Source organism: Tursiops truncatus, chromosome 6, assembly GCF_011762595.2.
Source record: "Tursiops truncatus isolate mTurTru1 chromosome 6, mTurTru1.mat.Y, whole genome shotgun sequence".
Classification (NCBI taxonomy): Eukaryota; Metazoa; Chordata; class Mammalia; order Artiodactyla; family Delphinidae; genus Tursiops; species Tursiops truncatus.
Window position 1 is genome coordinate 62,895,058 of NC_047039.1, and position 288,358 is coordinate 63,183,415.

The window sequence follows — 288,358 nt, forward strand, 5'->3', positions numbered from 1 at the left end:
AGGGATTCAGTTACACGTAGATATGTATATATCTATATTCTTTTCATCAATTCTTTTCATTAGAGTTTATTACAAGATATTGAATATAGTTCCCTGTGCTATACAAAAAATCTTTGCTCTTTATTTTATATGTGGTAGTGTGCATCTGTTAATACCATACTCCCAGTTTATCCCTTCCCCCCCTTCCCCTTTGGTAACCATAGATTAGTTTTCTACAATATGCCTGAGTCTGCTTCTGTTTTGTAAATAAGTTCATTTGTACGTTTTTTTAGCTTCCTCGTAGAAGTGATGTCATATGATACTTGTCTTTCTCTGTCTGACTTCACTCAGTATGACAATCTCTAGGTCCATCCATGTTGCTGCAGATGGCATTATTTCACTCTTTTTTATGGCTGAGTAATATTCCACTGTGTATATATACCACATCTCTATCCATTCATCTATTGATGGACGCTTAGGAGCAATCATAATATTAATATTGAATAACTATTAATAGAGAAGATATCTATTATTATGATTAAATGGTGCTTCTAAGGTGCTTAAAGCTGCCTGAAGTTTGTTTTCTTAAATAGAAAAACCTTCCCCTTAAATTTCTTCATTGGTAAATGTTTGCTGTGCTGAACTGAACCAAAAATTATAGTGAGATAGTGATATCTTATTTCATTTATCATGGTGACTATAGTAATTACCACAGATTTCTCAGTATTTTGGACAAAGTCATATTTCCTGTTTGTTTTCATTCCCTACGTGTGTTAGCATGCCTTTCACAATACTCTGTTCATATTAGGAACATTTTTGTCGAATGAATGATAATATATATAGGATAACATGTGATGCACTGAACTGTTTTTTGAGGCTCATTCATGGAGACATAAGCATCTGGTGAAAAGGGGGAAACATTGTCAGCTATGGGCCAATTCCTTTATTGTATTGTTGAGGATTTGCAATCGCTCTGAAATAGTCTTTCCCCGGGATAAATTTTAATTAGTCTCTAAAGTTGGTGATAAGTGAGCTTAGGTGTTTTTGTGTTTCTGTTGATTCTGGCCTGATTAATAATGTCTTAGATCTGCATTCTGTGCACTTAATAAAGAATAACATGTGCCTGTTGGGAGGCAGCCTTGCAGAGGGATCAACAACAGGGTAGGGTTCTGGCACCGCACTGTCTGCTGGAGTTCTGGCTCTGCCATTTACTGAGTGACCTTGGGTAAGTCGTTTAACCCTCCGTGTGTGCCGTCCTCATATGAAAAACAGAAAGCATAATACTCTCTGCCTTGCAGGCTCATTTCGAGGGTTAATTCTAGAACAACACTTGGACCTGTGCTTAGTACAGAGGAAGCTAAAATAAAGTAAGCGGGTATAATCATTATTTGGTAAAAAATGGGTGAAAAGCTTAAAAAGAATGCATCACTATTTAGCAAACATGGGTTGTCTTGTGCTTGTATATTGTCAAGAAAGATTATTCTTGAACCTTGTAGTGAAAATGGAAACCACCTCAGTAAGGTTTGCCATTGGATAGATAGATTGCGGGTGGTTGTAAGAACAGAAAACTAATACTCATTGGGTGTCATCTACGTGCCAGGCACGCTAAGTGCATCTCCTCGTTTCCCCCACACAGTTCACTGGGATTCTGTCAGGTCTGTGTGTCTCGCCATGCCACTCTCTCTTCCAAGTTAAATAAAATCCGTGCCCATCTTTATCCAGTGAAGCAAGTAAGAAGCCGGGACAATGCACTTGAATCCACTGTCTGTCGCTCGCTGGTTCTATGACCTTGGCTGACCTCTCTGGTCCTGTCTCTTTCTGTTTTCCACCTTAGCTTTCTTTACTTTGTTTGTGGGCAAACTCATTTAATATCAGTTCCAGACAGCTCTAGCCCTTCAGTGTCCTGGTCCTGTTTCTCCAAATCCCCAGACCACGTTTACTGCTGGGTTCTACCCTCTTCTTGGCCGTGGTTGCTTTAACTGCCAAACCCATTGTGAGGCAGTCAAACCAGTGCCTGAGCTTGGATGCACAAGGAGCTAAGGCCCGGGGTGTTCCTAAGCTGAATACTTCCTCCTGCTTTTGACTTGTTTTTATTCCATGGATCAGAGAGAAGACTCTGTTTATACTGTAGCTCCAAATGAAAGCCACTGAAACATCAGTGCTGTTTTAGGCATCCCGCTGTTTGGGAGTCTTTCCTGTGTTCTCAAATTTTGGCAAAGCAACTGACTCTTAAAAATAACAAATCAATTTGAGGTTTCTTATGTCCACAGCCTGGCTTCTTGGAGAGTTTTGATATGACTGGGAGTAATTCCATCTTTGTCTGTGAAGTGTCACTGAGTACCACCTGGTCTATAGATAGCCAGGTTAAGTGAAATATCACTGGTGAGTGATATTACATAGGGGCTTCCCAGCTGATTTTCCATCTACCTGCCCCTGGGCTACTACTTAATTTCATTTGTTTGAGCATTGCTATAAAGCAAGTATCCTCACTAGTGACAAATAGGTGTTAAGTAAACGAGGAAGGATGCAAATTCTGGTCGTGCTCATTAGCAGACTCAAATAGATTTTCTTATTCTCTATTTTCTTAAATAGATTGAATGCCATTTCCAAGGATTTAATAAATTGAACGCAATATATCAGCATGTTCTTCCTTTTCCCCCCTCCCTTCACCTGGTCAGGGCTAATGAAATACCATCTATTTAATGATATGCATTGCCTGTTTCTGCTGCATCTGGGAACCTAGTCATGTAGTCTTCCTTCTTTAATTATCTGACTCCGAAGAACATTTCAGTAGTCTTTTCAAGAACTTCTGAAGTTCTTATTTCACTTTTGAATGTAAGAGTTACTCCTCCCCTCCAGACACATAATCTCTAATCATTTTCTTCATATAAAATTGATAATTCATTTGTCTCCTTAGCAATGAGACATGACTGCCTCTATGCATAATGAATCGCAAAGGCTGAATTTATCGTGAAGCACGTAGCAAAACTAATTGCATTTAACCACAAAAGTCTAAGCAGCATAAAGGATTCGAATATAGACACACTCATTGAATGCTGGTGCCAGAAAGGACTTCAGAGATCATTTATTATCGGCGCACTTTAGAGATGAGAAAATTCAGGTCCAGAAAGATGAAGAAACTTCTGAAGGTCACAAACTAGCTCCTGGCGAAGCTACGTCTAAAATCCTGCTCTGCAGGGTCTTCATACTTTTTTCTCTTAAACGAACTTACTTTCTCATGTATTAAACATTTTGAAAAAGGGACTGAAATGTATTTTTGAATATACTTGAGAAGAACTGTAATTTGTTGAAGAACATAGATCTTTGAAATATGAATGCAAGATCAGGTCAGATGTGACCTGTACCCTGCAAGATTTCCAGATCTCACCCCAAGCTGGAAGAACGTTTTCCCTCTGAATTCTCATGTGACATTCTTCACCTGTCATATGACATTCTTCACCTGTCATATGACACTTGCCTCTTCCTATCTTACGTTACACTTACTTGTGTCCATGACTTATCTTCCCTAGTAGATGACGAGCTCTTTAAGAACGGAATTTCGACCTTTTATATCTTTATGAATTTCCTAAATGCCCAGTCCACTGGCTAGTGTGGAGATGGAATAACAATCTCTCTCGCTCTCCTCTTTCTTCTCTCTTCTGTAAACTTTTGTGCCAAATTCCAAGAATCTCTAGAAAAATATTGACTCTTTCAATCTGAGGAAAGAATTTTCTGTTTGTTTTAAACCAGTAAAATGATGGTACAGTGCAGCTGATACACAGGTCATACAGTAAATTGGGCAGGAGACTGTAAGTCGATAATGTAACAGTATTGTGTTTAATTTCATTATTTCTGGCTTTCAGCACATTAAGCAGGGTGAAACCTCGTGGAGTATTTTAAATACTTAAGGAGTGTGAATTTGTTTTTCTTTTTGCACTGCAGTTTTAAGAGAAAATTAAAATTTTAAATTTGCTTTTTTGTTGTTGCTGCCTCTAGACTTAGGAAGAAAGCTAAGATTCCCTTGCAGCCATCTAGGGGAAAATCAAAGGTTGGGCAATATTATTTTAGAGCTGTTCTAGCTGTTTTATGTCTTTGTTCATTCATTTGGTCAACTAATATTTATTGAACACCAACCATGCGTCAATCCGATACTGGACTAGGCACTATGGATACAGTGGTGAATAAGAAAGAAATTGTTCCCTTCTCTCAGGAAATTCGTAGAATGATGAGCAAGACAGGTAAGCTAGTGGAACATTACAGTGGTGTCTGATAGCTTTGATGGGAAAAGCAAGGCTTCTATGAGAACACCCGGAAGAGGCACTTATACTCGGTCATGGGGAGAGCAGAGAAGGCTTTCTGGAGAGAGTGGCATCTCAGCTGAGGCCTGAAGGGTAAGGGGGAGTTAGCCAGGTTGGCGTGGTGGTGTTGGTAAGAATGTTCCAGACAGAGAGAACCACACGTACAAAGTCACAGAGGCAAGAGAGAGCTAGATGTATTTAGGTACTGGGAAGAATTCAGGAGGTCAAGGTTTGGAGACGCCAACCCAGTTACAATGGGCGCCTCAGTGTTGTAAAAGAGCGAAGTGGGCCTTCAAGACCTTTCCAGAGAGGGCCCTTGAGATTGGTCTCCTGCTGCTTATTGCCAGGCAGAAATACAGCCCTACATTATTATATTGACACATTTTTCAACAGAAGTGTGGAGTCTAGCTTTTTATGAGAAATCGAGCTATTTTTAAATGTTGGTAATTACTTAATTAAGAAAAAAACACTATGTGGTCCAAATAACATGGTCTTGCAGCTGGATGCAACCTGTGGCCACCAGTTTATAATCTCTGATCTAGAATAGTGGTTCTCTCAAAGTGTGGTCCAGAGGCCAGCATCAGCATCGCCTGTGGACTTGCCAGAATTGCAAATTCTCAGGCCCACCCCAGATTTAACGAATCAAAAACTGGGGGCAGAGCCAGCAATCTGTGATTTAACAAGCTCTCCGGGTGATTCTGATGCAGCTAAAGTTTGAGAACCATAGTTCAGAGCTGCGCCATAAGATACGGTAGCCACATGTGACCAGCGATCACTTGAAATGTGGCTAGTCTACGCTGAAACGTGCTCTGCGTGTGAAAGTACGTACTGCTTTTCAAAGGTTTTGTGTAAAAGAGTAAAATATCTCAATTTTTTATACTGATCACATGTTGAAATAGTATTTTGTAGCATATTGGGTTAAGTCAAATGTATCATTAAAATTAAATTCATCTGTCTCTCTTCACCGTTTAAAATACGGCAACTAGAATATTTAGTACCCACTGTTATTTCCATTGCTCACTACTAGTCTAGAGTATGGTTTCTGGGCCAGGGAGTGCAGGTTAGCGAGGCTGAAGCAGTGATGTGGAGATGAGCCTTACGGGACTTTGCCAGCTCTGTTAAAGACCTCTACTTTGCCCTCAGGAAACCTTGACATGATCGAAGCTAATGAGAAGTATGATTAGATTGATGTTTCGGATGGACGCTGACTGGAGAGTGACTTATGCAGTAGAGGGTGCTGAACTGTGCACACAGGGAGTGAGTGGAGCAAGCCAGGGGCCACTTCTGGTCTGGCATGGACATCCTGTGCATTCTATTTAATATATTTATTCAGTGCATATTGCTTAGCTGGGTGGAGGAGAAGGGCTCACCCAAAGACGAATAGTATAATCTGTGTCCTCTAAGGAGCGTGCAGCCCAGTCCACAGAAGAGCCACTGAGAGGCAGGTTGAGGTTCTAGTTGGAGTCCTAGTAAGGAGCAAGGACGCTGGGAGCTGGTTGGCCTGGAGATTGGATCCTGGCTCCAGTACTTACTCCATGAGTGATCCTGGTTGGTCACCTCTCTAAGACTCTTTTCTAATTTGTAAAATAGGAATAATAATAGTGCTGACTTCAAAAAATTGTTGTGAAGATTTAAATGAGCCTCCCTCTCTGCTTCCTTCCTTCCTTCCTTCCTTCCTTCCTTCCTTCCTTCCTATCTATCTATCTATCTATCTATCTATCTATCTATCTATCTATCTAAGAGCTTACAGCAGTGCACATTGTAAGCAGCTGCAATTGTTTTCACTGCTCAAGGGGGACTGGAATGGGGAAGAAGGAGCGGAGTTAAGGAGTGAGGCAGCCTCCATTCGGAACTGGAATGCAGGTGTTAGGGTACTAATTTCAAATCCTGGTATTCTGAAGACTGAATACAGCAGAATAGGCTGGATAAAATGTGTTAAGCTTGGGGCCACTTTGATTTCACTTTCCTCATTTTGTTAGTTTCTTTCACCCTGGTCGACATTCTTGAGCATTCATGCTTTCACTTGTCTCTAGGAACCCACTGCATGTTTCTCAGTCGTATCCAAATCATCATCATCATCAAATAGTTAAAGACCTTCAATATCTCCTCTTGCAGATCTATTTCCATGGGCCCTATGTCAGCCTGAAGAAGGCAATGAGTAATGACTATGTCCAATGTCCTTTCGAGACAGTGAAATGGGCATTAAACTTTCATCACTAAGTGAGCTCTGGGCAAGTAAAAGAAGCTCCAGGGCAGACATTTCTTGTAAATTGTTTGAAATCTGCACATCTTAGCACACTTCCAATGGAAGATGGTGAGTGGCTTTCCTACGGTGTGCCCAGATTAAACTCCCAGGAGCAGTTTGACCTGTCCCATGTCTCACCCTCCGTTCAGTCTCAAACCTGATTTCACATCCTCTACAAAACCTTCAAGTTTTCTCCATAGCACTTGGCTCTCAGTCTTCTCATAGCATTCATCATTTTTGGCAACAATGAATAAACACAGACTAGAAACCACCAGAATGTTCCACTAATATGGAAGTGCTTAGATAAGTTACAATAACAACATAATGGAATATGTGCAGTGGTTAGTAAGAATGAGGCAGCTCTTTATGCACTGATATGAATGTTCTTCAAGATAACTTAAGTGAAAAAGATGTAGAAGACTTTATATCACTTTGCTACATACAAGGCATGTTAAGAAAAGAAAAAAATACACAATATCTTAATGACTCTAAGACACCATCCATTGTAAATGTATTATTTTATTTATCATTAAGAAAAATTGTTGCCAATCAAAATTATGACAGCGTAGATTAAAAGACATTGTGTCTTTCAAAGATGAAAAAAATGTAAGGTTTAGAATTGATAAAATATGACATATTTGTATTTACTTTGCATGTACATGGAACATCTCTAGTTATTATCACATCCTATAGAACTTTGGGGACTGGAGCTGCTCTGCTCCTCTCTATCTAGGCTGTGTTGACCATAGAACTTTGGATACATGCCCGTGAGCCACTGAAGGAGGCCACAGAGTGGTGTGTTCATGTGCTGGTATCTTTACCTGGTGTGTTGATTTACTTGTCTCTTTATCTGGTATACATCCTTTGCACTGATTGCTTGCTGGTTTGGGAGTAAACAGTGAAACAACTTAGAACCAAGTCCAAGGATGGAAACAAGAAGAGATACTGTTTTTCACTTGCTCAGCCTTATTAAGAAGGCCAAAGACTCTGGCACTCAGTGGGTGATGAGACATCACTTGCTGGAGTGTTAAGCTGGATTGTCTCCTTTTAATAAGATCCCTGGCCATGGAGGAAGGAGTAGGGGTGGTGGAGTGGGCAGAGAAGGTGCCTGGTTCTAGGGCGGATGCCAACAGGTACTGGAGTTTACTCTCCTTGATATTTTCCCTTGCGGTAAGCGTACGACCCGGCGTGGAATACCCTCAGTATGTTGTGTATAAAATAAAATCATCAAAGGAGAGTTACAGGCTGAAAAGTGGGAATAGACAGAAAGCAATGGAAACTGGCATTTGACTCCAGGGAAACTCTCCCTATTTTAGGCTGCTTATGAAGGACTCAGATCCTTAGGAAATGTTCCTAGGAAGTCTGGAGAAATTCTGTAGGGTCATATGGGATGATTGAAACTGGAGGAAAGTGTGTTCAGAATCAGACATCTCAAGTACACCATGCCCTGCAAATATGGTACAATCCCTTGCTAACACTGTTACAGGATAAAGAATCCACATTGTGCCTTATGATGGCTCCACTAGGCTAGTCCTTTTCTGGAAGTACACATTTTCCTCAGCTTGCAATGGGGTTATGTCCTGATAAACCCGTTGTAAGCTGAAAATATCATAAGTCGAAAATGCATTTAACACACCTTACCTACTGAACATCATAGCTTAGCTTAGCCTACCTGAAATGTGCTCAGACCCTTTCATTAGCCTGTAGTTAGGCAAAATCATCTAACCAAAGCCTATTTTATAATAAAGTGTTGAATAGCTCATGTAATCTATTAAATACTATACCGAAGGTGGAAAACAGACCGGTCGTATGGGTACAGAATAATTGTATCAGTGTTTGCTCTCATGATCTCATGGCTGTCTGGGAGCTATGCTCGCTGCCGCCTCCCAGCATCACGAGAGAATCACACCATTTATCACTAGCCTGGGAGAAGATCAAAGTTCAGACTTCGAAGTATGGTTTTTACTGAATGTGTATCATTCTCACACTACTGTAAAGATGACCCATCCTAAGTTGGGACCATCTGTAGTAGTTATTTATATAGGGGGCCCATGCTTGAATCAGTGTGGTATTGAAAGCTCTTAACTGGAGTTCCGTTGTTTCTCCAAATAAGCCAGGCTTAAAAATGCTAGCATAGATATAAATTCTCTGGAATTATTTAAATGGGAGTTATTACTATCAAGGTGTCCCTTTCTGGTGGATTTTACCCTTGGGGTCACACTCACTCCAAGTGTTCCACATGCCAAACCTGATCAACAAGAGTGAAACTGTGTTTTTTCTATGAAACCTCAGTAAACAATCAACTCATAACCTCACCACAGAGAAGTAGTTTACAGCTAGTACCACCTTTAGGAGCCAACTTCCACAAGAGCTACCAGGCTGAGAAAATTCTTTAGGAGCCTGGGGTGGAGGATGATCTTGTGTTGAGATTCTTGCCAGCGTAGGGCAAAGAACTAGGTCTCAGGGCCCTGCAGTTCCCAAACTTTGCCCTCTTGGAACATCAAGAGGAATCCTGACTGTCTTACAAAGTTCAATGACAGGGAGAAATATGGGTACTTGGTTTTCTGAAGAAGCCCTTTTCACATGCAACTAAATTAAGGAGCATAAGCATCTCCTTTAAATTCAGAATCTCCTTTAAAAAATTAAGGGCTCAAGGGAAAAAAAGGGCAAGATAAAGTAATTTTGCAGGGCCCCCCCCCCTTTTTTTTTTTTTTTTTTGCGGTACGCGGGCCTCTCACTGTTGCGGCGCACAGGCTCCGGGCGCGCAGGCTCAGCGGCCATGGCTCACGGTCCCAGCCGCTCCGCATCATATGGGATCTTCCCAGACCGGGGTATGAACCCATGTCCCATGCATCGGCAGGCGGACTCTCAACCACTGCGCCACCAGGGGAGCCCTGCAGGGCCCTTTATAAAAGAAGCGGATGGAAGTGTTAGGAAAATAAGTGCCGAGAAGGCTTAACTGATCAAGCATAAATATGACTGAGAAAGAAAAGCAATCACCTTGAGTTTTTTTGTTTTTTATTAAAATCCAATGTAAATGGAAGGGAAATGTTTTCAGCCGTGACTTAAAGGTAACTCTGCTAATTTGTTTTTAAAAACAGACAAAAAGTGTAAAGTGGGTTTAATGACTTTCTAGAATTATTTATAATGGCATAAAAATCCCAACTGGTATCAACTCAAATATCCATTAGAAGAGCAAATGCAATCTAAATTATGACACACACATACATGGAAACATCATAGAGTTACTGGGACGAAGTGAGAGAGTGGCATGGGCATATATACACTACCAAATGTAAGATAGATAGCTAGTGGGAAGCAGACGCATAGCACAGGGAGATCAACTGGGAGCTTTGTGACTACCTAGAGGGGTGGGATAGGGAGGGGAGGAGGGAGGGAGCCGCAAGAGGGAGGAGATATGGGGATGTATGTATATATGTATAGCTGATTCACTTGGTTATACAGCAAAAACCAACACACCATTGTAAAGCAATTATACTCCAATAAAGATGGTAAAAAAAAAAAGAGTTTCAAAGTGATTATACCATTTTGAATTCCCACCAGCAAGGTGTGAGTTCTGGTTGCTCCATATCCTTGTCAACACTTCCCATTGTCAACTTTTAAAAATTTTAGCTATTCCAGTGGGTGTGTAGTGGTATTTCTTTGTAGTTTTATTTTGCTTTTCTTTGATGATGAAGAAAATTGAGCACTTTTCATGTGCTTATTGGCCATATATTTTCTTTTGTGGAGAGTCTGTTCAAATCTTTTGCCTAGTTTTTTATTGGACAGTGTCTTTTTAGTGAATTGTAAGAGATCTTTGTATATATTCTGGGAACAAGCTCTTTTTCAGATACCTGCTTGCAAATATTTTCTCCTCCTCTGTGACTTGCCTTGTCATTTTCTTAACTATGTTTTTCAAAGAGCAAAGGTTTTTAATTTTAAAGAAGTCCATTTTATCAATATTTTCTTTTATGTTTCATGCTTTTTGTGCCCTAAGAAATCTTTGTCTAACCCAAGATCATAAAGATTTTCTCCTATGTTTTCTTTTAGAAATATATTTTAACTTTTAAGTTTGAGATCCATTTTGATTCATTTTGAGTTAACTTTTGTGTCTGATATGAGGCAAGGGGTGAGGTTCTTCTTTTTTTCCCCCACAAAGATATCCAGTTGCTATTATTTTCTAAAGTTAAATCCTTACCATATAACCCAGGAATTTCATTCCTCAGTATTCAACTAAGAGGACTGAAAGCATATTCACACAAAGATTTGTACATCAGTGTTTATAGCAGGCTTATTTATAATACCCAAGAACTAAACAACTCAAATGTCCATCAATTAGTGAACAGATAAACAAACTGTGGGAGAGCCATATTATGGAATACTACTCAGTAATAAAAAGTCACAGAATACATATGCAACATAATAAACCTCAAAAATATTATAGTACTTGAAAGCAAGCAAACACAAAAGGCTACATAATGTATAATTCCATTTATATGAGGTTCTAACAAAGGCAGCACCATAGGGACAGAAAGCAGATCAATGGTTGTCCTGCAGCTGGCAGTCAGGGTAAGAAACTGACCGAAAAAGGGTGTGAGAAAACTGTTTAGGGTAAGGAAAATGCTCTATGTCAGGACTGTGGAGTTGCATACATTACTGTATGTAATTGCCAAAACTCTGCTTTTAAAGTGGGAAAATGTTACCGTGTGTTAATCAATCTATGAACAGGAGAAAATGGAAAGGAAGTAAGTTAAAATTTTAAGAGTGATTCTCTCTGGAGAATTGATATTTTTAGCATCCTGTAATGAGCTTCTTCAAAAATATCACCTGAGATGCACAGTTCATTGAGCTGTATGACCCTGTTATTGTACAGGAGACACGGACGTGGTGGTGAGCTCTTGGGGCAGGGGAACTCTTTTGCAGTCCTACGATTCGGTTGCAGTGTTTTAGTGAGCCCCTGGGGCTATGACCTTCCCAAGTGCTTCTCAGATTTGTTTTTTTCCCCCCTTAGGAGAGACAGGAAGGCTAGTGGGTACCGGAGTTGGGTATTGCCCTTCTTCCATGTTGGCAAAATAGTTTCTATTAAGGGCAGGCCTTGTTAAGAAGGCGTATTTAAATATGACTACTTTTCCACTCCTTCCTCTCAAAAAGTGAGGGGGAATTTTTCTCCTGTCTATACCGTGAGAACGTAATAGGGTTCCTGGAGGGAAATCTCATGAAAGTGTGGAGGCCCTCCTAAGACTGGACGCCTCTCCTATGTTTAACTCACAAACTTGTCCACACTGAGGCCTCTAGCAATTCGTTAATTACAGATTAGGTTTTCCTAGCCTGGTGATGGTTACCAAGAGTTTTTTCCTGCTGGCCTTCAGCTCCAGTAGGTCGGTCGTGATTCTCTATATCTGCCTGTCTGTCTCTTCAGCTTGGCGGGCAGCAGTTTACCCTATGACCTCAGTTCTCTGGTGGATCTAAGAAGCGTTGTTGATTTTCAGTTTGTTCAGCTTTTTTCTTGTTGTGTTAATGGGAGAGCTGACTTCCAAGCTCCTTAAATGCTAGACAAGACATTGGAAATCTCAAGCGCTTCTTTCTGTGTGGTAATAGTATCAGTGTTTGTTTTTTTTTCTTTCTCTGTACTTTTTGTACCTTTGTACTTTTCTTTCCACATTTTCTACAATGTGCATATGTTCATTTTGTAAGAAATATGAAAATAAATGTTCTCCTAACAGAAAAAAATTTAAATGAGTTTAATCTCTGTTGCCTTGGAGGAAAATAAGGCAAGTTGCAGAGAACAGTACAGTACTTAGAAAAGAAAAAACCCCAAACTTTCAACCCCTACACAGCTTACTATCTATTGTACATTAACATGACTTTACAATGCCATTGTCATCATTAGCACAACTTAAATATTACAGGAGAGTCTTGCCCCGGCAAATAACTTTTTCATTACACGAGCTTCCTGTAAGACACATCAGCTCTTCAGTGGAAAGCAACACAATTGATAGTTATGCCCTAAGACTCTTTGATTTCCCCCTCAAAATCCTTTCCTTACTCCTTCCACCAATCCTAAACTATTATATCATGATCGTTACCCTGTCCTAACCAAATTCCCACACGGAAAGACACTTTAAATCTAATTTCAATAAAATCCAACCTTGACTTTTCCTCTCAAATAAACTACCAAATCTCCATCAAGGTGGTGGTCTCCCTTACCACAGTAAGCAATAAATTCAGCTTCATCTTACTACCAGGTTACACTGGGGGTAGCTGGGGAAATGACATTTGACAGTGTATATCATTCTACGTGAACAGGAAGAAACAGGAAGAAGTAACCACACCAGTCTTTGAAAGCCGATTGCCTGGTAGAGGTGAATTCTAAATTAATTTTTTTTGTATTATTTCACTGGTTGTGGTGAATACATGTCTATTTTATAATCTTGGAAGAGGAATTAAAGCTTTTACAAGAGAATTAAAAAATGCATATATATGCTGGGGGCACTATGAACCTCCATTCTTTTTGAGGTTTATAATCCCACAGTGAGCCTTGCTTCATAACAGTTCTTGGGTTCACAAAGAGGCCTCTTTCAAAGGGATAAACAACAGGTCATAGCACAGGGAACTATATTCACTATCCTGTGCTAAACCATAATGGAAAAGGATATGAAGAAGAATCTGTGTGTGTGTGTATATATATATAATATAATATATATATAATGTATATATAATAGATATTATATATTATATATATATTACTGTACAGTAGAAACTAACACAACATTGTAAATCAACTATACTTCAATAAAATAAATTAAAACTAAAAAGACCAAGAGACCTCTTTCTAGTTTATATGTTAAAAAAGAAACCAGTGTTTATAAACAGGAAAGTGGTTTTCCCTTAGTCTTGACTTTGTTGTCTTGCTTTATTCAACTTGGAAAATCCCTTTGGAAAATCCTTACTGAAAATGATGCAGAATACAGATACCTTTTGCATAAAGGGCTTAGTCATTTGGAACATGTCACTTCCACCCCCTACGAAGCTCAATGTCCTAAACCACACCAATGATGAACACAGCTCACCTGGACATAGATCGAGCGATTCTACACCTATGGGTCATTGTTTCTCACCCTACACCTCATCATTTTTTTTTTTTTTTTTAAAGAAGATGTTGGGGGTAGGAGTTTATTAACTTATTTATTTTTGCTGTGTTGGGTCTTCGTTTCTGTGCAAGGGCTTTCTCTAGTTGTGGCAAGCGGGGGCCACTCTTCATCGCGGTGCGCGGGCCTCTCACTATCGCGGCCTCTCTTGTTGCAGAGCACAGGCTCCAGACGCGCAGGCTCAGTAGTTGTGGCTCACGGGCCCAGTTGCTCTGCGGCATGTGGGATCCTCCCAGACCAGGGCTCGAACCCGTGTCTCCTGCATTAGCAGGCAGATTCTCAACCACTGCGCCACCAGGGAAGCCCACACCTCATCATTTTTGATGACCTCTCCCTAAATACAACAGAGATTGAAACCCTGAGATTCGTATGACAGTATAAATGAATAAGGACAGAAAATTTGCTTTATCTGGTTTGACACAGCTCTTATTTAGTAAATTTTAAGAAGAGGAATATACTTGGCCATTCCTCCAAGATAGCTGTATAGTGAGATTGACTGTTACTATAAAATTTTCACGGGAACTACGTTTATTCATAAGGAGAGAATATGTCTCTACCCTTCTGCTAAGGAGACCAAAAATATTTCTCCCAAGTATTATATACTTACCAGTGTGAATGAAGTTCAAGTTAAGCACAATTGAAGCTTCCTTCCTGGTAACATATATGACAGAAAAGCTGTGTCAGAGAGAAAAAATATTCATCCTTTTCAGTTATTCCCGTTTATGTTGGTTTCACTAGAGTGACAATTGTGTGATGGATGGATATGCCTGTACCAGTGATCTAAATCAAGATTAGGATCAGCGTGGCCTCATACTGTTCCCCAGGAGCGAAATAATGGGGATTAAGAGTCTGATGGATTTAGCAGTGCTCCTTCAATTTGATCACACGTCAGAATCACCTGGAGGGCATTAGCGCTATCCAAGTCAGCTGGATTGGAGCAGCCTTGAGGGTCCAATGGCAGCTGAATATAAAGACAAGGTCTTGGTCTTTGTGGAGTGGCTTGTCACTAAGAAGAAACAGCCAGGGTAGTGGAGGAGCCCAGCCAAGAAAACTGGGTCTTAAAGTTCCGTATTCTCAGCCACAGCAACCAGAGACCTAAGGCAAGACTCGTTTGTAAGCCTGGCTGGGTCAGCAAGTGCCAAGCAAATGGGTGCCTGGGACTCTTATCGATAAGGTCAGTCCCAGGCCTCGCTCACTGGGGAGGTAGGGAGGCTGCGTGGAATATGGGTTTTTTGTATGTACGTATGTATTTATTTACGGCTGTGTTGGGTCTTCGTTGCCGCACGTGGGCTTTTTTCTCTAGTTGCGGCGAGCGGGGGCTGCTCTTCGTTGAGGTGTGTGGGCTTCTCGTTGCAGTGGCTTGTCTTGTTGCAGGGCACAGGCTCTAGGCGAGCGGGCTCTAGAGCACAGGCTCCGTAGTCGTGGCTCACGGACTTAGTTGCTCCGTGGCACGTGGGATCTTCCCGGACCAGGGCTCGAACCCGTGTCCCCAGCACTGGCAGGTGGATTTTTAACCACTACGCCACCAGGGAAGCCCCAGAATATGGGTTTTAGAGGCAAAGAAATCTTACTTTCAAATTCTGCTTTGGTACACTGGCCACAGCTATTCAGTCTCTCATTTGCGTCATCCTTATTTGTAAAGAGGGAATCAGAACTACGCCTTCTCCCCAGGTTTCTTGTAATTAAATAATTCTAGTAAAGGATCAAGTGCATCGCCTGATACTCGTAGCTTCCTTCCTCCGTTCCTAGAAAACTGTTGCTCTTGGAAAGACCTAAGCCTACCAATGGGCTCACCTACTGGAAATGGACAAGGCAGCTGCCAGGACCAGGTTAAAAATAGGCAGATGTGCAGACGCAGGATGGCCTGCCACTTGCTCACACCTGATCACGCTCCCTGCCAGCTCACCACTGTTGTGCAAGCCACCTTCCTGCCTTGCCTTTCTACTAAGGCCTGGGAGAACAACATACCAAAGACAGCAGAAGAGAAATTAGAAAACATCCTTCACACAATAGACATCTTACACCGTAAGGATAATGGTTTGGATGGCCTTGGAACAGCAATACCTCTAAGGCTGAGAAGAGATTCCAAGGAGTACATAAAGTATAGGAAATACAAAAACGGAAGCAGTGAAATAAGACTGTTTCTTTGAACTGATAGCAGGTCATGTCACTAAGAAAAACTAATGTGGTTTATTCTTCATGGGAGTCTAGAATCCTACTGTGGTCAGCAAACTGTAAACAAACAAGAAGGGAAACGCAACACATTCTGTAGTGCTCAGACTAACTAGAAACTCAGACCTGAATGGACACTTAGGAGAAAAGTTTCTCGGGAGGATTGCACACAAAAATTTGTATGGGTCAAACTTCCTTCAAGACTCAAAGAAAGATACATTGGCAATTCCTCTTATTATGAAAGTAAGAACCCCAGAGTTGTCCTTAGACAATTCTAAGAAATGAAGTTTTCACCAATCCGTTCGAGATGAGCGAATACTCTTGCATTTTGGTCCTTGTCATCATTGGGTCCATAAAAAGGAATGTGCCAAGCTCTGGCTAGGCTTCTTTGTAAACTTTTACAAACAAATGCAAGACAATTTGGGGGCAACTGAGGAAATGTGACTGTGGATCGTACATGAGATACTAGGGAACTACTGTTAATTCCCTTTGGTATGGAAGTAGGACTGTGGTTAGCCAGGAGACGCCTTTATTCTTAGAGGATTTGTGAAGTATCTAGGGGTAAAGCGTTTAGGATGGTTGTGACTTACTTTCAGATGGTTTAGTTAAGAAACAAGCGGCGGTGCTTTGTGACCACCTAGAGGGGTGGGATAGGGAGGGTGGGAGGGAGGGAGACGCAAGAGGGAAGAGATATGGGGATATATGTATATGGATAACTGATTCACTTTGTTATAAAGCAGAAACTGACACACCATTGTCAAGCAATTATACTCCAATAAAGATGTTAAAAAAAAAAAGAAGTGGGTGGGGTGGGAGGTAGGGAGGTTATAGTCATTGTGAATCTTAGTAGGAGGGTATATGGGTATTTACGGAACCAGTCTTTCAACTGAGCACTTTTCAGATCTTTCTACATCGATATGAACATAGATTTATTCCATGCTAAACAAACAGTCTAAATCTATATTACCGTACACAGGCATACCTCATCATACTGCGCTTTGCTTTATCGTGCAACTTTGTAGTTACTGTATTTTTCACAAATTGAGGGTCTGTGGCAACCCTGACTCCAGCAAGCATATTGGTGCCATTTTCCGATAGCAGTGGCTCATTTCATGCTTCTGTATCACGTTTTGGGTGATCGTGATACTCTTTCTTGATTGTATTTGTTTGGGTGATCTGCGATCTTTGATATTACTACTATGACTCTCAGACGATGGTCAGCCTTTTCAGTGATGAGGCGGATTTTAATGAAGGTATGTACATTGTTTTTTCAGACATAATCCTATATTGCACACACTTAATAGACTACAGTAGAGTGCAAACCTAACAACCTGACATGCGCCGAGAAGCCAAAAGACGCGTGTGACTCACTCCGTTGTGACATTCACTTTGCTGGGCTAGAACTGACCCTGCAGTATCTCTGAGGTTATACCTGTAGATTTTTCTGGCAAGTAAATAGAATTTAAGCCACTAGAAGAGGTTGAGCAGGGGCTTAGTGTGACTCGGTCCATGGCAGCATCTCTCCTGTTGTATGAGTTTAAAAGTCACAAAAGCAATAGACTCCTCTCTCCCTTGCGACACAACTGGTTCATCCCAGGGGATTCTCTCTCTCTCAGTCTTCTTAACTTTTTTTTTCCTACCACGTGCGCTGCGGCAAGAGCTTGCCCCGCTCTCTGCAGGAGACGGTGACTCAGGCACCAGGGTTTCGGTCCCTTAGCACTCAAAAACCAGAGGCAGTGTTTGTTGAGCTCAGCTGTTATCTCTTTATTAGGAAAGCACCAACACCACGTTCTTGGAAATTACTGGAATTTTATTTGCCTCAGGCTTATGACTTGCAACCAAAGACATTGTGCAAAGAAAGCAAAGATTAAGTACACTTGAGGGAGAAGGAGACAATACACATGGGTAACACAGGAGATCAGGTTGACAAAGGAAGCCATCCATTACACTATATAGATTGCAATATTCGATAGCGATTTCAACAAAACTTTTCTTTTAAATCAAGAGCAAAAAATTAAGCAAAGTTTACAGTAGACATAAATCTTATACAATTCAAAAAGCGTTTTTTTCAGATCATAGAGCATAAAATGGAAAAATGTCTATGTAGGTGAAGTCTAACTACTGTACATTTATCGCCTATTAAAGTTGCTTATATGTACCACAGTGTAAAAAAAAAAAACAATACCGAACAAATAAAAACCTTGAAAATTGCCTGATGAAAAATAAAATAACCAGTGGCTTTTAATGGCTTCTCCTGGTTATCAGTGCTACAAAAAGACAAAAATCTTCTCATCTGAACAGGTGATAAAACCAGGCACAATCAAACCGTTACCAAGACCCACCCATAGAAATATACTATCCACCCCCATATTTTCCATCAAAAGCTTTTTTGTTTGTTTTAATCTTTGAGGCCCATTTGGTCACAATATGTTACAAAGATTTGTGTATGAGTGTGTGTTTCTTTACACCATGATATCATATGTTTGTCTGGCACTATCCTAAAGCTAGCTTATAGATGATAATGATATAGAAACAACCCAGTGCCCATATGACAAATGAACTCACTGAGTGGAGACGAGAGAGGGGAGAAGGAGTTCAGTTCTACCAAGAAAAAAATGTCCATACTGATCACTCATCATCAGTCCCACTAGCTTCTGACTGTTCCTAAAAGTAAAAATAAGAAAGACAATAAGCCATCAAGAGGCAATGTAGCAAAGAAATGACATTTTGGAAACAGTTAACCCTCCCAGTAAAGAGGCGTCGACAGCCTCTACGCGGAACAGGGGAGCTCCCGCTTGGAAATCCCACAGCAATGCCCGCTGTCTATGCCAGTGTTTTGCTCTATTGCACTTGGGTGTGGAAAGTTCATGGCTATTGAGTTCTAATTTTAGCACTACGTTTTTAGAACATTCACGGGAGAAGAAAATTCCATGCATTTGCTGTCTACTTAAAGAAAACATAGGATTTTAAATGTATTTGAAGATGCTTGTGTCGAGGGTTAAAGGCCGGGTGGGGTGGGATAAGAATGCTGAACCTTTTCAACAGACCCAGATAGCGGCACGTTGAAGGAAAATCAAACTAGCATAGGCGCTAACATGGAAAATTAACCTTCCAGAAAGAAAAAAGAAGGGGGTGTGGGGTAGGGAACCTGAGGTCCTCTTGAAAGTGAAAGAAATAGAGGGCCCTTTAAAAGGCACTGTATTAGAAGCCTGTGCCAGGCACTGCTACCTTGTGGACCACACAGTCAGGGACAGTGCACCAGACTGAGTTAATGCTCTCTGGGTCTGAATTCAGACTCTGCTATTTACTTCCATGCCCTGCAGCAAAACACACATAACCTAAGCACTGAGTTCTGTAATATGTTGAGAGTGACATCTGTCTTAGGATGCTAATATTAATAAGCACCGAATATGGTGCCACCCGGAAAGGTCCTTATGTCAGGGCCTGGCTCCATCAGGGCTCCCTGAATTTTTCAAATATTAAAAATAACACCTCTAGGTACTTAAAGATGCATCTGGGTTTTCCGCACGGCACCTGAAATAGCAACTCAAACCCCAAATTAACTCTATCATCCCACTTAGTGTCAGTCTTCCACGGAATCATTATTTCCTCTATATACTGCTGTATCCTAGGCACTATGGTGGGTGTTATGGATATAAAATACTAACGAGCCGTGGAGAAATCTCTCTTTGTAAGTAGGCACTGGGAAGATATGAAAGGGGAAAAGGAAACTTGATTTAGTAAGTTTTTCACTTTTGAAGACTATTCAAAAGGCAATAAACAAAACCCCAAATTCTTTGTTTTCAATCACGCAGCTCAGTTCACATCCCTCAACACCAAATCTTTACATTTTCATTTCTGGGTAATGAAGCATAGAGGTTGGCAGGGGCCTGGGAGTACGAGAGGGAGACAGATGTGGGGAGAGTGTCCCGACCTCAGGCAAGGCAGCCGCACTTACATTTCCATCCGGCTCTTCATCGCTGTCAAAATCGCTCACCACAGGTTTGGCTTTTCCTCGATTTGGCCTTTTCTTGCCTTTTCCTTTGTCCCGGCCTTTGTCATCTTTTTTATTGAGCTTGATTTTCACCTTAACAGATTTTGCTACAACAAAACCAAAACACACAGCAATGAGGAATCAATCACAGGGAAATTTTTTTTTTTTACATGTTTATTGGAGTATAATTGCTTTACAATGGTGTGTTAGTTTCTGCTTTATAACAAAGTGAATCAGTTATACATATACATATGTTCCCATATCCCCTCCCTCTTGCGTCTCCCTCCCACCCTCCCTATCCCACCCCTCTGGGTGGTCACAAAGCACTGAGCTGATCTCCCTGTGCTCTGTGGCTGCTTCCCACTAGCTATCTGTTTTACGTTTGGTAGTGTATGCATGTCCACGCCACTCTCTCACTTTGTCCCAGCTTACCCTTCCCACTCCCCATATCCTCAAGTCTGTTCTCTAGTAGGTCTGTGTCTTTATTCCTGTCTTACCCCTAGGTTCTTCATGACATTTTTTTTTCTTAACTTCCATATATATGTGTTAGCATACGGTAATCTTTTTACGGGTAGGAAAATGATCGCCTACCTGCAGGTGACAAACCCAACAACCCCGAGTGCCCTGAACACTCTCGGACTGATTCAAGCCTGTTCTCCATTGTCCTCCCTAGTTATAGTTAGCACCCCTTTCACTTGCAGACATGTCTAAGTTTGCATGATAAGTTACACAGTCACCCTAAATGGGCAACAAGAAGGAATGAGGTCCCAGAGGGAAGCTGGGCTGGGTCCTTTCCAGGTCTCCTAATGGATGAACAGGAATCTTCCTAACCAGGACAGCGAGGGTGGCCTTACCTACTGTGTGGAGGGGTGTGGGCATTTAAAATTTTTCATTACAAAAATATTTTCTTATAATGAATTTTTATTGGAGTACAGTTGCTTTACAGTGTTGTTAGTTTCTACTGTACAGCAAAGTGAATCAGCTATACGTATACATACATCCCCTCTTTTTTGGATTTCCTTCCCATTTAGGTCACCACAGAGCACAGAGTAGAGTTCCCTGAGCTATACAGTAGGTTCGCTTTAGTTATATACTTTATACATAGTATCAATAGTATATATATATCGATCCCAATGTCCCAGGTCATCCCAGCCCCCCCTTCCTCCCCTTGGTGTCCATACGTTTGTTCTCTACGTCTGTGTCTCTATTCCTGTTTTGCAAAAAGATCATCTATACCATTTTTCTAGATTCCATATATATGTGTTAATATTTGTTAATTATTAACAAAACGATATTTGTTTTTCTCTTTTTGACTTACTTCACTCTGTATGACAGTCTCTAGTCCATCCACATCTCTGCAACTGACTCAATTTCATTCCTTTCTATGGCTGAGTAATATTCCATTGAATGGCCATCATTGAAAAAATCTACAAACAATAAATGCTAGAGAGCGTGTGGAGAAAAGGGAACCCTCTTGCACTGTTGGTGGGAATGTAAATTGATACAGCCACTATGCGGAACAGTATGGAGGTTCCTTCAGAAACTAAAAATAGAACTACCATATGACCCAGCAGTTCCACTGCTGGGCATATACCCAGAGAAAACCATAATTCAGAAAGACACATGCACCCCAATGTTCACTGCAGCACTATTTACAATAGCCAGGATACAGAAGCAACGTAAATGTCCATTTAAAACAGAACTTTGACATTAAAAAGTATACATAAGTGTAAAAGGTTTAAAAAAAAAGCCAATGATTTTTACTGTGTAAATAACTTCAGTTGACTTAAAAAGAAAATTCATAGGTGAATATTTTTAACAGTACAGAAAGGTACAAAATGGAAAGTAAAAACAAAACAAATGAATTTGAAAGGTTTCTTTCCCCGTCTCTAGTCTCTCACCCTACTGGTCTCTTTCTGGTGATTATTTCCAGAAAAAGAAGTATACCTCAATATTTGAAAATATACGCATCCCTGTGTGTGTATGATTCCCTCTCTATTGATAGATGACATAAAATTCCATAAATTTCTGTATAGAGAGATATAAAGAATTCAAGCATATACACATACAGAAAGACGGCGTCCCCTTCCACTCCCACAGGGCTGTTCTGAGGATAGAAATAAGAACACATGGAAGAAAGAAGTCCAAGTGTTATACCACAGTTAGAGGTGCACATCCCAAGGTTCACAGAAAATCTGTTCCCTGGCATTGTTCTGGGACAGGTGTCCACAGAACAGCATTTTTAGGGATGGATGATGAAGTGACTGACAATGCAAGTCTCTCATTCAAACCAGTTTTGTTAGAATATTATGTTTGGTGGGTCTCAAGGAACCTAGAAATAGATGTTGTCATGGAGAGAATCAACTCCAGAAAGAATCTTAGAGATGAGAAATTTCCAGACTTCTTTTGTGAAGGGGAAGGACCCATAAAACGTTTCCAGAAGTGAAGTCTTCCATGGAAGTACAGGCTAACAAAAAAGATGAGAGCAGAGATGTTCTGAACTGAAGTGCAGGGGCAGCAAATGCCCTTCCCCCATCCCAAACAGGGCTGGCAAAAGGCTGGCAAGCCTAGTGCTCAAAACAGTATTCCTAGCCCAGGCTTCCGTATATCACACCCAAATGTCTACTGCTTAATAAGCTATAAGGTGGGGACTTGACGAAAAGACTGGGGATGCAAAAGTCTACCGATTAATGGAAATGTAAAAAGTAATTTGGAAAGAAAAAGTGAAATATCTTTATCTACACAGGTGTGGCTCTTCCTGACACGGGAGTACAGGAAATCCATGGGCGGTGTGAAAGGGCAGAAGACTGTCAGTAAAGGTAAGAAAATACATCCTCGAGAACATAATCTAAATACTCACTGGAGTGTGGGACACTCAAAAGCTATCAGGTTTTGTGAGTCAGTGGATATGCCCCTCGAAAAAACCCACCTGAAAGGCTGCCATGGGCAGCTAGAATAATAAACTGGACCATCAGATGGGCCCTTTAAACAGCATCCTAAGGCTTTCTGACACCACTACGCAGACCTATGACAAGTTCCAGTTAACCAGGGTGGCAGGCAGAATAGTGATGGCGCCCAGAGACATCCATGTCCTAATTCCCAGAACTTGTGAATATGTTACTTTGCATGGCAAAAGGGATTCCACTGACCTTGAGATGGGGAGATTACCCTAGATTAACCAGGTAGGCTAGGCCCAATCTCAATCACACGAGTCCTTCAAAGTGGAAGAAGATGAGGTTCTGATTTAAGAAGGTGACACAAGAAGACCCTGAACTTACCTCTTCCCACGGACACACCGAATCTAAGGTAATGTATGGAACAACCTTCTCTGAAAAAGACCTAAAAACTAGCTCAGTGACACCTACACATTGGACAAATGTGGAAAAACCCACACTGAAGCAAGTAAGAAAGGCAGAGAGGCTGACACATGATCTCATGATAAATGCCATCCTTGGTGCAGTGACCCACAACTGGAAAGGAACTGAAAACCTGAAGCTTCTCTAGGAGGGGTGAAGGTTTGAACCCCACATCAGGCATCCCAACTTTTAAGTCTTGCACCTGAGGGATGCCCCCAAAACATCTAGCGTTGAAAACCAACAGGGCTTGTGTCCACAAGACCCACAGGGCTACAGCCAGTTCAGAAATGGCTCGTAAAAGTCTCATGCTCAGACTCACCTGCCCCAGGACCCAGCTCAAAGTCAGCTGCTGGAGAGGCACCCAGACTTCACATAAAAGAGGCTTATTTGCTTATCTTAAAGCATCAGCCTAGGGACGGGCATCTAAGTTAACCCATATCTAAGGGCTGACCATCATCCCTTCCAGAGAACTTGGCAGAGGGGGGATGCTATCTTTGCACTCTCCCTCTGCCACACTCCAGAGCACTAGTGTCTCTTGGAGGGGAGCTTTCACACACGCCCGGTGCCCTGGTTTTTGCGAGTGCTGTCCAGGGGATACCTTCAGATTGCCTGCTTCTGGTGGGCAGTGGCACTTAGGCCTGTGGTCCCACTGGACTGTAGATTTGCAAACTTTAAAAAGCTGCTGCATGAGGGTCTGGCTTCCAATCAGCCTGAATCTAGGTGTTGAGATCCTCCCTTCTAAGACACTGACTGACAGGTCTTGGCACACCCTCCACTCTTGGGAGCCACTACCTGTAGGCTGCTTGGACAATCATAAAGGTGTGAGAGACAAGGAAGAGTCAGGGTGTAGGCTGAAGGATAAAGTTTTTGTCTCCCACGTGAGGCTGCTCCTTCAAGACTGGGAGAGATGGCTGTTTTATCAAATGAGAGAGTCAAGAAAAATAGAGAGAGGAATATGTTCCAAATGAAAGAACAAGATAAAACCTCAGGAAAAAAAGTCTTTCATGAAACAAAGATGAATGGCTTAGCTGATTGACAGAATTAAAAATAATGGTCATAAAGATGCTCACTGAACTTGGGAGAAGAATGAATGAAAACTGAGAACTTCAAAGAGAAAACACAACCCTTGAACAACATGGGGGCTAGGGGCGCCAAACCTCTGTGCAGTCAAAAATGTGTGTATAACTTTACAGTTGGCCCTCCGTATCTGGGCTTCTGCATCCACAGATCCAACCAGCTGCAGATTGTATAGTACTGCTGTATGTATTTATTGAAAAATGAACAATCTGCCTCCACGTGGACCCATGCAGTTCACACCTGTGTTGCTCAATGGCCAACTTTATAAGCAAGTACCAAACAGAAGTCACAGAGCTGAAGAATATGATAACCGAACTGAAAAGTACACTAGAGGGGTTCAACAACAGACAAGATGAAGCAGAAGAGAGATCAGTAAACTCAAAGACAGGGCAGTGAAACATCCAATCAGAGCAGCAAAAAGAAAAGAATGAAACGGAGTGAAGATGACTTAAGGGACTTATGGGACAACATAAAGTGGACCAATATTCACACTGTAGGGCTCCCAGAAAGAGAAGAGAGAGAAAGGGGCATAAGACTTATTTGAAGAAATAATGGCTGAAAACTTCCCTCATCTGCAGAAGGAAATACATCCAGATCCAGGAAGAGTCCCAAATAAGAGGGACCCAAAGAGACCCACACTTACTTAGCTGTACTACAATTAACATGTGAAAACTTAAACACAAGAAGAGAACTGTAAAAGCAGCAAAAGAAAAACAAACAACTTGTTACATACAAGGGCAACCCCCCCCCCCAGAAGACTATGGGTAGATTTTTAAGCAGAGACTTTGCAGTCCAGAAGTGAGTGGCACAAGACAGTCAAAATAGGGCTTCCCTGGTGGCGCAGTGGTTGAGAGTCTGCCTGCCGATGCAGGGGACACAGATTCGTGCCCTGGTCTGGGGAGATCCCACATGCCGCAGAGCAGCTGGGCCCACGAGCCGTGGCCACTGGGCCTGTGCGTCCAGAGCCTGTGCTCCGCAAAGGGAGAGGCCACAGCAGTGAGAGGCCCACATACCGCAAAAAAACAAACAACAAAAAACAAGACCCATCTATAGGCTGCCTACAAGAGACTCACTTCAGCTTTAAAGACACACACACTGCAAGCGAGCAGATGGAAAAAGGCAGTCCATGCAAACGGAAACCAAAAGAAAGCTGGGGCAGCTATACTTGCATCAGACAAAAGAGACTTTAAAGACTGTAATAAGAGAAATAGCCAAGGGTCAATACAAAAAGAGGAGATAACATTTATTAACAGACATAGAGGGAGAAATAGACGGCAATACAATAATATTAGGGACTTTAATACCTTTCTTTCATTAATGGACAGATCATCTAGACAGACAATCAATATGAAAACACTGGCCTTAAATGACACACTAGACCAGAGGAACTTCACAGTTATATATGGAACGTTCCATTCAAAAGCAACAGAATACACATACTTCTCAAGTGCACATGAAACATTCTCCAGGATAGATCATATGTGATGCCTCAAAACCATGTGAGGCCTTAATAAATTTAAGCAGATTGAAATATCAATAAGCCTTCTCAACCATAATGACATGAAACTAATCAATTACAGGAGGAAAACTGGAAAATTCACGTATGCGGAGATTAAACAATGTTCTACTGAACCACCAATGGCTCAACAAGGAAACCAAAATCAACAAGGAAACCAAAAGAGTAAATTAAAAGATACCTTCAGACAAATGAAAATGGAAATCAAACACGCCAAAATTTACAGGATGCAGAAAAGTAACCCTAGAAGGGAAGTTCAGTGATAAATGCCTACATCAAGAAACAAAAATCTCAAATAAAACACCCTAACGTTATACTTCAAGGAACTACAAAAAGAAGGACAAATGAAGTCCAAACTTAGTAGATGGAAGGAAACAGCAAAGATCAAACTGGAAACAAACAAGCAACAACAACAACAAAAGAGAGAGTAAAAAGACAATAGAAAAGATCAATGAAACTAAGGGCCGGTTCTTTAAAATCACTAATGATAGAGGGGATGTTACAACTGTTATCAGAGAAATGCAAAGAATCACGAGAGACTACTATGAACGATTATGTGCCAACAAATCATACAACCTAGGAAAAAACAGATACATTTGTAGAACCAGACAACCTACCAGGACTGCATCACGAAGAAAACAGAAAAAGACCAATTACTAGTAAGGAAGTTGAGGCCACAGTCAAAAACCTCCTGTTAAACAAAAGTCCAAGACCAGATGGCATCACTGGTGAATTCTGCCAAACATTTAAAGAAGAATTAGAATGACTACCTATCCTTTTCAAATTTTTGCCCAAAAAACCCAAAACCAAAACCAAACAAAAAATGGAAGAGGAGGGGACACTTCCAAACTCATTTTACGAGGCTAGCATTATGCTGGTACCAAAACCAGACAAGAAGGCTGCAAGCAAAGAAAATTATAGGCCAATATCCCTGATGAACGTAGATGCAAAAATGCCCAACAAAATATTAGCAAACTGAATTCAACAATACATTGAAAGAATCATATACCATAATTAAGTGGGATTTCTTCCAGGGATGCAAGTTGGTTCAACATCAATATATCAATCAATGTGATACAACACATTAACAGAATGAAGGCTAAAACTTATAATGATCATCTCAGTAAAATGGTACCTATGAACTTATTTACAAAACAGAAATAGAGTCACAGATGTAGAAAACAAACTTATGGTTACCAGGGGGGAAAGGCGGTGGAGGGATAAACTGGGAGCCTGGGATTGACATATACATGCCACATGATCCAGCAATCCCACTCCTGGGCACATATCTGGAGAAAAACATAATTATATGAAAATACACATGCACCCCGATGTTCACTGCAGCACTATGTACAGTAGCCAGGACACGGAAGCAACCTAAATGTCCATCCACAGAGGAATGGATAAAGAAGATGGGGTACATATACACAATGGAATATTACTCAGCCATAAAAGGAACAGAATAATGCCATCTGCAGTGACATGGATGGACCTAGAGCTTATCATACTAAGTGAACTTATTTACGAAACAGAAACAGACCCACAGACTTAGAAGACAAACTTACAGACACTAAAGAAGAAAAGTGGCCGGGGTGGTGGGGGCAGTGGGTGGGAAATTAGGAGTTTGGGATTAACACATACACACTACTGTATATAAAATAATCAACAAGGACCTACTGTACAGCACAGGAAGCTCTACTCAGTATTCTGTAATAACCTATATGGGAAAAGAATCTGTAAAAGAATGGATACACGTATAACTGAATCACTTCACCTTACGCATGAAAGGAACAACATTGTACATTGACTATACTCCAATACAAAATAAACATTTTTAAAAATTAAAAAAAGGACATTTGCGACAACATGGATGGACCATGAGGGCTTTTATGCTAAGTGAAATAAGTCAGTGAAAGACAGATTCTGTATGATCTCACTTATATGTGAAATTAAAAAAAAAGAAAACTGAACTCACAGATACAGAGAACAGATAGGGTGGCTGCCGGTGGTGGGGTGGGAAATGGGTGCAGGGAATCCAAAGGTATAAATATCCAGTTATAAAATAAATAAGTCGTGGGGTTTAAGGTACAGCATGGTGAGTATAATTAATAGTAGTGCATATTTGAAAGCTGCCAAGAGAGTAGGTCCTCAAAGTTCCCGTCGCAGGAAAAAAATTTTTTCTGACTATGTGTGGTGATGGATGTCAACTAGATTTAGGTGTGATCATTTCCCAATATAGACATATATTGTATTATTATGCTGTATATCTGAACCTATTATTATATGTCAATTATACCTCAACAACAGCAAAAAAAAATGTGGATGAAGAGGAGGCCGAAGAGAGGGTCAATGAGATGCAACATGAGAAAGAGACACAAGGAAGTGGATTCTCCCCTGGAGCCCCGACAAAGGAAGGCAGGCTGGTGACACCTTGGTTTTGGCCCAGAGAGACCCACAGCAAACCCGTGACCTACAGGGCTGTGAGATAATAAATGTAAGTTGTATTGAGGCACTAAGTTTGTGGTAATTTGTTAGAGAGGCCATAGAAAGTTAACATAACAAGTCTCCGGAGAGATTAGGGCAAACGTATCTCAACCGATAGCTGGGATAAGAAGGTAGCTATTTGAAAACAGATTAGAAATCTCGCTCTAAAACAAGGAAACATTTAGCTAAGATATGCTTTTGTAGACTAAAACATCAAATGCTACGATACATATGAAACTGAAAAAGGTTAAATTAATACTTAAAAGGCAGAATCACTAGAAAGAATAATACTGAGAACACATGAGGGTATGGGGAAACAGACACGTACGTACACCCCTGACCAAGATACCAACTCCATTCTGCGCAGCAATGTGTATGCGTCAGATGTTTTTACAGTGTGTGCAGTGGTTTATGGGTTAGAATTTTCAGGAGAGCGTTATTTGGATTGAGATTACTATGTTTTGGTACACTCATTAATGGATGTTAATATATGTATTGCTGTATAAAAACATTGCTATGGAAAAATATTTGTAATAGAAAAACCATGCTACAAAAACAGTGTGCTATACTTTTATAAACAAAATATTTATGTATATAAAAAGACTGGAAGGCAACTGGAGTTAAATGTATATTGGGTGATGGAATTATACAAATTTTCCTTTCTTAAAAATATTTTCTAAGCTGTCTGTACTAAGTATGTAATCTGTCTGTACTAAGTATGTAATTAGAAACAAATCTAATAAAAAATGGTAAAGCATATCTAAACTGTTTTACATAGAAGACTACAAACTACTAGGATTTATTACTTTGCGAGGAGGTATGGGGTGAAAACTTAATTAGGTAAGAAGAAATTTTAGACTTTTCAAGGCAGCCGTAACCTTTGAAATATGGTACTTGCCTTGGGTGCAAAGTTTAAGAGGGCACCAAAACTCAAAAAAACAAAACAAAAACCCTCAAAACTCATGCCAAACAGAGCCATAATGAATAAAATATCAAGATAAAGACAGGATCAGCATCGGATCCATGATGGACAAAATGGACCACAGTTTGACAATTATCTTCTAAAGCCGTGATTCTCAAAGTGTGGTCCTGGGTCCAGTCACATCAGCGTCCCCTGTGAACCTGTTAGAGAGGCCGACTCTCAGACCCTTCCGCGACCCTTCCGCAGGCTACTGAATCAGAAACTCGGGGGGACGCCAGCAATCACCCAGGTTAGAGAACCACTGTGCCAGGTTAACAGATAGGTGGAAGCAACAGCCATGCTGGTAGAAAATGTAATATTACACTGATTTCCAAAGGCAACATTCCATGTTTGCTGTGAGCCTGGCCATGTGCTAAGCTCTTCGCATGACTGGGGGCACATTTAGTACTTCAGTTTCACAGAGGAGGAGACTGGGCTCAAGCAGGGTTAAGCATACGGCCTGGGGTTGCCCAGCTAGGACACGAGAGAGACCACAAGACCTGGAGTCCAGATGTGCCTGACTCTGCTCTGTTGGCATCTGTGGAAACAGCGATGCAGGTGGCCAGGGCCAAACCAGTGGAGGAACCACACGGACTCACCCTCTGACTCTGACTCGTCTTCCTCTTCCTCGTCCTCCTCTTCGTTGCTCTCGTCCTCACTCTCTTCTTCTTTGGCAATTTTCTGCCGAGCACTCTTGAACACCGACTGTAAGACGATGGAGTCTTCGTAGATCTGAAGGGTCAAAGTGGCACCTGTTAAAAACCTCATGCTGAGGGCCCGAGACTCACCATCGCAGCATGCTCTTTTCTTCCCTGCGCCACACACCAGCATTACTTTACGTGAATTTTAGTAGAAACATCAACGTTATTGTCTATGCCTGCAGAAAAACACCAAACTCAAATCTACAGACATAGTCTTACAGGAAAAGTCCACATGCAGTTGAAATAATTTCAGAGAGAGAGAGAGAGAGAGAGAGAGAGGGAGGGGGAGAGAGGGAGAGGGGGGGAGAGAGAGAGAGAGAGAGAGAGAGAGAGAGAGAGAGAGAGAGAGAGAGAGAGAGAGAGAGAGAGAGAGAGAGTGTGTGTGTGTGCGCGCGCGCATGCTTGGGAGGGAAGGGAGGGCTTCAATACGATGCCCTCTCATTTTTGACAGCAAGACCAGTACTTAAAAAAACTTTCTTATTTAGGTTGTTTCATCAAACACTGTGGTAAAGCAACCTTTTTTTAAAAATGCAATTCTCCTAACAAAATGGAGGCTATTATTTGTCACTGAGTTTATCAGTACCAGCCAATACTTATTGCAATCAGTGCTTTCTCGCTAGTGTACGCACCTATCTGAGCATAGCCCTGTGTAGCTGCTGAGGGAGAGATAAAGTTCAAAAATGGTCCGTTTTCTCAAAACACTAAACACAGAAGTACCCTATGATCCAGCAATGGCAATTCTAGACATACACCCAAAGGAACTGAAAGCAGGGTCTTGAAGAGACACAGGCACACCCATGTTTACAGCAGCGCTATTCACAGCAGCCAAGAGGTAGAAGCACACCCCATGTCCATCAATTGGGGGATGAAGAAACAAAACGGGGTCTACCCAAACCGTGGAGTATTATTCAGCCTTAAAAAGGAAAGAAATCCTGTCGCAGCCTACACAACATGGATGAACTTTTGAGGACATGATGCTAGATGAAATAAGCCATTCACAAAAAGACAAACACTGAGTGAGTGGCTTATGTGAGCTATCTAGAGGAGTCCAATTCGTAGAAATAGAACGTAGAATGGTGTCTGGCAGAATGTTTACAGAGTTTTAGTTGCACAAGATGAAAGTGTTCTGGAGATCTGTTGCAGAATTATGAAAATATACTTCCCACTACTGAGCTGTACACTTAAAAATGGTGAAGATGACACACTGGGATGGGGCCACTGGGACAGAATTTGCCAGGGACACTAGAGTTGAGCTGGATATTAAGGGTGAGGAGGGTCCCACCAGGGATCATGAGAAAGGAGACGGCCTTTTTAGAAAAGGAGCACAAGGAGAAAGGTGGGGCGGCCAAAGTAAAAAAAAGATGCATCCGGGAGGGTTCCATTGCCAATTTCCTGGTTATGACATGGGACGATGTTACTATCCTGGGACGATGTCAAGGCTCTCTCTGTATTCATATTCTTTCCTACAACTGCATGTGTATCTGGGGAAGCTGGTGTTTATGGACCATGAACCGTTACTGGACCATGAACTGTTTAGGTTGAGGAACAGCAGGAAATGAGGCCAAAGAGTTAGTCTATGATTTTAGAAAGCAAACTCCAGCGATTAAATTCATTCTAGAATTTAACAGTACATGGGGAAGCTCGAAGCTTGGTGGGCAGTAGGTGGACAGGATAAAAAGGTGGTTACAGAAAGATCGGCCAGCATCCGGGAGGGCCTCGGAGGGAAGCCAGTAAAGAGGCCATTTGTCACCCCAGTTCAGGGGTGAGGCAGTGGGTGTCGGCAGACAGGGAGGCTGTCTGGGACAGGGTGTGTATCACAATGTTGCCACAGTCCTATAAAGAACCCCCAAATCTATCCACAAACTGTAAGCGGTCATTCATAAAAGACTTGCTTGTTGACGCTTATATTTACTCTCTGCGTCCTAGTTTTCACCTTAAATTTCTTTGAAAAAGGCTTGCTTTCACGACCTATTGTTTTGGTCAAAATAATACTTCTATTAACTCCCATTAACTGGAAAGGTATGGTCTGTTCAAGGCACATTCTGAGGAGTCCCACATTCTCCAATTTAGTGACTGGAATTGACATGAAGATAAAAACAAGCCCAATCCGGAAAGAGGCTTGACTCTGCATTGGCTGGCAGACACACTGACCTCGCTTCTGGTTCTTTCTGCCTCATGGGTATGAGAGCATAGATAGGAAAAGGGGAGTCCCTACAAAAGGTGAGTGGAATGGAGGTGTAAAAAGTGAAAAGTGTCCTCGGCCAACTTAGTTATTTTCATAGTGTCACTTGCTCTTACACTTGCTAACTACAGAGAAGAGGAGTAAAGAGAATTGCAATTGACCTGATAAAAAGCATTTTTGTAACAATTAGAGGCGATGGTTATTTTTTCTATATATTTTTTGTTTTAAAACAAAACACCAGTTTCGGCTCCTGATGCAAAGTTTACAGTCAGAAAACCCAAGGTAAGTATAACCAAATACACCATCTCTGTAAAGGCAAAAACTGTACCTCTAGCTTTTAAGCATTACATTAACTTATTAACTTAAATTCCTCCTCTGATTAAAAGCCAAGCCTTTAAGGGAAGCACAAGTAGGAACTAGCATAGCTATGGTACAAAGGAGCTGGCATTAACTTGAAAATGCCAAAGCCTCAACTGACTTACATAGGTAGCATGGAAATATAGGCTTTTATCTCTCCTTTTCTTCTGCCAGGATAATAGCGACGGTAGCAAATGCAAAATTTTACTTAAAAGAACAAAGCATGTTTAAGGTTAAACATGTCTCACCTGGGATCCCTCCAAGTTGAACGTCTGAGCATTGTGACAGAGCAGCATGACGTCTTTCTCCAGGTCACCCAGGCTTCGGTACTTATGATTACGGATTCTTTCCTGATGCAAATTTTGGATAAAACAGAGGAAAGTTGGGGAGGGCGGTGGTGGAAAATACAACAATCGTTACTTGGTTAACAAAGCCTGATTTTCCATTTGTCTTCCCAGTAGACAGTCCTGCCAGGAAGGTGGGACTACACAACTCCAGGGGGTGTCATAAACAGAGACCACCCTCCCACGCGTATTCCTTTCCTATAAGGGGGAGTAAGGAGCATATGATGGGAACCAGAAAGAGCAATGGGATCCAGGAAGGAGTCTGAAACTTTTCAAATAAAATGCAATATAGGGCTTCCCTGGTGGCGCAGTGGTTGGGAGTCTGCCTGCCGATGCAGGGGACGTGGGTTCGTACCCCGATGCAGGAGGATCCCACGTGCCGCGGAGCGGCTAGGCCCGTGAGCCACGGCCGCTGAGCCTGCGTGTCTGGAGCCTGTGCTCCGCAATGGGAGAGGCCACAACAGTGAGAGGCCCGCATACAGCAAAAAAAAAAAAAAAAAAAAAAAAGGCAATATAATCAATATGAGCTCTCAGTATATTGATTTCATAACATACATTTAAAGGCACAAGAACATCCTGACCTTTTTAGTGCAAAGCCCTGCATGGGTGGCAGTGGCAGTCAGATAGGTTACCACTGTCAAGTCCTAACTGTAATCATTTCAATGAATTTACACTTTTACTTTATTTACTTAAAAAATAAAGTTCGTAAACAAAAGATCTACCTTTATTTTTTTGAAATCCACCGGTTTCCTAATTAATTCATAGTATTCTGGTAATTCTTTTCTTGAAGGTAACTGAATGAAGACTTCACTGAGCTGTCGCCCTGAACTGTAGGGGGGCAGGGGAGAAACGAACAAAAACATAACAGATCATGCACTACAGAGAAAAACGTGTATTTTATTTCAGAAAAATGTCAAAAAAGCAAATGACATCCCATGCATATAAACATGGGGCTCTTCAAATCAAAGAAAATCCTACAACTGTATGGGACATCAATGCCCCCAGTGCTAACTTCAAAATGACATTAGAATACCAGTAGATCTCCACTTCTGTCATACATACGGGAAGGCCACTGTGGATTTCTCTTTCGGAGCGAACCTCTCTTCAGTTTGATACAAATATTTCAAGTGTCCCATTCCACCAAAAATTCCATTTCTAAATGAGTAGTAATTGAGTTGGTTAAAAAAAAAAATACTGACTTTATTTCCATATCCCTTTGTTTTCAAATCCACTTTATATTCAGAAAATAATGTGTTAGAATATACTCTGGAAACTCAAATGAAAAGCTTTCGTATGTACCAGGGACTGTCTTTTCAGTCTTACTTCTCTTAGGGCATTTTTCCACACTGTGAACTACACAAACCTTTATGATTATTTGCCAGTGGAACCCCTTCATCTTGCCTAACTTCATTTTGTGTGTATGGAGTCATTTGTGCTGAAAAGAACAAACATATTTAGCAAGTGTGGCTGCCTCCTGTTCCTGGGATCAGTGCTATACCCTCCCAGCAAATTCACGGTAGCTTTACTTGAAAGCACATTTAATAGCAACGAACGCTTAGCATTTTGTAACTTTGAGAAACAGACTATAAAGCAATGTAAGCATTTAACATCACTTAATGTTAGAAGCAGACATGGTCAAAGGAACCAGATATTCATAATTTAGGTTCAGGACCCTAATATCTGACTCAGCCTATCCAGATCAATAACAGCTCGGGAGATACAGTACAGTCATTTTTCACAAAAATCTCCTTTCCCTTATGATGCCATCTCTACTTCCTTTGTGAAGGCAGAAATATTAAAAACAAAACAAAACAAAACAAAAAACCCCATAAATCGCTATCAGGTAAATTTTGGAAGGTGATTCTAGGAGTGTGTGAGAATGCTAGAAGCAGCAGCAGAGGATGAGTGACAATATGCTGTTTTAATCTATAGTCCCAGTCATATAATTAAAAAATAATCATAATGACACTTATCATAAAAAAGGCATGCGCAGTAACTCAAGTGGTTGCCTAGCAACCAGTGGGAAAAATGCTGAAGTGCAAAGGGGCCTGCATAAATTAACCGAAAACCCTGTCAAAGGGATGGGCGAGTTTTTCTGTGATGCTGGGTCAGGGTTTTATTTTATTTTTTAATGCACATATGGGCCTCATGAATACTAAAACCAGGGGCCAACACAAGAGGCATAAGAAGACTGCAGTTTAATAGGAAACTGGATTTTAAGATTATCATGGCAAGAACCAAGGTGTTCTCTTACCCTCCGCCACCCCTACCCGCCCCAACCCCTTCCAGGTTGAGAAATGCATTTGTACCGCCATAAATTATACCACACAGTATATGACAAAAACTGTTTCAGCTGCTATCACCTTCAGCATAGGGCCACAATCTCTGGTCTGTTTTTCTTTCTCCCATTCTGAGACTTAAATACACAAACATTTCACCGGTCTGTAAATGAATCTCTGAAAGGCCATAAGAGGAATTTATAGATATTCATTTTTCTATTTGTATCAGTGACTTCTTCATAATTAGCATTCTTTATACCCTAGCAACAGAGAGTCAGACCTCTTTGTGATTCGGGATTTAACAGCTGACCCTCAATGACATCTTCAGTGTCATTTTCTGCATTACCAACAGATGGTGTCATTTTTCTATTGACGGATTACAAGTACATCCTTGCTTTGTACACCTGTGATGGACGTACTCTTAATTTCATCTGTGCTACTGGTGAAATAAGAAGCAGTTTGCACTGAGAATGTGACAGAGCTCTTTCCAACAGGGGCAAAATGGCTGAGACAATCTTGGTCTGATGTCCTCTTCTTAGGACATAGAAATTCTAGACCCTATAAGGAGACAAGTCCACAGTTATCTGTGCTCACAAAGGAGAGAGCTGAATGTTCTGAGACTCAGGGCCAATACTGTAAAATGACAAATTTATTCGGTTTTAAAAATAAAGGTTCCGTGGCTTAATATTCCCATCTCACTTCCTTTATTCCCCCTGCTAAGAACCAAGGGCCTGAGCTGAAGGAGGGCTTGGATGCCATGTAAGGAAGTCTTCTCGTGGTTCCACTGGAACCATCTCCACTCACACACCTCGGTCTGGATTTCGAAGCCCTCCTTGATTCCTCCTCTCTAAACCCTGACTGTACTGCTGACTTGACTCTTCTGGTCAGAATAGCCTCTCTCCTGTGTACCCCCAGGTCCCACGGCCAATCCCCCCTTTATCACAAATTCCAAGTCTCCAGGCTTGACCCACCTCTCACTCCACGGTTAGAATGTTCTCTATCCTTTTCTCCCTTCAAATATTCCATCCTCCATTCAGGATCAAGAACCCTTCCTCCAAAAAAAAGATGGAAGAAGTTTTCCTCAATATTAAACCAACGTTCCTCAATATTAAACAACTCCTGGTACCTTGCTGCTCAGAACTTAATTCTATGCATGCTGGGTTTTTTTCTCTCCTCCACGGAGTGTGGGAACACTTTACATGCAGTCAAAACCCCTCCCCCATCTCTATCAGAGGGGACAGGTCTGATGGCGACCCTGGGCAGGAAAAGTCAGGTGGTCCTGGAAGACATCCAGCTTTTATATAACCTACAGAATGCACTGAGGTAGCAGGACCACTTGCTAATGTTGCTACGGTAACTTATTTTTTCCCTAAATTAAAGGTTAAAAAAAAAAAAAAAGGTAAATAAGAAAAAAGTGAAGCAGCCTGACAGAGTTTTGAATTCTTGGCATTTCTTTCTCAAACTTAAGCTGCACAAATGCTTTTTCATTATACCTTTTCAAATACTTGTTTTTCACTGCCAGGAAGTTTTTTTTGTTTTTTTTTTTTTAAGTACAGAACAATGGACTAATTGTACAACGGTTTGCAAAAGGTGTTCCGTTTCTGTTGAAATGCTTATCCTTACCCCCAAGGTATTTTCCATTATGTCATTTTACACATTTAAGGCCTAAGTATAAATTGTTATCTCAAAGTGTACTGTTTGCCATGACAAAAGTGATACCTGTCCCCCTCCTCCAAAAAGGTCTGATTTCAGATCTATTTCATACAACGATCTATCACAATGAGAAACGTGACCCTGATAAGACGTAGGGTGTTGGGGGCGAGGAGAATAACCTAAAGTACAAATATACAGGAAAACTCACTGCACTTTATAATAGAGTTTACAGGTGCTGGTGGGCAAACACATTTCCTCTCCACAGAGACGAAAGGGCAAAGGGACACCTGGCTATGCTGTCATGGTGTATGCGATGGAAAAGCTCTACATGCCACTATGTTAATGGTGGTTTGCAAACCCTGCATGTAGAGCTCACACACACACACACACACACACACACACACACACACACACACACACACACACACACACACACACACGAGATCTGCTTTGCTATGCTTCATCTGGGAACCAATTTTTCTCCCATTACCTCCACAAACCGAATGGCAAGAATTTCACATCTATACTCTTGTGACTTTAAAATAATGACTACAGACATTATAAATATCACCTCTACCTTTGATTAGAGTTTAGGTAAAGCTGGAAGAGTGCATAAGGCTGTAATAGTAGCTTAGAAACCTATTCCTTTAAAATGCTGGCCAGTTGTCTTTCATAATATTGGTTGAGTCCTTTTTTTTTTTTGGCTGCTTTATGATTTGTCCTTTTACCTACCGAAGCTGATCTGTTGACAAGAATTCCTAATGGATACTCCTGGAAAAGTGATCTTAACTAAAGCTGACATAGGTTTTGTTTATGTTAGTTAATGAATATAAAAACGTGGTTATCTTGCCTCCTTAAGGAAATGACGTCATGATTTAGAATACCCATTTGTAGTTGGAAACGTTTTACAGAAAATGATTACAGTCCTAAAGGAATCAAACATAGGAAATCATTTTGGGAAAAAACCCCATAAATATTGGGTCAGCATTGGAGGGCAGTAGGTGAATACGTGTCTTTTTTTCAGGGTCAGATTCCTATAGGGTTGAAAAAATACCATTTCAAAACGCACTTAGACCTGAGTGGCACCCTGCATATCTAGAAAGCCCCCAGAAACCCGAGCCAGTCACAGAATAGGTGTCAGAGTACCCGCACTCTGCCTTCTCTACTGAGGTCTCTCATCTGAGTCTTACTGAGTATTGACTGACAATACCGATGACTCCTAACAAGCTTGGAAATCCGACTTCCCAACTTCTTGAAGCATATAGGATGTAACAGCAAAACAGAATGGGATGTGGACTGACTTGCTTTTCATATGGGATGGACAGCTGTAAAAATCACCCCAAGGGTTGTGTTAAGGACTAGGTATCTAATGTGCCTGAGTTACCAACCAAAATGAGGTTACGTCAGGTTTATGCGAGGTAAACGCCCCCATGTTAGGAGGCTTCAATGGCTTGCTCAGCTCAATAAGAAAAGCAGCAAGGCTCTAACAACAGTCTTCAAGGTAATCACACTCTGATGTATGGTTTTGCTGTTGCTAATCTACTCTAGGCTGGAATATGGATAAAGATATATATATATATATTTTATATGTACATGTAAAGATGTCCATCACAGCATTACTTAAAATAATTTAAGGCAGCCAAAATGTTACACAATCAGGGGAAGAAAACAAGTAATGGAAGGCTAGAATCTAAAATTATGTATTTTTAAAGTAGGTGCCTTAAAAAACAGAAAAAATGCTCATTATGACATTCAATGGGAAAAAAAACCCGAAAATGACAGGACATCAAATTGTAAATGCAATACACATTCAACTAGGTTTTTAAAAGGGCATGAACTAAGGACCAGGAGGAGAAATGCCAGAGCATAAATAAACATTAATAATAAGGTACTCTTGTTCAACAAAATGAAGGTTTACAATCTAATGTAATTTGGAACCATGCTGCCATCCATAAATAAAGTAGGCCTCAAACACTTTTATGGGTTACCTTCTTTGAAAACATGCTGTAAGTCAAAAATCTAATTTGATTTTTCCCAGAAAAATGTCATCCGAGGGGCATATGACCGACCTTTATTTACATCACCATAAACAGCACAGTTCATCAACTGGCACCTCTGAACTCTCCCACAGAAGGCCAGATAAAGAGAATAATGGAACAATAATTCCACAATTTTTTTATTTACTAGATTACAACCAACAGAATCTACTGTATGAAGTCCCTATTTATTCCTTCGGAATTCTCCCATTGAACTTATGACTGCAAATCAGAGGTGATCACCTGGACACGAGATTCAGAGAGTCCTGTTTATGTACTTGTTTATTTAGACAAGCATTTCGAGGAGACGACTGCGAAGACTCATCATCTATCACCTGACTTTTTAGAAATATTGACTCGGGACACCTAGATTCTTCTCCTCTTTTTCTCACTCGACACTTCATCATAGCAGGTAGAGGTACAGAATCCTAACTGTCCACCCGTCTCAATGTGATAGACACACTGGTCACGCCGTTTCATCAGCTTTCGTCACCTCATCTTGGAGACCCGGAAGTGACTCCGAGGATGCCTTCCTTTCAAAAGGTAAGGACACACCTTCCCTTCCACTGAATGTTCTGTCCTTTGGTCTTTCCCCGGGTCTCTAACTTCGTAATGTTAAAAAAAAAAAAAGGCTTCGGAACTTTTGGCTGAATTGTGATCAAACTCAAAATCACAAAGCTTTTGCAGGCAAACAAAATCAAACGCCTCCCCACCTGAGCTGCAGGTCCCCAATGTCACTTTGTCAAAGGGGTGCGTGTGTCGCAGCAGGCACCCTGAGTGCTGCTTTTTCCTAAAATGGCCGTTTTAGGCAATTCTTCAGGAAGACGTATGAGGTGTGACTCTAAAGGAACAAGGCAGATGTTTTTCCCATGAATACACAAGAACACTTATGCCCAAATAACTACCCTCTTTCACAGCAATCCGTTTCTAACTCAAAAGACAGAGAGTGCTTATGAAGACAGTTTATCAGCCCCGTAAGAAAGTCAGTTTTGCTGTTTCCAGCTGGGACTCCTCTCGTAAATGAGAGGTCATTTATGCTGGTTGTCCTGAAGCTTGGAGAGGCAGAGACCCTGGGCTCCCGGGCCAGGCTGATGCTGGAAGCCTCGGGGAGGCTTTCTGTGCCTCAGAAAGCAGATGGACCACGTTCATCTGTGGGCTGCCCACCTGCTGTACGTGGGCACAACTGGCTGAGCGGCATCAGTAAGTGTCAAGTCACTAGGAGTCAAAGCAGCTTATTCCAGGACACGTCTGAAAGTATCAATACTTTTAAGAAGGACAAGATAAAGTTCTAGAATCCGCACTTCCCTGAGCTGATTCTCTCTGGACTAAGCGCAGCTTCTGAGCTCTAAGTCAGCATTTCCCAATATGTGCTCCATGAAACATGAGCTTAATGGATTACTAATAGTGTTCCCTGAAAAGGGGGCGTCACTGGTCAAATGAGTTTGGGGAATGCTGGGTTAGACAAAGTTCAGCAGGCTACTTTACACAAAACTTCCCAGAGCCTCTAACCACGCTGGGAATTCTCCAAGAAGCTCCAGGACTAGAGTTTGAGGACCATACTCCGGGGAAGCGTCACCCTGGACATCAGCTGAAGTTCTGACTTCCCCATGCTGCTAGGACACAAGATAGACTGCCAGCCCTGTGGCTCAGCCCTAAGTATCCAAACAGAATAAATGAAGAAAGGCTCTTCACCTAGAACTAAGATTCTCTAAGTGTATCCGCTTGGTCACACTTTTATTTCATGGCAATTTCTCTGTAACCTAATTAAATGCAAAGGGGCTTGAGCCTGACATCCGGTCACAGCCTCCCTCCCCCACTTAAAGAAATGCCGAATGTCTGGTGCCGATGTTGCTAAAACTAAATTTTGACTATAACAGCTTCTTAGCCGGTCCTGAAGGGACAGTCAATACTAACAACATAATCACGACGCTAAGGGCTGTTAATAGCCATGGAGGGAATTTAGATTTCCTGGGATGGAGTATGTAGGGCTGGGTACCACGTGCCACCTTTCTTTTCAGCCATATTTCTGTAAATGTAAATTTCACTTACCACTCAGGACACAGTTATCCTCAAAAAGTTCTCCTCCACCTTTCACATCTGGTCTACCCTAAGCCCTGTCAATCATACCTCTCTCTGAGTACTTGCTCTCTTGCCTTCACCCCCATCGCCACGTCCAATGCTATGCCCCTCTTCCCTTGCACCTGAGGACCCAGTCATACTGAGAGACATGTGGTCTCTAGAAGGGGTCCTGCTTTTCCATACCTCCTCCCTGGCCGCCTACACACATGGGTCTCACCACCTTGGCTGCCTCCGCCCACCCCCCCACCCCCATCTGCTTGGGGGATTTCTACTCCCACAAGCCACCGACTGACTTTGCTTTCCCCCTTCCTACCCTCCCACCTGGCATGTACACTTGATTCATACCGTAGATGTGCGTTATTCCTTTATATAACTCTTTCCAACTATGCTTTAAGGCGTTCCATTTTACTCATTTCCCCACCCCCCACCCCCCCCCATTCTCAATACTTACACAGAGACTGACACATAGAAAATGCTCAGTGCCTTTGAACACATGGAGGGATTTTTTTTAAAGAATGTTTAAAAATTAATCATAAGGCAAGCTCTGAACAACATGTCTTAAACTCGGGTTTCTGGGGAGAAGCAGCATATGTGACAGTACGGGACCAGACAGACTCCGCAGACTCCTGAGGAGGCAAATGTCAAGCCCCTTCTACGCCTCTGGAAATTGCAGTTTAAATGTGTCTTCAGTGGAAGGATTTATCTGGATCCTAACTACATATGGTCACATCGTCTCCTCAGAGAGCCGAGGCATGACGCTGGGGGCTCTTAACACCCTTTAACGTTATTAATCCACTTTTCATGGTCACATGATTATTTTGATGCAAGAGGGGATATGGGGTGAAGGAGCTTAGGCCTGTCCTTGTGCACTGCGCTGGGCGTTTAGCCTATATCATGCCTTTTACACCACATCATGCCTTTTAGAGACGATAAAGCCTCCTTCCTATGTGGTTGAGCTGGAAAGATTTACCCTGGTAGTTCATCATTTCAAGCCCCCAAAAGTCAAGCGTTTCTTGTTTCAGTTCCGAAATTCGAATCCAGACTGAGTTCTTTCTCGTAATGGCAAAAACAGAACACCATTCTTGATGCCTCTTAGTACACAGTATGGTTCGTGTGTCTGGCTTCCAGGATTGCTCACTGTTTACAATAAGAAATACCCAAAACTGACAATCTTGCCCACCAGTTTCACCTCCGCACAGACACGGATGGGTACAAATCACCCCACGTTTAATCTCCCTATGTAAAAGGGAAGGCCACAACTGGTGATGGTATGTATTCTGAAATACAGGACACAGCTTCAATTCTTTTGCCTCCTGGCCCTAGATTGGATCCTATACCAGGGGGGAAAGAAGTACCATAAAGGACGTCATTGAGTCAGTTGACAAAAGTGGAATATGGATGGCAAAGTACTGGCTCGATATTTTTTTAAAGTACAGGCTGACCCAAAGGGGGAAAGAAATGTTATTTTCAGTATACTAATAACAACTCCTAACCCTGGCGAATCACGCACATCCCTCTTTCCGCCTCAACTATCATCATCTCAGTGTGGCAAAATCTCTAGGAAAAAAACACTTCTGCTTCCCACTTGACAGAAGCAGAGGCACACAAAGGTTAAACAAGCTGCCCGAGGATGCTTAAGACCGCACAGGACAGGTCAGCCCAGAAGTCACGCCTTGAACCCCACCTGGTGCGCAGACCCTCCGCACATGTGACTGACTCCACAACCTCAGACAGGGCAGGCACGCGCACGCGGCACCCCAGGTGCTTCTCAGTAAGCTTCAACACCAAGACAGCATGGAGTTAAGAGGCCCGTGGGACGTAAGACAGAAGCTGCGCTGGAAGTGGTGGGGGAAAGCAACAGAAACCCATGGCTGAGTGATGCTGGGGGGACCGTCCCGCTCAGTGGCGGCTCCTGATGCCTTTGTAAGGAGTGCAGTTACAGGATGGACACGCCCAAATGACAACACAGCACAAAAACTTCAAAAGCCACGACAGGTGTTTGAGAATATCTGTGCCTCCACCTCCCACTCCAAGGAGGGGTGGTCAGGAGGCCACCGGAGAAATTGGCTTCCAAAGGCCGAGTCTTTAGGAAATCAGTCTGTTTGGTGGACCAAGGGATACCTGTAATTAGAGACCCGGGAATACAAGACAGATCCTGACCTGTTTCCTTCTATTTCCAACTGAGAATTACTGGGCACCTTCTCCACGTTACACCTGTGGTAGAGTAGAAAGAACACTAGAGTCAGAAGACCTGGGTCCTCGTCCCAGCCCGGCTCCTTCCTCTTAGGCTGGTGACCTCGGGTAATTCATCTCGCGCTCCCAGCTTCAGTCTCCTCACCTACCTGCCTTGCCAACCTCGGGGGACTGTTGGGAAGATTACTGGGGACGTTTCCTGCTTCTCCCGAACGCGTCAATACCTGTTACTCTGGTCTCATTTCCCTCCACACGTTTCCATCCGTCGTTCTAGAAGCAGTGGAGGAAAGGCAGCGTTTGCTTGGCGGGGGTAAGGGGTGGCCTTAGCAATGTAGTAGCTTCGGCCTATCCGAGTCTAGCTCCTCACTTGTAAAATGGGGATAATACCTCAGAAAATGGTTGTGAACCCTGAACGGGATGCTGTACTTTATTACAGCAGCCAGCATGCAGAGGGGGCACCGAACCACAGCCTAAATTGGTTTCTGAACACCATCTAGGTAGTCAGCTCTCCTTCCCAGACCTCCATTCTTTTCCAACAGATCACCAAGTTAATGATCTTCCACTGGAAATGACAACCACCACGTGAGGTCTCTGGCCCTTCCTTCTCCAGGCCTCTAGGGAAGCCGCTTCCATTGAGGAGTTTGCAACTGCACCACTGGCGTTCCTTCGTGTGGTGGCAGAGAAGTGGCTGAGAGGGGTGTCACGCCCTGGGAAATCCCTCCATCCTCTCTAGATCTTACTCCAGGCAAACACGGTGCCATTGGCACACACAGCCCACGTCTGGCCACTTACACATCCCTCCTCAGAGACCTTACCCACTGTGCCCTGGGAGAGCGGGAGACACTACAGAAGGTGCAAAGCATAAATCCGGGAGTGGCGAGGCGAAAAGTACAGGCGATGTTGGGAAAGCAGAGAAGCGGGTGGAATGTCTGACAGACAAGGGAGAGTTGCACGTTGGAAGATGAAGTTGGGAAGGTCCTAGGGCCAGGCTGTGGAAGGCTATCTTTCCCACGGTGAGAAGTCTGGTCGCTATCGGGTAGGCAATGAGAAGCTACTGAAAGTTGTTAAGTAACCACTGACGAGAGGGGATCCATGAATCAGAGGCAGGAGGAGAAGCAGGCAGCATGCAGCCGTCCAGGCACGGCCAGCGACGATGGTAAAGGACCTGATGCAGATGGTGGGTGAGGACACAGAAGTGGTGGGGGGCCTGGGAGAAATGCTGAGGAAACTCTGTATGTAAGGGCGTGTTAGGAATAAGGCACAGAATTGGGACCACTTTTCTCCCAACACACTGGGGACCCTGAGTTGATGATGGGTGTTAACCAAGGGGATACCGAAGCTGAAATAGACCGTGTTGTCTCAGAATGTGTAGTCGTGAAGAGCATTCTGTAGACATGTTACAGGACATACTGCACATACTTTGGAGAGAGAGCTGGGCATGGTTCTATGATCTGACACTAACGGAGATTACACCTCATCGGGGAAGGAAGGCTCTGATCAAAGGAAATTCCAACAGAATGCTTTCGAACGATTCTGATAAGGAGTATGTGGGGACAGACCTACACGGGTCAGCAATCTGACTGAAAAAGAAGTACAAACACAACAAAAAAGCATATTAAATGAGGGTATGGATTTGGCTTTCAAAATGTATGTTACTACAAATCAATTTTAAAAAGACAGTGTGAACACTGGTGTGATTAGTCCACCTCGGATGGAAGACTCAGGATGATGATAACTGAGGGAAAGCCTTCGACATCACAAATACCTGAACACACTTCAGATAAAGCACTTTGGGGAGGTAATACTGGAAAAAGAAAAGGCAACTTTTTAAAGTAAGAGCCCATCCCTTCTGGAATATGGGTTGACGATATGTGGGCCTTGAAGACAGTAGTTCAGCCTTACTCTAAACGAGGGAAATGCTACAAATGACTTTCCATCTGTATATAGGAATTCGTGTACAGGAATTAAACAAGTACACTTAGTCCTTAGGTTTGCAGTATTCCCACGTCCTTAGAAAGGTACTATAATGTAACGGGGTAAAATGCAGGCTCTCTTTTCCCCGGTAAATGCAGTGATAGTGATATACATAAATATATATATCACATATACATATAAATATATATATATCATATATATATCATATATATATCATATACATATATATTCCCCCCCCAAAAGAGACCATAAACTCAAGATAATATTATATTCTTATTTAAGGGGCTCGCGTGACCCCACCTTCCCTGAATCTCCCAGGCCACCTGCCTGTTCAGTACTATCCGGGCTATCTCCTCTACCACAGGGCGAGCTAGTGGAGGTAAGTACCGTGAGTCTCTTTTTACCCTCTGGCCCTCAGGGCTGGAAAGAAGGGGGGAATAATACAATTAATATTGCCAGGATCAATGAATGATTTTCTACAATGTGGGGAGAGCTAAGATTCAGAAGAAGCTGAGGCCTTCCACCATTCCTAGGGAAGTCATCAGTGTTTCTTAAAATGAGGGGCAAGAAGAAGACAGTCTAGCCTCCGGGAAGAGAGCAGGGGCTGAAGGGCATCAGGTATCAGGGAGGAAGGAGCCGTTTGGCCACGCCTGGCCGCCCCACTGTGTGCCAGGGTCAGGCAGGTATCTCCCGCCTCCCCGCTGCTTCCCTTGTCCATCCTCAGAGCTGCACCTGAAGTCCAGACCCTCTGCAGACAGCGAGGCCCATCCTCGCAGTACACTCCTGCTGGTCAGAGCGGGAGGAGGTGATGATAACCGCCTCATATTCTGTTTCCAGACTCTTCGGGAACATGAACGACGCTCAGATTTGAAAAGCAAGGCATAATAAATGTTGAACAAAAGCTACTGATAGGAGAGTTGATAGGGCATATCAAGAAGCTTCAGATGAGTTCAAGTGTCCAGTTGCAAACTAATTACATCCTGAAAGAGTGTGTAGATTGCTTTTGCTAATGACGTTTAAGAAATCACAGAGACTAGAAACGGAATCAGAAGACTAAGTGTCCCACTTTCAAAAGGAGAAGGGAAACTCGAGGCGGCTGTGCCTAATGTGGACCCTTGGTCAAAATTTAGAGGAAATTATTCAGATGCCACAGGGCTACAGAGAGAAGATAAATGACATCGTTAAGTACCGGTAGGGGGTCCCTTAAAAAAAGCCATGGCAAGCTAACCTCATTTCATCCTTTCGGCAGGGTTTCTAGGTTGATGGATCGGAGAGGCCACAAACACGGTATATCTTGGTTTTAGCTTTTTTTGATAACCTTCAGAAAGGATAGATGAATGTGGGTGACATGACAGCATGGTCATGTGAGTTCACAGACGGTTCATCAACTCTAAAAATGACTGATTAATATATTCACATCAACCTTAAGTGATTTTCAGGGGCATGTCACAGAAGACCTGTCCTTTGCCCTTTAGGAGTTTCTTCGCAATAGCTTATAGCAAATCTTCAGATGACAACAACTTAGGAAAACAAGTAAACGTGGTTTTGTTTTGTTTTTTTTAAAAAAAAAGGCATAAAATAATCAGTGTTACATCAATAGGCTAGAATGGTGGTACAAAAATCAGTAAGATGAAACTATATAGGAATAAGTCGATACAGGATAAAAAAAAATCAGAGGTTTAGCTGAAGGCTAACCTTGGCAGCATTCACGTGAGATAAGAACTGTGTGTATGTTTGGCGGGAGAGGGAGCTTTTCAAGAAGTCGTGTTTTCAACGGGAGTTAACTCTGAATCAAGGTTGGTGAAAAAAGTTAACACGCTCCTGAGTTATGTTAACAGAATTTTGGTGTCCAGAATAAGGAGGCTAGCCATCCTGCAATTAGCCGCCATCGGAATACCTCTGGAGTTCTGGGTGTTATGTTTTCCATGGGACACTAAGAAAGTAAAATGTGTCTAAGGGCGGGGCGGAGTTGGGGGGTACTGGGATGGCTGGAAGTCCAGGCATCACTCAGATAGCAAAGTGAGGTGTTACAACCCGAAGGAGAATGTCCTAAGGCAGATACGTTTATGAATATTTTAAAGGACATTTCTCGGAATGAGAACAGATTGACTCTCTGAAGTTCCAAGCAGAACAAAAGCTATAAGTCAGAGGGCTGAGTCTGTTTTCATATAGGAAATGCCTGTCGTGTTTAGAGCTGTCCTTTGGTGTCGCAAACGGCTTCCTGACACAGTGAGCTAACGCTGGGCATGTCCGCACAAGGTTAGATGATGGTCTGCTAGAGGCAATGCAGGGGGACACATCTGGGAAACTGGACCAGGTAGAGCTAAAACCCCTTCTAACACTAAGAATTCCCTCTAGGAATCTCCCTCCTTATCCAAGGAACTGTAAGCCATGTCTCTAGACTTGGAATAGCTCCACCAAACCCAGACCCTGCTTTTTCACCATCACCATCTCTTCACGGGGGCAATTTTAAAGGGTACAGATGCAAATTAGGATGGATCCCTTTTCCAAGACAAAAAAGATCTTAGGTTAAATATTATATAAAGGGAGAATATCATTTTAAAAGCCTTCTACATAACCATGCTTATTAACAGATCAAAACAAAGCCTTCCAATAATACTTCATATCAAGTTTTCTATTTGGAGAAATAAAATGGTGGGAACGGTAACAAGAGATCAGTGCTACCTCTCGTAGAGATTACCGCAGAAAAATTTTACATTTGTGAATCACACAGAATCACTGGCTCTCGGAGGGGAGAGGGGGGGTCACATTTTTTAAAAGCATCCCCCTAAAAAAAATTAGGACTGGCACTGAAAACAAAGGCAATAAATAGACACAAATTATCCTAGTTCTTTTTAAACAATAAAAATACATCTGTCCCAGAATCATGCAAGAACTTTGGGAAAAAAAAACTGTCTCATAAGAGCTAATTAATTCTTATGTATCAGTTAAATATAGATGGTAGTTCTTATTTAATACGCTGCTGATGTACACGACTGTCAGAGCTGTAACATTTGACTGAGGTGATGGGAAGGAGGTTAGTCCAGGTGGTACTTCTTTCACAGGTAGGTTGAGTTACTATATTAGTCACTGACTTTACTGGTGCAAAAATCTCAACACATGGCGAAGTACATTTCTCAGCAGCATTTTCTAAAACCAACCAAAAATATGATGTATCTAATTAAGGCCCTCCTAATTTGAGCACCTCCTACTTGAGCACCAAATTTGGTAAGAGACATAAAAAACATAAACTGAGTAAGTGCTTTTTTTCTAGAGGATCACTAACACGAAATATACATGAAACATGTAGCAGTGGAGAATTTAGAACATACTTCCCAGAAGTACCTAAACGTGGGCAGTAATAGAATGGGGGGCCTTACCAGGGTACTTTCAGGAAAAGTAAAACAAATAAATAAAACCAGAGAAAGGGGGAAAACAAACAAACGATTCAGTGTCTGCAGGTTGAAATATTTAAATAGCCTCTCCCTATAGTACAAGCAAAGACATGCTCAGTCATCATTCCCAGTGAAGCTGTGTTTTCTGGTTTTGGAAATAACAATATGAAAGCCGTACGAGCAAGGACATTTTCTTTATAGTGCTAAGAGCTCCATTCACCTACCTGATTTGCTATAAATTGTCTGAAAGGCTGATTATTAATAATTAAACTGTTCAAAGAGCTATATTAACTCATCAAATCTTCCTAATGCCTCTAGAGGCAGGTACAGTAATCATTCCATTTTGTGGACTAGGAAACTGAGGACCTGGGAGGTTAAGTAAATTGCCCAGCTGCTCCACAGGTAGTAAATGGTAAAGACAGGATTCAAATGCAGGTAGTTCAACCAAGACAAGAGCTTAAACTACTGTGCTATGCTTAGCTGAGGTTAAAGAGACCTAACTTCATACTACTCTGTATTTGGGGGTGGGGGTGGGTTCTGGAAAAGTCATCAGCCCATAGCCCTGTGCATCAGGAAATCACAAACCTAAAAGGCTACGGAGCCAGCAGGTGATATAAAGGAGTGAAGTGGGCCAGGTGCGAAAAACACGATGATAAATGGCAACTGACACTCCATATTGGAGGGACGATAGTGAGCGACAGGGATGGTGGCCACCTAGAGCAGACAGTCTGCAACGGGTTGGGGTGTGGGTTCCACTCCTACTGTTACCTTAGGGAAGGCTAGGTAGAATGCTGCCAGATTTTTAGGTTTTTCCAAAAAAAGGGGGGAGGGGGGAAACCCTGACGTTTTTATAAGAACTCTCTCCAGCTTTATGTGTTTGCTTAAAAGAAAAAAAAAGGAAAAAAAAAAAGAGAAACATGAAATAAAACCATCTGTTGGCAGTACGTGGTCCACTGGCTGGTGACTCCTTTTACACCATTAAAGGAGGAGACAGCCATCACCTGGCATAAAAGGCCTGGCTTTCAAACTTCCAAGGACTTTCTTGGCTCTTCTCAATGTTACAGCAGCCCTAGGCTCACTCAGCAGGTAATGAACACAATGCCTGTTAGATATCAAGGCACACCTGGTCCAAGCCACAGGCATTTTCACTCTCCCGGGACAAAGGCAAAAAGTTAGAGGTATGTGCAGAGTGGTACTCTCTGCTTATTTTTCTCTACACCAGGGGCTGATAAAATAAGGTGAAACTGTCCAACCTGGCTTCCTGGAAACTACTCCTGCTTCCAGCCAATCTACCAGTACAGCTGGGGAGGCACAGAAACTTGACAGAGAGAATTACTGACTCCGAGTTTACAAGGAAGTTGGCGTGTTCATCTGGGCAAAGAATGATCTCGTGGCCAAATTTTCCTTCCTAGATTACTGTCATTCCCCTGCGTCAGTGAACAGCTTATCCAAACCTAATGTAATGGGGCTGCCCTTTGTGGCCACTTTAGAATGCTCAAAGGGAATGACTTTAAAAAAAAAAAAGGAAAATAATAGTGAAAATAGTAAGCAGGGAACCTGAGAGACCTGGTAGGCAGAGAGGAGCAAGAAATTCTGACCCTTCCACACGCATCTGCTCCTATGTCCCTTTCACCATTTCTGAAAAGTCTTTATATTTTCTCTAAGGAGCTATCAGTAAAACCCCATTGAAAGTTTCTTGCTTTTTATACCACTTAATCTTCACGATGAGGTTTTCTTCCTCGTATGAAGACATGCAACTAAAATTACCACGAAGAACTAAAAGCACAACTTATTTGTAGTAACCAATTCCAGTTATATAGAGCAACACCAGTGAATGTCAAGAATTTTTGGTAACGAAAAGTTGATTCATGCCACTATGTAACTTAGAGGAAAAAAAATGTCAATTTTTCAACTGAAGTGAGATGTCATCTTCCTATTAAAACCGCATCACATGATTACTGAGTAGAAATCAAATCAACCAACCAAAATGTAGCCTAACTAGTTTATCGACTATATAGGGCTGCCTGACACCCAAGAACATCTTTACTTTGGTTTTCAAATAATTGTTTATTGTTTAAAAATGGCCTGGGGATAGTGTCCAGTACACATTTCTCAAAGTTCGCATTTGCAAGTTCCATGAAAAAGAGGGAAATTTGCTGAAAAACCATCCTGTCTAGGTAGGGTTATGAGAAAAGAGGGAGATGGCTCGAACAAATGCTCAGAAATTCAAGTGTCTTGGAAGGAAAGAAGGAAAGGTATTTTTGATGGAAGCTTCGGTTTGGCTTAAAACAAAGTCCTAGCATGAACATTTACCTTAAATATGTGATAGAACTCTTTTTCTCCTCTAACACCTCAATCCAAAGGTACCATTTCACTCTCTTTCCAATGCTTCCACATCAGTGATGGTATTCTGGAAATCCTTAAAGAACCCTTCTCCAGCTTAGGTTTTTTTTTCTTTCATTTGGTCATCTAAACTCCTCTTTCCAAATACCTTAAATAACACCTGGTAAACTATTACACAAAATATCGAGAGCAGCCTCTCTGAATAGAGTACAAGTTTACTGATACCTCTGGAGCAAAAACCATCAAACAGGAGGTAGAAAGGGCCCGGAACCCAGCGTACACCTTAATAAATCTTGCTCTGCAGGCAGCGTTACCTGTGGTCTTGATGAAGATGATGGAGGTGAAGGAACGAAACGCTCACCTGTCTTTGTAGTTTATCACAGTATCGATGATAGCGTTCATCTGCTTTGTCAGTTTAGGGGGATTTGGTGACAGTTTCTCAGCCGGAGGGCGACCTCTCCTCTTCTTGGCCTTTTCCATATCTTCTTTTGCAGGATCTTTATCCACATTTCTTCGTCTTTTTCGCTTCTTAAGCCGTACTTCCTCTTCCATTTCTTCCAAATTGCCGTCTTCAATGGCCTGTTAATAGGGAACGAAGGAGAAAAATTCAAGACGAGAGAATACCGAAAAGAAAACAATTTACATAAGTAGAATAAAATGAAACTAACAACAGCAAAAAAAAAAAAAAAAGTAAAAGTTAACAGTAATCAGTGAAGTAAGAAGAAAAAATAGAAGACCACCATATTGGATAAATGCAACTTTAACCCAAGTCTATTTCATGAGCAAAATAGGTGAAGGCCCGAAACACTAATAGCAAAGAATGTGACAAATATGAAAAGTTCTATACATTTAAGTGTTTGAAGATAACTAAAACCAAATGACATTTCAGCTCAATATAAGATAAAGACCTTTATTGTCTCATTACCGTAGAAGGTAAAAGGGAAACCAAAAAAAAAGGGGTGAGTGAAGAAGAAATTTCCCTAAGACTACATCCTTACAATCATATAAGCTTTGATCTTCTCTTCTTTGAGGTTTAACATCAATTTATTCGTGATTCACAACACAAAATCAAAATTCCATCCAGATTTTCTTCTAACGTAGCAATTAGTAAACAAGGAAACAGGAAGTACAAAGCCACATTCCTGGGTAAACGCACTTAAACCATCCAGATCAAGAACACACACACAAACAAAAAACACTTTTTTCCAATTACCTGCAAACGCTTGCTTTAAACCAGAGCCAGCAGCACTAATGCAGAGAGATAATAAAATAGCTATAAAAACAACCAGGTATAAAAAGAAACCTGTTCATAAATGGCTAAAAGATCCATGTGACAGACCCAGAAGTTTAAACTTTTTTTTTCCCCCTAGGAAATCTCAAAACTTAAGAAGAATAAAGGGAAAGAAACAGAAACAAAAACAAAAACTGCAAAGAAAAAAAACAACAATAGGTAAGAGAAAATTTGACCATGGAAAAGAAGATTTTTAAAAAGACCTTGAAATTACATTTCGAGATTGGTTTCTTACACAAAATAAGTGATGTTATTTGTTCCTCCTGCCCCTCAATATTGCCTCCAGTATGTCTCGTGGCTGAAAAGAGCTCTAATCATCAGGCAATTACCTTCATTTCTCCACAGCACCAAACATGGCTAATATTTATGATCATGTGAGTATAACAATCAATATAAAGAGTGATTACAGCTCAGACATAATTTCTTTCACTTATGTACAATGCCTTCTGAAAAAGAAAGGTTTTGTGAAGAAAACCTGGTGCAGAACACAAAACAACCTGGCATGTTAAAAATGCCAGTGGGATTTTAAAAAAAAAAAAAAAAAAAAAAAAAAAGGTTTTCTATGCATCTTCCAACGTGCAACCCCAGAGAAGCAACATGCACACAGACAGAATCCTAAAGGGACAGTCTGAGCCTAGGCCTTAATAATCAAAAGACAATTTCCATCACGATCCTACAGTGTTCAGATGATAACCACTATAAAGGAGGCAAGGTCTGATGGGTTATGAGGAAAAAGAAAAAGGAAAAAGGAAAAAAAAAAAGCTCCACGTTATTTCATTAATATTCATTTGCCTAAAAGCAGGACACCCACTATACAGCTAAACACACTGCAGCTAAAGCGAAGATCAAGAAGAGGAAATTGTCCCGCAAATCTTGGAGGCTGAACATGCTAATAATAAATACAGCATGCAAGGCTTGTCAACAGTTAATGGTACTGCTCTCCTCAAGCACCCAGTTACACACAGAAATACGGAGAACACCGGCTTTTGATGTGTTACACACCTACACATGCCTGGGATGTAGTTCTACTGAATCTTCAAGACGGCAACGAAAAAGGATATTTACCTTACCACTATCAGCAGGCCGGCTATCGGAAATCACAGTTAGTGGGGATAAAATTAACAAGCCAGCAAAGCAGCGAGCTGCTAGTCTCTTCATCAGCTGATCAGGAAAAAAAAGAGAGCTGGGGAAAGGCTATGTTTTCATATACAAGTAATTTTATTTTACTGAAAATTTAATACTGAAAGGATTGTGGATACTCAAATCTGCTGTTTCATTCTACCCACTACAAGGCCCGAAGCCTTCCTCCTTCAGCCTGTTTTAATATTGACAACTACTTATCATATTTTTTTCCCCCTTATTATTCCAGGCAGCAGAATTAGAGATTTTAGCTCAGGTGGTTTCTGATTCTTACTTGCATTTGAACAATTAAGCCAATAAGAAAACAAATTAATATTCAAATTTATTTTTTAAACAATTAAAACCAGGTATGCTTTTATTTTTTATTTTTGTATTTTAAAGCTCATTTTAGTGCCTTGAAAAAAATAGGCTGCATGGTTTTGGAGCAGTCTAAGATGAATTTTTTTCTTTTTTGGATAAAAGACTTTTTCATTAAATGCATGTAAGTAAAAGCAATGTGCATGTTCTCAAATATTTTAATACAGTATGTTATTCTCTTTAAAGAAAATCCCGAACAACTGTGACACTTCACTTTCAGTTTCATGCTGTAAAATTTTTCATTGTTTTTCTTTTCTGTGGGATAAATGATGAGGGGGAAGCTGTGAAAAGAATATTTCTACTTTACCTCCTCCCCCCTTAATTTTGCAAAAAAGGAACAAAGCATAAGCTTGTGATATTTGGACTTTTCAGTCTCTAAATCTGGGAGTAGCTAAGAAGCGAAAACAAATTAAACTGCAAAAAGAACCAGTGAAACGATTTTTATTACAATTGCTAATACGTGCAGATTCTTAGTAAATTTAGGTTTTGGAATCATAAGGAAACACACAAAGTACTGACCATTATTCCCCTTAAATTAAGGTTTTATGCAGGAATGCAGAGAACTACAAAACATCTTCCCTCCCCCCCAAAGACCCCAAACACATCCATATGCAGTGCTTTATGTTCAGGGATTTCTAAGGGTCTTTTTCTAATGGAAATCAATTCACTAAATATTTCCCTGTGCTTTTCGCACTTCCAGTGGAGTAAGATTACTCCTGCCTGTAAGTAAAATTATGCATGGAAAATTTTAAACTATTCTCCTCCTTAAAAAATTATTTATTCAACTGGCTTCACTGACACCACTCAGGGCTAGGGGCGAGTGACACACACACAAAACTTGCTACACAATGCTCAAGTAACTACCCCACAAAGAATTCCCTTCCAAACCTTTTACCAGCACAATATTGAAATAAATCACAGAAGCAAACCCCCAGTTTCCGACTGGTGACGTGTTGCGCAAGAGTGCGAGCCCTAATTCAACATACAGACGGCTCCCATGCTGAACTGCCTCTAGATTTAATGAAGTGAATAGGAAGGAAGTCGGGGAAAAAAAGTGTACAAATAAGAAATTAACACTTTCCTTCCCTACCCAAACGGTGAGACACAACTACAGCGAAGTTTGGTGAGGCGCTTCTTCCCTTAAAGGCACACGGCACCCACTTGGGTCCCGATGCCACTAAGGAAAAAACCCTTCTGGTGATAAAAATCCCCAGCCAAGTTAAAATAGTTAAGCATATTTCAGCCTGCGTTTTTTCCTGAATGAAGCTGGGAATTACTCTTTCCTCCACTGGATGGCAACCTTCTCCACCCCCACCCCCCCTTTTCTTTTTCTCTTTCTCTTTCAATTTTTTTTTTTTTTTTTAAGAATACATGATCGTGACACAGGATGTGCAAGGATGAGATACAGAGTGGCTCTTTCCCCAATGAGTTAAGAAAGCAGCGTGTGTGTGTGTGTGTGTGTGTGTGTGTGTGTGTGTGTCTAGGTTCTGATAACAAAATGCAGGAGATGGTCGTGCAGGATTAGCCGTTTTAAAGGAAACACTTTGCAGCTCACAGAGCACACAGCAGACCCGGGAATCAGCTGCACGTGGGTCCAGCCGTGCCCCTCTGTCATCCTGACACACACTACATCTTTTAGTGAAAGATGAACAGTCCAGAAAGTGTGCATTATCTCTGCTCTTCTCAACCTGTGGTATAGTGGGGTGCTATTATATGTAACTCCGCAATAGCAGGCAGCAGCAGAAGGGATCCATGACTATGAATAGGTAAACAGGGACAAGCAAACAAAAGCCACAAGCCAACTCCGGGCGCATTGTTTCACTGTGGTTGTCTTTTCCACTCAGCATCTCCAAATTCACCAAGCGGTGCGGCACAGCCCTTACAGTGGAACAGACCATCTTAAGAAAAAATGAAAGGAGCAGTTCAAGAGCAATTCTAGACAATGCATGGGGCATCTCTTGGATATGAAATGTGAAATTTAGTATTTTAAATTTAAATATCTGCCCCCCCTGACAAGGTCTCTCTTTCCCTCTCACCTCTCCTCCCTGCTCTGGGGGTCCTCCTTCCTTAGGACCGTAATTGGATTGCAGAAGAAGACTAGGATGCTGCCGGGGCTGTGAGGTGAGGGTTACAGAACTGAGGGCTAAGCAGTAAAGACAGGATTGTTGCTAATTACATGTCAATTCCAGTGCTTCCTGGGGAACCACTAAACTTGATTTCAGTATTCAGGGAGACTAAACCTCCCTCAAGCCCTGCTAAGACCTGGAAGCAAATAATACAGGTAGTGAACCTCCAAACAATCAGAGCTATTAATAGCAGCAGCAGCGACAACCAATAAGTGGACTTTTTAAGAAAAATTTAAGATTTCTTGTATGAGAAACTTTCTTATAATAGGAATATTTAACAACAAAAAATTGAACGTGGAGCTCTTGATCAAAACGCCACATCATTTGAGTCACTCGGTTTAATAAAGAGAGTAGCAATTTCGGATGCAGAATTTCAGACCCACGGCTGAAACTGGACAATTGTTAAGTTTTTGATTATCATGTAGAAAATAAAGGGAAGCCTCATGAAAATGGAGTCAGGAGGCCACAAGGGGGAGCCCTCACAAAGCCCCACTCCACAGTCAATTACAGGAAGAATTGCCAATTACAGGGCCCAAGGGAAGAATCATCAACAGGACAGAACCACCAGTTACAGGACCCAACCAGAACAGATGTATGGGTGACCCTTGAACAACATATGGGTTTGAACTGCACGGGTCCACTTACACAATGATTGCTTTCAATAGTAAATATTGTACCAGAGCACTAGATGGTTTGCATTTGGTTGAATCCCAAGTTGGGTGTAGAGGACCGACTATAAATTACACACAGATTTTTGACTGCTGGTATGGTCAGTGCTCTTAACCCCCGCATAGCTCAAGGGTCAACTGTACATCGCATCTCTTATAAGAAATCTACTAACCCAGCAACTCAGCCAGTGAGAAAACATTATCACTCTGAACTTTCCCTTTTCTCCATTGGAATTTTATTCAAAACAACCCCTCGCAACTTCCTTCTTCTCCATAAAATAACGTTCCTCTCCTTTGTTTGTTGGACTTGCCTGTGGTTTTTGTTACCGCATGCTTGTCCTGAATAATGATTCTCTGCCATTCCTGAACAAGCTCATTTTTGCTGGTAAAATAATTGTTTTATTTTTGAGGTCAACAATTACCACCCCTCAAAGCAATCTGTTAAACAAGTATGCATAAAATCAAATTTCCAGAGGTGAAATAAGACGTGAAAAGACAAATATTGTACGATTCCACTTATATGAGAAAGGAGAACAGTGGCCCTCAGGGAACAAGTGAATAGGGGTACAGGGAGTGACTGATTGATGAGTACAGAACTTCAGTGTGAGATGATGAAAAAGTTCTGGAGTGGAGAATGGTGATGGGTGCACAACAATGTGCTTAAATATAAACTTAGAATGGTTAAAATAGTAAATCTTACGTTATGTATTTTTTACCCCCATAAAAAAGTCCCCGAAAAAGAAACCAAATTCAATATTAAGGAAAAATCCCCAACAACTGCAGGTTCATACGCATCCTAACACCTAACACAATGCTAGTGAAATCTTGCTAGCTTTCTTTCCAAACTCAAACCTTACAGTATTTCAACAAGAAGCACGTTTGGTCTTGTCCTGGACAATGACTAGAAGCCTTTTCAAAAATCCTCAATTATTCACTCATTCAATGTTATTAAGGAAATATCCATGATGTAAGGAAATACCTGTACACAGACTTTATACTGTTGTTAACAAATGCCTCAAATACTCAACAAAGGAAACAGCTTAATCTGAAGGCTGAGGATTTTAGCATAGTTAAAAAAAAATTTTTTTTTCCTCTGGGGTGCAATTAACTGATGATAATTTAAAAGCCCCTCATTTCTTATTTCACTCGTTTGTCAGGCAACCCAGATACCAGCTCTCCCTGAGTTTGGGACTGAAATGTACAACGCTGGCCATTAAGGGAAAGCAGAGGGAGCCTGGGTTTAACTGAATTTCTGGTGCTGAGAGCTTTTCAGTTTCTTGTTTGACAACTTTAGATCACTTTTGCAAAAATGACCCAAGGCTCTTTCTTTCCCCACTAATGGCATAAGGAAGCCACATAAGGACACCTGGAGGAGGAGGGGAAAAGGGGAACCACACTTTATACAGATGAGACAAGGTAGATTAGCACATATTTCAGGCAAAAGAAATTTGAGGTTGGGCAGAGGAAAAAGTAGAGGGACTGTAAAAACTATTTCAGCCACAAGACCAACTATGGACCTTTTGGGCAGTATTAAGCATAATACTCGATCCAGAGAATGACTTGGATTTAGTGGAGGGTGGCCCCCCAAAACCTTTGGTCCCGTAGACCCTACCACATTACAAACCTAATGTATTAACGCCTCTGTTCTTGCGAGTGAGGCACGTGCTTCACTCCAGCACCCTTGGTGGAATCAACCACAGAACCCAAGAGAGAACTTGGGAGCCTGCAAGAGGTTTAGAGCAACAGTGGAGAATTAAAAGAAATACACTTGTGCTTTCTTACCCTGAGACCATACATCCAGTTCCTATCAACCCCTAAGAGCCAGAACTCCACCTGCTTGTTTCTAGATCAGGGCTTCTCTGGGGGGCCTGGGCCACCTGTGTACTTTGAGGTTCTCAGGATACTAAAAACATGAAGACACGCCAAAAGAAGGTAACAGATTGCGGTACAATGTCAATGCTTACAAACAATAACTTAATGCTTCTGAGACAGATAGGTAAGACACAAGGATTAGGAGTATAACCTCATCTGGAGATGATGACAAATGGCGAAGTGCAAGTCTTGGAGCCAAATAAACAGTGCTCTTCTGGGCTGCCCCGTGACAGGCCGTCCAGGAGGAACGGAGCCCTCACCCAGGCGTACGGGCCACCAGCACAAGACCAATTCTCTCATCTGTAAACCCACCACGGTTAAAGCATTCAATTCAAACGAGACGGGGGTTAAGAGTAGGGTGCTTGTTCTGCTCGAGGCAGATGTAAAGAAGGCCTCCAAGAGCCAGGTTACAGGGGAGGAGGCCACATAAGGAAAGCAACACAAGAAATCAAGAGCACAGTGGTTTGAGGCCACTTCGTAGAGGAAGTAAAGCACATCTTAAGATACGCGGCCTCCTGAATCCTTCTACTACCACCACCATCACCACTGACAGCAGGAGTAGCAGCTAGCATGCTGTTCACCACGTGGCCGGGCACTCTGTGCTCTATACACATTTGCTCATTCAACCCTCACAACAACCCTATGAGATCCTGTTATCGTCCTCATTTTACAGATGAGGAAACTGAGGCACAGAGAGACCAAGCGTACAGGATTAAGAGATACCAACTACTCTGTATAAAATAGGTAAGCAACAAGGATACACTACATACCACAGGGAATTACAGCCATTCTCTTGTAATAACTTTTAGTGGAGTACAATCTGTAAAAATACCGAACCACCATGAAATTAATGTAAGATTGTAAAACAACTGTACTTCAAAGCAAAAATTAAATCAGTCACAGGCCCAGGACGTGAAATCTGAAGTTTGGCTGCAGAAACCACACTCTAACTTGGAGGTTATTCTGCTTCACAGCACAAAGGATGACTCTGAATCATCAGGAAAAGGCTAAATTATGCTTAGGCTGAGGTGAACAACACCAATAAAAACATACCATGGTACATCTCAGGAAGACTTCCAGCAAAGACAGACAGACACACATGCACACACATGCACGCACACGCACACATACACACACACGTATGCAGTCCTTGTTTTGCATGGAAATGAGGGACCATACAAATGACCGTGCAAGGTGAAACCGAACGAAGTCGTTCCGATAATCAATAGGAAAATTATGATCATTCCACGACACTGACCAAACTTGTATCAAAGCATTAAGAACTCTTACTGTGGGTTCTGCATGTACAGGGAAATGAAAAACAGTAAAATGAGTATTTAGAACACTAATTCAAAACATTAGAAATATGACATTAAAATGGTAGAAAATGTATCAAGAAGATTTGGATAGCACTTGGCTTCTTTTTCTTCTCATCAAATAGCTCAGGATACAGAGCAAGTAAGTCTTTTCTAAGCCTTGGCAACTTGCCAGGGATCCACTTTCAACATTTTATCCTCTGCCCTTTCAATGTCTTGACATCTCTCAGTTCCCTTAAGGTGAACTTTTCTCTTTTTCTTGGCTGGTGTCACTTCCTCTGGGACACCTTCATCTTTTTCCTCACAACCATTTTCTTCATTACTTCGGTAAGTGCGCCTTCACGAAGTTCCTCTGGCCGAATATCTGGATTCCATTCCGAAGGCCACTGTGTGATCCTGCCTCTTTCTTCACTTAAGCTCTTGATATGGTTCTTTTCCAAAAAAGATCTGTCTCATCAGCAGTAAACATCTGGGATCATCACAAGCTCCTGCCTTAACTAATCTTTGGAACCTGGGTGCAGATTTCAGTCATGCCCTTATGTGCCCTGGCAGCACCACCAAGCCCACTCAACAATAATCAAATCATGCCCATTTCTGAAATGATGAAACCAGCCTTTACCAGCAGCGGTATGTTCTTCTCCAGTTTCCTTGTAATTATCATTTTCTTTCAATGTGGCAACTAAATTCAACACTTTGGCCTGAACACTAAGCAGACTGATTGGATTTTTTTTTTATTATTGTCATAGTCTTCAATCCAAAGTAAATAAATTCAACCATAAGTGACTTCATGTTCCTAGTGCAACTTACACTAAAATACGTTAAGGTGACTCCAGCTTGCTTTTTATATTCATCGGGCTTTTCCAGTATGATTTGTATTGTAGTTTCATGAGGTCTCCTATCTTCAGCTTGATGTTGCCCTTTTCAAATCTTCTAAATACATCCAATTTCACTTCCTGTGCTGTTACTTTTTGTCTCTTTGCTCCACGTTCACGTTTGGTGCTCACTTTCCTCTCCCGATTATTTTTGTGGGTTTATCACCGGGACATGAGGAGGCACCACAAACGCATGCTTTGCTGTCTGTAAATGGACTGAACAACAGATGCTCAGGGACCAATCACCAGCACACTTTGGAAGAAGTGATATGATTGGTCACTGATCATGATATGCATCTGTTATTTATATAGTGATTTGTGGACTGAAGAGCTTGCAGCACAGCTTATAATTTACACAGTTAGTATACCACAGTGTTAGGGGCTGAATTGTGTCCTCCTGCAAAATTCTTATGTTGAGGTCCAAATACAGTCAGAATGTGACTGTATTTGCAGACGGGGCCTTTAAAGAGGTTAACTAAGGTAAAATGAAGTCATTAGGGCGGACCCTAATCCACTCTGACCGGTGTTCTTCTAAGAGGAGAAGTTTAGGACACAGACACACAACCCTGACAATACCTTGATCTCAGACTTATTGCCTCCAGAACCATGAGAAGATCAATTTCTGTTGTTTAAGCCAACCAGTCTGCGGTACTTTGTTATGGTAGCCCAAGCAAACTAATACATATGATAACCGAAATTTGTGGTTGGGGGACTGATTTTCTTAACGCTATCACAGTAATGGAAATTTGTACATGTTGCAATGGGGCAAAGAAAAGACTGCTTGTATGTATATAAAACATCCCTTTGAATAACTGATAGCAGCCTTTATCTTTCACGCCATCCTAGAGTGTAAGGGAAACTGTCCTACCCTCAGCACATCCTGCCTGGCATTTACGTTCCAAATTAGGCAACTCCTCCCTGCCCCGGTCTCACCCTGTGGGACTGGGAATGGGCCCCTGTTCTTAGGATGGGCTGTCTTTAGGCTTGTGCAGGGCCTGGCTTGAGGGTCTCTGCATAAACCCAAGTGAGAGTGACTGGCTGAGTTAGTTCACTTCCCTTAGGAATTTGAACTACAAATGTGAAAGAGCATTCCACATTGGTGTGAGAGTTGAAGCTGAATGAAGGTCATGAGGTAGCACGTAGGCCTGAGATGTTATTACTATAAACGATGAACAAACAGGAAACAAAAAAGGATAACAGGAAACAAACAGGATATGCAAAGAGTATACTGTGTGAAGGAGAGAGTAGCTGGTCTCAAGGAGGCCACAATTCCATAAACACAACACACACAAGTATCTGGTTAGGCTATATAGATACATGCATATGAACACACATACAGATATGTACACACACATACACATGCATACACACACATATACACACACACATTATGAGAGTGTCAGTAGAGGAATGTCTGGTTCCAGTTAAAGTTGAGAAGCCAACTGGGAAATGTACAATAATTTCAGATTTAGATTTGCTCACGTTGTATCTGTATGGTCCTTCTAAGTATACACAAGGCTATTTGTCAAATATGACTGTCCTGCTTTATTTAATGCCAAGTCAATAAAGCTAAAAATAAAGCTAAAACAGAATTGTTGAACCCCAGTTAGCTAAGCAATATACACATGTTGCAAACACAATTTGCAATGCAATAAACTTGAAAATGAATCTCTAGTTTTAAAGCACAAACAAACAAGTACAGAGGTAAATATGGCCAGGGTTTACTAGTAAGCACACTTAGCACTATTCTGGCCTTGCGCTGTTTCCATAGCTTTGTGGAATCCTAAGCCAGGGCTAGCAGTTTTGCTGGGAATTCCCAGCTGAAATCAACACGGGCAGAATCAGAGATCCCGACAACTAACACATGGTCAGCAATTTGCATGGGGCAAACAAACACAGGGACGGGTTCTAACGCGCAGTGGCATTCCTAGGTAAAAGACATGCCCTAAAATGCATTCCAGAAATAAAGCAGCTAGAGAAATTTTACAAGGTGCACACCTGAGTCAATCTGAGGGTAGGGACTTCCCTGGTGACACAGTGGTTAAGAATCCGCCTGCTTATGCAGGGGACCACGGGTTCGAGCCCTGGTCCGGGAAGATCCCACATGCCGTGGAGCAACTAAGCCTGTGCGCCACAGCTACTGAGCCTGCGCACTAGAGCCCACGAGCCACAACCACTGAAGCCCGTGTGCCTAGAGCCCGTGCTCTGCAACAGAGAAGCCACCGCAATGAGAAGCCCGCGCACCGCAATGAAGAGTAGCCCCCGCTCGCTGCAACTAGAGAAAGCCCGCATGCAGCAACGAAGACCCAACGCAGTCAAAAATAAATAAATAATTGTATAATTATATATAACTACAATTAAAAAAGAAGAAAATTTGAGGGAAGCCAGAAGGCCCCCTCAATGGACCTCCACTCAAGACTCTACCCACAGCATGGATCTTCTGCTCTCTCCACCTGCCTCTGTACCAACACCCAGCTGTGTTGCCCAACACCTTGATGCCAGTTATGCTTGTTATTGGAACTACGTAATTCAATTAGATATTACATAAAATTAAATATAGTTGTGAAAATAGGGTTCTTATTTCTATAAACAGTGAGTACAATCGAAGACACAAAAGACTAGTTGCTTAAAAACAAATCAAAATACTGTGGAATTTGGCAAGGACTAGACTCCTATAATTTGGGAAGAGCCTGCCCTCAGTTTGCTTTGTTAGTACTAGGATTCTCCCTCAGGTGAAGGATGGGTTAATTAACTAAACGAGGGGCATCCTTCCACAATGCAAACATATAGCAAATCAGCACAATGTATAGTTGATATCTTACAGTTTTGTCATTTATACTGCAATAAAGCTAAAACTTCTTTCTTTTTTTAAAGATTCTCACTCTTGGGCTTCCCCGGTGGCACAGTGGTTGAGAGTCCGCCTGCTGACGCAGGGAACACGGGTTCGTGCCCCGGTCCAGGAAGATCCCACATGCCGCGGAGCGGCTGGGCCCGTGAGCCATGGCCGCTGGGCCTGCGCGTCCGGAGGCTGTGCTCCGCAACGGGAGAGGCCACAACAGTGAGAGGCCCGCGTACCACAAAAAAAAAAAAAAAAAAGATTCTCACTCTTAAAAACAGCAATACTGGAAATCCTAAGTGATACATAACGTGTGGCACTTATGCAAGATAGACCACCGCATTCTAGTAAGTAGGCTCAGAGGAAACCCCAGCCTTACATCAAAAATGTGTCAAACAGATATACCGTACGGTTTTCATTAAAGTTTTCATCTACATACAAGTGACGTATCATTTTCTCACCTTAACTAATATTTTCATTGACAGACCGGCTACTGGTTCCGATTATTTCAGTCAAGGCGGCTTCTGCTGTTTTTTTTTCCTTTTTGGAATAGGGGTCACAAGGAATGTCCTATTAGCTTGCTTGTTGTTGTTTTGGTCATCCAGTCCTTTTCCCCCCTGCACTGAGATGTAACAGCTCCGTTCTGAGGATTTCCTACGTCGTTATGGGCTACACCCCATTGGTCAGATCTTAAATACCCCTTACATCACGTGACCGCCCTATTCGCGTTCTTCAGTTTTCCTCAGTGAATCAATTCAAGTCTCATGCCTGGAGCCTTGGGACCACCATGACCTAATCTTCCCCCTTCTGACCTGCCTTCTTTCCTGGTATGTGAACACACGCAGAACAAGGATCACAAGCCCGGTCCCTCCCCAGAGCATGCCACGCTTCTTCCCGTCTTTGTGATTTCTCACACTCCTCACCTGGAGCGTCTTTCCCAAACCCTCGTATCCATGATTGTGGTCCCTGCTTCAGGGATCTACCCTCTACTCAGATCTTCTCCAGCTGTGAAAGGTCTTTTTTTTTTTCCCCTTAGAGACCACGCCTTATTTTTCTCAGTTCCCCTACAGTCTCTAGCACAGTACCGGGAGGGAAAAGTTAGGGAGTATAAATACAGTCGAACACAAACTCAACGTTTAGATAGGGTTCCCTGGGAAAACTGCTCCTAGGTATCTACCAGCTTACTGAATACTACGATTGAGTTCAAGTGTTATTTGTTCTAGACGTTTCTGTGAACCCTCAAGTACAAAGTTATCAACTCTAGCATCAAACCCTGTCTTCCCTACATCACTCTCAGGTTCTCATCCCACTTCTCACCTTCAACTTCTACAGTCATCGATACTGACGACTCTACTTCCTGCCACACAGTAAAATTCTTTTGGCAACCGGGACACTGATATGTTTCAAAAGTTGCCCAAAGTTTCCTGTCTCCCATATCTATTAATCTCCTCCAAAGCCTATTTTATTTCTCTTCCATTGCTCCTTACTTAAAATCTCTCCTTCCTTGAAACGCTCCGGTCTTGGGAGTTCCTACCTTTTTTCACCACATTTTCCTTCCCTTAAAATAAAGATTCCCCAAGTTTTCCTCAGGCCCTCTTTTTTTTTCATTCTCACTGATTGTAAATATGCTGTCAGTTGTGGTCAGCCGCCCCTTCTGAGTACACAGCAGGCATCACTAATAAGGCTGATGTCCTCATCAGCAACAGGTGAGGTGTCTCTTAACGAGCCTGGGAGGACTTGCTGCTGGGGAACTTCCAAACCGCTCTCACAGAGGGGCTATGAGACACACCCCGTGAAGGCTCCTAGACGGGGGTGCCTTCTGCCGAGCAGCCTGGACACAGACTCACGATCCTCCGTGCACCGAGGGCTCTCTGAGCAGCCCCTCACTATTGATGGCCGGTACCTGTGAGGAGTCCAATCCCGTATTCTGGACGTAGAATCTTCCGTGGAGATCCAAATTGCCCCTGGCTTCAAGTGTGACCTCAAGGCACTCAGTTTCAAAAATTCTCTCTCTAGCCTGGCCTTCTCTTTGGAGTTGCCAATCAGGATTTCCAATATCCTACCCAAAGTGCCAAATTAAATCCGTCACTTTTCTTCCAACAGAACGAATGTTTCACTTCTGGATCCTTCTATGTCACTGAAGAGCAGCAGCATTCCCTACCCCCACCCCCCAATTATCCTGAATTTCTATTTAAAACCTTGAAAATCATCAGTTTCCCTTCTTATATGCCACGTCCTGTCAGCCACCGCAGTTACCTCTAAAATAGTTGATCAACAGTCGTCTCCTTGCCCTTGGTCTGGTTTTCCCTTCACAGGGTCAAATATTGCATAATGGCCTCCCTTAAGGGGTCTCCCTCATCCTCTCTCTTGGGCCCTTTACATTCATCCTTTATAATGCAAAAGGTTATCTTTTCTCTATTTAAATGGAGGGACACATCACTCATTCTCAGATTTCAGAAATGTTCAGGCTTGCCATTCTATCTGTGGAAGAGAATAAAGCCCAGATTCTCTGGTCATGCATAGCCTCCACCCTAGTTTTTCTTTTCCACTCCAGACTCAGCTCCCAACACAAGGTCACAGTAGCATGAGCCACGTTTCCATGTCTCTCTGCGGCTCGCTGAGCCTGGCACCCTGCCCGTCCTGACCCCTCTTTCCTACCCAAATCGTGCTCATCTTTTCAGAAAGGGCTAAAATGCCATTTCGTTCATAATACTGTACTTGATCTCTTTCCCCTGTACTTTCACAGTATGTTACAGGTACTTTTATTCACTAGTTATTTAAATCTGCTTGGTATGAGTTTTGGCTTTGTCTTAAAATGTCAATCTCCTATCGGTCTGAAATCTCTTTTGGAATTTTTTAAAAAGTCATTTAAATAAAAATAGCCTCCCAAGGCATTTAGATTGATGCCTTGCTGACCAGTGGGACCCCAAAACCTTGCTGAAATAAAATTAAGTCTTTATTGTTTACTCTTTTTCCTTCTCAAAATGACAGGGTTTTACCAGGGAAGTACATTCTAAGGTCTGGCTTAAAAGATTACCGTTCAAGGAAAGGCTACAGGATTATACAGAGAATTAAACTAAGCCAGATCAATGGGGCAAAATGAAGATTTTTGCGTTTTGTTTGCCCTGTTGCAGCCCACCTCTTTAAACTGCCTCTATTTTAACTGGTAATTATACAATCTTCTGCCTTGCTCCAGCTTTGGTTTAAATAAGATCTCCAACCCCACTGGCAGAAAGGACCCTCTAAGCGGGACAAGCCATGAAGATCCATACCTCTCACTCAGCTCAGAGGCACAGCTGTGTGGGCAACTCAAGCGAACAGGTAAGGAAGAGAAAGGCAGGGGCCCTGGCCCCGCTAGAAACAAGGCAACAAGAAGGGTAGAGAAACTGACCTGAGTCCCCAAAAGCCCCGAGCCCGCTGCTGGGTGGAAGGGAAGCCCACAAAGGAGGCGTTTCTCGAGGAGTGGTGGGGCTAACAGCCTTCACGAGGTGTGTCTTACATCCCGTGCAGGAGGCTGTCTTGACATTCTCGAGCAGCGGGTCCTCCCAGGGTCATCAAGAGATTCACCTGCTGCTCATCTGACCTGAGCTCCTGCACCTTTTCAAGCGGCGGCCGAAATAGCAGGCCAGGAGGAGGCAGACTGAGTGGGTAAAAGGGGCTGTGAACTGGGATGGGATTTGTCTTTTACCAAGCCCCATGCTCCCACAGACTTGCCCTGATGTGCATTTTCAAAATCTAAAAGGCAATACATTCAACATTCAATATTTAAAAACAAACTATGGCTTCCCTGGTGGCACAGTGGTTGAGAGTCCGCCTGCCGATGCAGGGGACACGGGTTAGTGCCCCGGTCTGGGAAGATCCCACATGCTGTGGAGCGGCTGGGCCCGTGAGCCATGGTCGCTGGGCCTGCGCGTCCGGAGCGGGTGCTCCGCAACGGGAGGGGCCACAGCAGTGAGAGGCCCGCGTACCGCAAAAAACAAAAAAAAGACAAAAAACCACAAACTAAATGCTAAATCCCAAAACCATCTTCCAGGCCTATGAGGCTTAGTGCCTCATCTGTAAAATGGGAGAAATAATACCTACTGCAAGTCTGTAAGGGGATTAAGGTGCGATGTGTATTTACAGCACTCAGCCTAGCGCTGTCTGGTACAGAGAAGGGAGAGGACATGCAGGAACTGAGAGAAAGGGTCTGATTTGGCTCAAGAAAAGTCCTGAAAATTCTATGGGAATAAACTTGGATTAAGAACTCAGTCCTAGGTAGGGGTATGGTGTGATGTGAACTGACTTAATGACAGTAAAAAAAAAAACACACCAACTCTGTAACAGGATAGAGGTGAAAAGTCATCTTTATTTCTTATAAAAAATTTTTATTGAGGTACAGTTGACATATAACATTATATAGGTTTCAGGTGTACAACATGATGATCCAGCATCTTTATACCTTGCAAAACGATCACCGCCAATAAGTCCCGTTACCATCCATCACCACACAATGTGAACTTTTATGGTTTACTCTCTTGGCGACTTTCGAGTGTGCTCTACAATATTACTGACTATAGTCACCATGCTGTATATTCCATCCCCATGACTTATTTTATAACTGGAAGTTTGTACCTCTTGACTCCCTTCACCCATGTTCACCTACTCCCTAACCTTCCTCCCCTCTGGCAAACATCATTCTGTTCTCTTGTTTGTTCATTTGTTTTGTTTTTAATTTCCACATATAAATGAAATCATATGGTATGTCTTTCTCTGTATGACTTCTTTCACTTAGTGTAATCCCCTCAAGGTCCATCCATGTTGCTGAAAATGGCAAGATTTCTTTTTTCTTTTTTTACAGCTGAGTAGAATTCCATTGCATATACACACCACATTTTCTTTATCCATTCATCCACTGATGGACACTTGGGCTGTTCCCATATCTTGTCTATTGCAAGTAATGCTGCAGTGAACATGGGGGTGCATATTATCTTTTCAAGATAGTGGTTTTGCTTCCTTTGGATAAATACCCAGAAGTGGAGTGGCCAGGTCATATGGTAGTTTTATTCTGAATTTCTTGAGGAACCTCCATACTGTTTTCCATAGTGGCTGAACCAGTTAATGTTCCCACCAGCAGGAAGGTCCCCTCTTCTCCAAATCCTAACCAACACTTGTTATTTCTTGCCTTTTTTAGAACAGCCATTCTAGCAGGTAGAAGTGATGTCACCGTGGTTTTGATTTGCATTTCCTCTATGATGAGACATCTTTTCATATGCCTGTTGGCAATCTGTATGTCTTTTTTGGAAAAATGTCTATTCAGATCGTCTGCCCATTTCTTAATCAGATTTTTTTTGTTATTTTTATCAGTTCTTTATATATTTTGGATATTGACCCCTTGTTGGGTATATAATTTGCAAATATTTTCTATTTAGTAGGTTGTCTTTTCATTCTGTTGATGGTTTCCTTTGCTGTGCAGAAGCTTCTTAGTTCATTGTAGTCCCACTTGTTTATTTTTGTTTTTACTGACTTTTCTTTTGGAGCAGATACAAAATTCATCACCAATACTGATGTCAGGTAGCTTACTGCCTACGGTTTTTTCTAGGAGTTTTATTGTTTCAGATCTTACATTCAAGTCTTTGATCCATTTGGAGTTAATTTTTTGTGTATGGTATAGGACAGTGGTCTTGTTTTATCCTTCTGCTGTCCAGTTTTCACAACACCATTTATTGAAGAGACCTTCCTTTCTCCATTGTATATTCTTGGCTTCAGAGTCATAAATTAATTGGCCATATATGCATGGGTTTACTTCTGGGCTCTTTATTCTGTTTCACTGATCTGTGTATCTGTTTTTATGCCAATACCATAACGTTTTGATTACTACAGCTTTGTGATACAGTTTGAAATTAGGGAGAGTGATGCCTCCAGATTTGTTCTTCTTTCTCAAGATTACTTTGGCTATTCAGGGTCTTTTATGGTTCCATAAATATTTTAGGATCGTTTGTTCTATTTCTGTGAAAAATGTCATTGGGGGACTTCCCTAGCAGTCCAGTGGTTACGACTCCGTGCTTCCAATGCTGGGAGTGCAGGTTCAATCCCTGGTCGGGGAACTAAGATCCCACATGCCGTGTGGCACAGCCAAAAAATAAACAACAACAATGTGATTAAACCAGCCAAGATAACTAAATATAATACCACAAAAACTCAAAAAAAAAAAAAAGTCATTGGAATTAGTAAGGATTGCACTGAATCTATATATTGCTTTGGGTAATATGGACATTTTAACATGACTAACTCTTCCAATCCATGAGCATGAAATAGAAATTTCCATTTCTTTGTGTCTTCTTCAGTTTATTTCACCAGTGACACAGTTTTCAGTGTACAGGTCTTTTACCTCTTTGGTTAAATTTATTCCTATGTATTTTATCATTTTTGATACAATTCTAAGGGGGACTGTTTTCTTAATTTCTCTCTCTGATAATTTGTTGTTGGTGTATAGAAACACAACTGACTTTTGCATATTGTATATTTTGTACCCTGTCAATTTACTGAATTCATTTATTACTGAGTTCTAACAGTTTTTTGGTGGAATTGGAAAGCTGTCTTTAAAAGAGAGGGGAGGGCTTCCCTGGTGGCGCAGTGGTTCAGAGTCCGCCTGCCGATGCAGGGGACACGGGTTCGTGCTCCGGTCCGGGAAGATCCCACATGCCGCGGAACGGCTGGGCCCGTGAGCCATGGCCGCTGAGCCTGCGCGTCCGGAGCCTGTGCTCCGCAAGGGGAGAGGCCACAACAGTGAGAGGTCCGCGTACCGTAAAAAAAAATATAATAATAAAAATAAAAATAAAAGAGAGGGGAAAACAGCCTGTGAAACTTGAAGTGGAGACATAAAAGCCCTGTTTATGAGAAGAAGCAAAACTCGCTATTCTAGTGTGGGAAGGCAAGCCCCCACGTGTGCTTTAATGGTCCTAAAAAAAAAGTCAGTCCCTTGGCAGTGGGTGCCCAGGAAAACAGGGTGTTCTTAAGACTGAATGGAAGGACATGCAAATACTACCAACAACAGGCTGGGGCTTGATGGTCATCATGGCTTGGGATTTACTGAAACTCTACAGAAGAGCCAAGCCTCCTAACAGGTTAAAAATAATCCTGAACGTAATGGCACCAAAGTAATCCCTGTCTGTGATTTTACTTGGCTCCTTTTCCAACCTGCGCATGTGAAGGTCAATGAGATCTCAGGTGATTCTATTTTCTTTCCCTCCGTCTTCCATATTTCTCATTATGCTTTTATGATGGAGAAAATCCCTCCAAATAAACTTTATTTTAAACTTTACTTTTCTTAAAAAATAGTAAGCTCTGGGTGTTCTGCGCGCTGACTATAAAAACGCGGAAAGATACAATTCATAAAACTACTAATAAACGGTCATTCATTAGATTGGTGCAACACGATAAAATGGTGGCAAATAAAACCCCTAAACTGGGTTTGTTAACTCTTTTGCAAAACACATGTTCATGCCAGGGATTCCCCTGGAATGTTAACAATGTAATCTGTTAGACTCCACAATATCCTTCCCAGACCTTCCAATAATGTCCCGTGACATTAGTGTATTTCTTTTTAATTAAAGTAAATGCAAACAGATTTGGTCTTGATAATGTGGCAGGAGAGTTGATACGTTTCAATGAACAAAACAGATCCATTTTAGCAGCTGTTTCGTACTCTGCTTGGTACAAGGGATTAAACAAAATGGCAAGGTGGGTCGTTTCTTCTTGATGGCAAAGAACTAGAAAATTCTTGGTCTTGGTCTGTACAGAATTGCCGAAGCCCCCAGCTACCTGAGTAGAGAAAGCAGCCCCCGGTGGCAGGTAGGTATTCCCTTCACTGGCTCTACCACGCTGGTATCCTGTCCATCATATACTGTCAGCACAGAGGACTCAGCTCAACTATCCAAATGTTACCAACGACCAGTTTGTCCTGTACACTAGATCAGGTACTGAGTCCACCAACATGCTATAGAACCCCTTGTCAGGCTGCATTTTTGAGAGAAAGCCTGGCTAAGAACAAGGAGAAAAATCTCACCCACACCCTTCTGAGTTTTAGTTCCTGGCGGTTGAGTGTCAGCTGGAGCCAGACCAGGGCAAACCCACACAGTCCTTTCTAGGGCCATCAAAGACAAAGTCAGAGAAGGGCAGGCAGGAGAGACGGGCTGTGCTCTCTTCCTCACCCCCATCTCTTACTTCATGACTCCAATGTATTGACAAGGAAACAGGCGCAGGGAGGTGAACTGACTTATCCAAGATGTCACACAACTGAACAATAACACATCTGGGACCAGAGCCCTGATATCCTGATGCCCTGAGGCCTGGCATTCCACTAAGTTAGGAGAGGCAAACTATGGAAGAGAACAGAACCAGTGGCAGCCTCGGTAAAGCTGAAGTTTTGAGGATATCATTTTAAATAATCTTTGGAAAATATTCTACAAGGCCCAAGGGAAAGATATTTAAAAAAAACGGTGTCCTGCATTGGGAATATACTTTTTACGATGGACTATATGACCCTAGAGACCTTAAATATTGGATTTCAGTAGGAGTGGCAGAACAAGAATCAAGCTTTGCCTGGAGCAAAGTTTCATGGTCCTGTCTACAATTTCTCACGATTCCGACAGTTCAACATTCTTTAATAGAAAATAAGAAAGGAAGCCCTATAAAAGGTACATGGTCTTATACTTAAAATCAGCATTCTCCGTTGGAGACTCTCTTGTACAGAAATAGAAATGAAAACCCAATTAATTTAGTACTTTTTTGCCTTTTCATTTTGAGTTAGATTAGATATATTAATCTGGTTTTTGTTGGAAAAGAAATGAGGGTTTAAAGCTGGAAGACAGCTGTTGTAAAATCTAGGAGAATTTCCAAGGAATAGCTGGGTTGAAGCAATGGTTGTATTTTTTATGCGTATTTAAACAATCTTCATCAGTGTGTTCTGAAATTAGAACAGAGCCTTCAAACTCTTGAAAAGCTCAAGAACACTTATGTCCAAACTGCACATGCCTTTAGCATTCTTTTAGGGAGGAGATCTTCACATGAAGACACAGATTGTGAATCTAACGGGAAAGAATGCCAGCAATTTCTACCTTGATCCACCCTGGTAAACAACAACAACACAGGATTCTACTGACTTAACCAAAAGGACATGGAGTGGGACCAAACCTTCTCTCCTAGCCCTCGTCTCTGGCTGGTACATTCGCTTATTCACAACTATTAATGGAGTGCTTACTATGCATGAGGTACTGTCCCCGTGCTGGGATATGGCAGTGGACTAGACAGGCACGGTCCCTGGCTTTCCTGGAGCTTAGTACCAATGGAAGAAGCCCATGAGATAACCTTTAGATGGCGGCGAGGGCGATAAAGAAATTAACACAGGTTATGTGACAGTTACCGGCAGGGCCTGGCTTTTTCAGCTAGGGTAGTCAGGCAGGGTCTGTCTGGAAAGCGACCATTAAGACAAGGAGACAACCATGGACAAGCTGAGAAGGAGCCTTCCTGGAAGTGCACAGGATCAGAAAGACAGCCCAGTGTGGCAGCCACCCAGAGAGCAAGAGGAGAGGAGGAGATTCGAGGGCCAGGCAGAGGCCAGATGGCCATGGCCTTGGAGACCGTGTTAAAGTGCTTGGATTCAATTACACTTGAGGGAGGCTGCCGGAGGGGTTGATGTGGGGAGCGGCGCTGCGGGTAGAGGGTCATCAGAGATGCTATGTGCTTTGGAAAGCGCCCTCTGACCTCTCTGAATAGCCACCTGAACTGTCCTGAACAAAGAGGAAAGCTGTTCTCTAAAACACCAGCAGTCTGCAAATGTCACATGATTCATTCAACTCATCGTTCTGGTACCTAAATCCCCCAATCCCTTTTCCTTTTGTCAAGCTGGATGGGGGATACACTATGCCGTATGTCTCCTCCACGGGAGGCCAAGCAGGGTGGCGAGAAACTCCGAGGAGCAGAGGTGTGGCTGTTAGGGAGGCTCGGGTCTCCCAGAAATAGCCAGGAGATGAATGCCATTGCCAACCGTGTTTGGAGGCCATACCATGTGCCAAAGAGCAGCTGTCCTCCAGAGTCTGAGGATGGGAGGAGGGAAACTCATAAATAACATCCCTGGAGACATGACACTAAAAGTCTAACATGAAGGAGGATGCGTGTTGTTTAAACTATGCTGATTTCCTGAACAGCTGAAAGCCCTCCCGAAGTTCGTTCATCTCACAATCCGTTTTCATCTCTATTAACTCCCATCTGTGTACACCTAGAGACCTGTTCCTGACAAGCTCTTTAAGGTGGCTAAGTGTGCAATATTATCTCTAATAGCATTTCTCAAATCTGGCCCTTCATTGCACTAATAAGGCAGGCCAGCCACGGTGGGGAACGCAAGCTTGACAACTAACACCATTCCCCCCGTGCAAGCCCCGCAATGTTCAATAAATGGGCGTTGAATGCAATGCGCTTTTTAACAGCCTCCATCAATGGACCCACTGATCAGAAAGCAGGGGATGATCATTACTGAAAGCACAGTAAGAAGGAAAAGGAAACCAGCTTCACGTGATTTCAGAGGTTGTCTTTAGGTAGGTGGAGGAGTCCCAGCACATTAAAGAGAATGCAACTCCACCCCGGATCGAGAGGCCTGACCAACATCACATACCTAGCTGGCAGCAGGGCAGGGACCCACGTACCAGCTTCCTGACCGCTAGCCCCGTGCTCTTCCTGCAGCCACGGAGGAAGCAGAAAACCAGAATGCAAAGAGTTGATAGCTGAGTGAGTACAGGTTGGAGGGCGTGAGGTGAATAAATAAGGCTGTAGCCATGTCCCATAACAGACTCAGCAAGGAAACGTGTCCCCCTCCTTAATCCCACTTATGAATGAGGATGGGGGCCTCTTTCTCCACCCCTTTTACTTTTCTTCTGTTGCCCCAAACCTTGCATTTGAGACACACAAACAGAACTGTTTCATTTCTTCTCTTCTTATCACCTAGGTTTTTCTCTGAAATAATTTAATACTTTTTCCTTAATAGCTATTTTTTTGGCAATCTTTATATACCCAGCTCTGTGTTACACACATTTAAACTTCAGAAAATTCTACGAAGAATGAGCTAGTATTTTCCCCATTCTACAAGGAAGCTACGAGAGGTTACACGAGGCACCCAAGGTCACAGGGCAAAATAGGTGGGGCTGGGATTTGAACCCTGGTTCATCAGATACTAAGGTTTTCATCTCTTATCCACAATCCTAAACTCCCTTGAGAGACAAACATCAAAGACATAGTTCTGACACCCACCCAGACATGAGCACGGTAACAGTAAAGTCCCCTGCCCTGTCTCTAACTTCTTAAAAAAACTGTACCTTCCCCAAGCCTCACTGGGAGAATGAAGTCATTTCACAATGTATACCTATATCATAACATCACATGATGCACCTTATGTACATACACCTTTTGTTTGTCAAAAATAAATAAATAAAAAAACGATTTCATAGCTTTATTGATAAAGATAAAAAAAGTAAAAAAGAACAGAACAGAAAACCAATCTTGATTCAGAAAAGCAGCCACATGTATTTCTAAAACCATCTATTTCTATGCAGTGGTTGAAGATAACGTGAATTTATTTGGGCTCCTTAGTGTCTGTAAGCCCGATCCACGGTTACTTTCAATGTCTGAGTTAGACTTCAGAGCTGAACCCCCATTTCAAATGGTTAAAAATTTGAGACTTGAATTTCCAGGCATCACAGTTTTAAGAATCAATTGAAACAGGTCTCTCTCACTTCTCGCCTTTAGTTAGTATTTTAGTTGGCCCTCTGAGGATACTTTCTTCTATTAAACGGACCCTACTGAATTTTGACCAAAGGGAACATAACAGGTCCAATCGCTGTGAAAACAATCTAGCCAATGGACTGAAGAATAAAATAAAACTTACAGAAAGTTATCAAAATTCTTCTACTACCGTCAAATGTTTCCCCCAGACAATTCACAACTCTGACCACCGTTAATTAGTTCAATACTTCCTTCCTGAAGTGCTGAAGGACCTTGAATTTGGCAAAACCCAAATCCATTTTCTAGGGCCTTAGCTCTCCCTTGTGTATAAAAACGGAAATGCAGCTTGCTAGCCATTTTGCCCCAGTAAATCTGATGACCCAGGTTGAAGAGCTAAAAAACGCCATTTGCTAAAAGAAAATGAATTTTTATGTCTTTTAACAAAAAGCAAGGAAAGATGATACAAAGTGACAAAGCAAAATACTAAAGGTATCATGCACATTACACTTTGGATAAAGGATCCCCCAAAACCTTGCCCGGATAAAATGAGGTCTTTTGGGAGAAAAGGACATCTCGAAGAATCACTGATGCTCTCAGCTGTGATTATGGCTAGGCGATTCCAGCCCCTGTCTGGTTTCAGGCTGGATCATATCGTACTTAATCCAGCCCAAACAGAGGAGACATTATCCTGTTTCAAAGATTTCTAGAGAGAGAAAAATCCTCTTCGTATAGATGAGGAAATATTTTGTTATTCCTCATTGTGCATTTCAACAGAATTTCAAATATTTTGTTTGAAATCCCAACTTCTTTAGACTTTCTCGGTACTCTTCCCAGTTCTTTGTTTCAAGTTTCCTTGGATTTCTCTGCCTTTTTCCCTGCGTAGGTTTTAGCACAGGCTGGTGGTAGTGGAAAGCTGACTACGGGACCTCATCCTGTATTTCCAACCTGGTGTTAGGTAGCTTTTCAAGACATACAGGTAAACTCCTGTGTGTTACTCCTGTTACATGTTACTTTACCGATTCCCTCTATTATTATATGGTTCAGGAGTCTCTTACTCTGTTCTCTCCACTTTGAGTTGTGGGAAGGGGAAACCCCCAAAATCCTTCTAGGGGTCAGTAGACCTAACTATGGAGACGTCATTCAGGCACCGAAATTGTGGGAAACTCAGGTTCTTATCTGGTGACAGACTGGTTGAAGGGAAAAATGATGTTCTGTGCTGCCTTCCCTCAAGGTCCCTCTGGAAATCCTGGGGCTTCTAAAACTAGCTGTGTCTATCATGAGATTTAAAGATCTGAGTCTTCCCCCCATCATTTACATAACACGGTTTGGGACCCAACAGTACAGAGCACTGTAGAAACAGAGCTTATACCATCACCAGGGGCTTATAGAGTATACCAAAAGAAGCACCCTCACACTCATACATAAGGACCGCAGTGAGAGACACCAGCAAACAAGAACCTTTCCAAATTACAGTTCTGAGACATCAGATCGACTGTGAAACAAAAGCATATTCCAAAGTTTGTTCCCTCCATCAGGCTGGCAGTTAACTATTGTACAGAGCACATAATTTAGATTGCATTCCAATTATCTTCAAGTGCTGAAGGGCACGAATCAATCACTTGGCAATTAAATTCTGGGATGTCACTAAATGTTTAGGAAGGGAAGGATTCTGAAGTTGGCAGAAGGACCAAAGGAACAGGAAGAACAGAAAAACCAGGCATTCCGGAATTCACCCTCCCACCGTTTAGTCTTACAGACATCCCAATTTTACAGAGCTCCTGCCTCAACCATGATTACAATACTAGCAACATCACAGCCCGTGCACACCTGGCTGAAGTTAAACCAAAAACACCTGACCCCTTGGGCTCATCAGACGTCTGCCAATTTAGCTCTACTAATGCTTGCCCTCACACATAAATAAAGATGTTTTTCCAAGAAATTATCAACGTGAGCCAATTACTGGTTATGTGCAAATGCACACACACACACAGACACACACACACACAATACGTAAAAGAGCACTATTATCACCTTGGGTACCCCATGGGAAAGCTATAAAATGGTAATGGACATAAATAATTTTTTTTTTTTTTTGCGGTACACGGGCCTCTCACTGTTGCGGCCCCTCCTGCCGTGGAGCACAGGCTCCGGACGCGCAGGCTCAGCGGCCATGGCTCACGGGCCCAGCCGCTCCGCGGCATGTGGGATCTTCCCAGACCGGGGCACGAACCCGTGTCCCCTGCATCGGCAGGCGGACTCTCAACCACTGCACCACCAGGGAAGCCCGGACAGAAATACCTTTAAAACCACCATTAGTATTCTCTTCCACACTTTCTAAAGGGACCATTCCCTGTTCAGGGGAGCCACCTATTGCCTTGAGGAGGATGACGATAACGTGGTAAGCAAAGACGACGAAAAAGACAAAATGACACCACTGACTTCCAAAAGAGGATTTTCGAGTCTACCATCAGACAGCAGTCTAAATCAGGCTTCCTTGATGGAGAGGAGTTCCCTCAATTCCAAAGGCTCCTTGTAATCAGGAGCTAAGCCAGGTGGGCAGGGATCCCCAGAACTGCTCTAGAAGCCACAGTGAAGAGCACCATGGCCGGGCCACGTGTGTATGGGACGTTGCTGTAAGACAGGAAGGCAAGATAGAGAGCCTTCTGCCCTGGGAGAAAGGGAGCTGAGAGGAAGAGCGGTGAGAGATCAGCCCTGAGGATATTGCTGCCTGCAGTATTTGTAAGCCATCGAGCCAGCCCCTCCCATGCGGATGAGACCCCAGTAATAACTCTACACACTGAAGCTCAGTGGAGCTTCCTGGTTGGTGAGCACACGGATGTGCCCGGGGGGATGCCCCCCGATTCCATGAGGAGACGGCAGGGAAACTGTGTCCCCTCCCAGAGATCATCCTACGTCCCTCTTCATTTGGCTGGCCCTCCTGATTTGTATCTTTCAAAATAAAACTGTAACCACCAGTAGTGCTTTCCTGACCCTGTGATTCATTGTAGCAAATTACTGAACCTGAGGGGGCCATGAGAACCCCTGAACTCAGAGCCCGTCAGTCAGCAGTGCTGGTGGCGCAGGGACGCCCAAAGTGTGGCTGGCATCGGAAGTGAGCCCGGTCTTGTTGGGGAAACTGAGCCCTTTAACTTGTGGGGTCTAACTCTGGGTAGTTCGTGCCAGGACTGAATTGCAGTACACCTAGCTGGGGCTGACATGAATACTCACCCTTCAGGCTCCAAGCCTGGTATATTTGGGGGGGTTGGCGCAGGGAGCAAGAGGTATGAGGCTATAGAAGTATCCGGGGGCACATTTACTATGAAGGCATTAATGAAGCGTGAGCTTTAGGACTCTCACTTGACAAGCCCCTCCCGAGGCTCTGGGAGGGTCCCTCGCTGTGCATTCATACGGTCAGATACTTTGACAGAACTTGTAAACGTAAGACGTTTCTGTATTGCTTGTTTTAAAGACCTCCCTGACCCATCCAACCATCAGATTCTAGAGGCTTCAGGCCTGACAACCCCCTGGTGGTGAGGCAGCGATTTTTGCAAAAAGGGGCTGAACTCTCTTGCCTCTTCTAGCACAGTGGGTAGAAAGCAACCAAGAGTCTGAAGATTCCCAACGAGGGCACAAAAGAGCTGAGAGCACTACAGCCAGAGAGGCTGACAGTCTTCATGGGACTTCAGACCGCAGGAAAGCTGACCACTAGAGACTCGGGCCGGGACCCCAGACCTTAACAGCACATGTCATCAGAGACGCCAAAAGAATAAGGTGGGACTAGCTGCACGTCAAGACCTCCAGGGACAGAACAGACCAGTAGTCCTGCGTTGAGCCCAGCAGAGATCCACAGGACAGGATGCCTGCCCCAATGCCATGATGAAACCCTAGCTTCTCTGTCTATCCAGATGCCACCTTGGGGAGGAAGATGGGAAGGAGCTCTGAGGAGAGGAGAGAAGAAGTGCATACAGGGCATGGGTGTTGAACTGACTATTCCCAAAAGATGAAGTTCACCAAAGAAATTTAGGTTTCCTCAATGGAAACTGAGATTCCAAAACAATTTTTAAAAACTTAAACAAACAAACAAACTGAGCTGTGTTTGAAACTGTGATCCTCTTCATTTAAAATAACATGAATACAGAACAATTTTTTTAAGTCTTCCAACTAAACAGATTGTCTAAAGGACACTGTGGGAATTTTTAGCATACTATGATTATATAATAAAACCTGTTTGTGATGAAGCCACAATACAGTTTTCACAGAAAGTGGCCACAGCACCTCAATTCAACCTAAGTGTTCTGAGGCGGCCACTGCAGCCTCATCACCAAAATCTTACCCTCCTGGGCTCACAGACAGACCACATCTCCCACTCCCCCTTACAGCTAATGTGGCCACACGCCCGAGTTCTAGCCAATGGGATGCGAGCGGAAGCCACAGAGATCCAGGCGGGCCTGGTCCTTAGAACTCAACACGCACCACTCCATGCTGCGCTCCCCGCTTCCAGCTCACAGGGATAGGGATGACTAAGCTGGACAGAGACTCTTCAGCCTGGATCCCTGAACGGCCACGCGGAGAACAGTTGCCCCCGCCAACCACAAACACCCACCTTGGGCTTCTATGTGCGAAACAAAATTCAACTTTTTTGGACAGGCCCACAAATAGGGCACGTTTAGGTCCATCTGTTGCAGAAGTGAACGTTACCCGAGACTATACTCTTATACATCAATCCAGGGCTATTTCAATCTGGCAATCCATGGGCCCTGACTATTTGCACACAGAAGTCCTAACAAGATCCAGCGTGTCAACAAATCAGGAAAGCAAGTATGTCGGCAACTACCAAGAATACTAGGAAGTTGGATTTGGGCCGTGACAGAAGAACAGGCCAAGAAATTCAAGAGCCCGGGGGAAGTGCAATTAGTATTTACTTGTGAAGGCATCACAGAAGAGAAGTGGTAGCATTTGAGCTGGGCCCTGAAGGATGAGGCAAGTTCCAAAGAAAGAGGAGGGGAGGGGAGTTCATTCGAACTGCAAATGAGTCCTCGAACGTTTCATCCGGTGGGAGGTGATGCTAAAGACAGACAAAATATTGTTCTGTTCACCCCAGGGAACAGGATGAGAACCAGCGAGGAGCAGCTACCAGGAAAGAGGATATTCGTTCACAGGGAGGAAGAACTAACAGCTGGGGCTGAGCATGGAGGGGTCAAAATGCAGACGAAATGCAGAGCGTCTCCTCTACTGATGGCCAGCCTCTTGGCGGGGGCGCTGCAGAGAATGTGATCGAAGCACGGGGTGCGGAGCTGTCCCATTCAGCTGCCTCCAGCTCTGGGGTTCTATGGGTCTGCGATGCCTCTACCAAGCCATCTTGGTACAACATCGCCAGGAGAAAGGAGAGTTACTGCAGCCCTGCTACAGCATTTCTCACGCAACAGTCCGGGCCAACCTCCCTTTCAAGGCTGCGTTGCCTAGGTTCGCCCACTGTGTTCAATCATTGGCCGGTGGAGACGATCTCTGCACGTCCAGGCCCACGAGAAACCCTTGAATAAAATTTTATTACCACAAAAAGCTTAACAGGCTAGTATTAAACAGGATTTCTGCTGGTGAACAAGAAAGAAAACGACTGCAAGCATCTGTTTTGAAGGCTAAGGCCAGGAGGCATTCTGCATTAATTGCATGGCCTGGTTAACAGCAAGTTACCAGCTCACACCAAACATGGACGCACATTTCCCGGAAGATTGGATTACAAAAAGCTGTATTACAATAAAGCTGTACTGAGAACAGTTTCGTCCTTCTTGGGTGACCTGGTATCTTGCAAGGCACCTTAAGGTGAAAACTATGAACATCAATTTCATGGTGTGGTTTTGTAAAACAAACTAGTTTTCCATTTTTAGACGTGCACGTTATAGACAAAAGGATGTGAATCCAGTGAAGAAACACCACCTAGAAAAAAAAAGGAAGTCTACTAGATACACAGATACTACCCTAACATTACTGGTAAATTAGAAACTTTCCACTTTCCTCTTCTAAGGTTATCATTTCATCTTCACAAGCATTCATTGAGTTTCTACTGTGTGTTAGCATGGTGCTAATCATCAGTGATATAAACTGAATGAAGAAGAGAAAAAATGAGGTATTCTAACCGTGAAAACTTCCTAAGATTTATAACGTTATTTTTTGAAGAGCATTTGCCACTGATTATTGAAAAAATGATAAATTCAACTACCTTCTTGCCCGATAAACGAGATTATTTTGCTTGTAGTGTCTAGAGGTTATACATATATAAAGACTGACTTTAGAATGTTGGCCTAGATTGTCGTCTCATCTCCTGTAATATTCCAGGTATTCAAATTACTGCTTACGTAAAAGAGAAAGGGAAAAGAATTTTCCCAAGCTCATGAATGAATATTAAAGTAAACCTCTTCCCATTATAGAATGGATCTTAATTATACAACTACAACCTCACAACAGCGAAACAAAAGAAATCCATACAACCATGTTCTGAGGCCACTGGAATATTTGGACGCGACAGTACGACGGTCACACACAAGTTACATTTCATAGGCCATTGCTCAACCGTAAGTATGAGCAATGCTTTCTTAGTCTCTTTCTTTTCAGGATACCACAGGCTTCAATCTTTTCGAAATTTAGGTCATGCCTCTCTCATCATACAACATCCTGAATAAGTCACATCTCAAATGGTGCCAAGACCTGTCCGCCTTTGATATCCAATCTTACAATACTTCCCCCATCGCTTTTTGACCCACCTACCTACTTACAGCCCGGGTCCTAAAATCCATGTTTTACAAAGCTTGCGAACTATATTCCCTTTCAATAAGATGAACAACTCACAAAAACAGCTTCTATTTTGTTTGGTTTTCACCGAACCACCCTTATTATTTCCAGCACGCATTTACCGGCGCTGCCTGGAGCGCACATCCCTGATCGTTCTGTCTTGGTACTAAGTCTGCTCCCAATAACAGAAATTACGGCTAAACCTTCAAAGGGAAGATTCACACTGGCCTCAGCACTCACACACGTGGCTCCTGGGAGCATTTTGATATTTCTGTGCTCGAACATTAGGAGATAACATTCCTCAGTCAAAATGAGAAACTGACATTTTCCAAAGCAGAGAAAACAAAAACCAAAACCCCCAAAGTACAGAATACTGTTTCCAGTGTCAGTCACCCGAGTCCCAGGCCCTAGTCTGCGCTGGCGACGGTCAGATCAGATTGAGCTGACATCGAGCCCCCACATGCATCAGCGCTCACTGATTCTGTTATTTCTAGTCAGCCGTGTGATCCTGCGGAATCACCTAACCTCTCGGGGCCTCAACTGCTTCGTCTGTAAAACCAAGAGAGTACAAAGGCACCTTCCAGCGCTAATGTTCTTCGGGTCTAGGAAATAACGTGGGTAGAAGAGGCCGCTGTCCTGAACGCTCTCTCTGCGAGACTTGCAAAAGTGAAACTCCGATTAAAGACCATGAAATGAGGGGGGACAATTAACAAGTCCTCTAAGGCCCTCTTCCACATTTTGATTCTAACTCCGAGACAGTGAGGCATGACCAGGCGATCGGTCATAAAACATTAGTGGGTCTCATAGCTCTCATAACCCTGTGTTTCCAAAGGCCAATTCTGCCCTTGCAAAACAATTCTTCATTATCTTCCAAGGCCCTGCCGTGAAATGTAGAATGACTCCACTGCAAGAGCAGAATGACTGTATCTATGTTCAAGAGGCCCTTCCCCTTCTACGGGCAACTGGTCCCTCTCAGACAGTTCTAGCCTCAGGCCCCTGATTTCTCTGAGCCAACAACACTCCACGTAGCAAGAATTCGAGAAAGCCACACCTACCCTCAGCCACTGCTTCTCTGTGAGGGCGTCGCTGTAGTCCACGTCCCGGCGCTGGCGAGACCCCCTCCCGAAGATCTTCTCCTCCTCTTCTTCACACGTCAGCCGTTCCACCTCGGCATCATCTTTAATAATCCAGGAGGGCAGCTCATCTTCCTCCATCAGGCGGGGCTTGCGTTTTGGGTTCCGGGCATCCTCCCTCCGCCGGTCCATGTCCATGCGCTGGAGGGATGAACAGAAGTGTCACCAAAGGGAAAGGGGATTCGGTACGGTGTAGACTTGCAGCACATAAGTCTTCACAAGTCACCTCCTATGGCTGCAGGGTCCCTTCAGCTTCTCCCACGGAGCCTCTGTATCCTGGCTGACTTGTTCTAGCTCATCCCCAAGGCCCAAATCTCTTCCCTTCCCCTGTACCCATCTTTGAAATTTACTTATGCACTTAAAAAAATACTCTTTAAAAAATTCCTTTTCTTAGTCTATGTGGGTGCAAAAGCTTCCCCTTAAGTAATAGTGAGAAATTTCAAATTGGGGATGTATTTTAAAAATGATTACAGCAGGGCTTCCCTGGTGGCACAGGGATTGAGAGTCCGCCTGCTGATGCAGGGGACACAGGTTCATGCCCCGGTCCGGGAAGATCCCACATGCCGCGGAGCGGCTGGGCCCGTGAGCCATGGCCGCTGAGCCTGCGCGTCCGGAGCCTGTGCTCCGCAACGGGAGAGGCCACAACAGTGAGAGGCCCGCGTACAGCAAAAATAAATAAATAAAAAAAATAAAAATGATTACAGCATAAATTGATAGAACATTGTAAATCAACTATACCGCAATAAAAATAAAAATGAGTTAAAAAAAAATGAGCCCTGGTGATACAACTCATTGCTGCACTGGTATAGAAGTATTCTTCAAGCATATAAAGGGGAAAGTTCATTAAGAAAATTTCCTTTACCTCAATAGGGTTCATGCTTTTAATTAAAGAGCCAGGAAAAAAAAATCAGCCACCCAGCGTCACTATAAAATAGCCACCCTCGGTTGGACTCAGACATGTGGGCACATAACTGGTTTATTAATCAGTTGGCCATGAATGCATTGAATTTTTAGTGCACCCTGGGCTCTGGGAGAGGAATGTCCCTCAATTCTTTAGCTTTCAAAAAGCTTAGCTCTTATGAAAATATCATGCCACAGTGACAGACCTCAAAGGTAATCTCATCTCAACTGATATAAGTGAAATGGCTTCCTTTCAACAGCCTTCAAAATGCCTATTTCCCCACCTCCTGCTTTCTTTTTTTAAAATCCAGTGCGCTAGAAAATAAATTAAGTGCCACATACTTGCCTTTAACCTATAACTAAACAATTTGATGGTTAAAGAAAAACAAATAAAACCTCCACTGAATTGTTATATACGTTCGTTATATGTATCTATCACTGGCTAGACCATTTGTACAAGCGAACAGACCATTAACCATTAAATGATTTACCTCTTCCCTCTTTCTTCCTTCAGTTCTACCGTACTGAAACAGGGATTCAACATTAATTTTTTCTTAAGAGCTGAGAGTGGTAACAAAATGTAAATGAAATTTCTATTTAAATCCAAATTCGACCTCTAGAATCTATTTAAAGTTCAAAGTTACTTAAACTATGCTTCAACATTTTTGGAAATCATTGTATTCCCAAGATGGGGTAGGCTTGGAGCATGGTGGAGTCCTATTGGTAGATAAATGTGGCCGTTCTGTTCTGTCATATGCTATACTTAGCTGGAGAGGCTGCTCTTAATCCTGCCTTCCAATGCTCTGGATTCAGAAATGGGATCCACAAAACCTTCATAATTAGCACACAGAGGATGCCTTGTTAACAGCACAATCTAAAGAGGGGCTTCTCACGGTAATCTCCTAATAGTTACTAGATAGTTATCAAGAAAAATCATTTTTTGGTTACGGCACTACACAGAGATGATAAAATACTGCCGCTTCAACTTTTGGTTATACGAGTTTGGTTATACGAGGACATTTTACAAGTCCTCCTATACCGAGGACTTGTAAAATGACTTATGCCATGCATTAGTCCACAACTGAGAAAATAAATCTCTTCTAATACAAAAGAAAATAAATTGCACTTGCTTTTTGTTTTTTCTTTTAGGAAAGACCCCCCCCAAATATTTTTGATGCAATTTTTAATAAGCTTAAAGTTCTCAGGATTGTATCTCTTCCCAGAGATTTCCGCTTGCAGAAGACCAGTACAAACTTTGAAGTTGATATTCAACTAAGCGTAATTAATTATTCAGATACTACATGAATATGTTCGTCTTAAGACCCAATAACCTTATGCTAACAAGTACAATTACTTTTAAAAGTACTTGTTGCCTTTGGAGGGAGCAGGGCAGCTTGAAAGCTTCATGTTTGTATGTTAGCAAAATGTTTCAGATATGTATCTTGACCTGTCAAAGATCTCTTTTAGGTAGAATTCACAGGTAATCAGTATAAGAGATAACTTTCGAAGTCACATTTTTTAAAAGGAGAAAACAAGAAAAATGTTCGAAAGAAAGGTTTTATTTTAAAGAGACTATCTGCTTCATGTGTGTTATTTAACTACAGTGCCTATGATATAAAATCAAATAATACGTCTGTATTAATTTTATATAGGGAGCTAACTTTTTGTTTTTGTAACAGTGGATAAAGAGTTTAAATATTCCAACTCCAAATCTAGCTCACATTCCATTCTTGTTTCTCACTACAGTTTTTAATCTGACTGAACTGGCAAGGATTCAATTTCATTTCCTGCCCCCTGGTGGAGGTGCTAATGAATAGTGAATTGGCCAAAGGCAGCAGGCTGATGAGAAGATTTTAAAAAACCAACACAAAGCAAACCAAACCAAAGTGAACTGAAAATCTGTATTATCCAGAAATGAGAAGCCAACCTTTAAGAAACAAGCACAACATTCACAAAATCAAAACGCCTACAGAGAAGTATATTCCCTAACCAGCTTCACCTGTTCCAAGCCTGATATTCCCAAATTAAAAGAAGACGGTGCCTTGGCCAGACATCCAATTTTTTTTTTCCCTGAGGCTTTCAATTTCTACAGATACCCAGCCGGAAAGGCAGAAAAGAGAAGTACTCTTTTTCTCTTATTTCAGGACTGCTGATGGAAATCTCCATCTCTGGGCCTAATCTAATTTGTATAATGGCAGACAGCTTATCCTTTCCAAGGGCCTCGAGAGTATCTGAGGCTACAGCAGTGCTGAATTATTGCCAATCAGTGATCAGCCAGGGAAGCTGAGGGCCTCTTGCCTCGGTGTTCCCTCGTCATCTACATTTTAATAAGTTCCTCAAAAAGAGAAAAGATGTCTATTTCCTACGTGTATCTCTAATCTCCCCAAACAGAGAATAATCTATAAAGGTGGTGATTGGCAGTATGAGTTAAGAAATTTAGGTTTTATGAACACCCTATGTTGAACATACTGGTAAAGTCGTTTTTCTGTTATTTCTCTTCAAAATGGCCTTAGCTGGGTAGGATGGTTCATTTAGGAGGGGGAAAAAAGTACACATCCCAGGGTAGGACTTATTCCCATGGCTACCTAAAAGTTTCCAGAGAAAGAATTAAATGTCCTTTATCTTGAATCACTGTGTGTGAGCACAATCATTGTTCCCAAAAGTCACAAAACCACAAAAATAACGTCAGCCTCCATGCAGCTGGGGTTCCCTTCTCAGACTGCCTAGGCTAAAGAGGTGGAAAATGCAAACCCTGTGGGTCCTATCTGGCCCAGGGTCGTATTTTGTTTGGCTTGAAGTGTTAAATACTAATAAAAAACTGAATTTAGTTGCAAACATTTTGAAGTCCGGAGACTGAATATAAAAACCTCACTTTCTAGCTTCTCTTGAAAATTTGGAATTTCTGGCTACATGGGGCTTGCAGCTCTGTCCCCCCGAGAAAAAGCAACTCCCATTCACTGTTCACCACCATCCCCTCACCCCTGTCCACTTGCTTCACTCGTGCAAATCACTTATCTGAGACCTGGGGGCTTCAAATTTGGGACCTCTGATTTGGGGGTTCCTCAGCATTCAACCACCAGAGTTACAGTTCACATTTATTTACTCACTCCACGGTCAGGCTAAATGTTAGAAAGATCAAAATGACTGAAGGTATTGGGGGGGAGCCTTGCAACTTTATACATCCTGACCTCCTCACAAGGCCCGAAATTTTGCAAATGCCACCATTCGTTCAACAAATATTTATTAAGCAACTACTACGTGCCAGAAACTGTTCTGAGTGTTGTGCATACAGAGATAAATAAATAGCTATAGCAAATGCCTTAAGAACACAGTCAAATGTGACTTCTGAGGGCCTCCCTCACCAGCCAAGGGGGTTGCTCCCTTCCCTACTGACCTTGAGGCAGGCCACACACATAATCAAATTCGGGTTTCAGCAAAATGGCAGATGACTACGTATCTTGGAACGTCAAGGTTGAAACCATGGATGTTAAACGGTCAAATGTCAAGGTTCTTTTGCATCTGCTTTGTACCGGTGAAATGCAACCAGTTTTGATCTTTAAGTGAAGTCTACACCTTGATGCACATCTGGAAGGTTGCTTAAGCAGACTCTCTTCAACAATAACAAGAGGCAGGACTATGTCATTTTAGTTGCTCTCCGCCCCCCTGTTGCGCCCCCAGGAAGCATATTTGTTTTGATTGCTAAGGAGGCAGCTAGGGAATAGCTGTGAACTCTACCTAGAGGAGCAGGGCAGGTTTCCTGAAGGATGCTGGCCAGGATCAGAAATGAGCTGGAAGTGGGGGGGGGGGGGGTGTCTGAGGTAGACCACATGGCCTGTCCTGAGGACGCAGCTGCTGCGAAGCTGTAGCCAAACGCTTCCATAGAGAGATGTGGGCCTGGTATTACTGCCCATGTTCAGTTTTCACGAGAAGCCAGAAATCAGGATTCTTTTTGCGTTGGCAACGGATTCGAAATTTTTAAAAAAGACATGGCATGGGCCAAACAAAATATGTCTGCAGGCTAAAGCCATGCAATTTGCAGGCTCTGAACTGAAGGAAAGGCCCCGGCTTCACAAATGAAATTTGGCCAGGGCACACAGGCCCCAGACATCTTGTGTTTAACAGAAAAGGAGGGAGAGGAATGAGGCATTTGTTTCCATGATTTTCTGTAACGTTACCATAAAAAGATCAAATTCCTCCTCTCGTCGAGCGATCATTTGGTTCAGAGTCTCATCGTCGGGTACTTCATCTTCTTCCTGGGGTTAAGACCAGAACAGAACAATTTAACAGGCTTCCGGAGAGAGGCTGGACAATTGGGCTGAGGTACTGATAAGTAAGGTGAATCAGTCCTCCAGACCAGTGGGACCCCATTTCTCAAGCCAGAAAGAAAACAGAAGGGTCACTGGGTATAGTACTTGCCATTATTATTTTGCAAGCGATTCAAACCATCTTCCCAGAGCACAATCTGTTTAGGGAGGAAAGGTGGTGCACTCTCTAAGACATACTGGTTCTCTCGGGGCAGGGGTGTATCTTGATTCCCTTACTTTTAGAACAAGTTAGAACAAGTTATGTCTCCCCGCCTCAATGACCTCATCTGTAAACTGGGCATGACATTTCCTTCACAGAGAAGATGTAGGATTTAAATAAGGAAATCCCCATGAGAAAGGGCCTAATATTAATTCCTTTAATTCTTTACCTTATCCCCAACATAAATGCTTATTTTCAAAGCCTTACAAAGGACATGAGTATGTGAAACTTAGTGGCAAGGCACCATGCAAGACCATAAAAATCATACATATATGTGTGTGTGTGTGTGTGTGTGTGTGTGTGTGTGTGTCGAATACATAGCCTTTAAAATATGTTTAATATGTATTTCGGTGGGCACTGTTACGCTCATGTTAGAGCTGTGGACACGACAACTCAAAAGGTAGCAATAACAAAACCTCCACAAGACTCTTCTTAATGAAAATCATTGAAATGAGGTAGAGAAAGCAACTACCTAAGGCCTCACATTTTCATTTGACAGTATGTTAGACCAAGGCACCTTATGGCTCTGAAAATTCCTCAGAAACCAACAGTTCTCAAATTTTTTAGAAATGTTATGCTATGATTTTCACACTTTAAAAAAAAGATTCTAAAAGTTGGGCAGATACTACAGAACTTACCGCCCAAAATTATTTTTATCGTATGTCGAGCGAGCTTGTTAAAAATCAAATGGGGAGTTTCGATGTATCAGCAGAGGGACGAAAGGGAAACCCAGAACTTCAAACATCCAATTTCCCAAATCCTATGTTCAAAACAAGGCAACCTGTTCTAGAAAGAGGACGGGTGGCCTAGCAGCTTAAATGAGACGACTCTGCCTGCTCTCAAGATAATGTCTTGCGCACCGTGTAAGAAATGAATGCAATTCAATCAAGTGAAGACTGATGACTCAAGATAAGAATTACTTGTGAAAAACTTTCTATGCTAGTTCCTCTCTAGATGGAAGGCAATCTGTCTAAACACATTATTGCATTTCATCTGACAATGAAATAGACTAGCTGGGAGTGGGCTGAGACTTTAAGGTACAAACAATTCGGTTAATGTATCCACTGGGGAAAAGATGTCCTGCTTCTGCCCACCCTATTCCTAGGGCCACGTTATCCCCTCATCACCTATACAGTGTCGGGTTGGACTTCCCCCAAGCCCAAGATGAAAAGATGCTCTTGTAAACTGGCAAGAAGCCTGTCTACAGCGGCCTGGCCTTCACAGAGAACAAGTGGGCAATAAATCTTCCTGGGTTCCTTGTGCCCGAATGTTCCATGGTCTGTCAACCATGGTGATGCTGCCTCTGACATTCAGGACCAGAGCCCTTGACTGCAGGCTATCAGTGTCCCCAAACATTTTCATATCAGGACGCATGCCATCCAGAAAATGATAACATTTGTCTGACACACGGAGAGCCTGGAAGGGGTGTGGAGCCCCAGCCAGGCTGCTCACCGTTAGAAGCCACCGGCGCCGGATTGCACTGCAGGCCCCACCTGGTGGCCCGCAAGGTTAGCAGACATTCCGTCCTGTCCAAAATGTCCATAAGACATTCGGTTCACGCCGAAAGGTTCTTGAAATTTGGTCCCATCCAAAACATCCATGAGTATATTTGGTCCCTGACAAGTGGTTTTGGATAGGATCAAATATCGAGGACCCTTTGGTCCGGACCAAATGTCCTGCAGGGGCCCTCAGGACTGGGAGGGATCAACATCTCCCTGAGGCTTAGGAAGGTTGGAAAGCTCCAGGCAACCCTACACTCCCCCTAAACCAGGCTGGGGACTATCTTCACAAGGCCTACACAAAACAGAAAGCAAAAACATCAGGGAGACTCCTGGCTGGGTATCAGCTCTGCCCACACCTGCTTTGTGACAGTATATATCACTCACCCTAGTATTTCATTTGTTAAATTTCCATGTGTGTAAATACCAACCAAAAAAATCACCTGAAAATCTGATTCTAAATGTGTATCAACTATTTCAATTTTGAGAATCGAATCTGTATCAAATATTCAACTTCCAGAATCAGACGTGGTCAACTATTTGAGATCAAAATTTTAAAAACATGCGTGAATGTATGTGCATATGCATTTTTCATCACTTTAGTGAAATCTAATAGATAACTAATCAAACATATAAGACTGACAAGTGAAGAGGTATGACAGAAAAGCGCTCTTCAATTTGCAAAAAGATTCATTTCAGGATGACTTTAAATATCAAGGACTACTTCACATTTCCACTTATTTCAGAAAAAAAAAACTACATGAGATTTTTGAAAGAATTTGGTTTATAATTTATAGAAGATTTCAAAAACATCCTACTTAAGGCAAAATCAAACTACAGTTGACACTTGAACATCTGGGGTTAATCTATGTATATCTCACATGTAAATCGTAAATCGGCTGTCCGATTCCACAGTTCCTCCTCACCCATGGAGTCAACCAACTCTGGACCCATGTAGTGCTGTAGTACTTACTACAGAAAAGCATCCACATGAAAGTGGACCCACACAGCTCAAACTGTGTTGTTTAAGGGTCAACTGTATATCTAATGTACGCAATGAAAATAGTATTCCACATGAATAGATAAGATAAACCCATTCTTCCACTTACGAACATGGGCACACCAAACCAAATTTGTCCATCCCAAGCCAATTTTATGGTAAGGACTGGCACTGGTATTTTGTTCAGTTTTCTAGACTACATAAGAACTATGTCTTTTAATCTATTTCAAATCCATCTGGGGATGAAAATTTAGTATAGAATTACTAAGACTGGCAATCTAAAAAAATACAGCTACCCAAAGATCCCCTGAGAGAAACATAATCAATGCACTCTTTGAACAATGTTGGCAAGTAAAAAGAGATTTTTTTTTTAGCCAATAATTTTCTCAGCCGTTGGTCAGCTCTTACAGGAGCATTTGGAGTGGAGGTTAAGGTCAGTCTTTTCCAGTAAAAGTATGACTCAAAGAGCTAAAAACAGCTTTGAGGGCTTATCCTACAAACACACTGAAGTGCTGTGATCCCTGATAAAAAGGCAATAGAGACAAAGGGCTCTGAAGGATGGAGAAAGAAAAGGCAAGGAGTGACCCTTCCAGCTTTGTGTTGTCTCATCTAGCAATTTTGTTCCTGCAAGCGGCCTCTCTGCGGTTCTGCATCTGGCCTACAGAGGGCAGCACTTACAGTACAATCAAGCATGCAGGCTGCACCTCCCGGCAGAAACCAGGGAAGCATTGGATGGCCAAGCCTTCAGGTCCCTCTAGCAACTGCTTTTTAGACACTCGTTTGGATGTTTCACAGGCTTTTTGTGCTTGGGGTGTAACAAAGCAGCTAATTCATTCATTTTAATTCACCCCAGCCCAAGAAATTCTTTAAAGAACAAAGAGGTTCTTCCCAAGCCTTGCAAGACACAAGATCACTGATTTCACAGACTTGGCTTTCTGGGATACCTCATTTTCCTCTTCGTGCTCCAGTATGGCTTGCAGGAATGCCCTCCGCTCGTGGCTTGAAGACTTCTGATCAAACATGCCTGCCTGGATCACTTTCTGATCCACGTTCAGCTTGTACTTGGCGGCTGCGAGGATCTTTTCCTCCACACTGTTCACGGTGCAGAGTCTCAGCACACGGACCTCGTTCTGCTGGCCGATGCGGTGAGCGCGGTCTTGTGCCTGCAGGTCCTGTTTGAGAAAACCACGTGTTTGAGGGCCACTGTGCCTGGATTAGCCTAGCAGACAGGTCACACACCCAAGAGGGAACTATGGAAGCGTTCTTTAACCCACCTTCACTAATGCAAGATTCTGCTTACACTTTCAAAATATACAAGCTACCTTCTTCAGAAAAATTCAAGGTCATTCCTAGTTGAGGGAGACTGGGTTCAAATTAGCCAACTGAAATACACCTCAGGTTTTGAAATCCAGGTCTCAAGATGTGTTTGTGTGTGTGTGTGTGTGTGTGTGTGTGTGTGTGTGTGTAATCTGTCCCTAGGTTCACTATCAGATTTGTCCCTCACTAAAAAAAAAAATTAAATAAATAAAAATAAATTTGGTGTCAGAATTATGACTTGGATATTAACTAAAACTAACCCTAAGTTGCAAGGTTAAAGGAAGGCGTTAAAGGTGATTTTTAAGACATTGCTGAATTATACACACATACATTATACACATAAACACACACTGTTCATACAATGATTACCCATGTAGCAAATTTCCTGGGATCTAATTCCATCAAAGGCTCAATCTTTAGTTCGGGGAATGAAAAGACTGCTAGCGGAGTAGTAAAATGGACAACTTTGGGGGCATAGAAATTTAGCACTATGTATCAAAAGTGTTGAAACTGGGTATGGCCCCTGACTCAGAAATTCAATTCTTGGGAAGGTATCCTACGGGAATAATCATGGATATGCACAAAGACTTACAGTAAGGATGTACCTCTCAGCATTATATATCATTTATAATGTTTTTTTAAAAAAGCAGAATTAAATAAACATTCAACAATAACAGATTGGTTAAATAAATTACAGTTTTTTACTCTATGTATATACAACATAGTACATTAACAATTATACTCTCATTTAGAAAACTTAATGATACATCATAAAGCTATAATAACTGAAAACTACAAGTTATATATGAGTATGTACATTATGATCTTATGTGCATACATTTATCTGTACCAAGAAAAGGCAGGAAGGACAAATACCAAGAAGCTAATAATGTTTATATCTGCAGGTATTAAGATTATAGGTGTTATTAAATTTTCTTCATTTTACTTTCATGTGGTTTGGCAATTTTTTTCTGCTTTGAATGTATATTACTCTTATAATAAAAAAATAAGGTTTTAATGAAATCTTTAAATAAAAACCGTCATAAAGCTATGAAGCAGAGTTACCTAATCTTAAGGCTATGCCATAAAAACTTCTTGGTACATCACTTTTGTTCATTCTGGTCCAGGTGATGATCTCTCCAATGCTAATTAGCTGTTTCCATGCGTCCCCCATTAGACCCGTGTACATCTTTAGGGCAAAGGTCTGTCCCCTGCATCCTGCATCCCTGGCACCCTCTTTTGCACAGAGCTGATACCCTGCTACAGCTGTAAGACCATCGTCTTGACCAGATGAGTTTCTTGGTCACCTAGACAGCACAAGGAGACAACAGGCCGAAGTCTGCCCAGGAGACCTGTCTTTGCTGCAGGGACCTTTACAATTAAATGACTAATTAGGCAAAAGGTTTTCCTCAGAAGATATTTGAAGAAGTGACTATAAATATGGGAGAGGTGAACCATGAATACAGCTGGGACTCATCCAAATTAGATTATTTTCCAAAGAGGAGAAAGTGAGGTGGGTCATTAAAATCCAAAGTGGGGGGCGGGGGCGGCGTGGAAACCCTAAACGTCATTTTCTGTTGGAGCCCTGAGCTCAGTCATCTCTCTCCACACATCTTCCCCAGAACGGCTGAGCAGCAGCCACGCTGGCAAGTTCTGTGTCATCAACCTCCTGATTATTTCCTAGAAAAGGGGTCACACACTGCTTCCAGAATGGGCCCAGTGGTAAACAGTCCAGGCTATCTTGGCCAAGAGCAAACACTGAGCGACTGTTCTCACCAAGAGGCTGGTAATCGTTTTTCTTTCTTTTGCAATTTACATTTTTATACTTTTAAATGTGAGAACCATGCTTTGCTTTCAGGTGGTCCAAACTCAGGTTGCGGGCCAGACTCAGCCCTGGGTTGCAGTTTGCTGACCCCTGTCCTAGAAGATGCTGATAACCTACAAAACACTAAGGCACAGGTGGCGGCAGAACATGCCAGGTGAGGAAGTAGAGGGCATGGACCATCTACCAACAGGGCAACAAGTTCTTGAACCCCTGGGTGCTTACAGCAATTAGTTTTTTGCTTTTTTTTTGGTGGTGGTGGCAGCAGTGGTGTTTTTTTGGTATGTTTAAGATGATCTATCTAGGGACTTCCCTGGTGGTCCAGTGGTAAAGAATCTGCCTTCCAATTCAGGGGACGGAGGTTTGATCCTTGATCGGGGAAATAAGATCCCACGTGCCGCGGGGCAACTAAGCCTGCGTACCACAACTACTGAGCTCGTGCGCCTCAACGAGAGAGCCTGCGTGCAGCAAACTACAGAGCCCGCGTGCTCTGGACCCCACGTGCCACAACTAGAGGGAGAAAACCCGCACGCCACAACTAGAAAGAAGCCCGTGGGCCACAACGAAAGATCTCGCATGCCTCAACAAAGGATCCCGCAGGCCGTAACGAAGACCCGACACAGCCAAAATAAACAAACAAACAAGCAAACCCAAAAAACAAGACAAAAAAACTTTAATGTAAGATGATCTATCTATTTGAAAAATAGCAAAAATGACTATTTCTAGGCTGAAGAAGTTTACGCAAGGTAAGCCTGTGGGCCCCTAAGCCAAAAATGGGGGGGAGGCATTACGACGAAGAAAGAAGCGTTGTAATCACTGAATGGATTATTCACCAATTCTGAGGTCTCCGTGGTCTGAAAGCCCATCATACTGATTTAGGTGTGATTATAGCTGAAGACAAGAACACAGCCTGAGAAAAGGACCTCCAAAGTAACTGTGTGGTTGACCATTCTGTAATAACAACACAGCTCCAGCTTCATGGGTTAAAATGAATAAAATAAAGTGCCAACCCATGTTTCTCATAACAGTTTGGGAATGAGAGTCTTGATAATCCCGAGGGGTTTTAGTGCTAATCCTACATTCATATGTTCTATCTTTGACTTTAGCAGCGACCTCCAGTTAGCAACTTTAAGGTCTGTATCTTCAATCTGTCAACCTATGTCAAATAAACCCTATTTCATCCATGTGTGTTAATTTTGATTCAACATAATAAAGAATAATTACAGGGGCTTCCCTGGTGGCGTGGTGGTTGAGAGTCCGCCTGCCTATGCAGGGGACGTGGGTTCGTGCCCCGGTCCGGGAAGATCCCACATGCCGCGGAGCGGCTGGGCCCGTGAGCCATGGCCGCTGAGCGTGCGCGTCCGGAGCCTGTGCTCCGCAACGGGAAAGGCCGCGACAGTGAGAGGCCCGCGAACCGCAAAAAAAAAAAAAAAAAAAGAGGCTGGCATAGAGTGAGGATCCAATAAATGTTAGCTGTTTTATGTTGTTTTTATCTTGTAACATTTTTTTTTTTTTTTTTTTTCTGCGGTACGCGGGCCTCTCACTGTCGCGGCCTTTCCCGTTGCGGAGCACAGGCTCCGGACGCGCAGGCTCAGCGGCCATGGCTCACGGGCCCAGCCGCTCCGCGGCATGTGGGATCTTCCCGGACCGGGGCACGAACCCACGTCCCCTGCATAGGCAGGCGGACTCTCAACCACCACGCCACCAGGGAAGCCCTTGGAACATTTTTGATTTATCCTTAACTAAATATGCTTTGTTCAGCGGCAATCCCAGGAGATGGGGTAGGGGGGTGGGGGGATGGCTTAAAACTAGGCAGAAACTTGAGTCTTTGTCCCCCAAACTTGAACTCTTCAAAGGTACACCAAAGGCGTGTGCAAGAGATCTCAATATCTATGTTCCAAGGGAGATAAGAAAACAGCCATAATAATGTGCTGGGCTATTTTCCCTTTGAGGAAATGGTCCACTCGTTTAGAAATGTGCTCTGCCCCATAAATGTATATGAGGGAGGGAACTGCTAGTCTTTCAGTTCCTCTCCGGAAGGAAGGCCTGGGCACCCAAGTCAGAGACATGCACACCTGATGAGGATTCCAGTCGCTGTCAAAGATGACCACGGTATCAGCTGCCTGGAGATTTAAGCCCAGGCCTCCAGCTCTCGTGCTCAGCAAGAAAATGAAATACTGGGACCCAGGTTCATTGAATTTCTTCAGCAAAGCAGCACGATCTTCAGACTTGGTGGTGCCTGAGGGGATAAGAAAAATAAATTTGACAATTAACTCCTGTCTGAAAATGTCACAGAGTTAGACAAAAAGGCCTACTTCCTTGAGAAACAGACTCAGACTCCTCTTAGTATTGGTGAGGAAATCCCCTAAGGTTTTTGCACTTTTGAAAGGAACTTTGAACATCTTACAATTAAAAAAAAAATTAGAGAGATAGTTGAGAGACTTTTCTCTAAATAAGAAGGAATACTCTGTCTACTACTCATTGTTCCAAAATGTTGAAAAGAGTTTAAACATTCTGACTGGGCAACTGTGAAACTGACATATCCTATAACATTCTTATGTCAACCTAAAACTTGGTGGAAACATTTCCTGAATTTTTTTTTTTTTTTTTTTGCGGTACGTGGGCCTCTCACTGTTGTGGCCTCTCCCGCTGCGGAGCACAGGCTCCGGATGCGCAGGCTCAGCGGCCATGGCTCACGGGCCCAGCCGCTCCACAGCATGTGGGATCCTCCCGGACCGGGGCACGAACCCACATCCCCTGCATAGGCGGGCGGACCCTCAACCACCGCGCCACCAGGGAAGCCCCCTCTGAATTTATTTTTATGCTTGAAAACACCAAATAATTTAACACACACACACATGTGCCTAAAAGATTGATTATAATGGCTTAAAGCTACTTTGCCAATAGGCTTTAGAGTGAGGACTTGTTCATGCCCAAGAGAATGGAAACAAAAGTAAATCTATTTCTACTGTATTTTACCATTCAGATGGCTACTGAGCATGATCCGGCTGGTAAAAACATAAAATGTGAATGGAATATTTTTATCCTTGTTAGCAAGACTTGAAGCCAAAATAACTCAAAAAAAAAAAAAAAGGAATCTCTCAGTTGGTTTCTCATGTTGACATTCTGCTCCGCTGTGTTATAAACTATAACCATACAAAGCAGCATGTAATACACCTGGCGATGGCTCGCCCCATGGTATCTGATGAGACTCCGAAACAGTGAATAAGCAGAGAGTATGAAACCCCAGAGAATAGTACTCACTTTTAGGGCACCAAGGTACCCAGACTTGCATCCCAAATCAGCCCCTCAATCACATACAATGTATTTGTAATGTATTTACCTGGCCATTTCATGAACTGCATTGTGGAAAGGAAAAAAACCTACCATATTCCATCTGAATATATTTCACCAGAAAAGTGTAGCTGCAGAGTTCTGAAAAAGGTCTTAGGCTGTTGGGACATATATATGTATGTTACATGATAGTCCCTAACCACCTGTTGTACAAATATTATTTCTACATGGTGTTTTTTTTTTAACGATGAAAATATACTGAAAATTTATTTCAGAGCATTAAAACATCTAAGTGACTCCAGCTAATGGAATCGAGTTACTGTGGAGGTTCAAGTTCCCAAACATGGGGAGATCTGTTTTTCATATTAATAAAAACAGTAAGTACCCTCCTGAGGAGGGAAAAAGAACATTCCTGAATACAGCAAACGGGGATTAGAAACAAGGGGCTTTGGGAGTCCCCATTCAATGAAGCAATGTTCTTTAGAGCTCATTCTACTTTCCAAATCAGATTTCAAGTTTTGCAACCTGGTCAAATCCTGCAATGATGAATTGTAAGAATTTAGATTTGCGGGGAGGAACGTGAAATGTGTTTTGTTAAACGAGGTTTCAAACAAGTGGTGCCCTTTTTTCTCTTATTTTCAGAATTGGCTTTCTGAGATCACGATAAACTATCTGCTCACGATGCTAATGGAAGACACGTGCTGGTCTATCATGAACCCATTTTGCTACATCATTTGCCCAGGTGCAATGATTTTTTTAAAAAATTACTCACATAGATTACTGGTTCACATATTTACCCTCTGCCTTAAAGTGAAGGAAAAGCCAAAGAAACCAAAAAAAAAAAAAAAAGCAAACACTTCCAAAATGGGGAAAGACGGAGTTCCCAGAGATAATGGTATAGTCGTCCCTTTGTACCTAGGGGCTGTGCATCATCCAGGGATTCAATCAACAGTGGATCAAAAGTACTCCAAATTCCAAATTAAGAATTCCAGAAAGTTCCGGAAAAGCATAATTTGAATTTGCCAAGCACCAGCAACTATTTACATAGCCTTTACATTGCATTAGGTATCATAAGTAATCTAGACATGATTTAAAGTATATGGGAGGATGCGCATAGATTGATTACATGCAAATACTACACTGGTTTTTTGGCTTGTTTGTTTGTTTTTTTAATTTTTGGCCATACTGCACGGCATGTGGAATCTTAGTTCCCCGACCAGGGATCAAACCTGCGCCCCCTGCATTGGAAGGCAGAGCCTTAACTATGGGACTGCCGGGGAAGTCCCACTACACTGTTTTAGATCAGGGGCTTGAGCAGCTGCAGATTCTGGTATTTGTGGGGTTCCTGGAACCAAGCCCCCACCTTGGATACTGAGGGACGAGGAACCAACTGTGTCTATTTTCTGACATCAGGGTACAAAAACTGTGCATCTATATACTAAGAGGGTAGAAGTTCACTTTTGATCCACTGAACTGAAAAATAATCAGTTAACAATTACATGCATTAAGATATAAATAAAACGAATTAGTGGATACGCCTACTTGGGATGAAATAACACTAAATGAAAAATAAAGCACTGAAAAACAAAAGGGATATCAAAATTATCTGGTCAAAAGAGTTTTTAGGCCCTATGCTAGACACTTCAAGCAAACAGACGGACCATATTATCTGGTGTGTATTTAAATCATATATGTAGCTTGGAACTTGACACATTATAAAGCCAGGAAAAAATACGATTGAGTCACTTTTCATGCAAAGCTATGGCATTTCTTATTACAAGGTTCAGAATTTGCTGGGCTACCATTTCCATTAGTCAAAGGTTCCCCAAGCCAAGATCTCTGCTGTTCATCAGCAATCTTTGGGACATTGTTCAAGGAGAGTCAAACTACCGTGTCAGGGTTTAGCCCCAGCCAAAGAAATGCTGTTTGTAGGTGGGCACAGGATTTAAAGTGTATCAAGTCCATGTTCTTATAGGCTTTAATGTAGAACATAACCAAGCATACAATTAATAATAAGGGCAACTGTGATGAAAACTGCAGATTTTGCCAGAAGGAACACACTGCCTGGCTTTCATGATTAGTCACTTTAACTTAGTTTCAGCTGCTTTTGGAAAATGTTGTCTTCTGGGAGGTAACTTCATCACTTGCTCTCACTCAAAAATCATTTCCGGTGAAAACAAAGACTATAATGGAATCGTAGTTAAATCTATTCATGCAACCATAATCTCTGCAGAAAAAAATCTACTTTACTGTCATCAAATTTTTTTTTCCCCTGAGGTCAAAAATCTGGGACATCAAATTCAGCAATGAAAATCTGAAGTCATTTTAACAACTGGGTTAAGAGGGTGGTACAGCTGGCAGTGTGTGTACCAATTTATCCATGTGCATGTCGACTGTTTGCCATCAATTCTCTCTAACCCCAGAACAAATGGCTGCTGTTTCTTCCAGGTAGAAGCCCATGCAGCCTTCTCGATGGCATCTGTAACACTTATTGGAACTTGTTTACTTGCCTCCTCCAACCTAACGGTAAGGCCTTTGATGGTAGGATCAGTGAGCAGCACATTCTCTTGAAATGGCCTGGTCATTTTCAATCAACCAACTTACAATTTTTGAATTCAGTTCAAAATCAGTCTTCAAATGTCTCTAGGAAAGTAAGCTGCATTTTCAGAGATGGAATAAATCTTGCTGGATTTGCTAAAACTGATTCTAAACTAATTTCGAATCAGAGACATCTAAGTTAGAACATGATGTCACCATTTGCTTCATGTGTAACCTATGACAAGTTAACTCATCTCTCTAAACCTCTGTTTTCACATCTATTAAATGGGATCATATTCGTACCTGGTAAGAAGGGGATAACAGAAGCTTGTTTGTTGAGAAAATTAAATGAATAATGCTCATGAAGTGCTTAGCCTGGCATCCCACATGTAGTAGGTCTTCCATAAACATTAGCTTTTATGACTATTATGATTATCACAATAAGGACAGCAACCAACAGAATATTAAAGATACTCTCTCGGGACTTCCCTGGTGGCGCAGTGGTTAAGAATCTGCCTGCCAATGCAGGGGACACGGGGTTGAGCCCTGCTCCGGGAAGATCCCACATGCCGTGGAGCAACTAAGCCCGTGCACCACAACTACTGAGCCTGCGAGCTAGAGCCCACGAGCCACAACTACTGAAGCCCGGGCGCCTAGAGTCCGAGATTGGCAACAAGAGAAGCCACTGCAATCAGAAGCCTGTGCACCGCAACGAAGAGCAGCCCCCGGTCGCCGCAACTAGACAAAGCCCGCGCGCCGCAACGGAGACCCAACGCAGCCAAAACAACGCAGCCAAAACATTTTTAAAAATTAAATAAAAATAAAGACACTCTCTCAAGCTGGTAAGAACACATTAGAGAGATTTGTTTCAAGGAAATCACTTCTTGCCAGTTTCCCAGACTCGAACATTCCAAGGTCACAGTCCCAAGAGAGCTGAGATTCCAAACGAAATGCCACAGAATAGTAAACAACAGTTCTACAGGACACCTGTGGGGGGCTGTACATCCAGGGAAAATAGAGCTGGCCGCCGCCCCCCTCACTCAAGCAGCAGTGAAGGAGGGCTTGCCTTTCAAAGGAAGAATGCTGACGGAAGGCTGAACTTACCCCTCACAGAGAGGGAGGAACCAATGCATCAGGTCAGAAGATGAGACACAAGGCAGATTTGCCAAAAGACAGACTGTGGTTGACGTAACTGTGTCATGAATTCAGAATTAACATTGACTTAACCATTCCTCTGTTTTCAGTGACTTTAAGGAGGACAGGCAAAAAGATTTTTAAAAAATCAAGTCTGTCAGAGGTATAATTAATTTAAAAGTTAATAAGGCCCTAAGAGTTACACCATATAGAGAATTCACTTAAAAACTCAAGTAAGAGAACATATGGCAGGTCCGAGGTTGGTAAATATCCAGTCATATCTAATTCACGGCAAAAGGGGGAGAAAATGTTGGATTGAAAATAAAACAACACCTTTTAATGAAACATAAACTTTAAATTTCCCATTTGACGATAACTTGAATATTGCATTGGATAAAAGTTGGCGCTCGTAACACCATGCAGGAATTCAACACCAGCCGGGCTATACATCAGCTCCTATCCCCACTTACTACTCTTTGAAAATGTTACCCCTGCCATGGTATGAAAATCTTGATACCTTTAATCTCTGAAATGCTAGAGCTGCCACCCCAATCATATAGCAACTTAGGGAGTATCCCTAAATTCCTACTTTCTTCCATTCGTATTTTCTGACTAATTTTTTAAGGACATGGTATTTAAATTTCACTCTTAAAATCAGGCCAATACTCTACACAGTTGGCAAGATCCAGGAAACAGGGAAGCCCTATCTCTTAACGTGGCATGTAGATATGTTCTATTTCGAAAAAGAGAGAAGCTTTAACGATAGATATCATCTTAAATGAACTACAACAGTGTCACTGAAGAAAGGAGTCATAGCCTTTATCCGCTTAAAATATGCCTTCACAGAGAAAGCTAAAGGCTTATCAAAATATTCTATATGGTGCACAGGTAACAGACAAGCCTAAGGGCAAGGAGAGTTTTTCAATTTTAGTTTAGTTTGGCTTATTTTAATTGTGGTACTTATCAGTGATCCTAAGTCCATTTGTATTGGTTTGTACGTGGGATAAACAGCAGCACAAATGATTTCAGCTTACTTTAAGCTGGAGGATATAAAGATTGCTCTCTAGAGAAGCTGCCCCCCACCCTGCTAGTTAAATCTTCAAGAATTTTACTGCTCCTTTTGGGGGAGACTGGAATTCGATCTGAGCGCCCATGATCCCTGCACTCTGGGCTGTGTGGCTTCAGAGCCTAATTCCTTACACACTTACCATCAAGGCGCAGGTAAAGGAAGTTCCGAAAAGCAAAGTAATCCTCCATGATGGTCATGAGAGACGTCATCTGGCAGAAAAGCAGCACGCGGTGATTAGTCGCTCTCAATTTTGGCAGAATACGATCAAGTAGCTCAAACTTTCCTGAGGCCCGATACAGCTCAGCCCTGAACCCAGAAATGCAAAACAAGAAGACAGTATTACTGCTGTCTTCTTGAAGGAGCCAGTAGCGCTTTGCTTTTCATATAGTGCCTTGTGCATAGGACACATTCAATAAATAACTACAGAATGAATGGATGGATGAATGAATGAGTGAATGAGTACCCACTCCGAAGCAACTGAGACTATTGCATGGAAAAAATAAACTATATTTCTAGAAAACCCATAAAAAGTATATTATATACTCTAGGTATGATGACAGTTTCTAGAAAGAAAAGGAAACCTAATACTTGGACTCTCTCAACTCTCCCTCCCTCTCTCTGTCTTTCCTACACATGCATATATGTATATGTTGTCATTTCCTTAAATCCCTAACTTATTAAGTACATAAAATTACTAATTTAGGGCACTTAAGATTCATTGAAATACTTACTGAGCACCTACTACGTGCCAAGCACACTGCTGGGCATGTGTATGAGCAAAATAGTATCCCTGCCTTCCAAATGGGTAATTAACAACTTGTGATAAGTCCTAAAAAGAAAAATAGCAAGTTGCTATGAGCGCTCATAGCAACATGTGACATCTTCTTTACATTAGAGCAGTGCTTGGCCAAACATCAGCCCCTGGACTGCTGTCTGTTTTTGTAAATAAAGTTTTATTGGAACACAGCCAGGCTCACTCATTTCTGTTTGCCTATGGACCGCTTTCAAGCTACCATGGCAAAGTTGAGCAGGTGCAACAGAGACTTTTTGGCCAGCAAAGGTGCAAACATTTGAGATTTGGCCCTTTGCAGAAAAGAATTTGGCAGCCACTGGTTTAGAACATCAAAGGTGACCCGCTGAAGAGCTAACAGTTTAGCTAAAACCTGAAATAAGCAAAAGGCAGCCAGGTGAAAAAGGTGGGCTTAGGATTGGAGAGGAGGAGATTCCAGGAAGCAGAAAGAGTATGTGCAAAGGCCCTGAGGAGTAAAAGAGCCTGGTGAGTCTAAAGAATTGAAAAAATGGTGTGTGTGGCTTAAGTTGGGGGGCAGAGAGGGATGCTGGGAGATGAGAGCAGAGACGAAGAAGGTGGGGGGGGGGACAGATCCTGTAGGGTTCTATTAGTTTTAGTTTTAAGTGCAACAGAAAGCCAATGATGGGTTTTAAACAGGGGGGTGACGAGATATGACATCTTTTTAAAAGATCACCATGTACACAGTGAAGAATGGATTGGGGAAGGGACACAATCCTGGCTTACACAGAAATTCACATTAAAAAACACGATGATAGAGTGCTGTCAGATAGAGAAGAATGTTAGTGAGTTAGAGTTCTTCTCCTCCACAAGAAACCACTCTCCTCTTTATCAACAGGGATGTGTCATATTATTAAAACTTAGTTGTAGGGGTGATGTTGTTGGGCAAACTCCCCAGTGCATGTGCAGTCTAGTCTATGATACTGAAACGTATCATTGGTAGTTGATTTTCTGACACACAGAACAGACATTTTCAAGTGTAAGTCTTCCCAACATCCATCGCCTACTGTGAGACTGTCCTCCAAACACCCCCTGAGGCCATGTTTTCAATATGCAAAACCCTGGCCAACCTGACGGCACCCGGAGTGAACAAAGGACCGAGAGAAAAGGAGAAAAGGAGAGACAAAGGAGAGCAACACAGTCTGCCCTTGGGATCCAAGAATTGACCCCTTTATCCTAATAATAAAAATTTCCCTGGTGCCGCACAAGCAAAACAGAGACTTTCTATTAATGCAACCTTCGGTTTTGTTGTGTTGCAGGCATGCACCTCTTCAATGTCCACCTGCTAATGAAAAATTATTTCTTATACAGACCATAGGCTAACAAATTACTGTCAAGGTGTATATACGCATAGCAGATGAGACATTTTCGTCTCATACACGTTAATGTTGAATATCAACTTGAGACTTCCTATGGTAAACTCGCTTTGAGCTCAAGCTACACTCTTGGTTATAAGAACCCTTGGAAGCTCTGACAACGTTTTTAGAACACTAGGACACTGTTAAGTCTACTAAAGGAGATCTATGTCCTTTGAATAGCCACTTGCTCAAGGCATGTAGTAATTTATGCCAGTAAAGTAAAAGGGAATGCTGATATCATTTTGGTTAACAACTTCTGTACCCTCTGCTGAGGAGAGAGGAGGGCTGAGGGGGCTGCCAGTTACGTATTTGTGTGATAGGAAACACTTCAGAGGGAAAAGTTAGGGAGGACCAACAAACTATGTTTTGGAAGAAAAAAAAATTAAGATTTACCCATTGATGACCCCATTTGAATAGCCCAGGTGTTCAGCAAAGGATTCCTTTAAAAGAGAGAGAAGAAAATGATTCTCAAAAACGGATCTGTAATTATTAACTTAATGATTATTCTATTAGTGAGGTCATCCTATCTATTTCTAGAGCACAGTTAAATAAGATAATGAATAAGTAAGAAAACACTCGTTATACAATGAACCAGAAACTCAAAGTCTTTGAATTCAGACTATAGTTCTGCCAGAAACGTATGCCGTAAGTCTGCAAGTCTCTAGACTCTCATACTGAGATGATAGGGCTAGTTCACTCATCAAACAGTGATTAAGTGTTGACTGGCCCAGGGCTGTGGTAGGCAGGTACTGGGAATCCAGAAAAAAATGAAGTCGCTACCCCAAGGAGCTTAGAGTCTAGACTAGAGGAAGAGCTTCGTACAAGCAAATCAAGATTAATATATACACATAAATACACTGTGGAAATAGTTAACAGTAAAAGTAATGATTATTTATGTACTACATACTGTAAATCTTAGTTTGGTGGAATCCTAACATCCCTTCCATACTGTGCTTTTCTGTATTATAAATAAGGCTCTAAATGTATACCACCCCTCAGGTGACCGGCTTCCACTTTTAAAACACAGAACTTAATTACAGAATTCCCTCCTCACTGATTCTGTGGAAGAAATAAGTTGCTGTTCTCCATGTGACTTTCGCATTCCTTCCTTATGGGAAGGGAGACCATCTGTGGGGAGGAGAGCACGTCACACCTTCACATTAACCACCAGCTGTCTCCCTTCTCTGCTCCCCTTCCTTCCCAGATCACTGAAGCTTTCCTCCAAGGGGACCAGATCCTCCCTTTGGGCTTTGCTCCCAAACATGCTCATCATTTATGGCAGGCCCAGCCCCTCCGGATGCTGCCCTGCCGGCAAAATTAACGCCAATGGACCTCATCTAAAAACCCTACCCTGACTCCAAGCCTACCCTTTCGTCTCTACAGGTGCCATTCCTGACTAGAGATTTGGGTCTCATCCATCTCTCAGATGGTATGTGTTGATAGATGGTGATAAGGTCAGGTATCAGCAGCATTTTAAAAACACTGCTTTCATTTCTCTGGTTTGAAGATCCCCAGGGAGGCAGTGAGCCCAATCCAGAGACCAGGTTTCTAGTATGAAGTAGTATGAACAAAGGGTGTGTAAGCAAACAAAACGAAGACAAAAGCAAAACGCACACACCGTCTCTGGTTCACAAGTGTGATACCTTTGCAAATAACTGTGGGTCTCATTGCCAGGAATGTGCTCCTGAAAGTTTTTTACATTAAAAAAATTGCAAATCAAAGTCTCTCTTTCTATTGACTGCTACTTAAAATGTCAATGTGCACGCAAAGGAGGACATGTTACTTGGACCTATAGCTTCTTTGATTCCCCCCCTTCCCTCCCCAGGTGCTCCAGACAGAAGCTTGACAACCTCTCCCTTCCTGACACGGCCCAGTGTGTCTCAGAGGTTCATCTTGGTACGATAACCAAAATGAAGTTAAGACTGACACCTAATTTTCATAATTTCTAAGTCCTCAAACTCCTCTATACTTTTACAAAGTAAATATCTTAAAGTTATTTTTAGGAAAAATAAGATAGTGGGTGACAGGTTGACCTGACATGACCCCGACCATTTTCATCAATAGATCTTTTTTTTTTTTGGGGGGGGCTCCTCTGATCCAACATGTACCCCCCACTAACTCATGGATACCTTACAGCCCATGTGTCACATTATTGGTTTACCAGACACTTCATACGTTATTTTTTTTTAAAGTTTATCCTCCTGCCAGTCCTATAATCTATTACCATCTGATGACAAGTCAAGTACTTATGAGTGACTTACACCAAGTCACAGTCAAAAGTGACCTGGGGTATAGACTTATTACCACACAGTGGATTCTCCCACGATGTGTCTAAACAGGCTTGTTGGTGGGACCTTCCCATCCCTCCCTTTCTTCCTTCTTTCTTTTCTTCCTTCCTTCCTTCCATCCATCCTTCCTTCCTTTTACTGTTGTCATTTTACTTATATTGAGGGCCTTTTACTCTATGAAGGAAGGGTTGCCTGTCCCTGAGGCAATAACAGTGTCAGGAGTTTTTCTGATTTCCCACCACAGGTGGGATAGGACTCCGGGACAGGGACAGAGGTGTGATATATACTGTCACCTAACAAGCACGATTACCAAAAAGAAGGAAGAAAAAAATAATCTTCAAAGTCAAGAATATTTCAGTCTCATTTCCAGGAATATGCTCCTGAAAGTTAAATTCCTAGAACCTTCTATTTATTTATTTGTTAATAAGCGGGTGCCGACACGGAGCCTGCAGTGACTTGCCCCATGCCTGCTTCTCATCTGTAGTGGAAAGTAAGCAGTGCCCTGGCAAGTAACTGTCGCCAGGACCATGTGCATCTGCGGCAACACTGAAAAGTGGAGGCTACAATTGTGGCTCCTTTTCCTTCCTGCTCAAGTCAATGGCTCCTACTGGGGTGAAATTGTCAACTTTAGGAAACTCATTCGCATGTAGCGAACAGGGCAGAATATGTCCTCTCCCCTAAAAATAGCTTCCTAGAGACCAGAGCCTCAGGATAAAAGCCTGTATCTACACTGTCATGAAAGAGGCCAGAAAGGAAAAAATACAAATCTAAGTAACAGACTAAAGTCAGTGACTTTTACAGAGAACATCCTTCTGTTCAACGGGTATAAATACATTATTTTAATATTTTCCACAGCATCCTTCTGAGGAAGCTGGATGTATTTATCATTATCTTCCATTTCGGAGCTCCTACTATAACAAGGCAAATCACAGCACCTACCCAAACCCACGTAATTGAGCCATAGCTTACAGCATTTTCTCACTACTTGAAACTCCTGGTTATAAAATTCCAGATGCGCAAGTGTCTGGTGCCAATGAGAATCCGTAACTAGAAAATTCATGTTTGTTAATTCTGCTCTTCAAGCTATCAGGCCATGTTGTTTCAACTTCCACACGTTTTAACGCTCTTTTATTTTTTATTAAAAAAATTGTCTGCATAGTATTAGTAGGAATAGCACAGTAAGGATCAGGGTCACGACAGAGAACGCAGACTTACCTCAATGTGCTGAAACATATATGGGTGATTGCAGATTTTTCTCAACTGCATGATAGTGTTCATAAGTGTCTTAGCGCCTCCTTTCCCCTAAGAACAAGTAGAGGAGAGTGAAAATAGAAGTTATTAATTGATCAGGTATTTCCCATTAAAAAAAAAATAGGCTTCTATAGAAACAGCAAAGGGCCATAGGTCTTCTCGGTAACCTACACCTCTTGTGGTCCAAAGTTCCTGTTACTATTACATAGTTGTTTCTGAGTTAGATATAACATCTTCCTTGTGACTAACTTATCCTTGAGGAGGGAATTATGCCCAGTGGATGGCTTTGAGAAATAACTGTCTATTCGCTAGGATTCACAGCTGTCTATTCCCTAGAACATGGAACAGATGCCCAGAGAATGAAACTGGGTTGTGAAACCTTCTATAATGCCACCACACCCTTAGGCAGCTATATTCCGTGCAGAACTGACACGAGCATAGCGAACTATTTTGGTGATACGAACACCAAGATGGTGTTCGTTTCTAACTGCTCCTATGCAGTTTGCAGGTAAGAGGCTAAGAGATTTTCTTAGGCAGCAACAATAGCTCCAGAAAAAGCCCAGTAATTGGCTTCGACAAATCAGCATTAGCAGGGATGTTTCCTAGGAGTATCCAGTGTCACAGCCCCAAGAAGATACATGACAGCACCTTGAGTTGCAACATCTTCCACAACGTACCTTCTTATCTTTCTCCGAACCGTCTGTGAGGAGGATCCCTTTGGCTTGCATATGGCGATACAGAATCTTCTGCAGAGCTGACATGTCACACTTGATCACATATTCAACCTGGGGAAAAAGAACAGTAAGTAGAGCGGGAGAGAGAAGGTGCCTGTTCTAAGAAGACTGTTGAGACATGGCTGCTGGTGGCACTCCTGGAACCACAAAGGTATCTCTCTTGCCCCCCTCTTGGATTCATGGAGGAGGTGGGGTGGGGTGGTGGTAGTGATGGAGAGGACCACAGTCGTCACTACTAAAGGTACCATTATACTGTAGAGACCTTCAAAAGGCTGTATGTCAATCACCACTGACACTAGGGTCATGTTTTCGGAAATTTCTTGACTTGTTCCATATTTGAGAGAAAGAGAGAGAGAGAGAGAGAGAGGCTGGCAAACTGTTCAAATTCAAAGATGTTCCACACAGAGTATTTTCTTTTCTATTTTTTTATAGTATTTCCTCTGCTTCCCACCTATACCTCCTTTCCTATGAACAGAACAGTTTTAGGAAAAACAGTGCTCGGCCAATAACCTCTGATTTTCTTTGGAAAACACATTTTTTTTTTTTTTTTTTTTTTTTTGCGGTATGTGGGCCTCTCACTATTGTGGCCTCTCCCGTTGCGGAGCACAGGCTCCGGACGCGCAGGCTCAGCGGCCATGGCTCACGGGCCCAGCCGCTCCGCGGCATGTGGGATCTTCCCGGACTGGGGCACGAACCCGTGTCCCCTGCATCGGCAGGCGGACTCTCAACCACTGCACCACCAGGGAAGCCCGGAAAACATTTTTTAAATGGTCCTACGTGGCTACCCCCAATACCGATCTGAAAAAGAGATTCATGAGAGCCCTAGGCTGACTATATGTAATTACCCTCTGCTTTTGAAGGATGAGAGGATCCTACCCTAGTGAGGATAACAGGCAAAGGAGAGGAATTCATCCACAATTGGATGCAACTTTAGGACCATATTCTTTAGCGGCAAGGCCGCATGTGCTTCCATTTTGAAATAACAGGAAAATCCAATTTAAAACAGTGACAGGGAATTCATGTGCTGGTGGTTTCACACACACCTGCAATACTTCTCGCACGCTCCTAATGCACACAATCTGCCCTGATTATTTCCTATTATTGTTTTTCTTTATTAAAAAAAATCCCCAGAATACAAATGTGAAATTTTCATAATAAACATCAGATTAATGCCTAGAAATCTGCAGAATGTGATTAAAAGCAAATCAGCAAGCTGCCTAATGTTTAACAAACTGATTAAAAATGATCAGGTTATTTTCAGCTCTGAGGGCCAGGGCGAGGAGGTCACAGATGAAGAGAAGTTGAATATTCATTCGATTGTTGCTTTAGAAGGAACCTGTCAGGCCAGCCAGAACCGCAACTAATAGCCTTTTGCTACTCGTTTTGATGCACCAAGTCAGATTAGAGAAAGGTGGACTCTTCTGCAGAAAAGTTAAGAAAGGCAAGTGACCTGCCATAGACTTGTTTTAGTTTTTAATGACTTTCTTGGCCAGGGTGGAAAAAACATCTCCAAGCTTAATAAATAAGGATGCACTGTTAGTACAGGCTTTGTGCTCCACAGACTTGATGCTGCATGTTTTTAAAGTACTTCGGCTTTTTCAAGAGCTGTTAACTCTCCACGAAACTTGATGACGGTGTAGAAGAATGTTAAACAACTTCAGACTTCAACAAGCATAAGGATAAAAATGACACCAAGGGCTAGTATTATTGAGTTCTTTCTATGGACCAGGCCCCGTGCAAAAATGCTTTATGTGCCCTCTCCCATTTCACTACACAAGAGCTGTAGGACAGTTACATTTAGTGGTGTTCCAGTTTTATAGATAAGGAACCTGAGCATCAGAAAGGTTAAGTGACTGGGCTGAAACGACGCAGCTATTTAATGGTGTAGTTAGGATCGAACCAGACTCGACTTCCTTAAGCTCTATGCTAAGGATGACCACGGAGACTTTTAGGTTTCCCAGTTCTGCCCTGATGGTTCACCTTCACCTGGGCCTCCCTGCCAGCCAGCCTGTGCACACTTTCCTGAATGTGGAAAGGAGGGCTGAGGCTTGCTCGTGAGTGCGTTAGGAGACAGAAGAACCAGAATGAGGGACTGGACCCTCAACCTCCTTCCCATCAGTTAGCTGCCGCTAAGAGCTGGAGGGCAGGGAGTTTGGGAAGCAGGAGGCATGCACGATGATGCCATGCAGAGAGGGATGTCAAACACCCCCAGAGGGGCCAAGTCAGCAGAGAAGCGAGCTCAACCCTAGAACCTGATGGCTGCTGTAGGAAGGCGATGTTCCCCCCAGCCCTCCTCCCAAGCACCATTAGGGGGTACCAGAAGCTAGTTTGATACACATCATCAAAATCACCATCCTAAGTTTCACGACTATATTTTACGTTTGCTCCCTGTAACCTCCCAAACAAGTCCAAGCTGTTTTGTTTGTCTTTGTACTTTCCCCCAGGCCTGGGCTGAGGGTCCTTAGTCTTAGGGCTTCCTTTCCAAATTTTACTCTCCCCGAGGGCTCTTTGGAAGACCTTCCCCAATCACATCTATCAGCCAAAGTCAATCTTCCTTTTCATTTCCCGCAAAGAAGTGGTCATTAAACTTTTTCGATGGCAGTTCCTTACCAGGAAGACACGCTAAAGCGCCTCTTCCCAATACACGCCCATATATTTAACTATGAATTACACGCACGCGCGGACATTAATGTCTCAAAACACAAGTTACCTTTAGGACAGGGGTCAATGTTAAAGGCAGTTGATTTATACCTACATTTTAAGAGGCCAATTTGATGACATCTAATTTTTTGGGTTATAATGGGGCTGGTGAAAACCCACACTAGGAACAGGAGAGGTGGCAGGACTGCCCTTTTCCTACCGTCCATCTGTGCTTACGTCATCCGTCTTGTTTTCAACCTGCAATCCTTTGCAGAATCTTTTAAAGCCCTTCATTCATTCTGAGGGTCGGGGGTGTCAGTTTAGTTAAAATGAGATCATCCTAGAATCCTTTTATCTGGATACGGGGAAACCCGCAATGCTCACAGTAGGCAGAAAGCGCAGGAACCAGGCTGTGACGGGGAGCGGATATCTGATGCCCCAGGTGGAGGTGCTTCCCGTCACACTCCCGCCCGGGATAACCGATACAGTCTAAGCAAGGTATCCTGACTTTCTGATGTGCATACACACCACACGGGTACCAGTGTCCATCTGTATGTTAAATTAATAAAGCTTAATTTTTTTTTATTTTTAAGAGAAAAAGTAATATAAATGGAAGCTCTAAAATCTTCTTCCCACACCTCAATGGATTACTAGTAAGCACCTCCCCACATACTCACACACACCCGCTTGTGTGCTCTGGGGACCCCTGTCCTAAAGCACTTGAATGCCTGGATCCTTCCTCCTGATGGGGTGGATGATGCTGCCTTTCATCGTCATGCCATTGCTCAGTGACATCTCACACCATGCCTCCAATTTCTGGTACAGCTCCTGCACCTTCCAGCCCCACCCAAGGGCAGTGCAGTGCACGGAGCAAGCCATCAGAGCTATGCATTGAGAAAAGGGCAGACTGAAGAATTCTAAGGTAGACATGCAGACTGACAGTGGCAAGGCGAGGAAAGTCTTTGTAATCATCGCACCATCTCAAACTCTGTTGGGTCTGGGTCACCTCCAAAAAACACGATGGTCCCTGATTAGAGCATGAATTTGAAAGTTCCTCAAAATATGCTGGTGTTGAAGGAAATAAAATCTATGACTCTTTAATAGGGATGATTCTCCCAACACGTTAGGCTTATGAGAGCCACTGGGACTGTTATTTTCAAATTATATGTAAAATTGGGGTGTCAGCCTCATGGACATGACAGTTATCTCCTAAGACTCCATATGTTAGTCATGATCAAATCGGTCCCTTCAGGGAGCTAAACTGGGGGGTTATATTGGCCCAGACTCTCCTCCCATATAACCCTGTAAAAGTTTTCAACCTTTATTCACAGTTTCTCCCTAAACACTATTCTTCACTTATAATTTCCCTTCCAAAAGGAGGCATTATTAGACCAATAAATCCAGACTACGGTGTGTGATATATTATCACTTTGTGAATTGAGATTTCCAAGATTAAATTTATGCAAGTCCCAGGTTCTAGAATCTATGGCAAGAGAGGAACAAAGTGATGATTAATTACATCAAGCATTCTAAATTTTTATATAATGAATATAAAAGCTGCCCATCTAAACAATGCTTTTTCGTGGTTTTATGCAGATTATATCAAAATCAGGGTCGATTTTAGGTAGGTCAACCTCTAGTTAATCTCAGACATTGTATACATATTTTATATTTAGACACACACACACACACACACACACACACAGCCAATGGCAAGTACAGTTGGTTCTTAATTATACAAAGGGGAAAGTCAGCACAGACAACTTCAAATGGGAGCTAAATCGAAACATCAATTTTTCTTTAGCTTAAGTTAGGTTTTATGTAATCCCTTTTCCATGAACTGCCCTTCTTCCGTAAGTGTAAGGAATGGATCTTATGCCAGTAGCTTGGTGGTGGTGTTGGGAGGGGCCTGGAGACAGTATATTCTCTTGCTCATTAGGCGTTTCATTAGACTCATTAAGTCATTAAATACTCATTGATTAAAACTAATTTTTATTAAATACTCATTCATTAAAACTAATTTTTCTATGAAGTAGAACTGCATTTATCAAACTGTGGCCCTTCTATGCCTGCTTTGGTATCATCTGAGGAAATACAGACTCCTGAGGTCACTCCCACTATACTGAACAGAATTACTGGGGCTAGGGCTGGTACTTTGTATTTTTAAGAGTTTTTCTATCTGAAAACTCAACAATAAGAAAAGAAATAATTGGGAAAAAAATTGGCCAAAGGTTTAAGCACCACTTCATCAAAGAAGACCTATGAATGCCAAATAAACACACGAAGACGAGTCACAGGATATCAGCACACAATTATTGAAATGGCCAACAGTGCTAAAAACTGAAAATATCAAGTGTTGAGGAGAATGTGGAGAAACTGGAATGCTCATACATTGCTGGCGGGACGACAAAATGGTTGAGACTCCTTAGAAAACCATTCGGAAGTTTCTCATAAAGTTATGTGTACATTTACCATATGACCAAGCAAGCCCACTCCTAGATATTTACTAAAATGAAATGAAAACCTATGTTCACACAAAAACCTATACACAAATGTTCACAGCAGGCTTATGCATAACCATCAAAAACTAGAAACAACCCAAATTTCCTTCAGTTAAATGGATAAACAAACTCTGGTGCATCAATATAATAGAATATTATTCAACAATAAAAATGAACCAATTAATGATACATCCAACACCTTGGATGTATCTCAAATTCATTACACTAAATGAAAAACCAGATGCAAAAGGTCTGATGAGACGCATTGTCTGATTCCCTTCATACAACATTCTGGAACAGGCAAAACTACAGGGATGGAGAACAAATTAGCAGTTGCATGAGGCTAAGGGTAGAGGGAGAGTTTGACTAAAAAGTGAGAGCACTAGGAAATTTTTGGTCAGGGGGACTGGGAGACAGAATTGTTCTGTATTTTGATTGTGGGTAGAGTTAACGTAGCTATGTATTTGTCAAAACTCAGAACTATAACACCAAAAAGAGTGAATTTTATTATACGTAAATTAAAAAATAAAATGGAAATCCACTTCCCTGATTCTTTTTCATGAAAACATTTGAGCATCACTTCTATAAAATATTTAGCCTTTTCCTGCCATCGGCCACAATTCCTTTCTAGATTCCTTATGCAGCCTGAGAAAGACATATATGTTGTTTGTGGCTACAAGCAGATGGTGGCGGAAGAAAGCTCCTTATCCCCAAGGATGACACTTAAATGGCCAATCTTCCCCAGATTAAAAAAATCCTAACAAGGTAGAAAGAGCAAAGAGTGAAAACTGGCCAAACCACATCAATAACAGCTACATACACATGTCAAGTGATCAGTTCCCCTATTCGCCATGAAAAGGTTATGGGGACAGAGACGGGGCAGGAACACAGAAAGTGCCAGGACCAGAGAACACTGAGAAAGAACTTGAAGTGAACAGGGAAGCAGAACCAGAAGTCAGCAACAGAAATGGCAGTGTGAGTAGAAAGTAAGGACTCTGGTGGTAGCGGCTGTCACCAGTTGAGCCCTTACCACGTGCCAGGCATAGTGTTATGAGTACTGCATCCATTCAATCCTCTTTTGTGAAGCAGGTATTGTCTATTTGCCAGTTCATTGATGAGAACACTGACACCCACTGGGTTAAGAGACTTGCCCAAGCTCACATAGCTAGTATGAGACGGAGAATGCAGTGGGGACCCAGGTCCACTCTGACGGGCAGAGCCCATGACTTCCACTCCACCAAGTTGCCTCCAGGTAAAGGTAGCTATCCACAGATAATTCAGTCATATGTTGGAGACAGTGCGGGTTCCGTTCCAGACCAACAAAAGAAAGGGAATATGGTAATCAAAAAATACTTTATTGCTAAAAAATGCTAACTATCATCTGAGCCTTCAGTGAGTCATCATCTTTTTGCAATGGTACATCCAAGATCACTGATCACAGATCACCGTAACACATAAAACAATAATGAAAAGGCTTGAAATATTGCGAGAATTACCAAAACGTGACACGTAGACATGAAATTAGCATATGCCGAAAAATGGTGCTGACAGACTTGCTCAACGCAGGGTTGCCACAAACCTTCAATTTGGGGGAAAAAGACATGGTATCTATGAAGGACAATGAAGCAAAGTGCAATAAAATGAGGTATGCCTGTATATCACACACAGGGTGTCTAACATACCTCCAATATAAAAATATGGATATTAAACAGTACATGTGTACTTTACGTCGGAAACATGCTCTTGAAAATCTAATCTTAGATTTTTAAAAATTTATCAATACTCAGGAAGTTTTCTTGTGAAAAGAGCTGTGAAATAGACATTTTAGTAAAGCAAAGAATCCCTTTGTGATATAACCAATCACCCCATAATCCTTATGCTGCAAAAGTTTGGATTTTTTTTGCGGTACGCGGGCCTCTCACTGTTGTGGCCTCTCCCGTTGCGGAGCACAGGCTCCGGACGCGCAGGCTCAGCGGCCATGGCTCACGAGCCCAGCCGCTCCGCGGCATGTGGGATCCTTCTGGACCGGGGCATGAACCCGTGTCCCCTGCATTGGCAGGCGGACTCTCAACCACTGCACCACAAGGGAAGCCCAGAAGTTTGGATTTTAATACAATGGATTTTCTTAAAACAGGGCATACTTTCAACTTGTAATGTGCTTTTAAAATATCTATCTATATTAGCCATTCAGGACTGGCTAATACAGACTAATGAGTAACAAGATTAAGGAGTTTTATGGAATGAATAACTGAAGAACTTCAGTTAATTGCCTTTTATTTTATAGCTCTTCTAAAGAAACAAAAGGAAGTATGGGACAAATTAAAATCTTTAACATTCCGTCTCTATAACTTGCAGGATCTCAGTAACATTCAAGGCAGCCACATGACCACTGTACCCATTCCCCAGCTTATTCTGTAACTAAAGTCCATACTGAATAGAAAGGGGGTTACCCAAAGATGCCAAGACCACACGAAGTCAAAGAAATATCAACGGCATTCAATCCCCAAGATGCATTCACTAGCAAAATAAAATACTCAGATATTTAGGTTGTTGCTGGGATAAGCATGGTGTAAGAACCGTGTTAACATTTAATTTTTTTTCCAACTGCTAATGAATAGGGGCTTAGGGATCAAAATTCTCTCTTAGCAAAGTGATCAACTTTGTATACTATCTTGCCAATCCCACTTAAAACTGGGCGGGATGAACCACTCTGTTCAAAAAACAGAGTCATTAAAACACAATGATGCAAAACACACGTTTCACAGTTGGCTCCCCTAAAGAGAAAACGCACATCAAACTATCTCATGCAACAAACAGTGCACAATGCCAAACAATCTATCTTTTAAGAGAATGAAACGTAGAACTCCAGTGTGTGCGGTTCCAAACTATGATCAAAAACATATTAAACCAAAACCCAAATCCAACCCCAAAATGTGGAGCTAAGGGCTCAAAAGACATTCTAAAGCACTGAAAAATCAGTGTCCAAAAAGTCATCTGAAAAATATTTCTTAAAATGTTCACGGGAACTTAAATTAGATGATGCGTCTGTAATTTGCAGGAACCCTAGTTTTCACTTACTATCAGAACCGTGACATCCCAAGCATCTAATAGTAAACACATTACCGGGAAACCCGGCAAATGTTTACCACGTCCCTTGGTACTGATACAAGCCCCAAAATCAGAGGCTTATGTGGCTCAAAGCAGAACATTTCTATGGCGCCCGCAAGAGTGAACTCAACGAGGTTAGTAAAAAGAAAAAATCTAAAGTTAAAACAGAATGTTAATTCATGTAATGTTAAGTGAATGTAAGTTAAAGCTAAAATGTAATGAGACTTAATGAATTTGGTGATTTTTTAAAATCTGCCCCCAAACTTTTGGAAACCAAGATGAAATGCTAAAACTTCCCTTCTCTCTCTACATTAAATCCCCTAGCTTCCATTTAACAAAAAAAAATCCTTTAAGATATTTCCCAGTTACCTGGAACTAAAATACATGCCTGTTGTTTCCGAAACACAATTTCAGGGGCAGGTAGTCCAAATGTATTGGCAGGGGAAGAAACCACAACTTTTGAATTTGCAACATACTTTTTCTGGAAGCTGGGATTCAACTTCTTTCTTCAGTCTCCTCAGTAAAAATGGTCTCAACACCTTATGCAGACGCCTGATGATCAATATAGTTTCTTCTTCATTTAAGTCCACCTATAAGAGAACCTTAGATGAATTTGATCTTTTGCCTTTTTTAAAAAAAAGCTCTCTCATGCAATGACTCTTCATGTTACATTTATTATTGGTTTCAATATATGATTGAAATTTTATGTGCATTAAGGCTAGGTTTATACCCATCATGTACACCTCAGAATGCTGTTCCCACCTTCCTACCAGGTGGTAACAGAACAGCCTCTAAATGGGTGTCTTGGTCTGAATGCTGAGTTTTGTAGAAAACGGCCCAGAGTCATCAGTTTTAGATCAGGAGTGTTAACAGCTCAGAATTTTATGGGATATGATTGCAGTAAGGGCTGACTAAAGGCTGAGGTAGAACACGAGTAAAAGGGCAAGAGTTAATGCGTTCTTCCTTCAAACTGAAGCATTAAGTTAGGCTCTTAACTTTGATTGTCTCAGATGCAGAAACATACCAACGGAACAGGGCCTGAACCTGAAAAGAACAAGAGTGGATCCAGGTTACATCGGTGGCTTTCTAAGCCCCTCTACCTGCATCCTCCTTTGCTCTGCTCTGATCTTGTTCAAGTTCAGTCCTGTTTATACATAACTCCTTCGCTTTCTCCTTCACCTTCCTCTATTCACCTCTAGGGGGCAGAGCTGATTGACGTTACCTTCTCCAAATGGGCAAGCCAGTGAATTCCTAACAAAAGGCTAATGTACCTGTGACATCTCAAAATTAAAGGGCCAAATAGTTCCAACATAAATTTCCCTGAAGCATTTTAAGTGGCTTTTCGTTCCTATAGTGGAAGGAACGATAATAAGAAATTTGAAAATGGCTACTCCAGGGTTTGAGGAGTTATTTATATACACACAAGACAGGCTTACATAAAACCTGAAAACAATGTGTAAAGAAAATTAGTATAAACCAGTTCGGTTTTACATACAGACTCTTAATGTGGAAATGGTTTAAAGGGAAGCCCAAGTTTATAACAAGGAAATATTTCTTTTTAAGGTTTATATTCAGTTGGTTGAGTTGTGGTCAAATAGATTGAACAAATATCTCTGCATTTATCCTCCTTGTGGCCTGTAGCAGTTAAGCACTCCACCAGCCAGAAACACCCTCTGTTGGCCTGGTTCACACACTGGCAAAAGACAATGGGATTAGGACACCCTAGATCCTAGATCTTACATCCATTATTAGATCCATTTTCTTTGGATGGAAAAATATCCCTGGAGTGAGAACATACACATCCACCGATTGGCTTCCTGATACTTTCCAACACTGTAAACCACCCTATGGGTTTTCTGTGGCTCTAGTGTTCTCAGCTTTAGGTCTTTTCATTTCATTTCATTGTGATGCAGCGGGAAAAACAAAAGTTAGGCCAGTACCCTTTCTCCAGTCATGGCAAATGGAGCATTAAACCACTGCTCAAATGTGCTGCAGCTCTTAAAAATCGTGGGAAGGAGGAAGTTGAGGAGGGCCCAGAGCTCCGGGAGCTTATTCTGCAGGGGGGTCCCGGTCAAGAGGATCCTTCTGGGGGCCACGTAGTGAGTGTTCAGGACCTGAGTCAGCTTGCAGTGGTGATTCTTCATTCGGTGGCCTTCGTCCACTATCATGTATTTCCACCGAATCTATAACACAAGAGGAAGGACCAACATGCGGTGAACAAGGGAAAACACAACTGCTTCTAAGAGGCAAGTGGTGATGTGGAAAACCAAAGAACTCATGCTTGGTAAAAGCTATGACATGAGATTCCTTAGCATAAAAGAATCTTAACAGTCTATTTCCCATACCTGACAGATCATCGTGCACTATGTAGTAATGGAATGGATTGATAGAATGTGATTCCAAATTACCCTTTCACAGAGACGGAAACTTGGGCCCAGAATGAAATGGTTGGGCCAGAATTAGCTCCTGTGTCTCCCCATCCAATACTCCTTCTATTAATGTTATGTCATGTCAGCTATGCCGGATTTAATGGCTCTGTTACCTCTGCTCATAGTAAGTACAGAATATAGCTCCTCACTTGAAGCACAGGTTAATGACCGATTTCTCCAAGATGGCGTCAGCAGGCACCTGCAGCGGAAGTACTCTGGCTTCGTGCCCTTTTTCTATTGCCTTGGCTGACTACTACCTTCAGGGTTTGGCTCATGGTTTTTTTTTGTTAATTTTTTTTTTTTAATTTGAACTTAGTTGCTAACGTTTAAAAATTGGAACATTTCACATAAAAATCTGGACATCCAGCTTCTTTTAAAACGTTAGAAGATCTGGCAACCCGGACTCTCTTAGTTCATACATACTCCTTACCTGCCAGGTCTAGGACCCCAATTTCAAGATGTCTAAAATGAAAGGAGAGACTTACTGGCAGAGAGGGCAGTGCTAAAATAGCATTCCTCTGTTTATGCCAAAACTTCAGAATTAAACACAATATATTCCACCAGCATAACTATCACTTCAAAAATTAAAAATGTGACCATATGTCACGATCTTCCTTCCTAAGTCTACACACAGTCCCCTTCCCCTCTCACATGTGACCCTTCAGCCCTCTCCAAGGTCATTGTTTCTCAAGGTGAGAACAATGAGGAATATCCCACTAAGCCTATCCATTCCCCACAAAACAGCGGCAACGGCCAAGAAAAGCATCTGGTGCTCAGATGTCCCTGGATCCCGCTGCAAAGCTCTTAGAGAGGAGGGAGACGGCAAAGCGTTCTGTAAAGTCCTCTCCTTCCTCATTAGAAGCACCAGTGAAGTCCCGGGAAAAGGAATAAAATCATCAGTCAGGCTGGGATGTTCGGGTAAAAGAAACTCCCAGAGTTTTTAAATTTTTTTTCCTTCCTCTGCTACCTCTGAGAAAATTGCTTAAGGATAATTAAAGTTGTACGATCAATTGTCCCAAAGTTACCAATAGCGTGAAAAGAGGCCAGGAGATAAAAATGTATTTAAGTCAACGTTCTAAATCTACTTCCCTGCCTAACTTAGCTTCTGAAATAATAAACAAGGAATCAGAGGCCTATGATTTTGCTATCGGGTCTACTACTAATTAGGTCTTGCACTCAGAAAAAAATGACTACCCCTTTCTAGAGCTTCATTTCTCCAGTGACAAATAAAAGCAATACACCTCGTTACCAGGCGTCTCTGATGAATTCTGAAATACATAGGCAGAAGACATGATATGAATTTTCTTTAAAGGATCTCAAATGTACAAACACATTCCCACAGTTATATTGAAAACACGTCATTCCTGACACCGCCAAATTCATCTTGGAGCGTGAGGAAGAGGAACACAGCATTGTTGCTGGTGCCGTCTCAAGGATTAAACAAACCTCCCCTGGGAGCCCATTTCCTCTATGTTATTTCCTAGGAGGCCATGAACAGAACTCTGTTCCCAGGGCAAAGGTTTAATGCAGAGATAGAACAGACCCCAGAAACAGTGATTCTGTTCGATTCTGACCATAACTTAGTTTCAGATTATAGTGCTTTCAAAACACCACAGGGTAAAAGAAATTACTAAAGGAAAAAAAATTAAGTTTTCATGCTTCCTCTATGACAGAAACTACTCCCATCATTCTACATGAATATATTAGGACACAAGATGATATAAATGGAGAAAAAAATTCTATTTTTTGGCTAAAGGACAACTTAGGACATACAAATTAGCAGACATGTAGGTCACAGGTAGAAAACGACTCTTTCCCGGCTCCAAATAAATAGTCACAGAAAGAGCCCAGAGTAATTCAAACAATAATAGCCCATTATTTCACCAGGAAAAACATAAAACAGGAACAGCACAAAAACTGCAGCTGGGATAAATGTTCATATGGAGAAGACCATATGGAGAAATGCCTACTCATCTCTGGAGAGACAAAGACATAAGAGAAATGACGTTACGCTGCTGACAATATCCCAGGGCAACAAAAACAATTATTTCTTCCATAAGCACGACGTTCAGGGCTGTTGGAGAGAAAAAAAGAGTTGAAGGAACCCAGGTGAATTCTTTTTTTTTTTTTTTTTTTTTTTTTGCGGTACGCGGGCCTCCCACTGCTGTGGCCTCTCCCGCTGCGGAGCACAAGCTCCGGACCCGCTGGCTCAGCGGCCATGGCTCACGGGCCCAGCCGCTCCACGGCATGTGGGATCTTCCCGGACCGGGGCACGAACCCGCGTCCCCTGCAGCGGCAGGTGGACTCTCAACCACTGCGCCACCAGGGAAGCCCCCAGGTGAATTTTTTTAAGAGATGCAAGTGCATAAACTATGATAGGATAGGGTAGGTAAGAGTCCCAGGATCAGTGACATACAACCACCACCAAAATAAAACACAAAAAACCCCAGCATACATAAAATGAAAAACGCATGACCAAAATACATCTGACTGAAAAAGAGAGAGAGAGAGAGAGAGAGAGAGAGAGAGACCAGCCATCTAACGAGCAAATTATACTAGTGAGTATAATTTGGGGAACACTTTACACTCCAGTTGCGATAGTCCATAATTAGAGATAAGAGAATTTTTTTAAACATACCTTTGCAAGAATGTGCTTGTCTTTTATAATGTACTCATAAGTAGTCAGGAGGACATTGAATTTGCCACTCCGTAACTGGGGGACGAGGGAGCGACGCATGGCAGGGGTGCCCTGAATGGGAAGAAAATACAGATGTATATTACCCGATGGAAGGAGGCGTGCGTTGTCTCTCACTACTCAGGCTTAATGGAGCCCAGGCATGTGACTAAGGACTGCACATACATGCAATTATCATATACAGATCCATTATCCAGGAAGAAAGTGCTTGGCAAAATTGCTCACACGTCTGGACACTTTTCAGACCTTTACGGAGAAGCTTTCCCACTGCAGACCGAGGGAAGTGGGGGAGAAAGAAAAGGAAATTACGGTGACCCCAAGGTGGCAGAGAACCCGCTGCTCCGCTGAAAGGCTCCATTTCTACAGGAGCGTCCAGCGGGCGCCCGGGTAATTGTCTAACTTTGCAGGAACAGTGGGCATGGCAGCAGCACGCGGGATGTGTGATATTTGTCATTTGTATTACTCTCATCAGAAACCTCGCAATATGATAATTAACAATTTTCTTCTGCGTTTCCCTATCTGAAAGTAATTATGGTTTATTACAGTAATCTTCTTGGGATGATTAACTCTCACTGTTCAGTACATGATGTACATGACAAAACTTTACAACCAGATACAGTTCACAGATGTGCATAGGGAATGAAGAAAATGGGGTCTATATATAAATGTGGAAAAGCAAAAAATAAATACAGGATTCCAAACCTTGTAAGAAATTTTCACCACGGAAGGAGCCCATTTGTCAAATTCATATGTCCAGTTAGATAGAGTCCTATAGAACAAAAGAAAACAAAATACAGAGAGACATCTGTATAAAAATCTGTGATTAAAAAGACGTTCTTACTTTTGGGTCTCACCTTGAAAGGGGCTAGAGAATATAAAATAGCTCAACTGCATATTCATTTTAAAGGTGTGGAAATAAGAGATAAGTTAGAAATAAGCCGCCACAAAGCATGACAAGTTTGTTTGTGGATTCACACGAAATCTCGTAAGAGAAAAAAAATTAAAGAATGCATGAATATAGATGGCGAAAAACATCTTAATTTTAATACTGAAAAACAGCAATTACCAGAGTGATTTGGGGACTCTTCAGAAACAGCCATATAAAGTTCAGAGAAAAGTTGAGTCAGGAAAAAGAAACGACAGAAGCACATGAACATACTAAATAAATCTGTCAAGAGGGGGCAGGGGAAAAATATTAAATGCCTTAAAAGGCAAAATCCCTGAAAGCATCAATGTAACATATGAGTCAGAACATGCAAAACACAGATAAAACCCAAAATATATGTTCAAGATGTAGATAATATGGAAAGGGTGTCTAAGTTCCACGGATTCAAATAATACGGATTAAAGAGGTCTGTAAATAACTCATTTAGACAAAGTTTGAAGGAAATACTAAAACAATATTTTTTCGCAAGGCCCAAGTCTGTAATTAGCACTGAGATCTAGAAGACGATCTCAGTGAACAGAACTGCAACCTCACACCCACAGTCAGAGACACACTCCCATCCAAGGAGGGCGGTTTTGAACAGGTATCCCTTCCCTCAGGGGTATCCACCAAAGACCCACGAGGAGCCATGCAGTGGGCGAGGCACCGGGAATTTAACAGTGAAGACCCATCCTTACAAAGTGACAAAGTCACTGCAGATAAACTGCGAGTACTGAGGGCGGTTTAATGCAAAATTCATAGTTACGATTTTGATTTAGATTCTGCTTTAAGAGGGACACTGAAGGAAGATTTAAGAATATATAATTTTTGAATATATATATAACCTTTTGGAAATGGAAAAAGAAAAAAAATCAAAGAAATCTTAAAAAAAAATCAAAACCTTTCAGCTTCATGAACCACTTTAGGCGTGATGAAGAATGAGACCCACTGCACAGTGTGCAGGCTGTGTAGACCGCAATGCTAAGGGCTGAAAAAAAATCACTTCATCCTGTGCTTATGCAGCCAATCAAAGGGTGGGAAAAGAAAACCTAAATCCGGATTATATGCTCTTGATAATCCCACTACAGGCTACAATTCTGCCTTAAGGGAAAAACAAGGACAAACTATGAATAGGGCAAGCTCCAACATAAAGAAAGATAACTGCAGAATAAATGGCTTTACTTACGAAAGGGGAACAATGATGAGATAGGGGCCATTGAGTCTTTTGTGCTCCATCAGATAAGTGATGAGTGCAATGGTCTGTATGGTCTTTCCCAGCCCCATTTCATCAGCTAAGATTCCGTTCAAATTGTTATTATACAGAGAAACCATCCATTCCAGGCCCTGGAGCTGAAATGAAGAGTAATTGCTTCAATTATCCAAGATCTGCACAGGTAATTAATACTAATACAAAGCAAGTGAGGCTGCGACTTCTTAACTCCTCGGTGCTGTACGTTGGATTTCCCACAGTAGGAAAGTACGGGAAGCACCAACACAAAGAGAATTTCATATATGAGCCTGTAATCGCCCCTGATGCTTGGCAGGTGCTGAGTGCTAATCAGATTTAGAAGTGATGGGCTGGAGCATACTGGGGGGACTTTAAGCAGCTTTGCCGTTCATCCCTACTTAGCATTTCACAGTACATGACATTCTAGAATTATTATAAATGAAGAAAACCCAAACGAAAATCCATTCCAACCACTCCAAGCACAAAAAGCCACCATGAGGATTAAAGAAAAACAAACCAGAAGGCAGGTTTGGCACGAAGATCACAGGTCATTAGAAACAGCCTTCTTGGTGACGAAGAGCCTCCCGGCCCCCCGGGGTGGGATCCCCTCAAGCGAGGACGCAGAGTGACCAGGGAGCCAGGGGCACCTGCTGGGCCCACAGGAGGGCACTTCCTGGCGGAGAAAGCTCCCAGGCATCACATGGAAACTTGCAATGTAAGTGCTCCCCAAGGGCAGCTGACTGCCTGGAAACATGTTCAACATATTTTTAAAGAACAAAAGCACAGCACCAGAGACACAGTTTTGGATTTCCATGTTAAACACAAGAAAGTCTGGGTGAAAATACAACATTGTTCAACTTCCCTCTCCAACCACTAATTCCCTTCCACCACCATATCACAGATTCTGGTTTAAGTGATAGGATCGTATTTCTCTCTCTCTCTCTCTGTCTCTCTCTTTCTCTCTCTCTCTCTCTCTCTCTCTCTCTCTCTCTCTCTCTCTGTTTACTATCTATCTATCTACCTACCTATCTATCTATCTATCTGTATATAATTGCTAAAGTCAATTTAGCTTGCTAATGAAGTTATGCTTAGGGAAATGTTAATTTTAATTTGGTTTATGTAAAAACAAAGCAAGTGATTCTTTTACTTTCAGTATTTGTTAAATGGACCACGCAAGGAGCTAGAGCAGATGGAAACCTAGGTATGTAACATGCACGCCTCCCTTCAGAAGCTTGCAGTCAGAGGACCCGGTAAGCCATTCACGCACCAAGACGTGGTTGGCAGTGCCAGTGTCATACATATAAAATTGTATGGGCCAGAATTTTTCTTGGGAAGAGTACTGCAATGGTTTGAAGAAATACTTGGATAAGCACTTAGGGTGCCTCATACCATGCAAGACTCCGAATCATCCTAAAGGTTTTTGCAGAGGAGCAGCAACACCAAGAAATGAGAGGAACTGAAAGAGGTCCCACGGGGATGCACAAAAGACACAGGGGCAGAAGGGGAATGCCGGGAACTCTTAGTGGTGGGTGGGAGGAGATGCACACCTGCAACATGATTCCGAGAGCACCAGACCTTTAGGAAATTCAGCTAAGGTGGTAGTGGATTTCTTTTTTTTTTTTTAATGAAAATCGGCAAAGGGGCTGAATTTTGCATCTGTCTTAATCCCAGATAAAACAGAAGCAGAAACTGGCAGCAGAGGGGACTAGAAATTCACAAAAAAAGTGGGAAGTGATTTGGACTTTCCTAGACCATGGAACTGGAGGGGTTGGGTATTGAGCCAAGCTTACGTGGCTTTCCAGGAAGCAGCAGGAAGGCCTCAGCTATGTCAAGGTTAAGTAACTATTTTCAATACAAAAACTTGTCAAGGAGCAAGACGATAGAAAGCATACTCATGGATACAACGATCTGGGAAGGCTTTGAGCCACAATTTCAGTTGGTTTGTGAGAAATAAAGAAGATTTCATCAGGTAGATATGGATGGTCAGAGACCAGGAAGAAGAAACTCCATGAAGCAAAAACCCAGAGGCGGGCAGAGTAAGGTATGTTCAGGAAATCTACAGCAGCCCAGTAGAGGAAGAAGGCCATAATATTCACATATGGAGGGCTTCCCTGGTGGCGCAGTGGTTGAGAGTCCGCCTGCCGATGCAGGGGACACAGGTTCGTGCCCCGGTCCGGGAAGATCCCACATGCCGCGGAGCGGCTAGGCCCGTGAGCCGTGGCCGCTGAGCCTGCGCGTCCGGAGCCTGTGCTCCGCAACGGGAGAGGCCACAACAGTGAGAGGCCCGCGTACCGCAAAAAAAAAAAAAAAAAAAAAAAAATTCACATATGGAAGTAGGAGGAGGTAGCTTTGAGAAGACAGTGACAAAGAATGCTTTCAAAGGTGCTGGATGGCAGGAGGAAATCAATGTAGCGTTAAAAGTTATTCACGAGTAATCTAACGATGCACCTGCCATATACAGACATACAAGAGTTCATCAGAACCAACTACAAGTTAACATCTATGTCAGGTGGGCCAAATCAGATGAAAACAACTTTGAACTTCATGAAAGTAGCATGGTCTTTGGAGAAAACATGACCTTACTACAGCCAGAACAGTGGTTCTCAAAGTGTGCTCCAGGGACTCCTGAGGGTCCCCAAAACCTTTTCAGGGGATCCACAAGGTCAAAATGATTTTCTTATTAACACTAAGGTATTATTTGCCTCTTATAATGTGTTGACATTTGCACGGATGATGCAAAAGCAGTGGTGGGTGTAAACTGCTGGCACTTTAACACAAATCAAGGCAGTACTGTAGTAGTGGCCTCTGTATCCTTCACCCTGATGCAGTGGCAGCCAACACAGTGCCACGTTTTAGGAGTTTAGTGGATCCAAGTTCAGAGAGTTTGAGAACTGTTGGCCTAAAGCATATACTTCCTAAAGTATATTCCAAAGGGCCCTAATTTTACAGGATGTGAACAGGTATATGATACATGAAAAGAAAGTTTGGTCGTCAGAGAAATTTGGGAAATACGAAGTGAAAGATATTTCACTGCAGGATGCTGATATGCAGTTAGAGTTTACACATTTATTTCTGCAGAGCCCATGCGTGTGTTGACACACACCATGGATTACCAAGAAGGGTCATTGCTAGAGTGCCCAGATGTCTGGTTGGCTTGGGAAGTCCTGGGTGACACCTATGATCAGTAATAAGGGCCACTGTTCATTCTCATAAGTATCCAAATTTGGAATAGTAAATTATACCGTAATCCAAGCTCTATCTGACAGTATTTCCCATATTTATTTAACCACAGAACCTATTTTTCCCTTTCTTTGGGAGGTCTATCTCATGGGACAAATGTTCCAAGGAACACGCTTTGGGAAACACTGTGAAGTAGAAGGAGGTAGAAGACAGGAGCTGACCTCATTCTAGACAGGTCAAATGAAACGCACGTTATGCTTACAGCGTAGTTTTCATCAAAGCAGGGATGCTCACCACTCTAATGTGTCTTAAAAAAAAAAAAAGCATGTAAATGTAGTAGATAGCAACTCCTAGGTAGCTGAGTCCATAGTGTTAAACTACAGACACCACTGACATTTTTGAAGAAATATATACTTCATTTACTTCAAAAAAGAGGCACAGATGTTCCCTACACTCATAGAATGTGGCTGGGTTTTCCACTCCAAAGAGATCCACGGTAAAGGGGTTCCAAAAGTTAACCCAGGATTTCTGAAAACACAATCCATCCCAAAGCCATAGAAGAGAAAATGGGTACGCTCTAGGGAAGACGGTAAAATGAACACTCTAAAACAAAAATTACGGGCACAGGGGAGAGAATCGCCATATTAGAAGCAATGCGACCCCAAATGTTTGCCATGGTCAACTCTCTGCAGCAACGGGCATGCGCACAACATACTCTCATCAAAATTAGGTAACAGATTGAGACCTGCCGAGAAAACACACACCACGCCAGTTACCTGATAATGCTTCAGGGTCCCATTGATGAGGAGGGCCGACTGCTTCTCCACCCTCTCCGAGATGGCGTGGGCCACCGTGTAGTAGGACTGGGAACCCCTGGCGCTGTACTGCATGCTGTACTCATCGTCCACGTCTTGCTTAGCTGTCCTGGGCCAGAGAAAGTGGAGAGTCACACACAGAGAAGTTGGCGCATGAATGGAGAGCCGAAAACAGCTGCAGGAAGTAGAGCTTTATTTATCACCTACTTCATGCCCGGCAGCTAAAACATATTATCTGTAATCCTCGCGAAAAGCAAGCAGGGTAGACGTTGTTGTTACCGTCCCCACTTCATGCCTGTGGAGAACTTCAGGCTGAGAGAGGTTCACGAATTTGCCCAGGTCACATGAAAGGTGGTGGCGTCAGGATTTGAACGCAGGCCCGCTCGACCTCAAGGGACTGCTATGAGCGTGAATCGTACACCTGCAGGTTCACACTTTGCCAGGGAAGCTGTCCTAGGCCCTTGAAGTACAAAGATAAATCCTATCCACAGAACACCGCCTGAAACTTGGAAGACAGGTGATAGGGAGGCCAAAGGTGACATTAAAGAGATAGGAAAGAGGAGAGGTCGTCTTCCATTTTCTATGTCTTGTTAACCAACTACTGAGTTATTCTACAGGCAGTGAGGGGCCGTTGAGGGGGGTCTTGAAAACCTTCAGTGAAGAAACTGGGGGCAGATGAATAAAAGACAGGTTCCTGAAGTGGGCACACAGCCCTGGAATAAAAGGAGAAAATATTAGAATGTCTATTTCTGCTTTTTTTTTAATCTCATCACTTTAAAATATTCTATTTTGCGTAGTGTTTCGCCACAGTTTTCTTTTAACACTAGAGCTACACAGGCGAAGAGCTGGGTAGGGCTTTCCTGGTGGTGCAGTGGTTGAGACCTAATGCAGGCGACACGGGTTCGAGCCCTGGTCTGGGAAGATCCCACATGCCGCGGAGCAACTGGGCCCGTGAACCACAACTACTCAGCCTGCGCTCTAGAGCCCGCGAGCCACAACTACCGAGCCCGCGCGTCTGGAGCCCGTGCTCCACAACAGTGAGGCCCCAACGGTGAGAGGCCCGCGCACCACGATGAAGAGTGGCCCCCACTCGCCGCAACTACAGAAAGCCCTCGTACAGAAACGAAGACCCAGCACAGCCAAAAATAAATTAATTAATTAATAAAAAAAAAAGAGCTGGGTAGGGGAGTCAGTGGCTGAGAAGCTACTGGAACGAGGACGTTTCTCACTTGGGGTTCTGGGCGGGTGTTGGCGCCATTAAGGAAGGCGGGAAAGGCAGCCAGCTGGAGGGGCAGGTTCCACGTGGGACGGAAGCGCGTGACACGTGAGGAGCCCAGGAACGAGGAAGTCATGAAGTGGGGGAGGGCGCAAGGGGGGTGCTGAGCAGTGGGACAGTCTGGTGGCCTCTGACGGTGGCGTTTTGGGTGAAGCATGGGCGTGAGGTCGCCTTCCTTCCTTAGACAAACTTCTCTAAACTAAAATCCATAAAGCGCAACCCTCACGAAATGCATCTGCAAGAGACAAAACTCTGAGAGACACATACTCGATGATCTGCTTAGCGTCCTTCTCGGAAACCTCTTCGCTGTTTGGATCCAGAAGTATTTTCTCTTCAGTTTCCTGCCTACTGGACTCTTCCTCTTCATCCTGGGGAAGGAACAAAGATATGGGGGTGATTCCGTTTTAACGAGGGAATCCCTAGGCTTGGCGATTTCTGAAAAGAGAGTGAATAGTATTCTACTTCACAAGTGAGGTGCACACAACTGAGGGAGGACGTAAACTTAACCCTTACTTCCACCAGGCAGTACCTACCTCTCCATCGCTGTTTACATCACTGAATGAAAGAACAAAAGGAACTCTCTGAGGATCCCCTGGAACCCTTGCTCCCAAGAATAAATATGTAAAAATCATGCCAGAAAGATGGATATCTATCATTATTTGGTCATCAGAGAGTCCTGTAGACCATATCTGCTCTTGCTAACTTGGTGACCTTCTATACCCTTCTCTCCAAAGCCAACTGAAGGGATCTTAGTATTGTCCTCGTCTCTGATGATGCCAGTGGGCCTTTGATGGTCCCACACGTCTTCACAGTGGAGAGACTGGAGCTTGTGAGCGCGTGGCCTTCTGTGTGTGCTTTCTGTGGCCACTTCACAGCCCACATTTCTGGCTATTTAGATTAAAACTGTCAATAACATGGCAAAGGATTCATCACCTCCCCACCTCGCAACTGTATACTTCGTTCTGCTGGCCTGTGGAAAAGCTTCACTAAATACCCATAATGCCCACTACTACCCACTGGTGTTGAAGGCTGAATCTTTCCAGACGATCCAGGAGAATTTCCTTTAGAAGTAGGCTTAAAGAGAACCACGCTTTTCCATCAGGCTTGAATGAAACAATACAAACTGACATGATAGTAATGTTGAAAATCAAATCTACGACCACAGATCACTGAGCCACAAGGGGTAAACTGAGGAGCTGGCACAGCTCTTTCACATCCAGGTGAGCACCGAGGGGGGACGTGACTCGCCACGAGATGGGCACCTGGTCTCCGGACCCCCAGGTCAGAGTTCACTCTAGTCCCAGCTCTCTGGAGCTGTCTGCAGTTGCCAGTCTCAGGAGGGCACCTGTGGGTTGAGCCGCCTTCTCTACCTCATCTCTGTCCCTCCCTGGCTCTCAGACCCAACGAGAAGATTCTTCCAACGGATCGCTTATGGGCCCATTCATCCGAGTAAACAAGAGACATTTTAAAAATTGATTTTGTAAGTTTCAAGTACCTCAGAGAAAGAATAGCCTATTAAAAAAATAAAATAAAATAAAGCATGCCTTCAGAAGTATTTGCTTGTTAACAGCATGCTTTTTTTCTAAAAAAAAAAGTAACTTCTATTATCTTTCCTCTTTGCAAAAGCAGTAAGTGTCCACGGTAGATTAATTTAGAAAACACAGGTCCACAAAACAGAAGAAAATAACAACGGTCTTAAAATTCTGGTGAGCTGTCATTGGTAAGGCTGCTCTGCTCTGGCCACGGCATCCTTGGAACCAAGATTCCCCTACACTGGTAAACACCAGATTTAATGACTATACGCTAACAATGCTCTAATAAAGGAGATAAAAATCTTTTAATCCTTCTATTTGTAATTGTTAAGGATTTTAAAGTTGATCTAAAAGATACCTTTATTATTCCTTAATTTCTCTTAAAAGTATCCAAGATTACCATTTTAGGTTCTGGATATATTGAGTATTCCTTCCAGAAGACTGACAAATGTGGCTAACAAGTATAGCCAAAGAATTCAAGGAAGAATCACATTTAAAGAGAAAACCCAAGAGGATCCATTAACCCATGAAACCAAGTGCATGTTGCCCTGTTGGTCTAAGTTTCCACACTTACAGCTTCAAACAGGCCCAAGGACTAAAGAACTTCAGACATTTTTAGGCTGTTAGCCCTCAGTGTAAACGACTTAGAAGCATGGCATTGCCCTTCCCAAAGTAATCCATCTCCAATTTTCCTCAGAAGACCTTTCTACCATCTCCAATTTAATGCCAGCTTCTCTCTTCTCGGTTTCAAATAAATTTAGAATTCACCAAGCTTCCACATTCGCCAGGAGCCCCCGAGAGGTCACTGTGCTACTAGGCATGCACCAGCAAAGCTCTGTCAAACCCTTAGCCTCAGCTGTCACCCGATGGCCAAAACTGGAGGACGAAGAGACAGAAGGACACAGGTGCTTCCCCGTGAACTTTCCAGCCAATGAACTCCAAACAGAGATATAGACGTACCTCCTCCTCATAATCAGAATCGCTCTCTTCGCTGTCCGATCTAGGGGCAACTTCGTAACTACAAGAAAAGGAGTGGGAAGGAAGAGGAAGCTTAGCTTTTTAATCATAAAACTGTGTGTGTGCGTGTGTGTGTGTTTATACACAAATATATGACACATTCTATATACAAATGCAGGTAATAACTTTAAGCAGTTCAGCAAAGGTCATGCTATTTTAGTTCCCAGATTCTACGAGGACCACAAAAACCTGAAAAGTCAAAGAACACCAATAATTCTGCTTTAGTGCCATACCCAGGATTCATTTCCAACCAGGCATCCAGCTGACTTGCTTTGGGTGCTTCTGGGCCAAACAGGACCTTGCCGGTTTCTGTGTGAGTCACTTTGACAGGGAGGTCACTCATCTGGCTGCTCTCATCTATGGGCTAGAAAGGAGAAAAGACATAACACCGCTTCGGGTTAAGACATTCTCCCAATTCTGTGCTGGATGTTTCTCGGCCTTTTGGTTTGCCCAGCATTTGAAACCCTTTCCCGCGATTAGAAATTTCATCACCTGATGAGTCCTGGTGGGAAGTGGGAGGTCACCTCCTACCAAAGAAACTGAAAACACCAGCCTCCCTTGCAGCAAAGGAACTACTGGCACAAGACCTAAGCTCCACCAGCTGGGCTCATTCACCAAGGCTCTGAATTAGGACCTAGAAGGAAGCGGGGGCCAACAGGCACACTGGTAGGAGGGCAGACAACAGTGGCAGCAGTGCCAGTGCAGTGGTATTGGCTGTGCCCACTCCCGAGGCTGGCCATGTCCTCACTAAGCAGCTGTAGGGTACACTACGGTAACATATCACTGAAATAATAGCGCAGTCCCCAGTCAGCTTCTCCAGGCTTCCAGAGTTCCGATGACTCACCCGATATCCTATTAATATGTTCCCTTCTTACTTATCAGGCAGAGTTGATTTCTGTCAGTTGCAGCTAAGAACCCCCAACCCCCAAATAATCCCCTCCAGATAAGGACTGCTGCCAAGTCATGGTTTCAGAGAGAATAATGGAAAAAAGGAAAAGGTACTGTAACTTGTACCATCTCATCATGGCTGGTTTGGCTTCTGCAGAAACAACGTCATTTATCCAAAACCAAACCACCAGGTACCAAGCCCAACCATGGGGCCCTGTGATAAAGCAACAGGCTCTGCTCACTGGAAATCTAGCAAATTGACCAAGTCTGAGCTGAAGTTCGTTATCAGACTCTCAATGAAATATGGCTTGCTCAGAAAATTAAGAGAATAAGTGAAACTGCACAGGCTGTGCTTAACCTACTTCAGAGAACAAATTGTTTAAAAAGGCCTAAAAATGGAGTAATCCTATGCAAATGAATGCTACTGATTACAGGGTGACTGTACTTCTAGGAGCAGGCCCCCAGGTGAGACGTTTAGGCAACCCATTAATTCCAAAGAATTTTTTCTAAATTACTCTCATTTGGAGTTACATTAAAATGATAGGAAAAGCAGTATACTGTAGGTTATCTTCTAATATCTTATAGGAAATGACCACCTCCTTCCCCCAAAATATTGGTTCTTTCCCCCTTCTCCCTTAACAAAGCACTGTCAGAATAAGAAACAATATATTAGCAATTATCCACAAAAACAACCTTACAAAAAAGAGGTGGTTTACTCCAGACAGTTTTTCCTTTTATGTGTGCTGAAGCAATGGTTGTGAACACCGTTACTTTGCACGTGAAGACAACGCTTCTTCCTGTTAACGTAGAAGGTCATCTATAGGCTCACGCGATAAAGTAGGAAATCTACCATTCGCTACCATCTCCCTTGGAAAAACCATATTCCATTATCTTGAACTATTATAATGCAGCTTGTTTTATTGTTTGTGTCTTGCCTCAAAGAAAACTGGAAATCACTGTAGCTGGAATTAGAACTTTGGCAAAAACACTGAATGAGCACAGCAGAATGTAATCAGAACATTATTTCAAAACAAACCAGGTAAGACATCTACTTTGCCCACTTCAGCAAAGAGAAAACACATGTGTTAAGATTAAAAAAAGTGTATGTCACAGGCCCAAGATCAGGAGCTTATTTTCCCAGGAGACAACATGAGCTAAGAGAGCTATCACACTAACACGTTAAATCTCTCCCTGTGTGCTTGTTAGTTACAGACTGATGTGAGGCATGCTTAAGTAAGGGTGGGTTTTTACAAATTAGAGTTGTTTCTAAGTGCTCTAATATACAGTATTCTTCCCCCGTAACAGCCCACTGAGTGTTTCTTACACATTAGACATTTATCCTGATCTTTTCTTTCCTTGTGATGAATTATAGTGGTTAAGTAACATTTATTGTTCAAGAGATTTCTGCACAGAATAGTGGTTTCAACCTTTTTCCTGCCACCAGGCTGTTCACATTCATAATACTTCTCGTGTGCACTGCAATTCCAGAAGGGGAAGAGACAACCCTCCACCCACCCCAATCCTCCAGGCAGATTAATCAGAATCTGTGAAAGGAGAAGGAAGTTTGAAACAAACGCCCTTCCCATCCCGCTCGCTCCGGGGGGATGCCTGCTCGTGTGAATCACTGGCCAAGAACTTTTGAGTTTTCAGAGAAAAAAACATCCAATAAATCAATCACTGTATTCTCGTGATTCAGAATATTGAAAATACTAGGAAATAAAATTTAGAAATACGCCGCTGAATCTACAAATAGAGGCTACAGGGTAAGCCTACAGAAAATGGCAAAAAATAAGCTACCAAATACGCAAATTGTTTGGCTTACAGTTATGAAATTTCAAAGTAAATGAAGGAAACTGGGTCATATTTTCTGCTTCTGTATCATCGACGGGGAAAATGTAATTATAGAATCACTTAAGATTTTTCCACATTCTGTATATTCATAAACACATGCTTATACGTGCACAGACAATTTCTGGAGTGGTACATAAGAAACTTAGTATCAGTTGATTGGCAGTCTGAGATGGAAGATTACTTTTCAGTGTACCCTTTCATACTATTCTAATTTTCTACCATGCTAATGTACTACTATTTTTACTTAAAAATGAATAGCAGAGAGAAACCATATGATCATCTCAATAGATGCAGAAAAAGCTTTTGACAAAATTCAACACCCATTTATGAGAAAAACCCTCATGAAAGTAGGCATAGAGGGAACTTACCTCAACATAATAAAGGCTACATATGACAAACCCACAGCCAACATCATTCTCAATGGTGAACAACTGAAACCATTTCCCCTAAGATCAGGAACAAGACAAGGCTGTCCATCCTCACCACTATTACTCAACATAGTTTTAGAAGTTTTAGCCACAGCAATCAGAGAAGAAAAAGAAATGAAAGGAATCCAAATCGGAAAAGAAGAGGTAAAGCTGTCACTGTTTGCACATAACATGATACTATACATAGAGAATCCTAAAGATGCTACCAGAAAACTACTAGAGCTAATCAAGGAATTTGGTAAAGTACCAGGATACCAAATTAATGCACAGAAATCTTTTGCATTCCTATACATTAATGATGAAAAATCTGAAAGAGAAATTAAGGAAACACTCCCACTTACCACTGCAACAAAAAGAATAAAATACCTAGGAATAAACCTACCTAAGGAGACAAAAGACCTGTATGCAGAAAACCATCAGACACTGATGAAAGAAATTAAAGATGATACAAACAGATGGAGAGATGTACCATATTCCTGGATTGGAACAATCAACATTGTGAAAATGACTATACTTCCCAAAGCAATCTACAGATTCAGTGCAATCCCTATCAAACTACCAATGGCATTTTTCACAGAACTAGAACAAAATATTTCACAATTTGTATGGAAACACAAAAGACCCCGAATAGCCAAAGCGATCTTGAGAAAGAAAAACAGAGCTGGAGGAATCAGGCGCCCGGACTTCAGACTATACTACAAAGCTACAGTAATCAAGACAGTATGGTACTGGCACAAAAACAGAAAGATAGATCAATGGAACAGGATAGAAAGCCCAGAGATAAACCCACGCACATGTGGTCACCTTATTTTTGATAAAGGAGGCAAGAATATACAACGGAGAAAAGACAGCCTCTCTAATAAGTGGTGCTGGGAAAACTGGACAGCTACATATAAAAGAATGAAATTAGAACACTCCCTAACACCATACACAAAAATAAACTCAAAATGGATGAAAGACCTAAATGTAAGGCCAGCCACTATCAAACTCTTAGAGGAAAACATAGGCAGAACACTCTATGACATAAATTACAGCAAGATCCTTTTAGACCCACCTCCTAGAGAAGTTGGAAATAAAAACAAAAATAAACAAATGGGACCTAATGAAACTGAAAAGCTTTTGCACAGCAAAGGAAACCATAAACAAGACCAAAAGACAGCCCTCAGAATGGGAGAAAATATTTGCAAATGAAGCAACTGACAAAGGATTAATCTCCAAAATTTACAAGCAGCTCATGCAACTCAATATCAAAAAAACAAACAACCCAATCCAAACATGGGCAGAAGACCTAAACAGACATTTCTCCAAAGAAGACAGACAGATGGCCAACAAACACATGAAAGAATGCTTAAATTAACATCACTAATCATTAGAGAAATGCAAATCAAAACTACAATGAGGTATCACCTCACACCGGTCAGAATGGCCATCATGAAAAAATCTACAAACAATAAAGGCTGGAGAGGCTGTGGAGAAAAGGGAACCCTCTTGCACTGTTGGTGGGAATGTAAATTGATACAGCTGCTATGGAGAACAGTATGGAGGTTCCTTAAAAAACTAAAAATAGAACTACCATACGACCCAGCAATCCCACTACTGGGCATATACCCTGAGAGAACCATAATTCAAAAAGAGTCATGTACCACAATGTTCACTGCAGCTCTATTTACAATAGCCAGGACATGGAAGCAACCTAAGTGTCCATCAACAGATGAATGGATAAAGAAGATGTGGCACACATATACAATGGAATATCACTCAGCCGTAAAAAGAAATGAAATTGAGTTATTTGTAGTGAGGTGGATGGACCTAGAGTCTGTCATACAGAGCGAAGTAAGTCAGAAGGAGAAAAACAAATACCGTATGGTAACACATATATATGGAATCTAAGAAAAAAAAATGTCATGAAGAACCTAGGCGTAAGACGGGAATAAAGATACAGACCTACTAGAGCATGGACTTGAGGATATGGGGAGGGGGAAGGGTAAGCTGTGACAAAGCGAGAGAGTGGCATGGACATATATACACTACCAAACGTAAAATAGATAGCTAGTGGGAAGCAGCCATATAGCACAGGGAAATCAGCTCAGTGCTTTGTGACCACCTAGAGGGGTGGGATAGGGAGGGTGGGAGGGAGAGAGATGAAGAGGGAAGAGATATGGGGACATATGTATATGTATAACTAATTCACTTTGTAATAAAGCAGAAACTAATACACCATTGTAAAGCAATTATACTCCAATAAAGATGTTAAAAAAAAAAGAAAGAGATAAATACCGTATGCTAACACATATATATGGAATCTAAAAAAAAAAAAAAATGGTTCTGAAGAACCTAGGGGCAGGACAGGAATAAAGATGCAGACACGTAGAGAATGGACTTGAGGACACGGGGAGGGGGAAGAGTAAGCTGGGACGAAGTGAGAGAGTGGCGTGGACATATATACACTACCAAATGTAAAACAGATAGCTAGTGGGAAGCAGCCGCATAGCACAGGGAGATCAGCTCGGTGCTTTGTGACCACCTAGAGGGGTGGGAGAGGGAGGGTGGGAGGGAGGGAGACGCAAGAGGGAGGAGATATGGGGATATATGTATATGTATTACTGATTCACTTTGTTATACAGCAGAAACTAACACACCTTGTAAAGCAATTATACTCCAATAAAGATGTTTAAAAAAAAAAGAATAGCAGAGTACAAAATAAAATCAGTATACACAGAGAATGGTGCAGCAAGGTATGGCAGGGTATCATTCAACAGAACACAGCAGAAACGGATGCAAAATCCCTTACCTCTCCATCTGGTCCCAGGGCAGACTCCTCCCCCTCTGCATTCTCTTCAGCCTTCTGCAAAACAATGTCAAATGTTACACGTAAACCAAGAAAGTGGGTACAGGAAGGACCTCATGGCAACTTGGTGGTATATAACGGTAATTCATTACTGCTTATCATCATCCAACAAAGCTTAGGAATTAATGCCTTTTCTTTGTGTTTCTCTTCACTCTCTGAGACAAGACAAACTGTGTACTTTATTGGCAACTTGCAGGGGGTCAGTGAAAGCTGGGTGTGACTCAGGCCTGACCCACTAGGGATGGCTGGACTGTGTCTTCCAGGACCCCAACAGCTTAAGATGTGGCAGCATCGGGACAGAGGTCAGAATCCCAAATGTCCCTCCCTGTGTTTGGCACTATGAAGACAAATCCTGACGTAATCAGCTCAATTTTCCCATTCCCTTAGCAAGTTGCCTAAAAATGTCCCCTCAAGAATGAATTCTGAACCGCTCTTGGGTTATAAAAATGCAAAATCATACAAAATTCTGTGAGTTCTCTGAATTTTTATCATTCTACCTAATTGGCTTTCATAATATACAGTATTTCCACAGTGGGTATATGGGGAAATTTGATGCAGATACTGTGATCTCATGAAAAATTCTGTCATCTTCCGTTTCTTAAATATTCCAATAACTTAGCCCATTAACCTTTATGTGCCTCAAAGGCAGCCTAAATGAAAAGCTAGGATTATGTCACGTTTTGTACATACCCGAGAGAGCCTCATCTGCAAGAGACACAAAATAGTCTAAAATTTCTTACATTTATAACGACCTCTTCGACAAGTGAAATCCTTAACATCACCTTTAAAGAATCCTTATTTTAAAGTTATTCTGTGTGGTGTGATTAGAAGAAAAACAAACAAACAAACACACTTTAGTCATTTCTTTTATCAAGACATTTAAGAAAATGAGCTTTCCTCCCCTGGGCTCTTTAGTTAATTAAAAATATACATAATGATACAGAATCAATATTAATTCCACTTTGTTTACTTAAGGCATTGACTGTGTAATACATTTTTGCTTCCCATGAAAATAACTCAGTTGTCTCTTGACAAAACAGCTTTTACAGAAAATGTTTAGTGGTGAAAATCCAGCCTTTGGTCCATACTGAGGAAGGGCAGTTCCCGTAAATGTCTGAAATTTTATAGTTGTTTGATAATTTTCTTGCAAAAAATACATGTATATAAGTATGCCAAAACACAAGGCAGAAAAAAATGTAGCACTTCTGCCAAAGAGTAGGAAATGAAATGCTCTCCTTGGTTATGATTTCCCAAGAATTTAATTTTCTATTTATGCCACCCCAAACCGAAAATATTTACAAGCTCACAAGAAATGACCATCAAGGAAAAGCATCCCTATGTCTGGGCTAGGGATACAGGGAACAATGGCAGAAAGGCTCAGAAAAGGGACCATCCCCGCTACCAGCCTCCCTGAAGATCTCCTTTTTGGAATTCTCAGGCACTATATTCAGGCAACTCTTTTAATTAATGGGAGAAAGTCAATTAATCCTACCATTCTTTCCATACAAATCAGAAATTAGCTACAAATCTGGCCAACAAAGAAAATCAGATGAGACCACGAATAAGCCAATTTTCCAATATCTAGCTAGTGGAACTGGATCACTATTTCAATGAATAGTACATTAAAAAGCTTGAAGGACCATAAATAACAGAATCAAAACTATTCTAAAGAATACTCTTCTGTGAATCTGCTGTAGACTAGATAGGCTGCTATCTAAAAAGTGCCTCATAATAAGGCCTTTCCATTACTTAAATTCCTCTAAACTAATTTTTAAATTTCTATCTGGTATCAAAGTTGAGAAGCAATGTAATATCAGACTTAAGAAAGTCAGCTCTGGAATTAGAGGAACTGCGTTTGAATGCCAGCTCTGTCACTGTGCAAGAGTACTTAGCTGTGTGATCTCGACCAAGTCTCTGTGTCTTGGTTCCCTCTTCTGTAAAACGGGGACAGCAGCGGTCCCTACCTCATAGGGCTGCTGCAGGACTGGATCACTATTTCAATATGTACAATCCAATGTGACATGTAATATCCACTGAGAGTGTCAATTTCCACAATGTAAAAGAATCAGTGATAGTCCGAGGGCTATTCTTTTATGTCTATATAAAACGGGCTATAGCACTGTCTGAAAACTGCTTCATAAGGTTACGAAGTCAGGGATTTCTGTCTGTTTTGTTCACTCATGTATTCCCATACCTACAAGGGGTCCCGGCACTTAAAAGGCACTAAATAAATATTTGAAGGATGAATGAATGAATGCGCCAAGAACAACACTTCCCACTTAGCATACATGCAATCAATTAACATTATTTTAATTAGGTGACAGTATATGTGCAAGTCATAAGAGTTAAGAGCACACACGCGTTCCTCGCTGAACTGGTGCTCTATGAGACCTTCCCTTTGCGTGCCCTGTACTTATACCCAGTTCGGCTATGTTATTCTAGGAGGTGGAAGCCAGATGGCAGTCTACTCTACAGCAAGAGGTGTCAAGTTCTCCCATCATGCTTTGAATTCCTTCAGTTTGGGGACAATCTCTGGTTGGTATGCTTTCAGAAATCCACATTCTCACATCAAACTGGTGCTTAACCCTCAATTCTCTTCCGCTGCCAGAATTCCCTTTGTGTGTTGCTCAAGGTCAACTCCAAACAGATTGTGACCGGTACTACGATATTGGAGTAACCTGGGACAGACTCTGAGCACCTGGTGGGATGGCCTGCAGCTGATGTGGCCACGGCTGCCTGAGAGAATTTCATATACAGTGAATCTGTAGCATGTGACTGCAAACACATCCTATCAATGTTGCCGGCTGATGCCTGAGCTTATTTCCACTGATTAAAACAAACACAAAAAAACAAAACCGACTGCAGTTCATCCACTAATCAGGAATAAGGAACTCTGTACTGGCTTCTTCCTATCCACAAAAAGTTGAGAACTAATTACCCTCATGGAGGGGAGGGAGGAATGTAATTATGGAATCGGATGTGAAGCAAATTACTCCTAACGAAAGACAATCTGGCTTCCCGGTGAAGGCTGATGTCAATTCATACCCTTCCTTTAGGAATGTTCATGAACAAAGCTATGTGCACAGCTATCCACTTTCCTTGCAGAGGCTGTATAAAATAATCAACAGCGCTGTGTGGAGGGAAAGATATCCCCAAACATGAAAACCCTGTGGAAGCTGAATTCAAGAAAATGGGCCTCACTGGGGTACTTTATGCAGATTACCACAACACAGGACACAAACAGCCTCACTCTGTAAAGAAAACAGCTTTGTACCAAATATTTTACAATCTGTATTATAAAGTGAACACAGTTTATCCCCCAGCAGGTGTTATAATATGCTGAAACATCATTCAAATGTGTTGGCATCTTAAAGACTCATTCTGCTTCGAGGGAAACTTAAGATTTTCAGAAACCACTTGGGTTATTTTTACTGTCATTTAAGAGGACCTGTGAGCATTAAGATAGGTGATCAGGCAATAAAAAAATACCCAAGAATATCAAATTAACAGGCAATTGCACATTACTTAAGTTGGGCCTTGCAGAGAAAACCAATTCCAACATTTTGACTCAAGTAACTGGTCAATCCAGTTAAGCTGGACTTTGATCCAAATTTCTGGTTTCACCCATTTTGACACTGAACTTATCAAATAAATCTAACCATCATGGCATCGTGTTCACCTACCTTTACAATAGTCACTACACTCAAATGCCCAGAATTGCCTTAGAACCTTTCTTTCACCTACAAAAATCTCCTTGTGGAGGCAAACTGCAATAAGCTAATCATCTTTGGGGAAAGGAGGTAAAAGAATTGAGAGGGACTGGAGAGTCACTCAAATTTAAAATAAATGCCTCAATAGCATTACTACTTGGCATTTGATGCTCTTTTCACTGAAAATTATACCGAGGGGCTTTTCTCTAATTGTTGGCTATCTTCCTGTCACTATATTGATCAATACACTATGCCAGAAAGGTCCCCCCTCCAAAACATCACAGATTCACGTATAACAGTGTTTGATGAGAGAGAAAGAGAACAGAATAAGTTTCAGAAAGAAAGACCATGATGAAAAAGTCATTTGACACAGCACTCCCCCGTGGACTCTCTACGTTCTCATTAGTATCATGGGTTTCCAAGAAATGTCACAATAAATACCAAGGGTGTCGTTCTGTTGGTATACACCCCAGTGAAAGATTTGGGGGAAGGGGATTAAATACTTTATACTTTACTTTTGGCCTAAAGTCAATAGCTGGGGAAGCTGAACCTCTTAAATGACCAGACTTTTCAGCAGTAGGTGTGTGGGTTAGGGGGCTGGCATGGGCTCCCAACCACAGCTTAAGGAAAGACATACCCTAAATCTCTGTAAGAAATACCTTATTGTTTGGATATTATAGGCCAAATAATTAGAAAATTCTCTTTCTAGGATCTGGGGAGGAAGAGGGAAGCAGAGTCTGCCAAAAATAAGAAATCCTCATTTCCCACTGCAGGCCTCCACAGTCAAGGAGCCTGTCGTTGTCCTAAAAGACATTCTACCTGATAATATCTAATTGATCCTCACCTAGAAAAAAATGGTGGCCACTTATTTTCTCAACACCACAGAGAACATACAGTAAGGGGAAAAAGAAGACTTTATTTTCAGAAAAACCTATAACCACATTTCAACAATCATGATCCTACATCTATACCACAGAACTGATTGATAAAACAACTAATATTTACTGAGCGCTTACTATGTCCCAGGGAGCGTTCGAAGTGCTTTAGATAAACTTTCCTATGTGAGCCTCACAACAAAAATCTAGGCTATAGGTCCTGTTCCTGTCACCTTCTTACAGATCAAGAGACTGAAGCACTGGGTAATAGATCTCTTAATGAAATATCCTACAAGGGAATAACAGCAAATTAGTGTTCTATGTTTTCTTATGCAGTTATGAATTTAAGAGATTGCGTACAAACGTGCTTTAGACAGTAGTCCAATTTCGTAAGTTAGCACGTTCGATCCTATTTGTATATGACGCCATTTCAACCTGGAGTCCCCCAGTAGATATAAGAGAACTCGCATGGCAGAGGATGGAGACCTCCAGGTCATGCTAAGTACCCATAACAGTGTATTCATCTTGTCACACTGCAGAGACTGCTGTCACCTAATCAGATATTTCAATACTTGAAAAATGATTCCTCCTCTAACACCTAAGTAGATACATAGAGCTTATTTCTTTTTCTTCCACTTCAAGGGCGTTAATGGAAGGCCAGGTTGAGATCGAGAAGTTTCAGAATGATTTATAAATGTATACTTCATAGAAGCGGCTCTAATGGTGAGAAGAGCAAAACTAAGCAAGGTCCTGAGAAGTTAAAGGAAACCCACTCTATTATTCACTAACACCAAGTAAACCTGATCAACTCCCCAAGAAAGAAAAAGGCCTTCTCTGTTACACCAGGGCAATTCCTTAAAAAAATGATACACTAGTTTAACACTGAGTAAAAAAGTAGCCCTTTTCCAAGGTCCACCATACTTATCTTTGATGGCACAGTTCTTGAAGTTACCTGTATCTTGTCCTACAAGTGTTGCCACCAGTTCAATGCTATTAGTTCACTGAGTAAAGAAGCTTTCTCAAAACAAAGATTTAGGGATGCCTTACTTAATTAGAAAAAAAAGCAAAACAAAACCTGCAGATAGATACAGCAAGATATTCACTTCTACGGGAAATGCTGAAAGGGACAGCACAGAATTTTTAAGTGTCCACATGCAGGTTCCCTCCCTGACACAGAGAAGCTGGAACAAACAACTCTCAATCATTCACTCTAATGGAGGGAAGAAGAACTCCAGGTAATCCACAGTGTCAAATAATCAGCTTTTGAAAGCATCCATTTTCTTTGCACTTGAATTAAGGTACATCTAAAATTGGGTAACTCACTCTGAACTAAGTCTTAAAACCCCATGAGACAGTTTTCAGGAAAGTCTAGGAAGGAGCCCAGTTTCTTTTTGTCCTTTCTTTATCCAAGGTCTCCCAGCAAGATGGCCCAGGAAGGAAATACGGCCTGATCTCCTTGGTCCTGCTGAGGGCAGGGGGAGCTCAGATGCGAGGCATCCTGAGAGCATGTCAGGGAAGAGGGAGAGGGCTGCTAATAAACTAATAATTCTGCACATTCCATCATGTGAACTCATCAGCGGAAGATGCCCAGAGATAGCCACCAGGCAGACTGGAGTCGCTTGGGTACCTATTATTCGTTTGCCAGGAAACCAGGTCCCAGTTTTACTCCCCGCCTTCCTTCACAGCATTCATTACAGTTTATAATTATATACTTGGGTGCATATTTGATTAATGTCTGTCTCTCTCTCTCTAATTAATTAAGAGGGCAAGAGTGCTTTTCCTCACCACTTGCACTCTCTCTCCCCCAGCATCTAGCATCCTGCCTAGATCATAGTAAGTGTTCAGTTAATATTTTCTGAGCATATACATGAAACAGAAAGAGTAAGTGCTATTAGCAAACCTGAAAGCAAGAGTTTGGAGGTAGAGAGTCAACCTACAGATGATGCAGTGCTGGCAGCATCAGGAAAAATACTGACAGGTTCCTGCTCTGTACAGATTAACATAAAAACAAAGGCATAATCATTACAACACAATTATGTATCTTTCTTTGCCTATGATGATATAACAATCTAATACTATTGCAGCAGTCCATTAATTAAAAGCCAGAAGCTCATATCTGAGCCATTAGCTTTTAATCACAAAGAAACACAGACTACGAATGGTAGTACTAAAAACACTAACAGTGACCTTTTTGTGACAGTCTCTGCAAAATATGCCTCAGGATGAGGAAAAACTAAAATGGCCATTTCATGGGGTCCACCTATGGAATATGACAGAATTGTTATCTGCTTGCCACGTGCCAACGTTAAGTCAGAAATTGGGAGCTGGAATTTTGCAAAGTCTATAATGCGACCTTGACAAGAAAATGAGGTATTCCTCACCAAAGAAATGTCGAAATGCAAGCCCTGACTCATCCCTTGTTCACCTTCACAATAAGGGAAGCTATCTTATATTAAAGAAATCAGGTGCAGAAGGCGCCTTTTCAATCACTTATTCCTCCTCCTTAATTATGAAACAGGTATGAGAATTCAGGAGCCATGAAATTAATTATTTTTTTGAAAAACATTTTGTGCAATTATTCAGTGCAGAGAAGAAATGATTAAACGCTACCAATCCTCAATCTTCACAATTCTAACGAAGACTTTCTGTTGATGTTTATACCTGGGCCAATCAGAACTGACCGTGAAAACAAAATATACACCGAGAACTATATTAGCAGACTACTTAAGCTTCAAAGAGGCTCTATATTTACAGGTTACCCTTGAATTGAGATATAGTATCTGCAGAGTAGAGGTTCTAAATCTTACCCCTTCGTTTCTCATGATAAATTGGATTATTTTACATAAGACTATTCACTGTTTTCTGTAATGACCTAAAACCCTGACTTGCACATTTACCTTAGTGTAAAACCGGGGCAGCTGAACTGAGCGAACAATCTTGGCATCGCTGTCTGTCCAAAGAAACAGGCTGAAGTATGTTCTAAAAGTATCCCAAAGCTATCTTTTCCATCTTCCTCTGGCTCCTTTCAATCTGAACATAGCATTTTCGTCTTCATTTTCACTCCAGTTTCTTAACTCAGCAGTCCCCTGCCTCGCTGGCATTGCACTTGAGCAAACATTTCTTTGTGCCCATGGTTTTCCTTTTTCTACCGACGGTGTGTACTTAGTTTCTGAATGCTGGGTGAAACAGTGGAAATACGAGCCAAATATACATCCTGTCCATCATGCCTCCATCTCCAAAATGTTGCCTAGTACACCTAGTACATCAACCCATTTATATCAGCAATGTTTGCGATATAATCATCTAAGTCTCCCACTAGAGTAGTAGGAAGTACTCATTAAAGGGCAAGACGTGCCTAAAACTGGTCGGCGACCACACGTCCCCGGTTCAGCCACAGCCACTCAGGTGCTCACCTTCCTCTTCTTCCTCCTCTTCTTCTTCTCTTTGGCCGCCTGGGCTTGCTTGTGCTCCCAAACCAGATTAGTCAGGTTGGCCACATACTCATCCGTCTGCTGCAAAAGGTACGCTAAACGCCTATCTTTCTTTTGATCGATCAGTTTTCTATAGCCCTCTTCATCTTCAGCCTATTAAGGAAAGAAGAGCGTGATCAGAACATAATAAAAGTTTGCAGACGACACCTTTTTCCACTCATCCCTCCCCTTGATGGTCTGAACTTCGGTGGTCCGCGCAGCACACCGAATGATTCCGGCCACCCGAGTTCTCGCACCCTGTCTGGGAATAGGGAACACACGGAGGCACGATGCCTATGCCCCGGGGCACCAGAGTTCACGGCAAGGTCAACACACACAACTGTGTGGTGTGATCAAGCACTCTGAGCCAACTTTTCATTCTTTTGTGTTCCTTTAACTGCGCAAAAAGTGTTAAAATTTGAGGATTCACCATCTGAAACTTATTCTTAACTTTATATTTTGGAAAGTCAAATATAATCAAAAGTAGAGAAGGTAGTATAATCTCTCATATAACCAACACCAAGCAACAAAAATTAACTCCCCATGACTCCCGTTTGTTTCGCTGCAGCCCTTCCCCCATCTCCTCCCTGCAATCCCAAACTGGATTGTCCTGAAGCAAATTCCAGACATAGTAGCTTTTCATTCATAAATATTTCAATAAGTACTTCCAGAGGCAAGGAACTGAATAGGTTTTGAACAAATAACTTCTTATACTTAAAAGCATTACAAGAACTTCCCTGGTGGCGCAGTGGTTAAGAATCCACCTGCCACCGCAGGGGACATGGGTTCAAGCCCTGGTCTGGGAAGATCCCACATACCGCGGAGCAACTAAGCCCGTGTGCCTCAACTACTGAAGCCCGCTTGCCTAGAGCCCGTGCTCCGCAACAAGAGAAGCCACCGCAATGAGAAGCCCGGGCACCACAACCAAGAGTAGCCCCCGCTCGCCACAACTAGAGAAAGCCCGCGCTCAGCCACGAAGACCCAACGCAGCCAAAACTAAATAAGTAAATGAATTTATAAAAAATGTGTTTGACTGGGAGGGATTTTGGTCAGCACTGCATAATGGGCCCAGATGACTGGAGACAATTCATTAGCACCTGAAGCCTGACAGTGCTGAGCCATAAAACAGACACAGTACTTCCCACTTCTACCTCCTGTTAAGCAATATTATGAGGTTAAATGGAATAAAAACTGATGCACTCTGGGTCATTTCCAGAGAAATCTTTTTATACATCCCAATAAAAGGACATCTCAAAAATATCTTCCTCATGTGATGCAGGATAAAAGGAACACACTGCAAAATCTTTTAAGAGGCAGCTCTTTACAGAGAACCTTAGGTTTTTCAGTCCAGGGCTGTCCCTCCAGCATCTGCCCGAGTAACAGCAGCCTCATCACTCCGTCTGGCTGCTGTCTGCCCCACGGATGAGCATGAACCTCAAATGCTATTATAACTGTAATTGCTTTTGGTTATGGTTGATCTCACTTGAAGAAAGAATGATAAAAAAAAAACTTCAGTGTCTCTGTTATCTGTATATTCCATCATTTAATTGCGAAAATTAATGATTTGCAAATGCCTAATCATTAGTGTCAAGCCAATCTGTTACTGAAGTTCTAATATAGTTTCACTTCAGTTGAATCAGACAAATTTGACTGTTCCCTGCTCAAATACTATAAAATGGTCTCCCCAGCTAGTTAGCCGTCTCCTGGTCCCCTCCCTCCCCAAAAAAGAGAGGGAGGTAGAAGGTAAGATTTAGTAGACCTCGGACACAGAGCCTTTTAAAATATGGTGTTCACTCTCCGAAATCCAAAAAAATTAATGACAAAAAAAACGCAAACCGTAATACCAGCCAGGAAGACTATGTCATTTGGAATTTTCCAGGGACATAATTATGGGTTGAGGCTAATGATTTTATCTTCATCCAGTACCCAGGCATTACATCCCAGATAGAATGTGCACGTCTCCTATCAATATACATTACACACACTTTTCTAAAATCCACGGTGTGCTCTGAGGTCCGATTCCAAAAATAAATGGCCAATAAACTCAAATACGCAGGCCAGTGATATAAACCAATTCCTTCTGTGTTTATATATCCATTAAAAAGTAACGGTGGAAAAGAAATGACCCATGAATAGCCTTTGACAATAACATGGCTATGATCAAAAAAGCAGCATTTCAAAATGAACTTAAAAATCACTTTTTAAACTGTTAGAGAAAAATTTCTGCCAGAATTTTGAAGCACCAGTGGCTTCAAAAAAAGAGAACTTCTTAGATTCCAAGACACAACTTCATGAGACATGCATTCAAAACAACTTGTGTCATTAGTCTCAAAGAGGCAACACTTTAAAAAGAACTGCCATTTGCATCCTTCCAGGTCTGGTGATCAAAACTCCTCCAAAATATAGTACCTGCCTTTATGTAAAAAGCTATCATCTGGGGCTTTCCTGGTGGCGCAGTGGTTGAGAGTCCGCCTGCCAATACAGGGGACACGGGTTCGTGCCCCGGTCCGGGAAGATCTCACATGCCGCGGAGCGGCTGGGCCCGTGAGCCATGGCCGCTGAGCCTGCGCGTCCACAACGGGAGAGGCCACAACAGTGAGAGGCCCGCGTAGCGCAAAAAAAAAAAAAAAAAGAGCTATCATCTGAATAACAGTGCCACCCTAGGACATGGAAACGCTATACTCATCAGTGGTAGCCCTAGGTTTGTGGCACTGCGCTGTCTAGGAAAGGGAAGATATTTTTACTCCATCCCTGTGAAGTTCAAAGGAATGGATTAGTAGATTTGATAAGCAGCTTTTACTCTCTCCTTCTACTACAGCATGTTTAACATTCTCAGTGCAGATGGCTGTGAGGGGAGCATTTTCCTGGGTTCCTGTAGGCAGGCCCCTTACCATCAACCTCCGCATTCTCTCCTTTTCGATCCGCTCGGTCTCCTTCTTCTGCTCCCTTTCAGTGTTGGCGTGCCAAGTGGCCACTGCTTTGGAAAGCTTCTGGATCTTCCCAGCCACAGACCGATGGTACTCCTTAAAATCTTTTGCATGCTGCAAAATACTGTTCAGGTATTCCTAAGGGATCCAAAGCGGGGAGAAGAGAGAAGGCTTAAAATTCAGTTCCCAACGTCGTTTGAGGTTTCATCATAGTACAGGGAAACTCTGTGTATTGAACACCCATGGGGGACTAGAACCTATTTTGGGACAGGTGCCCTGGTGTGTCTCCACAGCTGAGGTGTGGGCTATGTAGTGGTGGGAAGGATGACGTCTCAAAGTTCGTTTTGGGGCCAGCCGGTGGAAGAGAAGCCTCCCCGGCCTTGAGGGTGTGGCCACGTGAAAATGGAAAGATCAAAGGTTGAGAGAGACCTGCAAAACAGGGATGATAAAATTTAAAGCAAATCACTCCCAGATAAACCTCAGGGAGACGGGTGTTTCCAGTTACACCCGTGTTACAGAAGTAGTGTTTCTTCTGCTCTCCCTTAAATACCCTAGAATTGTCCCTCAAAAGAAGTTTTATAGGAAGCTAAAATTGCCATACATCTTTTGTATCCACTTTTTAAATAAAGAAGGGGAAACTTATAACCTTATTGACGCTTAAGTCCAACACTTTTCAAAACGAAACTTAACCAAGGCACTAAATTAAGCACAGAAAAACAAGTAAAATTCACAGGATTACGACACGAGATCAGGTCCTACATCAAAATATTTCCAAATCCCTAGAAAGGAATGTTTTAAAATATCTGCCCCTGTGAAACCTTCAACTGGGCCCTCGAAAAGCCCCGGATACTATATTTATATCTGTGATAAAAATAACGGTTTGCCCTCTTCTTTCCAAGTTGCCTCTTCCCCAGGACTTTGCTCTAGGAAACCCGCCTGTGCCTACCCAGTCAGCAGCGTCCCATGGGGTTATGAATTTGACACGTGATTGGAATTCAGAAAGCAGGGTCCCCCCCACCCCCTTATCCTGTACTGACCGTTTGCATGTCCTTGCGGAGGTCACCTACCACTCTGGCTGGGCCTAGGTTTCCTCATCTATGAAATGGTGTGGTTGGACTACGTAAGCTCCCAGGATCCTTTCTGTGATGTCCCCACTGCCCGCAGTTGTCCATTTTTCAGTGGTTCTGACTCCACCCAGTTTCTTGGTTAGCATCTCTGTCAACGGCGGGGCACCCAGAGCCCAGGCCCAAGTACCTGGTGCTTCTGCCGACGCTTCCTCTCCTGCTCGATCTTCTGCTGCTTCTCCAGCTTCTCCGTCATGCGGGCTTCCCTCAGGGTCTGGCGCTTGCTCCGTTTGTATGCTTTGGAGTTGAGGGCCGTCTCCAGGGTCGTGTCCCGTCGCATGCAGGCCACTACCTCCTGTCTCAGCTGTCAAGAGGGGAGCAGTTAGAACACCTCCCCAGACAGAGGCCAGACCCCCGTCGTCCCCTGCCCTCCATTTTGTGGAGCCGAATGGTGACTCCCTGAGTTTCTCCATCAGAGTTGGCCTTTTAGGAAACAAAGGGACTACATCATGCTGAATGTATATGGTATTTTCAAAGATGCTCTAAGTTTTCTTTCCAAAAAATTCAGAGAGGGAGCAAGTACGGCACTGTTAACAGTAAAGAAAATAAATCAGTAAGTAAGTAGAGGATGTCTTGGCTTTTAAATAAATTGATTCACTCTATTTAATTATCCTAATGATATTAATTAGTTAATAAGCTTTTTACATTTTTTTACTTCATTGTAAGTGTCATGCTAACTTTCTCTTTGTGCTTAAAGATTAACGTGAACAACGCTGGGCAAAAAAGAATAGAAGAGTTACTTCCTGCTCATGTGAAGTAGCTGCAGATATGCAAACAGTGCTAATTCATCATCTCATGTAAAAGACGGGAAATACTAGTTTGGGCTTCCTCCCGGTCCTAACAATGATATTCTTTGCAAGATACTTAATTTTTTTTTTTTTTACTGTATTATGGACTTCTTTTAGATCAGAAATATAGTATTTCATTCATATTGTATGTTACGTGGTGGTAAAAGGTGGGGGGTGGACACATGTACTGAAATAGCAATTCGACTGAATCCGAAATCAGCATCCATTACAGCTAATTTCATTGGAAAACTTCACAGATAACAGATTTTTCAATAATATGAAGCAAAAACCAGAAACCAATCAGAATCCAGCATAGTGAAGCTAATTTGAATCTAATCTTATTCCTGAAAATACTCATTTAACAAAATTTTATTCAACAGCTTATCAAGGCATTTTATGAAGTTACCTGTAAGAAAGAAGCAAATGGAATGCAGAAAGTTTTTTCTTTTCTTTTTTTGTTTTTAAGTTAAGCTCTAATCTACTCTCACAAACCTATGGTCAAGTAGCCGCCAGCCACCATGATGCCCCTCTTGTGATACTATAACCAACGAGGCAAAACGTATTTCCAAGTTCCTATGACAATAGCAAGAGGGATGGCCTTGTGATTTTACTCACATCCTCCAACAGACCAAGTCATGTAATTCAGTACTTCCAAACTACTTTCAGTCATTCATTATTCATTTTGCATGCCCCGAGACCTTCACCAAACAAGCCCGTCTGACGGGCGAGGAAGCATTCCTTTTCCCCTTTGGCTAAATGCCGCTGTGTGATGACCAGGGGACCTGAAGCTTTGGGGTGAGAAGGCAAAACTCGCCAAAGTGAAAATTAGCTCTACTTCATTCCACTAGTCTCCTACTGATTTAGCAATTATAAAATAGAGCACTATGCTAGCCTTTCATTTTTTTTGGTATGTGGGCCTCTCACTGCTGTGGCCTCTCCCGTTGCGGAGCACAGGCTCTGGACACACAGGCTCAGCGGCCATGGCTCACAGGTCCAGCTGCTCCGGGGCATGTGGGATCTTCCTGGACCGGGGCACGAACCCGCGCCCCCTGCATCGGCAGGCGGACTCTCAACCACTGCGCCACCAGGGAAGTCCCTACGCTAGCCTTTCTTAATCAGTGACTGCTAAGAACACAGCAAGAACAATAGATACAAATTCACTGATAAGTCAAATATGGGGGTCTGATGTGATGAAATGCTCCAAAAGTAGGTGTTGATGAATAATCAACAGTTACAAACCAGTTTTATGTATTTCTATAAACAATGAGCTATTTAGTTGAGTGGCTTTCGTATTTGTTAAAATGATTTTCATAGTCACGGCTAGGATTTTACATTTCTCTTTACAAAGAAGCTCTGATCTATCACCTTCCTGTTTTTCTTTGAAACCATAAAGGCAAACATAAGCTATCCCATCTGTTCTCAAGGTTTCATCTACAGTAACAAAATGCCGTAACTCTGACTTTGGAAACCATAATATGGAAGAAAAAAATGTCTCTGATGTACAGAAGAGAAAAACAGAATAATAAGCAGTTAGTCTTCATTCCTTTTAGTTCTGTGCTGCTGGTCGAAAAGATACAGTCTTTGACTAAGTTTATATCTTTATACCAATATTGAACGACTTAAGGAAACACACAGATCACACTCTGGAACAATTATATTTATTTCCTGCACCTCAGATGTGCTGGGGAAAAGGTATTACCTGACGCTGGAAATTGAGTAACCGAAGTGCTTTCAGTTCCACGGTTGCTTTGGTTCGTAAATCTGGTGGCAAAGAGCCAGGGAGATTTTCCAGTTCCTGTATCCTATGGGCTATGCGAGCCTGAAGTCTAACGGAGATAATAAAATGGGGGAGGGGGAAGGTGGAAATATACATTACAGTCTGGTCTTAAATGATAGACAACAACCTTAGGTTTAAGTTCACCTTCCAGATACTGACGGCCGATTTCTGATACCCAACTAGATTATCTGATGTTAAACAGAGAAAAGCTACCTTTGCATTAATGCAGACAGGTGCTATATTACTTAACACTTTGGCCTTCTTCACAACCTCTCTCTAACAGCCAGGAAGGAAGGCTCAGAATACATCTAGGAGGAAAGTCAAGCCCCATGGCTCCCTCCAAAGAGAGAGAGAAAATGAGACAGGAAAATATGACTTGCTCCCGAACGCCTGGCCAGCCAGAGTGCAGAGCTGAGACGACAGAGTTCTCTTTCTAACTTCTAGTTCTGTCCTAAGGCAACGGGGCCATTTGCCCTCCTTGCCAAGGTGCTGACAATGACAGCTAGTAAAGCTGAGTGAACAAGAGCAGTGTTAGGTGCTGAGGTCACAGAAACCAGTCAACCCAAAACATTCAGAGAGGGAGAGCGCGCTACCGGCCACAACCATTTCCTCTGCGAGCAGTGCTTGCTTGAGAAAAGAAAAGGCAAATTAGGCATTTTTAAAAATCAGGTTTGGAGCAGCAGTAAATAGTAAACAGTTTTTAAAAACTAAGAGTTTCCAGAAAAGGACTGCCGGGGAGTCTCATTCTGGACATCATCAAAAAATAGAACTATAGGTACTTCCTCACAATACAGGCAGAATAGAAAATAAGACTTACTACTTTATTCATTTGGGATACTATTACTGTTAGTCATAGAAACTGGTTTTAGGGTTCACCTGGATCCTATTCTTACAAATAATTACATGCCATCTAAATCTATTTTTAGAATGACCTCCCCCCCACATTTGGGGCAAAACTGTCTTGGAATAGATTTCGACAAAGAAAGAACAGTAAAAGGTAGTAAGTTAAACTAAACTAATAGTAACTCCACTAAGTTAGGTGCATTTAAAGCACAATTCTGTCTCTCCCTCTCTCTCTCTCTCACACACACACACACACACATACACCTCTACAAGGTAAATGCGCCATTTTATTGAAGAGAAAACTGAAGATCAGAGATATTAAGAAACATGTGGACTTCACAGAGCCAGTAAAGGAGAGAGCCGAGGCTGGAACCCTCACTGGCCTGACACAAACACCACTGCAACGATACTGCAGATAATTAAAATATACTTCCTAATGCAAACTCCCTTGGAACTCAACTATAAAAATTGATAATTAAAGATTCTGTTAAAAATTAATATTATGCTTTTTTCAACCTTTATGATGCTGTCTGTTGATATAAAAAAGCAAAACCTTCTGTGACTTAGATGTTGCAAAATATCTTAATAGTTCATATAGCCCAAATATCAAAATGAGGGCGTTTTTAAAAACTTAAGAGTTGTTTGCTTTGGTAGAGAAATAAAATATCTTTTTCAAAACTTTAAAACTGATAGTAAGGGTAATGCATCATTTTTCATCGACTTCATTGACAACAATATTCTGATAGATTCCTCTTTTATTGGGTATATACGTGTTATTAATTCTGATTTACTAAATGATTTACCATCATAATGTGTTATTACTAATATTATCGTTATTGTGTGTTATTTCAACTATGCATACCAACACAAACAACAGTACTTTTAAATGGTTTAACCATGCAACAGACTAGAAATGTGTTAGTTCAAGCAACAACAATAAACTTTCATCAATTCCTTCTCTTGATCAAATTGTTCAGACTCTCCCAACTTTCTTCCACATTCCTTTTACTATTGATACTCATGGGATTCTCATCACAGTTTAAAATTTTTCTTTGTATGAAACAAACCTTTACTTTCTTTAGCCAATTCAATTTCTTAAATACGCACATAACCAAAAATTCCCCAATAGAGCAACAGGTGACGGATCTTAACAACTAGGATATTAAGAGAAAAATCGATTACAGATTCTTCTCAAATACATAATTTAAAGGGAAAAAAACTAAACCAAGATAATTTTACTTGTGTAGCGTTAAGGCCATACTAAAGGAAATTTAGATACTACAGCAGGGTGAGATATGGTTATTCTGCTTCCTTGGTTCTAGATTTATTGCAGACCCTTTTCATTTGACTATCGCAGAATGTTTTCAAACTATCCCTTGGTATTGTGTTTTACTCTGTTTGACAAAGTGGGTCAGGTGCTACATTAGAAGAATGGCTGCTTTTTCCTTAATCATCTAAACGACTATGGAACTAGGCCTAAATAAATAATCTTAGGACAACCGGGCTGACCGTGTAGAGACTAAATCACACTGAACCGGGAGAGGGGGGAGTTGGAGAGCGGAGAGGAGAAGTAGGGAGGTGGGGAGGTGTGGAGTGGGGTAGATGGAGCCTTGGCTGACTTGGGCATGGGAGGGGGTGAGGGGTTAGGAGGGGTGCACTTCTTCCTGAAATGACTGCTTCCCCAAAGGGCCTAGTAATTTGTCAGTGAATTTCAGATTCCCCAGCACAAAAGAATCTTTCTTTTATGAAAGGGAGGCAAGAAGTTAAAAGTGCAAACGTGCAAACTATAGGAGAAGAGGAAGGGTAGATTCCAAAGTAAAATTGTATGCATTCGATTCAGCACACGGTGTGTGTTTGTGTGGGGAGTAGCAAAGGTACAGGAGGGGCTTCTTTTTACGTAGAGAATTTTATCAGCGTGTGGGTGGTGGTTAATAGAAATCTTCGTTTTAAATAATGCGCCTCTCCAGACAATTTCATCTTCCCATCAGTGGGATTCAGCAGGTAGCCCGATAAGGAGATAGATTCAGGATTCTAAACTTCCCGAAACAACAACAGATGTAATACTGCATAACTGCGGGAGACTCATTTAGGGTCCTCATGGGTACAGAAAATTGAAGCAGAATTAGGTCGCTCAGGTTTTTCATACAGATTGAACAGTAAATCAAGAGGGCTTACTGTTCTGACAAGAAAAAGAGTTCCATTAAAGGCGACAGATATTTGTTCAGGTCCAGAGGAGAAGTTTATGATTCCTGTAGGAGAGTGATTTGAACAGAAAATGACACTGGTACCTTTTGTTCCTTCCAGGAGCTGAGTGACACCTTTTAAAAAAGAGAGAGAGGGAGACTGACTTTTGGCAACTCTGCTGAGGAAGCGGCTCTTGGTGATTTCTAAGAAGGAATTCTCAGGGTTGTAATGGAGACCAGGGCAGGACAAAAAACACGGTAAGGGACTATGCTGGCTTCCTGAGGCAAGGAGGCTATACTACTGCTTTCATACTAAATTCTGACTTGATACCAAAGAGCGCTCACATAATTCAAAGATGCTCTTCTGATATAAACTCCTTTCAATGTGAAATATATTTCTTTCTCACACAAACATCTGTGTAATTTACATGCTAACATGATAATTCGTGGAGCACTTCTGACCAACCCTCTAATCCTAGATGGAAGAACTGAAGTTAGGCACATTGACAGGGCCAAAAAAGCATGCCAAAAAAAAAAAAAAAAAAAAAAGTCACTGACACTTACTACAGAGAAAAGCAGTACAGTTCCATCATGAGACAAGGTTGGTCTAAAAGAAAGGATCCAATTTAAATGAGAACAAAATGTTTTTAACTGAAGAGCTTGTATAGATCTGAGGCAAAGTGTTCATATGCAGAAACTTATTTATGCTATTACTGAAAAAAGATCAATCTGTCAAAATTCTGATTTTATGAGGAATAAGGAAAAGCGGCCAAGTGACTTAAAAGTAAAAAAAATTAAGATTCTGACAATTTCCTTTCAATTTTCATAGGCAAGGTAAGTGATATTACAACAGTCAAAGAAACGAACATCTGTTAAAGAATTTCTGACAGGTGATTTTTGCTCAAACCAAGTTTATGAAATTATAAAAGAGACTTTTTTAAAGACCTTGCTCAAATCCTCAATCAGGAGACAAAGATACACTGGACTCTTCCTATCAGTGCTAAAGGGTAGTAAGCCGTTCTCTCAAAGAGGGGCAGAAGGAAAAGAGTTTTTTAGCTGTCTTTTACAAGTGCCTAAGGGACTTAATCTAACCCTTTTTAAGGGATAAATATAACTAATCTCTGCAGCTGGACAATTTATCTTCATAGAGGCAGAAGCCAGCTACTGCTCTATAACTGAAGAAGACAAAAGATGCCCCTACAAAACCCTGCCAGTGTAAACCTTAGCTTCTTCTCAAGATGGCCACAGGAGACTTCAGGCCAAAAGACCCACCAGCTTTGTGAACCCAGGCTTGCCAAATCAACCACTTCAAAAGCCAGGCGGCTTAACAAAAGAGGAGACATTTATCAAGTAATAATAATAATATGAAAAAGAGCCATTCCACCACCTTCTGCAATGATTACAATTTAAAAGATACTGATAGATACTTTTTTTTTAATTGACACAGGTGTGGAGGACAAAAGCTTTCCACACACTGGAATAGGCTAAATAGTACCGATTAATACTGAATACTTTGGGAGACCATCCCTTAAGATCATTTTCAGAAAAAGTGCTAAAATGAGCTCATTACAAGAAAGGCCTGCAAATACAATTCTGGTAAAGATGAAAAAAGAAGGTTTAGGAGTCAGTAAGCGTGTACACGCGCGCACACACACACACACACACACACACACACACACACACACACAACATAGGATGAGTAAGGGGGAAAAAAATCTGGATGTATTTCTAGGTACAGTGTCTGTGTTACGAGGGTAGTTCATATGATTTAACAAAGGGACTGGTAGCTCTGTACCTTCAAGGTGGGAAAATAACGTTAGCTCTTAGGAAGTCAGAATTTCAGAGTAACCAAACGATACCCCTCTATCTCATTTACTGTCTTTAAAAAAAAAAAAGACTTTTGACTTTTTTATTCAATAGCAACATAAAGAAAGGACTGCATATGAATACAGTTTTTCTGCCCCAAATGAGTACACAGTGCTAATATTTGACTTTTATACCACACTGCGATTATTCACCCAACAGAATCTGCCTATTAACACTGAAATATCAATTGATGACGGGTATCTAGCTCTCTAGGGATATGTGAAAAGCTGAAAACAGAAACATAAAAGCTCTTAATGGAGGATTAGTAATAGCAGTGAAAATAAAGTTATACTCTTCATCCAAAAAGGTACACACATTTAATGGCAAGTTACTGTGATTTCTTTCGAAATAACTCTTAAAGCTGGTAACTTAGTATTTTAATAGAATAACAGATAAGTCACGTGTTTTCCAATAAAGAGTAAGGTAATGTTTTTAAATAAGGGCTCCTAGACATTATTTACTAACATCCCCTATAATTTTTAAACCCTAATTGTCTTTTAACTTAAATCATACTGGGGAAATAATAATAATAGCTAATATGTACTGACAGTCCTTGTATCATTTTATCTTCTCCCTACAAAAGATACTATAATACCCTCTTTTAACATAGGAGGAAACTGAGTCACAGAAAAACGATGTAACTTGAGGAAGGCAACACAGCTAATTAGTGGCAGAGCATGCTTTCTGGCTAACTCCCAAAACCGTGATCTTCGTTTCATCTTATCTTGACTCAGTACTTACTGGACTCTCCTTTTGGTTGACATTAACCATGTACATCAAGGATCTGCTAACTACAGCCTGCCAGCCAAACCCTGCCCGTAGCCTGTTCTCATAAATCAAGTTTTACTGGAACACGGCCAACACAGCTGCTTTCACACCATCAGGGCAGAGCTAAGTAGTTACGACAGAAACTCTAGGGCCCTTTACAGAAAAGGTTTGCCAATCCCTGATTTAGATAAATGTGCCAAATCAGGTGAAAATGAAGTTTTTGGAGTAAGAGTTTAAATAAGGACCCCATGTGAAGACACTTACATAGGGCCTAGCCCAAAAGCTAGACCAAGCCACAGACCAACAAATGCATGAACTCAATCAAAGAAGACATTATATCATGCTACTGAAGTACCGCTTTAGTATCACTAGATGTGTCATTAACCTGAAGGTTAGGCCAACAGAACACTCAACATCTGAGCCGCTTACAGTCACCATTCAAGGACAAACTGACAAACCAGAAGGAAAGTGCATCATCTAAGTGTGGGCTGACGGCCTTCCTGGATCTTTAGGAACTCCGGGCTGGACTTTTGATCTTGGCATGTCATAGGGGTGCATAAATGAATGAGTGAAAAGCACAGTCCTGGGAACCTAGAACCCCCAGAAGAGGGTCCTCACCCCCATCCCAGTGGCAAAGAAACTCTTCTCTTGAGACTTTGCTCTAAAATCATTCTCAAGCCTGAGTCTTGGCCTCTGCAATTTCCCTTAGGCCTTTCCCTGGTCCCACAGAAAAGAATGACCACAACACCAGCAGACACCGGACCCCCTAGGCTGGGTGGTACCTGCCGGAATACAGCGTCTTTACCCCCGGGGCAGGTGCATTACCTGTACTCCCGCTCCTGCAGAATCTCCACGGGGTCCAGGCCCTGCGGTTTCTGGACGGGGCTGATCCGGCTCTGCTTCTGCTGCAGCTGCAGGATGGGCGAGGGCTGCCCCGGCGTCGGCTGTGGCACCGAGGGCCCGGGCACGGCGGCCGCGGGCGGCGGCGCTGCTGCAGGGGGCGCAGGCGAGGGCCGGCCGCTGGGCGCGGGCACCGGCAGCTTCTGTGGGGGGCTCGGGCCGCTCAGCTCCGGCCCCGGGCCTGCGGGACAAGAGCGACAATGGGCAGCTCGGGAGGAAAGGCACCCCGTGCCCATACCCGGCCTGCCCGCTGCCCCCTGCGAGCCCGGCGATGGGGACAAGTAAAGGTCTCACGAAAAGAAAACAGCAGGGAAGGGAGGAAGATGAGGAAGGCGGAGGGGAAAGGAAAGGGGAAAAAGAAAGAAAAAAGAAAAAAATAAAGAAAAGAAGCTGGCATCTATCCCAAAGGGAAATGGCCGCAAAATGACTCTTAGGTAATAAACTGATTAAGGAATGGACAGCCAGCTCTTAGTGTAGGTCTACAACGGGATTTTAAAAATAATTCCAGGTGCATTCAGGGTTCTGAAAAAGCAAGGGAATCACCCGCTAGTCGGATGCAATTTGGGTGTGGTCCCAAAATCAATCACGTTTCGCAAACGACACCACAAGCCCCCTCCATCCCAGCGTGGAAGAGCCCTGCTGTTAGAACCCATGCTTTACAAGTATAGGCAGCAGCTCGCCAGTCCTCTGACGTGAACTAAAAGGGGCACGCATTTTCCCTAAATGACCTATAAACTGTATTTCAGGCTTCATCAGTGCATCTAGGGAACTTTAATTTTTTACTACGTATTAGAAAATATTTCTGAAAACATTCAGTGCGGGGGAAAAAAGAATCTGCTCATTCCACCTAAGAAAACTTAGCAAATATTAAGATTCAAGAGAGCATTTTTCTCATGTTATCAGAATAAAGGGATACGCAATCATTAAGCTTATCAAAATGCACTTAAGTTAATTTAAAGCAATTTCCCACATTCAACTTCAGGAGTTTAAATTGATTGCTAGGTCTGGACCTAAAATAAGTGTTCCATCTCTCCTCTTAGGTGAATTTTTACTTACTTCAAAGTTATAAATAAAATTAGTGATGCTACCAGAGGGGTTAGTAAATTAAAAAAAAAAAAAAACTCAGTAAGCAGATGTTAAAACCTCTCATGGGCATTCTTCCAAGTGTTTTCTATATCTTTCCAGAGAAATATTAAAATTATTAAATGGTAACAAAACTAATCATCTCTATACTTCAGAGCGACTTAATAATTAACCGTACAAAGACATACATTATGAAAAAGTAGACACATTTATTCAATTTCCAGCAAACACCAGTTAGAAGTGGGCTTAAATGACAATGCAAGGATAGCAAACATTCTGACAGGAGGAATTGGAAGAGTTAGAAGAAAGTGCTTAGGAAACTACAGTGTGTGTGAGTGTGAGTATATGTGTCTGTGAGCATGTGTGTGTGTAGTGTTGTTGGTCTTTTGTTCACTTCCTTCTGAAATTAGGTAAAACTTTCCCAAAGACCTAGGGCTAGTTAAGACTTCTTGAGGTAATCTGTAGCCCTTGTTCTAGCATTGATGAAAAGTTCTGGAGGGAAAAATGCATTTCTGTTTTTTTTGTTTTAGGCACTGTAGATATACTATTACAATAAAGAGATTCTTTTCAGCTAAGTACATTCTGATTCTTTTTCTGAATGGGAGGTCTTTTACATAATGCATAGCTTTTCATAATATTTCAGATTTAGTTTCTTTCATCCATATGTAAGAAACCAATTTCTAAACATTAAATCTTAAGGTTGTTAAGCATTGGGATGAGATATGGAGGGACATTTTTTATTATATTTTCCCTCGAGGCCTTTAAAACAGGATAGATATTTTTTATCTGGGTTGCTTGAGCCAAAAGAGAGGAGATAGAGATTTCTAACAATTACTTTAATTCTCTGTGATTCTATGAATTTCCCTAATAAGCTCAAGAAACTGGTGGTTAAAAATATTGGAAGGATTTGTATGAGCACACCAAATAATAGATTTAATACACTGAAGCCCTTTAATAAAAAGAAAATCCGGGTCTTCCTGATAAGATTAATATCATACTAATTACCCTACATTCAGTTCTCAAAGTGTTTTTCCTCCTTTCAAAGTTTAAATAAGTCATCAATAAAAGCCATACCAGTGCAATAGTGTACACATTTCACTTACTCTGGGCGTTTTCTTCTCTAGCATTATGGCTTATAAATATTTATGTAGAAGTGTGTGCCAACTCCTCGAGGTATATTCAAGTCATTGTTTTTAAAACCATACGATCAAAGGGACGTATCCAGAGCATGTCTGATATCCCCAGTTCCAAATCTAGCCATTTTCAGCCCATGACTGTGAACTAGATCTGATGCATACACACAGCTAGGCTTCTTTAATCCATTAATACAGAGACATCCTTATGCGGTTGAAGGACCCTTAAAATTGAGAAGCCAGAGAGACCCAAGCGTGGACTTGGATATTCAAATCTCCAATTCCAAAAGGACTACAACTCCAAAAGATACAAGGTGCACCTTGTGTCTTTCCAAAATAACTGATAAGTTTCACCTACGGGCTGTGTGAGCCTCAGCAAGTTACTCAGCCCCTGGTGCTTCAGTCTCCTCGTCAGTAGGATGGGGATAATAACAGTACAGTACTCACCTCACAGGGTGCTAGTGAGGATTCAATGAGACAATGTGGCTATGCGCCCAACCCTCAGCTCTGGTCATATTTACTGCCACAAAGGACACCAAGGTAAAGAAGCCTAGTTTAATCACTCAGCTTTTCAGAAAAGCTCCACAGCAAAAGAAAGGCTTTCAAGGAAATTTGGCACTGTATTAGCCGGCAAATGTGGAAGTGCACTCTTCTAGAGCAAACTTCAAAATGTTTCCACAGTTTAATACAACTCAGCACGAACACTCAGATAAGTCGGCTTGCCATGTGCTTCCTGCTAATCCCCCATCAGTCACAAGCAAACTCCTTTCTAACTAAAAACTGCAAGTTCATTTACTGCCTGGGTCTATTTTATCCTCCCTCCAACAGATTATAGAAACTTCTCTTTACAGAGGCTAGGGGACTGACTGCAGCTTGCTAAAATTAGACATGCCCAGAACACAACTACCTAACCATGAGGTGTTCTGCCTGTCCTTCAGGCAGCTGAGTTGCCTGAATGGATTTTCTCTGTATCAACAGAAAGCATCTCGACAACAGACACTCAGGGTCTGCAAAACGATAAGGACTCACGCCCTGATATCTTCAGATGGAGGACAAATTACATTCTTTAGCTTATCTCCTATTCCCTCGCCAATATAAACAACTTAGGCTGAATTGTCAGAGGTACAAAATGTGTCTGTTTTCCCGTCGGTCCTCACTTTAGAAGTCAAGGTAGGTAGACGCCCTGACTCTCCTGAGGGGTGTCCCACTGCAGCTAAGTGTTGGGGGGGAGGGATCTTTATTAGATGCCTGAATTTAAGAAACAGGTAAACAAACTTATTAAATTACCTAAGTCTCACATGTACAGAATTTCTGTACAGAGTTCCCACTTTACCCACTGCACAGAAGGATGTTTATGCAAATAACCGTCTGTGCATTAGACAAGGATTTAAGTGGTTTCCAGAGGCTGAAAAAAAGAAATGTAATAATGATGCTTAAATGAAGCATACGAAGAAATTTTAGATAACTAAAACAAGGAGAGGGGGAAGCAGGAGAGGCACAAGCACTGAAAAAAATCACCAGTAAATCTCTCACTTTCTACCATGAAGGCTTCCCTACCCACCGCAAAAAAACCCCAAACTTTTCAGTTCCTATTTTGAACTTTGCTTTAGTCTCTAAAAAGAAAAATGAATCAAAATTAAAAGAAAAACGCTGGGTTTGATTTGAGTGGAGCCCATAGTAGGCAAGGATCAGAGTAATTTACTTCTTCAGTGCACACTTCCGTGTGCACTTGTTGAGTGCACACTTCGTAATTCTCTGGTGGTGGCACTTGTGGTGAATGATAACTTTGGAGTAGGTTTGAGGCAGATCACCCCAGCCAAAAAGATTCTCTTCACACATGAATGACACCCGCAAATGGGACCAGAGAAAAATGGAATCACAGCTACCACCAGTGAAGCTGACATACTTAAATTGATTTTTTTCTGAAATATTAGCAGAGGCATTTATAAGCAATTATATTGCTTTATTTAAGAAAAGGAGGGGGATAAACAATACAAGTAATATTAACTTAAAAAACCTTTTTTTGTGTCTTCCTTGGACTTGTCCGAAATACCCATGCAAAAAAAAATGTGTCTTTGTCAAGTAAGGTCATCATCTCCCTGTGAAATCTGAGATTTGGGGACAAGATGAGCAATGCAACCTCCCCCTCCCAGTGGCAGGAATGAGTCTGCTCTATTTGAAGAAAGTCTCCTCTTTCCTCCTTTATCCATAGCCTCTTTGCCCACTCTGGCACTATCCGCCCAAATATTTTCATTTCTAATGACTGCTGGAAATACAAAAGACACGAGCAGTGAGTAACAAAACAAGTTCCCCCTAATGACAGGACCCTGGCGAGGGAAGATGTACGCACTGGGTAAAAAAAAAAAAAAAAATGGAGCCCTCTTCTCTGGAAATGATCCAGAAAAGGCACCCAGGGTTGTGTTGGTCAGGATGTGAAGTATTTGTTATATACAAGTGTCCGGCTAACTGAAAATCCATCCTTTGAGTTTTACTACGTCATCTGATCTCACTGTGGTGACTCTGGCTGAAAGGGTTTCTCAAACGAAATCACTTAGCTTGCTGCCTTCTTGAACAATACCCTGGAAACTTTTCCTATTGTGCGTAGGTCATTTTTTGTTGTTGTTGTTGTTGTTGTTGTTTTTTGCGGTACGCGGGCCTCTCACTGTTGTGGCCTCTCCCATTGTGGAGCACAGGCTCCGGACGCGCAGGCTCAGCGGCCATGGCTCACGGGCCCAGCCGCTCCGCGGCATGTGGGATCCTCCCGGACCGGGGCACAAGCCCGTGTCCCCTGCTTCGGCAGGCGGACTCTCAACCACTGCGCCACCAGGGAAGCCCTCGTAGGTCATTTTTAAAAATAACAAGCCTCGCTGAGGTCCATGATGAGGGGATACCCCAGGACAAGCTGCGATGCACGGGGAAGTGTGCCTGTGTGACATGGTCCCTCACGATTACCTTTTGGGAGGCGCAGATTTCGCTCCTTCCATCTTAAACTACCAACAATCTGACTATGACCATTCAGCCTCTACTGGGACCTCCTTTAGTTAATGCTCCTCATATACTGAGATGCAGGATATCAAGGTCACCAATGTTGCTGACACCGTATCTAGAGTATGAATAAAAAGGCTCTCAGAAAGGAGCAGAGATCCTTTTCCTTCCTATGCACAGGAGTGAAATGCCCGCACTTGGTACACAGAGCTTGGGAAAGAGCCTCTCCCTTGTCATGAGCCTATTGGTCACGAAGGAGCCAGGATGGGGAAGGGGATAAGGCCATGGGCTCTCCAGTCAGACTGCTGGCATTGAATCCTGACTCTCCATACCCGAGATGTGCCACACGTGCAAGGTACTTATTACTGAGCGTGGAGTACGAGGTAAGCTAGCAGGCACTCAGTAAGCACAAGCTACACACATGCACAGACATACATACATTTTTGCTTCTCTCTGGCTGCATTCCTGAGAGCTAGTTTTTACAGTTTTAAAGCCTCTGAACACACTTGAGTGTTCAAACTACCATTTTATGCATGGTTTTCCTGTACAACATTTTCCGTCTCTGATTTTTGGTCCCATGGGGTCCTCCACCTACCAGAGCATCGTGGTGAACACACCGAAACCTAGAGATGCCGCGATACTTTCTTGCTCTTTAAAAAAAACCATTCCTAAGGCTCCATCTACAATTAACAAGATGCGTTTATCCTTCTAGTAGGCAACCCTTAAGAGTTTCCTCTACCAGAAAAGAAACATTTACAAACTCAGAAGGTAGAATAATAAAAATAATAATCTGAACTCTTTCCCTTCGTCTAAGTCCCAAAACCTAAGAAGAAGACCGATATCCCAAACTAGTTGCAATGATCAGCTGTCAGGGCCTGCCCAAATGAGAGGGAACCATTCACAGGAAAGGGTGTCAATGACAAGGAAGCACCCTGGAATTCAAATTCCCTAAGATTCAAATTCTCTGGAATTCAAAACTGTGGTAGAATAGAACCATAAACTCTGTGCTTATCTAGTTGCTAACCAAAACCTTCCCAGAGAAAACAACATTCATGGACGATCACCCTAGAGCCCCTTGGAGCTCTGAATTCTATCCGTGGGATCAAGCCAGACCACCAGAAGGTCGTACAAAGGACTACCTCCTCTCAACCCATTATATAATGTCATAGCTTCAGATCTGATGCCAGGGCACATGGGAAATAGGCCATGTGGATTCTGTTACTCTCTTTGTTATGAACAAATGTTACCAATGCCTCTACCATGCAGTGCCCCTTACAATAATAATAACAATAATTTTTTAAAAAGTTCCCACCTGGGAAAGCTACTTTATACTCTCATGCTAGAAAAGACTCTGTGTCCACTGAGAAACGGGTAAGCAACTTCCTTCCGAGTGGTGAGTATCAGGCACCTGACCCTGTGTCCTTTCCTGACTGCCAGGAAACTCGAGTCACCTTGGAAGCTCAGATGCAGCAGCTCCTGTAGCTCCCCCCCACGCACATTGCCAACCTCCCTGACCTTGATTTCTACTTCCCTTTGTCTCTGATTTTCTACTTGGTAATTCCTTTACCGCAGGTATGCTTCTTCGGAAGCCTCCCCAGATGCTTTTCACAAAAAGGGACAGACGTAAATAAATAAATAAATAAACAGACACGACATAGCTCAAGGAGAGCAGATTCGAGACGTGCGTGTTGGCAACAGAACGCACGGGGTGTAGGGGTTCCTAACCTGGGGTGTGTGTAGATGGGCTTCCGACAAACCTCGCACCGCTTGAAAGAGAATGCGAAATCATGGGGCTTTGTGCTTATAGCCACGGCTTGTGCCAGAGTCTGCAAAGTTTAAGAAGCACTGCTCTAGGACGTAGGCAGAGGAGACCGAGAAGCGTGGCCAGCTAAGTGGAGCAAAGACAAGGGAGCCAGGGAGGTGCAACAGAAGGCTACGTCAGCCCTGGGCCGATACCACCAGCCCAGCACTTCTGTGCAGTTAGCAGTCCTTCTCGTCCGAGGTGGACCATCACGTTATTCATTTGGTTGCCTATGAACCTACCAGATGGCCTGCTGTAGTTGACAAGGGCCTGCTGCTGCGGCGGCGGCGGTGGCTGCGGCTGCGGTGGCGGCTGCGGCTGAGGCGCCGCCTGCTGCTGCTGCATGCCCGGCAACGTCCTTTTCCCCTGGACCGCGAGCTGCAGCGTTTCCGGGAGGGGCTGGCCCCGGGCCAGCATTTTGTAAGCTAAAATCTGAGCTCGCAGCTGATGCAGCTGGACGGGACTGAAAGGCGAGGGCCCCCTGTTGGGCTGGCTCATCGCCTGCGGGTCGCCTGGGATGAGGGTCCCTGGCTGGCTTGGTGGCATCTGCGGTGCGGTTGGGCCACTTCCCAATATAGGGCTGGAGACGTGCTCGGGGGCTCCCAGCGGAGACGGGTGCGGCGACATGTAGCCTAGAATGAAACACAAAAGGAGAGGTCACAGGCTGCCCCCCGCGACCCTGAAGAAGAAGCATTCCCGAACGTTTTGATAATTTCCTGAACAGCACTGATGGACAGACATCGAAAGCATAGGTAACTTAATAATTATGGGCTTTTATATAACTTAAAACATATATATCAAATGTATACATAATTTAAAGAAACAGGCAAAAGTAATTTTAATAACATATAATTTAAATCGACATACCCCAAATATTATCATTTCAAAGTATAACAATTATTAAAGAGAGATTTTATGTTCTTTTCTTCCTATTCAGTTACGACGCTGTCTCCACTGGGACTAACCACATCTCAAGTGATGGACAGCCACATGTGTCCTAGAAAGTAAACTGGTAGTGGCTGTCGTACACCTAAAGGAAGGGCACCAGGGGAAAGTATTATACACTAAAAGCAGCCCGACCTGGAGAACAGAACCTGAAGGTGGCTGCTCTGTCGCAGTGGGGAATGAGTCTCTCACGGGGATATTACTTGGTTTATTATAATGCACTTTATGAATAATTTGCCATGATTGAGGGCCTCCATTGTTGTAGGCACTAAGCAAGGCACTGTACATACTATTTTAGCTGAGTTCTCCCTGGAAACAGAGACTGATGGAAGGATTGAGCGGAGCTGATTTATCTGGAAGGCACAGGGGCACTGGCAGGGGTGTGGAAAGGTGCTACACGGAAGGGACGGCAGCCAGTAATGGGTGCATGATTAAGCCAGTTGCTGTAGTGGGTACCTGAAGATTAATCTCATGCACAAGTTCTGGGATAAAAGGCACATAACTTGCCTCCAAATTATCCCAGGGAAGGAGCTGGGGTATTTACACTCCATCACTGGTCACTGGTTATGACTCTGGGGATCCTTAGTCCCCGGGAACTTTGCCATGTGTGAGTAAGGCGGACTCAAGTAGACTGAAGGTGAGATGGTAGACTGGCCAGTGGGTATAAGGCTGGTGGGAGCACAGAAAATGGTAAGAAGAATGAGAGGGAAGTGAGTGGAGTATACATGTTTTCTACAGTCCTCACCACATCCCCAGAAGATATGTACTGTCACCTCATTTTTTAAAATGAGGAAAGGGAAGCTCAGCGAGTTACCCCAGGTCACACAATCAGATCTTGGTAGCTCCAAGATTCAAACCAAGGTTTGTCTGATTCCAAGGCGTATGCTCTTTCCATGGTCTAATATTAATTTGGTTTTATAAAAATAAATTAAAGGCTTGAAAGTTTCAAAAATCTTCTAGAACCATTTACGATACAATATAAAAATGAGAGTAATCTGCTTCGGTTACAAGAGATCTACATGGGAAAGTTAAGAAGACTTTACTTAAGAAAGAAAAGTCAACATGCACAAAAATTTCAAGGAACTTATTTCAAGAGATGAACTGTACAGCCCGGACAGAGAATGCCTAGAAAAACACACGACCGAGCATCGCTGAAGGGTAATCCAAGGGGAAGGAGAGGACAGAGTGGCCTACTGTAGTCCAAAAGGTCATCTTCAATTCAAACTGAGTGTAATTCATCAACTCAGAGGTGTCCTAAGACACAAGTAAAACATTAGATTAAAGGGCTTTGCCTTTAATAAATGCACCTGCATCACACTTATTTTAAAGGTCATCACAGGGGTGTTTATTAGGCACCTGCTGTGTGTGCGAACCCTTGTCACATTGGAGCCAAGACAGCTCTATGCATCTATGTGGAATCACAGCGGCCCAGGAATATCTGACCCACATTGCCTGGGGACTCATCATCGTCATCCACAAGACTAGAGAAAATAAAGGATACAGTTACTTTTACTCAAACTGCCATTTGGAGAGGGAAACAAATTTAGCCTGATCCTCTAAGACAAGAGTAGGTTTTGTTCTATCAATTGGTGAATTGTAGAACTCCATTCAGAGTAATCCTGCCCTGAAGAGAAATGGAAAAACTGCTAACTCATTCCCCAAATCCCTACTCTATAAGGGAGCACAAAAATCACGCAGCCATTAGGATTCTAGTTGGTCATAAAAGTTAGCCAAGAAAATGCCCCTGAAATCAGCTTGCAAGACAAGCAGAAATTTAAATCCCAGGATGTTGTTATTTATAACAATAAACATTTAGAGAATATCGATAACATACACTTAACTTCATCATTAACATTCTTCCTTCTTAATGAGGTTAACATTCACCTCCTATTTGTAATGCTGGTGCAAAATGGTAGTTTGTTCATTAGGAAAGCACCTTCCTAACACCTTTTTGACCAACCCTGCATCTACCACTGGAGGAAAAACTTCCTACTATAGTTACTGACATTTTCATGGTAGAAGGGATACAACCAGGTGTTAAAATGGGTCATGTCTCCTGCCTTCTAGTCCATCCTCCTTCCTGAGGGCATCATCAATTATAGTTTACCCATGTTAAATCACAGGATGCCTAATACAACAGACCAAAACATCAGACGATCCAATCTAAAGGCAACTGTGCAACGCTGTTCATCAAATCTGCTCTTTTCAGCTATGAACTCCTGGCAAGGCAAAGTTACGAAGATGAGACAGTTACATTAAGTACAGTAATTCATTTTACCTCACATTTGCTAAGAAACTAAGAGTGGAATAAAAATCATTTTCCAGAATTAATCAATACAACAAAATTCTCCCTCAAGTGTGGAAAGAAGAAGAAACTGGGGGTGGGAAAATTTGTTGCCTAGAATTTATAGGGGATGTTAATAGAATCATTCTATCACAGTATGACATTAAAAATGTGACAGTGTTTCAGCTAAAGAGAGAGAGATTTCTTTTTTTTAATGACATGACTTGCATTCCATAAAACTTCAGGAAAATCAGAATCTAAATGATACAACATATTTTCATAATTATCTTCAGTTGAGAAAACAGTGAAGAAATTGCCTGAGAGTGAAATACCTTTGTCTGTAGGATGACTGTGTTGATGCAGAATCTGCTCTTTTTTTGAAATCTGGTTTGATTTGCTCATTTTAAAAAAAAGTAGTCAAAAACTGGCAGTTTTCCTTCCCTCATCTTCAAGGGCCATTATCTCCCTAGTTGCACCTTGCCTCAGAGAGAGGCAATCACCTCTCTCCTTTTAATAAACTTGAATTTTTAAGTGCCAATTTTATATGAATTTTCTCTTCACACACACACACATACAAACATTAAATATTATATATTTGCCTTTAAAGGCTTTTTCTAGCCAATGGACTAAAAATAAACAACGTTATCATTGGGACCATAAGGTACACAATTCAGTATTTATTGAAGGAAATGGTTTTGCTTCTCAACCAATACCTTAAAATAACCTAATAGGTTGCTAGGTAGTTAAAGCTGGCAGTCTTCCGATCAATACCACACCTCTCTGTACCTGTGTGTTTATAAATGGCTTCCTACGATGGGGTTTTTAAAGATATATGCTACTATGGAGTTTGAATTCTTTTTAGATAATTCTATAGACTAAGACTGCATTATACCAATACTACTTTATTCAAAGACATATTTTAAATCACTAATTCCCCAGCTTACAAGGCACTTTACTATTATAGTGAAAAATATTACGTGCTAGTTCTGATTCCATCTAACTTAATGCAGACTTCTCCATTCCAAAGTAATTATAACTTACAGAAATTATATAAAAATTAAGATCTATTTAAAAGTGTTCACTTTTGAATACATAAATTCACTTCTCTACCTACTTGAACAAAATTTACTCAATTTCCAATTATGTACTAGACATTGTGCCAAGTATTGGAGATTCCAGGAAAAAATCATCATTCTAGAAGTTGAAGAAAGGAACTGAGCTATGAAAGAAATTTTAAGATACATAAAAGTAAAAATGCTCACTTATAATTCACGCATTTCAAGTGTTTTCCTTTGGAGTCTTCCTAGGGCCCCACTACTAGAGGTACTGCAAAGCCGGGAGCAGACAGCCACCACTAGCTCTGAGAATCACTGAGTATAAGTCATCTATACCTCCCAGGTATTAAAATGAGATCTACATTAGCTCTGTGAACACACCTGGCCCTTTAGAATTTAAATGATAAACCTGGAAGTGTCGTCTCAATTCGTTCTTAACACTGAATGGGTCAAATTCTTTTCTTCCTGTACCTCAAGAAGTCCCAATGATTCAGCCTGCTTTTCTAACATGGTCAAGATTTTACAAGTCATTTGCAAAACTTACGCCTGCCTGCCATCAAAATTCAGATCAGAGTCCAGGATCTTCAAAAACCTGCCCGAATATTAGTAAAGATGCACTCCTATGCCTCCATGACTTGCTTTTATATAAATATATGTATGTATTTAAAAGCAAATACATTTCTCTAAACCCTCACAGTCAAAAATCTTCCCTTGGGTTGACGGATGTCTGATCATGGATGGAGAAAAAAACTCACATACATTAAATTACAAAAAAGTATATACAACAAAACATAAAGCATAAACTTTGAATTAGAATATCAGCACATTAATTAGTGCTGGATAAGTCATGCCCTTGGCATGCTGAAATGTCCATATAATGAAAGAGGTTCTGAAAAGAGGTTACATTGCATCCAAAAGACTTTGAGGTATCTTTATTATTCTATTTATTTATTTGGCTGCATTGGGTCTCCGTTGCTGCTCGCGGGCTTTGTCTAATTGTGGCGAGCGGGAGCTACACTTCATTGTGGTACGCGGGCTTCTCATTGCAGTGGCTTCTCTTGGTGTGGAGCATGGGCTCTAGGCGTGTGGGCTCATTAGTCGTGGCTCGCGGCCTCAGTAGTTGTGGCTCGCGGGCTCTAGAGTGCAGGCTCAGTAGTTGTGGCGCACGGGCTTAGCTGCTCCGCGGCATGTGGGATCCTCTAGGACCAGAGCTCGAACCCGTGTCCCCTGCATTGGCAGGTGGATTCTTAACCACTGCACCACCAGGGAAGCCCCTGAGACATCTTTAATATGCCTTCAATAATGAGGAGAAAAGGCACCCAGAAGAAGAGAAATCTACCATACATTGATTTGGCCATTATTGTGGGTTGAACTGTGTCCTCTACAAAGAAATGTTGAAACCCTAACCCCTGGTACCTGTGAATGTGACCTTATTTGGAAATAGGATCTTTGCAGATGTAATCAAGTGAAGATGAGGTCACACTGGATTAGGGTAGACTCTAATCCAATGACTGGTGCCCTTATAGGAAGAGGGAACTCTGGACACACACACAGACACACAGGCAAAATGTCATGTGGAGAGCAAGACGGAGATTGGAATGACAGATCTAGAAGCCAAGGAATGTCAAATATTGCTGGCAACCACCAGAAGCTAGAAAGAGGCAAAGAAGGATTCTTCCTTAAAAACTTCAGAGAGATCACAGCCCTGCTAATACCTTGATTTCAGATTTCTGGCCTCCGGAACTTTGAGAGAATACTTTTCTATCGTTTTAAGCTACCCAGCTTGCGGTAATTTGTTACAGCAGCCCTAAGAGACTAAGAGAGCCACCCACCAGCAATGACAGGTTATTCCACTGCCAGAAAAAGCCACCTTACAAAGTAGGAGTGTACAATTCAAGGGACACGGGTGGCTCATCTTACCTTCACATCTACGCTGTTACTGGGAGGCAGACCTGGAGTCTCCTTCTGGCCCTGTCACTTACCGGATGTGCAAACTTAAGAAAACAAAGTAAATTCTCTGAGCTTTAGCGTCTCCATCTATAAAACTAGGGTAATATAATTCATCTCACAAGTTCAGGGTAAAGATTCTGCATGAAGTACACAAAGCACTCTGCAGAGTGCTTGGACACATGGTGGCCAGTAAAACTACTAGGATTTTGCAAAGAAAATTGCCCACATCAACCATAAAGTTGTGTTGGTGGGGATAAGGGGAGATTTCTACAGGGAAAAGAAACCGGCTGGACTCCATCCTCCTTAAACACGTTCTCTGGAAGTCATAATTAAAATAACCAACAGGAAAGATGAAAGACTGTGGTACAGAGCCAAAATCAGGTATGTAACAGACACAAACCTTGGCTGTGTTGGTCCATCGGACTCTGGGGAGGGCCCATTCCTGGGTGAGGAGGTCGCATAGTGGTGCCCTTCATGGATCCACAGTGGATATCTTCCACAACCCCCTTGTCGTGCATACCATCAATGGGCTGAAACATTTACAGAAGATCAGTCAGACGTCTCTTTAAGGCATAATATTTCCATCTGGTGTTTTAAGACCCCTTCCTAAAAAGTCTTCAAAATTGTGGCGCAATCATCTATTACCCATATGATAGTCATATATTTTGACATTTATTTTACATATATTACTATTTACATAGATTTCATAGATGTGACAAAAAATAAAATAAAAAAGACTACACCAATAGGATCAGCAAAACTACCTGTGAAGTCAAAAGTTAAGGCTTTAAACAGTTGAAATGTTTTTGGTCATGTCAAAACCTGCAAAATAAAAATGAAGTTCTGTTCACAAGGTAGACAAATATAAACTATTCTTCCATACCCTCTTACGTAAGTCCTGAAACCTGCCGTAGGTTGAAGCTAGTCCAAAGTCTGAATGAAGAAAGGAAGACTCTTTGAAACGTCTGTGATGATCTATTTTTTGGTAGCTTTTTTTCATCAGAGGGGAAGGAACCATGGAAAGTTTAAAAGTTGAAAGCAGGAAGTTCCAAGGCAGTTGGGAAAAGAGGGACAGACAGGGTAGAGCGGTGAATGGGGGTAAATACTGAACGGGAAAGAGGGTGAAAAAGATGAAGCTATACTACAGAGGGAGGAAGACAGAAAAAGGTTAATGGCAGAGTTTGGAAAAAAATAAAGAACACAGGGGCTGGAAACAGGACTTGAGGCCTTGTACACAACAGACACACAATAAATAGCCATTGAATTGACACTAATCCAATCCAGAATTGGGCAATGGAGCATGTGTTTGAGAAAGGAAAAGTCTATTCCTCCCCAAACTGGAATAGCAATTTTCAAAACAGCCTGAAAGGAATATTTCCAGGAGTTTATAGAAACCAAATGACTTCAAGCAAGAAAGTATGAGTGTTTGCAGTTTTGGAGAAAGGAAAGTTAATTTCTGCAGAGTCAAAAGCATGCACTTGAAAAGAGGAGAAATTTACCATAAAGAGGATGTTCAGAAGAAAAATGGGAAGAATTTGGTATAAAGAGTGTCTCTGAGTCTGTTAAATAGTAATAATAGAGAGGAAATCAAAGCAACACAGCAGATGTATTTAGGCCACTTGTTTATTTATTTCCAGTAACGTTGAAAAGCAAAAAGCTGAAGCTCAGAGGGAGACGGAGGAGAAAGACAAGGAATAGAGCTGCCTATAAAAAGATTCTCAGAAAGTGAAGGCATCTGGTCAGCAGGTGTGAACTCCAGGCACTTCACCATGTCCTCACCCAGGGAATTATCTGAGGGACTGCGGGCTGCGGAAAAGCAGGATGAGAAAATGCAAAACTTGCAGAATGAGAGCAAAACAAAACGAAAAAGAGCATTGATGGGGGCAGAGAATAGGAGAAAATGTGACAAAGATGCTAGATAACGGAACAGAAGGGATCAGAAGATACACTTATACATAAAAACAACCCGGGGCAAAAACATAACATTAACCCAATACACTCATGCATACGTTTAACTTTTAAATGCTTAAATAGTAATAGAGGTGAGCTAAATATTTTCCTTCAAATCTTTCATTTTGGAGGTGAAACATCCTTAAACCCTTCTGAAATTATTTAACCCGCTTGGACTAAGGTTAACAAGTGACAGATCCGGTCTATAATATATTTCCCAAATTAGTATGAACACAAGATGATTTAATGACTTCGATATGTCTATCTGTTCAATATGTCTCTTAAAGAATGTGATATGGAAAACGAGCAACTTTATTTCTCTACATACCTGACAACCTAAAAATGTGTTTAAAAGAAATCAAAAAAGCAGGGAGAGAACTTGGGGATATTATAGGGTTATCCATGATATGTTGTTAAATGAAAAAGATGTTGTTTCAGAGTAATTAACAGTGATGATACGATACTATTATGGTAAAAGGGAAAATTTTTTAAATCATACCTGAATATGCATACCTGTGCTTAGATGGTATTTTTACTGAAGATGGAGAAAAGTAAGGTGTAAAAAGCATATATAATAAGCTGTTACCGGGGGTGAACCACTTCTTTTATTTATGTCAATATGGTTTTACTTTTCAAAATAAGCATATATTAATTTTCTGATTTGAAAATCATCAAATAACAAAATTTGCAAAACATGAATCTTCCCTTCTGGGCTGCAATGCCTTACCTTAAAACTGACCTCCAGGGACTTCCCTGGTGGTGCAGTGGTTAAGAATCTGCCTGCCAATGCAGGGGACACAGTTCGAGCCCTGGTCTGGGAAGATCCCACATGCCGCGGAGCAACTAAGCCCGTGTGCTACAACTACTGAGCCTGCGCCTAGAGCCCGCAAGCCACAGCTACTGAGCCTGTGTGCCACAGCTACTGAAGCCTGTGCACCTAGAGCCTGTGCTCCACAACAAGAGAAGCCGCCGCAACGAGAAGCCCGCGCATCGCAACGAAGAGTAGCCCCCGCTCACCGCAACTAGAGAAAGCCCGTGTGCAGCAACGAAGACCCAATGCAGCCCCAAATTAAAAAAAACAAGAACAAAAAAACCCAAACTGACCTCCAGTCCTACACAATTAAAGGGAAGAATTGCTCTTTTCTGCGGTAACCTTTCTGTTTCAAACCAGTATCTCCCACAGCTTGCCTGCTTAACATCAAGAGGCATCTCCACCACCCTGTCCACCTGTGATGTCACCCGGAAAAGATGTAAAACCTCTACACATCTCTTCAGGCCTAACCTTCAGGTAATACACAATGGTCCCATAGATTTTCTATGGCTACCGCTACCTCTCAGAGCAAATTGTCACAGAGGATCATGTTTGCTTTCTCAAAAGGCCATTCTCTCTTCTTTGCATCTCCTGCAAAGGCATAATGCCCACGTCATACCGTTATGCTCATCCCAACAGCAACAACCCGAATCTCATAAATGGAAGATTATTATAACCTTCGTCCAGAAACAAACAACTGGCCCTGGGTTCTGCAAAATCAGAGCTCTCTTCCAAAACCAGAATAAAGCCACTTCACAGACGGAGAGCAAAGTGCATTTTTAGCAATTCCCTAAAAACTACTTTATTTCAATCGAACATTTTTTGAAAAAATCCTTTAGGAAAGGACTCATTTTCCTTTTATTCTTTGGGACCTACGGGATCTTTTTAGGGAAGAATAATTTTCAATACGTTCATTCATGGATGATATACGGTACTTAACATACATAGTTGGAAAAAAAAAGCAAGACTTATTCACTAATATACTTATTTGCCAAGCCAAAATACCTGCAACCCACAATTCATAGGATCTCTCAGACTGCATATTGTAGAACTTCCCTGGTGGTCCAGTGGTTAAGACACCATGCTTCCAATAATGCAGAGGGCATGGGTTTGATCCCTGGTCAGGGAAGTTCCACATGCCACGTGGCGTGGCCCAAAAATAAAAATAAAAAAAGAGAGAGAGGGAGAGAGAGCTGCATATTGTAGCTAACACTTTTTAAAAAGCCAAGATCAGATCTCCCTGACTGGTGCAACATCTGTAACAATAAAAGAGCCTTAGAATGTATGTTTTCAATAATGTACAAGATAAGAGAAAGACCTAGCTTGATTCTCTTGTAAACAATAGTAGAAAAAAGAGAGGGGGGTTATCAGTGATTATTAGCCATCCATGACTCAGAAGATGGATGGATGGATGGGAGAATGAACTCTTACCTTATGCATTTGATGCATGCCTTCCTGCGGGAAGTCAGCAGACCCCATCGACGGCATAGGGTGTGAGACACTTGGAGGCCCAGGACTTGGCCCCATCATACTGTGGACGGAACCTGGGGATGGTCCAGGTCCTGGACTGGGCCCAAGAATTGGTCCAGGAGAGGGTCCCGGCCCTGGCGAAGGCCCTGGGTGGGGCATCGCACCAGGGTCTGTGGGCGTGGACATCTACTTCTCCTGACTCTGCCAGTCAGTACAGTGATACTGAGTTGGAAAGAAGAGAAAGGAATGTTTTAAACATGATGTTACGATCAGAATAAAACAGTTGTTAGTATTAGATGGTGCCATTTCCGTAACAAACATCAAACAGAACTGCCCTGTCTAGCCCGGATGTTTGAGAGAGTGTGATATATATCCATCTGCCCTAGTCTTTATGAAGACCTCTTATTTAAAATGATTCCCCGGAAAGATATAAATCATCTAAGATCCAAAAAAAGGCTCACTGGAGAAACTCAAATGTAAGACATAAGGAGAATTCTAAACAAGCTTAAAATTTATTACTGAAGCCAACAGATGCTCTTCATTACTTGGGCACCTTACAAGGCATTAACCCCCCAAAGCCATTAAAATATACACCTCCTCAAGAAATACCCAACCAAGACCCACTTGCATAAGTCAATAAGCATTCAAACTTCACAGAATTCTAGAGAGTTAAAAGGGGGAGCAAGTACAATTTCATAAACTGAGGATGAAAGGGAATTGCCAATCACGGGAAAAGAAGAGGTTAATGGCAGTCAGACAAATACGGGTTCACACAGCCGCATAGGCAATGACGCACTGAGACTAAAATGTGATGGTACGCGTAAAGCCTTAGCTCTGTGCCTGGCACGACAAGCAGCCTCTCTTACTGAGCCTTACTCCCCGGGCCCTGCCACCTCCACTCCAGCAGAAACGAACAGAAGGGCAGGTTAAGATGTGGTCCTACCACCAGGTAATTAATTAAAGACCATGTGGACAGTGGAGGGCAGGGATTCATCCCGGGCCTCTCTGGGGTCCAAGACTCACACGAGACATCAACCATGACTCCTGGATCGGGGCCCACCAGAGACGTGGTATGAAAATTCCGGTTCTCCAGCAAAGCCGTATTCCATCACCCATGTGCCAAGACTTCTTGGCATCCCCACCGGGGAACTGCCTCATGGGGTGGGTACGACTGGATCTTGGATATCAGCCAAAATGAGTAAATAAGCTGTTTTCTGAATTTTGATGGAGATGAATGATCCCAGGGTAGTCATGGTGATATATTATGTCATCTGGGGGCACACACCTGTACACACAAAACCTCTTCTGATGCCGAACTCACAGAATCCTAAGTGGACTTGCTTACCCACTGATTAGTGGCAGGGAAGAAATTAGACCATAGGGGCCGGGTCACCCACAGCAGGGCTCTTTCCATAGTGAAATGAGAGGTTAGAGGGAAAATTAAATGAAAAAAACAAAAAACCCACGTTACTTCCATTCTTAGCTAACTACCGTCACCCCTCGAGGAATCTCTAGAATGTGAGGGCCGTGAGGGTGAGGTCTGGCCCTTCTTCGCTCCTGTATCCCCAGCGCCTCCAACCAGCATGGAGTAAGTGCTCAGAAAAGATCTGAATGAAGTGTAGACAAAGTTGCAAGGGCAAACTATTAATAGAGTCAATTATTAAAAAATAAAAAAATTAAGAGAGCAATCAGGGTTTGAGGTATGTTCAAACAAAGAAATCTGAAAAGTGGAGGCAAGAATTTGGCCAATCTGATAAATGAATTAGGGCTAGAACAGGAAGGGATGAAAGGCTGCTTTGGAATGATTATAAGCAAGGGATCACTCAAACTGTTTTGCTGATACAAGATGGGACTAAGAGAACACAGTTCAAGTGATTTCTAAAACAACAGGGAAGCTTGGACAGTAAATTATAGCCTGAATTCACTAGAGAGCCAAATGTTATTATTTATTCTTTGTGATTAACAAAGCAGGCGGAAGTAACCTTTTTTTTTTTTTTTTTGGATTCCACCCCCTCACATATACACACACCCACCCATGTTCAGTCAGCATTTTAAATTTAGGACGCTGACGTCAATTCAGGGGTACTACAAGTTAAAATGTTCTTTCATGTATATCAGCAAACTAATAAACCCCTTTATTTTTTAGTGAATAAAAGGAAATTGCTTACTTCCTGTTATGATTTACCTTGAAATTGGCTTCAATGGCTATGATGGCAAGATACCACAAGTTTGAACAATGAAGATACAAGTGCTCAGTCAGCCTGGCAGTCCTACTTTTCATGTTTTACATTTTAATATCTATTATCCCAAAATACCAACGACTTTCTGTGCATAAAATGACTTTCATCTGGGAGTCTCGTAGAATGTTGTAATTAATTGTATGCAGTCCCACAGAAACGCTCATCATTTTTTGTTATAGGAAACTACTAAAAACTTCTTAGGGGGGAAACATATGAGACAGGAAATGGAAGAATACGGACATAAAGAAGAATGTTAATATAGGAACGTGTTATATAGGAAACTTTTTCGTAAGAAGAGAACCTTTAGGAGCATGCACTTAATGAATGTGTCCGTGAAACAGCATAGATGAATAAACAAGAAGCCAGCTCAGAGAAACAGCACAGTTTAACAAGGGAGCAAACCTGCCCCATCCCGCACAGCTAAGGGACCTGGACTACCGCACAACTTGAATGTGTGAATACCGCACAACCCTCTGGCTTCTGACTGGGAGCCCAGAGACCTTGGGTTCTGCCCACCTCAGGGCTGTCGCCAACCCTGGGGTTCCCGGGCAAAGCGTGTTTTTTTTTTCTGGGGTTTCTCAGCTTCCTCTGGGCTTGGAATCGAAGCATCTCAAGGCTCCCTGCATCTGCCTATCCAGGGCTTGCAGCATCTCCCGATTCCTCTAACCGTCTGTGTGGGCGCGCTCATCAGTGAACCTCCAGGGCAGGACCCGGGCTGTCCCAGGATTCACGCCACGGCACCATCACCCAAGCGTACCACAGAGGAGCACCTCTCAGAGACGAGGCCACAGTCCTGGCCTCCTATTCCTTCCTCTTCATTTCTGGTGGCAACTTCACGATGCAGCTCCAAGACACGATTAAACTTTCCCACAGAGTAAAGCAATTCGGGGGTGGAAATTACAAAGAGGTGCGAGTCTCAGGCAGAGGCGCGGGTCATTACTAAGTCCCTGTGGTTAAGGGTGAAAGTCCAGTATTGGCCAACTCAGCTTCCCCTCACCCACCCTCCCGGTCTCCCTAGGAATCCAAACCCCTTTCTTTTTTTTTCCAGGCACCAATTAAGTGATGCAGATGGGGTGGGGACAGTGGGGACAGGCACAGGGCGGATGGGGGAGAGGCGATGGCTCCAGTAACCTTGAGAGGGCAGGAGTGCCAGGTCTCTCCGCAAGATAACACTCAAAATCTATTTTTATTTTGTGTTGGGGGGCGGGGCGGGGAAGTTTTACATTGTCACCAAAAAGAACGGCCTGTTCCATAATTACATGGCCAATATAAGGAAGAAAACGTGTCTGTGTGTAAGGAGGTTAGGCACACAGACCTCCCTGTACCCCGGCACTGCCAGGCCCCTCTCCTCCCTTCAACGCTTCCCTCCACCTCACACCAGCACTCCCTGAGGGCCAGGCCGCTGCGTTCTTAGCCAAGAATTTTTCAGCAGTACACCCTGTCTTTTTTCGTCCTGACCCTGCCTTTACAACCGGGGAGTGTGCGCTTTTTAAAAATAAAAGTCGCTGGAGCTTCCCACAACTCCAACCACTGTAGACATCCTCCCTCAGCCCCAATTCCCTTCCTCTCCCCTTTACAGAAAGCCCCAGCACACCCATCTGCATATTAAAAGGAGTTCAACTTCATGGAATTTTAAGGGTCACCAGCCCAACCATGACAACCAGGACAGAACGTCTACCGTCCTGTCTCGCTCCAATCAGCTGAAAGCTCCCCACACTCGCAGTAATACTTCAACACAACCCCATGTGCTTCACAATCATTTCAGGGACTTGACTCGAGGACACATTTGGTCACGTCCCCATTTAAAGGAGGAGGGCAGGAAGGGACCACAGAGCTTGCCCAGAGTCACATCTGTGAGTAGAGTTTTTTATCTCTTCACTCCTGGCCCAATACCGAGTCACGGCACCATCAGGCAAGCCAGGCCATCCACCAGTGTGGAGAGCTGTCACTCAGGCTGAGCAACGATGCACAGGGGTGCGACGCGGAGGATGCAGAAGCAAAGATGGAAACGATGGGAGATGTCGCGAGGACTGGGATTCGGCTGTGCTCCTATGTTAATGTGCGAAGGGACAGAGAAGTGAAGAAAAGCCCTCGAGAGAATATGAGGCAGAGACAATGTTATGAACCTAAGAGGTCGGTGATGTTTAATCAAAGATCCAGAGGACCTGTTTTAGTCATCTATTCCCAACTGTCCTGGCTCTCCCCTGGGCACAAGGCATGGAGGATGTACAGAAATGACCAGAGGGCTTACCCAGGGCTCTGCAACTCTGACAGGGAAACAGGACTTATCCATAAACAGCAGTGAGAAAAAAAAAAAAAAAAAAAAGAACATGCAAGTTCCTGCAAGACCAGAAGGGGTATAGCTAGAGTGTCCACTCTAGTCACGGGCAGGAGAGAGGACTTACAGCTTGGAGGGCGGAGGCAAGAAAAGGGAATTAAGGGAGGCTTCGTGGAGAAGGTGCCATTTCTGCTAGGCCTTGCAGTAAAAATAGATAATAAATAAATGTTTCCTAGCAACTTGTGTTTTCTAGTCACAGAAAGAGTTTGGGGGGAAGCACAACCTGCACTAGACAACACCTCTTAAATAACTTCACGAAACGTAATAAGGAAGCGTGGGGTGATCTTGAATCTCCAGCAGACCTTTATCTCTTCTGCATTTACAGAAAGACTTTGGGGTACAGGTCGAAGGTGGAATATGAGAAATAAAAGTTAGGCCCGGTTCACATCCCTAAGAATAACTGTTGTTTTCAAGTTTTCTGGCTGTTATGGAGAACGATTAAGGCTCAGGAGATAGTTAAGATAAGAGTTCTTTTTATGTCTGTTTGCTGATTCAGACTGTCTCCCCTGACCCTGAAGGTTTTCTCTGTAGCTTTCTCTGTAAATGAACTGAGAATTCCCCACAAGAAGTAGCAACATCTCTAGAACTGGAACACAAGTGCTGCTGTTCTTGATGGGGGAGTAGAGAGTAGGTAAGAACAGCAAGGAAGATAAAAGAAATAAATCTACCAGAAGTTTCTTTTTTAGAGGCCAAGGTTGTCTGGATAGGTGATGAAATACACCCAAAGCCCTCGTGCTTCTTGGTCTGAGACGCGCAACGTTACACAGTGCACGAAATGATTTGTGCCACAGATAAAAACCACACTGTGCTTAGAGTGAACATTCTACGTGGCTGGCCTGAAACTCGAGAAAAGCATGGAAAACATCTTCCTCGTTGTCATTCCTGGCGGTTTACCATTCAAAGTCGAGGTTGTTTTAAAAAGTGGTTGGATGAAAAGTGTGCTGTGTTTGCTGGGCTTCTGCGAACTCCCCATCGTTGAGTCAAGGAAAGGAATTAGGATGCAAGCGGCTGCCCTCACTTGGAATGAAAAGCCTTGGGACCGTCCCTGCCCAGAGTCAGACCTGGCAGGGGCTCCAAAGCAGATCAGTGCAGGACAAGAGAGAAAACAAACTTCAGGGGCCAATTACAGCCCCGTGAGCCCCAGGCACTGCCTTAACAGGAACCTGGCTCTTGACATGATCACCCTAGACATACCATGAGCTGCCTTCTCAGAAGAGCCTACCTGTGATGCAATTCCATGACCTCTTTGGTAAGGACAGCCAATGTTTCCACAAAGGAAAAATTCTTTTAAGCAGGGTGTTTACAAGAAAACCCAAAGTACTAGAAGCTCCTCAACAAAAAAGCACTCCGGCAGAGCAACCCTCTAACCCAAAATCCATGTCCACTGGTCGTTACAAAGGTAATCACGGACAACGATCGCTTCTTAAATTCAGCTGAACCCAAACTGCTAGGTAACTGGTCAAAACCAAAACAGACCAACCAACAAAAACTAGTAGCAGAGCGTGACACCCTGAAATGTAATTCGTGTGTATTTACACACACACCCATCCTTCCTAGGTTCTGTTAGGCCCCTTTGCAAGGCAACCTCATTTGGGATGCTGATAAGAATCAATGATGGCCACTTTCATCTCTGTCTGCTAAGATAATTTTATTTATACACGAAACATGTAAGAGTCTGAAATACATACTGTAAGGACTTTTTCTGGCTGAGATGGCACACGTTGACTTCGCAGTAAAACTTGACCATTATATGCTGAATGAACCCCAGCAGACCAGTGAGATGCCCCACTTTCCCCGACTTTCACAGCAGCAACAAAAATTCAAGCATGAACCCTTCAAGTTCACTGCAATTAAAATGAATAATGGCCATTTACAGTGTTAATCTGTCATTAAAAAATAAATCACCACGTAGTTTATTTGACCTCTGAATTTCAAGTTCTCTTTTACAAAACAGGCATAATAGTAGTCAGCTACCTCAATTTTTTTTTTTTTTTTTTTGCGGTATGCGGGCCTCTCACTGCTGTGGCCTCTCCCGTTGCGGAGCACAGGCTCTGGACGCGCAGGCTCAGCGGCCATGGCTCACGGGCCCAGCTGCTCCGCGGCATGTGGGATCTTCCCGGACCGGGGCACGAACCCGTGTCCCCTGCATCGGCAGGTGGACTCTCAACCACCGCGCCACCAGGGAAGCCCGCTACCTCAATTTTGATATGAAGCAAATAAAGTATTACATGTGAAAACACCTTGTGAGCTATCGTATAAAAAGGTATGTTATGGCGAGGATCCTTCTAAAGCCTTGAATTCCCACCCTGGACTTGAATTCACCATCTGCTAGATTAATCTAACATACTTTTTGTTCATGAATTCCCTTGCTCCAAACTTCTGAGAGAAACCTCCAACACACTCTGGATAAAACATTCATGCTTTAGCCTGGAAATCAAGTCTTTCTACCTTCTCCAACTTATATCTTTTGAAAATTCTTCCCAACTGGAACCTCTTGCCCTGGGCAACCAGGTCAAAATTGGTCCATTGGTCTTCTCACAGTTTCTTTAGGCTCGGGCCCTGTGATCTCAGGACTTTCTCCTGATCTCAAAAGATCAGCACCCACCACCCCACCCTTGCCCTCCTCTGGCCACAATCGTCCTCCATCTCGAAGACTCTACCTACCCCATGCACTCAGGAGAGCCCATCCTGATCTCTCCCTGTATCAAGTGGTCTGTGCGGTGTACAATTTGCTATTCATACGTGTTCAGGCACGTTCTTTGTAAGACATAAATTCTCGATTGCAGATCATTCAGTTTTTACGGATTTATAGACTTTGCTTAATAGCATTTTAGTGCATGTAAGAATCCAGCACAACAGCAAACGGCAAAAGAGCTGCAAATATTTGCAAAGCTATTACATGCCCAGCTTTCCTCACGGACATTCAATTTCCAAGTTCAATGACTTCACTCCCAGTAGGATGGTAAAAACTGGACAATACAACCTCAAGCAGGTAAAGAAATACAGTCATTCTAAACAAGAAAACACAATCCTAACACAAACTGATAGAGAACTTCCCTTGGACTTCTGTTAACCTGTGAGATAACATATCCCAATGCTTTTTGGTCAAAGATTTTTTTGCTGTTTTTAAGTAACTTTAAGTCCACAATTCTGAATTCAGTTTAAACAAACAAACAAACAAAAAAAGAGAGAGAGAGGGGGGAGTTATATTTAATGGGTTTTAAACTTCAAATTTATTTCAACTTCTATGAATTCCATTCATCGATTTACAAAACGGTCAGCCCTTTCAAAAGGGTCAATATTTCAATTAGGTCAGTTTCTAAAAAGTTTCTAAAATATTAGTGCTTGCAGAGAGGTAGATGATATATTGGCAGAAGACTGAGGCTTAATATATGCGGAACCTAGAAAAATGGTACAGATGAACCGGTTTGCAGGGCAGAAATTGAGACACAGATGTAGAGAACAAACGTATGGACACCAAGGGGGGAAAGCGGCGGGGGGTAGTGGTGGTGTGATGAATTGAGAGATTGGGATTGACATGTATACACTGATGTGTATAAAATGGATGACTAATAAGAACCTGCTGTATAAAAATATAAATAAAATAAAATTCAAAAAAAAAACAAAAACGAAGACTGATGCTTATACACGACCTAAAATTACATAGAATACTGTCATCTTTTCAAAAGTATAAAATTATACAGCCATATTCCCCGATGGTAACTGAATGTTCTGAAAGTCTTATATCTAATAAAACATTACAATTCATAGTCGGCTTCAGTTACATAATAATGTATCATGAAGTCCAGAAAGGCACCACTTATGTAAATATTTCAGTCAAAAATCCTGTATTTCATATCTAAAGCATCATTCTAAATGAGTGAATTACTTACTTATTCTCTCATAATTAAAATTAAATAATGTTTATATCCAACATTCAAAAGATTCAACTATTTAGCTCCTGAATTTCATCAGCTGTGTTATATGTTTTGCTAAAGTAGAATTATTCAAGTATCTTTGACTGTATCTTTAAAATCTCTAATATATCTAAAACACTTTCAAAAAAAGTGCTATATTAATATGAGGGAAAAAAGTAATAATAAACAGTAATAAAGTTGTAAAGTTTTCCAAACCCAGGTCGCAGGATCCCATTTAACTTGGTGATAAATATCTTAGGCAAATAAATATGCTATGTTTCATAATGACTCTGGCAGAACTAAGTTTTAGAGTCCTATATTCCCTGGAAAATATAGTCATGACTTTCTATGCAGAAAAAATAAACACCCCAGGGCTTCCTAAATACTCTACCAAATAACCTACCACCACCTGTATTTTCTATTCCCAACTACTTATAGAATGATCCATGACTTTATTAACTGGCTAGAGATTAAAGTTCCATAAACAAATACTTCCAAAGACGACAGAAAATTCAGCATCCTCTATGGTTCAAAAACAAACTACAGGACACATGTAAGAAAAAGGAGCAATTGAGATGATCATTCCTTTATAGAAAAAAAGTGACCAAAAAAAAAAAAATCAGAAGCAGCTCCCCAAAATGGCTTTTCACATCAGGGAAGTGTTCTCATCTGTTCACCAGAAATACTGCAGGAGAAAAATGTGGCTCATTTACGAAGGGTTTTCTAAGGCCACTCATGGTCAGCAACAAATTGTCCATGACTTCCCTTAAAATCATCTTGACCAGAAACAGCGTGAATCAAAACTTCTGGTGGCTAAATCAGGTCTGATCAACCCAGCCTCAATATACTAGTGCTGGGAAACACTCCTTAGCATTATATTTGTGACAGTTCAGTTGTTCTCATGGCACCATGTCAAGATGTCATAAATAGTGATTTATTATTTCTCTGGAGTATCGAAAAGCTGCTGACCTAGGAGAGTATGACAAAGGCCTTGTTTACAAAGGAAGACTGCTAAAGGGGAAAAAAAGCCAACATGAAAACACTAGAGGATGGTACCTCTTCTATAATATATGAAAGTCTTCTCTTTTATGGTCTTGTTCCAATACATAATAAGCCCTCAAATTGAAATGTCAAAATATTACCAGAATATAAGGGGTATCCCGATGATCTCCTAGAAGAGCATGGTATGTGCTTTCATGCTCGCCTGTAAAATAACTTATCTTAAACTTAGTCAAAGAAAAAAGGTTTCAATAATTATTTCTTCGCCAAAGTGGTACTTTCTGGTTATAGTGTCAGAAATATTTTAAACAGAATCCAAAGATTAACAATATGACAAGTGCAGAGGCACTTTTTTTTTTTTTTTGGTCAATTCCAAGCCTCAGGTGTTGGTCAAAGCACTTTTTAAGAAACTTGACGAGAAATGCTCAAAAACCACTTTAAAAAAACGAACAAAAGAAAAGATCTAAGGCTGCTTTGAACACACTCTGGCGGTGAATATTTTCTGTGAAACCCCACAGTGCAGCCAGTCCCCGAGCTGGGATGTAACTGATGTCACTGAGGAGAGAAAAGCTGCATGTAAGGAAGCACCCCCTCACCTCTGCCAATTCTTCAAGGGTTCTGATACCCCAAACTCCTGATTTATTTTACAGTGTTCTTCAACAATATGGCTTCTCTCTTTAATGCCCCCAACAAGGTAGAGGGGAGGCTGTCTACAGGTTTGGTTTTTTATTTCCGGTCATAAATATCTTTTGTACCTAATAGGCATCTCCAAATCCCCTCTTCCCAGCAGCAAACATTCCAAGTTGTCAGGGAGCTTCAAAAAAAAAAAAAAGTCCAGGAGAATAAAAGGGCAATTAGATTCTTAAAAGAGAAAGTGTGTTCTATTTGCATAACAATGCACCAACTTGGATTCAAACCTGCCACACCTCTTAACACTTCACCAGTGAGCTAGAAGTAGGCTAGAAGCCTAGCAAGTCTAGTGTAGGCAAACAAGACTGGGGTAGTGGTCCCCCCCAAAAATGGTGGAAAATATCACTGAAACATTTCAATGTGCATATATAAGTCTACACGCACATGTAACACTGGGCATGGCTTTTATTTCAGTACAGATCTCAGAGGTTTCTGAGTCTTACGTACATGGTCAGACAGGAATTTTCTTCCACTCAGTACTCAAGCAACAATCTTTCTGTTCCTACAAGCATTCTCTTCCAACAGCCAGGTGTAAATTAAAAAGTCCTTTGAAATGGAAGTTTAAATTTGAACTCTGCTATTGGTAACGCATAGACGTTAAAAATAACCACTCAGTGCGGTAGACAAACGTGTATCCTTAATGTCTTCCTTATGCTCTAACATCACACATAGTTAGGAACACAGCCTACCTAATAACCAGGAGATAAGGATGACACCTCTCCATAAAATACCGACCCGGGTCGCTTTGCTTTTTCAAAAGCACCAACCTCCGTCAGGTTAAGGAGGAGAAAAGAAAGAAAGAAAGAAAAGGGACAACCTTGCAAAACTCTCCCAAAAGTTATATAAACAAAGGAGGGGGGAAGCCCAGTATGGGCTTTGCACCCATGTGCTACTAAAGTTACATAACACCCGCTGCAGACATTAAAGAAGAAATGGATTCGGCACAACAGCCCCACTTCCCTCGACTCCCCAGCCTGTCTCCTGCTCTTAAAAAATCTAAGCGCCTGGCAGGACCAAGTGGACGACTCTGAATATTTGTTTTATTGTTGGAGTAAATACTGCGAGAGTTGGAGGCACGTTTAGGCCCGAAGTTTGCATGTGCAACGGCCCCAAGGCGCAGCGACTCCACTCCCCAGACCCGGAGAAGAACTGACAAGGGACAGCAGCCAGCAAGGCCTTCTTCTTCCCCTCGCGGTGCCTCCCGCTGGAAAGTTTTCCACGCGATCGATCGGAGGGTCGGGAGCCGGCTTCCCCCGCCTGCCTGACTTTACAGGCGCGGCGAGCCGGGAGACCGGAGGGGGCCGGCAGGGAAAGAGCTGGAAAGCTCTGCACAGGGCGGGCGGCGGCGGCGCAGTAATCCTTACCTGGGGGACACGGAACAAAAAGAGGCGCGGGGCTCGCCGAGCCTGCAGTGGCAGCGCGGCCGGCAGCCCAGAGCGGGTCTTCCCCGCCCGAGCCCTAGGCCGGCGCCAGAGTCCGCGGCCCGGCCCCGGCCGCCGCTGCCGCTTCCTCCCTCGCGCGCGTCATGTCACGGCGATCAAACATGTCTGTGTGCGCTTCGCTGCTGTGACTTCCTGATTCTCTGCCGCTCGCGCGCGCACACTCACACTCACAGTCAGCCACACGCACACGCCAACCCCCCACCCCACCCCAGCCCCCGCCACCAAATCTCGCCTTGTCCTCCCCCGGCTCCCGGGCAGGGCGCGGGCAGGACCGGCTGCCCGCGCCGCTGCTCGCGACGCACCGGCCCCGGCGCGCACTCACGCACTCACACTCCCGCGCAGCCACACTCGCGCCGGCCCCGAGGGCGCCGAGACGCGAGCTGCGGGAGCTCGCTGCCCCCTCCCACCCTCCCTCCCTACTTAGCCTCCCAGCCAAACTTTTTTTTTTCTGCCTGATCCACGTCCAACTTCCCTCCGCCCCCCCCCCCCCACCTCCACCCCCCAGCAGTCCGGCCAGCCCCTTGCTCACCAGGATCCGCTGCAAACTGCAACCCGGATAAAAATAATAATGCAATCCAGGCGGCGGAGGCGGGGGCGAGCGCGCAGACACTGGCGGGAGGCGATTTCCCCGCGTGTACCGGAAACCGGCCGAGCGCCGGGACCCGGGAGCGGGTGTCCCCCGGAGCCCGCACCGCTGCGCCCCGCCCCGCGCGGTGCAACTGCGCCCAGGCTGCGAGGCCTCGGTGTGCGCCCGCAAACGGAGGGCGACTAGGGGCTGGCGCGCCGGACTGGTTATTTGGGGAAGTGCATCGCGACACCTTTGCAGATGGCATGGCCGTGTTTTGCAAAACAAACGGGGGAAGGGAAGACGGCTAGATGGAGGGGGGAAGCAGAGAAAGGAGTAAACCAGGTTGGGATGGGAATAAAGCAAACTCGAAAGCAAGGAGTGAGAAGGAAGAGGTGCGTGTCATCGTTGGGGGGAGGCTCTCTCCCGGTCACCCCGCCTCCCGCCCTCGCCAGCCTCCCCATTCCTCCCCCCCACCCCCCACAGCCCTTCCCCTTCTCCGGCGAACGCCACGGCCGCTGCCCGGGTGCGCGCGGGTCCTGTTTGTGACAGTCAGGCAGAGAGGATTATCCGGATCATGGCCTCCCCGGCCCGCAGCCACGGTGGCTCCCCTAGCACCCGGATGATAGCGGGCGACCCACGCCCGCGGTTTCCGCATCTCGAGCTAGGGGAAGACGCAAAGCAAAAGAAAACAAACCCGGGAAGGGGGAGGGCAGGGTAACTGAGCCCGGCAGGCACCTCCGACCTCCTTCGTCGGGACCTCCTCCCTCCCTCCCAGCAGTGCGGTCCGGGCCGGACACCCCGAACTTCAACACCCGAGCCCGCGCGGCCGCCAGGTACCAGGGGCAGGGACGTCCGCAGTGCCCCGGGCGCAGCAGCCCCCTGCCCACCCGGAGCCCCTTTGCCTAAAGGCCTGCCTACCGGTCAGCGCCCCCATCCCCGCCCGAGGGAACGCGCGAAGTGGAGGTGACACCTCCGACGCCGCACGCACCGGCCCCGTGGCGTCGGCTGCCGCCGCTTCGGCGCGCCAGCTTCGGCTTCTCCCGCCGCGATCCGCTTGCGTCTCCGCAGCCGGAGCCCTTTAAACAAGTCCCAGGGAAGCGGGTGGCAGCCGCGTTCGTTGGCGCCCCGCCGCCAGCCCGGGCTCCTCGCCCTCCTCTCCCGCTCGCCTTCCAACTCTTCCGGGGAAGACTGCTCTGGAAGAACTGTCGCGTTTCCATCCTCCTTCCCGGTCCTCCTGCCAACCCCCCGCCACCCTAGCTTTTATGGGAATGGGGGGATTGCAACCTTGCCGAGTGTGTGTGTGTTGCAACCTGGAGTTAGCAACGCATCGCTGACTGCCTACCTAGGGTCAAGGCTGTGGTTTGTTGGGATGTTCCTCCCCTTGCCTCCTTGAAGTAGTCATTATTACTGTTATTATTAGAACAGCAAGGTTCGGCTGAAACTTTCCGGTTTCTCCCACCGCCTCGCGGGAGCTGCTGTTAGAGCATTCCACCTGAGGCCCGCAGGGAGGAGGCGGGCTTTTTTTGTTGTAGAGATTGGCCCGCCTGTTTGTTTTGGTCTCCGTGCATGCACAATAAATAATAATTAGGATAATAATGAATAATCCCCGGCGAAGGCGGCGCGGTGCCGGAGGGGTTTGTGCCGCGGCTGCAGCCCGGAGGCCGGAGGGAGGGGAAAGAGGAGAAAGCAGTTGTAAGTTATATTTACCTTGTTCTCGAGGAGTGTGCTGGCTGAATCTCTTCCCTCTGTGAGTCACCCGGAGTACAGAAACAGAGGGAGAGAGGACTAGATTATGAATATGACTTCATTGATGACAGCCATCCCCTCCTCTTCCTAAACTCCGGCTCCGCCCCGCGTCCCACCCTCACCGCCTCCACCGGCGCCGGAAGGCGCGCCGCAGTTGGCCCCGTGCGCCGCTCTTCCCTGCCCGCCTGGGCGCGGGTTGGCGGGACGCGCCTGTCACTCGCCCCGCTCAGCGACTCCCGAAGCTCGGAGGGGAGGAGGGGGCGGTGTGCAAGAATGTGGATCGAGACAGCTCTACTGTATGCGTGGATCCGTGTGTGTCTGCAAGGCGCCGAGTCTCTGGCCGTGTTTGTGCGTGGAACAGAGAAACTGCGCAGGACGCAGAAAGCCCGGAGACCTGATGGAGTTGGGCGCCCGTTATCCCTTCCCGGCGGTCTTCCAGGGCCGCTGCCGGGCTCCTCTCGGGAGGCTGGGAAGCGGAGGAGGCAAAGCGAAAGGGAGGGCAGCCGTAGTAATAGCGCGTAGTAGTTTGGGGTTATGTGAAGAAGGTGCTGGAATTTAACTGCGCCTCCGCCTGCCAGAGCGAGCCTGCAGAGGGAAAGGGAGGGGACGAGGGGAGGGCTCCGAGTGGCACCAAAGCTGTTTGTGGCACAGCGTTGACCATGAGAAAAAACAGGCATCGACGTGCTGCCCGAAACTTTTTCTCCCCTACCCTGCCCCACCCCCCAAGGCTGTAATTATAAATCTCTCTTTCTCCCCCCCCGTAAAAAGGAAGGCGGGCACAAAGAACATTCCTGCCAAATCTGTCTCTTTTCTAAAGAACTGCAAGCTTCCAAATGCCAATGAGGGAAAAACAGCCGGGAGGCTGAACGCCTTATAAATAAATAAACCCGCCCTAACCCCTTGTGGATCAGACACAGCACTTTAACCTTACCTCACCTGTCATCTTCGTGTAAAATATATACCCAAAATAGGGGGAAACAACCTCGTGGGGGCGGGGAGGGAGGGTCAGGGGGCAGTTGAAGCATGGAATCTGCTTTTGATTTAAGAAGGGTAATAAATCTCTCTTTCTCTCCTGTCCGAAGTCTCTTCGCCTCCACCCCACATTTAAGACCAGTTAAGGCTGCAAACAGCCAACTGCTGGCACTTGGCGGTTTTGAGACCTCTTGTTCCCATTTTCCTTGAAATACAGTACTTCGGCTGGACGAATAGGTCAGTGTTTGCAGAGACAATTTTATTTTTAGTTTTACGAAGTGTGAAAGAATGTTAGGAGATTTTAAATCGGGGCCTATTATTTTAGCCTCACGTGAATGTAGGTGCTTGACTCTTAAAACTGTTCCTATATGGTAGTGTTATGAAAAGTATGATTTATCCCTGATTTTGTAATGTAATGGCTTAAATTAGTCATGCAAAGTGCACTGTGACTATTTGGTTGAGGAGTTTTCCCCCCTAGAGTAAAATCCTATTTTAACACCATTTTACTGTTGCAAAATTGCCTCTATTTGAGCAACTGGGTCTGAAATACAGTTCTAGGACGCTTAAAAAACTATGCAGTGGATACATTGAAGACAAGAAGCTGTGGAAAGAACACTGCTGCAACGTGCTGCATGTGCTCATTAAGTGGCAAGAATTGTTTATGTTGCTGGTCCATTGCTGGTGGAAGAAGAGTCTGCAAGGGCACCATTTCCAGGCGGCTGGGAGTGTCAAGGATCGCGCACCCTGCAGTTTTCTAAGGCTTTGCTACTTGCTTGTTAACCTGAGCTTCATAATTTTCTGTCTATCCCAAAGTGGACCAGTGTTCAACAACAAAAGATAACACATCTAAAAGAAGCAGAATATAGTATGCCCTGAAGAATCCATTGTAATAACTTGCTTTTCTGCCTGAGGATATGCCAGTATAACTATTAATTAGGTGAGAAATCTTAAACAAAATGAGTAATGTAGTAAAAAGTATAACTTCCAACTGCCTAATAAATTACAACTAATAATATAGCCAGATAACCTAGTCGTCTATAAAAGGGCTTTAACTAATGGTGACGCTTAATACATTAGGTAATATAAGGTTTTCATTTGGGTGAGGGGGGTTTAATCTGTTTCCCTGGCATGCCAACCTCACATGCCAATTTTCAGAAACGGATGACTTCATCTTTATTCCCTTGTGAATAAGTGCCCTTTATCCCTTTAAGATTCCACCTTCACCTGCCATGCCAAATTTCAAAGAGAGAAGGATCATCTTAGTGAGACACTAGAGGAAGAGACTGGCCATTCCTCCTGGCATTTTGTCAGATGGAAAGTAAAGAAGAAAACACTCCCTTTGTTACATGTGTTTATTCTTCAGTTCATATAAAATTTTGATTCAGTACTTGGAGGGATTGCTGTCCATGCATTATATGCACAACTGTGGGTATGGAAAAATCAAATCCTGCACTGGGAGCAGAGATTAAATATAGATATGACATCTCCCTTTCCCTTCACATTGGTCTAAGAAAGCACCACCTTCTCCCTTCAGGTCTTTCCTCTAAAGAATCGTCTTGTTTGTAGCTTGCACCACAGCAAGTAGGAATTTTATAAAATAAAGCCTACGTTCAGGAGAAATGAAAAGGCAGCGCCATTCACTCAGTACAAAAAGAAGATTGTAGAACATATAGTGTGAGTTTCATCTCCGAAGGAAAGCAAAATTTAACAATAGCTATTAAGGAGGAAAATAAATGATAGGATTCTTTTGTTTTGCAGAAAATCACACAAAAGCAAATAGGGTTGGAGGCTAGAAGGACTCCAGGAAGCTGCACAGGATGCTAGGTTCACATGAAGCTTTTCCTTTTGGACTTTGATGAGTCATAATGTGTTCTCTGAACTTGCTTTTCTCTTTCTAGTTTGGCATTAAGGGAGAGAAGTCATTTTTTCAGGTCTGTATGGCCGTGTTCACTTGTTATGTAAGTCAGCCGTGGTTGACGTCTTGTATAGAGTAAATTTGGGGTTTGAAAATTGACATCTAGCTACAATACCCCCCCCCCCCCCCCAGATTCCATGCACAAAGCCAGGAGACTTCTAGTTTCACTCGGCAAACTGTTCGTGCTGGCTGAAATGTGGCCTAGCTTCAAACAGGAGCAAGTAAGACCATTTAAGGAAGGAGGACCTGATCTACGGTAATGGGGAATAAACTTTGACAAAGTGAATCAACCCACATTTAATTGAGTGAAGAGTTTAGAATTAGCAAGTCGATTAATTACTGAAATAAACACTCCTCTCTCTCCTTTTTTCTAATCATCAGTCAATAAATTTAGTTTCTCCACAACCAGTCCTTCAAAACACCACCCCACTTCGCTTTGGAATCATATCATTCTCTAGGTTAAAAGCCTCTGTCTATTCCCAATCCATTCTACGATACATTTCAGACCTCTTAGCATATCAGCCAAGGCTGTGCATGGACAGCTCTCTGCCAGCCTTATGGATCGATCTGCCCCAAATGCTTGAGCTCAGGAAACCTGGTTTACCTGCTGGCTCCTAAAGGGCCATGTTGGATACATTACTTCCCTCTCAGTGAAACGCAAGTTCCCAACCCACATCCTCCAAAACTCAGTTTATAGCCCAGGTACCTTCCAGGGGTCCTTCTTGCCCTCTGTGCCCTCCCCAGGCAAAGGAAACCACTAGTCCTCCTCTGCTCCTTTAGCAACCGGTGTGTACCATAATAGCACTTGTTACTTTGATGCAATTATTTGTTTGGTATCCTCCGCTAGTTGGTTAGTGCCTGGAGGGTGCAGAGCAAGTTCAGTTCATCTTTGAAACCTCAGCAATTAGCCAGATGCCTAGAACATTGTATGTTGTTTAAAAAAATTTTTTGTTGTTGAATGAAAGAATGAGAGATATATATTAAAATGATCTAACATCTAGAATTCAGCAGGTAATTAGCTAAGTTCTTAGCTATTGGTAATTATGCTACTGAACAAGATTACTAAGTGTTCAGAATCTTTATGTTATTTTTCTAAGCTGAAAAGGCTGATATGTTTTTGGTGCTTGTTTTGTTTTGTTTTTGGGGGTGAGGGGGTAGGTGGGAGGTAAGGAGAAGCTACTGCTCTTGCTATCATATAAAGAGCACGGAGAGGAGGTTTTGTTTGGTTTTTAAATTAGGCTAGGAATAACATGAGTACATACGTGGCACCTGTGAAATAGAGTAGTAATAATCGTAATAGCAGCTCCCTTTTATTTCTCCTTAAATCATACGCTAGTATCTGCTGGTGTAGATACTTTTACATATGCCATTTAATCCATTTAAACCTATGAGATATATGGTATTATCCCTATTTTACAGATGAAGAAACTGAGAGGCAATAAGTAATTTGCCTAAGGCAGGCCTCTCCCAAGTGGAGTGAGCAAGGCAATTCATTGTGATTTGGGAAGAACGTTAGAAATTTTATTTCTTTTTCCTTTAATGATTTCTTTTAATGATCTTTTTCCTTTAATGATTAAAAAAATGTAATGACCAAAAAAGAAAAAAAGAGCTTTGTAAATGTTTATTATACTCATTTACCCTAGCACCTTTACATGGTCCCAAGTAAACGGGTCACACACCAAATACTATCTGAGGATACTTAACAGAAGAGAAGGGCCACAGGCAGGGGGTGACGGTGGCGCCCCCCTCTGGTTCTTTCGCTTTCAAGGCCTTGACATTGCCTGAAGTTTACAGTTTCCACAGATTATGTTATTTGGTTTTAACCAGTCAACCCTCATATTCGAAAAACAAGTGGCTTTAAAAGATTCCTTCAAAGAGGGCTTCCCTGGTGGCGCAGTGGTTGAGAGTCCGCCTGCTGATGCAGGGGACACGAGTTCGTGCTCCGGTCCGGGAAGATCCCACATGCTGCGGAGCGGCTGGGCCCTTGAGCCATGGCCGCCGAGCCTGCGTGTCCGGAGCCTGTGCTCCGCAACGGGAGAGGCCACAACAGTGAGAGGCCCGTGTACCGCAAAAACAAAAAGATTCCTTCAAAGAAATTGAAGACTGAGATAAATCCGATAATGCAAGGATCAAATCAGAATCAAATCTGCCACTTTAACCTCTAAGAGTTCTTTGCCAGCCACACTGACAAGTGAAAACGGTGACGGTCTAGGTAGATCTGACAAGAAATAGGTCAAAACATTCACAGTTATACAAGAGTACTTGAAATTTAGATATATGTTAGCCATCAATAATGATGAATTCTGACATAAGCATGTATTTTGCCTTGAGATATTAGCTAGTGACTCTATGACAGAATCATGATTAGCAAGATATTTAAATTTTTTCTATCATTTCACTCTCATTCTGTTATAGCTTCTATTTTGTGTTTTTTAATGCACTTGATATATTAATACCGAACACGTGTATTATGAATAAATATACGTAACTCATGCTCCATCTATTTTTTCTCGCCCCCCCCCCTTTTTTTTTTTTTTTTTTTTTGCGGTACGCAGGCCTCTCTGCTGTGGCCTCTCGCGTTGCAGAGCACAGGCTCCGGACGTGCAGGCTCAGCGGCCATGGCTCACGGGCCCAGCCGCTCCGCGGCATGTGGGATCTTCCCAAACCAGGGCACGAACCTGTGTCCCCTGCATCGGCAGGCGGACTCTCAACCACTGCGCCACCAGGGAGCCCCCCCCCTTTTTTAACTGCAAGAAGAATGTGATCAGACAACTTGGAAATGACTAAATGATGAAGTCAGAATTTTTAACCCAACTTGATAAAAGTCCAGACTTAGACTGATCTACATTGCTCATGTAAAAACTGCCCAATAATTTGTCATAAATGCAAAGTTCTAACCCATTATGGGGCAGGAGGAGGGTGGAATATAAATGATCTTCAGAGCATTTGAGAATCCCTTGAAAACTGTGTTCGAAATTTCGTGCTCATGCTAATGTGCACTTTCTACAGAGAGAGTCGATACATTTCATCAGGTTCTCAAAGGGATTTTTCTCAAAGGAGGTAAGAATTACTGATACAGAGGCGTCAGCAGCATCAATGACCTAGAATACTTTTCTGGTAAGAAATTAATCTTTCTCATAATTTTTATAAAACTAAGTGTGTACATTTCATATGTCCAAACATGTCTGTCCTTAAAAACACTTTATAGAACTCAATATTTCTCTACATAATTCAAATGTATCCTAACTGCCCAAAGGCAGGATAATTTCATTCTGAAGGATTTTCTCAATAATACTCCATTATATATTGTTGACTGGACAAGAAAGGATTTTATAAATGTTGTCATCGACATGTCTTTGAGGCTTTGACACATCTCTGGGCAGTTTGTACATTAGGAATCAGAACATGAAACCATGGTCTAAAATTTTGTTATTGTCATAAATTGTTCAAATATTTTAACTTTTGTTTGGCAGGCCATTGTCCTTACTTCCCTTTGATGGGTACTGTGTTTCTCTGAGTGATAATGTGCTTCTGTACCATTGTGACACTGTATCTCATCTCCAAGCCCCTCAACTAAATGCCACGGTAGCAGAATATGCCGTATCCATCTCACATGCTGTTTTATTAGATTTTATTGCAGCCTTTTACTTTTAGACCACCTTCAGCTGCTACAGGCCTTATCTCTTCAGTTACCATCCACTGCCTTTTATTTCTGTGCAACCGTTTTCCAGCGTGACCTGCATTACGTCACCCACCAGATTCTTACTTCAAGTTCAGTACACAAAAGCGCAACCTTCTGTTTTCTTATTTCAGTCACTTTCCTATATTTGAAGTTCTATATAATTCAAGACAGGAGTAGAAAATAAGCCAGGAACATATAAAAACAGATATAACCACTAAAATTACCTTAGATGACTCTTTAAAGAATTTGAGATAAATAATCTGCTTTGAGGGGGAAAAAAAATTGATCTCTCCACAGGTAGGGATAAAATAGATCCCACAACAATATGGCTTTATTTTAGTTTTCAATGATATTACCAGCCAGAAAGTGATGAATATATAAAACAAGTATAAAAAGTTTAGTGAAAGGGTTGTAAGCATCTGGATTTTGCATGGGGCAAGGTTTAATGCTGGGCAGGAAGCTTTTATCTTCCCTTCAGATAAACTCAGATGAACAGTCAGTGACTTCAATGAGGGTTGGACATAAAGGGAACACTCACATTTGGTCTGGGGTCGTGCATATTCATTTGCTTATCTTATCAGAGACATTGTGATGTCTGCTGGAATTTTACTATTTTGAAGACTATTAGTGGCCTTTTGGTAATAGACTTTCCTTAAATATGGGAGAAAATAAGGGATTTGCTGATAAAAAACATCATAACATACAACATTTTTTGTCTGTTTAATACTTAGGACTTAGGGTTTGGGGATACGTCTGACTGTTAAAGAAGCTGACACTTCACACTTTTCCTATATTTTGTCGAACTACTTAAAAAATATATCTACCTGTCAGGGGCTTTTGCCTTTTAAGTGACACCTCATTTTATGCTGTGATTTATTTACTGACAATAATGACTGTAACCACCACTACCTGATATTCTGCAGGTCCATAGCCCCTATCAATGCTGATTATTTTCCTAAGAACTTGAGACCAAAAGGCTGAGCTATTATTTCTAATACTAACATAATAATTACTCATCAACTGAGGAAAATAAATAGTGAGAACATAATTTAATGATCTAGGTAATCATTAATAATTAACCATTATTTAATATTAATTAATCAATTCATTAATGTTAATCATTCGATAAATAATGACTAATCTTTCAAACAGCCTACAAACACTAATATCACTGGTCACATGAGCTGTCACAAACTATATACCAATGTCTGACTTGGAATGCTAACACTATAACTTCTTAGAGTAGACCCTGGTTTAAAAAATACATACCAATCTCAGAACCTCTGTTTCCATGCACAAAGTAAGCATCATATACTAGAACACATGATTGAATGGCCTGCTCATGGCCACCCAGAAAGATTAGAATCTTGGTCTCCTCACTCCCAGTCAGGATACCTTCTACTATACTACACTGTTTCCCTTTTTAAAAGAAAAGAAAAGTCTCCTAGTTCATGTTCTTCACATCAGTAATAGCCATCAAAACCCAACTGTAGAAATAAACCCGGCACTAGCCGGCATGTTGTCAAATTTATTTTCCTAGACTGTGGCTTTCCAACTGTTTTAACAACTACTCTCAGTGTGAAATGTATTATATATCATGACCCAATATACACATACTTAGGTACATAATGAATTGTATCAGTCAGGGTCCAACTAGGAAAACTGAGGAATTTAATTCAGGAAATTGGTACACAGGTAATGGAAGAGCTGAGAAGTCAAATTTCATTATTTGTGAATTGAGAGTAGCAACAGTAAGAAGTCACTATTACCCCTAAACTGGGGGAGACAAGGGATGAGGCAGAACTAACAGAGCCCAGAGACCAGGGTGTTCTTATAAAATCTGAAACCATCATGGCTCTCAGTTAGGGCCCTGGTGAAGAGACAGCTGTTGCTAGAGATGTAGACAGAAGCATCTATGGCTCACAAAACAGTGTCAAGTGTTGACCGCTCCCCAAAATTTCTATTCCGTATCTCCAGCTGCCCCAAAGCCATCGGAGTGGTTTCCCTTTCTCTTACTAAGTCTAAAGCATAAGTCATCATTTCATCTAAAATTACTATCTCCTTCAAGCACCTCTTTTTCTTTCAATTTTTTAAATTTAGTGCAGCTTTTGTAATGACAAACTATGATGACATTAGCAAAAATTTGATTAAAGAAAAAAAAAACCCATAATTCCACCAGCTGGACCCAATCTCTTAGAATTAAGTTGCCATTCTTCCTAGTCTTTCCTAGTGTATATGTTTTTGTACCCTTGTAATCACAGTCTGTAATTCTAGTAGTATCTTGCTTACAATTCGAATTATTCCATAGGATTTTTCTTGTTGAAAAAGCTTTCGCAATAGATTATTGTTTTACTGTTATCTCTGTTTCCAGTAATTTTCTCCACCAGTTCATTCTACACACCTGGCTAACTTTAATCTTATTCATGGCACTACTTTACCCATCTTTTGTATGCTTAAGAACCTTGGGTGATTCCTCATTGTTCAAAAGACGAAGTCCAGGCTCCTTAGTCAAGCTCAAAGGCCCTTCCTTAAACAGGGAATCCATGTTTAAGGATTAATCCATCCTTTCCAGCCTCATCATCTATTATAGAACCTTTCCTTAGGCCAAATGGTACCACTCATTATTGCACACGGAAATATAATTTTCCCAGTGCCTTCCTTCAAACTATTCTTCCTGCCTATAATACCCATGTTCCCTTTGACGCTTCCTTTAGCCCAGGTGCTATTTCCTCCCCCCAAAAGTGTTCTCCAGCTGACCCACCCACTGTGGTTACTCTCTTCTCTCTTTTTAACAATTTGTACTTGTTACTTGAGCCACCTGTTGGACAAGCTCTAGGACCGTATCTTCTACCTCTCTGTGTCCTCAGAGCTCAGCACAAAGGGCATACTCAATAAATATTTATTAATGATGATGATGATACCCACTGTCAGCACATCTGTTCTGCTTTCTAACATAATGAGGAAAGCAGTACAGGAGGATTAGTGAGAAAATTCACTGTGGTCCTCCTTAAATGCTGCCAAAAGTCCTAAGAGATTTACAAACATTCTACTCCAATTGCAAAGACATAAACTTTGGAAGGAAGAAAGGAGGGAGGGAGGAAGGATGGGAGGGGATAATCAGGACTATTTTGCATTTTCACATAATCTGTTTCATTTATGATACAGCCGAGATAAATATGAAACATTCTTAGATTGTAACATCTCTATTAGAAAATGTCTTGAGACTCAAGACAGCTTAAACAGTGGATCATAGAAGATTCCAAATTAGAGCCCTAGGCTTTGTAAATCCAACCAATGCATTTTAGTCATATCATAAGCAGTTTGGTACGATGGTTAAAGTTTGGGCTCCCAAGTGGTGCAACTACTAGTTGCATGACCATGGAAAATTTACCTTTCTTTGGGCCCAGTTTTCCCAGCTGTGAAAGAAGGACCATAGCAGTAGTACTCTAGAAAATGTTTAAAAACTCACTCTCCCCTCAAAAGCCCTGATTTGTAATATATGTCGATTTCCAAGGTGTAAATATTCCCACAGTGGATGATTCCAAGCTGCTAATAGGCTCACAAGGTTCCTGAAACTTCAACAATGGACTCTTTCACGGTACCTTCCTTACAGGGTTGTTGTGAAGATTATGAGTTAATACATAAAAGCACTTAAAAATGGCCCTGGTATATCATATGCTTAGTTTGAGGAATATTAGCTTTTTTTTTTTAATATTAGCTATTTTTGTCATACCATTTTAGTTTGCCTTCTTCCATGGAAATGGAGGATAGAAATAGCAAGTACTATTGAAAAAGGCAGTTGCCGTGATTTTAGTTCATTTCATCCTCTTCCTAATCACATGTTTTATGTTCGCTACTGCCAAGCAGCCCCATTGACTTATTTGAATTTCTTTCCTTTTCCTTAATTCATCTTTTTTTTTTGGAGCATTCTAAGAATCAGAGGACTGGCTAAAAGCCACATACCAGGAAAGAAAAGTGCTATAAAAAGTAAGGATAATCCCAGCTGAATAATTTCCCCTGAATAATAATCATTTTAAGAAAGGCTTAAGTAACTACTCAAACAACTAGATATGAAAGTTTATTCAGATACAATTACTTATTGCCCACTTTTGGGGGGGATATGAATTGTACTTCACCTAGCCTCTTTTCAAAATAATTTTATTCCCTGGTGTTCTTCCTGACACAAAAGAGATAAGAATTTTTTATTAAAAAGAATCCCAAAATATATGACTCTGAACGGTAAGACTTTCTGCTTTTTTATTTCTATCAGTACTCCCATGACTTCTACTTATAAAATATCTGCTTACAAATATTGTAATTTTCAGGGTGTTTCATCAGAACTACTACTCAGGCAATAAACATTTGCTACATAGAAAACAGGGTGTTTTTCCATCTTTAAACCAAAAATTGACTAGCCAACTACTCAGTTCCTCAGCTGGAACCCCCAGGTCCCAGCATTTTTCTCTAGAATGTTCTCCTTTCTTGCTCAGCTGTTCTGTCACTCCTCAATTTTTTTTTTTTTTTTTTGGCTGTGCCATGCGGGATCTTAGTTCCCTGACCAGGGATCGAACCCATGTTCCTTGCAGTGGAAGCACAGAGTCCTTACCACTGGACCACCAGGGAAATCCCTGTCACCCATCTCTTTTACAAATTCTGAATTCTTCATTTTCTTCTCCCACTCAGGAAATGGTTTCTAATTTTACTTTTGCAAATTTGATTTCCTTCTCAGTTATTTTCTCCGTTGTTCCTTTCCTCCTGTTGTTATTATTTTGTTACTTCTTTCCTGAATGCCACACCTAAAGTCATCTTCAACCGTTAGGGGAGTTTCAGATTATGAAGAGCCTCCTTTTGCTGTTGGAGGAACACAGGAGACCGTGAAACACTGAGGCTACAATCGCATGCGAATGGCTGCTTGAATTCACCCTATTTTGAGAAAATGGAAGTCTCTCCCAATCTTTTTCCTACCCTTTCTCCTCTTTCCCTGCCCTGGCTCTGGCAACCGCCCTTCTACTTTTGGTCGCTTTGAATGCGACTACTCTTACTAGGTGGAATCATACAATATTTGTCTTTGATGAATGGCTGATTTCACTTAGCATAATGTCCTCAAGATTCACCCAGGTTGAATCATTTACCAGGATTTCCTTCCTTTTCAAAGCTGAATGATATGCCATGGTATGTACATACCACATTTTGTTTATTTGTTCATCCATTGATGGACACTTGGGTTGCTTCTGCTTTTGGGCTTCCAAATAATTCTATGAAAATTGGTGTGCAAATATCTGTTCCAGTTCCTGATTTCAACTCTTCTGGATTAGCAGTGGAATTGCTGGATCATATGGTGATTCTAATTTTAATTTTTTTTAGGAACCACAATACTGTTTTCCATAACAGTATGCTTTTCTTTGTACACCATTTTACCTTCCCACTAGCAGTGCATAAGGATTCCAACTTCTCTACATCCTTCCTAGCACTTGTTAATTTCTGGGGTTTTAATTTTTTGATAGTAGTCACCCTATCTTCATTAAAAGCATGTATGTTATTAAACAAAAAGCTAAGAATAATTTCTGTCATACACCACCTTGATCCCATGTTCATAATTTTCAAAATCCCTTGAATTCCAGTTGTTGCTATTAATCTCATTTTTGCTCTAAAATATAGGACTTTGTTTCCAGGATGAGACCAGAGACTGCAGAATCTGCTTAAACTCTGCAGCATCCTTGTTAATAGGTCTCTCTTTCTCTCCACGTTTTCCACAGTGAAAGCTATCTTGCAGGACCTCCAAGCTTGGTAAATCCCTCTCTCCAGCGTGAAGTCAGTAGCCCATTTCTCCCTGAACTACAGTTAACCTACTTATGGCTGACATTTCCGTTTCCTTCTTGTCAGTTTTATTAAGATGTAACGTACACTTAAGTGTAAAATTCAATGAGTTTTGACAAACCTCTACAGTATTGAAACCACCACAACAATCATAATATAGAACATTTTTAAGGGTTTCTATTTGACCTCTCTGCATTAATTAAACAAATAGAAAACTGGAGTGTGTATGAACAACCGTTAGCTCTATTGGTTATGAACAATACTACTCCCACATTCGTATCCTTACTTACAATCTTTGTCTCCTTTCTTACTATTGCTAAAAGATTCTTTAGTATACAAAAGGGAGATAGGAAAGCTGTGGAGAGAAGAGGAAAGGAGAGGACAAGAAAGGAGAGGAAACGGTATGTTTACTCTAAGTTGACATATTTCAATAAGCTTAATCCTAGACTATTAGCACATGATTGCTGGGTTTTCTTCCACCTGTAGTAAATGGCTATATCTCTGTGATGTGAATAATTGTTTTCCATCGAATACTTTTGGCCCCTATTCTGTGTCTATGGGCTTGTAAGTTTCCTCCCTTCCTTCCTTCCTTCCTTCCCCCCCTCTTCCTTTCCTTTTGTTTCTTTTCAGAAATGCTACTCTTGAAATGTAGTTACTTACTTCTTCCTTATCAGTAATCTATGTTGAAATTTCGTTTCTTAATGACTTTACATTTATATTGGTCCCATCACATTCACTTTTTTCTCCTGGAGTTTGATTTTGTGTTCAACAAACACATTGTTCAGCACTTATTCTGTGCAGGGTATTCATTTGTTCTTCTAGGAACTTCATTTCACATCCAACAAACTCTTAACTGAGCATTTACTGTGTATAGGGCAAGTTTTCATCTTCTATTTCTTTGGGTTCAACTACAAACTAAGTTTTTTCCTTTTCCTATTATCTGGGATGGCTTTCCCTGTATTCAGTTCACAACTGTTTGTAGCATTTGTTAACATTTCCCCCTACACAAATAACGTTGCATTCTTTACTCCAGGCACTGCTTGGCATTTGTCAGATGTTTTTCCCCAGCTTTTCTAAAAGTATATTAATAGCCTTCATGCACTTGAAATTTTGCTTTAAGTATTTTATTTAGAGGTCCTTTAAGTTACCTTGGTATATATATTTAAAGACTTTTATTTTAAATCTGTCAGTCTAATTATAAATAAATTCCATCCTGGCACTCCTTAGTGAAGCTTAGATTTGGGACCCAACCTGAACACTAAAATAATGCCTTTAAGTAAAGTCCATTCTAATAATTGGGTCTGTAATATCTAGTTTCCCCTGAAATCCCAGCAGTTCTTTGCATCCAGTAGGTGAGGTGGTGGTCGATAATATTTGGAATTGTAGAATTTTAGAATGCAAAAGAACTGTAGGGAAATAAAGCACAGGACTAAATTATTTTATGACTTTGAATTTGCCAGTGGTTTCTTAGATATGACATGAAAAGCACAAGAAACAAAACCAAAAAATAGACAAACTGAAACTCATCAAAACTTAAAACTTTGTACTTCAAAGGCACTATCAAGAAAGTAAAAAGACAGTTGAAGAATAGGAGAAAATATCTGCAAATCATATATCTGATAAGGTCTAGTATCCTGGATACATAAAGAACTCTTACAACCCAACAACAAAAAGACAAACAACCCAATCAAAGAACGGGCAAAGGCCTTGAATAGACATTGCTCCAAGGAAGATATATGTGACCAACAAGCACATGAAAAGATGTTCAACGTCATTAGCCATTAGGGAAATGCAAATCAAAGTCACACTGAGGTACCACTTCACACTGACCAGGATGGCTATAAGAGTAATTTAAAAATGTTAGATAACAGAAAATAATAATAAAAACACAATAATCAAAAACAAAACAGAAAATGAGGACGTGGAAAAATAATTGGAACCCTCATACGTTGCTGACAGGAATGTAGAATGGTGCAACCTCTGTGGAAAACCATTTGGTAGTTCTTCAATATGCTGAATATACAGTTATATGACCCAGCAATTATATTCCTAAGCATATACCCAAAAGAATTGAAAGCAGGTATTCAAATAGAAACTTGTACGTGTAAGTTTGTAGCAGCACTATTCACAATAGTGAAAAGGTAGAAGCAATCCAAATGTCTATCAACAGATGAATGGATAAAGAAAATGTGATATATCTACACAATGGGGTATTATTCAGCCATAAAAATGAAGTACCGATACATGTTATCACATGGATAAACCTTGAAAACATATGCTAAGTGAAAGAGGCCAAACACAAAAGGCCACATACTATGTCATTCCATTTATTTGAACTGTCCAGGATAGGAAAATCTATAGAGACAGAAGGCAGATTCATGATTTCCAGGGGCTGGGGACAGGGGAGAGTGGGGAGTGACTGCTTAATGGATATGGGGTTTCCTTTGGGGGTGATGAAAATGTTCTGAAACTAGGTAGTGATGACTGCACAGCATTGCGAATGTAATAAATACCACTGAGTTATACACTATAAAATGGTTAAAATGGTGCCTTCCACGTTATGTGAATTTTATCTCAATTCAGAAAAACTTATTGATGAATGTATTATTCACTACCCATGTGTTAGGTGTAGTAGATGTAGGGTTGATTAAGATACGGCTTCACTTTCTGGCCTTTGAGGTCCTCAAGGGACTGTCAAGTAAAATAATACAGAACGAAGGTGTGGGCTCTAACACATACACGGGCTGCCAGGGGACCAGGTGATAACGGCGATACCAGTGGTAGGACTTTCCACATGAAGGCAGAGAGCCTTGGAGGACTGCGTGATTGATTCAAAGTTTGCGAGTGTCCCCTTTGTGCTTGCTACTGTACTAGGCTGGGTGTTCAATGATGAACAGAGCCCATCCATCCCTCCTGGAACTTGCACTTGGGGCAAAGGCAGATATAAATTATGAATTCCTGCAGACTGAGGTAGGTGCTACAAAGAAAGGGAAGAGTCTTCTAGGAAAGTGCAGAATAAAAACTTGACCTAGACCAGAGATGAGGGAAGGCCTCCTTCTGAAAGTAATCCTTAAGCTGGGATCTGTGGAATGAGTAGGAAAGGGGAGCAAGAGACACTAGCACGGGGAGTTAGGTTAGGACTCTGTGCTTTCACTGCTGAGGGCCTGGGTTCAATCCCTGTTCGGGGAGCTAACATCCCACAAGTGGTGCGGCGTGGCCAAAAAAGAGAGAGACAGACAGAGACTAGCGTGTGCAAAACCTGTGGCAATGGCAGGAGGAAACAAGATGTTAAAGGGCATGAAGGAAGGTTGCTGTGGTTGGAATAAGCTGCCTAAGTGGGAGTTGAGACTGGAGAGACAAACAGGGTCTGGGAGGGCTTCCTATACAGGCCCTGATAAAGATTATGTTCTTTATGCTAAGCGTCATAGGAAGGGGGCAGAGTGGGTATGGGGTATGGTTACCTCCGTCCTGGCAGTCAAGAATGGACTGGAGGCGGGAAGAATAGCTGTGAAGTGGAGACTAGTTAGGAAGCTACTGTGATTGTCCAGGGACTAGATGATGGTGCTTTCAGTTTGGAGACAGATACAGAAAAGTGGAGCTAGCCCTACAGAACGGGGGTGGAGTTAGGAAGGGAAAGGGGAAGACTGGCTCAGGCCCAGTGACACCATGCACTAAGGGGTGGAGGCACTAAAGCATGAAACAGAAGCTGTATGTGGTGTACGAGAGGAGGTCACTATGGCAGAGTCCATGGAAAGGTGTAGGTGCAAGGGGGTCTTTAAGTCTGCAGGAATCAGATCACCACGGCACTCACTGATGAGTCTTATCATGGTGGACACAGGAAACTGTGAAGCATTTAAGAAGGGCAACGTGACAACCAGATTCATGTTTACAAAGATCATTACAGAGATGCTAGAGAATGGATTTAGGGAGAATGAAAGGAAGATACTCGAGTATAAACAAGGAAATGGATTAGGAGACTGTTGCAACTGCTCAATGTGAGAGCTAGTGAGAGCTACTCTCATGACACAGTGTCATGAGACTGGGAAATGGGATGGATGTGAGCCTGTTTCTGAGATCAGATCAATTGATAATCACAACAGTCATGACCCGTGGCACATACACAACCCCAGCGTCTTCTCCCATATGGTCTCACGGATGCTTGCCAGTTTAAGGGCTGTGGCATGAAACAAATGAAAAGATGCCACTGGAATGGAGTCTCTGACAACATTTTGCTTTCAAAATTTACCCCCCATTTTGATGTGATATTGTCACCCAACTAAACTGTAAGTTCTTTAAGAAGAGGGATCACAGGGCTTCCCTGGTGGTGCCGTGGTTAGGAATCTGCCTGCCGATGCAGGGGGCAGGGGTTCAAGCCCTGGTCCGGGAAGATCCCACATGCCACAGAGCAACTAAGCCTGTGTGCCACAACTACCGAGCCTGCGCTCTAGAGCCCGCGAGCCACAACTACTGAAGCCCACGTGCCACAACTACTGAAGCCCGCGCGCCTAGAGCCCATGCTCCGCAACAAGAGAAGCCACCACAACAAGAAGCCCACGCGCAGCAGCGAAGACCCAACGCAGCCAAAAATAAAATAAATTAATTAATTAATTAAAAAAAAAGAACAATTAAATAAAGTCTTAGAAGGAAATCAGAGAAAAATAAAAAAGTTCATTAGATATGTGAAGATTAAATAGCCTCTAAGTGTGTGTGTATGTGTGTGTGTGTGTGTGTGTGTGTGTGTATTTATGTACACTTCTTAGCAGGTTTGGTCTTCTAATTATGACACAAAAATATAGAAGAAAGGTCGCACAATTTCTTTTAGAATTAGTGCCATCTAAGAGACAAACTCTAATCTCTTCCCATGGCAAAATCTAGTAGAGCTATAGCATTATTATTTCCCTCTTAGAGTATTTTGAAGCTAGCTGTCCATCCTGTTACTGATTTAGTAGGTGGAAATGGGAGCACACGCTGGGGATAAGTGGCAAGAGGGGAGTAAGAAGGACAAACAAGGCTCAAAGAACAGATGGGGTTGCATGGAACACTGTCAGGCTGGAATTCTCCATCTGCCTCAGATCCATTCTCTACTCTTCTGTGCCTTGCTCTGTGCCCCAAAGGAGGATGATGTTCCTGGACTGTATTAGTAAGCTCACTTGTCTTCTGTCTTCCAACTGATACCAGAGGGAACTCAGCCATCAGCAGGGATTCTGGGGGTGAGGGATAGTGAGGTCGGGGTGTCCGTTCCCTTGCTGAACATCTGATTGGCTGCATGCCTCCACCTCAGACCACAGTTATTTTGGGTGCGTGTGTGTGTGGGGGGGGTGAAGGGTGAGGGGGCAATGGGAGGCGTCATCTTCTGTGGCTACTTTCCTGGGTTCTGAGATCTGCTCTCAGGTCTACATGTACTAATGGTCCTCTACTATTGCTGACCCGGGATGCTTCACTAGACTCTTGCTTCCCCTGAACCCTGCCCATACCTTTGTAAAGGTCCCTGCATTAACAGGCCCCAGGTTCCATCTGCATGTACCGTCAGCTTCTCACTGGAAACCTTGACTGATACAATTGTCTCCTATGCAAATGAAGCACTAAACTCTGACAAGACGATCCTGGAAAATCCCAAGGAGATAGGGTAACAATTTTCACTGACATTTTTCTTTGGCCTGTGTAGTGAAAAACTGAATGGATGTTTAAAATGTAATCTGTAGCAAATTATTGATGGGATAATCCTCCCTTAGGGCTCACTCTCCTCTGGTAGACCCAGCTCCCCAATAACTGTAAACAAAACTATGAAACTACTTTATGAATTAAGGTGTGAACATCTTAAGTTTGAGATGCCTGAGGGGATAGCCTAGTGGCAATAGTTTCTGGAAACAGTGAGTTCCACATAGTAGGAGGTATTCAAGCAGAAGGTGGAAAAGCAATGGATTGGTGGTTGAACTTTATGATTTTAAGGTCTTTTCCAATGTGTACTTTTTGATTCTTGGATTTATGCCATAATGGTCTGTCACCACAAATTTATTATGAAAATGATGACTACTAAGATAGGTACTTTAATATAATGATACATGAACAGTATATAAAAGATAGACTTTTAAGCACAAAAAGCTTAAAGAGAATTCATCTTCAGCATGACATGGTGAAAATCCTGGCATCTGGAGACCGATAAACCTCTTTTTCAATGCTTGCTCTCAATGAAAAGCCATGTGTCCTATGGAAGCTACCTAACATTTCAGTTTCTCACATCTTTCTCAATAGAGCAATGATAGGAATTCACTGAGATAACGCCTAGGACAAATTTAGGCACTCAATAAGTGTTACTTCTCTTTGCTTCACTATCACCATTAAACTGTTCTTCCTATTACACCAATTTATGGTGCTAAGGTAAATAAGAATCCATTTACGATTTCTTTTTTTAAGGAATGAAATAATGCCATTTGCAGCAACATGAGGGACCAGAAGATTATCATACTAAGTAAGTCAGATAGAGAAAGACAAATATCACTTATATGTGGAATCTAAAAAAAAATGATACAAATGAATTTATTTACAAAACAGAATCAGACTCTGGAGTAACCAAACTTATGGTTACTAAAGGGGAAAGGGTGGGGGAGGGATAAATTAGGAGTTTGGGATTAGCAGATACAAACCAGGATACATAAAATAAACATCAAGGTCCTACTGCATAGCACAGGGAACTATATTCAATAACTTATAATAATTTATGATGGAAAAGAATCTGAAAAAAGTATATATATATACATAAAACACTGAATCACTTTGCTTTACACCTGAAACTAACACAACATTGTAAATCAACTATACTTCCATTAAAAAATGTTTTAAAAGCAAGCATGCAACCTAACAAAAAATAAAAATAAAATTGAAAATAAAAAATAAAAAAATTTAAAAAAAGAAAAATAAAATTGAAAATAAAAAAATTCTTTTTTAAATAAAAAAAACGAATTTGGTTTTTAGTTGAAAACCACAATCAAAGTAATGATCAAGACCTCCACTTTAGCATCTCCCAACTCTGAGGGCACAGTGTTCCACGCTACAGAGAATACATTGTATAAGAAAGTCTTCCCCAAAAGAGCTGGTATTTAAATATACTAGTAAACAAATTCTACTCATACACTGCTTTCCACCTCTAGCCATTTTGCTTGGAGGCTCACAACAACCTTCACTTATAAAGAGACTAATTTACAAAGGGCAGAAAATCACTCATCATCCTAGAGGAAGTGGTCTTTTCACTGACTCATTTAGACATTTCACTAGGTTGGGGATTTTGATTAAAAAATCAGAAACTGTTTAAACTGTAAAAAGTAAACAACACACAGGGGCATGGATGAGCGATATGAGTGGAGTCAAATCATCTATAAACACAGTCAGGAATTTCTAGAACAAGAACACCTCCCCGGCCTGGGGTAGTGAGGCCATGAGAGAAGCAGGTAGCTGAGAGGTTAAGAGCACAGGCTCAGGAAACGCAATCAAATCCTGCTACTTTCACATTTAACGTGTGTCACTTTGGACAAGCTATTCAGCCTTTCCATGCTTCAGTTTCCTCACCTGCAAAATGGAGGTAACACTAGAACCTACGCATGGGGGTTTTGTGAAGTTTAAACGAGATCATCCAGTTAAAGTACGTGGCATAACCCCTACTTCAGGGAAAGCGTTTCATAAATACAGCTATTACTATTGCAAGACAAAGCAAGGGCGTCCCAGTGGAGAGCTGATTTGCCTAGAGCCACAGAGCTGCTTAGTGACAAAGGAGGAACTTGAGCCCAGATCCTGTCCAGGGTCCTTTTGTTATAACTGCACCACAGCTTAATTAGCTTTTGAAACATGGGTGATAAGAATTTCAGCTAAAAGAGAGAATAAGAGCTAGACAGCCTGCTATCTGCAATCGATGTTGATTTTCCAGGAAGCAGACACATCACAAGCATCTATGCAGAAAAACATAAATAAATCAGATTCCTTCAGAATGTTCTTGTCTTCTTCCTGTGCATGGGACTGCCTCACAGTTGAACCCCTTATAACACGGTTCTTTGGTGATTTGAGTGACCAAATCTCCTCACGTATCAAAAGGCACAGGCTTACAACACACTTGGCTCTTCCTGTGACTAATGCTGTAGTGACGCCCCAGCGTAGACAGTTCTGGCAGGCCAGAAATGGATGCGGAGATTAAAGAACTAAAGTAAAGCCTGCAATCATCTCTGAGACTACCTATGCCTGGTTTTATACACATGCCTTAGCTATTTTGAGTCACTAGGGACATATCACTCCCAGCCTCAATTCAGAAAGCCTTCTGTTGGTCACATGTTGCAACCAGGAGAGCAGCAGCCCTACTACCAGCTACTATAATGTCCTTGGCTAATAAGCACAGGCTCCAACACAATGCAGTAAGGCTGAATGAATTTGGGCAATCAAGACTTAACTCATAATGAAACTTTAAACAAAATTGAGCTTAACACGCTTCTTCAGGCTTTCCCCCACTCAGATTGCTCCTGCTAGAAGCATTTGTTGTTCTTTGCTTCTTAAAGTCATTTCATGTAATCCCAGTCAATTCCAGCAAGCACAAGTTGACCCCAAATCCTTATTGGGCTCTTGCAGCACCATTTTCCTGACTTTTCTTGGAAGAAAAGTAGGGCCTCCCTAGGTTTAGAAAGTGCTTTTCTGGTTAATGAGGACTGCACAGTTTTATTCCTAATTACGATAGTCCCTTTTGTAGCGTCACGGTTCTAGGAGAGACTGGAAAGTTTGCATCCTTAAATGTCAAGCCACCTAAACAGTTGCAGTGTATATTAAAATCCGAGGAGTCACAATAATATCCTATTGAATTCTTTAAGACCAGTAGAGCGATCCCCACACAGATTGTCTGCAGATTCTCGGAGAGTAATAGATGAGGATATTTCAGTCCAACGTGTCTGAGCTGGGACAGAGTGGAGAGGGCTGCAGTTGGGGAAATCTGTGTATTAGAGAACCAGGGAGATGCCTTTCTCAGCCCTACCAGTTTGAGAAATCTATTCATTCCTCTCTTAAAGAGTATGGTGACATTTCCCTGCTTCTCTGTTAAGCATGAAGAATTGAAAACTAACTCATTTAGAGGGCCGTGCTTAGATCATATGTCTGGATTTTAGCCAATTTGTATGGTGTCGTTAAGGATGTTTTCAAGTATGTAACCCAGCAACACTACTGTGCTGATTTTTGCGTCCTTTTGGGGAAGTTCTGCATATTTAGCTTGTATCCCTCTAGTTGGCTCCTCTCTGTTTTGATTTCACCCAGTTACTTAACTTAACCCTTAAAACCAGGAGGAATTTGGAAACTACTTTTCTCTTTTAGGAAATGTGTACCTGCCATATCATCAACAGTGACAAAAGACTGAAGGTAATGACAGTCCCTTCCCCTACCTTAGGTTGCCTTCCGTGCTAATTCAGGCGAGACTTATTTCCAGGAAGAGGTCAGCGTGTAGGACAGATTCTAGCTTGATTCCCAGGAGTGCCACATGTGTCACCTTTGAGTCTCAACTTCCACATCTGTAAAATAGGGCAATATAGTCAATCCTTGGGTCTCTCTGAGAATCTGGAGATAACACATACAGGGCACTGAGCTGGGTACACCAGGAAGTGTTTGCTATGTAATAGCGGCCTTTCCCTTTTCCTCCAAGATGATCAGATGAAACGCAAGCCAGCTGAGGAGAGGAAATTTGCAGTAGAAACCTCAAAAATTGTTATCCAGCAGACATGTTCTTCTTTGGTAAGGAACTGGAGAAAATTGGAGAAATTTCTAAATATGAAACTTCTTTCATGTCATTAACCTTAGACCTCTCAGACGAGAGGCACCAAGACCATTCTACATAAGGAATATATGATCAAGCAGGAGATTAGCATTCGCCTACTTACCACCAGGGGACAATATCAGGCTGTAATTATTGTGCAAGGCTGCTATGAAACGCTGGGTTGGGTGATGGCAGACCCAAAAAGAGGTATGCGACAGTTCCTTCCAAGAGGGGGTGTAATGTAATGGAAAGAACACTGGTCCTGACTCCACATTTGGTTACCTACTAACTAATCCAACATCTCTAACTCCTAGTTTTCTTTCATTTATTTTATCTGTAAAAACAGGCAATGATATTTTCTATTTCCTCACAGGACTATTTAGAGTAGAGCTCCTCAAACTTCCACGTGTGTAAAGAACACCCGGGGGTCTTGTTAAAACGCATAGTCTGATTCAGTAGGCTGGGGTCAGAGCATGGGATTCTACATTTCTAGCAATTTCTGGGAGGTGCTGGTGCTCCTGGGCTGTGGACCACACTTTGAGAAGCAAGGGTTTTAGAGGACTGTATGACATGTTATACCCGTAAAAGGACGTGTAAACTCGGGTACAGCAGGTGGAAGCCGGTGCCATGAGCAGTAGCATTATTCATGTACTCTACTGAGCAATCTGACTTCCACATCTTCCCATTCTACGTTGTTCTTTTCAGTGTTTCGAGCAGCACCTACATTCAGAATTAATTTTTTCAGTGTGATTAAGATGGGACACATGGGAATCAGCCATGCCTGTTACAACATAGGTCCTAAAGGAAGAAAAGGAGAGATGAAGGGAGAAAATCTAGAAGTACATTGTGTTTTAGGGGTAGAGGTGGTTGTCTCCTTTTGTGATAGAAAGAAGGGAAGCAGCCGGCTGGCATTGCGCATCAAGTATTAAGGGATAGCAGTAAGTGAAGACAGATTAGTCAAAGGTGTTTACATTGATGATAGAGACACTTAGGGATGCTACTGTGGATAGATATGACTTGATAAATTTCTAGAAACTACTTGTGACGCTTCATCTGTCTATATTGCTGTATCAACTCATAGGCCTCTGGAGGAGAGACAAAAACAATTATTTTTTGAATTTTATTTTTTTATACAGCAGGTTCTTTTTTTTTAATAAATTTATTTATTTATTATTTATTTATGGCTGTGTTGGGTCTGCGTTGCTGTGCACAAGCTTTCTTTAGTTGTGGCGAGTGGGGGCTACTCTGTTGCGGTGCACGGGCTTCACATTGTCGTGGCTTCTCATTGTGGAGCATGGGCTCTAGGTGCGCAGGCTTCAGTAGTTGTGGCACGTGGGCTCAGCAGTTGTGGCTTGCGGGCTCTAGAGCTCAGGCTCAGTAGTTGTAGCGCATGGGCTTAGTTGCTCTGCGGCATGTGGGATCTTCCCAGGCCAGGGCTCGAACCCACGTCCCTTGCATTGGCAGGCAGATTCTTAACCACTATACAGCAGGTTCTTATTAGTTATCTATTTTATATATATTAGTGTATATATGTCAATCCCAATCTCCCACTTCATCCCACCACCACCCCCCCTTCCACTTTCCCCCTTGGTGTCCTTACGTTTGTTCTCTACATCTGTGTCTCTATTTCTGCCCTGCAAACTGATTCATTTGACCATTTTTATAGATTCCACATATATGCATTAATATACAATATTTGTTTTTCTCTTTCTGACTTACTTCACTCTGTGTCACAGTCTCTAGATCCATCCACGTCTCTACAAATCTCCCAATTTCGTTCCTTTTTATGGCTGAGTAATATTCCATTGTATACATGTACCACATCTTCTTTATCCATTTGTCTGCTGATGGGCATTTAGGTTGCTTCCATGACCTGGCTATTGTAAATAGTGCTGCAATGAACATTGGGGTGCATGTGTCTTTTTGAATTATGGTTTTCTCAGGTTATATGCCTAGGACTGGGATTGCTGGGTCATATGGTAATTCTATTTTTAGTTTTTTAAGGAACCTCCATACTGTTCTCCGTAGTGGCTGTATCAGTTTACATTCCCACCAACAGTGCAACAGGGTTCCCTTTTCTCCACACCCTCTCCAGGATTTGTTGTTTGTAGATTTTCTGATGATGCCCATTCTAACCGGTGTGAGGTGATACCTCATTGCAGTTTTGATTTGCATGTCTCTAATAATTAGTGATGTTGAGCAGCTTTTCATATGCTTCTTGGCCATCTGTATGTCTTCTTTGGAGAAATGTCTATTTAGGTCTTCTGCCCATTTTTTGATTGGGTTGTCTGTTTTTTTAATATTAAGCTGCATGAGCTGTTTATATATTTTGGAGATTCATCCTTTGTCCATTGATCCATTTGCAAATATTTTCTCCCATTCTGAGGGTTGTCTTTTCGTCTTGTTTGTAGTCTCCTTTGCTTTGCAAAAGCTTTTAAATTTCATTAGGTCCCATTTGTTTATTTTTGTTTTTATTTCCATTACTCTAGGAGGTGGATCAAAAAGATCTTGCTGTGATTTATGTAAAAGAGTGTTCTTCCTATGTTTTCCTCTAAGAGTTTTATAGTGTCCAGTCTTACATTTAGGTCTCTAATCCATTTTTAGTTTATTTTCGTGTATGGTGTTAGAGAGTGTTCTAATTTCATTCTTTTACATGTAGCTGTCCAGTTTTCCCAGCAGCATTTATTGAAGAGACTGTCTTTTCTCCATTGTATATCCTTACCTCCTTTGTCATAGATTAGTTGACCATAGGTGTGTGGGTTTATCTCTGGGCTTTCTATCCTGTTCCATTGATCTATATTTCTGCTTTTGTGCCAGTACCATATTGTCTTGATTACTGTAGCTTTGTAGTATAGTCTGAAGTCAGGGAGTCTGATTCCTCCAGCTCCATTTTTTTCCTGCAAGACTGCTTTGGCTATTCGGGGTCTTTTGTGTTTCCATACAAATTTTAAGATTTTTTGTTCTAGTTCTGTAAAAAATGCCACTGGTAACTTGATAGGGATTGTACTGAATCTGTAGTTTGCTTTGTGTAGTACAGTCATGTTCACAATATTGATTCTTCCAATCCAAGAACATGGTTTATCTCTCCATCTGTTTGTGTCATCTTTGATTTCTTTCATCAGTGTCTTATAGTTTTCTGAGTACAGGTCTTTTACCTCCTTAGGTAGGTTTATTCCTAGGTATTTTATTCTTTTTGTTACAATGGTGAATGGGATTGTTTCCTTAACTTTTCTTTCTGATTTTTGTTGTTAGTGTATAGGAATGTAAGAGATTTCTGTGCATTAATTTTGTATCCTGCAACTTTACCATATTCATTGATTAGCTCTAGTAGTTTTCTGGTAGTATCTTTAGGATTCTCTATGTATAGTATCATGTCATCTGCAAACAGTGACAGTTTTACTTCTTCTTTTCCAATTTGTATTCCTTTTATTTCTTTTTCTTCTCTGATTGCCATGGCTAGGACTTCCAAAGCTATGTTGAATAATAGTGGTGAGAGTGGGCATCCTTGTCTTGTTCCTGATATTAGAGGAAATGGTTTCAGTTTTTCACCATTGGGAAGGATGTTTGCTGTGGCTTTGTCGTATATAGCCCTTATTATGTTGAGGTAGGTTCCCTCTATGCCCACTTTCTGGAGAGTTTTTTATCATAAATACGTGTTGAATTTTGTCAAAAGCTTTTTCTGCATCTATTGAAATGATCATATGGTTTTTCTTCTTCAGTTTGTTAATATGGTGTATGACATTGATTGATTTGCATATATTGAAGGATCCTTGCATCCCTGGGATAAATCCCACTTGATCATGGTGTATGATCCTTTTCATGTGTTGTTGGATTCTGTTTGCTAGTATTTTGTTGAGGATTTTTGCATGTATATTCATCAGTGATATTGTTCTGTAATTTTCTTTTTTTGTAGTATCTTTGTCTGCTTTTGGTATCAGGGCGATGGTGGCCACATAGAATGAGTTTGGGAGTGTTCCTTCCCCTGCAATTTTTTGGAAGAGTTTGAGAAGGATGGCTGTTAGCTCTTCTCTAAATGTTTGATAGAATTCACCGGTGAAGCCATCGGGTCCTGGACTTTTTTTTGTTGGAAGATTTTTAATCACCATTTCAATTTCATTACTTGTGATTGGTCTGCTCACACTTTCTATTTCTTCCTGGTTCAGGCTGGGAATGTTATACCTTTCTAAGAATTTGTCCATTTCTTCCAGGTTATCCATATTATTGGCATAGAGTTGCTTGTGGTAGTCTCTTAGGATGCTTTATTTCTGTGCTGTCCATTGTAACTCCTCCTTTTTCATTTCTAATTTTATTGATATTAGTCTTCTCCCTCTTTTTCTTGATGAGTCAGGCTAAAGGTTTATCAATTTTGTTTATCTTCTCAAAGAACCAGCTTTTAGTTATATTGATCTTTGTTATTGTTTTCTTTGTTTCTATTTCATTTATTTCTGCTCTGATCTTTATGATTTCTTTCCTTCTACCAACTTTGGGTTTTGTTTGTTCTTCTTTCTCTAGTTCCTTTAGGTGTAAGGTTAGATTGTTTATTTGAGATTTTTCTTGTTTCTTGAGGTAGGCTTGTATTACTATAAACTTCCCTCTTAGAACTGCTTCTGCTGCAGCCCACAGGTTTTGGATAGTCATGTTTTTGTTGTCATTTGTCTCTAGGTATTTTTTGATTTCCTCTTTGATTTCTTCAGTGATCTCTTGGTTATTTAGTAAGGTATTGTTTAGCCTCCGTGTGTTTGTGTCTTTTACGTTTTTTTCTCTGTAATTGATTTCTAATCTCATAGTGTTGTGGTCGGAAAAGATACTTGATATGATTTCAATTTTCTTAAATTTACCGAGGGTTGATTTGTGACCCAAGATGTGATCTATCCTGGAGAATGCTCCATGTGCACTTGAGAAGAAAGGGTAATCTGCTGGTTTTGGATGGAATGTCCTATGAATATCAATTACATCTATCTGGTCTACTGTGTCATTTAAAGCTTGTGTTTCCTTATTAATTTTCTGCCTGGATGATCTGTCCATTGGTGTAAGTGAGATGTTAAAGTCCCCCACTACTACTGTGTTACTGTCGATTTCCTCTGTTATAGCTATTAGCAGTTGTATGTATTGAGGTGCTCCTATGTTGGGTGCGTATATAATTGTTATATCTTCTTCTTGGACTGATCCCTTGATCATTATGTGGAGTCCTTCCTTGCCTCTTGTAACATTCTTTATGTTAAAGTCTATTTTATCTGATAGGCGTATTGCTACTCCAGCCTTCTTTTGATTTCCATTTGCATGGAATATCTTTTTCCATCCCTTCACTTTCAGTCTGTATGTGTCCCTAGGTCTGGAGCGGGTCTCTTGTAGACAGCATATATATGGGTCTTGCTTTTGTATCCATTCAGCAGGCCTGTGTCTTTTGGTTGGAGCATTTAATCCATTCATGTTTAAGGTAATTATTTATTTATTTATGTTATTTATTTATTTTTTTTGTGGTACGCGGGCCTCTCACTGTTGTGGCCTCTCCCATTGTGGAGCACAGGCTCCGGACGCGCAGGTTCAGCGGCCATGGCTCACAGGCCCAGCTGCTCTGCGGCATGTGGGATCTTCCCGGACCGGGGCACGAACGCGTGTCCCCTGCATCAGCAGGCGGACTCTCTACAACTGCGCCACCAGGGAAGCCCTAAGGTAATTATTGATATGTATGTTCCTATTACCATTTTCTTAATTGTTATGGGTTTGTTTTTGTAGGTCCTTTGCTTGTCTTGTGTTTCCCACTTAGAGAAGTTCCTTTAGCATTTGCTGTAAAGCTGGTTTGGTGGTGCTGAATTCTCTTAGCTTTTGCTTGTCTGTAAAACTTTTGATTTCTCTGTCGAATGTGAATGAGATCCTTGCCAGGTAGAGTAATCTTGGTTGTAGGTTCTTCCCTTTCATCACTTTAAATATATCATGCCACCCCATTCTGGTTTGTAGAGTTTCTGCTGAGAAATCAGCTGTTATCCTTATGGGAATTCCCTTGTATGTTATTTGTTGTTTTTCCCTTGTTGCTTTCCATAATTTTTCTTTGTCTTTAATTTTTGTCAATTTGATTACTATCTGTCTTGGCATGTTTCTCCTTGGGTTTATCCTGCCTGGGACTCTCTGTGTTTCCTGGACTTGGGTGGCTATTTCCATTCCCACGTTAGGGAAGTTTTCGACTATAATCTCTTCAAATATTTTCTCAGGTCCTTTCTCTCTCTCTTCTCCTTCTGGGACCCCTATAATGTGAATATTGGTGCATTTAATGTTGTCCCAGAGGTCTCTTAGGCTGTCTTCATTTCTTTTCATTGTTTTTTCTTTATTCTCTTCCATGGCAGTGAATTCCACCATTCTATTTTCCAGGTCACTTATCTATTCTTCTGCCTCAGTTATTCTGCTATTGATTCCTTCTAGTGTAGTTTTCATTTCAGTTATTGTATTGTTCGTCTCTGTTTGTTTGTTCTTTAATTCTTCTAGGTCTTTGTTAAACATTTCTTGCATCTTCTCAATCTTTGCCTCCATTCTTTTTCTGAGGTCCTGGATCGTCTTCACTATCGTTATTCTGAATTCTTTTTCTGGAAGGTTGCCTATCTCCACTTCATTTAGTTGTTTTTCTGAGGTTTTATCTTGTTCCTTTATCTGGTACAAAGTCCTCTGCCTTTTCATGTTGTCTATCTTTCTGTGAATGTGGTTTTCTTTCCACAGGCTGCAGAATTTTAGTTCTTCTTGCTTCTGCTGTCTGTCCTCGAGAAATTTTTTTTTTTGTCAAGCAACATTACTTTTACGTCTCATCTAAGACCACAGATCTTATGTGTAAGTGAACAGCATGCAGTGTGTACAGAACATGAGCTTGAAGGTTTTCTTATTTATTTTGTTATCCTATGTGTTCACCACTCAGACACAAGCTAACTGAGGGGACTTTTGCCTGCTTTGTTCACTACTGAATTCCAGCAAATGGAATTATGTCTGCATGGAGCAGGTGTGCAGCAAGTACTGGTTGAAAGAATGACAAAATAGTGAGGATGTGAGTAGATAAATTCTTAGTAATATTTTCCTGATGAACCTTAGAGAAGAGACTGCCATTTTAAACTTATAGAGGGCATCTCTAGATTTCTAAAAACCACATCTAATGTCTCTCTCTTTTTTTTTTTTTGCGGTACGCGGGCCTCTCACTGTTGTGGCCTCTCCCGTTGCGGAGCACAGGCTCCGGACGCGCAGGCTCAGCGGCCATGGCTCACGGGCCCAGCTGCTCCACGGCATGTGGGATCTTCCCAGGCCGGGGCACGAACCCGCGTCCCCTGCATCGGCAGGCGGACTCTCAACCACTGCGCCAGCAGGGAAGCCCTAATGTCTCATTATTTAACTCCTTTTCTTCCAAATAAATAACTTTCTCTTTCTTACTAAGGATGGCACCCAAAATAATACACTGTCCAAGATTTAAGCAATATTTATTGAACAGTGAACATAAAAGGACACCTTGGGGCTTCCCTGGTGGTGCAGTGGTTGAGAATCTGCCTGCTAATGCAGGGCACACGGGTTCGAGCCCTGGTCTGGGAAGATCCCACATGCCGCGGAGCAACTAGGCCCGTGAGCCACAACTACTGAGCCTGCGCGTCTGGAGCCTGTGCTCTGCAACAAGAGAGGCCGTGATAGTGAGAGGCCCGTGCACTGCGATGAAGAGTGGCCCCCGCTTGCCACAACTAGAGAAAGCCCTCACACAGAAACGAAGACCCAACACAGCCCTAAATAAATTAATTAATTAAAAAATAAAAAAAGGACACCTTTTTTCTGTATCCTTCCAAAAACAGGGTCCTCATGGAGCCGTCCAGAGGTTCCCTGGAGAATTACCTGTATCAGAGCTTCCTGGAGTATAGAAAGTAATTTCTGAGTCACTCAGGGACCGCTTTCTCCTAGTCTTGGTGACTAGGGAGCCACAGAAACAGAATTGGGGAAGGCAGCTAGCTGTTCTGCAGGTAATCAGGAGAAAAACTGATGGATCCTAATCTGTCTTTCACAAACCTTCTGGACCAAGGGGGGACTTACAGCACCTCCTGAGGCAGAGAGGTGTGGCAGGAAATGCCAGTCCCTAACCTGAGGTTCCCTAGGGCTGTGCTTGTTGGGTCTCAATAAAGGCCCAATTGAAAGAATGCTTCTCTCCTATCCTATGGACCAGCAATTCTGGGATGCCTTAGAGTTGGGACCTTTAGATTGGGAGCTACTGAGATGACCACGTTTTACTGCCTTAACCCTTCAAAGGTGGCACTGACAATATCTAACAGAGCACAGTGTCATGGTGATCTGAGCTTGGAAGTGGGTTAGTGAGAGCTGAGCTCCAGCTTGTGAATCCTATTTTCAATCTTCATGCAGTTTTAAGATTTAGCCCAATTTCCAGACTATCCCCTACCCAGGCTTGAAAATGGCTTTATTTCACACTTTGCGGCAGGAGGTAAGTGGGTTTCTGTGTGAAAGTGATGGTGCCAAAGACATTTACGAACATTAAAAAATGTCTGAACATGGCTTCAAGCCACTCAGCCTGTTTCTCATCCCACACCGTGCCTTGCAGAGCGTATGCAAGTTCAGAGCTCCCTTTGAAATCAGTGGCGGTTATGAGCTTGGAGCAACTCTGTGGGGCTCTGAGCAATATAATAAATGAGGCCCTTTGAAGGCTAACCATTGTACTTGGGCTCTTTTTGTGCTTCTGACACTGCTTTCTCAGGGATGGTCTGTAATGGTGGGAGTAGCCCACCAACACACGCCCTCTGGTTTTCAGCTTTTGGCCTGAAAGAGGGAAGGGGGACAAGGGAGTAAGTCCTCGTATTTCCTTAAAGAACCAGCCTAAACCCTTTCGCTCTCCTTTTGATGTCAACACCTGGGATAAGGCAGCCCACACCCACAAAACAAAAGCTATTTTTCATCTGCAAGTACTTACTGGTCCATGCAACAACAAAAACAGCAACAAGAACACTAAGAAAAATAAAACAAAACCAAAACCAAAGCTATTAGCAGGCAGGAGATAAAGCAGACTTATTTGTACATCGGGGGTTTCACAGATTACTTATTTAGCTGAAAGCAGAGAATTAAATCTGGGATATTTTCTACGTTTCCCTGATGACATTATAGGCTAAGTTGACATTCTGACACCAAGGTGAAATTTCTTAAATATTCTTAAAAGATAAGTAAAGCTTTCTGTTTTGACTTATGACTAAATATTCCTAAAAGGCTAGTATATGTATTTCAAATGCTTAAGTTCAGTAAGAAAAATACATTCAGGTTGCCTTTAAACATATTTAAGAAGAATGATTGAATTCTTTGGTCCAATTTTTCAGGTACAAGTTTGAATGGTTATTTGAATGTCACTTCTTGTGCTAGATACAGAATCAACTACTTTTTGTTGAGCACCGTTTTGATTTCTCACAACCACACTGTGAGATCAATACTGTAAACTCTACTTAGCAGATGAAAGAACCGAGGCCAGAGTTCCAATGGCAAAAAGAGCTAGTAAGTAGCAGAGCTGTATCCAAAGTCAGTTCCTTTGACTTCCAAGTCCAGCCCTCATCCTCTCCAAAACTGTAACCTTTCAAGCTTCTCAAACTACAGTAATCTTGCAAGCTTCTCAAACTACAGTAATCCGCCCCCTCGGCAAATAAACTAATATGTTGTTTATTTATAATGAGAAGTATTTGAGCTAATGTTGAATTAGGGTGAAGTCCCTGTAGGGGCCGATCAAGAATGGTTCTAAAAAAGTAAATATCAGGTGAAATGGACTTCAAGAAAACTTGCATTTCTGAATGCAAATATGGGATAAGAAAGTTCCAAGTCCCTTTTCTCATCTTTGAAACTTTTCCTAAAACATGGACAAAAATAGATAGAATTATAGCTATTGACTGGTGTAAGACCTCCTTGAATTCACTTTCTTATGTTCTGCCTCATTCTAAAACTGTGATAGGTGGATATCAGGTAAGAAATAAGTGAAGTATGGGTAAAGAAAAAAAAGGGAAAAAATAATATTAAGTGGAGACCAGAGGTAAATTAATACAGGCAAATGCATGCCACACTGAGAATGAAGACAAAACACAAAACCAAAACCAAAAAAGAGCAGTTGGAAGATAATAACAAGAAAGCTGGCTAATACGTAGTGAGTACTTTTATGATTTGCCAGACACAGTGTTAAACACTTTTACACTGATTGTTTCACTTCTCACTGCAGCCTTGTAAAGTAGGTATGAATATTTCGTTATTTTACAGACGAGGAAATTGAGGCACAGAGAAGGTAAAAGGCTCAAGGTGAACCAGCTAATAGGTGATGGATTCTAGACGTGAACCCAAGCATTCTGATGTCAAGACCAGGCGCTTGACCATTCCTAGCTTTATACCAAGTGAACACATTGTTGTTACTCGTGAAAACCCAATTGTCTCCTGGCGTCTGGGCTTAGAGGAAATGACTCTTTGTGCCCTCCTGAGTGGAACATGAATGGGTTTGAGGCTGCTTTTTCTCAACATCCCCTGTGGTGCTAACAACGCAGGTAGGCCTATGGCTGTTTGTCACTGAGTCCCTCCAAGGAGCTGAGGCCTGAAGTCAAAATGCAATTCAGTAAAAGCAAATAAGAGGGGCCAGAGCAATACGGTTCAACTATTTTTAATTTGGATGGTTTACCTCTATCTTGAGGTATAATTCCAAACCACCTGGAGAGATGGATGGACTTCATGTCCTTCAGGCAAACCCCTTGGAGCCTCCTCAGCTGTAAACATTTCTTGAGCACTGCTCTGCTGCAGGAAGAAGAAAAATCACAACCATATAGAACGGAGGCCATAAATCTGGAGTAAAACTAATCTCGGTTGTTCCCGCAATGTTTCTCAGCAGTCCTATTACATGTGCTTCTCCCGTTTCCCTGGGCTGCGATTCCAAACCTTCACCACTCTTCAAAGCTTTCAATCTTCTCTCTTTGGGATGACCTTGTTTCTAAGCTAGGGACCAGCAGCTACCAAGAGTGGCTTTTTTTCATTTTTCCACCCATTTTCCCATAAGCCGACCTGCATCTGCAGCCATCCTTTCTTTGTCCTCATCTCTAGCAAAGAACAGTTTTCTTATCAAAGGCAACTCCATCCACTGGTGCAGTGGATATTATTCCACCCTGCCTTCCTAGGAAATTTGCCTTATCGATAATGTCTTTTTCTTACCTTCAGTGCTCTATTGGTTGTTCCCTTTAGCATAAAAATACGGTCACCCCTCTCATTTAGAAAACAAACGAATTAAAAAAAAACCATTTAATGGCCATTTTTTAAAGCATCCTCGTGCTTCTCTCTTTGATGGCTATTCTTTTACAAAGTGCAACCTAGATTTATTCTCTCTGAATTCACAGCACTCTGTATCTTTGGTCCACTCTAACCTGGCTCTCCCCCATATCCCTGCACTGAGACGGTCCTGTGCATGTACTCGCCCAATGGAATAAGCATGGCTAGTTCTCATCTTACATGGCTTGTCCTGCTGACTATTCTCGTGTTCTTGGAAGTTCTGGCTTTGCCTCCCATGGCATCTCTCTCTCTCTCTCTCTCTCTCTCTCTCTCCTCATTTACCTCTGCATTGCTGGCTCCTTTTTTTTGGTGCCTTGATTGGTTTCTACTTCTCCACCCCTTCTTAAAAATAAGTATTTTCTTTTCTCACTTTAGTCACTTTCAGGGGGGATCTTGTCCCTACCACTGTCGATTCTGAGCCCTAGTCCTATATCTCCAAACTGTTTTCAAAATCATTCCACCTGGACATTCCACAGGCGCTGCAAACTCAGTACGTCCAGAACTGAACATGCTCCTCTCCGCTTTCGTGCTCATCCCTAGTCACTCCACAAAACCTGCGCTCTGTCCTGTACGTTGTATATTAATGAATTATAGACCCTTTCTCCAGTTTCCCAAGCCAGTAGCCTGGAAGCCTTTGACTTCTTTCTCACATTCCAAACAATGTATTTTATTTATTCTTCTCTTTGCGTAACTCTCATCTCTAATGGGACCACCAGTCTATTTGAGTAGGTCCATCAACTCCCTTAACCACTGCAATGCAACTCTTGACATTTGCTCAGTTTCCAGAAATTCCCATTTCCAATCCCCCTTCTGTAGTAGCCCCAGAGTTCAAATACAAAAATTTAATTATGTTACTCCCTTGCTTACAATTGATCATCGGCCTCTCACGACTCACAACATACATTTTAAAATCGTCTGTCTACCCGGAAAATACCTATTCATGTTTCTTCTTCCTCTGGGAGGTTTTCCAGGACAGATTTAAATGCATTATCTTAATCTGCCATTCAACTTTGTGGATCATCCAGTTTAGCAAATCTCATTGTATTTGCTCGTTTGCAAGTCTGATTCTTCATTTGTTTAAATGCCTTGAGAGCAGGACCTTGCTTTCTCAACTCTGTATGCAGAGCTTGTAGTATACTAGTAGGCACTCAACAGACATTTAGTGAATGAAGGAAATGTATATATTTTTGAAAGGTATATCATTCAAAGAATGGGAAAAAATTTGCCTGTGGAATCTCAAAGCGTGCCCTGCCAAAATTAAAATTAGGAATACCCACTTGGTTACACATACAACTTGACACAGACTGGAATGCATTCTGACCACAATTGATGCTATAATAAGAATGTGTTTGCCAAACACTACTAGAACATGTATACATTTTTCAGAACTCTAGATCGTGGTTGTGAATATCCTTGACCAGGAGGGTCTAACTACTTCAATGAATTAGCTGAAGTAGGTGTTGGGAAAGGGATTGGATGAGGTCTGTGCATACGCTCTGCTGAGACACTCTTCTTCAAGAAGATGGGTTTCAATGGATACAACCTAAATGTCCATGGACAGAGGAATGGATAAAGAAGACATGGTATATATACACAATGGAATACTACTTAGCCATAAAAAAGAACAAAATAATGCCATTTGCAGCAACATGGATACAACTAGAGATTATCATACTAAGTGAAGTCAGTCAGAAAGAGAAAGACAAATACCATATGATATCACTTATATGTGGAATCTAAAATATGACACAAATGAACCTATCTACAAAACAGAAACAGACTCACAGACATAGAGATCAGACTTGTGGTTGCCAAGGGGGAGTGGGGGAGGGAGAGGGATGGACTGAGAATTTGGGGTTCGTAGATGCAAACTATGACATTTATAATGAATAAACAACAGGCCCTACTGTATAGCACAGGGAACTATATCCAATCTCTGGGGATAAACCATAATGGAAAAGAATATTTAAAAGAGAATGTCTATATGTATAAAGCTGAGTCACTTTGCTGTACAACAGAGATTGGCATAACACTGTAAATCAACTATACTTCAATAAAAAAAAAAAAAAGAAGATAGGTTTCAGTATTTCTGATAATAGACCCCTCAGCTCTCATGGACTCTTCAGACACTCATCTGAGATTCATCATATGACAAGGCCAAGGATACATGGGCCCCTTTAAACTATTACAGTCTTCTCCCCCTGGCCTCAGCGTATATGAACAAGGAATATTTTGTGGAGTATTGTTTTTCAAGGTGATTTGTCACACTTCTTCTACGAACTTTCTTTTTCATTTCTCTCACCCCAACAAGAGATCAATAGTCACTCACTTCCGTATAATAATTGTCTCTTCCTCTCATGGGGAATATATATACAGAAAATATTATATATTGAGCAATCAAAAATTGTTAAGATTTTGTTACATTTATTTGTTTTCTTTTTTAGATTACACATATGAGTGAAAACAAACAGTATTTGTCTCTCTCTGTATGGCTTATTTCACTAAGAATAAGTGACATAAGCATAAGCATAGCCTCCAGGTCCATCCATGTTGTTGCACTTGGCAAATTTTATTCTTTTTTTTCCCTGACTGAGTAATGTTCCATTGCATATATTTACCATATCTTCTTTATCCATTCATCTGTTAATGGATATTTAGGTTGCTTCCATACCGTGACTGTTAACAAAACGGAAACAGACTCATGGTTACGGAGAGCCAACAAGTAACCAGTAGGGAGAGGGGTGAGGGGAAGGACAAGATAGGGGTGGGGGATTAAAAGGTACGGGCTACTAGGTATAAAATAAATAAGATGCAAGGATGTAATGTACAGCACAGAGAATATAGCCAATATTTTATAATAACCTTAGATGGAGTATAATCTATAAAAATATCAAATCATCATGCTGTATACCTGAAACTAACATAACATTGTAAGTCAACTATACTTAAACAAACAAACTGTTGTTTTGAACCCGCACGCTGAATGCAGACGTCTGGGCACTGACAGCCCTTTACAAACTGGGAAACCGGAGGCCAGTCTCCTCCCCATCTCTCATCCTTTGCATCCTATTTGACTCTGAGGTTTATATTCCAGGAAAAAAGAACCTCTAACCTAATCTGGCTATGTAGGGTCTTTTAGCCTAATCCTATGGAAACACAGCTCTCACATAGTTTGTCACTTTAGTCAATATACAATTAACACACTATTAGAGGATTATTGGCTGATATCTTCAGCTTTGCCACATTCTTTTAAATTGATTTAATGGTGGATTAAGCTAGACCTAGAGCATGATTTATTTATCTGACCTTTGTTCTGGTCTACCTTAAAATTTATATTTTCATGGCCAGCCTGTATTTTAATCATTAAACTAATTTCCTCTCTTTTTAACCCTTGAAAGAAAATAAAATTATTCCTTTTGAATCAAAAGAGAATCATAAAAAAAAGAGAGAGAGAGAGAGAGAGTCATGGGATAAAAGGATGTAAGCAGCAGGAAAAGAGGAAAGAAAGCAGATTGTCAAGGGCTCCAAGTCAGAATTGTGCATTATGGCAACTAGTGCTCATGGGTTGAGACTAAAATTTTTTTTTTTTTTTTTTTGCTTTACGCGGGCCTCTCACTGTTGTGGCCTCTCCCGTTGCGGAGCACAGGCTCCGGACGCGCAGGCTCAGCGGCCATGGCTCACGGGCCCAGCCGCTCCGCGGCATGCGGGATCTTCCCGGACCGGGGCACGAACCCGTGACCCCTGCATCGGCAGGCGGACTCTCAACCGCTGCGCCACCAGGGAAGCCCTAAAATTTTTTTTTTTAAGTTTTAAAAAGATGTTCACCTTTCTGGCTAATTAGTGCTACGAAGAATCAGTACTACAACTGGCAAGACCAAATAAGGTATGCCTTTTTACCAGCTTTTACAAGGTTGTTGTAAAAATTAAATGTGGTAACGTATATGAAAGCAATTTGCCCATGATAAAGTTCTCCATGAACATGTAGTATTACCTGAGGGGCCATTTCTTAGGGACCATCAACCTTTGGGTCACTAATTTCCATTGGGGCTACATGGGCTTTCAGCCAATGGCTTTCGGGGAGCCCTGGCCTTGACGGCACTTCAGAGTTTGCTCCCATAAGAATACCAAATATACCACCTGCAGAGTATTTTATTTGCTTTAAAGGCCAAGGATCTTTTTCTTATTTAAGAAAATGCAAAAGACTTTCTGTTTTTGAAACAATAAGTGGCACTGACATCTCTCAAGATTGAAAGCTCTATTGTCTCATTTTAAGCACCCCCTTATTATTAGGAAAGGATGTTGTTGGCAAGAATGAATAATTAGGTAACTCTTTGTGGGCACATTTTATTCAGGTCCCAAGGGGAACGTGCAATTGTAACATCTCCCTGGATTATTTCACAAACATATGGCAAATGCAGCACCTGAGCCAGATGCATGAGCATATTACGCCAGGTCTGTTTTAACTTAAAACTGTGAAATACATCAGATGGTGAAGTTATTTTGGTCACGAACATCCATCATGGAAATAGTATAGAGGCATCTTTTTTTTATTGTCCATTTTACTTGGACTGGAAATAATCAAGAACAAAATAGCTTGGAAATCATCTCCTGCGGTGGAAGATTCCAGGTAAAGTTCAAGACCTAACGGAGTATATGGTCTGGATCTAAATGGGTCTCAGACATCTCCATATAGTTTAGTAATGCCTAGTACAAATATTCACTGCTGGCCGATCTGGAATCTCAACTCAACAATGATTATTTTCAATTCTCTTTTTCTCATCTTGTGTTTTCACTCCTCTGGAGATGCATATGGGAAGATTAATATGGAATTTTTGAAAATAATGAGAATACATTCTCTACCGATTCAGTAGGGAGTTTTTGTGTTTTTCTTTTAGCCTATTTTATTATAACAGCACTGGTTGTTTATTTTACTAGAGAGTCATCATCTGGTATTGGCTTCTTGGAATCGTAGTTATCTAAGCAGAAATGCCCATCCCATTTGCTGGTGGGAACACCACATTTCAGAATGAATAATTTTTAATCTGAGTTACTTATGTTTCAGAATTAAAAGATATAGATGCCATTGGACTCCCAAATGTACAGTGTTGTGCTTGGTCTGATGGGAAAATAAAGAATACATAGGCGTGGGCAACTATATTTTCCCTTCAGTACATACATGCAAATTCCATTAACATTAATGAGCGCGCTGCATGTGTACTGAAGAGGATGTGAACCAGGTCACAATGGAAGCTATTACTTTTTTTTTTTTTTAAGACTTGCATCATATTCCTGAGCTTTTCCTGAGAAAGAGAAATACACAGTGCTGAGACAATGTAAACAGTATGGTGACAGTGGCACCAGAGAAAAAGTGCTTACTTTTTATAGCCAGTACGGCATAGAGCAGAGATTTTGAGGCTGAATTACCACAGCTGGCAAACGTTGAAGCTGACAATAGAGGTCCACAGAGTCTTGGATATTCTGCCTCTGTGTTGCATCAAAATAAGGAAACAAAATATTTATGCACTTAATTCTGCCTCTCAATTCTTTCCCCCTTTGAAATGGCAATTCTCTGCGTGATAATACGTAGAGAGAGGCAGTTCAGATGTGTTCCTAGCCAATGTGATAGTCCATAAATGTGGTGCACCTGTGTTTTCTTGGTCACCCCGCTGCCACTGGGGTACCTTAAAGCATTCTCTCTCAAATAAGTAAGAGGCAGGGGTGGAAGTGTGGGGAGAGGGGTTATGGTCTCCCCTTTCCTCTTTTTTTCTAATTTCTTCTCATTTCGAAAGCCTTGGAACATATGTTTAATTTCAGGTTAAGATGTCAGGTTTATCCCAGTCCGGAGATGTTGACACATCCCCATGTGGGCCTGCGGTGGCTCTGTATGCCCTCACATTCTACCTATCTCACAGGGATGCAGCTATATTTATAATACACACTCCTAATATTGCAGAACTGCTAGGGTCAAGGCATTCTGAGCCTCACGTATCGGCCAAACAACCCCACAAAACTGAGCTTCACACAGAGGCCCCCTTCGTAAAGTTGCTAACCCAACATCCTCTCTCCAGGACCAAGAAGGTCACGAGTGTATGAACGACTCTCCGCCTAGCAAGCCCAACACTCTGATTAGTCTGAGAAATGGACTTCTAGTGCTGGGAGAAACCGACAAGCAAAACAAGATGACTGGCCATGAAGACAGACAACCAACCAGAAATCCTGATTCTCTGCCCTTACCTTCCTTCCCCCCCTGAAGATTTAGACTTGTGACAGTAAAAGCAATAACGTCCTGACCTTAAAGGGCTGAGGTTGTGTTGCCACTGGCTGTTGAAAGAATCATTCCTCAGCAGCAGCAGGACCACTGGCCCCAGCGGCAGCCGCAGTGGCGGCAACCACGAAAACTGGAGTTCAGTCATACTGGCATCGGATTCTGGAAAGGGGAGGGCAGGGAAGGAGGGAGTCTATTGGCCTAAAAAGCTGAAACATCTGCTGGAGTTATTAACAGCTTTTTGGCTGAGTTCAGCAGCAGGGCACCTTGTGGTTGATAGATTCTTCTCTCAGCAATTCAAAACAATGCAGTTAAAGCAAATTTCTCATTTTCAGGGCGCAGCTGAATGAGGCATACAGTATTTTAAAAATAGTCACACTTAAAATGGTCAATAGTGGTGACTGCAATCAGTGGTTACCATCCGTGCTCCGTGGCATTGTTAACTTTGCCAGGGTGATGGCATAACATGGATTTTTCCAAAGACCACGGAGCTCATGGTTAACTCACTTTGGAGGAATTTACATTATTTATGAAGTTTACGCAGATTATCCTACAGTGTAAACATTGGCAAACTGGATCAAAATCACTTAGAGGGCTTGTGGCTCTCCCTTCCCAAAAGTGTGCATTAAACCTTTTTAGGCTAAGAAGTCCAATTCCAGGAAAGGTTCTGAGGGGCCAGATTTTGGAGCTGAAGTAAAACTGAAGATGTGGAAACAGCTTGGGCTGGAAGAGCCCTGGGTTGGCAGGCAGGGGCCGAGGGTTCTAGCCCTAGTCCTTGTTCTAAGTGGCTGTGTGAGGCACTGGGGGTCATTCATCTTTCTGCCCCCATTTCTTCCTGAACAAAATGATGGCGTCTATTAAGCCTACGTGTATGTCTCCAAATGTTTCCACCCAGTTCTGCCATCCCAGGAAGGTGGCATTCAAATGCAATTTGAAAGTGTTCCTCTTACGAAATTCCTGAATTGTAACGAAGTTGAGACTGTTTGCCAATGCCTTTTGCATTAGCACATGACACTCTGTGCGGTATTTGGGTGAGGGCATCAGACAAACAAACTGTAACATTAAATAGCTCTGTCAGCCACTTCAAGTGAAGGCACCACACGTTGTAACAGATGCGGGCAAAGTACAACCAAGCCCAGCTGGATTTCCTAGCCTGTTAGCTTATCTGGCCAGATGACAGTGTCCAGCCCAAGGATGGGTCACGCACAACTTTGGGTCCTACTCACCCAGCCTGCTAACTTTGGCAGAAGGAAGGGGGCGATGAGGGAGAGACAAGGCTGACCACTGGTGGGCCAACATCTGTGATGACACTGAAGTCTGCCCTATCCCTCTTTCATCATTTGCCCCTGTGCCCAGCACAGGATAGGAGAGAAAAATTGGCTAAGTCACTGTTTCCTTAAGCATACTGATGATCTGACCCTTCACTGCAGAGGGGAATGAAGAAAGGACTGCCCCCGCACCACCCCCCGGCCCCTTCCTGTGTTCTGATCCAGGAATCTCTAGGGACAGAGACAGTATTTTTATCCATTCAAGAATTATCCTGGTTGGTTCTAAGATACATCTATACCCTGACAGGCAAGGGTCTCATGAACGTGCGGGTGCTTCTAGCCTCTGTAACCAGCTTCTCTCATCGAGGCTGAGGGCACATGGTCCGACTCTAGTAGGTTTGTCTGGTCCACAACCTCAGGTTTCATCCAAGCCTGTTGAGAGCATGGTCCAAGTAAAGTGAGTGAAAACGAACAGAAGCCTTTCCACACTGCCCAGCAGGGTTCACATGGTGAGGTCCTTGGTTCCTGACTAAACTTAAAGGAAAACCTTCCCAGTGTCCAGGGCCCTGTGTCCTGCAGAGGAAGGAGAAGAGTACCCTCAAATTCTCTGCTGCAGAACCCACTTGGGCACTACCTGCCTTGACTTTTAGGTGGAACAGTGTACCTATAAAAGGAAACCTCATACCTCTGCAGGGAGAAAGGATAGCTGGGAGATGTTTCTGATGGCAACTTGGGGCCTTTGTTGCCATTGAAAACCCGGCTGATGTCATGCCTCATTCCTGGGGGGACCAGCTGACGTGCTTTTCTGAGGCTGGCTGTTGCCGGAGGAGGCCTGCCCATTGATATAACCTATAACCACCAGCACCTAGAACCTTGTGTGGCCATCTCCAAGCACCTTGCTGAGAGCCTCTGTTTTGGGGGGTAGCAATCCCAGGTCAGACCCCTGGACTCTCCCAGGGGCATCTTACGTGCCCCGTGGCTCTGTGGCACAGGTGTGTTTCAGTGTTCCTGTGTCACATGGACCCTGTCACCTTGTGCAATACTAAGGGGGCTACCTGTGGGTCTGACGCAGGGGATGCTGGCCCAGGCAGTCCTGTATGAGCAGAGCATATGTCCCCCAAGCTCCTGTGTGAAGCTTGGAGAGTTCATACCTGAACACTTCTATCGAGAGACAGATGAGATGGGGAAGGAAGATCCAGCCACTGCTGAAAAGACAGTGACCAAGGTTTTGGGGTAAATGGGATGCCCAGCTCCTGAATCCAGTGCTAGTGAGCTTGGGAGTTACAGACTCTCTGAAGGCCCACACATCCCATGTGGCTTGTTCAGCAGTTCCCTACTGAAGCCTCGGGACTTGGGTTGGGACAGGAGACTGTCTGCAGCTCCCACCCAACGGGCTGTCAAATGGGTTCCCACAGCTACAGGGTGGCCTTACGCTGGCCTTCAACAGACTCTTAAAGGGAACAATGAAATAAGGTTGATGGGAACTAAATATCAATGGATTACTCCCCTTCCCCACATACCAGCAGATCTGTGCAAAGGCAAGTGTAGACATGCCCTCATATCTCGTATCACCTAGAGCATGGTTGTTGATTGGCTGGAAAATATGTGTGTGTGTGAGTTTTAAGCACAGTACCACCTGTCATGTCAGGGCATGCTATAAAAAAAGAGCAAATATTTTTTGTATTGCTGATAAAAAGTGGTAGTATCCTACTTGAACCCTGCCATACTTGACAATTGTCATATTAAAATAATTCTAATTCAGACTCAAAGGGCATGTGTATTGTTTAGTAAAATTAAGAAATAGAAATTAGGAAATCCATGGGCTGTGTTTATTTTGGCCTCTAAGCTAATAGTTAATTTTGAGTAAGTTGCACAACCTGTACATAATAATTTGCCTTTTCCCAAAATGAAGTCAGACTAAGTATCGTTATCCCTTACTGGTAAAATACTTTTACAGAATGACTGTGGAAATTTAGGGGTTTAATAATAATTGAATTACAACCTAATATCTTACCATTGGTAGAATTGTTCTTCTATAATCTCAAATAAATCTTGTAATAATTTGTTACTCAAATGAAGGGTGTTTCTTTTAGTGGTGCTACACAGATGAAAGATAAAGGAGATAATGCAATCTCAGTATCCCACAGCAAAGCAACTACATCCTCATAGCATCCAAAGGACAATAGGGGTCATCAGGTCTAATCTCAGTGTTAAATGAAGAGAGCGGCTTAGAGAGGTTGAGCACTTGTCCATGGCTACACAGGGAAGTTTCTTTACAGCATACTCCATTTCTCAGTATAGCTGTAATGACAAAACCAAACTCCCTTACAAGATACATTATCAAAGATAGACTAAGTAATCTAAGATAGGACTCTAATCACATTCTCTTTCTCTTTCACATATTCCCAATACCTTTCTTTTACAGAAGAGTATCTACTCTATGGTCCAAAAGGAGTGAAAAATTTTGCTCCTAAAATCCTCCAGTGGAAAGTCTGTATTGATATCTAAGACTGACCTTTATCGATTCACCAGTGAATAAATAAGTATTCTGATGTACTGAAATACATAAGAATATAAGTTAGCACCAACTGTAAGGAAGGGATTCTGGGGAAGAGATACCAATATTGCTGAGTACTCTTTATGTTCCAGACACCTTGCTATGAGGATTTTAAAGTATTTGATTTATTTTAATATCTTCACCCTGTAAAGTAGGTACTCTTACAGATAAAGACACTGGGGCCCAGAGAAGGGAAGAACATTCCCTAATGTTACTCACGTGGTAAAGGCAGGATTTAATTTCAGGCTACCTTAATTTGACCTCTTTATTTACCCATATGTGCAACATATATGCAGACGGATATATGTTCAAAGGAACACACATAGTAAGTGATGGGCATTACAGATAATACCCATCATGACACTTCAGAGGAGAGATCATTGATAACCCCCAGAATGAATCAATGATGAATCCTGTCGATTAGAGTGGTCAGAAAACAGGCTGCACTGAGAGTGGGATGAACTATGTCTTGAGGAATGGGCAGGTTTTGATAGGTAGATATGACAGGGAAAGACATTTTATTTTGGGAAAATAGATCCTAGCAGGGGATGCATAGTAAAGAGGCATGAGTAGATCATCTTGGCTAAAAAGGAAGATTTCTTTTGGGAAGTCATGAAACAAGATCAGAAGAAGCTTGGGTTTGGACTCTTAAAAAATTCAATGCCAGGGTAAAGGGTTTGGATTTAATACTTTTGCTAAGAGTAGCCTGAAAAAAAAAAAAGTTACTTGGAGATAGACTAGAGGACCAGAGGAAGGAGACAGGGAGAGTTTTTGGGATTTCACTATGATCGTCCAGGCGGTGGTATGCTGATGGTAGTGATATAATGAAAATAGACGAAAAGGAACTTACAAGATAAAGTAAGCACTGTTCCAAGGAGATGTGGTGACTGATTGCAAATCATTTTAGGTATTATTCCAGGTGGAAGGACCTGGAATAATAAAGGTTGTCCAATTTGTTTTGCTTAGTTTCACTTGTTGACTGCTCAGTTGTCAAAAGCTTGCTGTACACTTGCTTCGGTTCCGTTCTCTGGAGATATAACAAGTGAACCAGATAGCTATACACTGTGCTGCTAGGGGATGTACCTTCTAGTGGATGATCCGAGGGCTATGGCTTAGGTAGACAGGCGTCGGGGGCGGGGGGAACCTCACAAGGGAGAATCAGTTTTGTTAAGATAATTAGTTGGAGGTGAGATTAAGGTAGCCCAGGTTGAAATGTAGATGAGGCAGGTGATAATATAGAAATATCTTAGTAGGGAGATCAGAGTTAGAAAGAGAAATTAGAAAGCCCTATGGGAGAAGTAATCAGGTATCAAATCATTTCCAAATTATAAACTGCTCTCTTCACAGTGACCATATACATGCCCTCTGAGTCTGCTGTTATCACTAGTTTTATCCCATTTTCTGAACCACATTTCTTTCGTGCACTTTTTGGTGTCGCTAAACTTTTGCCTATCAGGGAAATGTAAGATTTGAATAATTCTATTCGTTTGTAGCACAGGAAGATATCCAACTATGTTTGACTGCTTTAGGAGAGTTGTGAAATATTTTTTTTTTTGAAATATTTTTATTCCATGAAATTCTTTAGGGCAGTGATTCTCAAAATTTAACATGCACATAAATCACCTTTGGATCACGTTAAAATGCAGCTTCAGATTCTGTATATCTGGGATGGGGCCTGCAGTTCCGCAGTTCTAAATTCCTAGGTGCTGCTGTGTGGTCCTCAGATCTAACCTTTGAAGGCCTGGCATTGTTTTATTAAATCTCACATTGCCCTCTGCCATTGATGATATTGAAAACTACTGTTTGCATCTTGTAGGTATAAACATATTAGGACAAAGATGATAAAAACATAGGAACTTAAACTTCGTGGGAGGAAAGGCATGTACAAATTTTGCTATATAGCCAAGAATAAGAGATCAATGACCAAAAAGAAGGGCAGACATGTTACAGGAAGTGACTTCCAAATTGGGTGGTCCAAGAAAGTTTCACAGAAAAGAATGCTTTTGAGCAGTTCAGGATTATGGAGGAATAGAAGGAGAGGAAAAAAATAATCAGAGTTAGAAGATAACGTCAGTGCCATATTATTTTGATTATTATAGATTTGTAACACATTTTGATATCTTAATGCAAAGCCACCCCTCATTATTCTGATCTCTCAAAATATTTTGTTTGTTGTTTTGTTTTGATTTTATGTGAGCCTTAGATCATCATTAAGTTTCAAGAAAAAATGTATTGAGAACAATAGAATTGCATTAAGTTTAAGGATTATTTGAGGAGGTATTGCCATTTCTCTAATGTTAAGTCTTTCTGTTGTTGTGTTTCTCCATTTATTATAGTCATTATGCTCTTCAGTAGAAGTTTACAGTTTTCTGGAAATAGTTTCCTTTTTGGGCAGATTTTTTCTTAGCTATTATATGTATTTTTTGCTTACTGTTATTAATAATTTGGAGACTCTTACTTTTGCATGCCTAGTATTACCTCTGCTTTTGGGAAAAATACCCTCTAGTTAGGAACTATCTTTTCTTCAACTTGTATCTCCAAGCATTATAACTACTACAGTTTATTTCCCTATTACAGGGAATCAGTGATTTCTGATACATAGGAAAAAGTACTGGAGTTTGTATGCTTAACATGTACATTTATTTCATATATAATAAGCTTACTAAGCTTTATTACTTTCAAAAGATTCTTTTGAGTTTTTCACATAAATAATGACATCTTAAGATTGCCATAATAAATTTCTCATTCATACTTCATTTATTTTTCTTACCTAACTGCATTGGCTAGAACTGCATATAATGCTTAATCAAAATATTAATGTGAATGCTTTTGTCTTCTGTTTTGTTTTGTCTTCTGTGGTTTTATATCCAGATCAATGTTAATAAGTCATTATTTTATCTTCTCTATCAAGTTAGTTTGATATTTGTGTTCAATTTTGATTAAAAACAATAATTCTGGATCACAATTGGTCCTTGATGACTCAATTTTACGAGTCCTGACTTCTAGTTTTGCTTCTTCTCTTGAATTTTTCAGGACAAACATATGGGTGGCATTTTAATTTTAGCCCTCAGATTTCTGAGATTTTTTTTTTTTTGCTTTACGCGGGCCTCTCACTCTTGTGGCCTCTCCCGTTGCGGAGCACAGGCTCCGGACGCACAGGCTCAGCGGCCATGGCTCACGGGCCCAGCCGCTCCTCGGCATGTGGGATCTTCCCGGACCGGGGCACAAACCCGTGTTCCCCGCATCGGCAGGCGGACTCTCAACCACTGCGCCACCAGGGAAGCCCAGATTTCTGAGATTTTTATACACACATTAAAAAATGTGTTAAGGTATAAAATTATTGGGTCACAACTTTTTCTTATAAAAAATCTTTAAATAGTTGCTCCACTGATGCTGCCCTTTACAGCAGTATGAGGCTGGGATGAGTTTGTTTCTTTGTAGAATAATCATCTTCCCCCTACCTGAATGGCAGAGAGATTTAGTGCCGTCTCTCTCTGGTCTCAAATCAAAAGATGTCCAGAAAAGGACACATTAGCTAAGCTGCAGTTAAGTCCTCAGGCCTGGGCACTTCCATGGAACTTGGTGTGATGATACATTGCATTATCCAGGTAGCTCCTGCTTTCCCCAAGCATGCTTGGGTGTTGGTATGTTTATAGAAACGGATAGGGACCTAAAAGCCTGCCTGGTGGTGGGTAAGATAAAGGGAAGAGGTGCAATCTGAGCTATACCTTGAGATATGGTAAGTTTGCCAGGCCAAGGGATGGTAGATGGAAACAATTCACTCAAAGAAACAGCATGAGTACATAGCACGGAGATGGAAAAGCAGGCCATTTCACATAAGTAATCCAGAGGGTACATGGAGGGAATAGCTGGAGCTGAGGCTGGCAAGTAGGATGGGCCAGTTGCAGCAATACCTTAAGAAAAATGGGTGTTATTCTGAGGAAACCAAACCCAATGAGGAATCATTAAAACTGAAAAAGTATCATCAGACCTGCGCTTCAGATTTACTACCCTGGTGGTCCACACAGAATTTGAGGGCAGGCCATTTGGAAGCCTAGATGAGAAATGAAGACCTGGAGTTGGGCAACGGAACTGGATCAGGGACAAATGAAGAACGTGGTTTGGTGTCTGAATTGACAAGAGATGTAAGAAATGTGGAGGCCGAGTGAGACAGAGGAACCAAGATGACTCCTGTTTTTCAGGAGCATACAGAAGCTGTCCAGGAGACAGCTGTAAATAGGAAGTCTCCAGGTTAGGAAAAACTCTGGGCTGGTGAAATAGAACTGGGCACGTGTAAATGGGAGACAGTGAGGTTATTCAGAGAGGTTATGAAAGGTGGAGCAAGAAGTGAAATTTGAGGCCAAACGCCAAAAAGAAATTGGATGAGTCAAGGGCTGAAAACATGCTTAGGATTCGCAAGATAAGAAATTATTAGCGACCACTGTTTGAGGACTTCCAGTTCAGTTGGAGTAGAAGCCAAGTAACAAGGATTTTGGGAGAAATTAGGAAAGAGGCCTTGTGTTCTTCTAGAAGCCAGAGGCAAGGGGAAAAGAGAAGTGTGTAGGTAGCTGATGTAGAGTTAGGAATTTTGTTTGCTTGATTTTTAAGGATGGAACTGAGGAAGCAAGTCCTCAAATTAAGTTGGGCTCATCCTGAATCTCCAAGTTATTTTTTATTGTATTTCCTTAACTGAACCATAGGATCTGCCTACATTTCTACTAATTTATCTTTTCTTCTTTATTTATCTTTTATCTTCTAAATATCTACATTTTTTTCAGAAAGTTGTTCAACTGTGTTTTAACACTTTCCATCTTACTGATCCTACTTGATAGAGAAAACCAGAATTTCACTGAAATCAGTAACCAAGAATTGGAAGACATCTTGGATCAATTTGTCTCAACTACTCTCCCAAAGTTGTAATTCCCTTTCAGCATCCTTAACATATTTCTAGTGATAGTAAACTGCTACTTCAAAGGGAAGCCAATCATTTTGGTTGGACATACCACATCTAACAGCATGTCTGTGTAAATTCAGCTAGGATATGTTTAGCTGCAAGCAATAGATGATTCTAGTTCAAAACTGTTTCAACAAAGACGAAAATATACTATTTCATCTAATAGGAAGTTCTCAAGTAGGCAAGTTTCAGAGTTTGTAAAATCAGTGTTTCAACACAATATCAAAACCCCGGATTTTTCCATCTTTTTATTCTTGTATCCTTAGTGTATCAGCTTAGCCCCCCTCATCGTCACAAGATAGCTGCCAGTACTCTGGGCATCACATGCAATCATTAGACGTCTAGCAGAATGAAACAGCACATACCCTGTTTAATATTTTTTTGTTGTTATTGAGGATACCATTTTCAAAAGCCCTCAGGAGACTTCCACCTCAGCATCACATAATAGCAAAGAATGTGGACAGCGAGCTATATGGCCTGGGTTTGTATTCTAGTTCTTATTTTGTACTGCCTTAGGCAAGTACTTTTAGCCTCTCTAGCACTCAGTTTTCTGAGCTGCAAAAGTTACTCACAAAACCTACCTCGTAGGGTTGTTGTTGGAATTAGCATTCATATATATAAAGTACTTGGAAAAGTGCCTGGCGTGCAATAAGTGCTCAGTAAGTGTTCATTACTATGCGTTCAACAATCCTAATTGAGCCACATGCCCATTCCTTAATTAGTCACTGGAAAAGGAATGGGGTTACTATGATTGGCTTTGAAAGCTTAATATTTATCCTTGAAATGTGGGCTAAAGATGTGCATCTATATACAGATATATGAATAAAACTTGGGCTCTGTTGACAGGGAGAGGAGAAGATGGCTCTTGGGGAGGCAACCAGTAGTGTTGACCACACAATGCACAACTTGCTATTTGCTTTCATTCCATTCATTATCAGTTTGCAGACTTTGGTAATGTTGGGAAAAGGAATTGGAGGGAAAGACAATATCATGCTGAATATATATTAGTGATATACTGAAATACACACATTCTAAGTAGATTCATGCTTGAATCCTACTAAGTGAAACCTGAAAATATATATTTAAAATACCTAACGATTAGTTACAACATCATCCCAAACAGCAGTTTAAAAGAACTTATATTTTTACATCAATTTGCAAAGCTGTATTTACCTTTTCTCATTTAATTCTCACAGCAACCAGGTGATGTATGAAGGATCGGTACAATTACCATCTTGCAGACGATGAAATTGAGGCTCTTTGAAATCTACTGCGGGACTTCCCTGGTGGCACAGTGGTTAAGACTCCCTGTTCCCAATGCAGGGGGCCTGGGTTCTGTCCCTGGTCGGGGAACTAGATCCCACATGTATGCTGCGACTAAAAGTTCGCATGCCACAGCTAAGGAGCCCGCGTGCTGCAGCTAAGGAGCCTGTGAGCCACAATTAAGGAGCCGGCAAGCTGCAACTAAAGAACCCATGAGCCACAACTAAGGAGCCCGCCTGCTGCAACTAAGACCTGGTGCAACCAAATAAATAAATAAAATATTAAAAAAAAGAAATAAAAACTTTTTTTAAAAGTAAGAATTTAGAAATCTATTGGGAGGTTTTTTTTAAAATAAATTTATTTATTATTTATTTTTGGCTGCATTGGGTCTTCAGTGCTGCGTGCGGGCTTCCTCTAGTGTGGCGAGCGGGGGCTACTCTTGGTTGCAGTGCGCAGGCTTCTCATTGCGGTGGCTTCTCTTGTTGTGGAGCACGGGCCTCTAGGCGTGTGGGCTTCAGTAGCTGTGGCGCACGGGCTTAGTCGCTCTGCGGCATGTGGGATCTTCCCGGACAAGGGCTCGAACCCGTGTCCCCTGCATTGGCAGGCGGATTCTTAACCATTGTGCCACCAGTGAAGTCCTAGTGGGAACTTTGGATACAGAGGTAAGAAGTAGCAGAATTCACACTTAAATTCCGATCACCCATGTCCTAGTAAGAAGTCTGTCTCCTCTATCAGTGCCTTTCTTATACAATAGAGACATTGTGAAATGCTTTCTTCAGTCACAATTAGCAGTGGCTCACTCCAATCTTACAGCCAAAAATTAAATATAATATGCCAAGTAGATGCCAGAATATGTGAGCACAGAGCTGGCCATGACACTTTAGCACCATTTATTCTCAGAGACGTGAACACACACATTTACGTGTCACTATTCTATGGAGGGTCATCTGGAATCTTTTATTATTATGAACATTCTTTCTTCAAGTGCTCAGTGTTAACTGCTAACTTCTAATTTTTTAAAAAAACAAAATTGGCACTGGGCTGTTTGGAAATCTGACTGCAGAGAATGTGATCTATGAGAAAGCTTTTCACAAAAAGAACTGATCACCTAAGAAAACAGTTGCATCCCAGAAAGGTAAGATTTGGATAAACCTTCATTTAAAGCCATGTACAATTGCCAGTCACTTACATCTCTTCTTTAAAAAAAAAATTTTCATAATCAATGGAATGGGGTGGTTAGTGACCTTTCAAAAACTTTAATTACGATTTTATTAGAAAGTGTTTGGTATGTTTTATAAGACGGCCGTAATCATCGTTACTTACATCATGATATGCTCAATGTTTCTGCCAGAGACTCTAGCTGGGGTCCCTGCCCTCCGGACACCTGGCTAAATGCTTCTGCACCCCATTTCCATGGTTTGTGACAGTCCAGAAGGCTCCTTGTGATTTCTAGAACTCACCCTTTTATGATTTTCTTTGCCTCTATGCTCCAAGATCCAACATTATTGAGGGTCTGCTCCAAATGAATCAGGTATGAGGGCCCAGTCTCTTCACTGGTTTCTAAAACAACAAAAAGAAAAATAAAACCCACATCATTCACTCGTAACATCTCATGAGTTAAATAACCCTACTGAGGATTTGGGCATTCACAGGGTCAGGCTACACTGAGAATCATGCAGACTCCCACTGTCAATTCCTGTCTGGAATAAATGGAATATTATTCCTCCCTTCCCAGACACACCAGACACACCAGACCTCCTCACCGCCAAGGTCCCACATTCTCACTTTTTATTTCTGGGCACTGGTCAGGGTATTTTCTCTTACTCTTCTCTTTCTAGGAGGAAATCAGGTATCAACGGCTAGTATCAAACAGTATTTTCCCATTTCTTTACATTTGTAATTCACCTTGTCTAGTATCTGAACCATAGCTTAAGGTATAAACATATTTTTAAAAGTTTACTTGGCCCAAATTTTCTCCCATTCTTTTCCCAGGTGAAACCGTACATTAGACCAGAGGCTGTCAAACTTTGGCCTCAGGGTCAAATCTGGCCACACCCATTTGTTACCCCCTTTTTTTTTGGCTTCCTTTTAAAAAAAATTCTATTTTATATTGGAGTATAGTTGATTAACAGTGTTGTGTTAGCTTCAAGTGTACAGCAAAGTGATTCAGTTATACATATATCTATTCCTTTTCAAATTCTTTCCCCATATAGATTATTACAAAATATTGAGTAGAGTTCCCTGTGCTATACAGGAGGTCCTTGCTGATTATTTTGTATACAGTAGTATGTACATGTTAATCCCAACTTCCTAATTTATCCCTCCCCCCCACCTTTCCCCTTTGGTAACCGTAAGTTTGTTTTCTATGTCTGTGCATGTGTTTCTGTTTTGTAAATAAGTTCATTTATATCATTTTTCTAAATTCCACATATATGAGATATCATACGATATTTGTCTTTGTCTGTCTGACTTACTTCACTTAGTATGATAATCTCTAGGTCCCTCTAAGGCTGGTTTCACACTCATTAAAACTGTCGAGTTGAATAGTTGCGACAGAGACCATGAAGTCCACTAAGCTGAAAATATTTATGATCTGACCCTTTACAGAAGAAGTTTGCCTTAGTTGATTTAGGCACGTCTGTTAGCGGTACTTTACCTGTACCTAAGGCTTTACTGTTCACAAAAATTTCATACACTATTTATCTTGATCCTCTAGCACCTCTGGAGGAGATGCTATTCTCCTCATTCTACAATGAGAAAATTGGAAAGTGCCTAGCCCATGATCACACAGGTAGTATGTGAAAGAGCTGGGATTAGTACAAATTCATCTGTTCATAGCCTCCAAAGGTTGCCCTGTGGCGAGCAGGGGAACCAATCTGCCATCGAAAGAGGAGAGACCCACTTATCTTTCAGCTCCCGTGGTTGAAGAGGGGTCATTTTTGTTTGGCCCTACTCCATTTGCTCCTGAATTCTTGAGGTAAACTTGCTGGCTCAGTTCCCCTCCCCTAATCTATTAGTGGGTAGGAGAATCTAAAATGGAGATGAAACAACTGCAGATTATATCTTTTTAACTCTGCACTCATCTGGAGCAGGATTAGAAGGCATGGAAATACCCCAGAGTCCAAGAGCTAGACGTGGATGCAGAGGTACCTCAGAGCCCAGCTGCTGCTTTGGCTTGGTTCTGCCCCTGGTTGAGACTGTTGGCTTGGCCTTCTCACTCTGAATTCAGTGCTCTTTCCACTATATTATATTAAGAGTAATCGTGGCACAAATGAATGATTATAATTTCATTAGGAAAACACAAAAGAAGAGATGAAATTTTGGTTTCCAAAAGTGGCCATTATCAATTCCTTCCCTCTTTGTAGTTGCGTGATACTCCTCACATCAAGTGGGTGACACAGTCTAATTCTTTTCCGCTTGAATATGGGGACAGGTTTGAAGTGGAAGTGCTGTGCTGGGACTTCTGACACCAGGGTATAAGAAGTTGGCAGCCTCCGCTTGGGTCTCTTGGAAGGCTCACCCTGAGATACTCTCTCTCAGAAACTAGCTGTCATGCTGTGAGAAATGAAAGCCACATAAGAGAGGCTGTGGTCAGGTGTTCTAGTCCAAGTCCCCAGCTCATCTCTCAACCAACAGCCAGCATCAATGTCCAGCCATGTGAGAGCTCCATCTTGGATCGTCACTCCACTAGAGGCTTCGGATGACTGCATGAGACATCTCGAGCAGGAGGTACCCAGACAACCCATAAAATTGTGGAAGTTAACACATTATTGTTTCAAGCCACCGCATTTTTCCTAGACCTCTGCAGCTACAGATAACCAAAAAATGTTTAGGAATAAAAAGATAATTTAGTTATATATAAGAAAAATGAACATATTTTATGAAACCAGTCAAATCAACCAAGGAATCCATTGTCCAACTACAATCAGAAAAAAGAATCCCCTAAAGTTAATGTGACAAAACAAGGTTTCAGATTCCTTTTGCCTCTTTTACTCCTTTGGGGGAAGAGGTGGGGATGTGAGTACAGGTGAGGAGTGAGAGGTCTGCAGGAGGGAAGAGGTTCTTTTAGAATAATAATGTCTCAACGTTATGTTCATTGTTAGCAAGAGAAAGTTTCCTCTTATAGAGACTTCAGGCATAAGAATCTTATCTTACTCCTCAGGAAAATTAAAGAGGTATAGAACAAAAATTTCAAAACACCTCCCCAGGACAGAACCAAGAATGAGGATCTCTAAAACTTTGACTTAGAGGAGTAGGTCCTTGCTTGGGGGAAGGACTAAGGGGTAGAGGAGAGAAGAGGAATGTTGGAAAGACTCCAGGAACTCGAACTCATGGGTTTCCATCTGAGGCTGGCTGTGTATGCCCTGAAAGGCAGTCCTACAGGAAGAGAGAAGAAATATTTTGTTCTATCTGCTGTTCTGGCTAATAAAAATAAGACTGTCTATGCACCTCACGGTGAATTGTGTCCACACTATGATCTCATTAGTGTCTGGATTTGAATGAACTTATTTTCCTCACAGCAAGAAGGGTGTCCATCTTGTGGAATGAGGGGCGACTGAAAATGTCTTCCTTCGACTTTAGAAGAAACAAGGATGTCCCAACACTGTTTACTGAGTTTTGAAAATGATGTGTGTGTGTTTGTGTGAGTGTGTGTGCGTGTGTGGAAGAACATGGTCAATTCTCTGGAACAATAAATTTCAGCCCTTCCTTCTTCAACATTTCCCACCCTCACCGCAAGCTGGTTGCTTTTACTTTCTCTTTCTCCCTCCCTCTTCATGCTTGGTATGCCATTCACCCTTCCAAATGTATTCTGCACTTTCTCCCCAACTCTGCACAGGAAAGCTGATTTACAAGAAATTTATCAATGGACTCCCCTGCCCTCCAGCTCTGGTTGAGATCAGCCAATGGGGAGCCCTGGAAACACATTGAAGGGAGGGGAAAAAGTGAGATCAGGGTATTTATTCCCCTGACCTTCTCTCTGCAGAGTCACCTTGGGCCAATGATGTCCCTTGTCTAAAGCTCTGAGCTCCCCTCATGACAGCCCTCTCTGTATGACTCTCTCATTTTGGGTCCCAGGAAGCACTCCCTACCCTCCTTTCTTGGGTCTAGGTCTGATAACAGCTGTGTTTTCATCATCCCAGAGTGCTGCACTAACCCTTGTGGCTTCCCCACAACTCTGTAAATAGTCTCTTCATTAAATTTCATGAAATGATCCTAATTTGAGCACGCCATCTATTCCCTACTGAGAACCTGACAGATTTCTACACTATCGGTTATTTATATTTTAATATAAATTTGCTCAAGGTTTTTCTCTCCACTGTTTCTGATTTTAAGTCCAACCATAGCACACCAGAAGAGCTTTGGTCCCTATGAATTTCAAGGATAAACAATCAGATGGAGTTTGCTTTGGTGGGAGAGGAAAGGGCAAGAATCACACCCAAAAGGAGTCTTCCACTTATTCGAACACTAATTTCATATAGTACCCTGCCCCTTACTTCCGTTAAAGCATTAGGTTAGGTGAGGGTGGACAGCTAGTTCCCTTCTTCCTGTTGCACTTGAGATGGAAAATGAATACATGGAGATGCAGGGGCTGGAGGAGGGATGGAGGTGGATTGGGAAGGGGACACACCAAGACAAACCTCTTCTCTTCCGTGATTGTGCTAAGATCAACCATTACTCTAACACACAGCATCTAGAGGTGGAAAATAGAGGTTTTCAATGTGATTTCTGCCTTCTCTATCATAATTCTTTTAAACAATTTTTAAAATTTAAGTATAGTCAATTTACAATGTTGCGTTAGTGTCAGGTGTACAGCAAAGTGATTCAATATACGTGTATAGATATATACAGATATATCTATTCTTCTGTTGTAACTGTTGGTTTTAAAACCACTGTGTTCTCACAAAATTTGCGTGATGTTGGTGATGCTGTTAAGGCTCATCCCGAATAATTTCTGGGTTTTTCAGTTGAAGACCGCCTCAGCAGTTCACAGGAAAGACAGAGATTTGATCACATTGGTCACTGTTCTTCCGAAGTCTCCAGTGGCCCTCTATTGCTTCAGGTGCAACGTCGAACCTTAGCCTGGCATTCAAATTCCCATCATCTGGATCTAGGCTTTCTTGTCAGCCTTATTCCTATTCCTAGCCCCTCTTCCATCTCTGGTCCCATTATTCTTCCATGGAGATAAATCTTCAGCCAAATCAAGCAACTCCATCGTTTCCAAGCGTGCTGCAAAGTTCCCACCTTGTACGTGGTCCACCTCAGGGCTTTTGCTGAGCTTTTCTGCCAGCTCAGTCCATTCCTTTACACACCCAGCCCTCCCACTGGCTAGTGAGCTCTTGGAGGAAAGGGCGCTTGATTTTTTCATTTTGTGCCTCTCTCCTGCACAGCACGTGTACCTTGCACATTCTAAGTATCCTGCAAAGAGCTTGTGGAGTACATTAAAGTAGCTGATCCAAATGGCAACTTTTCAGGAACTGTTTCTGATTTTCTTTGTTTGAGAAGAACAGACTAAGTGAAGGCTCAGAAACGAGAGACATAAGCAGCAAGGGTTCTGTATTGTACGACAAGCCTTAACTCTTCTCTCTCAAAGCAACATCTATTTGTCTATCAAGAGATTCATCTCCATCTCTCTGGGAGACCACATACATGCACACCTCTAAGGATAGGGATTCAGTCTAGATGAAAAAGAAATCTTCAGTATTGCCATTTGCCGGTGGTAAGTGCTCATTAAATGCAGACTCCACTGAAGATTGATAATGTGTAAGCTTTCAAGGTGTTGTCGGGGAGGGGACACTTGCTTTCATAGTTTCTCCATATTTACCTAGGTAAAGCAGTAAGACAGTTGGATCCAGGAGAAAGCCAGAAAACGGAGAGATAGAAATGAAAGTTGAAACCATTTCCTTTTTCTGATTGGGAAAATGTACTCTTCTGGTGTTTGATGTTCCAAAGAGATTCCTTCAGCAAGGAGTTAAGGTTAGATGTGGCCCAGTGCCTAGCGAGGTCCAGTGGGAGGCCAAAGGAAGGCAGTGGATGAAGCAGTGCAGAAAATGTTAGTTCCAAACTTTAGCTGTTCCCCCAGGATGGGCCCCAGCTCTAACATTTACCCTGTGCCTTATAATAGCATGTGGGGAATCATTAAAAGCATTTGGTATCACTGTTTTAATTAAGAGTGAAAGTCCTACATGGGCCAGACACACTGAGACTCTGTTACGAGTGGTCACTGGGGAGAAATGGAATGCCAAGTAAATGCAGGCTCTTGGCTACAGAGTCCTAGAACCCCTTATTTAAAGCATGTTTGAAAAGATTACTTCATCTGGCCAGGACAGTGAACTTGGTACACTAAAATGAGAGGTGGGATGTTCTCTGGAAATCTGTATCTGTAACATTTCTGTCCATTGAAATACTGGAAAACATGATAAAAGAGTTTACATCTCTTGATAAAGATTGCAAAAGTGTGCTGACATCGGATATGTGAAAAGCTAGACTTAAATCTTAGAATATGACTTATGACAGCATCTGCCGCATTCGGAGCCTTAATTTTTAAGCTTCATCCTCAGATCCCTTGCTTATGTAACATACGTGAAATGCCGGTATCTCCTTCCAGGATGGTGCAACTGATTGCTTTACTGACAAACAGTCCTTTGAAAGTATACTTTCTTCACGTTATCCTACCTCCCCTCACCTTTTACGATAAACAAAGCAACACTTTTTTCAAATCCCTCCCCTCATTCATTATAATACACAATTGCTGAAGGAGCAGATCCTGTAGCCCAACTCCACTCTTTCAGCTTTGGAGGGGATCCAGGGATATTTACTTTAAGTACAGCGCAATCTTACTATAATAAAATACAGTATGTGAAACATTTCCCAATAACTGCTTACATTAGGATGCTACGTACTTAGCCATCACCAATCTACCCAGGGTACACTATATCAGAGAAAACACTAAACTTTAACTGTTTCCTCCTTTGGGAATCTGAGAGATCACTTTGCACAGATTAATGTGTTATATATTCTATGCTCTGTAAAAATGACACTTGAATACAGATTTTAGTATGCTTGCCCATTGTCGATAGCTGTGCCACGAAGACAGGGATACAAACACAAACATGTGATTGTTCTACATATATTAAGAGAACACATCGGCATGCTAAAAAAAAAAAGTAATTTATCTACAACTTTGCACGGCCCAGCAGTACCACGTTCAGGAAATACCTCCAGAGCTGCAGACACTAGTGTGTTAATGCCTTTGATTACTTTCATATGGTACACTTGGAACTGTTAAAACACAGCTGCCACACATCAGAAGGTACTAGAAACAATCTGTTGGACAATACAACAAAATCGCAGTAAATGAATTTCAGAAATACCCCATGCTAGTTACTAGGGGGTGATTTACATAAAAAAGGAAAAAAAGCAAAAATTTTAAAAATGCCAAACACATCAGGAAATGTCCCCAAAAGTCAGTGGTCTTTTTGGGCTTAAATATCCCTTCAAGATATCCTTCTGCTATATGCTTAGTGGAAAAAAAATATGTATAGACAACCCCCAATATTGGTTAATATAGTCTCTTTCCCCTCAAGATTATTTCATTTGTTAATAGCAAAACTTGACAGTTTGGGAGGACCAATTATTATCCAAAGGTAGAAAAATCACCTTGCTGGGACAAATCTCAGGGGCTGCACTGGTTTCTATCCCCAGCTTCTAAGTGCTGTGACAGCTAATCTAATGTAGGCAGTTACCTATTCTGTTCTTAAAATTTTCCAATGAAGATGATTCAGCAGCGTGTCTTAGAAGCTCATCTGGTGTCAAACTAGCCACCTAAAAGGACTTGGAAAATATTAGACAGCAATCCCAGTGGGTATACAAAGTTTCTAAAACACAAGACAGGAACTTGAATTCTGCCTGAAACGGAGTCTCCTGTTACAAATATCTTTAAAGCAGGCACAGTTTTGATGATCAGAGTTTCCTCAAAGTATACAGATGGCTTTAGTGTTCCTATAGAGTAGAAGGCTATCCTACACACTGCTGATAGATCACAAATTCTCATTAGTGATGTGTCTTTTTTTTTTTTTTTTTTTTTTTTTAGCGGTACGCAGGCCTCTCACCGTTGTGGCCTCTCCCGTTGCGGAGCACAGGCTCCGGACGCACAGGCTCGGCGGCCATGGCTCACAGGCCCAGCTGCTCTGCGGCATGTGGGATCTTCCCGGACTGGGGCACGAACCCATGTCCCCTGCACCGGCAGGCGGACTCTCAACCACTGTGCCACCAGGGAAGCCCGTGATGTGTCATTTTAACAGCACTGGGTTAGCATTAGCAAATTCCAAACAGTAGAGACATCTGACGCTCTAGCAAAATGAATGTTAAAGTATTGATGTGTGGAAAGTGTTAGTGTACAAAGATGTTAGAGACATGAATTTGAAAATGATTTGTCAACGCATATAAGCAAATTATATACTAAGTTTGAAGCAGAAGTTTTCCTGGTTCTCATTTACCTAGAAAATGAGTAAGATAAAGAGTCTAGAGATACTGTTTTTCATGTTGACCTGTAGTGAGTAATTCCTCCCCCCCCATTGCAGAGAAATTTCCAATGAATGTTTAAAATTAATTGATTCAACAATTCTTAAGGAGTACTTACTATATGCTAGGGAATGCACCTGGGAATAAGACAGACAAATGTCTTGAACTTTGGGGTACCTACATTTTGTTGGAGAGAGACAGGCAATAGACAAGTAACTAAAAAAAAAAAAAAATCAAACAAGATAATTTCAGCTAATGATAAGTGTCATTAAAAACATAAAACTACGCAATGTGAGAGTGTGTCTGTGGGTGGAGAGAAAGCCTCTCTGAGGAAGAGGAATTTAAGCTGAGATCTGAATGACAAGAAGAAGCCAACTTTGCAAAGCCTTGAGGGAGAACATTCCAGAGAGAGGAAAGAGCAAATGCAAAAACCCTCAGGTAGAGCAAGCTTGGCATGTTCAGGGGACGAATAAGGCTGGTGAGGAGTGAGGCCTGTTCATGACGGGAACGATGCATCTTTATTTAAGCGGTCTGCATATTTTTGGATTTTAGAGTTTGAGGTCAGAAAGGTAATAAGCCCTTTTCAGCTACTGGAAACCATTTCTGATGATGGATATAATAGTTTTTGCCTGTTTTCCCAATTGTCAGGGAAAAAATGTGTTTTCTCAGAAGTAAGATCTATGATCCCCTGGGTTTTGCCGGATTTTGCTGTGGCTTGTGAATGCTGGATGCCAGGCTTCTACGAAGTCTCCACCTTCCTGTGCAGTCATCTCTGGAGGTCCAAGGTCACATATGCTCACAAATAAACCCATCCCTTACCATGAGGCTCTGTGATCACCTTCTCCTACAGTCGTGGCTGCGCCTGTGGGTACTGCCCCATCTGCTGGCCCTACGGAGCCCCTAGGCCTGAGGTCACCTCTGCTGGGTATGGTTCCTTCACTGCCTTGGGACAGCACCAACACCTTCAAAAGGCACCAAAGACCTGCACGTCCACAACCCCCTGGAATGCCTTAAATGCCAGGGATTTCTACAAAGTAGGGAGGAATGCCCCCTTTTGTGACACTGCCCTGGTTAGGGGCTCACAAACACGGCTACTTGTGACCACTGTCTTACAGTTCAGGGACAGTCCTTTCAAGTCCTACTGACAATGCCACCAGTTTCCCATCCCCCTACCACCAGCTTCAGACTCCTACACCTGTGCATGAGGTTCTAGCCAGGAGAGCAAATGCAATGGGGAGCAGCGCTCTGCTCTCAGAACTATTCCTCTCCCCTAACTGTAGGTGCTTGGTGTCCTGCTATCTGTTCCCCTATATTCATCTCTATCTTTGGAGTCATTCAAATATGAGTCTGACAAGCCCATTCTTTCCAATTTCCCCATATGCCAGACAGGCCAGATCCCCAAGAGTAGACATAACTTTGTCTCAGTTTGCTACCCTCCGCCCCTCCCTGGGTATCCATGTTATCTCTGTCCAAGTCCCCATCTCCTCTGAGTTCAACTGTCAGGGTCACTCTCACAGTGGAGCCCAGCAATGCATGACCTTCCCCTTTGCTTAGGTCCCTGGAGCAGTGGATGGCAGCCAGGATACCTGAGGATCTTTTGGCCTCTCCTGTGAGGAGATGACCTCCATCAATTTCAGGATCTTTTCCGGGCCTGCAATAATTTTTTTCAGTCGTGGATGTGACATTTTCTGGTTCTAAAAAGTTATTTTCTGGGCCTTTTGTGTCCTTTACGACTGGCAGCTGTTTGGGGCTGCAAAGCAGTGCTATGCATATACTGTCGGGCCAGATGGAAGGGCTAATTCCCCAGGCTATTGCTCCAGCCACACATTCTTTATGCTTCAGTTCAAGCGAAGCCTCTGGCTCAGACCTCCGAAAGCACATCCTTCCAGATTTACTCCTGGTACTTAACACGAGGTACATTCCATGAACTCCCCCTCACGGCGTGTCAGGTCCTGGTGGGCTGGGCCATAGGGTGGTGCATTTTGTGCAATGCACAAATGCATGGAGGGATGGGCAGCTGTTCCCTGCCTGGCAAGCTGTGCCCCAGTGAGGGGCTGTCAGCCCGAAAAGGTGTGTCTCCTTGCCAATCAGCTACTCAGAGAGGCTGCCGTTTTTTTGTAATTTGCACAAAGACACTGTGCTGCCCTGACAGGTGTTGGTAGGAGTGGTTTATTTCTGCATCCTAATTGTATCATCTGGGAGCTGGCCTAGAGTTTCCATTGTCTTTGTTCTCCCAACAGTTCTCGCTAATTCCCAGAGATGAAACAGACCATCCCCATGGCTCTTAAAAGAGCTTATCATTCAGGGAGCTGGGGTGGCTCCTACTTCAAGCACCCAAGGTGGCGTCCGAATCCTCCATGGAAGAGATCTTCATGCTGGCACCTCAGCCCAAGAAGTGGGCACTTTTTTTTTTTTTTCTTGCGGTACGCGGGCCTCTCACTGTTGTGGCCTCTCCCGTTGCGGAGCACAGGCTCCGGACGCGCAGGCTCAGCGGCCATGGCTCACGGGCCCAGCCCCTCCGCGGCATGTGGGATCTTCCCAGACCGGGGCACGAACCCGCGTCCCCTGCATCAGCAGACGGACTCTCAACTACTGCGCCACCAGGGAAGGCCTAGAAGTGGCACTCTTGTGGTTCCACAACTAGAATGGGGAGCATTTTCACATGCCCTTCAGAAACCCTATTGAAATGATCAGTGACTTTTCTTTGAGGAAGTAACCCAATGACCAGCACAATCCATGAACACTGATATGCACCTCCACGGCGTCAACCGCCTAGCAGCTCGCTGAGAAAGTGCTCTTGGCTTGGTGCGAGTTATATCTGCATCAGGAATCTTCTAACAAGACAGGAAAAGATGCAACTCTTTTTGATAAGCTCGTCACCACCCACTAAGGCAAAATTGTAGCAAGTTCTTCCCTTCCCCCCACAGTTTTCAGAATCTTAGGTAGTATATCCAATGAATTCAGAAGTCAGTCAAGTTAGTTACCATGCTTCACCTTTGTTTTTGTTCTTCTGATACAACTCTCCAGGTCCTGCGCTTGGTGTGTGGACCATGTCTGATCTCTACCTCTACCTCTTCCACTAGATACGGATACATTTCTGCCCATCCCAATTGCCTTACCGGGGGGACCGTGGCCTCTGATGGGCCCAGCTGCCGCTGCTTTGGCAGGCTACCACCTCCATGGTTCCTCCTCCACCAATGCTCAAGCACCCATGAGATGCCACAGCTGTTCAGAATCCCCTTGTGAAATGCGGGGGAACTGGTGCCTTTCTTTTTCTTAGACTTCTGTTACACTAGAGGGTTCCCAAAGCAATAACGCATGTGCTCTAACATCTTAGAATGGATTTCCTGAGCAGTCCTATCATTTTCACTTGTATTATCCCAACTCGCCTCAGGACTCAGACATAGGGTAGAGGACTAGGCCAGGAGCTAATCCAAGTGACAGATGCTCCGATGGATTCATAATCACCCCTCCCTGGCTCTGTTCCTGACCGAGCTCGTGTTTGGTTCTCTGTTCCATTCAGATGAGGTCTGCCTAGGAAGCTCCTTAGCTCATCATACAAATCAACGTATGGCAGGCCCACCTTGCCTGTTTGCCAGACTCACAAACCTCCCCCCTCCCCGAGTCCCAAGTACATATATTTTCCAATAGTGATTAGGTCATATATGTGTATGTGTGTGTATATATATATATATATATTTTTTTTTTTTTCTTTTGCCATCACTCTGTCCAGTTGTTTTGTAAGAGAATTTGAAACATTAAACCACTTTGGCAATTTCTTAAGTGGCAAAATATATTAACGAAATATTCCATCAGTAAGCCTCTTCCACATCCTATTAATGTAGTAATGTCTCAAAAGGTTATAATTAGGATTAATTTACTTGACGGTTAATGAGGTCATCATGAATCAAAAATGTGGAGGAAAACGTTAGTATACTTCATTTGTATTCAAGAATATGTAGAGTGGATGAGACAGTAAAACATCTGAATTTAAACGGAAGTTGTAATTGTTTCAAGAAACTTAAACTCTATTATAGTTTATTCATAGTGGTGAATGTACCACCGTTCTCACTTGGGCATTTTGTACAGGTGCATATGTGTGGGTTTCTCTGTCTAAGCTTCAGAGAACTTTGACCACACCCTTCAAAAAAATAAAGCATTCTGAGATTTTCTACGTTATAGAAGGGCTGTTAAACGAGAGAGGTGATCTAGGAAGGCTTCAGTGCTTGTGTTATTGGAGAACAAGTTTAATGGATTGATGGATAGGTGACGGGGTTAGAGCAATGGTTCCCAACATTTTTTAAAAGTATTCTTTTTCTGATTCCAAGATTGCTGCCAATTGGAGCACATACAAAAGTTTTCCTTTCAATGTGTAAAACAGATACCCAGTGATGTGGTGGAAAATGTTTAACAACTGGCTCTCCAGGAAGGAGGCATGGTGGGGAAGGGCAGATTTGTAGCGTGTGTGTGTGTCTCTTTCCATGGTGTAAATATTCCTATCATCTGGGATTTCAAGCTGCCAGCATGATGTCTCTGCACATGGAGGTGAAAGAGATTTGCAGGAGGACACAATTATACAGTCTTTTAACCGCACAGGTACAAGAGGCATCACAAACCTCAAAAGCAGAGGTAAGAGATAATGTAATAAACTAATAAGAAAGTGATGAGTTTTGAATATTAACTACCTATGCTTTTAATATAAGTGATTTAATTATGAGTTGATTTAACGGAATTTGAACAAGGGCTGTGTTTAACAAGCAGCTCACAGAATGCTTGAAAGTTTAACAACCAACTCTTGAGAACTGGTCCTAGATGACTTCAGCACACCACCACGTATACCCGATCGCTCAGGACTTGTAAGACCCGACTTTAGAAATAGAAAGGGCACAGACAATGTATCGTGCCACTTTGTACCACTAACACTGGCAAATAGAGGTACTTCTTCATTTGTGGAATGTGCCAGAGTGGCCTTTTGTTAATAAAATCTCAATTAATTAGAATTCTTTAAGAAACCTCTCAGTAAACTAGGTTTTCCTTTTATTTTTTAGAAAGAGAAATGAGTTGTAATGTTGATTTAGTGCCTGCTCAAAAAGGTTTCTAAGTCAATATATCAATTAATTTTTAAAAACTATTTACCTCAAAGAAGGCTTAGACATTGACATTCCTATGTACCAGGAAAAAATAAACAAACAAGCAAAATAAAACAAAAGATAAAAGCACAAACCTCAGTCAGGGAAGTTGTCTGGACAGCATGTTCTGAATCAGCAGCTCTGCCCTGTCCTGGCTGGACTGAGAATGGTCCCCTGTTCCAGGTGGCCTGTCTCCAGTTTGCCAGCAGACGAGTTGGGCCTGCCACGAAGGGCTCTTCCCAGACAGATGTGCAAGTGCTCGGCTGAGGCAATCACATCCCTTCCCTCAGGGATCTGAACTGCAGGAAAGAAAGAATTTGTCCAGTTAGTGATGAGAGGTGAAGTTAAAATGAGGCAACACCTGGGCCAGGTAACATAAATAGAAATCATGAGTAAGCAGAGGACAAGAGTGCTGTGCTAAGTAACTGAAGGAGATATTCTATAAGAGGGAAAAATGATCAGCTTGTCCCCAATTAGCCTAAATCCTCGTCAGCTGGCCAGTTCCAGCCCATGTGCAATCCCTTTAATAAACCAAGATCAAAATTAGGATACATAGTGCTCACTGTATCGTAGGTAGAATCATAAATGTACGTTAAAAGGCACTGAATTCAGTCCTAGTATTAAGTTTTTGCTGGTATTTATTGTGTAGATCCTTATTAATGCTGAGCAGAAGAAGGGACAAATGTTTTCAATGGGAACTTCATAAATGAGGCAGAACGTGCTTCACGTGGCCATTTCTTAGATTAATTCTTAACTGTAATAGCCTTGTATTATGAAATAATTCAGAGAAGACATTTTACTGGGAACTAAGTATTCATGGTTCAGGTATGCAGCATTTCGAGAATTCAACCTCAAATAAAAGTCAGAGAATCTTTGAGTCTCCTTCACATATGTTATCAAAGGCAACTGTGTGACAAAATGATAAGTCAGATTTCCTATTTCTCACATCTTCTATAGGCCGAGCTAGGATTCAACACAATTATTGTTGTTTTTCTGGCGATAACACCTAGGCAAGGTACTACCTTAAAAGAAAACGTCAAAAACGTAGTATTTCCATAGATCCCTGTAACATGCAAGGTAATTTTGTTTCCGGTCTCCCATCGGAGCCTCTTAACTTTAGGAGATAGGCAGGCATTATAATCCCCATTTGTCAAATGAGAACACTGAGGTCAGAGAGAAGGTACCTTACTTTTTATTACACAGAATATGGGAGTTGGGACTTCAACCCTAGTAATGATAAGAATGATAGCTAAGATTTACTGAGCCATAACCATGTGTCAGGTACTGTGGTAAGCTTATTATTATTCCCATTTTATGGATGAGAAAACTGAGAGCTCTCTTAGCCCAAGTTGCTATTGAACGAAGAGGTAAAGTTTTAAAAATGCTGATCTTAAAATTTATACGTGTCTTGGGGAGCTTCGAGTGAGTTAGTAGTTGAAAGTTAGAGAGTAAAGAAAGCTAGTTGCATAGGGCCTGGAGGCAGAACACCAAGGTGAGTTAGTTCAGGTAGGGACAGGGAGTCCCAGAGACACATTATCTACCAGAGTCAGGCCACTTAGGAGTGACTGGAGAATGGGAACCTGCCATTTCTCCAGGCTGAGAAAATACTTCCGAAAAAGGAGAATTGCTAATGACGTACTGGGTGGAACCCGGGGAAGAGAGATGCAGCAACCCGGACTTTAGGAAGCTGTGTATGGTGCCTTTACCCCCAGATTGAGAGAATATCCCTGCTTTTCCGGAAGGCATAGGCTCTCCCCTAGGGCTGTTGAAAAGACTGAGTGAACCAGATATTCAGCCAAATAGAGGAAAGTAGGAAGTGCCAGTTACTGAATTAGACTGAGATACTGGGGTGTCAATGAATATTTTGTCTTTGCTATAAAACTATCCATCTGATTACAGCTTGGACCTTCAAGACTTGCTTACACTTCAAGAATTTAACCTCAGGCCCTACATGACTACATGTTGCTGAAAATTCCCTTGACTAGTGGCAGTTAGAGTCACTAGCAGTGAATTCTGCTAGTAACTAGCAGTGTCTTCTGTTTTGGGATACCTGAACTGGCTTCATCATTTCCTAAAAAGAAAACACAACAAGATGACTTTCTAAGGCATTTGGGTCAACCAAGGATTTGTTGTAATGAAAGACATCCTGGGGCTTCACAAACGTTAAGTTTGGAATCACCTCTATATCATTTCCAGAAACCTACCTATATCCTTTCGCTCCCACGGCTACGATCTTTTAGACTGCGAGACCAGCATAATCTTATACCTGAATTACAGCAATCGTTTTGTGACACGTGGAGTTCCTCAGGCTTCCTGCCACCCCCTCTTCTCATTGTCTCTCATGGATTTCCCCGTCTCAAGGCTTCAGTTACCCGAAGGAACTACATCCCCATCTGCAGGCCCAGGTCTCTCACGGGATCTGACTTCACACCTGCCAACTGACCACGCTCCCTTGCATAGCCCACTAGCATCTCAAACTCAATATGCTTAAGACGGGACTATTATCTTCCTATTCCCTTTGCCTAAACCGACTGCTCAAACATGCAAGATTTGGGTCACTGCCTTTCTCTTGCACAAGCCAGAAGTCTTGGGTGTTACCTTCCAGTCTCCTCTCTCCCTCACTGGTATAATGACTTACTATGACCGGACTTCATATGTCCATGCCCACCTCTTCAGGCTAATGTACTCTCTAAATGGCAACAAGAAGAAGCTTTCTAAAAATGCAGATCTGATCACATCCTTCCTCCAGTATAAAAACTTCTTCATTGCTTCCTATGCTTTCAGGATAATATGACAACGCCTTAGAGTGATAAGAGGTCCTTGTGCACGTAGTGCCTGCTATTGCTTTCCTCCCAGCCAGCTTTCCATCACCTCCACACCTTTAACTCTGTGTGTGCTGCTCCTTTCTGTGCCTGAGCCTTTGTTCTTGCCGTTTCCTTTGCTATCACCTATCAGTATCACCTGCCACTTCTTTGACTCATATTATCTTTCAAGTCCCAGCTTAAATGTTGCCTCATCCAGAAGCCCTTCCTTGATTCTACAGACTGGAGCAGGCATTCATTCTGTGAGCATACACCGTTAGTACTTACTATACAGTCCGCTGAGATTGAATCTTTTTCCCCCTTCACTGGGCTGTAAATACCTTTACAGGTTACTTGTTTATTCCCAATTGCAAAGCAGCGCTTAGTACAGTGTCTGACACAGGGTTGATATTCCCGTTGTTTATACTATGCACACTGTATCCAAAATACCTACCTATCGATTGAATAACGACATCAATATAAATTCAGCGAGTAAATGAAGCCTTATTTTAGGTTTCCCAAATGCATTCTACCAATATGAAGGGAGTTGAGAACTGTTGCATATCTTCTTGTAATCTTTTGTCCCAGAGGCATTTTAATGGAAATTTGAATCATTCTTTTCAAATTCACTTCCATTTACTTTACAAAATGGCTTCGGCACCTGTCTCATTCTCTCTTTCCATACCGTTTTTAGAGGCTTTAACATTTCTGTTAATAACTTGGTTCAGACTTGGCCTCAGGCCTCAACCACACCAGCTGCCCATACCAGCGACAGCACAATTACGCAAAACTGTTGCACGTTTGAGATCTGAAATTCTGACCTTTTCCCTCGGAAACACCACCTCCACTTCTTCCACTCTCTCACCACCAGAGTCAGCATGTCAAATGCCTTCTGGTTCCTTGAAGCTTTCCAGGTTGTGGAATCCAGATCACCTGTTGAATCACGTTACTTCTCCGGGATGGACCCTGCAGCCAGCCATTTCCATGATACGTTTGCTGTCAAATCCAAATCCCTCATTCTCCTTATACTATATCATTCATCCACTATGAATGACTTCCAAGAGGGCTTTCTCTTCTCACATCCTTAGACTGCTGCAAACTGCTGCAGAAAATAATGAAAACATGCTGATTAGGTCACTAAACGTTTTGTGTAATCTCATCAGCTGGACCTTAACAGAACCAAGCACAATAAAAAAGAATCTCTCTGACTCATCTTGTTGTTTACACCCTATCGAACCCATCACAGCCGCTCCAAACCCTCTCCCCTCTTTAAGTCCCCAGCAGAGGACTTTCCTTACTTTGCTAGAGAACTTTGTCCACAAAGCCATTAGAATCATTGGGCTAGATTTCCACTTATCACCCTTTCTGTTCTAAAATCCTACCAGTGGAAGAAGACAAGCCGTTGTGAAGAGAGGTTCCAGGAAAGAGATGGACGCTGAACCTGAGTGAGAATAAGAGGACTCCTTTCCTAAAACTGAGAGAAAAGGACAGAGATAGAAACGGAAAACAGTGGGAAATATGGAGAGAGTTTGATGTAGAAAAAAGTTGAGTTTAGATAGTAGACATCCAATGTCCTCACTTTCTCCAAAGAGATTTATTTGATAGAATGATTCTTGGAGGGGCCATTGGAAGACTTGCTACGTCATTTCATTTTGCCTCAATATCTCCCTCACCTAAACAAAAGAGTTGAACCTGGCCTCTAAGATGTCCTCTAGCACTAACGTCCTAGGATTCAAGCAGAACTTCTGAGCATCACAAAGGTTCTCCAAAGAGGTGTGTAGGTAGGTGGTACAAAAGATGTTGGGAATGTGTAAGGGCATTTTGTGGTTATGCAATGACAGAGATGCCTCCTTGGCAATTAGTGAAAGGGAACTGACAATGTGCAGGACCTACTTCCACAAGAAAGCATTGTCCTCTCCCCTCAGAAATGCTGATGGAACCTCTTCACACTACTGCAATCACATTGTGGAAATTCCGAAGACAGGGGTCATTCATTCCACTTTTTGAGATCTCCTGGCAGTGACTCTTTGGGACCAGCTTAGTTTGTACTAGGTGATCAATAAAGGCTTGTGAAAAAAATTCCGTGTCCTTGCGAAGTTGTACATAATGTGAATTTTTGTAACTCTACTGATGATTTCCCTTTGACATACATTTTAATTTCAGAGGCGCTTTATCTTTGCTTCTGATTGACTTTTAATTGGCAGTGAGTCCTAACACAGAGAGAGCTCAGTTATTAAAATGGAACCCTGCAGGGAATCCATTTGTAAAGCAATAAATCCTTTTATAATGTGAATAATCACCCATTAATTGATCTGGTTTGTAAATTTGAATTTTCAGATGCTACATTTTTTTTTCCCTTAAATGTGGCAGAACTATGGTCTCCTCATTATAACCTTAGAGTTCAAGAAGGGTCCAACATGTATGACAGTTTTTCTATTTTACAACTGAGCTCTTTTTAGTGACTTCCAGGCTTTCCCTTCAGTTAATTCCTTTTATAGGAAATCTTGAACAATTCTATCTAAATAATGATTTGTTCCTTGTGAAACTATTGGTGTGCTCACTTTTTTTTTTAAAATACATTAGAGAAACTATTTGTCTCCAGGGATCTCTAGGCAACTTGCAGATTTAAAAATCCTCTTCATTCCTAGAGGAATTTCCCTTAGTATAGAAAGGTTCTATTCCACCTTTTACCATTTATGAAATGGAGTCACAGAATGGCCAGCAGAACACAACTACACAAGTGTCTGTGGCTGAGATGACAACAGAATTCAGATCACCTCACCTCTTATTAAAGAATGCATCGCGGAGGACTTCCGGGAAGATGGCGGAAGAGTAAGACGCGGAGATCACCTTCCTCCAAGAATACACCAGAAATACATCTACACGTGGAACAACTCCTACAGAGCACCTACTGAACACTGGCAGAAGACCTCAGACCTCCCAAAAGGCAAGAAACCCCCCACGTACCTGGTTAGGGCAAAAGAGAAAAACAGGGTGGCGGAGTGGGGGAGCTTCGGAGCCGCGGAGGAGAGCACAGCAACAGGGGTGCGGAGGGCAAAGCGGAGAGATTCCAGCGCAGAGGATCGGGGCCGACCGGCACTCACCAGCCGAGAGGCTTGTCTGCTCACCTGCCGGGGCGGGCGGGGCTGGGAGCTGAGGCTCTGGCTCCAGTCGGAGCGCCGGGAGAGGACTGGGGTTGGCGGCATGAACACAGCCTGCAGGGCGTTAGTGCGCCGCGGCTAGCCGGGAGGGAGTCCGAGGAAAAGTCTGGACCTGCCGAAGAGGCAAGAGACTTTTTCTTCCCTCTTTATTTCCTGGTGCGCGAGGAGAGGGGATTAAGAACGCTGCTTAAAGGAGCTCCAGAGACGGGCGCGAGCCGCGGCTAAAAGTGCGGACCCCAGAGACAGACATGAAACGCTAAGGCCGCTGCTGCCGCCACCAAGAAGCCTGTGTGCGAACACAGGTCACTATCCACACCCCCCTTCCGGGGAGCCTGTGCAGCCCTCCACTGCCAGGGTCCCGGGACCCAGGGACAACTCCCCCGGGAGAACGCACGGCGAGCCTCAGGCTGGAAACGTCACGCCGGCCTCTGCCGCCGCAGGCCCACCCCGCACTCCGTGATCCTCCCTACCCCCGGCCTGAGTGAGCCAGAGCCTCCGAATCAGCGGCTCCTTTAACCCCGTCCTGTCTGAGCAAAGAACAGACGCCCTCCGGCGACCTACACGCACGGGCGGGGCCAAATCCAAAGCTGAGCTCCTGGGAGCTGTGAGAACAAAGAAGAGAAAGGGAAATCTCTCCCAGCAGCCTCAGAAGCAGCGGATTAAAGCTCCACAATCAACTTGATGTACCCTGCATCTGTGGAATACATGAATAGACAACGAATCATCCCAAATTAAGGAGCCGTGTGGATGAAAGGCTCTTGGTGCTGCAGCCAGGAGTTAGTGCTGTGCCTCTGAGGTGGGAGAGCCAACTTCAGGACACTGGTCCACAAGAGGCCTCCCAGCTGCATATAATATCAAACGGCAAAAATCTCCCAGAGATCTCCATCTCAACGCCAACACCCAGCTTCACGCAACGACCAGCAAGCTACAGTGCTGGACATCCTATGCCAAACAACTAGCAAGACAGGAACACAACCCCACCCATTAGCAGAGAGGCGGCCCAAAATCATAATAAGTCTACAGACACCCCAAAACACACCACCAGACATGGACCTGCCCACCAGAAAGACAAGATCCAGCCTCATCCACCAGAACACAGGCACTAGTACCCTCCACCAGGAAGCCTACACAACCCACTGAACCAGCCTTAGCCACTGGGGAAAGACACCAAAAACAACAGGAACTACGAACCTTCAGCCTGCAAAAAGGAGACCCCAAACACAGTAAGATAAGCAAACTGAAAAGACAGAAAAACACACAGCAGATGAAGGAGCAAGATAAAAACCCACCAGACCTAACAAATGAGGAGGAAATAGGCAGTCTACCTGAAAAAGAATTCAGAATAATGATAGTAAAGATAATCCAAAATCTTGGAAATAGAATAGACAAAATGCAAGAAACAGTTAACAAGGACCTAGAAGAACTAAAGATGAAACAAACAATGATGAACACCACAATAAATGAAATGAAAAATACTCTAGATGGGATCAATAGCAGAATAACTGAGGCAGAAGAACGGATAAGTGACCTGGAAGATAAAATAGTGGAAATAACTACTGCAGAGCAGAATAAAGAAAAAAGAATGAAAAGAACTGAGGACAGTCTCAGAGACCTCTGGGACAACATTAAACGCACCAACATTCGAATTATAGGGGTTCCAGAAGAAGAAGAGAAAAAGAAAGGGACTGAGAAAATATTTGAAGAGATTATAGTTGAAAACTTCCCTAATATGGGAAAGGAAATAGTTAATCAAGTCCAGGAAGCACAGAGAGTCCCGTACAGGATAAATCCAAGGAGAAATATGCCAAGACACATATTAATCAAACTGTCAAAAATTAAATACAAAGAAAGCATATTAAAAGCAGCAAGGGAAAAACAACAAATAACACACAAGGGAATCCCCATAAGGTTAACAGCTGATCTTTCAGCAGAAACTCTGCAAGCCAGAAGGGACTGGCAGGACATATTTAAAGTGATGAAGGAGAAAAACCTGCAACCAAGATTACTCTACCCAGCAAGGATCTCATTCACATTTGATGGAGAAATTAAAACCTTTACAGACAAGCAAAAGCTGAGAGAGTTCAGCACCACCAAACCAGCTCTACAACAACGCTAAAGGAACTTCTCTAGGCAAGAAACACAAAAGAAGGAAAAGACCTACAATAACGAACCCAAAACAATTAAGAAAATGGGAATGGGAACATACATATCGATAATTACCTTAAATGTAAATGGATTAAATGCTCCCACCAAAAGACACAGATTGGCTGAATGGATACAAAAACAAGGCGCATATATTTGCTATCTACAAGAGACCCACTTCAGACCTAGAGACACATACAGACTGAGAGTAAGGGGATGGAAAAAGGTATTTCATGCAAATGGAAACCAAAAGAAAGCTGTAGTAGCAATTCTCATATCAGACAAAATAGACTTTAAAATAAAGACTATTACAAGAGACAAAGAAGGACACTACATAATGATCAAGGGATAGGTCCAAGAAGAAGACATAACAATTGTAAATATTTATGTACCCAACATAGGAGCACCTCAATACATAAGGCAAATACTAACAGCCATAAAAGGGGAAATCGACAGTAACACATTCACAGTAGGGGACTTTAACATCCCACTTTCACCAATGGACAGATCATCCAAAATGAAAATAAATAAGGAAACACAGGCTTTAAATGATACATTAAACAAGATGGACTTAATTGATATTTATAGGACATTCCATCCAAAAACAACAGAATACACATTTTTCTCAAGTGCTCATGGAACATTCTCCAGGATAGATCATATCTTGGGTCACACACCAAGCCTTGGTAAATTTAAGAAAATTGAAATGGTATCAAGTATCTTTTCCGACCACAACGCTATGAGACTAGATATCAATTACAGGAAAAGATCTGTAAAAAATACAAACACATGGAGGCTAAACAATACACTACTTAATAACGAAGTGATCACTGAAGAAATCAAAGAAGATATCAAAAAATACCTAGAAACAAATCACAATGGAGACACGACGACTCAAAATCTATGGGATGCAGCAAAAGCAGTTCTCAGAGGGAAGTTTATAGCAATACAATCCTACCTTAAGAAACAGGAAACATCTCGAATAAACAACCTAACCTTGTACCTAAAGCAATTAGAGAAAGAAGAACAAAAAAACCCCGAAGTTAGCAGAAGGAAAGAAATCATAAAAATCAGATCAGAAATAAATGAAAAAGAAATGAAGGAAACGATAGCAAAGATCAATAAAACTAAAAGCTGGTTCTTAGAAAGGATAAACCAAATTGATATACCATTAGCCAGACTCATCAAGAAAAAAAAGGAGAAGACTGAAATCAATAGAATTAGAAATGAAAAAGGAGAAGTAACAACTGACACTGCAGAAATACAAAAGATCATGAGAGATTACTACAAGCAACTCTATGCCAATAAAATGGACAACCTGGAAGAAATGGACAAATTCTTAGAAAGGCACAACCTGCCAAGACTGAATCAGGAAGAAATAGAAAATATGAACAGACCAATCACAAGCACTGAAATTGAAACTGTGATGAAAAATCTTCCAACAAGCAAAAGCCCAGGACCAGATGGCTTCACAGGCGAATTCTATCAAACATTTAGACAAGAGCTATCACCTATCCTTCTCAAACTCTTCCAAAATATAGCAGAGGGAGGAACACTCCCCAACTCATTCTACGAGGCCACCATCACCCTGATACCAAAACCAGACAAGGATGTCACAAAGAAAGAAAACTACAGGCCAATATCGCTGATGAACATAGATGCAAAAATCCTCAACAAAATACTAGCAAACAGAATCCAACAGCACATTAAACGGATCATACACCATGATCAAGTGGGGTTTACTCCAGGAATGCAAGGATTCTTCAATATACGCAAATCAATCAACGTGATACACCATATTAACAAATTGAAGGAGAAAAACCATATGATCATCTCAATAGATGCAGAGAAAGCTTTTGACAAAATTCAACACCCATTTATGATAAAAACCCTGCAGAAAGTAGGTAGGCATAGAGGGAACTTTCCTCAACATAATAAAGGCCATATATGACAAACCCACAGCCAACATCGTCCTCAATGGTGAAAAACTCAAAGCATTTCCACTAAGATCAGGAACAGGACAAGGTTGCCCACTCTCACCACTCTTATTCAACATAGTTTTGGAAGTTTTAGCCACAGTAATCAGAGAAGAAAAGGAAATAAAAGGAATCCAAATCGGAAAAGAAGAAGTAAAGCTGTCACTCTTTGCAGATGATGTGATACTATACATAGAGAATCCTAAAGATACTACCAGAAAACTACTAGAGCTAATCAATGAATTTGGTAAAGTAGCAGGATACAAAATTAATGCACAGAAATCTCTGGCATTCCTATACACTGAGGATGAAAAATCTGAAAGTGAAATCAAGAAAACACTCCCATTTACCATTGCAACAAAAAGAATAAAATATCTAGGAATAAACCTACCTAAGGAGACAAAAGACCTGTATGCAGAAAATTATAAGACACTGATGAAAGAAATTAAAGATGATACAAATAGATGGAGAGATATACCATGTTCTTGGATTGGAAGAATCAACATTGTGAAAATGACTCTACTACCCAAAGCAAACTACAGATTCAATGCAATCCCTATCAAACTACCACTGGCATTTTTCACAGAACTAGAACAAAAAATTTCACAATTTTTATGGAAACACAAAAGACCCCGAATAGCCAAAGCGATCTTGAGAACGAAAAATGGAGCTGGAGGAATCAGGCTTCCTGACTTCAGATTATACTACAAAGCTACAGTAATCAAGACAGTATGGTACTGGCACAAAAACAGAAATATAGATCAATGGAACAGGATAGAAAGCCCAGAGATAAACCCACGCACATATGGTCACCTTATCTTTGATAAAGGAGGCAGGAATGTACAGTGGAGAAAGGACAGCCTCTTCAATAAGTGGTGCAGGGAAAACTGGGCAGCTACATGTAAAAGTATGAGATTAGATCACTCCCTAACACCATACACAAAAATAAGCTCAAAATGGATTAAAGACCTAAATGTAAGGCCAGAAACTATCAAACTCTTAGAGGAAAACATAGGCAGGACACTCTATGACATAAATCACAGCAAGATCCTTTTTGACCCACCTCCTAGAGAAATGGAAATAAAAACAAAAATAAACAAATGGGACCTAATGAAACTTAAAAGCTTTTGCACAGCAAAGGAAACCACAAACAAGACCAAAAGACAACCCTCAGAATGGGAGAAAATATTTGCAAATGAAGCAACTGACAAAGGATTAATCTCCAAAATTTATAAGCAGCTCATGCAGCTTAATAACAAAAAAACAAACAACCCAATCCAAAAATGGGCAGAAGACCTAAATAGACATTTCTCCAAAGAAGATATACAGACTGCCAACAAACACATGAAAGAATGCTCAACATCACTAATCATTAGAGAAATGCAAATCAAAACTACAATGAGATATCATCTCACACCAGTCAGAATGGCCATCATCAAAAAAATCTAGAAACAATAAATGCTGGAGAGGGTGTGGAGAAAAGGGAACCCTCTTACAATGTTGGTGGGAATGTAAATTGATACAGCCACTGTGGAGAACAGTATGGAGGTTCCTTAAAAAACTACAAATAGAACTACCATATGACCCAGCAATCCCACTACTGGGCATATACCCTGAGAAAACCATAATTCAAAAAGAGTCATGTACCAAAATGTTCATTTCAGCTCTATTTACAATAGCCCAGAGATGGAAACAACCTAAGTGTCCATCATCGGATGAATGGATAAAGAAGAGGTGGCACATATATACAATGGAATATTACTCAGCCATAAAAAGAAACGAAATTGAGCTATTTTTAATGAGGTGGATAGACCTAGAGTCTGTCATACAGAGTGAAGTAAGTCAGAAAGAGAGAGACAAATACCGTATGCTAACACATATATATGGAATTTAAGAAAAAAAAATGTCATGAAAAACCTAGGGGTGAAACAGGAATAAAGACACAGACTTACTAGAGAATGGACTTGAGGCTATGGGGAGGGGAAGGGTAAACTGTGACAAAGCGAGAGAGAGGCATGGACATATATACACTACCAAACGTAAGGTAGATAGCTAGTGGGAAGCAGCCGCATAGCACAGGGAGATCAGCTCGGTGCTTTGTGACCGCCTGGAGGGGTGGGATAGGGAGGGTGGGAGGGAGGGAGACGCAAGCGGGAAGAGATATGGGAACATATGTATATATATAACTGATTCATTTTGTTGTGAAGCTGAAGCTAACATACCATTGTAAAGCAATTATACTTCAATAAAGATGTTAAAATGAAAAAAAAACCAAAAACAAAGAATGCATCGCGACTATAGAATATTTTCTGAGTTCTGAGGAACTGTATTGAGGATGGCTTTCTGGGACTGACAGGATACTGTTCTGAGAACTGGTCACTTCAGCGAGTCACCTCGGAGTGGTCCAGGTGTCTGTCTGTATGGCTGATTCTAACGAATTCCATCCCTAGCCTATTTTCCAGAAATGAACTCTATTACATTATGTCTTCCATCGGTAAACCCAAGCTTGATAATATTCCGTCCTGCTGCTTTGGGTATTATAACAGTTCATGCAGAAAGTACTGGATTAGCCTCATCACAGATGATGATGGGGGACATAAATGTGCACAGAATATTATTACCAATAATTATAGAGGGAATATTTATCCTAGTGTTCAATCCATGATGCTCACAGTGTAGGTTATAATAAAAAGAATCTCAGATGGCTTGAAGATACCTGTTTCTGAAGTAATAGTACCATAGGGGTCTTGGGTAACATTAATTAACATTTAGCATAACTACAGGAGGGTTTTTTATTTAAGGTTGGTATGGTACACTTTTTTTCCCCCATTTCTATTCCAGCTTTTTTTCCGCCCCTTTCAGATTGACACGGGCGTCATTCTCTATATTTTCCTTCTACTATTCTGTCCTTGACTTATTAATCCATCATTTTACTTGGATGGATTAAACTTTCTCTAATGTATTTAAAAAAATGTTTTCAAATGTTAGATATGAGCTGTGATATTTGTCTTGGCTAGCAAAATAAATGGGATGTGAATATTCACTCAGAAACCATCTTTCTTCTGTTCTTTTATGTCTCCAAGAGAAACCTGGGAGACATGTCTCCTTCTGACTTCATTCTCCTCTGACTAACCCCCTCCCTATAGATAACATAGCATGATCCTGAAAGCTGGTTAATTATTTCCCCATCCAGATGGGAGGGGGAAGCAAGGAGGGAACATAGAGGTTTATCAGAAAAACAGAAGTGATGCTACATCAGCACAGAAGCCTCTCCACCCAAAGAGAGTGGATTACAAGCTAGAAAGAGACAATAACATTAAAAGCAATATTTCTGTCATGAGGCCTTCTCAGAGCTGTGAAACTAACCTGCTTGTATTTTTTTTTTTCCTACAGCCCATAAAAGGGATCAGAGCCAGAAAATACAAATCCCATAGGCTGCTATTATGCTGATGACAGTGAAGAAAGGGGGAAAATTGTTTCATTGCTGAATCGTAGATATAATTATGATATTTTATACATTTTGCAGCCTGTACCAAAGAGTTGTATTAATATCTACTATGCTCTATAGCGGGAGAGAAGTTAGCACCTTAATGCATGGCATTCAGGCTCTGATTTTGCTAAGACTGAATCCCCCTGGCTATTTACTAATATGAATTTTGTAGTTAAAGGAAAATTCAGAAGCAGGTGATAATGGTTGCATCTCTTGCAGGACCAGCTGATTCATACAAATCATTTGTACCAGCACAGGGAATGAAGCTAATTGCACTTGGACAATGTGTCTTTCACTGCCAAGATCTGCAGCCCAAGTCTAACTGCTTACTTCAGCCAAAGATGGATACAATGGGGCGTTGAGAAAAATTTAAATACGTAGCCGTAGTTCACAGGAGATATGTGTGCGAGTCAATTTGTGGGGCTTGCAAATCAATGCAATTATGACGAAGCAGTTCAAACTCCTATTAGTGAGGTCATCTGACAGTCAAGTATTTGTGTGTTGGAAAAAGATGTAAAAAGGAAAACAAAAACAAAAACCATCTATCATTACTTTCAAATGTAGCTCAGACCACACGGCTGGGGTTGGTGATCCAGTCCATACCTTATATTAAGAATTAAGGGGCTTCCCTGGTGGCACAGTTGGTTGAGAGTCCACCTGCCGATGCAGGGGACACGGGTTCGTGCCCCGGTCTGGGAAGATCCCACATGCCGCGGAGCGGCTGGGCCGGTGAGCCATGGCCGCTGAGCCTGCGCGTCCGGAGACTGTGCTCCGCAACGGGAGAGGCCACAACAGTGAGAGGCCCTCATACCGCAAAAAAAAAAAAAAAAAAAAAAAAAAAAAAAAAAAATTAAGCATTCCTGGTGAACAGTGAGCCAATAAATAAACAAACAACATTTTGGGAGATGCAGAATAGACAGGGAAATAAAGTGTATAGTAATGAAATACTCATAACCTTGCATTTTATGGACCTCAAACACTAGTTCCGTGATCTACACTATTTCTGTAGGCAGTAGTATGGTATCTGCTGAACAATAATAAAGGTGGCATTAGAACGTTACTGCCTCAGTGTCATGGAGAAGGGAGGATTAATCAGTATTGTACAGAAGCTGTAAACTTGAGTAAGTAGAAGCACATACAGGTAGTTGTGCTACACTACACACTATGTGGCTGGCCCACGGAAGTGGAGGAGATGAGAAATACAGTCATTATGAAAATGACGAGTGTCAGCACTCAGCTTCACGGAAATACCCGTATTACTCTCCCAGTCTGTGGTTGCTCAGGGGCTGGTACAGACCAGCTGCTCCCAAGAAAATGTCCTGGTTATGATTGCACACTAAGAGTCACCTGTCCAAAAGATCTCGGCCCACCTGACTCCTAAACTCAGTGCTGCAGTATTCTGAACTTGGTAGTCTCCTTACGTAGGAGACAGGAGGGTCTGTCTGCTTTGGCCCTTTGGCCCTTTTTGCCCTTTGCCTACTTGTCCTCCAGCTCCAGGCAGGGGGGGACATGGAACTGCAGATTAAAACCTGGGGGCAACAGACAAACAGCCAGACCGTCTTGCTTCAAAGACTATTTTGAATATTCCTAATACATACCTGTCTCTCCATTTGAGAGCTGACCTCAGAGCCCTGGTATTTATCTCGTCCCAGATTTCAGAGGCACAGTTGTGCGGTCAACGCGGTCAGATCTTCTGCTCCTGAGTCCTCAGCAGAGCCATTTGCTTCCATTTTTACTGAGGGATTAAATAAATACCCACTGGATGCTGAGTATGCCCTTTGCTGAGATGAAATTATAGTAACGGAACATGGCAATCCTCCCTGAAAACTACCAGGTTATCTTTGCATTTTTCTCATGTCTTTCACACTTGGAAGAACCCCATTGGTCACTGGGACCCTGTTCTCTAGCCTCTTCCGTTTTGAAATGAACAAAATTAATTAGCCTCAACATGCCTTTAAAGCATGAGCCCGATACTCAGAATATATCCACTAAATTTCCTACGGTGCAAACTCTAACGATTTTCATTAAAATTTTAGCGTCTATCTTTTGATATTTACCTTGCTACGGTAAGTCACCATTTCTTTCATTTGCCTTAATGACACAACACTGGAAGCCAAATTTCCTTCAGTTATATATTGGGATTTTGATGAAAATGACTTAGCATGCCTGTATTTCTTTTTAGACTTATGGGATATACTTACTGTTTCAGGCCTGAAGGCGCACTGACAAAATTTTTTGAGTGAAGAAGTGATCTATTCCAGAGAGAGGCAGAAGCTATACTCATATTGGTGATAAATATGCGTAATTAACAAATTAACTATGAAGGTTGGGGACTAAATTGTTTTTACCCTTTGCTCAATCCTCTGTTTTCATCGCTCAGAACTGGAAGGATAGGATGAGCAAGGAGTAACGAGAGTAGGTTCTCAGGAAATGTTGAAGAAATGAATCAATGAATCCCAGAGTCCTGGTGAATTTTTCTTGCCCCTACATGTGATGAAGTTGGCTGTCATCTTGTCACAGAGAAATTAGTTCAAAATGGGATATATTCTTGTCCTGAGTGACTTAGTAGGAATATTGAACTTAATTTAAATGCAGTGTTTTATTGGATCTCCTGGAAGGATACTTTCTTCCAGGACATCCCTCTTTTACATCATCCTTGTGTCTGCCTCTTCTGTGTGCTGGAAGATTCTTTCACTTGGAATCTTCAAGCATATTCTCCTCTGTCACCTACTGAGGAGCACAGGTGGAACTGAGGAAGCCTTTGCTCAATTCCAGTGGTATTTTTTTTAGAATTTTCCTATCTTGTGTGTGTTTATCACATATATTTTATACACATGCGTCTCATACAAAAGATTAAAAAGGTAATACAGGGCTTCCCTGGTGGCGCAGTGGTTGAGAGTCCGCCTGCCGATGCAGGGGACACAGGTTCGTGCCCCGGTCCGGGAAGATCCCGCATGCCACGGAGCGGCTGGGCCCGTGAGCCATGGCCGCTGAGCCTGCGTGTCCGGAGCCTGTGCTCTGCAATGGAAGAGGCCACAACAGTGGGGGGCCCGCGTACCGCAAAAAAAAAAAAAAAAAAAAAAAAGGTAATACAAAAGAACAACAAGGTAATAAACTAAAGTTCTGTGATGCCGTTGCCTGATTCAGAGCCTTTTAAAAGAAGAAGAGCTTAGGATATTCTGCATATTTAGAATCATCGGGGTCAGATGCTTCTAAAGTGCCTTGTAGATATTCACAATGCTCAAAGATTAAAAATGATGGAGGGTAAATACATCATTGAAAGTAATGACAGAATCCATCGCCTGCCTTGGGAAACAAATGAGATGAGTTATCTCATTACTTATGAAAAGCAACCATTGCTGAATCATGAGCATCGCCTGAAACATGGACTCTTCCTTTGGGCTGTAGACTTGGTTCTGAACCCATCAAGCTGGCCTAGCCACACAATCCTGCTAACCTGTTCATTCAGGCTTTTATACTCCCTGCAAATATTCCCTAAAACAGTCCTCAAAAGGGGTGTACTGTATTCTAAAACCTAATAACAGTAGCTTCCCAAGTGAAATTTTAAAGATAGTAAGTTGCAAACTCTACCTTTCCCTTTTCTTTCCCCTCCTGCGGGCATCCTTGTAAATGTCTCACTCTATAAGATTTTGGTCTAAGTTGGATAAAACGTTCCTTCCCAGGGTTCTCTATTTGTTAATAGAAAAAGAGCTGAATTGTTGCCACTGAACTTGCTGTGAAGTGCTTTGACTTCAGGTGAGCTCACATTCAGCTTAGCACGGCAGTGCTGTGATTTGGGTCATAATTAAAAGATTTTACTGCAGAAAATGACTGTGCTGTTTGTACATTCCTTTCATGTCCTTGAGGAAGAACAACATCAATCATTTATTTGCCTTTTATATGATTTTTTTAAAGGCAGCATGGTGAAATAGAAAAAAAACCCAAAGTCAGAAGAGATAGACCTAGTTTCGAATCCTGGCTCTGACAACTGGGAACTCTGTGACTTGGGCGGATGACTTAACAGTGTTGAGCCTTAGTTTCTTCAACGGAGCAATGGGCCAGGCAGGGTTCCGACTGATTAAATTAAATAATATATGTGAAACATCTGATATTTTGTAGGCATTTATTTAATGCTGTATATCGTTATTATGCCCTCTATTCCTCCCTCCTACATTTCTATATCCTTCAATATTGCATTCCTCTGTGAAATGGTGTGACTCTGCCAGGCTCGAAACTACCTGATAAGAAGTTACGAGGATTAATGACACCAGTGAGCTCATTTCCTTTTCAGTCATGGAATAGTGAAAGGATTCCCCAACCATGAAGCATTCTCCATTTGTCCACAAAAATGTCTTCCTCTCTATGACCGGTTCCAACACTTTGCTCCTATCCCTATCTGAGCCACAATTTAAGTAAATACCGTATTGCAGTCTGTGGATTAGATGACTCTCTCCAGCAGATTTGACGCTCCTTGAGGGAGGCTCAGCTCTGTTTTTTTCCACAGACAATACCAGATATATTTATTGACTTTGATAGAGAATGCAATAAGGTGCTCTCATGGACTTGGAAGAGGAAAGAAAATTCATCCTCATTCACCCTCCAATTCTGCTTGGCAGGGGAACATTGTTCAATCCAAAGATGTAATCTTCATTGTGCCACTTTAAGAAAGAGAAAGTGGTCCCCATCCTTCTGCTCACATTAGGAGGCACCTCGAGGAAATTCCCTGGGGTTCCCTACTTACCCACCTCCCTAAGGATGCTGGAGGGGATGTGTTTTCCAATTCCTTTTTTTCCCACCTGAAATACTACCTTCAGTAAAACCAGGAAAAAAAGAAAGGCAACTCGGGCTTCTATGTCTAATTATAGGTTTTATAAGATTTATACATGGCCTTTGAAGGGATGGTAAAGAAAAACAATTACCGTCACAAGCTGTGGTGAAGATATGATACAAGCAGACTGTGTTCTTTCAAAGACCTTTGTAAAGAGATCGTGGGGATGTGATCGTGCAGCCATGCTCTTTCTGTAGAGGAAGAGAACGATCGCAGTTTTTGCTTTTGGTGAAACTGGGAAATCAGGCTCTTACTAGTGAGGTTCCCCAATCTCTCTCCTTTTAGGTATAGTTTTACAGTTTCCTCATTTGTAGGGTAAGGAATATAATAGAACCCACCTCATGGGTTGTTGTGAGGACTGGATGTGTTATTATAGGCAAAGCATTTTGATAAATGTCCTGGCACAGAGCAGAAACTCAAATACAGTTAGCTAAAAAGCAATAACAAAACCTTCTAAACCCATTTGTAGGTACTTCTGTGTGCCGGGTACATTTAGCTGGGTGGTGGGCATTAAAATGAATGGGAGGTTACTGGTCTTGAAACTCTCATTCTAGTAGGAAGAAAGATGTGTAAGCAAATAATTATGGTGGGGCATTTGCAAAGTGGTGCACAATCGTTTTTTGTGGGATAGGAATTTGGGAGAAGTTTTCTAGAGAGGGTAATAACTGTGTGGGGCTCTGAAAGAGTAGTTGTGTGTTCTACGCAGAGAATGGGCAGGGGACAAGAGTGGTTCCTTGAAGAAGCAACAGCAGAGCAAACCTGGATAGATGAAGGGACATTGTATTCTGCAACAGCAGCTGCTCTGACATCACTTGAGTAGAGGCAGTGTCCTAACCAAGTAGGACCCTATGGGGCCTTCTCAGAACAGGATGCCTCCCACCCCTGCTAAATGTCCTCCACCTGCTTCTTGCCTGTAGAAAAAACTTTAGCTTCCTAGGCCTTCCCCGAGTTCCAAAGAGTAAATTTAATCAGAGAAGTGAGAAAATGCAGAAAGAAAGGAAAACAGTCAAGCAAGACAATAATAGTTTAGCCATTAACAAAGTCAAGGACTTTTAGCTCCTACTCAAGGGCTATAGCTAATACTCTGAGCCATGTCCTTTGAGCTGGTTTGCAGATATTGAAACCCCCACCAGGTGGAAGAAGTTAACCATATGCTGATCACAAGCATGTGGACCCCAGACTGGTTGGAACCAGAAGGTTGATGATGTTGGCTCCTGATTTCCTCATCACCAACCAATCAGAAGAACGTCCGTGACCTGATCACACACTCCGAAAACCCCCTCCCTCATCCTGTCTTTAAAAACCTTTCCCTGAAGGCCTTCAGGGAGTTTGGGCCCTTTAAGCACTAGCTACCTTGGACTCCTTGCTTAGTGCCCTGCAATAAACACTGCATTTTCCTTCACCACTACTGAGTGTCAGTAGATTGGCTTTACTGCACTGAGGCAAGTGCACTCAAGTTTCGTTCATAACAGTGTGGCTAGGGCAGGGGTGAAGGATGCAGAAAGTGTAGGCTGGGGATAGGTAGGTGGCAATGCCTGCATCTTTTGTGCTAGACCTCATCAGTGGTGGGCTTCCCTAAGAGGCTTCCAAGCCAGGAAGTGTCATGATCACATAATTAAGCACTCACTTCTTATTGTATTCATGTTTCATTTAAACACTCAGGGAGAAACCATCATAGCTAAGAATTGTAACTAACATAGACGTGAGGGGTTTGTGGTCAAATTCCCCTCGTGCTACTAATAATTACCCTGTTGACTTGAGCCTACTGTTTAGAATCTCTGAACCTCATTTTCGTCAGGGTTTTTGGGAGATCAGAATGAGATAATACACGCTAGCACTTTGTGAAAGATAAAGGAACAGGGAAACACGCCATATGAATGGATAAGTCTACTTTAAATCCTTTAGGGATAAGGAAGGCATGAATTAAATTGAGCATCATGGTCCCTCTTACCATCCCAACGACAGAGGGCTGCATCCTTCAGAGAACTGATGGGGCCAATGTTTCATGCCTTCCTGCAAGAAAGGAAGTATGGCCAGGACAGGGAAAAGGCTGAAGGACTATAAAGCTGAATGGTCTTGCCTTCTGAGGATGTGGGATTTTCTCTAACCTCTATTTCTTCATCTTCCTTTAGAGATGACACCTACTGTGCAGGTGCTATTGATATTACTAGGCCTGGAGCTGATCTACGTGCCAGGCAGTGTGGGACCATGGCTAAGAGGGTTGTCTTAGAGTCAGACACATAGGTTTGACTTCTAGCTTATTTGGTGAATATCCTTAATTTAGCTAATCTAAGTCTCACCTTGCTCATCTGTAAAATGGAGAAAACAGTAATACCTATTTCATCGGACTGCTGTCCAGATTAACTGTGGTCACATAGCACAGTGCCTGGTTCACAGTGACCACCCAGTAAATTTGTCATTGAATATACAAATTAAAACAACTGAAATCTGAATTGCTCTTTAATGATATAACCCCAGTCCCCAACTAGTAAAAGGCACACTAGACTTGTGAACTTAAATATATGCAGCTCCAAAGCTCCCATTTTTTTCTCCTGTATGATGCTGCCTCTCCTGATATGTCATAGACCTCAACACAAAAGTACAGCATTGGGATAAAAATGAGGAATTGAAAGTGAGCAGAGATGATATTTCTAGATTGTCTGTCAAGTTTAGCAAAATGTGTAAAAGTAAACAAGCAGTACTAAGACCTGAGGCTGAGTTGCATGTTTAAAATTCTTCCTTTTTAATAATCTAATCTGTTATTAGCAGTGGGTAAGAAAACACTCATTTAAAAAACTGTATAAGATTTTTTTTACCCTGATGCATTTTTTTTTTTTACCTCTGATGCAATGTACATAGTATAAATAAGTAATGTAATCAAGTTTATCTTTGGAAGAAAAAGTTAATAATCTTACTGCAGAGTTGGAAATAAATGGTGCTCTTACTGCATTTATTTCAAATCACACAAATCAAGGCACCTCAAACTGAAACTATGTATCAACTGAATATTTTGAATTCCTCTGTGACCCTTCTTACCTTCCCAAGTTGCCTTGGACATGCAGAAGCACCTGGGAAGAGAAGCTGCATGGGATGGGTTCAAGAGCGAGTAGGAACCCTCACATCTGCTTTGGGGCTTCAGAAGGCACCAGCATCCATGGACTTGCAGTTGGCGGGGGGTGGGGGGTCTGGGGACCCCAGGTGGTTGGCTTCAGCATCCAGGGGCCCAGAATGGATTATACCACTCAGGTCAGTGGTGACAAATGGTTGACAAACCACAACAACTGGATGATAAAAGAAAACTCACTGGGTTTGTGAGTCTGCAAAAAAGTGAGTGAATTGTGTAGAAGAGAGGAGAGAGGAGACAGTCAGAAACCAAGCAGAGAGGGGAAAGGGAGACATAATGGGCAAGAATAGAGAGGAAACAGAGGCAGTGTGGGTCCCCGTGGGCCTCTGCTGGGTCCTACCACTGGGAGAGTTTCCAGAGGTCATGATCAGGTGGCTGTGACTCTGATGACAAATCCACAGTCTTTATCCCCTAGGTGAGTTTTTTCCCCCCCATATCCCAGATTCTGTGCCTCCTTTTCCACACTGGGAATCTAGGATTGCTAAACCAGAGGAAGCTGGAGGGGCCCCTTCAGCTCTGAGCCCTGTGTGCCTCATCATTTCTCATTCTGAATGAGGGCTCAGCTCTTCCCACGAGCTCTGAATCTCTTCTCCTCCTGCCTTCTCTTTCACCCACTTTCCCTCCCTCTAATACTTTCCATGTCTCCCTTTCTCTATCAACACTTTCTTCCCAGTCTTTAAAAACATGCAAGTCTCTCCAACAAAACAAACAAACTCGAAAACACGTTCCTTCAAGTCTACCCTACGTACCCCACATGCCTCCACCCTTCCTTTGGGAAGTCATCTGAGACACACATTCCCTGTCCCCTAAAGACCCCCTTCCCTTCAGCTGAGTTAAGGGTCCCTCCCTGTGTTCCCACAGCACTCTGTGCATCCCTGCATCATAGCACTTTCACATGGTATCATCATGGGCTGTCTTCTCTCCTCTCTCTCCCACGACTGGTCCATAAGTTAATTCAGGAACAGGGATGTATCTTTCAGCTCTGTATTCCTGTGCTTATCACTATATCTAAGGCTTAGAAGATGCTAAGTGTACTAAAAGTTTTGTTGCATACTTGTAATAGTCAGGAATCTTTGAGGAATGCAATTATGAAGACTGAGAATTTTCAAGATCTACAGTCAGCATGCTGGAGACTCAGAAGAGCTGATGGGATAGTTTCAATCCAAGTCCAGGGGTTCCGAGAACCAGGAGAGCCAACAGTGTAAGTTCCAGTCTGAGTCTGAGTCCGAAGGGTAGTAGAGGCCTGATGTTCCAGCTTGAAGACAGGCAGAGAGAGAGAATTCTCTCTTATTTGGCCTTTTTGTTCTATCCAGGCCTTCTAAGGACTGGATGAGGCCTGCCCACACTGGGGAGGGCAATCTCCTTTACTCGGTCTACTGATTCAAATGCTGAATTGGTAGAACCCGTCTCACAGACAAACCCAGAATAGTGCTTAGCCTTGGGGTCCAGCCAAGTTGACATCATGTGTGTCCACCATATTTTTCAATTCCCATGGCAGGTTCTATCTTCTTCAGGAAAACATTAGCATCACAGATTTCAGAAGTTCCTCCCTTCTCCAATTTCCTCCAGTGCATATTATCTACACTGTATACTATAAGACCTGATGACAGCTCTCTTCCACTGTTCTGCGTTTCATGAGCAAGCAGAGTGCTTTATAAAATGGTAAGCTCCTTGAAGGGAATTAATTACCATGTGACATACTTTTACCACACTCTTCGTAGTACTTGATTTGGAGCTAGAACAGAGGAGGCAATCCAAAAACAGTTATTCAACTGTATAAAATTGAAATGTAATATCTATGACGAATGAGGTATCATGTATTGATGACATTGTATCAGACTGCTGGTTACCAATCCAAATTCCATTCTCCTCCTTTAATGAGAAATAGAACGTGTACAATTTTGGGGTGTAGCAATATGTCGGAGCCTCATACCAGGAACTGTAAAGGGTGCAGTATAAGAGATGTGGTAATTACCGCAATGAGCTTACAATTCTAGTAAAGAACTCTGCTTGCTCCTGGAACCAGAACAATAGAAGAAGGCTATAGTTGGGTATTAGATTGTATAGAGTAGACAAAAGCATTAGAGGAGCCTGGAGAAGGGAGAGACCGCTGCATGCTGTGGTGCTAATGTTTTCCCAGCTTCCTTTGAAGCTACAGGTGATCATGTGATTACATTCTGGCCATCGAGATGCAAGCAGACTACTGTGTGAAATTGCCAGGGATGCCTCTTAGAGGGAGGTGACTCAGCTGGGTGCTGTATGGGTTTTCCTCTCCCTTTTCCTCCTTTGATTTCTGGGATCCCAGACAAGATGCTGGTGCACCTGCAGCTTGAGGATGGAAACTATGTGCTAAGAATGATAAAACAGAAAGAGAAGAAGTCTTGAGTCCTGGTGTCTTTGTAGTGCTGTTCTACCAGCCCTGGACTGCTCAGTGCTGGCTGCCTTTTACATGAAAGGATAGGATTGTGGTTTCAAACCTCTTTTATTTTGGTTCTCTATTTTATGCGGTAGAACATAATCCTAGCTGAAACAGATACAAATTAACGCTTACAAAAGAAGTGAAGTACTGTTTGAAATAAAGGCAAATATTCTTTCAGTTTTAAAAAAAAGGCATTTTTACTAATATCCAAGGTATACGTGAACTATTACCATCAAATATATTGGGTATTACTAATATAAAATATTATTCTATTTATTCCTTCCCCCTCCCCATAATGATGAATCCCTCAGTGATGTGGGCTGTAGCCTGTCATCCATGCAAGGACAATTTTCCTATAAATTAGAGCAAAAGGAAAAAAGCCTCGTAAATCATCTCTCTCACTTAACTTGCCCATTGTCCCCTCTCTGCAGGAAACCCATAGGTTGCCAAAGAAAATAGCTGGTAGAAATGCAGCAGGGAAAATAACGTGGTTTTGAAATGAGGTGAGAATAAGTGAAATTAGTGTAACAGCAGATCTTCCTTTTTTTTTTTGTCCTACTTCACAAACTTAAAATTGGGGAAATTGATGAGAGGAGTCTCTGTTTTAAATAAGAGCAAGACAGGGACATAGCCTTCTGAGGATCACATTAAATGTGGCGGAAAGAGAAGGGGATGTGGATGATAAATTAAAAATCCCCCCCTTCTGTCTATCCCCAATATAACACAGAAGGTCAACTTAAGGGGTCATTTTCTAGTCCTAGGGTGTGGTACCTTTAGAGAAAAGCCCAACTCTTTAGGTCTTTGATAATTTTTAAAAGGTGTTCAGAATACAGGCATTGAAGTAATGTCTTGTAATTCTCAAGTTCTGCAATTTTCCCTCAAGAAGCGCTGGGATTAATTAACCAAACTGCATCTTTGGTGATGAGACAAATTCTAAAGCAAATGCCAGTAGGATTTAGAAAGCAAAGAAACCTATTTTATAATCAAACAAAATAGCGCAGACCAAAGGCGGAGCTTATCATGAGCAGCTCGGATGGAGCTGACAATAGTATGTTAGCAACGTGAAGAAAGGATGGCAGCAAAATCTGGAGGATCCACTTTCAGGGTTCCTCACTCACATGGCTGGCTGGTCAGTGCTGGCCATTGTCTGGAGGCTCAGCTCGACCGGAGGCTGGGAGCCTTGGTTCTCTCCACAGGAGTCTCTCCACAGCCTGCCTGGGATTCTTCAGAACAGAGGGGCTGGGTTCCAGGAAGTGGCGTTCCAAGAGAGCTGGGCGGAAGTGCGTGGCGTTTTGATGCTCTAACCTCAGAGGTCACATAGCTCCACTTCTACCATACTCTCTACTTAACACAGTGGCAAAGGTTCACCCAGACTCAAGGGGAGGGGACAGAGACCCTGCCACTCCATGGGAGAAATGTCAAGTCACACTGTAAGGAAAGCATGTGGATGGGAGATGTTGTTGTAGCCATCTTGGGAAAATACAGACTACCACGGTAGGAAAAGCAAGTTCACGGTAGGAAAAGGGGAACTGTTCCAATCACCTAATCAGCCTGAGACCAATCTACCAACTATTAGCTCTTATAATACCTGGGAAGGCCCCAGGAGGTGAACTTCTACCCTCGTGCCCATTAACATTATGAAGTCACTGGGTTCATAAAACTTTATGAAATCAAGAGTCAAGGACTGATTTCCAGGCACCACCACTTTCAATAAACACCTCATAGTCATTTCACCTTTACTAGGAATGAGGTGTTCTTGGGAAAATTGCTTTCTCCTCTACCCCGTTCACCGAGAGGAAGAGCAATCCCAAACCCAGGTTGTCATGGCAGTGGGCTTCCATCTCAATACCTTCCTCCCACAGTACCTGGGGCCTGGGGAGGCAGGCAGTGCATGCTGGGAGCTGGCCTTTGGACAGACATCGCCTCTTCTATTGTCAGGGAGACATACGTCATTACTGTGGTAAATAACCGTAAGCCAAGTTGTCCTAGCCTGCGGGTACAAATGAGGTCACATGAACAACAATAAATCAGATTTCATTGGTTAATGCCCTCATTCGGTGTGGGATCTCGGGCGGGCGAGGGCGAGTATTTCGTGGGTTTGCGGGGGTTATCTCATCTGTGTTTACCAGTCGTCAATTGCCTGGTTATCTTTTGCTCCAGGCCCTCCTGGTTGATGTTTCCTGCCTGTGAAAGCATCCAAAAGTAGGCATCTCCTCACTGTCACTGGTGGTAGCAAGGGTCCTGGCATCTGTACTCAGGGCCAAGGCAGAACTGGGGACTCAGCAGCCCTCATGGAGCAAGGACGTACTGGGTTTGGGGCAGAGATGGAGAGACGGTTTCCTGCCCCACCTCCACCCCACCAGCTCCCAGCTCCAGGCCTCACTTTGTTATCTGGGTACCTGCGTAGCATCACGTGAGCCCTGGTGTCTCATAGAGCTCCTTGTGACAACAGTCTCTTCAACCTTTGCAAACAACCTGTCTTGCCACAGGGCTCAGATGAAAATTCAGGGAAACCAACTCCTTAAAAAATAGATGCCAGTAGGCTGCCAGCCCCACCAAGTCAGTTGACATTTCCAGACATGCCTGATTCCCAGCCGAGAAGACAAATTAGCTTCAAATTCGAATCCCTGCTATACTACTAATGTGCACAGCGCACCGCAGCGCTTTCTCCTGAATCGACTCTGAGAGGCAGGTAGGACAGACCTCATTATGGTTCCCATTTTTCATAGGAAGAAATTAATTCTTTGTGGAAATAAACAAGGAGCCTGAAGTGAGACAGTAATTAAGATTCGGATGGAGCCTAGGAATGGGGGTCTTTGAACAGCAAATCTGGAACTCTCCTTGGAGTCACTTCACGGTGACAGGTCGCTAAGCTTGGCCTGGGTGCTTGAGGCAGTGAGATGCACTTTCCTCTCTGTGCTCACAGCACATGGTCTGTTGTTGCATTTGTCATGTTTTAGGGCATCACTTTAAATGTCATTCTTCCCGGGCTTCCCTGGTGGCGCAGTGGCTAAGAACCCGCCTGCCGATGCAGGGGACACGGGTTCGAGCCCTGGTCCGGGAAGATCCCACATGCCGCGGAGCAACTAAGCCCGTGCGCCACAACTACTGAGCCCTGTGCTCTAGAGCCCGCGAGCCACAACTGTTGAGCCCGCGTGCCACAACTACTGAAGCCTGTGCGCCTAGAGCCCATACTCCGCAACGAGAGAAGCCACTGCTCGCGGCAACCAAAGAAAAGCCCACACGCGGCGACAGAGACCCAGTGCAGCCAAAAATAAAATAAATAAATTTATAAATGTCATTCTTCCCCACTAAATGCCTCTCTGCCAGCAGAGTGCCTGGCATGGAAAAGGCGCTTGATAAACATATAAGGTGGAATGCATATCAATTGCTTAATGTTTCTGAAGTGGAGGTGGCCCCCTCACACCCCAGAGTGGGTCTGGAAGTGTGGGACAGTTTTGGTTGTCATGATATTGGGGAGTGATGCTTCTAGACTTGATCGACCAGGGCCAGGGCATATGGTACATTCTGCCTTCTGTCAAGAGAGTCCTACACCGGCAGAGCTCTGCCCCGCACGCCATTAGCTCCTCCTTTGAAAATAAGAACAAGGAAGTTCAAATGCAGGGATGTCCTGAGGCCTCTCACAGCTTCGGGCTTCACTGAGGAACACCTTGCGACCTTCTCTTTGAGTTTCGGAGTTGAATAGGGGCTGTGCTGTATACCCATCTCATGTTATGATTTAATGACATAACATATGTCAAGAGCCTAATAGAGTGCTTGGCCTGTGGCAGGCAGACAAGTGATTTGAGCTCCTTTTGGGTAACGAGAACACTTACTTATACGTACTTCAATGTATTGGTCTGGCCTATGGTTTGACTCAACAGAAAGGGGTTTTGTAGGCAGGTCTTGTGTCCCAGAATCTGGTCTCGTGACATACAGAAAACACGGTGGGAAGCACATCGCTGAATTGGAATGGGGATTCATTGAAATAAATTCGTAAAGTTTCGAAAGATCAGTGCCTGGCATTTAGCAGTGTCTTGAGAAATGGTTGACTTGGTGAGCAGACAGCAGAGGTCCAAGAATCAGTGCTCTTGCTTGGATATTAAGGCAGCATTGATCAAACCATATTCTCTCTCCTTAGCAAAATCGAGTGAGATTTCTTCCCCTCATCCTCTATTTCCTGCAAATTGAACAGATTTCCTACAGAGGACACACTTCTTGACTTCCCTTTCCATTCCCACCACAGCAGGTAAGGGATGCTTGGGGCAAAACACATATGATTCACCTGCTTCACTGAGTCCCTTTGTATTCTTCCAGTTCCCACTGGTGAGTGTATTTACTTTCCACCTGCTTCTTATTCGAAAAAAATATGTCATAGCAACATTAAAAAATGTTGATAAAAATAGAAAAACCATAATCCTACCCTATCACGACTCTTGTAAAAATTGCCTTCCAATGCTTTTCTGTAAGAATAATTTATAAAATTGCTATTCTAATGCACATACTACTTTGATTTCTACTATGTCAATTTATATTATATATTTTCCGTGTGTATATGTAAGCTGCATAATTATAATGTTTAATGACAGCAAAATTTTCCATAGCTTAATACACCATCCCATCCTATTGGATACTGAGTTTGCTCTCACCAGGCAGTATTGCACTAAGTACTTACAGTTTTTCAGTGTTGCTAAAATACTTCATAGAATAAATTCCTGGTATTTTAGATAGAGTCAAAACAGTGTCAACATTATGACTCTTGTTCTGTATTTCCTTATTACATTCCAAAAAAGTTGTACCAATTTATGATGCCTTTAGAAGTATATAAGAATCTAATTTCATTGCAGCCTTGGACTGTATCATTTAAAAAAAATTTAGTAGGTGTAAAATGATACTAATGATACTTGATTTGCTTTATTTGATTATTATCAAGTATGATTAATTTTCCATACATTTTATTTTCTCTTTATATTTCCTCTTTTGTGACTATTCACATGACCAACCTTCCCCCAAATACAGTCAAGTATAGCAAAATAAAAAGTATACTGGGTTAGCTGTGGAACTGCTAACTGCATGGTTTTTTAACTTAACTTCTTTCTGCCCAACACATCTCATCTTTCTCTGAAGGGGACTGGCTTATCTTTGATTCTTTCCAGCTCCAAATTTAAATGACTCTAAGCATTCTAAATGAAACAGACCAAACCCAACTCTGTGTAGCATCATAAAGTGTTGTATCTGTAATTAGCATAGGTAAATACCTGGAATTTAACACTGGGTGTCTGGAATTCTTAAAAGATTCCAGGGAGGGACTTCCCTGGTGGCACAGTGGTTAAGAATCCACCTGCCAATGCAGGTGACACAGGTTTGAGCCCTGGTCCGGGAAGATCCCACATGCCGCAGAGCACCTAAGCCCGTGCGCCACAACTACTGAGCCCTGTGCTCTAGAGCCCACGAGCCACAACTATTGAGCCCGTGTGCCACAACTACTGAAGCCCGGGCACCAAGAGCCCGTGCTCTACAACAAGAGAAGCCACCGCAATGAGAAGTCCGTGCACTGCAACAAAGAGTAGCCCCCGCTCGCCGCAACTAGAGAAAGCCCACGCGCAGCAACGAAGACCCGCTGCAGCCATAAATAAATAAAAAAGGTTCCATGGAATCTCATAATTTCTGAGCAGCATGTGAAGATAAATAGGGGATTCTTCATTTATTCATTTACTCATTTATTCAACAGATGTTTAGAGAGGACCTAGAATACGCTAGGCTCCATAATAGATGCTTGGCATATAAAGATGAAGAGGATGTAGTCCCAGGGGAGCTATGATCAAGCGGAGGAGGGAATTACAATGATAAAGGCTGAAGAGAGCAGCATGGTGAGTGTCCATTTAAGAAGGCTTCACAGAAGACAGGACATTTGAGCCTGGACTTGAAAGGTGAACAGGATTTTACCAAAAGAGGGATGGAGAAATTGGGGTGGAGAGGAAACCCTAGGCATAGAGGGAATAGGATGTAAAAGGCTTGAAGTTGAGCAATGATAACTTGATACTGAGAAGCTAAGCTTCTGGAATATATGGTGTGTTAGGCAGAAACAGAGCTGGGCAGATAAATTGGGGTTAGATTTTATGCCAAGCCAAGGAGTCTGGTTTTTATCTTCTGGGAAGCTTGCGTACAGAAGGGAGACAGGGGAGGTTTAAAAGCAAGGGACTGACATGACCAGAGCTGTTCTTCTTAATTTTTAAGATCACTTCTAGGAAATTCCCAAGAACCGTTAATGTTTACTCATCTCAAAGTTAGGGTTAATTGTATGAACTTGGGGAGTCTATGTTTTGAGGCCTTAACCATTTTGCAGTTAACACACAGTTGACTGCTCTCCCTCTATTTGCCTATGACTATCTGATGTCTGAAGAGTTGGGAAGCATAGAATAAACTTATTTTTAAACAGTATGTTAGCTGTATTTTTAAGGAATATGTACAATGTTTTCCTTCAAATTCCAGACATCTTTTCAGGTGGAAAACCTCTACATTTAAAGCAACGGGGTTCAACTGTGGATTGGAAAAAGGTATAATAAATACAGTGTCCCAGCTTGGATAATAAATGATATGGTCCCCTTACCTAGTCTGGGGCATCACAGGTCTGTGGCAGAAGGAAAGAAAACATGGTGGAGCTGCAGGATGGCTCTTACAGCTTCTGCTCAGATGCAACACGTGTTACTGCTGCTCATATTTCATCAGTCAAAGCCAGCCACAAGCTTGCTGAGTCCTGACTTCAATATGCTTCCTCCTGAGAAAGACACTGAAAGTCACTCGGACAGCCACCTAAATACGGATAGAATGTACGCTGATGCAATGCACACATCGGTATCCACATCTAGATATAGATCTCAATTATTAAGAAAGGTCTTAATTAGTTTTTAAACAATGAAATCAGGACCAGTCATTTTCCATTTGCTCTTGGCTACATCGCATCAATTTGCTGGCCCTGCTCTGTATTTCAGACTGCTGATCCTTGTAAAATACGTCCCTCGGGCTTCCTTGGTTTTGTTTAGGTTTGTTCAGTAGTAGGGTCTGGCTGGAGACTGGAGGATGTGAGGAGAGGAGAAGCGAGGCTATTTCTCCCTTCTCTTTCTCTGCTTCTGGCCGCACCCCTGGCCACTGCTGTGTCCCCTCCGGAGCTCCAGCAACCACCAGGCCACCCTTCCTGTTGGTCCCAGCTGCCTATGAGCAGACGTCACTTGTGGGCTCCCGTCTTTGTCTGCCCAACCCCCGGGATGAGAGTGGCTTCTACAGTTCCCAATTTCCAGTCGCCTCACTCTTTGCTCCTTTATCTTTTGAAACACCTTTTGTCATATTAAATCTCCTCTGTTGAATGAACCCTCCACTGGCGTGGGTTCTATTTGCCCAGTTGGATGCTGTATAATACAGGCTCCCTTTGGTTCTGCATATTATTCACCCTTCTCAAGCTTGTCTAGTAGATAGAAACTTAAGTAATGTTTACTTTAAAAGTAAATGTAACAGGGCTAGCTGTAGACGTAGTTAATATGGTTAACCTCCTTTAAACCTCATATCGCAAGGCGAGACCCACAGTGGTTTTCTTTGGTTGTTGTTCTAGGCTCCACATCTGCAACAATATAGGTGTGTGGCACAAATGAATATCTTAATATTTAAAAAATAAATAAATATTTTAAAATACTTACAGGTTATTATCCCCTTTAAAAACATAGTAGGGCATAACAAGGGCAGGGAATTCATCTGAGAGCAAACAAGCAAATGATTGGCCCAGGTCCCATCCCTCAAAAAACAAGATAAACCTGTGTGTGTGTGTGTGTGTGTGTGTGTGTGCGTGTGCGTGTGCGTGTGCGTGTGCGTGTGTGATTAAGCTATACATTTGCATGTAGATATTGGCACTTACCTTAACATGCAGGTATATATACATGCATACACATGGCATTTATAAATTCATATACATAGATATGCATACAAGTGCAGACGATTTAACTATTTTTAAAGGACTATGGTCCTTTAGTAGTCTTTAAAGAGTTTATTTAAATGTAATGATCAAAGCCAAAGGATGATTCATTTAAAAGCTCCTATGTTGTGTATCGAATTTCTATTGATTGTTTTGATACAATAATGGAAGCAAATTTTAAATTTGGAATGGAGTAGATAGAGACACTGAAGGAAAAAGACTCGATGGCATCCAGACAGAAGTTTTCGCCAATAAGAAGGGAGTGAATGGGCAACTGACAGCCTTGGAGACGGTGGAGTCACGTGACGTTTCCCCTGAATTAACTAAGGGATTTGGCTTCAAGGTCTATGGGGGAGAGGGGCGGGAAGGGTTGGTCTCTAGGGAACAGTTTGGTCCTCCTGCCTCAGTCTGCTACTGGTCTAAGTCACCAGCAGGCACGGCTCCTGCTGGGGAGGTCCAAAGGGACACCTGAGGGGCTTCTGATGGTCCAAAGGGACACCTGCGGGGCTTCTGATGGTCCAAAGGGACACCTGAGGGGCTTCTCTGGGTATTGTCAGCACTGGGCAGGCCAGGAGCACATGAAGCAGAGCGGCAGCCGTTAGGGTTTTCTGAGTCAAGATGATGGCAGGTCCCTTTGAGGGACATGTGCTAAGGAGGAATCTAGTGGCATCGGGTCCCTGATGCGTCTTCCTGTGGACTTCAGAGATAGACTGGCCTGAATTCAAATCCCAGCTCAGCAACGTACCAGCTACATGAGCTTGAGCACATTATGCAATTTCTTGAGCCACAATCTCTGCCTTCATATAAATGGACAGGAATATGTATACAAAATGTCTGGTTCATAAAAAGCACGCAGTGATGCATTATTTTTTATTATTGATAATAATAACTGTTATTCATCTTGCCGTGTTTGTAAAATGCTTGCAACCACTTGGGAATATAATTACACACCCCTGCTTTTCTGCAGTGGTAGAGGAATGCTTTAATCCCCTTTTCTCACGATACCGGCTAAGAAATGGAAGCCCAAAGAAGGTAAATAACTTGCCCCAATTTACTCCTTACTTGCTCAGCTAGAGAAAAGTAAACACAGAACGGTAGCCCATTCCATGGCCCTGTCTTCTAGACCAAGATCAACAAACATTCCAACTGGGTGTACCTCTCCCTGCTCACGCCCTTTACAGTGACTTTCCCAACAATGGTGGCGAAATCCATGAAGAATGCATCACATCAGCATCAAATCTTTTTCCTTTCCCTCATTAGAGTCTAACTCCCTGCCTCTTTTCATCTCTTGTTTTCATACCACTGCTTAATTCTTTTTCTCCCCTGAATCTCATTCTCCACTCACCCTTCATTCAATTCTCTGATACACTGTGCCTATTAGTTTATTTTTTAAGTCACTCAACAAACATGTACTGAGCACTTCTGACACTGGAGAATAATCGCTTAAGGAAATACCAGGGGCTCAAAACCTACGAAGGAAATGAATTTGTAAACAGAAATTGCAGTACCCGTGCTCAAGAAGGGGACAGAAGACCACGGGGGCCCCACGAACCTCCCACCAGCAGGAGGCAGTATAGCAAGGTGGTCGATGGCACAGGCTCTGGAGTCGGAGGCACTGGATTTGAATCTC

General features: G+C 42.3%; 1 protein-coding gene across 7 annotated transcripts; it reads right to left on the minus strand.

Moving 5' to 3' along the window:
* Positions 1-17,631: 17,631 nt before the first annotated feature.
* On the minus strand, positions 17,632-190,496 carry SMARCA2 (SWI/SNF related BAF chromatin remodeling complex subunit ATPase 2). 7 transcript variants are annotated; one of them, XM_019934753.3, is made up of 34 exons: positions 190,375-190,496; positions 176,435-176,695; positions 172,643-172,772; positions 166,251-166,640; positions 158,932-159,187; positions 152,369-152,495; positions 150,012-150,185; positions 148,722-148,895; positions 145,774-145,944; positions 137,719-137,772; positions 131,994-132,124; positions 131,704-131,761; positions 129,479-129,579; positions 127,897-128,044; positions 123,899-124,062; positions 122,490-122,556; positions 121,731-121,841; positions 118,604-118,846; positions 117,140-117,253; positions 108,358-108,465; positions 107,645-107,731; positions 104,535-104,581; positions 102,115-102,281; positions 96,016-96,179; positions 91,746-91,973; positions 87,954-88,031; positions 82,801-83,019; positions 51,089-51,306; positions 43,022-43,075; positions 33,537-33,642; positions 32,719-32,820; positions 29,830-29,962; positions 19,801-19,943; positions 17,632-18,506 (listed from the first exon to the last, which is right to left on the minus strand). In XM_019934753.3, the coding sequence occupies exons 2-34, from the start codon at positions 176,657-176,659 to the stop codon at positions 18,471-18,473; spliced, it is 4,728 nt and encodes a 1,575-aa protein (XP_019790312.1). In that variant the 5' UTR covers positions 176,660-176,695; positions 190,375-190,496; the 3' UTR covers positions 17,632-18,470. The 7 variants fall into 7 exon arrangements, 6 of the variants coding, with proteins under 6 accessions (XP_019790312.1, XP_033714023.1, XP_019790311.1 ...); XM_033858132.2 differs by lacking the exon at positions 190,375-190,496 and adding an exon at positions 188,629-188,758; XM_019934752.3 differs by lacking the exon at positions 190,375-190,496 and adding an exon at positions 188,022-188,275.
* Between the last annotated feature and the right edge of the window lie 97,862 nt (positions 190,497-288,358).

What these genes read in the sequence shown, in the direction of transcription:
- SMARCA2 (XM_019934753.3), bottom strand. Translation starts at nt 176,659, where the DNA reads ATGTCCACGCCCACAGACCCTGGTGCGATGCCCCACCCAGGGCCTTCG. An exon ending in CTGCAGGAGCGGGAGTACAG is followed by an intron (nt 152,496 to 158,931) that starts GTAATGCACCTG and finishes TATCTCCGTTAG; the next exon opens with ACTTCAGGCTCGCATAGCCC. An exon ending in CAGAGAAGCAGTGGCTGAGG is followed by an intron (nt 51,307 to 82,800) that starts GTAGGTGTGGCT and finishes CCCTATTAACAG; the next exon opens with GCCATTGAAGACGGCAATTT.